This window comes from Haliotis cracherodii, unplaced genomic scaffold (assembly GCF_022045235.1).
Source record: "Haliotis cracherodii isolate W230 unplaced genomic scaffold, xgHalCrac1.p SCAF_15, whole genome shotgun sequence".
In the NCBI taxonomy this organism is placed as follows: domain Eukaryota; kingdom Metazoa; phylum Mollusca; class Gastropoda; order Lepetellida; family Haliotidae; genus Haliotis; species Haliotis cracherodii.
Genome location: NW_027266270.1, coordinates 26,906,570 through 27,169,423, shown reverse-complemented (window position 1 = coordinate 27,169,423; position 262,854 = coordinate 26,906,570). Strand labels below are relative to the sequence as shown.

Sequence of the window (262,854 nt, the reverse complement as noted above, 5' to 3'; positions counted from 1 at the left end):
AATTTATTTCAGTTTTAATAGTGAATGAGTATGGTTTTACGCTGTTGTTAGCAATATTCCAGCACTATCACGGCAGGGGACACCAGAAATGGGCTTCACACATTGCACCCACGTCGGGAATCAAACCCGGGTCTTCGGCGTGACGAGCAAACGCTTTAACCACTAGGCTACCCCACCTCACTCTACTAACATAGTATTTATCAGAAATAAAGCTATTAGATAAGCTGCACATGGAGTTCTTTGAATGGTAGTGCCGATGGCCCAGATAAAGTAGTGATGGCAATCTTAAATGAGAATGTGTTTATAGTCAATAACATATGTCTCCCCCTCCTTTTTTTGATACATTAGTTAAAGTTGTAGTCTAAATGTGTTTGCAAATCCAAAAAAACAATACACGTAATAGCAAATTATACACTGTAAAGATAATGGTTTCATGCAGAAATATTAATTAGCTGTAGTGATGTGGCAGGAAACTAATGTTACTTATGGGTCTAAATTGGTTCCATGGAAACGCAAGAAAATATAAAAGACCTTTTTCAAAAAAGATGAAAAGGCAATATTTGAGCATGTGGTCATTGCACATGTATAGCTTCATGCAAAATTAATCATTAGTTTGAGAGTTATGGATCAGAAACAAAGCCTTGAGTCATTTGAGACCAAATGGTTTCCATGGAAATATTACAAAATAAAATTTAGTTTAGTTCAGCAGATGAGCAATACATATGCTAAGTTTCATTGAAAACATGTTGAACGGATTTCAAGTTATGGCCCAGTAACTAACCCTACCCTTTTTTGAGACAAAGTCGAAATTGTTTCCATGGAAATGTAAAAAAACAACAACAACAATTTGCCACTAACATGGCTATATCCCCTGCCCCTGTTGCAGAATTTATGACATAATTAAATCTAAACAAACCCTAACTTTTTTTAACCGAGGTGGAACTTGTCATGGAAATTCTAAAAAAAAAGAAGAGTTTGGAACCTAAGTCCATCTTGTTGCTATCGAAATGTAAAAAATAAAAATGTCTAAAATTTCTAAATAGCAAAAGGCACCAGTTCACCATGTACCTGACAAACCTGCAAAGTTTCATGAAAAAATATTGAAGGGTTTATGAGTTATGCTGCGGAAACGAAACGTGACAGATGGAAGGACGGAGCCTGTTTCTATATTCCCCGCCAACTTTGTTGGACGGGGGATTGATACAAAATAATTAAATAGCAAAAGCACCAATTCAGCTGAGGAGTAATGCATATGCCAAGTTTCGTTGAAATACATTGAACGGTTTTCAAGTTATGGCCCTATGTGGGATGCCAACACCCAACAGTGAAGAGACATAACTAAATCCTCAGTAGCTGTACTGAGAAAAAATTAATTTTAACATCAATACATTGTGACAATGTTTATCATATGAAGCCAGTGATCAATGTCCTTTTGTACAAATATACAAGACAAACACATTGATGAAAGTTTGAACACTCTCAATGAAAAGTATGATTCAAAATTTTTTTTTGAGAATTCAGAAATTAAAAATGGGGTTATTAATCTCAATCAAGGGAGAAAACTTTTGAAATTACAACAGCTTATATAGAGCTCATGGTGAAATGTGAGGAGAAGTGAAACAGAGTTTGACTGCATGTGTGTAGCTGCTTGTACCACTAGTTATAGTGCCAGCCCACGGCGATACCAGCCTGCAGTTGGGCAACCCACTCAGAAACATTAACTGACCAAAAGTCAGGCATCTTTTAATGTCTTTGGTATAATGTAACCCGGGTATCAGACCTTCCTCTCTCCTGGGCAGGCGCTCTGTCCACTATACCAAGGTCGATGACATTAAATGAGTTCAAGGATGCACCAAAAGTCTTCTTCCAGTTGTCACACTTATATTCCAAATGACACAATAAACCATCTTTATGAGAGCCCTGTGGCACACTTTAAAAAAACATAACATTTCCATCCCTGCTGTGTATAATATTGTAGCAGCCTGGTTCTGTTGAGCACGGGAGTCATGCCACAGTGTATCACTTATGACAGATTAACTATAGTCACATGAAAAGAGTGAGTGAGTGAGTTGGGTTTAACCCCGCTTTTAACAGTATTCCAGTTATATTGCGGCGTGTCAGCTTCATGTGGGAGGAAAGCCCAAAGTGATGCAGGTCTCAGACGTTTACCACTACGGTGAAACCCACGAGCACAGGTATGGTGCTGACAAACCTAGAAACATAATCGGGGCGAACCGGTATTCGAACCCACAATCATAGGTTTCTGGCATGCCCAAAGGACGCAACTCTGCACAGCAAATCACGGCGCCATAGACGACATGGCCACCCGTGCCCCCCACATGAAAAGAATTGGTTGTTCTTTAACTTCTATAAGCAGTATACATCAGCTGTCTGCATGCAGGTAAGATGAATATTACTGATAATTGATGAGGCTAGCCAATATCTAAACTCAGTCCAGTCTACTTTATGAAGGCTTTTCATTTTACAAGATACATACCATCTACTACAAATTTCTTTTCTACCTTTCTTTATCATACTAGTCAACTTTTGGTTGGATGGTTGGTTGGTTGGTTGTTTTACGCCGCACTCAGCAATAATCCAGCAATATGACGGCGGTCTGTAAATAATCGAGTCAGGACCAGACAATCCAGTGATTGATATAATGAGCATCGATCCACGCAATTGGGATACAATGACATGATCAACTTTTGACAGGGATAATCTGATATGTTATTCTATTTAAATATACACTTGACATATGAGAATCAGTTTTGTGTATCATAGAAACATAAAAAAAAAAAAAAATTCTATGGAAAGTGGGGTAGTATATCTGGATTGGGTATCCACCTGCTCCACTGTTTGAAAAAGTGGGAAATATATCAAGAAATTAAGAGATGTGTTTTACTCATCTATTATTCCACAGTCTACAAGAAAATGGATGGCTTAAAAAACTCATTATGCTTAAAACCTATCAAGGAAAATCTAAAAGTATTCCGAAATATTTTGCTGACCAAGAGTTCCTTTTTTTATCTTTCTTGATATTTATTGAATTTCAAAATATTAAAAATAGGAATAGGGGAAAGGAAGGGTAAGGAATACAGTTTGGTCTGTGTGCAAACTTTGCCAAGTAAATAGACCATAGCAGTTAATTTGTTAAGTGCCGATTTAGTTCCAAGTTTGGTTTCAACAATTTCTTTCAAAACCCTATATGTCATGTGCAGACATTGTTGATAAGTTTCAGGCTTATTCAGAAATATGTGTATGTTTCTCAATCAAAAATTGAAACATCCACCAACTTTAAACTTCATCCGTGTGTGAGTATGGTTTTATGACACTTCATCAATGTTCCATCAATAGCATGGCAAGGGATGCCAAACATAGGCTGCACACATTGTACTCAAGTGGGGAATCAAACCCGGGGCTTTGGCTTGACAAGCAAATGTTTTAACCACAAGGCGACCCCACTGTGACCTAATATGCATTCATTTTGAATTGTGTATTTACTATTTTTAATCCTGGGAAATCAAAACTAAGAAATAAAGTTTTGAGACATTCCCTGTTTCTTATTTGTCACATCAACACAAAGGGAAGAGGTTAGGCTAATGTTAATGCACTATGGTAAACTTCCTTGTTAAAGAAAATAAAATAATTTGGGTCATTAAAGGTTGCATCCCAGCTTCCTGGAATTTTTCATTAGATTATCACATCATGCTTTCCTCAAAACTGTTCATTAATAATGTTATTGGCACTTTGCAAAATAGTGAGTGAGTGAGTTTGGTTTTATGCCGCTTTTAGTAATATTCCAGCAATATCACGGCGGGGGACACCAGAAATGGGCTTCACACATTGTACCCAAAATAGGAAATCGAACCCGGGTCTTCGGCTTGACGAGCGAAATCGAACCCGGGTCTACAGCGTGACGAGCAAACGCTTTAACAACCAGGCTACCCGACCGCCCCCTTTGCAAAATATTAATCTGAAGCTAAGCCATTATAAAGAATATACATTAACCAGCCTGTTCATCATCAAAATAGCAGAAATAAATTATAAAAAACCAACAAATATGTTTTGGTTATTACTTGTTTACTTTTTTGCAGACATCTCTGCCCTGAATTTAATAACAACAACAATAACAATGTTTGAATATGTTATTGTGTCTCCTATTTGTGCGCCAGGAACAACTTGTGGACAGGAGAACAGATTTACATTCACCTTCATGCTGGCATATTGACAAACATAATCTGTGATACAAGTCAACAGAATTGGCCTGGCCTGATTATCATCATTGTCAGTCCCACAAAAAAAGGTTTATTCTGATAAACAACGAGATTGCATAATATCTGGCCTTAGAATCATTTCCTTTGTGTCCTTGTTGAAATTTTCAACATTTTAACAGATCTTGACGAAACACAGACACACCATTGAAACATGCTGTTCATGTAATTGAAATTAATTAGATGAAATTCAATAAAAAAGCAAACTACTTCAAGAACAGCTACGGTATCATGCAGACTGGTTTAGAAAAGCAATTGCAGAAATATCTTAATGAGCATGGAAAGAGCCCATTGCAATGATAACAGTGGTTGCTAGTCAGAAAGCTCTCCATCAGGCGCCAATTATGGTGTAAACTAACACTGCGACACAGCTAGAACAACAGATGAAGGTGATAAACTCCTGTACTTGTTTGTATTACACTGTTGATGAACTCGCAGTGCTTATATACTTACACTAATGTGGTAGCTTACAACTTCCATGGCGTGCAGCCATCATGTTGTGTAGAATGTAGCCACTTCCTCATCTAGTCGAAGGTCACGCCGCACTTACTTATATTGACATATATAGAAATAACTTTGTGCCTATTGAACAATAAATGTGTCTACTTGGCTTTAATTGAAACTGTCGAGTAGTATTTCCAGATATGATTACTGATAAATTTTTTAATTTGGAGTGTGAATATATTTAGACATATTTGAAAAATGTGTCATGTGGCTGTAATGTACCTATGATGTGGTCATGGTTGTTGATTATACACTTTTACATACGGGAGGAAGAGCCAGGCACATTTGTTACAATATCTTTTCTATAACTGCTTCAAGACATGCGTTTTTGTGGAATGGAGCCAACCAAACACTTTTTTATATCCAGTGAACAATTATTTTATATGTGTGAACCTGAATGAGGAAAAAAAAAAGCGCCCCCCCCACCCCCTTCCCCAAATCCCAATCCTAAACCTGTTAATATTTCAAATTCATATCTGTTAAAAAACAATAACAAAAATTACACATTAAAAAATCCCAATTTGAAACCTGTTAATTGATAATATTTAACATCTGTTAAAATCTATGACAAAAACACACAAATTCGAAACCTGTTAATTGATAATATTTGACATCTGTTAAAAACTATGACAAAAACACACACATCAAACTCCCAAATTGAAACCTGTTAATTTTTCATATCCATATCCGTTAAAAATGACAAAAGAAACAAAGAAATACTCCACAAATCACGATTGAAAACCTGCTAATTTTTTATACTCACATCTAGTAAAATCGACAAAAAACAAAACAAAGAACATCCCCACAAATCTCAAATTTGAAACCTGTTGGTATTGTAAGCAAACATATTCCGTTTCAAATTAAATTTACATGTTTCCAATCTACCTTCAAAACCCTAAAAATAAAACACAGTAAGTTCATCTTCAAATTCTTTTCCTTCCTTGGATAGTTTTCAAAAATATCCGTTAAAAACAAAATTAAACGGATCTGGCCTTTACATAGATTTCAGCTGGTTGAACATCTAAGATGAAACTTTCATTATGATAAAAAGAAATTAAAAATTAATAATGGATAAGTGATAATGGACATATAATCCAAAGATTGAGTATAGGAACATTTCTTTATGCCTTGCAAAATCATATAAGAATAGTCTGTGGATTAACACTTAAATATAAAAAAAACAAAAAACAAACAACAACAACAACATGGAGAATCTAGGAATGGCTCATCAAACATTTTTTGCACAGGCAGACAGACATATGTACTACATGGCATGACAGATTGACTATAGTGATATGAAAGAATCAGCTGTTTTTTAAAACTTCTTTTGAGTAGTTTATATGATTGAATGCGATACAGACATCTTCCTGAGACAAGGGGATTAACTGACTATAAAAGTCCAGTTTCCACCCTTGCCGAACTTGGCTGGAATTCTGGAGTTCCATTTGGGCTGGACTAACAAGTCTATGCAAAGTCCAATCAAAATCACGTAACGATCAAGGCATACGGTTCATAAATATGGATTCAAAACTCAGATTTCAGTTGACTGCAGGATTTGCAAAGCATGTGTACCACCAACATCCTTTCATGTTTTTAATCAAGGTGCTCCAGTGATTTGATGCACTTCGCTGGGTAAGACCAATTTTATTACAATATAAATAATATAATATTTAAGTCAATCAGGGAATGTAATGGATAATTGAAGCATCTATTTTTCTGCCATTGATGTCATGTTGCACATTACGACACTGACCAGACTTGACACAAACAGGTAATAGCTTCATTCCATGTATGATGTCATTCTTTATTAACAGCTTCATAAAATTCTTCTCTGGTTTGCTGGAGCCATGTTCTGGCTACTAAGAAGACATTTGCTTACACTGTACAGATGCATGTTTGTTTGTAGTGAAAGTTGTTTTTCTCCATTTTGAACAGAGGTCGAATTACATGTCAGCCTGATCTGGGTGGAAGCTGGAGTTGGTGCAGGTTCAGACACTTATCACTTTGGTGAACCCACAAGCACGGGTCTTGGGCTGACAAATCTAGCAACATGATCAAGGCAAACCAGGGTTCAAACCCACAATTATAGTAACAATAGTTATCATTGTAAATAATTCTAAGAAAACTACATCTATTACATCATTGCTAAATTCCTATATTTTGGTTGCAATCACATCAAAACTAATCTTCACACTTTTCAACAGAAGTCCTCTGGTAGATTAATGTCCAGAAGTTATTTTCAGATAAGGAAGTAATATTAAGATATGAAGTGACATCACAAATGGAAATGATGTCATAGACCAGAATTAACATTATAGACCCGAGATAACTGGAAGTGATGTTATAACCATTTGGAAGTAGTGAGTGAGTGAGTGAGTGAGTATGGTTTTACGCCGCTTTTAGCAATATTCCAGCAATATCGCGGCAGGGGACACCAGAAATGGGCTTCACACATTGTACCCATGTCGGGAATTGAACCTGGGTCTTCGGCGTGGTGAGCGAACGCTTTAACCACTAGGCTACCCAACCGCCCCCATTTGGAAGTAACTATGTGACCAGAAGTAACATCAGAAACCGAATATGATGTCAGGCAATGATGTCCTGTTGAAACGAAAACCAGAACTGACGTCAAAACCAGAAGTATGATAGACTGGAGGTGACATCACAGAAATGGAAATGACGATCTGTGGGAAGGTTTTTGAACATCTGTGACATCATTTACATTTAATTACATTTAATGACAATCATAACGGTAGTTCCAGTGAAGGTACCACATATTTGTATGTGGTCATGGAGTTTTCAAGTCCTCTTGAGGTGATTCAATAGTTTGTTACACTCTTAGGATTGGAAACAACCTTTAAGGGATTGAATCACACAAATTAAAAACAAATTCTACAGTCAACTACACTGGTCGTCCACTTGAGGCAGAGCCGGCCTAGCCCTCTGATACATTCTGGCAGTGATATAATAAATGTAGAGTATTCACAAGAATTATAGGAACAATGGTTATCATTGTTAATAATTCTAAGAATACTGCCTCTATTACATCAGAAGTACTCCCACCCTCCTCCCTCACCTCATCTGTTTCTGGGTGAAAAATCTGAAGATTAGATTTGGTGTGATTGCAGCCAAAATACAGGAATTTGGCAATGATGTAATAGAGGTAGAGTATTTGCAAGAATCATACGTTTCTGGAATGCCCAAGGGATGCAACTCTGCAGCAAACTTCCACAACTTCCCACATGCATGACCACCATCAACACATAATTTCAAACTTTTCAAGTCATATTTACCCTGAAGGATATATTGCTTCAATATATGTATGATAATTGTATTGTTAGTACCACGAATCATCTCTTGCCACAACTGTAGCAGCTTTTAAATGACTTCATTTTGGGACACCTTATTCCCCTCTGGAATGTAAGCTCAGCGCAAGCATGAAAGAAATATAAAGTGTGATAACTTCATTTGGCAAGAATCACACACAAAAAACATTGGCTTTATGTCCACATACGATAAGAAGTGTTTCCTTGATTGCACATATAATAAAAGTTATTCTTAAAAACAACATTGACAGTAACAAAAATAAGGAGCCTTAAAACTTAGAAAAGTAAATCGATATAAAAATTAAAATAAATAAATGACCCTGCCAAATAGAACTCTATATTTTCCTTAAATTTTCTTTACGATTAAACTGATCAGGCATGTGTCTTTGACATCATAGGATATGTGTAGCAGAAGGGGTAACTTATACTTTTTTAATACCGTTTATTTTAATTTTATGAGATTGTCTCTTCCCCAAGTTTTTTTAGCATAGTGAATACTGTAGAAATATAGATAGTGAATGTTTGTCTTCATTTGTTGACATCACTGACACTGAAGAAAAGACTGCCCGACAGCCTCTCTGAAAACAGTACATGTGACATCATCACTTTATGTCTATACATACAATAACTAGGGATAGGGCTGTGGATATGTGCGAAAACAGACAACATCAGAATGTTTTTATTTTAGAAAGCAAAGTTCATAAGAATAAATGTGTATCTTAAATGTCGAACCAGTCATATGCATAAATACTTCCGTCATTGATGCGCACCAAACAAGCCAGTTTCCCCTGAAGGAATGATTTGAAAAAACCCATCAAATCATAACAGCAGGTACATGCAAACTCTGTACACAAAATGCTTGCTGTATATTATTATTGATGAGTGATTGGTCTGAACAAAACAATTACAAGCAATGAGAACTGATGACATGATCGGTCTGTCCACAAGCCATGTAATGCCATATACTGGCCAGAACTGAAGACAAATACCATTTCATGTTGATAAACTGATAGACTAACATTTAGTCCCTGAAATACAGTAATGTATAAGGTTAAATAAAAATATTAATAAGGGAGGCTAAAGGAACACTCAAGTTTCTTACCAGTAACTTCAGAGTAACAGCTAAGAATGGGTTGAGTGTAGGTTGCTAGAGCTGAGAATAGGATGAGAATGGAATATGGTGATTGTTTGGTTACAAACATGAATAAAAAAATATGATTAAATATAAGTCCTCGAAGATCTGGGTTTGAATTGGTCGTCAGTAACCTATACTAAAATGTTGTAATGTGACTTACGGTTCATGACGTCAACCACTGGATCATCTAGTCCAGACTTGATCATTTACAGACATGTCATATTGCTGGAGTGAGTGAGTATGGTTTTACGCCGCTTATCACGGTGGGGGACACCAGAAATGGGCTTCACACATTGTACCCATGTCAGGAATTGAACCCGGGTCTTCGGCTTGACGAGCGAACGCTTTAACCACTAGGCTACCCGACCACCCCTCATATTGCTGGAATATTGCTGGAATATTGCTGAGTGTGACATTCATCAACAAGCAACCAAACAAATTAGATATATGCCCTGGGGTCTGTAAGAGAGACTAGTAAACTGATTAAAGATCTGTGAATGTCTATCATTACCATTCTAAAATAAACACTGACTAATTGACTCAATCCCCTCAGTTGACTTTAGCTCATGACTAAAATATCAGAGATGTTACTTTTTTGGGCACATTTTGCAAATAATTTACTTTCACCTCTTAATAGTTTCAGACAAAATTGAAAACAGCCACATAGTTATGTTAAAAGGTCTACATTTCTGAAAGATCTCTTCAATTTCTTTTCAGCTTAACAGATCCTTCTACTTATGTATGACTGAGAAAGCCTTCTACCTAATGGCCTCAACGTTCTGCTCGGAAGAGCAGCGGAATTACACAACCCAAAATAACCTTCAAAGTAATAAAACTGCATATCCTACTTAATGCTTTTTGACATCACAATCTTGGCAATAATGTGTGCTAATTTACAAACTTTTTCCATTGTTTTGTAAGCATCCCCTGGGGTCCATTACATGTTGTTTCTCTGCTCAGGCTGCTCAGGCTGTGCCAGGGTTGGTGATTACCCAAAAAACATTAACATAACTAAATGGACAGAGAACTGCAACCAGTACCTTGTCCACGGCTCTGTTCCTCACCATCAACGATGATGGATAGGCGTGTTTAATTTACGTCTCTACTTTGGGCGGTCGGTAGAGAAAAAGCAGTGAGGAGACAAACCAGGGAAATCAGACCTCAGATTCCATATATCACCAGGGCCCAATTGCACAAAACAATCTTAGCGCTAAGATGATCGTAACTCCCATACTTTAACATAGGCTTACAATAATCTTAACGCTAAGATCACTTTGTGCAAGTGGGCCCAGGACAGAGAGTCGAGTAGGGGGTGGCCAACCAACATAATTACCAACTATAACAGGAATAACGAAAATGACAATGATTTTGAATAAAAAATAAAAATAACCATGACGACACAGCAACCTAGGGATTGGGTGATCAAGGTTGTGACTGGGTGGACTGCATTTCACCGTATCCTGATCATGGATTTTTGCTCAGAATATCAACCACTGGTTTCTCTGGTTCAGACTTGATTACTGACAGCTAGGCCCCTGGCATACACCTGGAATATTGCTGACTGCTGTGTAAACAGAAACAGTCTTATTGCTGACATATTATTGCTACAGTAGCTGTCATCATTATTGTCATCATTTGTTGTCTCTTTACAATTGTTATTGTTGTGGTCACTGCTGTCCTTGTTTACCGTTATTATTAGTCTTGTTCTTTTATAATTGTGTTGTCACTGTCATTAATGTTGTCCTAATGATCACTTTTCTGTGTTGGATTTTATCATTGTTAATATTTTCTGTCTTTGTTGTCGTCTTGTTTTTATCATTATTGTGATATCATTGTTATTATCATTGATTTCATAATTGTAATTATAATTGTAATACTTTTTTCATGAATTCAGAGTATAATGACACTTGATTAATTTAGGCACCATGTACAACAAACATTAGTGTCTAGGGATCCATTCTGTCCCAGAATCCACAATGTGGGTCAACGTTACAAAATTAGGTCTGTCTCGTTTATAAATTACACCTGGACCCAAAACTCTTGCATTTATAATGTACAATATTGTCCAAAGATCTACTTATTGACTTCAGTGTAAGAACTCTTCTAGGGCTTGTCCTTCAAACGATATCAGAACTATGATGATTATCATGTTATAACATGAGGGTGATAATCTCTCTATCATTTAATAATCAATGAATCTGCATATGAATACAATGTTCAAGTGAAATGCCCAAATTATCAATCAGTGCCAAATGACTTGCAAACATATATGTCTACAGAAATGGCAACACATTGGGAAACCCCTATATTTTAGAAATAAACAAGTTGGAATTGTTTATAGTACAATGACACACTGCAGTCTTTTATTGTACAATAAACAATGACCGCAAGTCATTTATTTATTATATGAGACATCAACATTATGTCCAGCCTCTTTAAGGATGATGATAAATTGTACAAACTTGAAAAATATTTACCCATATTTAAATATTGATGACTCCCTCAATAGTCCATTTTATGCACAGGAAATATATCAACACTTGTTGATCAAAGTTTTACGTCAGAGTTTTAAAGTTTTAATCAACTCATGTTGATACATGTAATATCCAAAGAAATTCTCGTGATACTCTCTATGTAATTGCTAAGTCAGCTTTGTGGAACAAGGCCTACTACTTAATGAGCATGTAAGTCAGATTTCAGTAAGCAGTGAAACGGTTGGAGCAGCACAATTTTTTTCAGCCTATTTCATCCTTACTAATTAAATAAACAAGTGGAAATGTCATAAACTGATTTCAGATTTTTTAAAAACAGTAAAACATGTATATTTATAGGTTTTAAAATTGAACTTTCCAGAATAATTCAGAAAGTGTTGACTGTCTGGTGTGGCAAATGTCTCAAGAAGAACTAATGGCGATCAGACTTTATCCTGCTGCAAGTTGCATACAGCTGTAAGTCTGTCAAAGTGTCAAAGTGTTTCATCACCTCCCTGGGTAAGTACGGTTTAACAAGGAGCAGATTGGTGGGGGTGGAGGTGGGCAAGTGTTTCATCACCTCCCTGGGTAAGTACGGCTTAACAAGGAGCAGATTGGTGGGGGTGGAGGTGGGCATGTGTTTCATCACCTCCCTGGGTAAGTACAGTTTAACATGGAGCAGATTGGTGGGGGTGGAGGTGGGCATGTGTTTCATAGTCTCCCAGGGTAAGTACAGTTTAACATGGAGCAGATTGGTAGGGGAAAGGACATGTCCAGGTTGGTTCTAATTTAACATATTTTTAATGTCTTATCTAAGCAAATGAAGGTAGAATTTTGCTCCAGTACAACTTTGCAAATCAACTATAATAACCCTGACAAGTGTTTCATCGTCTCCCCAAGTATGTATGGTTAAAGATGGGGCAGATTGGTGGGGGAATGGACATGTTCAGGTTGGTTCTGAGTTAACATGGGGGAAGATGGGGGCGGGGGGGTATATCAGTTTATCACTAATAAATGTAAGTGTATTTCAAGCCACAAGTCTGACATAAACCCAAGCATAGAGGGAGCTATAGTCTTTGATAAGAAAGTTGTCAGGGACTTGATTCGGCGGTTAACACGAGAAAATGAATTTATTTCAACATGAAAACTAAAACAAATTCTCCTTACAGAGCATGACTTAGATATTTCCAAATGGACCATTTGGAAACTTCTTTCCAAATTTGGATATCAGTACAAAAAGACAAAAGGGTCGATTCATCTACGAAAATATTAAAATATTTTCTTCGAAACCATAAAGCAATGATTTGTCTAAATGAATAATTACGTATGATATATTACACCTAATAACATGATGCATGAAATATAATAATGTGGCAAGGAATAATACATTCAAGTCAATAACACTGACCTGAAAAAGAATGCAAAAATAATTGGATAAATATTATTAAATAACTGCTTGAGAAGCCGAACGCTAACACGGTATTCGTGCGTGCGTGCGTGATTCCCATGCAACCTTTCGGGTTGAGTTGACTGGTTCAACCGTCTCATATGGCCTTGTGACGCAGGGGTAGCATTATGCAGATGGCTGTTACAATGAATGCTCGTTCCACCTGTGACGAACAGGTCTGGTTGTTGATGAAATATAGTGATAGCTAAATAGACAGATTTTTTATTCAAGCACCAATTCTCTTTAAAAGTAATATCCAGTTATGTATGACTGTTTAATAATCTCATACCAACTTTGACTGGAGTAGGTCCAATAGTTTTTCAGATATTGTAGGAAACATCGGTACCTTAAATTAACTTCCAGACTATGGCTTATGTTTAATGTCTTATCATTATCTAAATGAAGGAAGAGGTTTGCTCTGGTTTCGCAAATCGACTATCATAACCCATCTTCCTGAAGCAAGGGAGTTAAATGACTGTAAAAGTCCAGTTTCCACCCTTGCTGAACATGGCAGGAATTTACGGGCTCGATTGAAGCGCCACCAGTGGCTATTACGAATTATGTCCCTTCTATGTCCCCCCTACAGACCTATCAGATTCCATCTCTCATATCTCTTGCATTTGCTTCAAACAAAATGGCAGTGCCCAGTCTAGACGATTTCATCGATAATAAAGATCTTTATTGTAATAAGACAGGCTTTACCTTGTGAAGTGCATCAAATCACTTGAGCACCTTGATTAAAAACATGGAAAGATTTGGAAGGTATCTGAAAACGCCCACTTGAAGGTACACATGCACTGCAAATCCTGCTGTTGCCATGTTGTTTATGAACTGGACATCAATGTCGTTACAGGATTTTGATTGGACTATGCATAGACTTGTTAGTCCAGTGAAGATTTAACACCATAACTGCAGCCTAGTTCGGCAAAGGTTGAAACTGGACTTTTAAAGTCAGTTAACTCCCTTGCCTCGGGAAGATGATCATAACCTTAAATCGTTACAAGTTTGCAAACTATTTCTATCTCTATATCTACATGAATGTTTATACCTTGCACTATCTTTAAGTATTAAAACTTTAAGGCCTATTTCACAAAATCTAATGTTTTTGTCATTAAATAAGAACAAAATAATCTTCTAAAAAAACATCTTATTTGCAATTGTTCTATGTACAAACACATTTAGTTTATCCAGATACTAAAACTATACCTGAATGCTCAAATATGAGTCATGGTCTAGTAGATAGAGCATCTGCCCAGGGAAAGGAAAGTGGGAGGTTTGAACTCCGGCCCCATCATATCAAAAGACGTTTCAAAATGGAATTCGTGGTTTCCCTGCCTGGCTCAACATTAAGGGGAGAAAACAAGAACTGGTTGGCTCGTAGTCAATATACTGTGTCTGAGTTGGTTATTCATGTTAAACTGTGGCATGATATCTCAGTTGGCTAGCACTATAAAAAGTACATGCACAAGCAAAAGGAGGACAAGCACAAGGACAAGCACAAGGACTAAAAAAAGCACATGGACAAAAACAAGCACAAGTCCAAGGACAAGCACAAGGACACGGACAAGCTAAAGGGAAAAAAGAGCACAAACCCAAGGACACAGACAAGCAAAAGGACAAAATCAAGCCCAAGCCCAAGCAAAAGCACAAACACAAGCACAAGGACAAGCACAATCAAAAGGACAAACACAAGCACAACCCCAAGGAAAAGCACATAGACAAGAAAAGGACAAAAACAAGCACAAGCCCAAGCAAAAGCACAAACACAAGCACAATCAAAAGGACATGCACAAGCCCAAGAAAAAGGACAAAAACATGCCCAAGCCCAAGCAAAAGGACAAACACAAGGACAAGCACAAGCGAAAGGACAAACACAAGCACAGCCCCAAGGACAAGCAAAAGGACAAGCCCAATGATAAGGACAAACACAAGCTAAAGGACAAGGACATTGAAAGGACAAGCACAAGGACATGGACAAGCCCAGGACAAAAACAAGCCCAAGCCCAAGGACAAACAAGCACAAGGACAAGCACAAGGATCCGGACAAGCACAAGGACAAACACAAGCAAAAGGACATGGACAAGCAAAAGAACAAGAAGAAGAAGCAAAAGGACAAGGACAAACAAGCAAACGGACACGTACAAGGACAAGCACACAGACAAGCACACGGACAAGCACAAGGATAAACACAAGCAAAAGGACATGGACAAGCAAAAGAACAAGAAGAAGAAGCAAAAGGACAAGGACAAAAAGTAAACGGACACGTACAAGCACAAGGACAAGCACACGGACAAGCACACGGACAAGCACACGGATAAACACAAGAAGAAGGACAGGGGCAAATGCAAGGACAAGATACGGAGATGGACAAGCACCAGCACAAGGACACAGACAAGGACAAGGACACGGACAAACACATGGACTAGGACACAGAGAGACAGACACAAGGATGCACATCGCTATGTAACGCAAAAGCCTTAAATGCACCGTTACACCCCATCTCATGATGGTATGAGTCAAAATATCAACCCATGAGCAGTATATGAAATTAAGGGTGCGTGTGTGTTTGCGTGTGGGTTCTTGAGGTTTTTGCCTGGGAACCCCCTCGATCATTAAATTTCAACATTTGCGTTCTGACAAGGAATCCTTGACTTTCATGCATAATTTCAAACACGAATTAGTATTATCTATGCCACCCACCTGAACAATCCTCCATGGTTTTCCACCAATTCTTGTCCCTCCCTCAAATGTATTGTATGTATACACTTGTGGAATATCCCAACACATCTAACCACGACTACACTGTGCTACCTTATCAAAGTCACTTATTAAATATTCATACCCATGCCCAACTCATTCCTAAACTGCTTGCAAAAATCTAATTTATTCCACTCATGATAGATATGACCAAAACCAACAGTTTATCGAAAACATCAAATTTAAAACAATTCATGTATGCAAAGGAATTAAATATGAATTGATCAAATTATTTGACAGATTAAGGCACTGTTCACTTCTTTGTTAAGCTGACTGAGAACAACTTCATGTGACTGTTTAGTGAACTTCTCTAAATGCTGGTGACAGACCCTAGTCAGGTTTCCAAATCATTAATATACACCGAGATGAAACCGCAGCAACATGCCCGCCATACAAATAGCCACACAGTATTCATATCATGGAGCAGGCACAGCCACTCAGCATAAGGCATTCATACCTGATAGGAGGCAGTTTAACTGTATCTTTGTTGTTATAAATTTGCAATGTGAAAGCATTTACCCGAAAACACACGTTAGATACACATTGAATAATTAACACTGATATATACATCGCATGAGAAGATGATCTTTGCTTTGTGAAGAAAAGATTTTCACATCATCAAGACAATATTCTGATTCTTATCCTTTGGTGATCTGGTGTGCAGAATGGCTTGACTTGCATGTTCACAATGCCATACGCCTCTTCATGAGTGGGCAAATATTGTGTTTTATTCCCCACAAGTTACAAATAACCGAGTTCATAAAAATCGTATATGCACTAGTGCAAATATCACTTCTCGCACATTGTTTCCATCATGTGGACAACATTATTGACGTCATTTGAATGTCATTGTGATGTAAGGACGGATGACGTCACACTAGAAAGAGCTTAAGATTGTTCAAGTCATTCAACAAATTGTGGTTTTTGAGGACAGTGGTGGTGAACAGTGCATTTTTTATAATGGGGAGCTCAAAAGTATTAAGAAATATTGTGTGATAAAGAAATGATTACACTCACATGTGTGTCATAATGGTTTTACGAAACTCATGGAAGAATTCATTTACTGCCCTAGCTCTCGCTCAGGAAATACAAGAATTCTGACACTCGTTTCATAAAAACCAGTATGACACACATGCTCGTATGATAGTCTCTATTTATGCCAGACTCGGCTATATTCCAGTATCATAATGTCAGCTTGTAAATAATCTAGTCTGGACCTGGAAAAAGCGTTGTTAATAGCATGGGCAATAATGTGCGTCTTCTGGGCAAGATGACACAGTCAGCCACGTCACACAATCAGCCACATCACACAATCAGCCACGTCACACAATCAGCCGCGTCACGCAACCAGCCGCGTCACGCAATCAGCCACGTCACGCAATCAGCCACGTCACGCAATCAGCCACGACACACAATCAGCCACGTCACACAATCAGCCATGTCACACAATCAGCCATATCACACAATCATCCACGTCACACAATCAGCCACGTCACACAATCAGCCATGTCACACAATCAGCCACGTCACACAATCAGCTATGTCACACAATCAGCCATGTCACACAATCAGCCACGTCACACAATCAGCCACGTCACACAATCAGCCACGACATACAATCAGCCACGACACACATGGTGAGCACCCAGTCCTCATCAGTCGGCTTTTAGAACAAACAAGGGCAACTGGGAACCGACCCAGGAAACTGTGGGTATGTGGTTGTTCTGTGTGATATGAAGTGATGAAATGCCTGGCCACAAGGGGTGGAACAATTCATGGAACAATTCACCGAACATTCAGTCCATCATGATAGTATTGATACTGTGCCATGATCAGGGGTGTCTATTGATACAGATCATAGAGATTGATAATATTGATTCAATTATCTATAAATATCAGAGAAGTAAATATCAACATACTTCATGCCACTGGTGAGTGGTGACACATTTATCCTTGGATTACTTAGTGGACATTTAAGTTAAAACAAAAACAGTTGTTTTCCGTCTTTAGCAATTGACATGATTGACAGTAACAAGTGTGTTTTCAAAAATTTAAACTTTATTTCATCACTATTGTTTTTATAAGATATTATCGATGACACAATTTTCATATCGATAAACTTAAATATTTCTTCCCATCGATGATGATTCTGATTCTCAATTCTTTTAGCCAGCCCTAGCCATATTACATTAGTGTCGCTAGAAAACAATACACATATATATGAGTGACATGTACAGTTTACATTTTTCTGCAGGGATTGTATCAAAGCCGGCTGCACCCAAAAAATTGGTGACAAATCTTTCCACTGTAGGAGGGGAAACCGGTGTGTGAGGTTTCACATAACTCAGAAGTAGATTTGATCCAGTGTCCTCGAAGTGGCTGTTCTCTTCAGATAAACCTAAACACACTCAATGACACACGGTGCAGGAACGTCATTGTATGTCCTCAAGTCTAAGATTTGGGTTCAGCTCCAGTTTCACTAACCTTAGTAGGTATTGTAAGATTAAACTCCCCCTCCTGCCCTCTGTAAATCATGTGCTGAGTGTTCAGAGAGGTGAGTTCTGAGGACCTGGGCCCTGTTCCACAAAGCAATCCTAACGGTAAGATGATCGTAACTCCCATACTTTAACATAGGCTTACGACAGTCGTAGCGCTAAGATCGCTTTGTGGAACGGGTCCCTGCTCACTGAGGTGAGCATCAGCAGTATCGCCAATTTCTCTGACAGTAGCTTATCATTCAATGAAGTGTTAGTCTTAAGAAACTATAGGTATCTCAATATCACATTCACATCCCATAATGTTGAAAACCTTGGGGTTAGAGGTTTCTGGTTAAAAATCGCAGACATCCATCTCTTAACTTAGGGATGTTGTCCAACTGGATAACCTTCAAAGACGGGATGAAAGGCTGACAAAATCAGAACGAGTGGTGTTAATAGTTCTGCATTGACTATTTTCACTATACAATTGTGCAAGGTAGTCTAATAGAGACTCCACAGAGGTCTGAAAGGGATCAATCTTCCTTTGATCACACCAGCAAGTCCACCTGTTCCAGGCAATATTGTCAGCACCTTGTGTCCCTGGCTAGCTGCCACTGGTGGGAGAGGAGTTCAGAAGCTTTCTCTGTTACGCCTCTTGTCTTGACACCGCACCTGAAACCTCCCAGGCTGCCAATGTGGGGGTGTTGTTTGCCACCTGTGGGTGTGGCTGATTCAGTGGAAAAGATATCAAATTTGCTACTTGAAGCAGGATACGTATAGCAATTGACATCTCCAGCAAGACAGCGTACCATGCTTGGTTTTGCCATACAGGGGTGATTATCGCAATATCTGCGATCCCCCTCCTGGTCTTCCACAGACATCGTCCTAGCAAGGAGATTGGGGGGAAGGTATACCCCATCCCTTGGTTCCATTATCAGGAAGGCATTCGTCAGTTGAGCTCAAGGGTCTGGTCTCCAAATGCAAAAGGGCTTCATCTGGTACATTAGTCTCCATCAAGAATGGGCCCCAAATCATCTTGCACTGAATGAACAAGTCTGGAATGAGCTTCCAGTTGCTCAAGTCTTGGAGGTGACGGGGCTCCCAGTCAGCTCAGAGGTTCTCTATCCCTGGAATGTAAACCTCTGTTAGTGACAGCTGATTTTTTTAATAAAAGTCCCATAGTTTCTTGGTGATAGAGTCAACTTCTGAGATTTTTTCCCTCCCAAGCTTTTCACATTGGCCATAGCTGTCTGGTTGTCAGCCTGAACCAAACGAGATTTGTTGTTGCCGGCTCTGCAAAATGATAGAAGAGAGAGGAGAATAGCTTTGAGACTACAGGGCATTTATGTGCAATTTCTTCTCCTCCAGAGACCACATTTGCCCACCTATGACACCCCATCCTAGTCATGATGCATCTATTTGTAGGATCAGGTCTGGTGGGCTGCAATGATTGGCTTGCCATTGAAGTTGGACAGGTTGTTCATACACCACGACATTTCTTTCAAACAGTCCTGTGACAGAGAAGTCTTCGTCTCGTAACTGTGGCAGTAGCTCCTTGCTTGCATGCATTTGGAGGTATCTGCAGTGGAGCTGAGATGGAAATAATGGCTCTCATCTTTCTGATGAGACTTGCCAGATTTCTGAAATTTACATTCCCTCCCTTCATACAGTGATGACAGGATGTAAGGATATTGTCTACCTTCTCTGGAGGTAAAATATAATTCAGATCTCGAGATGATCTGAAACCCAAGGTAAGTTATGGACTGAGTTGGAGTCAAAATGGACTTTTTTCAGTTTATCACAAATCCTTGAGCTTGGAGAATGAACAACAGAGTGACTCTGTGTTGGATCAGAAGTTTGATTGATTCTGATAGACAAATGATGTCGTCCCAATAATGAATCAGCTGGATACCCAATTCTGTGCAAGACTAATGGACTTAGTAGTTTCCTGAGGGGTGGGGGATTGTCAGTTGGGCATGCACCAAAATTGGTAAAGGGCACTCTCCCAGTGAAAGCGGAGGACCTTCTTCAGGTGTGAGGCTATTGGCATACTGAAGAACGCATCCTCTGGGTTGAGTTTGCACATGTAATCTCCCTGGCGAATCAAATCTCTCGGAAGGTGAAAGCCTTCCACTTTCAAGTGCTTGAACAGGATACAAGCATTTAGAGCTTTTAGGTTTACGATGGGTCTGTTACCACCATTTTTCTTTGGCACTACCAGCATTGGGCTTAGAAACTGGCCTTGTTCTGGAAAAAGAACAGGAACCCTTTGACTTTCTTTGTGAGCATCTTTTGAATTTCACATGTTCCTCTGAATGAGGTAGATGTGAATGGGGTTTTGGACTGGAAGAGACCCCAGGTGAAATTCAAATCCCTTCACTGTCTGTAGAATCCAAGAGTCCAGAGTAAACTTTTCCCAATTTTTGCAAAAGTGAAAAATGTCTAGATCAGCATGTGACTCACCTATATAATTCTTATCAAGATTGTGTCAAACGTGACACAAGGGGGTCATGGTGTTCAAAATTCATATATGTGGATATTTTCTTACCTGCTTGTAGCGGCCAACGTACTGTTTGGTACTTGACCGTTTCGATCCTGAGTCCGGACCTTCAAGTCCAGACCATCCACGAGATTGTTCGACCGGATGACATCATCAGATCAATGTGCCTATTGGAGCACATTTTTCTGATTAGCAGGGCCCACTGCATCTTTAATGTACTGTTTGGGTTTAAAATGTTTAATGAACTTACCGAAAGTGGTTACTTACGCAAAACATAAATGTGTGAGAGGTCATTGAGGCCATGATGAAGGGCTTATGGGTAAAAAACATTATGGGATCTTGTGTGGCGAGATTTCATCTACTTTTATAATCACCTACTTGGTTATCATGATTATGATTAGTACACTTTATGAAGTGAAATTGTGTTATGTTGTCTGTTTGTATGTTGTTTAAACCCGCACTCAGCAATACTAGAGCTAAATGATGGTGGTCTGTAAATAATCAAGTCTGGACCAGACAATCCAGTGATTGATACCATGAGCATCGTTCCAAGCAATATGAAGACATGTATCAACCAAGCCAGTGAGCCTGACTACCCGAATCTGTTAGTCGCCTCTTACAACAAGCATGAAGACCTATTCTAATCCAGATCTTCATGGGTCTGTATTATGTGAGCCTTTGGCGTGCCCACCTTACTTTGATAAGGAAATACACTCAGCTGAAAAATGTACCCACTGTAGTATATTTGGTTAACTCCATTTTGAACAGCATTTTGGTAATATGACGGCATGGCAGGTTGATGGAGGAGAAAAACCTAAAGAGATGCAGGTCTCGGACATTTACCAGTTGGGTAAAACCCATGAGCACGGCTATGGTGCTGACAAACCCACAAACAATCAGGATAAACCAGGACTTCGAACCCATGGTCATTGGTTTCCAGTACATCTTTGGGACCACACGGCCACCCATGTCCCCAGAAGGAGAAAATGAGGGTGTCCTTATGGTGAGGTGAAATGGGGTTCAATCAAAGGATCAAAATCAGGATCAATCTGGTTTCCAACAGACCAAGGATTAAAATCAGGACAAATCTGGTTTCCAGCAGACCAAGGGTTAAGATTGACAAATCTTGTTTCCAACAGACCAAATATTAAAATCAGGACAAATCTGGTTTCCAACAGACCAAGGATTAAAATCAGGACAAATCTGGTTTCCAACAGACCAAGCATTGAAATCAGGACAAATCTGGTTTCTAGCAGACCAAGGGTTAAGATTGACAAATCTTGTTTCCAACAGATCAAATATTAAAATCAGGACAAATCTGGTTTCCAGCAGACCAAGGATTAAAATCAGGACAAATCTGGTTTCCAGCAGACCAAGGATTAAAATCAGGACAAATCTGGTTTCCAGCAGACCAAGGATTAAAATCAGGACAAATCTGGTTTCCAACAGACCAAATATTCAAATCAGGACAAATCTGGTTTCCAACAGACCAAGGATTAACATCAGGACAAATCTGGTTTCCAGCAGACCAGGGGTCCGGAAAATTTAAAATCCCAATCGGACATTTGCATTTAGGCCACGCCCCCTGCAAATAGCGTATTTTAGTACAACTTTTTACACACACATTACAAGTTGTTACGTATTATTGACCATAAAATAATTTGATATCGATCGTCGCAGAAAGAAAAATGGCGGTCAATCAAGATTCAATATACGACTAGCTACTGAAAACAATAAAATCTGCAAATCCTCATTGTATGTCAACCAAGTGAAAGTTGTTAGCCACGACTTACAAAAAGATCATTCAGACTTTGAGGGTTTGGCAGATCCGCTCGACTGATTTGCATCGGTCGATTGGCTGTCGTCACGCTTTCGCTTCTTGACTGAGGTTACGTATCGTAGCATTGTGAGGATAATGAGGTACATCGATGATGCAAGGTATTTATGTACAGTTGTAAAAACCTTTCACTTAAATTAACAAGATGTTCTCAGTAATTAATCCTCGATTAATCAGTGTCAACTCAGTTTATTGCCTATTACAGTGATTGACCGATTGGACTATCATGTAGGTACGGTGTATTTACAGCAATCATTGTCAGTGTAGATAATCTTCATTGTGTTACAACTGCAGACAGAAACTGCTCAGTCCTAACTGTTGATCACGTCCGGTGAAAATTTAAGAATGTCTGGACAATACTTTTTAAAATGTCCGGACAGAAAAATTTAAATGTCCGGTAAGCAATACATTTGAGATTCCCAATCGGACATGTCCGGTGCATATGACAGTTTCCGGACCCCTGCAGCAGACAAAGGATTAAAATCAGGACAAATCTGGTTTCCAACTGACCAAGGATTAAAATCAGGATAAATATGGGGGCAAAACACCTGGCAAAACAAGTTTGCGCATTTTAGACCACTGGGCCACTGACGCCATCCTCCCTGACCCCCACTCCCCTACCCCCACTCCCCTACCCCCACTCCCCTTCCCCCACTCTCCTACTAACAGATTGAGACCTAGACTCCAAGTTGAGTAATATCAATATTCATACATGACAACCCACTGTGAAAGCTATCTATTTTACAAACCAGCTGACTTTATTGATTTTCTCAGGACATCAGTACCACCTGCAAATTTGTCAATAATTAAAAAACCCAATAAATCTTGTTAAATTGCCTTGCATATGTCAGAAGATCAAGGAAATTCAAATAGACATGACAGTCTTTTTCTAATGTATATATCCAACAGGCCTGTCACCATCCCTGTGGAATGACATCTGTTGGAACAGATTGTCAGGGGATTAAACAGCACAGTTGGAAAGGTAATCCTAAACATCTGTTCTAAAACCTACAAAAGTTGGAAATATATAACTAAATGAATAAGACTTAATTAATTACTATCAAACAAACAACCAATAATGAAATATGGCCATTTTTTTTCGAACACAAATTCTTCATTTATAAATAATATATACAACTCCAACACGATGAATTTTGAAACATAGACTCTGCTGACGACTGGTGAGCAAACAAAATATATTGAACTACACATGATAGTTATTATTTGAAACCTAGTATTTTAACATTGCATTCAAAGGAATGGCGTAAATTGAGGCACAAAAGATTTTTCCTCTACGTCTTGTTATCACTATATCAGCGAAATACAAGTTTATTTGACCAAACCAATAGCCATAACATTATAACTATATAAACACGAGGGACATTTTTTATTCCTAGTTGGTATTATTTACTTGTATTTACTTGTATTTCAGAAGACCAAGTTAGCCTAGGTGAAACCCTGATATGGGTGACTACCTAACAGGTTACTCCAGCTGTGCTCCATACAAGATGACTTGAATGATCCTCAACAGATTCAGTGATCTTCAAATCAATGAGGTGTTTTAATGTTACCAAAGGTTATAGCTGGAAGGAATTTGTACATAAATAATTATTGTGCAGTAGTAGCTCTGAAAGTGACAAACATGAAAATGAAACAATAAAGTTAAAAACGAGATGGTTCTTCAACTGTCCCCAATAACCCTCATGTCCCCAGTAACCCTCATGTCCCCAGTAACCCTCGTGTCCCCAGTAACCCTCGTGTCCCCAGTAACCCTCGTGTCCCCAGTAACCCTTGTGTCCCTAGTAACCCATGTGTCCCCAGTAACCCTTGTGTCCCCAGTAACCCTCGTGTCCCCAGTAACCCTCGTGTCCCAAGTAACCCTCGTGTCCCAAGTACCCTCGTGTCCCAAGTACCCTCGTGTCCCCAGTAACCCTCGTGTCCCCAGTAACCCTCGTGTCCCCAGTAACCCAAGTGTCCCCCAGTAACCCAAGTGTCCCCAGTAACCCTAGTGTCCCCTGTAACCATTAGCATGCATGCGGGGGGTGCGTGCAGAGTGTGCGTGCGGGGGATGCGTGCGGGGGGTGTGTGGGGGGGGTGCGTGCAGGGGTGCGTGCGTACATGCCCTCTATCCACTAGACAACGGAGGTACAGGTAAAGGCTTCAACTGTGCCACAATTTCACTTATTGAGCTGACAATATGACCTCAGGGTTTCACCTAGCCTATGAAAGCTGGGAGGCTTCATAACTCACTGAATAGTTTTTGAGTCATGAGCACAATTTACAGTCATGCATGGGCTTAAAATCATAAACATTGCATGTAGAAACCAGAACTAACTGATGAAAAGATGCTACAAATAAGATGTATCGGAGATATGATTAGGAATATTTAGGGTGAAAGGTTCATGCTTACATATTAGATAATGTTTCCTCAAAACCTCTAAAAATCAACCTATTGGACCAATTTTTTCCTTACTGATACATGTAGTGTTCTTATATGTACAAAACATTTAATTGTTGAAATGGAGTCCAGTTTTCATTCATATGAACAGATCTGATAACAATATCTAAAATGTTTCTTTAATTACTAAATAATGCCGAGCCTTATTCTACCTCATCCTTTGTATCAAATCCACAGGACACCTGCATCATGACAAACTCCGCATTAGGAAACAACCATTTGATTTTCAATCGGGGCCGGTATTTAAAAAAATAAATAATCAAGTCCCTGTTTTACTGAATTCTTTTTACAAATGCCTCACATTTAAGAAGGGAAATAATGTGCCCTTTTCTTGTAGACTATATTTAAGTGTCCAAATAATACAGTTAATTTAAAAAGCAAGTAATTCAGCATCTGTTTGTGTCTAAAAAAATAACTGATCTCCTAAACATTAAAAAGATAAGAGGTGGTCTCAAACCAAAATACAGGCCCCCACCTCCTGAAAATCATATGGTAACTCCCTTATGATATTAAGTATTATGGCAAAAAATGGTAACAGTTTGTAATTTGCATCCTTAAAAATTCTATATAACATCCAAGATGGATGTTGATGACCTTTTCCCAATACATTTTCTCCAAGTGAATTAAATCAAAATGGAATATTTATTATTACAAAAGCAACTCTAAAAATGTGTACGCCAATATACTAGATTATAAAAATGAAACATTTTGCTTTATTTAATCACAGAATACTGTCTGGGGAAATTAACAAGGAGATTACCAATTCAACCAAAGAATTGTCACAGGAAAAACAGCAGTAGCCTTAAAATTACATAACTTAATACACCAACACTCTTTAATATTTCTTTTACATCCATGAATGTATTCATGTAATAATTTCATACCTGATGATCCTAAGATGTAATCATAATTTATTGAAATATTGTTCAAATAACTTATCCCTTCTTTTCCACTAAGATACAGAGACAGTGTGAAAATCTCAATGTGTCATGACTTGTTTTAAACACATGTCATATGACCTTAACATATAACAGCATTTCCATAATCAACAATTACCAGCGTGATAAATAACATTTTTTTAAAGCTACCTGTTCCCATGGCAACCAAAGTCATATAAGCATTATAAATAAAATAAGCATGTACGAACCTTCTCCACCGGAAACTTGAAGAAGACTAACAGCAAATTGAAGGCTGCGCTCACAAAAGCAAACAAAATCTGCTGTCTATAATAATCACAAACATCTTTGTTGAATTCCGTTGAGAGTTGTGTGTAATGCTAACAAAACCAGTTCCTTAACACTTCCGCCAATTATATCTTCCTCCACGCCATATTCTAGCCCGTTACCGATGTCTCGTCACACACCTAGCTAGCTTCAGTTTCACAAATATTGAAATAACAATAAAAACTTGGCAATCACCTAATAATGTGAGCCTCACTGATTTATGAATGATGACCGGATCCTAATGAAGCAATTTCGTCTACAAATAAAATAATTTCCTCACAGTCTGCCAAGGCTTCCTTCTTAAGCAAACATTTAGTTTACCCACTGTCTCTTGTTCAGATATGACCATGATCTATTTTCCTGATCCCTGCACAGAAATGACATGCAAAACCAACACAAATTTGACTGCTGTATCCTTATTGAATGTGTCAGCCTCATCCACTCTTAAATAAGCATCAAATAAGACGATACTATCTCCGTCTGCTTCCCAGATCAAAACCCACCCTTGACGCCTCTATCCTGCAAAGTCCATGGCGGCAAACACATTTTAATTTGATTCTATCTGCCCTCGGAAGTCAAAAATAAACTTGATGATGCACGATGTCTCCCTCAGATACATTATATTTTCAATATTTCATTGATTGGTATCAAGGAAGTTTGGAGTTACGAGTTTGTATTTCACTTTGGTAGGACCTGCTGTGACAGTTATGTGGCTCGGAGATAATGCCTGTATCCCTGACATCATCCTGGGTGTTGAATACGACCCATATCAACCACACATGCACTCACATGCAGGTTTCTACTTTTAGAAAAACATCAGTCTTTGTGATATACATGTCAGTTTTTCGTTCTTGGAAAACATGCACTGATATTTACGAGTTTATCGTGTGATCTAAAGAACATGACACTCTGGGGGTCCCCACAGTGTCAAGAAGTCTCTTTACTTGAATATAAATTACATTGTTATTTCATTTTAAACATCTGGCAGAAAACCTGTTGCCAGCCGTAAAAATCTGGCTTTTCATATTTATCATGTTGATTATTCATGAGAGAAAAATAGTTTTGATTAGGCCTTTTATTATTTTGTTCTTTGGTCGCTTCAAAAGTAAATAGAACCTCCTCAAAATACTCATGTTTTTCTTTAAATTTCCATTTTTTTAAACTTTAAATTGACAGTGACAACAACATTTCCAAAGTTCATCCTCCTGCATATTGTTTAAGAAAATTAATGAAACATGAATCATACCAATTCATTATTCATGAAACAACCCTTCATTGGCAATGAGACATTCATTTGAAACATATTGTCATGGCAACAAAACCTAAACAAATATACTGTGTAGGCTTTTCTACACCAAACAACTTCATATAATTATCAAAGTGAATCAGTCCAAATATCCAATTACAGAAATGGCATCTGTCAGTTGTATGTTAGAATGAACTGACAAACCTTCCATATGTCCATTCACTATTAGCCTGACAAATTTCCATGACGTTTCCATGTTTTACCAGGGTATTATGCCAGTTACCCATACTCTGATATCAATAAAACTCACAACAAAATAAACTCTGGGAAGTGTCAACTCAGAATAACATGGAAAATGGCAGATGGTTGAGTTTTGTATATTTCCTGGCACTGATATATCACCCCCAAAAATTAATGGTATTAAAATACCCCCCACCCCCACCCCCAACCAGACCCACGATTAATTTTCCATTGTCCAAAACTACTCCAGTCCTGGGAAACTCAAACTAAAATTGGATGACTTTTCCATGACTTCATGTCCCATACCAACCCTGGTGAAAGGCCTTTGATTATTTATTGGTTGGTTTAATTTTTTTGGGTCCTAACATTCACTTAAGAGGTTGAAAAAATAAATGAAACATTTTCAACTTCCAGATACGGAGAGATAACTGATATATGGTTGGATTAGATTTCATACATAATATTCACCGTTTCTTATCAGTAGCAGCAATAAAATCTGGTGGGTGGTTTCATTTCAACTGATTGTAAAACAGAGTCGTCCACACAAAACATTGTCAAAAGACGTTTTATTTTTATTTTCATTACAGTTTACTTTCGGTTTCATAAACCAACTGAAAAAAATACAAGGTCCAAGAAGCTTTGAAATTACATTCACTATGATCATGCGCTGGTGAAATAACATCTGAAATATTGATTATCATAATACTTAGACTAAATGATAAAGACATTATTTCCCTCGTGTGGAAATATCATATATCAGTAATAAATAATATGTATCATGATTGGCGAAGGCAAGCATAATACAATTTTTATTCCTAACATATGAGTGAGTGAGTGAGTGAGTGAGTTAGGTTTAATGCCGCTTTTAACAGTATTCCAGTTATATCACGGCGTGTCAGCTTAATGTGGGAGGAAAGCCTGAAGTGATGCAGATCTAAGACGTTTACCACTACGGTGAAACCCATGCACGAGCACGGGTATGGTGCTGACAAACCTAGAAACATAAGCGAGGCGAATCGGGATTCGAACCCACAATCATAGGTTTCTGGCGTGCCTAAGGGACGCAACTCTGCACAGCGAAATGCGGCGCCTTGGACGACTGGGCCACCCGTGCCCCCTCCTAACATATGATATTTATAATATGGAACTCAGCTAATAATCTCTACATCCTATCTTAGAAGCAAAGTAAAGATGGTGGTACATGTTCACCACTGAGATAACGTGAACATGGGTATAGTGATGACAAACCTGAGAAAAAAGTGCCCATTTGTCCAAGTTGAGAATCTCCTTAAAGTATTTTATTTACTATCTATTTTCTCATTGATCTTGCAAGATGTCTCAATCAGGCAGACTGAAAGTAGTTCAGGCAAAAAGGGTTATTTCACCCGATTGAAACACCAATTTTATATTTGCCGATAAATTTTGCATTTCATGTCTAAATAACATAATAAAAGTCACATTTTGCAAAAGAATAATATTTCTGTTTACTCTTAATCCTGATAAGCTATATATATAAGCTATATTGGAAAATATTTACATCCAATTTGGGAATTCATACAAACTTCTGTATCCTCCTCCAAGAATGTCTTGACTTTATAACAGTAATCCAATTCTTACATTATTGACAGGGATATAGCCACATCTATAAGTGAAATAATTCCCCCACTACTGGTCAGTGATGCTAAATTGATATCACCACACACAAACACATATATCCACTCTGCATAAACAATGATGTCACTGTAAGTGACATCATCAAACAAGGGATGATGTCATGTGTTGCTATGAGCAGCCAGCAGTTAGGTTTTAGAATTTAGAGTGAGTATGGTTTTACGCTGCTTTTTTAAATATTCTAGCAATATCACGATGGCGGGCACCAGAAAAGTACCCTTGTGAGTAATCAAACAAAGGTCTTAAGCATGACAAGCAAACGCTTCAACCACGAGACTACCCCACCACCCTTTAGAATTTAGAGATAAATCCTTGAAATAAACAGATTTCCTACTGCATTTTACTGAATTTAAGTGTTTGATAGATGGAATGTACAAATATTATTGCCAATTATCATGCATATATCGTCGTGTGAATCAATACTTTGAAACATTTCATTTTTATGTTTCTCCATTTATAAAAACATTCTTAATTACTCATAGATATAAACATGCCGATCGACAAGGAAGTATCAGAACCACTTGTCAGACTAGACGGCTCAAAGCCACATGACCTATGTTACAGTCAAGTTACAGTAGTTAAACAATCCATATCTAAAAGTATAGTTCTGTATTGTTGTTGTTTGTTGTTTAATGCCGTGGTCAGCAATATTCCAGCTATATGACTGCGGTCTGTAAATAATCAAGTCTGTACCAGACAATCAATCCAGTGATTGACATCATGAGCATCAATCTACACATTTGGGATATGATGACACGCATCAGCCAAGTCAGCGAGCCTTACCACCCAATCCTGTAGTCACCTCTTATGACAAACATAGGACTTTGCCTTTTACAGCAAGAATGGGTTGCTGAAGGCCTATTCTAACCCGCATCTTAATGGGTGTAGAGTTCTGTAACAGGCTTATAAAGTAACATAGAAAATCAAAATCTGATGTGGGATCATGCATGTAATGTATCAACCATTTTGATTCTTTGGTTTTGCAGATTGTCTATAGTCTGTCACATAGACCCTGAAACAAATAAATTCTACATAGCCCATGCAAGTCTGGCAAAGTTGGCAAGTCTAGAATACTGAAAATGAAGAGAGTCTCTGGGCTTCTTTTGATTATATTTTGTTCAGATAATCTAAGTTTTTTTCTGTAAAATATTTTCATTTCAGAGACTAGATGTTAGTGTAGAGATTCTCTCCAAACATTATTTTTCCATTTGAAAAAAACCAATTTAAACATAAATTTGAACAAAAATACACCACATGATGGTCAGGGACAAAAAATAAAAAATGAGATTTCAATGCATTCCATGAAGCAGTCCTGGAAAAGTCGAGAATGCAAATCTGTTTGTGGACAATCACAGGAAACTTGCCTCAACATGAGCGAAATAAAACCAAACACAACACGAAACATTACTTTACTAAACTGTTATGACAGCCATTTTACAGCACAGGACCTTCAAACCCTATTTCAGGAAAATTGAGCGTTAAAAAAATGGGTTGCCATTTCACTAGCCTCAGATCAGGTCTGTTGGCTAAGTACTTTATAACTGTGTATTTGCATGTGAAAAGAAAAATGTAGCTGTATTACTAGGAACTGTTTTTTTGCCATTTATTTCATAAAACACCAACAAAACTGTTAAGTTTGGCATCTCAAAATAGGGTATGTCCGGTAATCGGAGGCCCATTTTGTGTTTGCCGATTAGACAAGTCTTGTATGGTCTTATCAAAACACAAAATCAGAGCTAACATTTTAAGTGTCATAATACAAGAGGCATGAAACAATAAATCATATGCCAATTTGCGAAAATCCATAGTATACTAAAGTTACAAAGTTAGTTAACTTTAACAAACATTGCCGAGTGGGACAAACATTTTTCGACCAAAAGGAAATGGGCAGGCTGGTGTAAATCTGCTTGTGAAAGAATTCCTGGCAATATTAAGCAGTAAATTGCATCAAAGTGACACAAGTATGGCATGCTGGATTAACATCGCAAGCTCCATTTACCACCTGATGACACAGATAAACTGGAAGCGGTCATGTGGAAGATATTCTCTGCTGAAACAACATTTAACTTTCGCTTGATTGGTGAGTTAAACTGAGGCTATTTACATGCGTAAGGGACCATTACCTTGGTGAAAAATGGCAGCACGGATTGGAATGCTTTTGTGGAGCAACAACATTAATATTGGCCCACGATGTTCAACACTGCTTGCTTTGGAGGAGATTTATGTCATTAATTATCATCAATGAAAGTAGTTGTGTGATTTATCAAACTTGCCGTTTCTTGGGATGTAAAACTGATATAGAAGGTTGATATGGAAGGTTAATATTAGTGGTTATTATTTGTGCATTTTCAGTAATGTCTTAATTGTGTTATGAGAATACATCCCGAGTCGTGACAGGGTCAAGACAAGAAACGTTAAGTGTTGCTAGTGTCTGCATGTAACTGGTCATGCTGTGTTTCAGATTTGTTCTGGATTTGGGAAATACAAGGAAAGAAACGTACCATTGAAATAAATTTTAAAAAAAGATCACATTTTGTAAGCAGTATTTAACTTTTAGAATTCTAAAGAAAAAATATTATTGTAATATTGTTTTATTTAGTTATTCAAAGATGAGCTAGTGAGTGAGTGAGTGAGTGAGTGAGTGAGTGAGTGAGTGAGTGAGTGAGTGAGTTTGGGTGAGTGAGTTTGGGTGAGTGAGTGAGTGAGTGTTATGTTAAAGTCATCGGTGAGTGAGTGAGTGAGTGAGTGAGTGAGTGAGTGAATGAGTGAATGAGTGAGTGAGTGAGTGTTAAAAGTCATCAGTAGAACAGCTATTTACCAGTCACATAAACCCTATATCTCCACTGAGTGACGATTAACTAATATACTCTTCCTAAAGTAAGGGTACAGAGTTCATTTTACTTATTGTAATAGCACACCGATTATTTGACAAGGAAAACTGCCCCTAACTATAGACTTTTTTTATATATAAAATAGCCATTTTTATAATATGTATCATTTTTTAATTTTATGACAAAACAAATATTGAAATACAGAAACCAAAATCAGATATCTAATGACATGTTTTGTAGCTTCTACATGGCAATAGGTATTTGGCTACCATTTCAGTTGCATCCTCTACTTCTTTGTATTATATAGAGGATATTACATGAGTGTTCATTTCATATTATGTTTACAACACAAGTGTCTCTATAATACCAGAATTTAGGCACGAGTGTCGTAAACATAGTATGACATGAACACGAATATAATGTTCTATTTATTACTGAAGAAGATGTCTACATACAGAGACCAACTTTAGTGTTTACCTATAAGGACAGCAAGTTGCAACAGCAATGGAACCACAATTTTTCGAATGACGTCAACAATCTTCAGCTATGATGTTGTTTCTCGTGTGACGTCATTCCAACCTCACGTCACAATAAGATTCGAATGACGTCAACAAAGCACCCTGGATTACGGAAACAGTACACTGTTGTCTCGTGCCGTGATAAGACCCTAGGGCACATATGACATATGTTTGCTCTCGTAGGTATTAAAATATCATATGACCTAGTACCTATGACCATCTAGAGGAGTAAGTATGGTTTTAAGCATCTTCCCTAGGCAAGGGAGTTAACTTACTCTAAAAGTCCAGTTTCCACCCTTGCCTAATTAGGCTGGAATTATATTTTAGCTGGACTACTGAGTCTATGCGTAGTCAAATCAAAATCACGTAACGAATTCCACATCGGATTCGTAAACAACATGGATTTCAAAGTGCAGATTTTGGTCAAATGCAGGATTTGCAAAGGATGTGTATAGATGTGAATAGAAGGGTCATAGAAGGGACATAACTTGTAATAGCCACTTGTGGTGCTACGACTGAGCCTGGAAATTCCAGCCTAGTTCAGCAAGGGTGGAAACTGGACTTTTACAGTCACTTAACTCCCTTGCCTTGGGAAGATTGGGTTTTATGCCACTTTTAGCAATATTCCAGCAATGTGGGGACATGAGAAATAGGCTTCAGACTTTGTACCCTTGCAGGGAATCGAACCCGGTTCCTCGGCGTGACGAACAAACTCCAATCTGAAGGAACATACAATAAATATTCTTGTACCAAGTGTCGACACGGTATCTCGAATAGCTATCTCATTATCTGTTGTATAAATTATTTTACAATAAATTCATATTTTATTAAAACCAAAGTCTCACCTACAAACTGACATATTTACAGTGTAGAATACTACATCATAAGTGGAAACATAACTCAAACAAGAAACGTTCAATCATTTACCTGCAACAAAGTTGGTGGGTTGCGGACAATATGTTGACATGTCAACAATTGCAAGTCGTGGTGATGTCCTTGGTGAAAGCAGACCACTGGACATAATTAGATTGTCCGACTCCACAGTTGATTAAACATACCATTAATGGCCTTAATCAGCTAATGAAGTCTCAAGGCAGTCTATGACCATTGTAGGTCAGTGTTGGAGGGCTCCCCTTGCCAATTACTGTCCCCCTAACCACATTGAGCCACCACAGAGAGGAGACAACCCCCTCAACAATCTACTTCAACTTCAACTTACAACCCTCCAGTAGCTCCAGTCATTCCAAAAGTCCACTCTTCCCATTGTTTCTTTCATTTACCTACAATGAGTGAGTGGGTTGGGTTTAACGCCGCTTTTAATAGTATTCCAGTTATATCGCAGCGTGTCAGCTTAATGTGGGAGGAAAGCCCGAAGTGATGCAGGTCTCAGACGTTTACCACTTTTGTGAAACGCACGAGCACGGGTATTGTGCTGACAAACCTAGAAACATAATCGGGGCGAACCAGGATTCGAACCCATGATCATAGGTTTCTGGCATGCCCAAGGGACGCAACTCTGCACAGCGAATTGCTGCGCCTTAGACGACTGATCCACCTGTGGCCCCTCCTGTAGTGTGAGTGAGTATGGTTTTATGCCGCCTTCAGCAATATTCCAGCAATATCACAGCGGGGGACACCAGAAGGGGCTTCACATACTGTACCCTTGTGGGGAATCGAACCCGGGTCTTCGGGGTGAAGAGGTTTAACCACTAGGCTACCCCACACCCCTATTGAGTATGGTTTAATACTACTCATAATAACAATCCAGTCATATAACAATGTGTCAGCTTGATGTGGGAGTAAAAGGGTGAAGGGTGGAGAGAGAGAGCAGGGGAGAAGGATGGTGGGAGGGTGAGTGGAAGGAAGGAGAAGGGAGAGAGGAAGAGAAGAGAAAAAGAGGAAGGAGAAGGGAAGAGGAGTAGGGTGAGTGGAAGGACAGAGGGAGGGAGAGAGGAAGGACAGAGGGAGGGAGAGAGGAAGAGAAGAGATAAAGAGGAAGGAGAAGGGAAGAGGAGTAGGGTGAGTGGAAGGAAGGAGAAGGGAGAGAGGAGGAGAAGAGATAAAGAGGAAGGAGAAGGGAAGAGGAGTAGGGTGAGTGGAAGGACAGAGGGAGGGAGAGAGGAAGGACAGAGGGAGGGAGAGAGGAAGAGAAGAGATAAAGAGGAAGGAGAAGGGAAGAGGAGTAGGGTGAGTGGAAGGAAGGAGGGAGGGAGAGAGGAAGGACAGAGGGAGGGAGGGAGAGAGGAAGAGAAGAGATAAAGAGGAAGGAGAAGAGAAAAGGAGTAGGGTGAGTGGAAGGATGGCGGGAGGAAGGGAGAGAGGAAGAGAAGAGATAAAGAGGAAGGAGAAGGGAAGAGGAGTAGGGTGAGTGGAAGGACAGAGGGAGGGAGAGAGGAAGGACAGAGGGAGGGAGAGAGGAAGAGAAGAGATAAAGAGGAAGGAGAAGGGAAGAGGAGTAGGGTGAGTGGAAGGAAGGAGGGAGGGAGAGAGGAAGGACAGAGGGAGGGAGGGAGAGAGGAAGAGAAGAGATAAAGAGGAAGGAGAAGAGAAAAGGAGTAGGGTGAGTGGAAGGACAGAGGGAGGGAGAGAGGAAGGACAGAGGGAGGGAGAGAGGAAGAGAAGAGATAAAGAGGAAGGAGAAGGGAAGAGGAGTAGGGTGAGTGGAAGGAAGGAGGAAGGGAGAGAGGAAGGACAGAGGGAGGGAGAGAGGAAGGACAGAGGGAGAGAGGAAGAGAAGAGATAAAGAGGAAGGAGAAGGGAAGAGGAGTAGGGTGAGTGGAAGGATGGAGGGAGGGAGAGAGGAAGAGAAGAGATAAAGAGGAAGGAGAAGGGAAGAGGAGTAGGGTGAGTGGAAGGAAGGAGGGAGGGAGAGATGAAGAGAAGAGATAAAGAGGAAGGAGAAGGGAAGAGGAGTAGGGTGAGTGGAAGGACAGAGGGAGGGAGAGAGGAAGGACAGAGGGAGGGAGAGAGGAAGAGAAGAGATAAAGAGGAAGGAGAAGGGAAGAGGAGTAGGGTGAGTGGAAGGAAGGAGGGAGGGAGAGAGGAAGGACAGAGGGAGGGAGAGAGGAAGGACAGAGGGAGGGAGAGGAAGAGAAGAGATAAAGAGGAAGGAGAAGAGGAGTAGGGTGAGTGGAAGGAAGGAGGGAGGGAGAGAGGAAGAAAAGAGATAAAGAGGAAGGAGAAGAGAAGAGGAGTAGGGTGAGTGGAAGGAAGGAGGGAGAGAGGAAGAGAAGAGATAAAGAGGAAGGAGAAGGGAAGAGGAGTAGGGTGAGTGGAAGGACAGAGGGAGGGATGGAGGAAGAGAAGAGATAAAGAGGAAGAAGGGAAGAGGAGTAGGGTGAGTGGAAGGAAGGAGGGAGGGAGAGAGGAAGAGAAGAGATAAAGAGGAAGGAGAAGGGAAGAGGAGTAGGGTGAGTGGAAGGATGGAGGAAAGCGAGGGGAGAAGGGGAGGGGTAAGGTGGAGGGAGAGAGAGGGATAGAGCGAGAGTGGAAACACCAAACTTTTTATTATCTGTTATACATATAACAATCTGCCTGTTCATTGATTGAAGCTTTCAAATTACAAGTCATCTAGATCTTAACACATAACACTCACTTGAAAGTAACTTCCTCATGTTTCCTAAGTTCAGTTACAAAACATACCTTGCAGAGGTGATGGAGATATTGTGATACCTTGAAACCTCCAAATATATTCTTTCTGCTGGAGTCATTGGTTTCAACAAGTTCTAACATTTATTATGTTAACAATGACAGAAGTGACATATTTCTAACCACAAGACTTCCCCCATTATGTCCATCGTCACCAGAATCAATGGCAAGTGCCTCACAAGTCTTCTCAACATGACAAGCCACTTGTTAAAGACGCATAGAGCCAACTAGCTCCTAAACTGCCTTTTCTTAATGATGTCTTCACTGAATATAATAGTATAAGCACCAATTATTTCCTAGCTTGGCCAAAAAGTCACGTCATAATTGCCGTTCAGCCTATCCTTGCCAAGGGGAATAAGAATCTTTTGAAGTCAACATTTCATCCGAAATATCTCTCGCCTCTCCCAGTTTACCTCTCAAACCTCTGATTCTAATCTTAAAAATTTTACAGATCGGCTGACAACCATGGCTAATTTGGCACTTTGGCCAGAAGCTTTGCAGAAATTCCTCGAAACTTTTCACACTAATTAGACCCCTGTCTAAATAAAAGGCTTTCTATCAATTTCCCAATAGTGCGGCTAACAAGGCGTCCATGTATAGCTTCCTCTTTAATTACAGCCAATTTTCTCATGCTTCTAGTTAGCTCAACATATGGTGCGCTGCTCTCGTCAAGTAAATCACCCGAGTGGCGGAATTGCAGGCAAAAATGGCTATTTAGTAGCCAGTTAATGCACGAGAAGTTTCCTTGTTATCCCCTTAGTTTTTATACAAATCTTTGCGTATGTCGAGAAACGATGCGCCTCTGTGAATGGGATTGAAATGAGAACAAGCTTGTTAGTGATTCTGACATGGGTACTTACATGCCAATCTCCACTACGAGGATATGAAAATTCACACCAATTATCGTAATTAGGAACATGTTAATTTGTACTCCAAAGGCCTCATTGTCTTTGACTGTGTCATTATAGGCTTGAGAGACATGGATCAAAGCGACATCAGTAGAATTGATGAAACTGATTACTGATTGTTATCACCATTAAACTTGGAATGTTTTCTTAATAATCCATGTACAAAAGAAATAGTTTAACTTGTTTCGCACATGGGACTGGAGCAATGGATGAGCACGACTCTAAAGCCATCTCACTGAGTGACCCTGATAACACTTCCAAGAATAAATACTTCTATTGCGTGTCCTTCTGTTCCAAATCATGATTTCATTCACTTATGAATAGGCAGCAAATGAAATCATCAAGCAAATAAATTGAATCTTGCTTCTTTAATTGCTTTTGTTCAAATGTATAAAATGTCTGATTTTCCTAGAAGTGTTGTCATTTGAGATTCAGTTTAATGAGCAAAAACAGTTCCAATTAGATTGACACACAACACAGTAAGCAGCTGACAATAAATAGCCAAACTCAACTGGAAACTGGAATGGTGTCTGCAGGCCACCATCTTGCAAACATAATCAGGAGTTCAGGAACTGTGGAATGTTTCTGGCCCTCTGCTGTTGTTTCCTTGTTTCAAAGACAAGAGACAGTACAGCAAGATAAATGTATAGCACCAGAAGTGAGTGTGTGGATGGATGGTTGAGTGAGTGGTTGAGTGGGTGGTTGACTGAGTGAGTGGTTGAGTGGATGGTTGAGTGGTTGAGTGGATGGTTAAGTGGGTGGTTGATTGAGTGAGTGGTTAAGTGGTTGGTTGATTGAGTGAGTGGTTGAGAGGGTGGTTGATTGAATGAGTGTGTGGTTGAGTGTGTGGTTGACTGAGTAAGTGGTTGGTTGAGTGGTTAAGTGGGTGGTTGATTGAGTGAGTGGTTGCATGGGTGGTTGATTGAATGAGTGAGTGGTTGAGTGGGTGGTTGACTGAGTGAGTGGTTGTGTGGATGGTTGACTGGTTGAGTGGGTGGTTGACTGAGTGAGTGGATGAGTGGGTGGTTGATTGATTGAGTGGATTAGTGGGTGGTTGATTGATTGAGTGAGAGGTTGAGTGGGTGGTTGAATGAGTGAGTGAGTGAGTGGTTGAGTGGATGGTTAAGAGGGTGGTTGATTGAGTGAGTGGATGAGTGGGTTGTTTATTGATTGAGTGAGTGGTTGAGTGGGTAGTTGATTGAGTGAGAGGTTGAGTGGGTTGTTGAATGAGTGAGTGGTTGAGTGGATGGTTGAGTGGTTCAGTGGGTGGTTGAATGAGTGAGTGAGTGGTTGAGTGGTTGGTTGATTGAGTGAGTGGATGAGTGGGTGGTTGATTGATTGATTGAGAGGTTGAGTGGGTGGTTGACTGAGTGAGTGGTTGTGTGGGTGGTTGAATGAGTGAGTGAGTGGTTGAATGGATGGTTAAGTGGGTGGTTCATTGAGTGAGTGGATGAATGGATGGTTGATTGATTGAGTGGGTGGTTGATTGAGTGAGAGGTTGAGTGGGTGGTTGAATGAGTGAGTGGTTGTGTGGATGGTTGAGTGGGTGGTTGATTGAGTAAGTGGTTGTGTGGATGGTTGAGTGGTTAAGTGGGCGGTTGATTGAGTGAGTGGATGGTTGATTGATTGATTGAGTGAGTGATTTAGTGGGTGGGTGGTTGATTGATTGAGTGAGTGGTTGAGTGGGTGGTTGACTGAGTGAGTGGTTGTGTGGATGATTGAGTGGTTAAGTGGGTGGTTGATTGAGTGAGTGGATGAGTGGGTGGATGAGTTGGTGGTTGAGTGAGTGGTTGATGTTTGTTTGTTTGTTGTTTAACGCCACACTAAGTAATATTCCAGCTATATGATGGCGGTCTGTAAATTATTGAGTCTGGACAAGACAATCCAGTGATTAATATCATGAGCATCGATCTACGCAATTGGGATTCAATGACATGTATCAACCAAGTCAGCGAGTCTGACCACCCGATCCTGTTAGTAGCCTTTTACAACAAGCATAGTCGCCTTTAACGGCAAACATGGGTTGCTAAAGACCATATCTACCCCAGATCTTCATGGGTCCGTGTGAGTGGCTGAGTGAGTGAATGAAGATACAGCAAGATAAATGGGTGAAAATCTCAACACCGTAACAATTTCCCACTTGACCTGTACATCAGTAGTTTGTTTGCAGAAATGTATTTTAAAATATTTGATTTCCTTTTCAAGGCTATTCACAAGTAGATTACCTTTCTTCAAATGTAAAATGCTAAAAAAATGTACTTTCAAGTTTCTGACTAACTGAGTATGGTTTTACCCAGCTTTTAGCAATATTCCAGCAATATCACGGCCGGGGACATCAGAAGTGGGCTTCACACATTGTACCCATGTCGGGAATCGAACCCGGGTCTTCGGTGTGACGAGCGAACGCTTTAACCACTAGGCTACCCGACCGCCCCACTTTCAAGTTAATATTTGTTTGTTTATAAGCAAATGTTTTCTGGATTTACTTAAAACATGGCTGTCCCTTAGCTGGACCAGAATAAAAAATAATACCTAATCTATATCAAATATTATAAAAATGTATCAAATATTGTTTTTCAGACTCTCAAATGAACATTAACTACATGTATCCTATCATTATTATCTAAAACCTAATTGAAAAAAAAATAAATTAGGAAAAAAAAGATGTCACGCAAAAGGCACTCAGCTCCGTTACAACGTACCAATACTAAAAAAATAACTGCGCTATGGGAGATAACTTTCATACGCTTCCTCTTTTGGCAACATGTGTATGAAGTAGGGCTGGGACGGGTAACTCGGGTACCCGGGTCAGGTGGGTACTGAGTAGGACCCGGGTACCCACAGGACTACCCGGACCCGTGGTTAGTCACATGATATATTGTTTAATGAAAGAATTATCTAGAACTCTATGGTTACACTACAAGTCACTAATGTTTGCATTTCTTTCTGACTACACATCCATTCCTTCTGATTTTTCATATGGTGGAATAAAGTTAAAACTTAATTCAACTTCAGTGGACAAATGACCAGATTGTTCAATGCATGTATCTTAAAATGTTTTGCAAGGGCTATGCTAAAAATGTTCCCATTCAGACATTTTAAGACATCTCAGACTTACAGTGGGTACCCGGGTAGGGTCGGGTAATAGGGGGGTGGGTACCCGGGTAGTAAATTTGGACTCGTCCCAGCCCTAGTATGAAGATTATCTACTGGTGATAGATAGATGCCACATTCATGTACAATGTTCAAGCCAATGACATCAAGATATGTCTGTTAAGTACAGTATGTTTCCTAAGCCTCAACTCTGTTACAGTGTCTATAGATCTATATCTCATTCTAATTTCCTTCACTTTTCCAAGAGAAATTGGTTAGTAAGACCATGTTAGGAATGAGTTTTTTAATTTCCATAAAAAGCAAAGCATGGAGGTATATGAGCCATTTATAGTAAGGTTTCTCAACTCCGTTACACTCAACTCTGTAATGCTGTACAGAGTAACGGAGAGGAAATATTTGTGCATCTGCACAATTTCGCTAGTTATTGTCAGTACATAGCTTTGTTTTTCTTCAAGAATATTTTATTTTATTTTAACCCTATACCTGACAAATAATTTTCCCACAGTCAGTTATAAGAACTTTTTTTGAAAATAGTCACTCAGACTGCTCTGATGTTTCTGATGAACAAGATGTTAGGACCTGTGCAAAATGTGGATTTGATACTATTGATAACACTCTTTCAGACACTGGACTAATTATTGAAGAAAAAACTGTTGTTTTTCACATTGATGGGAGTGCCTGGCTATTGTGTTTCGGCTGCAGAAAGCAATTTCATTATGCATGTATAAACAACATATTTTCAGACAGTGTTGATGTTATGATTGATCTGAAATTTGATCATTACAATTGTGAGTTTTGTAACTATATTATAGTGATCTAAAATGGCATTTTACGCAGCTTTGTGTTTATTTATTTCAACGTCTATACAAAGGGTTGAACATTAGTAATTTAGTAGACCCACTTTTGTATGCCATTACTGCAGTAACTGGCTTATAAACCATGAGTACCAAAGTCCTAACAAGTAACACAATACAGTGCATGTATTTTCACATTTCATCTCAAAAGGGATGAAAAGGTTGTTATTTTATGCTACAGAGCAATAACAAAATTTATGAGTTACAACTCTGTTACAACAAACTCAACTCTGTTACGTCAGGAATTTTTTAATAGATGATTTCTTTTGACAACTGACGAAAAACTTTGTTGTTTTTATGAGTTTTAACTTTAGATTAGGATTAATGATAAAATATGTTGTGACATAAGATGAAAAATACTATATTTTGGATAGCGTCTTTTATGTAAATGACCTTGTTGTCTTGGCAAACTTTTGAAATATGGAGCGAGCAATTACAAATGTCCAATCATACATTTTATTTAGCCAGTTTCCATTTGTATTAACATTGAATTGTATTCACACTTAAAGTTAATTGCTGAATATGATTTTATATTTCAGAGCAACCTAGCGCTATTGGAATTACTTTCCATTTTGTGATCCGTAACGGAGTTGAATGTCCTAGCCGATTAGGCCAATTCATTAATTATTTTCTAATTAATTAAACACATCAATGCACTGCATTGAACTAGAAAGTACTTCTCAAGTATCATATTCTCTAATATCAAGAGACAAATTATATTAGGGACACTTTTATTTTTGTAAGTTGATAATCAGAAAATTGGTCGGCTTTGAGATTTGTACCCACTTGTTGTTCCCCTTCCTGGCAGTCGGCACTAAGGGGCTCAAACAAGGATTGGCGGCACTAAGGGGCTCAAACAAGGATTGGTCGGACTCGGAGTCAGTATTCTGTGTATGAATGAGTTATTCATGTTAAACTGCTGCATCATATCTCATTTAGTTAGCAAATGTGGAGCACTATAAACTCGGCATTAGGCCAGACTAGTACAACTATAGTCTGGAAGGTAATTTAAGGTAACAACGTTTACTACAATATTTGAAAAACTATTGGACCTACTCCAGTCAAAGTTGGTATGAGATTATTAAACAGTCATACATAACTGGATATTACATTTAAAAACAATCGGTGCATGAATAAAAAATCTGTCTATTTAACTATCACTAGATTTCATCAACAACCAGACCTATTCGTCACGGTTGGAACAAGCATCTGCATAATGCTACCCCTGCGTCACAGGGCCATATGACACATTTGAACCAATCAACTCAACTCAAAAGGGTGCACGGGAATCACGCACGCATGAATATGGTGTTAGCGTTCGGCGTCTCAATGTGTGTGATTCCCGTACACACTTTCGAGTTATCAATCAAATATTTTCTACATATATAACTTTCAATCAGTCACCTTTTTATAATGTTCCTTTGTATATGACAATGCATCAGTATATATAACATATTAATTAAATATTAATAACCTTTAGTTGATTTTTCTATATATTCTGTAAACTGTTGGGTTGTCATAGAAACATGTTCATCGGTTGATGTGAAGGCCATTCCTAGAGTGACATCCTGTCTGTCTCACAGCTGTGAGAAAGAATGCTATGGAAAATTACCAGTCAAACTTTTGTATTTGATGTCTTGAAAAGCATTAATTTAATATTTCAGCTTTGCAGGTAAATATGTGTAACTGATGCACAGGAATTTATCTGTTGAAGTCACTTGCTAACACCAGCAGATCCAAATGAAATCTTTAGACTAGGTGTGCGCTTTCATGCATTGATTGTTCCCCAGTGAAAATACTTTGAAGACAGAGTTATCAGTCTTTGAAAAAAATAAATTTGAATTGTTATCAAACAGAAAGCTCATACCATAATACACCTTTTAAGGTCCGGGTATATCTAAAATTTGTAGTTTGACCCCGTTGAAACTTAGTGCATGGAGGGATCTTCCTTGTGTGGAGGTTCACTCACATGAGGCGCCACAATTTGCTGTGCAGAGTTACATCCTTTTGATGTACCAGGATCCTGTCAAAGTAGATTTGAATTCAAGATTTACCGATTATGATTCTTGGTTTGAAAGCACCTGTCAATATATGTGACCTGCATCACTTTGGGCCTTCTCTTTCATTAGACCGACTGCCTGTGTAATATTGTGGACAGAGTGTCTGTTCAGAAAGAGGAAGGCTGGTGATTCTTGACAACAACGTACCAAAAGACATTAACAGATGGTACTTATTGTTACCCTATCTGGCCCTCGGCATTAAGGGACTAAAACAGGGACTGGTCAGATCGGAATCAGTATGCCGTGATATTGCTGGAATATTGCTAAAAGCAACATAAAACTCAACTTACTCTCTCCCTCAATCCATCATTTTGTATTCTCTCACTAATGAGTGTATCATTAACAATGTTGTATGCAAAAAATCATAATGAATACACTGTATATTTTTTAAAGAACTCTAAATAATAAGACTGCATAGTATTATCAGTATACTTCAATACACTTTTCAAACATTGCAATAATTTTTCTGTGTTCCAGCATAATGGGTAAAGACAATATTACAAGTTGTCTTATTATTTGTATCATTTAACCTATAATGTACACATATATTCATTCACATATGATGTTTCCCTTTGAAATTGATTGACAAAGGGCGGATACGCAAAGTCATTTTTCTCAACTCCCCTGTATCCATGACTACGAAGTGCCAGTGACTGACCATACTGAGTAATAGGGGTTTCACGATAAATCAAAATATCGATATATTGCTATTTGTAAGCACTTAAAGTCAGTAAATCGATTGTTAAATCAGTTTCCGATCAATAGTATCGATTTCAGTAAGGAATATCGATGGTTTCGATTGTACATGCAATGCTGTTCACATTTGTTTTTCTTTTGATCATGAGTGGTAGTAATTTACACATTGTAATGTGGAAGTTTCTTTTTCTTAAATTATTAGGGTAAAGAAAAAACAAATCAGTCATATCTCAAACTTTACTTTTTATTTGTTGTTATGGTTATCACATTCAAAGGAAACTTCAGTTCCAAGGTTTAATTCAACTCTAAAATCCATCTAAAATGATACACACAATAGTTGCTTGCAATATCAACAGTTATCGCAATAGTTTCTTTCAATATTAATAGTTATCGCAATAGTGATTTCCAGACCAATAATCACCCGTACTGAGTAATATTTACTTTATATACCATTCCAGTTCAATATGTGCTAGGGATTGTGGACATATTTTGGACTCAAGTTCAATTCAACTTCCAGCTTGGTATTCATATATCAGCAGCAGAATAGCTTTGACAATCTTAGAGACACCTGTCACACTGATAGAACTTCAATTGAAAGAGTAAAAACATAGGGTTTAAAAGAACCTGAGAATAGATTATAAAGCGAGATCATTTGACATTGATTGAAATTCATGACAGGTGGTAATTCGAAAATAATTTTGGCGGTCACACTGACCCAATGATTGGTTTTAGCAACATACAATAGCTGTGATGATATGCTACTGGTTGATGTGAGTGTTGATTCTCCGCTGATTGTATTTTGTTTTTGTTTTGTTTGTTGTTTAATGCTGCACTCAGCAATATTCCAGCTATATGAGAGCAGTCTGTAAATAATCGAGGCTGGACCAGACAATCCATGATTGACATCATGAGCATCGATCTACTCGATTGGGGACGATGACATGCATCAACCAAGTCAGAGAGCCTGACCGCCCGATCCCTTTAGTCGCCTCTTACGACAAGCACAGTGCCCGCTAATTGTAATTGACACTTACTGAGGTTCACTAATCTGTACAGGTAAGGGCACTGTAGTGACAGTGCTATTATTACAGATACAGTGTTTTATTCACTGCTTAAGGTGAATGAAGTGAGACTAGTTGGTTCCTCATGTAAGAATATATGAGTTTTTATGTCTCTTTTGGATGAAACATCTGTTCACTAAAGCTGTTAATTCTTCATACAGAACCTGTTATGTGCATGGCTTTTGTATGATAAATTATGATACCTCCAGAGTGGCAAATAATTGCCGATCCCACTGTCCGTGAGGGGGTTAATTTTACGAAGGACGGGTGAAGAACTCACTCACACACTCACTCAATCAATCAACCACCTTCTTAACCAGTCAACCATCCACCCACACACTCACTCCTGATCCTATAAAAGCCACTATACATTTGGGTAAAAATCTCAAAACCGACAAATTTTCTGATTATCAACATGCAAAAATAAAGTGTCCCTGATATAATTTTTCTCTTGATATTAGAGAATATGATACTTGAGAAGTACTTTCTAGTTCAATGCAGTGCCGAGTTTATAGTGCTCCACATTTGCTAACTAAACGAGATATGATGCAGCAGTTTAACATGAATAACTCATTCATACACAGAATACTGACTCCGAGTCCGACCAATCCTTGTTTGAGCGCCTTAGTGCCACCAATCCTTGTTTGAGCCCCTTAGTGCCGCCAATCCTTGTTTGAGCCCCTTGGTGCCGACTGCCAGGAAGGGGAACAACAAACTTGTACCATTTTGTAATGTTATTTGGTATGACCCGGACAAGGATCGAACCCCTGACCTTCCACTCTCCAGGCAAACGCTTTACCACGTGGTATATCTGACTAAGAAGAAAATCTGTGAAATATTCCTGGTTATGTAACCTCCTGTCATTAACAGAATCTCCCTAGCATTTAATATATCACATGCTCCAGTCACAATATGGCTGACACAACGTCGACATGACACTTTACTTACTTACATACCGGGATCGTCTTCAAGAAGTTAAAGGCCTCAGAGACATTGAAGTTAAAAAGAAGACATGAAAAACATCAAATAGTTTCCCCCAGCCTTACAAGTGATTGAATGAGTTTGGATTAATGCTGCTTTGAGCAGTATTTAAGTTATATATCACAGTTTGTCGGAAAGCGAGTGATGCAGGTTTCTGACATTTACCCAGGAGTGAAACCACCATGGGTCATGGGTATGGTGCTGACAAGCCTAGAAATATAGTTCAGGAGAATCTGGGATTCAACTCACAATCACAGGTTCCTGGCATGCCTAAGGGATGTAACTCTGCACAGTGAAAAGTGGCACCTCAGACAACTGTACCACCCATGACACTATGCTATGATATTGAGTTGAGATGGATTGGTGAAGGAGGTTACTTGAAAACAATTAATAACTCACTTTGGATGCCATTGTTGGAAGATATCCTACATTCAGCAGTGAAAGCAGACTATGTGGTCTTTTGTACCTGAAATAGAATATATACAGTATACCCATAACAGAAGAAACAATCGATACATAGAGAACCTCACTAGGGATGGGACGAGTCCAAATTTACTACCGGGTACCCACCCCACTATTACCCGGGCACCCACTGTTGGTCTCAGGAGATGTCTCAAAATGTCCGATTGGGAACATTTTTAGCATAGCCCTGTCAAAAAATATTTAGATACATGTATAAAACACTCCAGTCATTCATACACTGAAGCTGAATTAAGTTGTATCTATATTCAACCATTTGAAAAGTCAGAAGAATTTGGTGCACAGTCATAAAGAAATGCGAAACACTAGTGACTTGTACTGTAACCATACAGTTTTAGATAATTTTTGTCATTAAACAATATATCACGTGACTGACCACGGGTCCGGGTAGTTCCGTGGGTACCCGGGTCCTACTCAGTACCCACCTGACCCGGGTACCCAAATAACCCGTCCCAGCCCTAAACCTCACCCTGATGTCTTTTGCTATCAGATTTATAAACATCAGTCGATAAAAGTTTTAAACTCTTAAACTGTTATCATTTTGTTGTTTAACGCCACACTCAGCAATATTCCAGCTATATGATGGCGGTCTGTAAATAATCAAGTCTGGACCAGACAATAGAGTAACTGACATCATGAGCATCGATCCACGCAATTGGGATACAATGACATGCATCAACCAAGTCAGCAAGCCTGACCACCCGATCCTGTTAGTCGCCTCTTTCAACAAGCATAGTCGTCTTTTAGGGCAAGCATGGATTGCTGAAGACCCATTCTAACCCAGATCTTCATGGGTCGAATGTATCAGGGACAATCAGGGATGTTTACAGTATTGTATAATTCTGAGGACTGTGTGAGTAAATGTCAGAGATGACATTGTTAGGATTTGGATATTTTTTAATATATTGTATATTTAGGTTTAAAAAAATAAAAGAATTGGTAATCAGGCAATGACTTTTGAAAATATGGTGCAGGTGGGCAGCGTTTTGTTGTTTATTTTGCTTGTTCAAACTAGTACGTAACCAAATAAACAGTTGTGTACCATCAACCTGGGAAAGGGCCTCCCTACATAAACAAGCATACAAGCCACCATGACCATAACACAAGGTGCACAGTTAAGCTGTGCGCATGTAAAGGGAAGTAACTGCGTGCTACATTGGATCCCATAATTTTTAAGTATTAGGATTTTTTTAGGGGATAATAGAAATAAGAACGAAACGTGTGGCGGACTTTATGATGATACAGCAGTGCCTGAGAAACAAAACTCTTATTTCTTTCAGTGTTATATACTTATGCTATTTCACAATATGCATTTCTTCTTTCACTATGTTGAAACTTGCTTGAACAGAGCTTCCAGCTTCTAAAAAACTATCCAACTATCAACTTGTGATACGATCCCAATATGCTACTCGAGGAGATCAGCTTTAGATCAGGTCCAACATGCAAAACATGTTTTAACATATGACATTGTTAAATGAACGACTGCGTACATGTAAAGTACCAAGCGATACAACTTACAATCAATATGGAAGGGGGCTCCAGTCAATCAATTCTACAAGACAGAGCACAACACTATCTCCCATGGACAATAGTATGCCTCTGCACAGCATCTCTCTAAACGCTTCGTCAAGGCTATTACACACACCTGAGTGATTAAAGAATGCCAAAACAAGAATAGGAACAATCAACAATATCAGACAACACAAATACTCAAGGCAGATACAGATTTGAGACAAAATTTGCAACAGCCGCACCTTATGGCAACTTTGATCTTGAAGACCAAAGTGTCTTCAGATGAGCGAATCCACCCTCCTATTGGGAACTCGCGATCGGTCTTGGAAACCTGAATAATCAAAAGACAAGAGGTAAGTTTAGAGATTTATTCTATAAATACGCAAAAGTAGGATGAGGGCAGGAACAAGTATACACATCTGTTTATTTGCATTGGTGAGCCATTCACAGATGTTGAACCAGGGCGAGAGGACCAAACTTGGGCAAACCCTGGACATCAGTGACGCAGATGTCAAGGAGATAGTGTGAGGCGAAAACTGTGTTCGACTTCCAAAAGCACCACATGATGACGTGCAGGAATCAGTTGTTGTGCAAGGTAGGGCTGGGACGGCTAACTCAGGTACCGGAGTCAGGTGGGTACTGAGTAGGACCTGGCTACCCATAAGACTACCCGGGCCCTTGGTTAGTCACATGATATATTGTTTAATGACAAAAATTATCTAGAACTCTATGGTTATACTACAAGTCACTAATGTTCGCATTTCTTTCTGACTATGCACCATTCCTACTGACTTTTCATATGACGGAATATAGTGAGTGAGTGAGTATGGTTTTACGCCGCTTTAAGCAATATTCCAGCAATATCATGGCGGGGGACACCAGAAATGGGCTTCACACATTGTACCCATGTCGGGAATCGAACCCGGGTCTTCGGCGTGACGATCGAACGCTTTAACCACTAGGCTACCCGACCGCCCTGATGAAATATAGATATAATAACTTAAGTCAACTTCAGTGTATGCATGACCAGATTGTTTGATACATGTATCTAAATACGTTTTGCCAGGGTAATGGTAAAAAAAATTCCTAATCAGACATTTTGTACCTATCTCTTGAGATCTACAGTGGATACCCGGGTAGGGTTGGGTAATAGGGGGTGGATACCCGGGTAGGGTCGGGTAATAGGGGGTGGGTACCAGGTTGTAAATTTGGACTTGTCCCATCCTCAGTGCAAGGCCATTATGGATGCAAGGCCTGAGTATCATGTAGAGGTAACCCAGCAAAGGTGTAAGCCTGAAGAAGAAAGACATATGGAAAACTTTGTTTACTGCTGCAGTCAACACTGAAATGAAGAACCTCTTCCAGGAGAACCATCATGGACTTGCAGCCTCCAAATAAGTACAAAGCGCTCTCACCTGACACAAAGAGATATCTTCAATGTCTCCATGATGGATATCAGTGAGAGGATTGTAAAAAGGCTGTCCTGGAAGCTCGTTCTCCGCCACAAAATCCCAGCGAAGATCCAAGAATAACTTTCCATTCTTGGACTGTTCAATCTGAACCCTGTTGACATCCAGAGCGTGTATCTTGCTAATACGAGCAGCAATTGCAAGGGCCAGTATAAAGATGGTCTTGAAAGTGATAACCTTGAAATCTTTGTCAGCAAGCAGTTCATAATAGGCCGAAGATGAAGATGTTGAAGATTCACGTTAAGATCATGAGAGGGAGGCCGGAACTGGGATGACTGGTCCACCAACTTGTAGGACTGAATGAGCGAATAAAGTTCAGCAACAGTTGAGATCTTCGATCCCATGTTAGTGGCAATGAGTTGATTGCAGTAAGATATGTGGCCAGAGTAGATTCCTTGAGTTTCTGCGTAGATCGCAGGTGATGAATATATTGAGAAATCTGTTGTGGTGTCACAGAAGTGAAAGTGGATTATCACAGGCGCGACAGTTAGCCTCAAAAGCCATCCACTTGTGGTTTCAATGGCATTTGGTAGAAGAGTGGTGAGCCTCTACTGGTCTGCGCTACCCTTTGGGAATAGCCTTTAGTGGCAAGGGATCTCTGCAAATGCATCAAATGCAAAGATGGAGCATTGCAAGTGATGGGTGGAGCAACTGGGAAAGAGGCTGCTGCTGAAGACGGTCACCTCGAAATGTAAGACAGTGGAATCTTCTTTCGGCAAACAGTACCAACGTGGGGAACAAATTGCTCGTTGACCAAAAGGGCGCCACCAAAGTCAGAGTGTGCTTTTATCTTCTGAAGAACCAGAGGAAGAATGCCTGTCAGGGGAAATGCGTAGACACTGAGGCCTTCCCAGGAGATGATCAGAGCATTGTGATTACAAGCCTGAGGATTGGAGATTGGAGATGTAAGAGGGCCGAGTGTTGAATCTGGTTGCAAACAAATTGACATCTCAGAGCGGATAAAGTTGGAAGATCGACAAATGAAGAGACCATTCTGGCAGTGACAGCCAGTCGGGTCAGGAGGACAGGGAGTCGGCTATCACATTGGATATACCCGGAATGTTTAGGGAGTCGATCAACTGGAAGAAGTCGATATGTCGACAAAAAGGTGGAGGGTCGGACCAAATTGCTTCAAAGAGACCCCAACACCAACATTCAATTCTACAAGCCACCACTGAAGATGCAGATGTATTTGGATCGGTAGGGGGATCAGTAGGGAGATCAGTGTCAGGCAATCTTCATTCTGGATGCGGATGCAGATGGATCGGTAGGGAGATCCGGAGGGAGATCAGTGTCAGGCAATCTTCATTCTGGATGCGGATGCAGATGGATCGGTAGGGAGATCAGTGTCAGGCAATCTTCATTCTGGATGCGGACGCAGATGGATCAGGAGGGAGATCCGGAGGGAGATCAGTGTCAGGCAATCTTCATTCTGGATGCGGATGCAGATGGATCGGTAGGGAGATCAGTGTCAGGCAATCTTCATTCTGGATGCGGACGCAGATGGATCCGGATGGAGATCCGGAGTGAGATCAGTGTCAGGCAATCTTCATTCTGGATGCGGATGCAGATGGATCGGTAGGGAGATCAGTGTCAGGCAATCTTCATTCTGGATGCGGACGCAGATGGATCAGGAGGGAGATCCGGAGGGAGATCAGTGTCAGGCAATCTTCATTCTGGATGCGGACGCAGATGGATCGGGAGGGAGATCAGTGTCAGGCAATCTTCATTCTGGATGCAGTCGCAGATGGATCGGGAGGGAGATCGGGAGGGAGATCAGTCTCAGGCAATCTTCATTCTGGATGCGGACACAGATGGATCGGGAGGGAGATCAGTGTCGGGCAATCTTCATTCTGGATGCAGACACAGATGGATCGGGAGGGAGATCAGTGTCAGGCAATCTTCATTCTGGATGCAGACACAGATGGATCGGGAGGGAGATCAGGAGGGAGATCAGTGTCAGGCAATCTTCATTCTGGATGCAGACGCAAATGGATCAGGTTGGTTGGTTTGTTGTTTAACGCCACACTCAGCAATATTCCAGCTATTTGACGGCGGTCTGTAAATAATCGAGTCTGGATCAGGCAATCCATTGATTAACATCATGAGCAAGTCAGCGAGTCTGACCACCCGATCCCATTAGTCGCCTTTTACGACAAGCATAGTCATCTTTTACGGCAAGCATAGGATGCTGAAGACCTATTCTACCCCAGAATCTTCATGGGTCAGATGTATCGGGAGGGGAATCGGTGTCGGGGAATCTTCATGCTGTGCTGTGTACTGACTCTGAGCCAACAAGTCCTTGTTTCAGCCCCTTAATGCCAAGCACCAGACAGGGTAACAACAAATACCATCTTTTAACGTCTTTTGATATGATGCGGCTGGGGATCGAACCCTGGACCATCTGCTCTCGAGGCGGATGCTCTACGACTAGAACATGGAGGCGGTCAGAGAAGAAAAGGAAATTTAGTAAGACTAGATTTATGGGGTAGGTCAAAGCTAGGTAAAAAATCAAAATACAATATATAACTGCACATACAAACAAACATACTGCATATCAAAGTTACAATGACACATGATGCCATGCTTAGTAAGGGTCAATATGACTACAGAAATGGGATTGAACACTTAGACACCTTAGTGCCTTAAGACACTTGATACTCTGGTGAAACCCACGAGAATGAGCCAAGGATCACTATCAGGCCGAATCTAGGTTTTAACCCTAAAATCAATGGATTCTGTCATAACTAAGGAATGTAACTCTGCACATCAGTATCTTTCACAAATGCAAATAAGTTTTTCATGGAGAGTCTTTGTGAAAGCAAAAATATTTGGTTGTTTGAATCATCAACATTACCCGAAACTGTAGATTGCGTGCTACTTATCCTTGAAATGGTCTAAACTGGTTGAAATGTAATGAGTGATTTGGGTTTAAGCTGCTTTAACAGTATTCCAGTTATATCATGGCCTGTGAGCTTAATTTGGGAGGAAAGTAAAAAATGATACAGGTCTCAGATGTTTATCACTTTGGTGAAACCCACGAACACAGGTATGGTGCTTACAAACATATAAACATAATTAGGGTGAATGGGTATTCGAAGCTAAGATCATAGGATTCTGGCATACCCAAAGGGGATGCAACTCTGCACAGCTAACTGCAGCACCTTGGACAAGTGGGCAACCTGTGCCCTCTGAAACAATGATTTTTTCAGGTTTCAAATCGCTGGTATGGTTTGGGAGCTCTCAAAACACCAGATCCTTTTTCTCCTAAAAGTGCCGGACAGTCATGTTTATAGATTAATGTCTTCAAAAGTTACATAAGTAAATAAAGCAGAATTGTGTCATTAGACCAGGAAAAGCTGCATATTTTTTTAATTGCAGCCTTCCAGTGTGTTGGCTGATGTCTATAATGATAGGTAACTAAAGGTAAGTCATAACAAAAAATACGAACCAGCAATGTGATGGTGGTCTGTAAATAATCGAGGCTGAACCAGACAATCCAGTGATTGATGTCATGAACATCGATCCACGTAATTGGGACCTGATGACATGCATCAACCAAGTCAGCGAGTCTGACCAACTGATCCTGTTAGTCTCCCCTTACGACAAGCATAATCGCCATTTACAGTTGGTTGGTTGGTTGGTTTTTTAATGGTGCACTGAACAATATTCCAGCTATATGACGGAAGTCTGTAAATAATCAAGTCTGGACCAGACAATCCAGTGATTGACATCATGAGCATCGATCCACACAATTGGGATTGATGACATGCATCAACCAAGTCAGCAAGCCTGGCCACTCGATCCTGTTAGTCGCCTCATACCACAAGCATTGTCGCCTTTTATAGCAGGCATGGGTTGCTGAAGATCTATTCTACCCCGAATCTTCACGGGTCGATTATGCCTTGAACATCCAAAATGTATTACTGTAAGTCACCCGGCCTCGAAAAGACAGACCCAGGTAAATCTCTGCTTCAGTAAATAAATACAAGTGAGCTGACTATCGTTTATTCAGTAGCCTCTACATCAAATTCACATAAATCCACATAACAATAATATCAATGGAAATTCCAAAATCGTAATATCATTTAATTCTGAAAGTTTGTAGATATGTTAACAACTAGCAGTGGTAAGTAGAAATCAGGTAAATACTTGGTCTTAAACTAGACTTCCTTAGCGAATTATTGTGTCAGTTATGACCCATATCAAAAACTTCAGCAAGTAGGAAATTATTGTGTCAAGTATGCAGGAATCTTTACACGTTATGTAAAACCATGCATAAGTTCTCATTCCCCTACTCAATGCAAGGAATCCCATGTCTGTCACTAAATGAACACGATGAAAGTGGTGTGAATAATGAAAATCTGACCAAGAGAAGATATGCATCATGTTAGGTGCTTACATTTGTATACTTTCAAGCTTTGGAATCTGGATAATTGAGTGCAGTTAAACACACAGGTGCAGTTGTCTGATGTCTCATTGATTGACGGTCACCATCCTCAAACTAACTTGCTCTTACCATTACGTCCTTTGTCTATATGTTATGCTTGGGTTAACAACTTTTTAGAAATGAGCAAACTTACATCTTTACAATGTTAGCCCTTTAGTATGTTTAGCCCAGTTTATAAAGCCTGTTTCTTCTTAATTATTTGGTTCACAAATTTCTTCCCCCCCAAACAAAAAAACATGTGACAGGCTGTTTTATCAAAGCGATGTCTTTAATATATTGGCAGTTTGGGGAAGTAAGAAATAAATGAAATAAAAAATGTTATTGGAAGTAAAATGTTTTGGGTTATTTTATAACTGAAATTACTGTTTCATTCAACATTTGTCAAATTTGGGGTTATGCCATGACCGAAAAAGAAATCGTCTCAAACAGTAAAATTAATGTACAAGAACCATCAAACTATTTCAGAAAAATAGTTTCAATGTAACCATACACTCTGGATCACTATCAAACCTTTTCTGTTCAGAGCATGGCTGCTGCCAAGGAGACCCAGTGGCCCCATACCTGTTTGTGATTTGTGTAGAATTATTAGCTATTGCGGTTAACCATATACTGGTGTGCAGTCTCTGAATGAACAGATAAAGGAAATTGATGTTAGAGGAATAGATTAACTAATAGTTCTATATGCAGATGATACAAATTTCACTTCAGATGTATCTGAAAAAGGACCTTCAGAATCAGTAACATTTTTATTAAAGTTTGCAAACGTATATGGCTTAATCATCAATTTGACAAAACAACTGCGGTGTGGTTTGGGTCAAAAACAAATTCTGATGAGCAACCTTGTCCACATATACCATTAATTAATACCCTGTTCACAACATCTATTCATGTAAGTAATTTCGCACGTGTTACTATACATTGGTGTGTATATGTAAATTGACTGTGCGTTCACATGAAAATTAACTAAGTTGTGTAAACAAAGTATGTAAATTATGTAAGGCACACAGGTGTTTAATTAATCTTTTTGACTCCCTGAAACCCAAAGAAAACACTGCTCTGGATGACCGCATAAAAGTGGGAACTGCTGTATACTGAACAGCGTCAACTTCAGAATACAGAACTGCAGCCAGTTTGTTTGGTGTTGGCAAATCAATAGGTACATTAATTAGATCATCCTCGTTCTCATATACACACATGAGTAAACAAGTTCACATGACAAGTATACTCATGTGTGTATATTTACACTTGTGGTGCATGTGAACAGATATCAGATGGTCAGTAGAACCCTTCAACCATTTAGGACTAATGTTTTCAACATGATTAAAGGAAATGACAGTTTTAAACTTTGAGAGAATCTTTACCAAAATAGGAAAAATATTGTTTACCTAGTCAAAAAGATCTCATACATTAGGAGGTAAAATAACAATCATAAAACCTCATATCATCCACCTTTTAACACACATCCTTGTTGCATCTACAAGCCCAAACATTTCTTTAAAAGACTGAATTCAATTTTAGTTAAATTGTTTGGGCAGGCGAGACAGAATTAATAGGAAAATGTTGACAAATGACTGCATTAAAGGGGGGCTAAAAATTAAAGACTTGGGAATCATTTTGCAAGTACAAGTATATGACAACAAAAGGGATTAAAAAGTTTTTTGTAAAGGCCCACGGCAACATTTAGCTCACAATTCTATGAATGCATTTGGAAACGTTGACCTTTAAAATTTTGAGAAAGACAATTTGAAAACATTAAACAAAATAAAACATATTTTAGGGAAAGATGAAGTCTAAGAGCTACATTAGTATCAAGCCAAACGAAACTCATACTGTCCAAGAATGTTTTAGATTATGTACATTAAACAAAATAAAACAAATTTCATGGAAAGATGTCAAAAGCTACATTATTCTCAAATCAAATGAAACACATACTGTTCAAGAATTTTTTAAATTACCTACATTAAACTTTGTTCAATAAAAAGACCTAGGATTGTTTGATAAATGGTATAGATTAGGCTTAAAAGTATATTTAATGGGGATATTATGTTTAATACCGGAGATTAAAGAATTTTGATTGACTTGGAAAAGAATTCTATTTGAGCGAAACATGTGAACTCGTAATTCAGTGCTATCTTCTAACAGATAATCTTCAATCAGCAGATTGTAAATTCAGATATGCACCCTGGATGAGCCACTTGATAACCTCCATAAAAAAACAACATGAAAATAAACTAGATATACTTATCTCCTGGAACACCTATACTTTTTATTGATCTAGGTTAAAAACTGGTTTAAAACTAAACAGGAACTTATTTACAGAGCTCCAGACAAGCTTTTGGTGTGTTGGGTATTTTACCCATGCATTTAAAAATCATTGGGTATCAGTAACTCTATCTGGGTATTCAAATTTCTGTTACCCACTAGTTTTTACACATGTGGGTATTTAAGTTAAATATTTAAAAACACTATTCATCTAGGCCCTGCAAACTGGTGTCGTGTGGGTTCGAGAGCTTTATAGGACTCAAAAATACCACGATACTTCCACAAGAAAGTGTGATGGCAAATGATCATGATGTAACTGTCATCGTGGAGTTTGGCAAGGTTGACGGAATGCCCGTTTATAATTTCAAAATAAGTTGCTGATTTGCTAATCGAATACGCAGGGTTACTTCACAATATTTTGATGATACACACAAGTTTTATTTTAGTAGCGTATCTGTAATGTTCGTTGCGTATTTGATACGCTTGGATTTTATTTTACTGCATAATTCTGCATTTCTGATGTGTATTTTACGCAGATACGCAGCTTATCTGGAGCTCTGAATTTAGGTCACACATTAGATCTCTTATGCATGAAGCCCCCAAAGATAGTATTTTGCTAAACCATCTCTTTCTTATTATAAAACAATACATATATAATTCCAGCTATAATTGTACGCACTCATCTAACACGTACAATATGGTACTATTTTAATCTTAAAAAATTATATTTTGGGAGAAAACGGCACTTTAATTCAACAGAAAATGGGAATGTCTCAAATCACACAAATCACGAATTCATTACTCTCTCCCTATTGACTGTTCACTGTCTTAACTCTTTTCTCCCTCCTCATATTTCATGTATTTTCAATTTAATCAACCACTGAAGACAGGGTCACCCATTTCGTTTCTATAATGACAGACAGACAGTTTTATTTTTTCAGTGTTTCAGGCCTTGTGGCCCAGAGTACAATCTTGCACACATTGCCAGTGGTGTGTGGAATAGAATTAAAAATGTACATCAATCATGAATTCTTAGAAGTCATTACATCAATCGTTAAAATTTCAATTGAAATTGTATTACAATGTTGCATGAATAAACCACAATAATTATTTTTTTAAATTGCATGGTTGATGGCATGTCTTGGTACACGATCATATGTGATAGTATGGATTGTTGCTCACAATATAGGACACTGGAAGCAGTGAGTGTCTGGTCCAGACTTGATTATTTACAGGCTGTCGTCAAGAGCTAGAATACAGCTGAATGAGCGTTACAAAATATACACACATTCAGGCAAACATACACTCTCACACACGACTTGATTCGAACCATGAAAATTATATTGAATTCTGAAAATGAACTACTCGTAGCACAGGATCCATGAGTTGCCTCCCCTTTTCATACATTGCGTTTAAACTGCTTTGACGCTTTATAAGTCCTAAATATCAGTGTATTATGACAAATCATATCTACAGACTTGTACATACTCGGCATTGGAAATGTTCACTTTGGTTTTTTCTCATAAATCACTAGAATTGTCCAAAACAGTGTACATGAAAAAGCACCTGCTGTTCAAACAATACCGGCATGCTTTACTCTCAAAACAGTTGCTAAAGATAAAGTCCCTTACAAAGATAAAACAACAAATAAATGATCTGCAAAGAATGTATATTATTTATGAAGCTGCTACAACATACATTTTAAATGCATACAATCAAATACGGGCTACATATTTATTCCTTAGAACGCGAGATAAATCAATGTCTGTGATGGTTTAGAGGGTACTACAAATAGGTCATCCGATAGAGGGCGTTGCAAAGTTCACAAAATTTGAAAAGGTAGGTGACAAGTTTTTCTGTCAAACGATGTTCTAAATTTATTAACTGTACATTCACGGATTGATATAGCTTGATTGGAAATATCAGATAAAAACGAGTGATCAGAAGTAAGGTTTTGTAAACATTTTCAAGTCCAGGCAAGTTGACAGCTTTGAAAACCGATGGTGGTTTCCCGATATTAACCAGCTGATCAAGTTGATGACACGTCCTGTGCTTTGCATGTTGACCTGATAATTATGACAGCGCAAAGTAGGTTTCTTAAAGGAAAAAATGACTGTATGTCGAGAAATATCGCACTCTGCAAGTTTTTCACATGTTGAACAAAAAATGGACATTAATTTTGATAGATCTAAGGCATGTACAGTAGATAATCTAGCAATGGTAGTCCAGCACCATATGACTGGAATTTATATAATCGGATCATATATAGGTTTTCGGACGTCATACGTTTCGACGGACATGGTTATCACAATTACTCGCTCTTTAACAAGGGATGTGGCGTAAATACTCAGATGATGTCCTGTTTTGAAGATAAAGTCATCTTTTATAAGTGTGATGTTTTATAGTAGTTCTAGTGAGTAACAAGAAAATTAGAAATGCTTCTTAGGCGTCCATAAACCCACAACACAGGGATATAGATACTAGAAGCTAGGACTGGTAATTCGGGTACCCGGGCCAGGTTGGTACTGAGTAGGACCCGGGTACCCACAGAACTACCCGGACCCGTGGTTAGTCATGTGATATATTGTTTAATGACAAAAATTATCTAGAACTCTATGGTCATGATGGTTACACTAAAGTCACTAATGTTCGCATTTCTTTCTGACTATGCACCCATTCATTCTGACCTTTCATATGGTTGAATAAAGATATAACTTAATTCAACTTCAGTGCATGCATGACCAGATTGTTTAATACATGTATCTAAATATGTTTTTGCAAGTGCTGCGGTAAAAAATTCCTAGTCGGACATTTTGTATCTCTTGAGACCAACAGTGGGTACCCGGATAGGGTCGGGTAGTAAATTTGGACTCGTCCCAGCCCTAGTAGAAACAGACTACTAACACTTTCCTGGGGGAACCCCTGGAAATTCCCAAGCACAAATAAGTTACAGAATGCTTGTTTCTGACGCTTTAAACTTAAACTCAGCATTTTAGCATACATTGAGAAAGTTCAGAGAGTTTGACTGCATGATTGTTCATGAATATCCTCGCTACAACCAATCCTAGTGAAAAAAATATAGAAATGCACATCCAAACTATCATAGTATCGACTCAATCCGTGAATCTATGAATTTACGTTAGTATCTCCCTGACACATCTCTATAGTCACTATTTAATGATCGGCCAGTTGATCAGTGATGACCAACACATGCAAACGCCACAGGTTCATTAACAACTTAAATCTCTCCCGTCACATTTATCGTGTGAGCCATTTTGATGTCTTGTTGATGTAAATGTATTACGACATACTAATTGCCGTTGGCAACAGTAGCTTTTTCATATACCCAACCCGCAGCTAAGTAACATACTAGTATCTGCATACCTACAGCCATTTAATCCACTCTCATCTTATTATAGGCACTGGCATCCACAGTTTGGTGGCCCATGCCTCTCCTTTGGCATATCACGTGATAATCAGAAATTATGGTTTACTGTTCCAAGTTAATATTCAGTTTTGTGAAACTAAGATCAGTTATGCGCCCATTTTTGTCAGTGAAAAAAGGTGCAGTTGATTTCTACCATAACCCAAAGAGGTCAAAGGAATCAAAACAGTTAAAATAGAACTTTCCCGTTAACTAATGTTCAAGTCATTCTCTAAACAGCATATGCCATGTGATCACACACACCTATTCAATTATACTAATCACAGTTGTTGATGAAGAAGCAATTCTTTTAATCAATTTGTCATCCGCCAACAGATGCAAACTACATGTTTAAACTTGTCCTTTTTGACACTATACATTTCTCATTCTTCTTTCCATCCTTGGTGGAAACACACCTTATAACAAAGGTTTCCAGCTTCTAAAAACAATTTACCTGAACACACCTAGCATCACCATGGTCACCTCCCATCAATTTGGGTCATGCACACTTTTCATGTCTTTCGACCTGGATGCGCTGAACACATAATTTCCCCAGCCAAGTCATTCTTTATCTAATCACCAAACACCAAGGGAATCCATATTATTGTTGTTTTTTCTCTTTTTGCCATTTGCCTCTTCAATTTGCCATTCTTTCGTCCTCATCCTGCTTGGTTTTCATCATGGATGAACAGTCCACGTCTTCCCAGCAACCTACCTACAGGTTCAGATGTACAGAAAGTTCTTTTGGCGAATGTGGATCTGACTGAACTGTAATTTTCTTCACTGTCGGACGCGATTCCTCCTACTGCTTTCAGGGAATATATTGCTTCTTTGTTATCCCTCGCTGATGATATCAAGCTTTTTCCACTTGAGTGTATTGGTAAGACTGTGGCTTAGATCAAATCCTCTACAGTCACTTCTTGTCATTCCTTGTTGACTCCAGATTCCATATTCATCATGTTCATCATTCTCATGGAGAATGGTCATCACAGGATAGCTGATTAGACTTGTCAGACTCTTTTCTCAATCAAGATTTACACGGATCTTGTTCTCGGGAGCAGTGTCATGAGGATCGTCAATCCGCTGGTTGGGATCAACTTGTAAAGTCTTGGCATTGGACAGATAAACTGTCTTCTGCAGTTATGTCGCTCAACTCAACTAAGGATTGACGATTTCAAGATCGTGATCGGCCATCTAAGACTCACTGATCACGGAATGGCAATCTTCTCAGACTCCGAGGATCAATGCATCTCAGAAGAGCGACCTAACTCGAAGAATCCTCAGGTTTGATGAACCTCTACGGATTGATGTTCTTCCACTGAATGTTACTCTCCCAAGGCTCTGCGATCAGAGAATCGGTCATCCAACTATCATTCCCAATGGAGAGACACTACAGACTCCTCACATATCGGTTCGGAGGATGATTGGGAAAGCTACCCACAGTATATGGATTCTTTTCCCCCATGACAAAGGTACTCCTATGACACTGCTTACCTGGATTACCATCCCCGGCCAAGCTACTGTTCCTCTCTTGCCATGATTTTCCTCTCATCATCGGCACCAAGACAACCCTCATCGCTCGGCCACTGCCAGTGGATGACCTTCCCCAAATGTTATGCATCACACTCTTTCTTCTATACGTTGCTCAGGTTCCCCATCTCCGGTCGCCTCCTGTCACTGTACCGGATCTTCCGGTAACACCATAGGCGTCCACTCAGATAATTCCTGCTTTGTGGAATCCTACTGACTGAACTTTCATCCCAGCACAGCAACTTCACTCTCTTTTACAAGCTGATGTCAGTGTGCCTCCTATTATAATGTTTTCTGGTTCTCCCAGACTGAGTATCCCAGTGTCACGATCCTCTATTCCACTCACCTCTGCTTTGGGCATGTGTTGATTGGTAGTGGATTGACGATCCTTTTGCTGTTGTCATCGATTGTTCTACTTCTTCGATATAAGTCATACATTGTATTGTTTGGCTTTACAATTACGCTCATTTAAGTATGAACATGTTACACATATTGTGCCCAACTTCTTGTGTTGTTTTTCTTAGTTCACGTATCAGGGTCACAACCCTCTTTTGGAAGTGTTTCGTCCTGATTCTAGTTAGTGTTACCATGTTTATGTTACGTAATTACTTCGGTATCACTGTTAAGCTCCAACTTCCTTGTGTAGCCTTTATAGGCTAGGGATTAGCACCCCACCATCTAACCACGGGATAAATGCATAGTGTGAGATAGTATAAGTTTAAAAAATTGTAAATTTTACAATAAATTGTATAATTATATACTAATCTCTTAATGCCCACCCGTCCATCCCTGCCTCACAATTCCTCTAGCCTGTTAAGCTCAAGAAAGAGAATGAGTTGACAGGCAAGAAAAGCATGCATGAAAAGCATGCATGACCCAGATTGATGGGAGGTGACCATAGTGATGCAGGGTGTGTTCGGGGGAATTGTTATTTGAGAAGCTGGAAACTTTTGTTCAGGCACGTTTCCACTTTGGATCAAAAGAAGAATGAGAAATGCATAGTGTGCAGGGATTGACTTAGGCTGTGATTCTGTGATATTCTCGCATAGTTGTCATGGATATATCGCATCAACATTCATTCAGTGCGATTTATAATCACATACATCATTCAACTATGTTCAATAGTTTTATCTACATTGACACTCTCATTTTCATCTAGAAACCACGAAAATGTTGTATTGTTTGAATAAAATTATGTACCAGGGATAATTCTAGGCCCACATTTTCAAATACAATGAGGCATTTTAACATTGTGCTGTATGGGCGTGCCTTGGGAATAGTTTAAATTTTCACATATAGGGCCCATGTTAGAAAATTCCTTGAGTGAACCCTGATATACCAGACCTAAAAATGTCAATAAGAAACTTACACAATAGATAATTCAGTCATCAAAAGTTGTCAATCGAAACATCGATTTGCATACACGCAACACTGCATATCATATCTTACTGTGCATAACTGATTCCTATATTATGGAACTTTGCACAACATTTTTTATACCTGATTGTCAAATCTTATTCGGTGATCTTATTTAGTCATGACCCGTATTTTGATGTCACTTAAATCCTAGTAGAAATCAAATACATACATATATGTCCATCCGTGCAGAAATCAAGAGAAAAATGCAATCACATGTAAAGTTTCAAAACACAAGCAAATTTTGATTTTGGATTGACAAAACCAAACCTAAATGAATATACCTACAACTCTTTCTCCATAAGAATAAACAAATTGCAGATCCCAAACGATCATATTTTAGATGAGATTCGTCTAGACTTTAGATAAAAAGACTGCACTGGTTTTCTTGCATGAATGGACAACATTCCTGAATTACAAATTTTGAACTATTTCTAGTGGCCAAACAGTAAGTTGGAGATTTTTTAGAATATGCTACGATATGTTCGCTTCCAGATTTGTCCATATTTATTGAAAACTGTGACTTAATCATTCAAATACTCATAAACGTTTTGAATGTCAACAGTCTTTACAACCTCCGGTTACTCGAAAACATCTTCTGGCTGCTGCACATGGCACACTGTCTTCTGCAGAAAATAAGGTGACTTAACTGTTGCTAATTAAACAAAAAGGGTGAACCTGGAGCAATAGTCATTGCATACTGAACTTTCACTTCTAATTAATTGAAAAGTCAATTTTGATAAGATTTCATTTGGTACAATCAGACACTGGGCCTTTGATACAGTACACACTACAGAGACAGAAATAAGACTGCAAAATTGATGAAAGCACTGGAATGTAAATGATATATTTTGCCAACAAACTGTAACACCATTTACAACAGTCGCAATTTCATGTCATCACTTTGAATATATTAAATTATATATCTTAACAGACACTGTTGAAAACCTATAATTGTTTGTCCCCTGCATGCCAACGAAATGAACAGCTGATAGTGGTAAACATGCCTTCTAAATGATCTATAATTGTTCTCACAAATAATTCCTCCTAAAGTAGACAAGGAACAGAAATATAAATAATAATGCACTTTTTTGTTGATACTAATGCTTATATTTTTAAATATTCATTGTGGAATAGTAAATATTCGAAAATATCAGAGGATATGTCTATATAATCTAGTAACATTAATTGCAACATAATTCGAGTCACAAATACTGAATATCAAATACAGTTTCCACTGTGTGAAGACAAAATGCAAATTCACAAGCCAACAAATCTCATTGCTTTTGGACCAGGGGGGTAGTTTCTCTTATAGGTAAAATATACAATTTATTGTAAAATTTACAATATTTAAACATAACAATTGACACATGCTTATATCAATAACATTAATTGCCTGTGGAGTTTGTGAAATATTCAGCCGATGCCTGTTTGAAAAAGTTTGAATAGCTAAATAAGGTTGTGATATCATATTTTTCATATTTCTGATGGTTGAGCATGTTGAGGGAATTACCATCTTCCCAAGGCAAGGGGGTTAAGTGACTGTAAAAGTCCAGTTTCCACCATTGCCGAACTAGGCTGGAATTTCTTGGCTCGATCGTAGTACCACCAGAGGGTGGTTATAACAAGTTATGTCCCTTCTTGGTCCCTCCAATCAGATTTCACCTCTCATATCACTTGCATTTCTTCAAACAAAATGATGGTGCCCATTGAAGATGATCTGATCTATAATCAAGATCTATATTGTAATAAAATGGGTTTTACTTTGCGAAGTGCATCTAATCATATGAGCACCTTGATTAAAAATATGAAGAAAAAAGGTTGATGGTACACGTTTTGGTACAAGTCCTGCAATCGACTTAAATATACACAGCAGTTTATGAACCAGATGTTGATTTTGTTATGCGTTTTTGATTGGACTCATTAGTCTATCCAAAATACAACTCATTAATTCCAGCCAAGTTTGGCAAGGGTTGAAACTAAACTTTATAGTCAGTTGACCCCCTTGCCTTGTGTAGATGGGAAAGTACTAGTATAGCATGGTATAGTGCAAGGAATAGTAGAGCAACATTAGCAAGGGATTTGTTATATCATCTTACATTTTTTTTGTCTTCAGGGTGCATGGTGTTTGAAATGTTTCATGTTCTTATCCACCAAATATGTTCAACAGTGAGTTAATTATAAATATGACAACTTTTGTTTCTATAGAGAAGCAGCAGTAGCTCACAGCCAGGTGGAGCTGGGGGAGAACTACCGACATGCAGAGAAACAAATGGATGAAACATGGTGAAGGTGACATATTACTAAACTCAATACGAATACAGTGCTTATCCATTGATTCAGCTGCCCATGGCAGAGTTGTCTCCCTTTGTTGTGCCAGGATCAACTAATCATATGTCCAAATCGTCTGCTGTGATGACTGGTTTGTTTGCACTGTTCCCATGCATGCTCTCAGGTTTTGATAAGTGAAAAGCATCTTATGACCAGAGTCTGTTTGAGCTTATTAATTGAGTGTCATCATGTCGAGTGCAAGGAGCTCAAATTGTTCAAATTATCAATCACTTGTTTTGGGCGAGATTGTTTACAGGCAGGTGGCCCAGTCGCCTAAGAGTTGCGTCCCTTTGGCATGCCAGAAACCTATGATTGTGGGTTCGAATCCAGGTTCGTCCCAGTAAGTTTTTAGGTTTGTCAGCACCATACCCCTGGTTTCACCAAAGTGGTAAATGTCTTAGACCTGCATCACTTTGGGCTTTCCTCCCACGTCAGGCTGACATGCCATGATATAACTGGAATACTGTTATAAATGATGTTAAACCCAACTCCCTCAATCACTATTTACAGGCCACTACAATGTGAGCTGGTGTATTACGACCTGTACTTTGTATTGTAGCTTCTCCATCATGAGTTTATTGCTGAACATTTCTTCTGTCACTTACACTTAGTTCCTGACCATGTTGGGTATGCAAGTGAGAAGTAAAATTTCCCTGTTGTAGAAAATGCATCTGAAAGTGATGCAGAATGTGGGATTTTGTTTTCAACAAGTCCTGAAGAGAAGATAACTCAGGAGAAGGCTCGGAGGGAAAAGCGCCGGAGGAAGATAGAGAGAGAGCTGTTTGAAACCGAGAAGACGTATCTCGGACATCTCGAACTGATACAGAAGGTGAACATTAAGGCTCAATGTTGATAACACGTCTGTATTGTCTTCTCTGTATTGTCATTATTGTATATAGTATAATACATGCAATATCATTGTTAATGCTTCAGGGTCTTTAATCGCGGTGATCAGCTGATAATGTTTTCTGAGATGGGGCAAAACATTGTGTCATTGGAAAACTTGAGTTTATTTAAAATGTTAGTTAATTTTGGGAGCTATGCCTTACCGCTCATTATAACCGAAGCGCACAATAACGAGGGAACACTGTACGTAACAACTTGTAATGTGTGTGAAAAGTCGTACAAAAACACGCTATTTGAAGGGGACATAGCCTAAATGCAAATGTCCGATTGGGTTTTTAAATTTTCCGGACCCCTGGTCTTTATACATTATGTTCATCCAATACCAGGTGTACATGTTAAACCATACAGCGCTGCAGTGCTACTTTGACAAATGAACACTCAGTTCACATTGTTTAGAAACGAAAGTGGTTACTCCCTTGTTGAATGGAGTAACAAGGAAATATTCTTAAGAGAGATTATAGATTTTCAAACTGAGGTTTTGATATGGTTATCTGGACACAAAAATGTCTTTCATTCATTAAAACCAGTGGAGGAGAAGTGGACCCATTAATCTGTTACAGAGTCAGATCAAATCTCCTGACTTGCAACCATCAGCTCTTCTTGTTACTTCAGTTCAATGTCTGCAACCCATGCTTGTCGTGAAAGGCGACTGTGCTTGTCGTAAGACGGGATCGCCCAGGGTGGTCATGCTCGCTGACTTGGTTTATGCATGTCATCATATCCCAATTGCTTATGATGTCAATCGGGGGCACGGGTGGCCCAGTTGTCTAAGGGACCACGATTCACTGTGCAGAGTTGCGTCCCTCGGGCACGCCAGAAACCTATGATTGTGGGTTCGAATCCCGGTTTGCCCCGATTATGTTTCTAGGTTTGTCAGCACCATACCCGTGCTCCTGGGTTTAAAGGAAGTGGTAAACGTCTGGGACCTGCATCACTTCGGGCTTTCCTCCCACATTAAGCTGACACGCCGTGATATAACTGGAATACTGTTAAAAGCGGCGTTAAACCCAACTCACTCACTCACTCACTCACTCACTATGATGTCAATCACTAGATTGTCTGATCCAGACTTTATTATTTACATACGCCATCATAAACCTGGAATATTGCTGAGTGCGGCATTTAAGGGAAAGAAAAGCAAACAAATGTTACAACATTATTGGTTTTGTGATAGGTTCCGATTTGACTTTCTTGGGTTTTCCACAGCCTCATTTCAATGTCTGACTAAGTAGACATGTCACCACTGCATCACAACCCTGTTCACATTGGTTGGAGGAACATTGGGTACAGAAGCTTGTGAATATATTGGCACTGATGTGATATGATGAGGTATCTTAAGAGGTGAATGACAATTCAGATAACGCAAACAATGGTTATTGTCCATTTTCAGTATCATAACTAGAAACTTAAATATTTGTTTTTCTTTCAGTACTTCGACTTCCCTCTAAAGTTTGCCTGTATTATTCCGGATGATGCTCATTCTCGCATCTTCAGCAACAGTGAGCAAATCTATGGTGTTAACCAGCGACTGTTCGAGCTGATGGAACAGACCACAGTGGGCCAGGCCTTCCACCATCTGGGCCCATTCCTCAAACTGTACTCCACATACGCCAACAACCACGAACAGGCAATAAGCACACTGCAGGTATGTGACCGTGTGTTGTCTACTCAGGTTTTCTACTTAACCTTTCAGCAAACTTTTCATCATTGCAGTAGACTTACTGTTATCATATTGATTAATTTATAAGCTGAACTGACTAGATATGTTGTTTATATCCTGCCGAAGTGCTTGCACACGAAGCCAAGGATGTAGCATAAGAAGCTGTCCATCTGTTTCATGGTGGGTGTTAGCGGTTTATCTTCACAACCTTGCATAGATTTTGGTAAAATTTGCTGCCAAGGTATCCTAGGGGTGTGTGCAGCCCCAACTTGATAATGGTGACCATGACCTTATTTTGAAGGTGATTAAAGTGTTTGACCAAGATGCTGTTTGTTACTGAGTTATCTGCATAACCATTGCATTTTGATGTATTTGGTTGAAATTTTCAACAAGTTGTCTTGGGGTGTTTGCAGACCCTAGTTATTGACTAAATGGTGACCTGACCTTATTTGACCTTTGATGCAATGATGTTAAAGCAAGCATTAAGCCTTTGTAAAAACAAGACTCTTGTAAAAGCTATAAAAGCTGTTAAAGAACTGGAATTCTGTTCAGATTGGCTTTCAGCCCCACTCGCTCACTCTAACCAGAAACAGTATTAAACCCAGCTTGAAACCCATGTCAAAAACAAGTCAGTATTAAAGAACTGATTATGGAAATCCTTTTGTTATTGTTATGTATTTAACATGTTAAACGTAATTTGGAAACCTTGTAAACATGGTAATTAGAATGATGCCCTTACAAACATTCCATGTTTAACTTCTAAGGAGTGGCGACAGAAGAAGCCCGAGTTTGCAGATTACATTCAGCGACAAGAGTACAGGCCAGAGCTTAAAGGACTCAAGTTGAATGCCCTGTTGATAACCCCAGTCCAGAGAATACCCAGGTGAGTTGGAATAGGGCTGGACACAATGATAAGTCAATTGAGAAAGTGAAATTTTGCAGGCACTGATTTAATCAAACTTGACTATTGTTGTACTATTGCAGTATTGTAGAACTGTTGTATTACCCCCATGATATGTACATTTTAGGATTTTCCTTTCTCACACTATGCATTTCTTCCTCCTTCTTTCGATCCTTCTATGTAAACATGCTGGAACAAAGTTCTAAAAACAATTCACCCAAACACATACTAGCATCATCATGGGCACTCATTGTAATTCTGTGCATACCGACCTACACGACATGATCACATGACTACCCCTGCCACATCATTCTGGCTCATTGCCACACTGTGGAGATTTATAGACATGTTAGAGAAAACATTTATTTTATATTTTTTTTATTTGCCTCCAGTATCGTATTAACATTATGTCAGTAACCCTGAGGGCGGAACATGAATAACGCCCGGCATGTCTCAAGTGCAGACAAACTTCGGATCTTCATGATCCCAGTTATGATTGTCGCGGCCATTGTAGGATAAATATGAGATGTTCATAGTCTTCCCTTCACACGGATAAATCCTTTAACATTTACCTATGCAAATGCCACAAGCGGAACGCTGACCATCTCAACCGTCTCAAACCATCTCCCGCATCTACCTTAAATTCACTGTCGTGGCTGAGATTGCATCTCCGATAGTTTCCTTGTGGACGACGTCTCCGCCATACCGGTTCAACAGTCTGCCCCCAGTACATCCCAAGCCTACAGTTGAGCAACCAACGGCCCAACCAAGCTAGCTTCGACAGCGCCACCGGTCGACCTCCTAATTATTCCGTTGCTCCTATTCAGAATGATTGTATGCGTACATCCTCTACCCCTCAAAAGGTTTGCCATAGCCAGGATCACTCTTGTTCTTCTGCCATGGGATCGCCATTTTTCTTCCTGGAATCTCTGTTCCAAGGATCTCCGTTCTTAGGATCGCTCCTCTTAGAATCCAGACTCTAAGGATTGCTCCTCTGATGATCGACATTCTAAGGATTGCTGTTCCTGTTCGACAGTCACTGCACTCGGGATTGACACCTGGGTGGCCAACCTTCTCAGGATCAATGGTCTCCAAGTTTCCTCCAACACTGTTAGGTGGGGCAACTGAATCAAGGCGTGCCTATTAAACCTTCCTTGATCTACACAGTGTCTGTTCACGATAGGATTCAGGAGGTTGCTCGGGTCGTTACGTGTGACTCCCATCTCCAGGTATCAGTGGACCTTCTGCGTCTTCAAAAGCAGCATCTGGAGGAGCAACCGAAGAGGGATTAACGTCAACCTCAATTTGTTCCTCCATGAAGCTCTGGGAGTGAAGACGAGTTCCTTTCGTGGCCCAGGGTGTGTCATTCACAGCTTCCAGGGATATTGGTGAGTCTGCTAAGCACAGCAACTTGTCCTCCAAATGATTTTCATCAGCTATGGGATGACTGGGAACTTCTGCCTCAGGTTGTACCAATTGTATAGACTCCCATTGGAGGAGTCTCTATCTGCAGTGAACTGGTCCATCCTGGCCAATCCTTTCGTTACACTCCTGCAGAAGGGTCACAGGCTGCCGCTGATTGGAAGTCTGCTGCCGATGTCATCCCTCAGCGAGTGTATCCAGCCATGCAGCTCCTGGTGCTGAAAGAAACAATTGTTACACTGCTTTGAAAACATGTTATAAAATGACTAGGTCCAGACCCCCTGAGGAATTTTACTGCCTGATCTCCATGGTCCCAAAGAAAGAGAGCATAAAGCTCCGGATCATCTTCAATATGAAGACATTCAACTTGTTTCGCATGACATATATCGTGCTCCTTCAACAGTCATCTGACTTGGTCTTGACCATCAGGAGCTCGGCCATCTCCTCCGCGACTACCAATGGAAAAGTGCTCCTCTTTGGAAGCCCATTACGAAGTTCCTGCACATTCGAGGCATCGTCTTTGAGTCATTGATGTTCGTTACCTTCGGACAGGTGGTCGAAGATACAACATTATGTGCCATTGGCACTCAGATAGCCTCTACCTCGATGCCAATGGCAACAGCTTCTCCATCGTACACCCTCACTCAGAGAGGTCAATTGAGGGCCCTAAGTTTGGTCCCTTGGTCCTGGCGTAACTGCTAACGCCTGCAAACCAGTGCAGATAGATGAATCACTACACGCTCCTGCTACTCCATATTCAGTACCCTGTCTATTCAGAGGAAGTCTTGGAACTATCAAGCCTGTGTTTATTGTCTTTATTATTCGGGTTCCAAGACTGAGTACCCATTTGAGTGTGAGACATCTCGTCTGTAGAAACTCTGGTCTTCAATATCGTGGTCACTGCAAGGCATGGCCAATTTGGCCATGACCCCAGCCCTTGCCTGCTCACCTCTGCTTTGTGCAGTATCGAAAGAAAAAGGATGATATGCGTGGTGTGAGACAGGATAAGTATATACATATACAATCTCATGTAAAATGGGCAATAGCAGTGTTCAAACTTGAGCATGAAAGTCAAGAGATCCATATATTACCCTAAATGTTACAAATTTTAGGGGATTTCTAGATTCAAATACTGCAGCAACTTTTAGGACTTTACTTCTTCAATTTCAAACGCTGTAATAGTATGGTATGATTTCTTGCAAGTGTGGTAATATTGGTATGCATGTTCCTGTTGTTCTGACTGTTGGTATGGTTGCAGATACAAGATGCTCCTGGAGGACCTGCTACAACACACCTGTGAGGACCACCATGATCACCATCACCTGGCAGGTAAACATAGAAGGCTATATCTATTGATGGTGTTTTCCCCCTGACACCTCATGGGGGTGTTGGGTTAGAATAGGTCTGCAGTAACATCTGCTGGTTGTAAGAGGTAACTTCATGGATTGAGTGGTCAGATTAAGTGACTTGTTTGACTATGTGTCATCATACCCTGATGGCAGATTGTTGCTCACAATATCAATCACTTGATTGTCTGGTTCAGACTTAACTATGTACACGCTGCAATCATACAGCTATAATATTGCTGATTGCGACATTCTAACAAAATCCTATTGTTAATACATGTCACACTAAAGACCTGGGTACACACAAGAGTACCTAAACATTCAATGGATACTACATGCAAAGACCATATATATAAAAGCCAACGAAAGATGATTAGATGGTCAGGCTCTGCAATTTGGCAAGAATCCAAATGCTTTCACTGGCTTGCCTGTTCTAGATTTTTTACAGACTGTCGTCATATATCTGGAATACATTTTGTGAAGTTTGTGTCTTGTAATAATAATGCATCATCATGTGACCTTGTGCTCAAACTTTAATAGTTCAGGGCATAAAGGTAAATGTTCTATCAACTAAAGTCAACAATGTATAATCATGTGCATTGTTTTTCAGAGGCGACAAGACAGATAGCTGAGATTGCATCCCATATCAATGAGCACATCCGGCAGCATGAGAACTTCCAGAAGATGCTGACTATACAGAACTGTTTTGACAGTTCCGCTCCCAAGATACTTGCCCCTGGCAGGGTCTTCATCAAAGAAGGAACTCTCAACAAGGTACTGTGTCTCCTAATTACTCGATCTGTACTCCCAATGAAAGAAATATGACTCCACATCTATAATTAGGCATCACACTTACTTCATATTTTATGTGTTGTTGGAAAAATAGTCAACCTGGCACATTCCTATATTAATGGGAATGATACAAAAAACATTATTTCTGAGAATCCCTTGGACTCACAAATAGAGCCAGGTCTGTCCCTGCTGATGCATATGGCTACTCACACTAACCAGTCTGCTGTTTGGGCCGAATCAACCTTTGTATACTGTTATGATAAATATCATTGTGAGACTGTTTTGTTTATGTTTGCCCTTCCTCACCTCTTTTGTTTCATTGCCCTTGAACACCATTTATTGAGCCACATGTGACACAAGGGAAATGTCTGGCGATGAGTCCTTTGTTTAGAATGTCAACAAATCCTCAAAACAAAGATATGGAATCCATATCGCAAGCACACATCTATCCCAGTGCACAGTGAGAAGAAAGTGAAGGGATCAGGGACAGATAACTCCTGTTGGTATCCAAGGACAGGGTTCATCCAGTGGAGGAACAGACGTGTTTTTGGTTCTGTGTTATAGGACCCAAGTCCAGAAGGAAAATGCAATGTTATCATGAATATCCAACTTGATGTAGTTTTGATTCAATGCCATTTTTTACCTGTTTTTTTTTCAATGTCTTTCAACACCTATATTGTTTCATTGCCCTCGAACACCTGTTTTGTTAGGTGGCCAGAAAGGGAGGCAGGTCCCACGAGCGGATGTTCTTCCTGTTCTCGGACATCCTGCTGTATGGCAAGCCGAAACTTCTTGATGGCGGTAGTCGCACCTACAACTGCTGCTGTGTTCTGCCTCTCAAACATTGTCAGATCCACCCAGTCTTCATCCCCAATGCGGCTCGCAGTGATGGAGGGGGCATGTTTCAGGTGAGACAGTCGGTACAATAAGTGTATTCCAGGGCAGGTGAGACAGGCGGCACAATTAGTCTTACCCAAGACGGTTATACGCCCCAAAAGTACATGGGACACCTTGCATCCCTAAAGTGGACACAATAGTCACTGAGTATCAGTTGATTGTTGACTACCTGAGAAGGCCATCTTCCTGTCAGTTTAGTGTGACATTACGCCCCAATATCATGCAGCCCATGCTTGTCATGAAAAGCGACTGATGGGATCAGGTGGTCAGGCTCGCTGACTTGGTTGATGCATGTCATTGAATCCCAATTGCGTGGATTTATGGTCATGATGTCAATCACTGCCAGCACTAACACTGATGATTTGAGTGAACAAGACAGAAGAGGCAACTAGGGGGCCAGGCAGTTACAATGTGTCTCCTTGCTGTATGTATGTCAACAACACCCATACAGCATGGACTTGGATTGTTGCTCTTGCTTTTAACCACTGAATTGCCCAGCTACACTTGAATATCTAGAGGGTTTTTCTCCCACATTAAGCTGACATGCAGTGATGTAACTGGAATACTGTCCAAAGCAGTTTGAACCCAAGTCACTCACTCAATCTCACTCTATCGTAGATATTTTTTTGGTTTGTTGTTTAACGCCGCACTCAGCAATAGTCCAGCTATATGACTGCGGTCTGTAAATAACCAAGTCTGGACCAGACAATCCAGTGATTGATATCATGAGCATTGATCCACGCAGTTGGGATATGATGACATGCATCAACCAAGTCAGCAAGCCTGACCACCCGATCCTGTTAGTCGCCTCTTACGACAAGCATGAACATCTGAAGACCAATTCTAACCCCCGATCTTCACGTGTCTCTATCACATTTATGTTGTGTTTATCAGTGTTTATGTGTTGACCAGGTGACCTGTAAAGACGAGAGCCTTCTGCTCTACTCGGATGACCAGCACAACGCCAAGGCATGGAGTGATGCACTAGAGAAAGCAGTCATGTGAGTTCTGTTTGAATGATAGAAATTTAAATAGAGCAGAATCACAGATACCCTATGTATTTCATAACAGCGGTTCAGACATGGCTGATTGTGTGATCATACCACAGAGGTTTTATATTGCTGTTCATGCTGTCAGACATTTGTTTTGGTTCTGATTTTATTGTTTGAGTCCACTTTAAAACAGGTATGATATTGCCAAAATAATAAACATTATAGCAGAACATAAATTTTGACTATACTATTAGAACTATTAGTACTATTAGAACCAGGGAGCAAGATAGCCAGGCATCCGAGGTGGTGCTCCCAAATATAGATAGGGGCTAACTGCCTCCTAGCCAAATGTTATAATTTGGAGTCATAGATTATGAGCTGCATGTGTTATTAACAGTGTATACAGAAATTTACAAGGTAAGTGTCTTGTATGCCTGAAGGGGCGGTGGGGTAGCCTAGTGGTTAAGGTGTTCGCTTGTCGCGATGAAAACCTGGGTTCAATTCCCCACTTGGGTATAATGTGTGAAGCCCATTTGTGGTGTCCCCGCCATGATATTGCTGGAATATTGTGAAAAGCAGCATAAAACCATACTCCCTAACTCACTTGCATGCCTGGAGACTGAAGGTCAAGGAGTTGTTCAGCTGGAGAACTCCCACCATACACCCTCCTAATGAAGTAGATTTATCAATCCAAGTTATATTTGTGTATGACAAAAAGCATGTTCCGATCTATCCAGTGGACTCTCAGTATGGCAACTATAAATGTGAACACCGGCAATTGTGATGTTGCAAGCTAGTGACATGACATCAAACATGATTACATTATCATGACTGTACAGGCTGACCGGCTGACTTTTGTGGGTTTTGTTATGTCAGAGGCCACTCAGATCTTGTGCCGATGTGGACATCCCATGTGTTATGTAGTTTACAGTCTAGTCCCGTTAATCCGACATTGTTGGTTGCATATGATTATGCTGGATTAACGAGTATGTCGGAGAAACGAAATCAGGTAGTATCAACGTTCGTGATCCAAAATTGGACAACTACACGATAGATAATGATACGAACACGTAAAAAAAAAGGAAAATAATCATATTGTTGTGTTACATTGTTAGCAGAATATGTTTTCTAATCATGCAACCTCTAAAGTTTAACACAAAACTACTGTTACGGACTGTATGACTGATTCAAAATACTTTTTAAAGCATAGTCTGGAATGGAAGTCGCTAATTTGAAACTAGTGTCACAATGCTTAAGAAAGCTGCTTTTTTAGTGGCTAATGTCAACTTCCTGTTAGTAATTTTCAATGGTCGGTCAAAGTTCGCGAAAGGTCGTTACGACCTGTAATGCGATGTCCTCAGCGGTAGCGAGAACTTGTATCTGATTTAAATGAGATTGAGGTAATCTAGGCATGTGATTAATCCTGTTTTGTTTATTTAAAGCAGTAATTGTTTATTGTTAAGCATGTTTATCTCTGCACCGTTGAAATATGCAGCTACTCGCCGACTCGTCTCGCATCAAAACACGGGGCTGTGTACTCGCGGGCAGATGACCACAGAGTACGCTGATCACTGTGTCGGATTAACGAGACTGATTAATGAGTGATTTCGGTAATTTGTTGCAAATTAGGTGTGTCGGAGTCTGAGTGCGAGACTGTCGGATTAACGGGTCTAAATAGCACTGATTAAACCAGTTCCCATCATTTGTGTCGGATAAAGCCGAGTGTCGGATTAACGAGACGTGACTGTACTGTGTGTGTTTGAACCAGGAAGCTGTGCACTGACCGGCAGACCCTACGGAAACCCAGCAGCCACAAGATGCCACTAAGGGGACGGTCTATCAGGAAACAGCTACAGAAAGAAAAGAAATCTGATCCTCTGGTGAAAAAGCTTTTCATTCATCAAGATTCTGGGATAAAAGTATGGGATATTTATTAACTTTTAAAGCTTTGACTGGCACTAACAAAGCTTTGTTCTGTATTGTCATGGGCTGAGAGCTGATTTGCTGCCGTTATGCTATGGGCTGAGAATTGGTTGCCTGCAGTATATGTATGTTGTCACTGGCTGAGATTGGCTGATTGGCTGCAGTATACTGTCATGGGCTAAAGCTGATTGGCTGCTGTTATAGGCTGGGAGTGTTTGACTACAGATGAGTATATTGTTATTGGGTGAGTGCTGATTGGATGCAGGTATGTTATGGGCTGGGAGCTGTTTGGCTACTGATAAGTATATTGTCATTGGGTGAGCTGATTGAATGCAGGTATGTTATTGGCTGGGAGCTGTTTGGCTACAGATGAGTATATTGTCATTGGGTGAGCTGATTAAATGCAGGTATGTTATGAACTTAGAGATGATTTGCTCATATTTCTTGGTGGTCATGAGCTGATTGCCTTCAAGTGTAATTAATGTGTGTGTGTGTGTGTGTAAGAGTCTGGTGGGCAAGTATGTGTGTAACAGGTATATCTTCATTATGACAACATGGCATGTTATGAGGTCCACATGTTGACAAGTATCTCATTGTAGGGACACTTATCCTTGGTTACAATTCTCCATGCATAGGAGCCAATGAACAAAAACAAATCAAATTGAGGATAGATGTATTTTTCTTAAAGTCTGGTCAAAATTCCAAACTGCCTTTGGAAAGGGGTTCCAAACAAGTGTTGATTTTCTTCTCACCCTATAATTTGATGTCTTTTTACTAGGGTAAATTTCATTCAGCATTTACCATGTTAATGCAAGGTGGGATTTGAATGTTCATGGTGCCTGTCAACTCTTGGGTATATTCAAGATAAGAATTCACCCAAAGCATATGCAGTGTATATTTTAGGTGGCTGTTAGTTGCCCCCAAATCCCATTCACTATTTTTTTTTATTATTTCATATTCATTCTCATTTTACTTTTTATTTATCTCTTTGAATAGCTTCATGCTTTTCCATACTCAAACCTCTGCACTGCATACTCTAGTAGTTTATGCACATAATTGAAAACTGCAAAAGAAAAAAATATATCCTTCTGTTTGTTATTTATAGCAAACTATTTGCTCATAATGGATTTAACGAATAAAGTTTAAATAAAGTTATTATTCTGATTATTTTTCATTCTCGATCAATATATATGTGATAATTTTAAATGTTTATCACTTGAAATTTTCATTAACATTTTAATATGGCTTTTCTGTAATGTAATATAATGTAATGTAATGTCATGTATGATAACATCGTATGTTTAGGATGATGTTGACTCAGTCATATTTTTGTGCAAGTCAGTCTGTATTTTGTTAATCACATTGAACTGTATGAAACATAGAAAGCTGCAAGGAAGTTTGAAGCTCTGGTTGAGGAACCTGACTGTTCACCACTGAGAGAGAAACTGGCGCCAGTCAAGGACCGTATCCAGTCATGGTACGAAGAGGATGTTGGTACATGTCTGTCGCCATGGTCACCAAGAAAAAGCCAGGAAAACTTGGAGAATGAGGATATTCACAACATTTCGGATGATGTCTTCTCCAACAGAGTAAGTGGAAATAACTTTGAAAGGTTTGCTTTGGTGATTATGTGATGAGTGATCTCCCTTGGGTAGTCAGGGACTTTATGGTATGCCCAATAAGTTTGGTAGATAATTTAACGATTTCAAACTGTTATTTCAAAATGAGAAAGTTGTATTCAATCCTGAAAGTACAATACACAGTCCCTGAATACATCCGATCTCAGTGGACTACATGGAGATGGATGCAGTTTGTGATTTTTGCAGTTGACATTACTTTTAGATGACTTTTATTTCTCATTCCAACCACATCAGTCTAAACCATGGATGCTCATTCTCAGAGGTGCAGCTACTTACACATTAATGAATATTTTTTTTTTTTTTTTTGCATTAAAAATATTATCAATGGCCATCATGATCATAGCCTTGAAATGTGAGAAAAGCCTTCAAATGAAGTGTTTTCACCATGTCCACATTCATAATGCGGGGCACCACTGGTCCAGTTGTTTTCAGCACCAAAGCTTACTGTTCAGAGTTGTGTCCCTTTGTGGTGCTGATCTTTAGTTCTTGATGATTTGTCGTTATGATTCATAGTTTGTCAGCACACATGATACACATGTACAATCTGCATCACACGTTAAGCTGACAGTATCGTTGAATTAACGTGATGGCATCACATCCGGGGCACGTGGTGTCATGTGCTGGGTCCTGCCTCACACTTCAGTGAAACAATTTCTTTCTCAGGTGGAACTCCGCAGCTTCATTTGCTGTCAAAAGTAAGCAGTAAATCCATTAACAATGATTAAGGAGTAATATATTTGATTTTGATTTTTACTAAAATTGAAATACTGTTAACTGTGTAAACCAAACTCACTCAACACTCTTCTCTGTTGTCTAGGCTTACAGTATGCCGTGTTTCCCAGAAGACTCCCTGTCTAACTTTGAGGACCCAGTTCCTAGTGTCAGGTCTGATTCACAGCTCACCGACACAGAGAGATGTCGACCAATGTCAGATCCTGGCGTAACACTGCCTGCAGCCTTCGAGCGATATGCCACATCTCGACCCACCCCACACCAATCCTCCCCACGTAGGGGATTAAACAGCCGCCTCAGGTCTTACATTCAGAAGCCAATACAGAGGTAAGGGGACAGAGATTGAACTTTCTCATCATTATTACAGTTAGGTCTGATCTGATCACATAAAAGAAGAGATTAAACAATGTGAATTAGATTAAAGTTCTGATAAGGGGTTGCTGGAGGAGAGGCCAATGTGTAACACTTCTGGCGACAGTAATTAGGGACGTGGTTGTGTAGCCATTTGGCTAAGGTGTCAGCTCATCATATCAAAGACTGGTTTCATTTCCCAACTTGAGTACAATGTGGGAAGCCACTTCTGTATGTCCCCGATATATATGGCTAAAGTATGACTAAGAGTGGCATGAAACCCAACTCACTCAGAAATTAGCCTGATATTAATAATGACTGATATTAAGGTGTATAAAAGATGAAGATAAAAGTGATCTGTAATGTTTATGTCCATTATTTGCACAGTTGACATGATTGGGGATTTTGTTGACTGTTTGTTTACAGACTTCTGAGAGTTCGACACAATTTACGAGGTGCCTGCAGTCCCTTCAGGACATCATCAGCGCCATCTTCAGGCTGCAGCAGTCGACTCTATTCTAAATGACCTGACCTGATGGATAGATCGTTGGTACAAGATATTTGATTTACACAAGAAATTTGCTCATACTATTTTGGTTGCTGACCTCATCATGGTGATGACATTTTCTCCACTTCGTGAATGATATCAGTGTATTTTATAAACTAAACATTCATGAAGTAGGAATAAAAAACAGTCGGAATATTTTTTGTTGTAACATTTCTACCTGGTTAACATGACACTAAATCTTGTAATGAACAGACTGAAACATAAAGTCTGTGAAAAATACACTTCGTTCACATAATGTTCTCGCTTGCAATAATGACTTTTAATGGCTCTTTTATAACTTTGTTCATCGATCCATGGCCCTTAAATACCAGGGTAGTGCAAACTATTAGAATCAACAGTTGCTTGCTAATAGCATCTTGCCAGTTTCAAATGCAGTGAAGGATACTTAACTATATATATATGCAGTGAACATGTTAATCCGGTTAGTACAGTTAATCGGGGCTAGTGAAGTTGTCCTGATTTACAGATTTCTTGATTAACACATCATGTGTCCCCTGCTGCGATATTTCTGGAATGTTGCTATAAGCGGCATAATACCATATTCATTCACTCACTCTATTACGTGTAACTGTAATTGTTATGAAAGGCTGAGTTTCAGATTAACTGGGCCCAGACTATTATTATCTCATTAAAATCAGATCTTTTACACCAATATGATACCATCAAGATCTGACAACTGCTTGGTAGAAGGCCTAATCAGCTGAATCCTGAACATTCTTTGACAAATCTAAATCTATACTTAACGGATATTTGGGTTCATGCGCCAATCCGGTACCAGGTTTCTAAAACCCACACAAATATTCCAAGTAATCCCTGTTAAGTGTTAATGTCATGGTGCTCAGAAACAACATGGTGTATAAAATATTCACAATATGAAGGTTTTGCCTTTTATTCTTTTGAGGTACAGGAATCAGATATGCTGGTCCAAATGCTTTGATCACTTATACCGAGAATTTAGGATCCTTGATGCTGATTGGTTTATTAAAAAATTCAGGTATCGTATCAGAGTAAAACAACCGATTTTAATGAGCTTTGAACTTGGGTTTCAGTGTATTAGAAATTCACCCGAAAATCACTTGTTTTAATGCAACAGTGTATTTACAAAGACATCATCATAGTTGAAAAAAATTGTGTATTTACTGAATTCTATTAAACAGTATGGAGTATATGTATACATTGTATATACGGTATGTATTACACACTTGCAATGCCTACAGTGATTATCTCCCTTCAGTATATTGTTGTCTGTTGTCCAAACAGAGACTGTTGACCAGATGTTTTGCTCAATATGTTAGTATTTGGTTCCTATTGTACAGAGAATGTATTGTTTATTGTATGTTAATGTTGTTCAGGCTGTTCTGTGGTGCCTCTCCCACAAGGCAGTCTCACCACACCAGCTATCATTAGTCAAGTATAGCTGTCGTGGTCTGAGATAGTGCTGTGAGACTGGTACCAGGGATTCAGTGAGCTGCAAACAGTAGTTTCTACAACCTACTTCTTGTTCTTTTACACCTTGTGATATGTTTGTGTTTTACCATGAACTGGTACTTATTTAGTATTCTGTACCCTGAGCCTAACGGCCTGGTGTGTGGTTTTGTCAGTCATCAATCACAGTTTGTATCTTCTGTGACATTTACTTAACTAGATCAACTGAAACCATGGAAACACCAAATGATATTTACCAATCTTATATGTTCATATTTTTTATTAGGACTGGAAGTCAAAACTTGTGTTAATAATAATAATAATAATAATAATAATAATATTAATAATAATAATAATTTTAATTTTGGGTAAGATGAAAAAGGTTTAAAAGTCTATTAAATATTTGTCACTATCAAGCCTTTTCATCATTAGATACTTATCCGTAGGGATATTTAACATAGTTTATGCCAGCTTATCCTGAAAATGAATCATTTTTATGCTTTCTTTATATATGATAAACTGCAGGAGTTAGTTTGTAAAGGCTATACATATGCTGTGCACTTGACATCCCCCAGTGATGAGGATAGAACCACACCTTGCCACGCCCTATTGCTTTGCTAACAGGGACTATTGTATATACAGACTCTATACCTGTGATCTTTGATTGTAACAGACAGTATAGACAAACATTCTTAGTGTAATCATTCCTTCCCCATTCCTTGATTCCATGCTGTGCATAGACATTATATTTATACCTGTATTTATACTTTGTTATGCCCACAACTTACAGACTTGTATATTATTGTATAGCCAATCTTCACACCTGAAGGTGCACACTCCAGATTCAGTATAGTCATTCCAATTATAGTGTAAATATTCAGAGACGTTTATACCAGTTATGTAATACTCTTAAGGTGATATCTGCTCGCTCTACCTCTCGGTCTTCTGGCTGTCTTCTCTCCATGACTGGACTTGACACATTCTCTGATGGTGAAACACATGCGAGTGCATGTTGCTGTTGGCTGATAAACATGGTTGAAAAGGATTGAAGCCTGGAAATCTTCGGTGCTAATCATGAAGTACAGACTTGATAAACATGATAAATGCATTCCTTGCTAATAAATGTTACAAAAAGGTATTTAGCAGGTAAATATGAATATTTTATTCATATCATTCCAGTACTGTTTCTTTTGTTTTCTTTGCCGACTTCTTGGTGCTTTTGAGCATTTTGTTATTAAATTACACTGCAAAGCAGACAACCTGTAATCTTATATCCTAATTCTTCCTGATTTTGGAGATTTTATTCGGGTGGGTTTGAAGAGAAAATTGGGAGGTTATTGGCTCTGGGAGAGGATAATGAAGCAAAATGTTCACTGAAGGTGAAGGTCATGAATGCAACTATGACAAGTGGGCCTACTCTGGCCCTTACACACCTTGGGAATCCATAGTGAAGACGGTTTATCATATAATGGATAGTGTTAACAATGCGATTGAGTACTTTTAGCAAACTCGGCATGTCAATGTGGTATTTACTTCCTCAAAAATTATGGCATAATGTTCCCTGTATGATCAGATAGTGGTTCCCTGTATGATCAGATAGTGGTTCCCTGTATGATCAGATAGTGGTTTCCTGATGTGTGAGTGCTTATGTAAACAACCATGGTTGCAAATCATTTGACACTACATCATAAATAGGGCAGTTCACTCAGGCATTATATTCCTACATGGTTTCTGAAGTTACTATAGTGAATAGCAATGTTCACATGTCTCAAACTTTGATTATTTTAAGAACCACATATAATAAAGAGATTATTACTTCAGTGTGTTTCCGTATAGTAAATATCATATATTAGGAATAAAAAAATATGTATTACGCTCACCAAAAGCTCGCATAATAATATTTTTTTTCCTAATATATAGTTACTATACAAAAATGCAGACGACTAGTAATCTCTATTTCCCATATTATCAAGATTGGGTCTCATTAACTAGGGTTTAAGATGAACCAATGCTGGATGGGGCATTGATGACCCAGCGGTCCAAGGTGCTTCAGTTTTCTATGCAGTAGTTGTATTCTTTAGCCAAAGATTGCATGCAAGAATCCACTGATCATAGTTTCAAATTCAAGGTTCTCCCTGAGTATGAACCTTGGTCTCGACCCGTTCTGTCAGGCCTCAAAAAAGAAGTTCACATCTACAAATTCTGTCACTCTTCACTTTCTTCCCATATTAAGCTGACACACTGTCATGTATCTGAAATGCTGTTCAAAACAGAGACATGAAGCCCTCAAGGAAATCCAAAGATACAACAATAACCAAAAACAAAGTTCCCTGAATCTCCATTAGAGGATCAGCTTGATTCTATTTTAATGTACCGGTCATTAGAACTGTCTTTATACAAGTATATTATAATAAATGTAGATTTTCGATGTAGACATTCTCACATGTGTTTAACACTGAAGAAGGAAGCTTACTGCACTGAATAGTGCCATCTTGTTTTGGAAATGTCCATGTTTACTGTTGTACATACAGTATGAAAGAGCTGCTTGTAAGATTAAACCATCTCTTAAAATGTTTTGTGTGTTTGTTATTTCTGTGATGTCTGTAAATGATGTCTGCCTTGTCTCAGCCCAGAAGTGGGCATGGATGGCCGAGTGACCTAAAACACTGCCATTTGCTGTTCTGAGTCAATCGCATCCCTTACTTGGACCTTGATCTGCTCATAATGGTTTGAAATAACAGACTCTCCTTGATTATTATCTTGACCTGTGAGCACCACACTGCTACGCATGGGTTTCACAACAGTGGCACACATGTACATCCTGTCGCGTGAGAGTTTTCCTCCCACATTAAGCTGACTGCAGAGATAAAACTGCAAAATGTTTAAAGCCATGTTAAATTCTACTAACACACCCATACAATGAAGAAGCCAATCACTAATATGGGTTTAGCCGTGTGCATGTTTCCATCTCTTATTTCGGTGCAGCAAACAGTTTGAATGACCTTTTAGAACCCAATCAAGTGAACTCCAACACAGGGTCGATCATAAAAATTGCAACTGCATGGATGTCTTGTTTGGACTTTATTTTAGCCCATAGTGACCATTTCACGTGATATTTTATATTTTCATTGACATAAGAAAATATTGTGGGTGGAAATTATAATTGAATTGTTAATTTTTAATCTTGTAACCAAAGTGGCTTAAAATTGTGTTAAAAAGAAAGTTTAAGTAGTTAAGTAGCTACACTGAAGTGACATGGGTGGGTGGGTGGGGTGGGATGGGGGTGGGGGGTGAAGAGGCATGCATATTACTGTATTGATTTACTGTTGATTAGTGAGTGAATTGGGTTTTACGCCGCTTTTAACAGTATTCCAGTTATTTCACGGCGTGTCAGCTTAATGTGGGAGCCCGAAGTGATGCAGGTCTCAGACGTTTACCACTTCCGTGAAACCCACGAGCACGGGTATGGTGCTGACAAACCTAGAAACATAATCGTGGCGAACCGGGATTCGAACCCACAATCATAGGTTTCTGGCGTGCCCAAGGGACGCAACTCTGCACAGCGAATCGCGGCATCTTAGACGACTGGGCCACCTGTGCCCCCCACTGATGATGACCTTACGACATGAACATATGTATCATTGCAAGGCAACGGCCTGACAATATCACCACCATATACATCCTCTCCACTCCACTCCACAAATCTATTATGTCTTACCTTTAATCAAAATAATATTTTCAATGCTTTATCTGTGCTTGGCGGAAAAATTAGCATAAGCTAAATAACAAAGAATTAGAGTAGGAGAAACACACACAAAAAAAACAATCACAAACGACAAAAGACACAAACAATTAATGGACAAACGTATGCATAAGCATTCCTGGAATTAAACATACAACATACCTCATGACATATATAGAGGTGTTTTTGAATTTTTGAATTTTTTTCGGTGAAAAAACTTCCCTCCTTTGATTGTCTGAGACCTGGGCCTAGATTTTCGAAACGATCTTAGCCCTAAGATTATCGTAAAGTTATCGTAAGGAAATCGTAGGCTATCGTAGCCTATTTTCGAAACTATCGTAGCCCTAAGATATCTTAAGTTTGTCGTAAATCTAAGATAGCCCTATACCTGTCGTAAGTTTATTTTATCTTCATCCAAGATGGCGGCATACTTTTCCATAGATATTGTGCCAAACAACTAGTCCGCTTTACGTTCAAACATTGACATTTCATTTTGTAAAACTGAGTGATTCAAATTGACACTTCGAAAACACGAAGAACGCATCAAGGATTTCACGTCAAAAATGTTCTTAATCGCGACAGCGATACACATAACTGTGGGGTCGATAGCTTACATTATTTTTCTATCCGAGTCCATGCTGAAGAAGTGTGAAACAACATACCTTTTCGATAATTGGGGAAGGATAAAAACGGAAGGTGTCGGCAGGCTACAGTAATGACCGTGACCTTATTGATAGTTTAGGGGGAGCTAATCTTAGTTCAAACTCTAGTTGAGAGTGGTTTCCCTTTGTATTCGCCCGGGACACCTTGCTCAATGGTACAGTTTTCATAAAGCGCAGAGTTCCGCTGTTATATTATTGAGTCGCATTTGTGTCAATGCTTTAGTCTTTATTTTCGCATTTTATAAAATTATATCAATCTACATATGTAAAAACAAACCATAAAGGTTTCGCATATATTTTTACATCTAAAATCGTGTGGGACGGGTGGTTTTAATAATTGAATTTTAACTATACAGTGTAGTATTTGTTGACTTAACAAGGAAATACATGTGATCAAATATTTGTATACAATATCTAATATTTTTCTTGCAAAAGTAATTGTAATTTGTTTCGTTTTAAATTCAATACCTACGTTATCTATATCCTCTTGAAAGACAAATATTTGATAAAAAGTGATTAAAAACTGTCTGTCTGACAATTGCATTCTTTAAAAACATTGATTATCGGCATATAGATGTATTCAATTAAATATAACAATTTACTGAAATTTTGACAATAAAAGTTCAGCACAGATTTTCGTATCGACAAATTAAATATAAAATGTGTTCCCATGCTCGTTCTGGTTCTCGTCAAAATGTAGCATGGTTTGCAAATTCCAATATATGTTCGCAGAAAAAAAGGTTTATTGAATGAAATTCACTGATCAATATAAAATACACATTTTCAACACAATAATCTTTGCATTCAATAAACCGATTTTAAAATATTTTGGTGTTTTTAATATTTAAGTCTACATCTTCCCGTTTTATGTATAAAATATATAGATATACTGGAGACCATTCAAGCAATAAAATCGTTGTCACGTTTAGGGTCAACGGACAAATACTAGTAAATGATCCTCAGCAATGCTGTCAGACAAACCAAACATCATTGAACTACGTTCTGGAATAGATTTGACACATTACAAAGTATTTCGCTCCTTAGTCAGATTTAAATGAAATCAGACAAATCAGTTTATTAGCTCTACTTAATTTAAAAGGATAGACAATGACTACATTATATGTATGTTTACGTTAACTTGTGGCGTGTTCCATGAGACAACATAACTTGACAATTCCGAAATTATCTCTCTTTGCGAACGAAAATTAGTGTCACTTTTAAATTTTGAAAAGAATCATGGATCTAGATAGATAAAAAATAATTTCATCATCTAAATACTTATAGCTTGATATAGTATTTACGTCCTTGGTTAATCCGTGAAATATATTGGATACATACATAACAAAACAAACTTAACAAGCTTAGATTTTCATAAAATCTTGCTTGTGGGTGCGCTGCTTCCTGAACAATTTTTGTTTTGAGTGTTTCCAGGTATAATGTTGGTGTTTACACTAATATAAACTTGACTTTTGACATAAACACAAACATATAAGTATACATCACTTAACATAAGACTTGAACACGCATGTTAAATGCTGAACGCATATGCTGTTCGATCAAAGGTCTCGTCATTGTCATTTAGAATAACGTCCCTTACTTTCGTCCTTGACTTTGTACGCGATGTGTTTATATCACCAAGTTCTGCGCGGTCACGAGAGGACCATTTGAAGGGAAAATAGTGAAGTATCTTTTGGCACATTATTTCCATTCTAATAGCTAAAGTGTGGTAACACTATACTTATTGATTTTAACATTTTTTGGCTTTGAAAAATGCTATTGCATGGCACACGAATGCTTTTTGTGTTCGGTTAGACATGGCATCTTTTATCATAAGAACAACACGTCTACATGTAGGACATAAGTAGGATTGTACAGAATTTCACTCAAATATGTGCGTGTTAAACAATGTGACCTGACAATGTGATCATGAATTCCGTGTCACTTATCTATGTTGTTGTTATTGTCAGCAGCAGGGAAATCCCTGTGACGTCATTGGGAAAACACCCCGCTTTTCTATCTCCAACACAAATGAGTTCTCTGTCAGAGTTACGACAGGTATCGTAACTCTGAACGATTTGCGACAGGTTTACGATAGTTTCGAAAATCTATCTTATCTTAGCCTTAAGATATCTTATCTTTGAACGTAAGTTGTTAAGATTTATCTTAGCTAAGATCGTTTCGAAAATCTAGGCCCTGGTTATTTTCGAATTTCCCGCTCTTGAACTTCTCATTACAAAAACCTTAACGAGAATATACGAGATCCAACATGTCCGCGCCCATGCAACATGTGTTGTGACATTTAGTTGCCAGGCTTTTCTGTCGTTGATGTATTAGGAACCATGTTCTCGCAAAATATATGCACGTCATGCTTCAAGAGACTGGTTTCTAGGTCTTCTCTCGATGTATCCAAGTTTGCAGCAACACAATCGAATCTTTCGATAGGGTTCCAGTTTAACCGCTTCTTACGAACCTCACATTCACTTGTGCAGAAAAACAATCGCTATTCTGACAAACCCGACACACAGTTACCGGTGAGGTATTTGTACGTACATACGTCGATAGGCCGATGGGTTGATATTCCAGACGGACTGGTGTTTGATGTCGGGTACGGTGACTCCATGCCGGACAAGCCGTGGACCCGTGCCACGCCCACTGTCCTCGGGCTCCACTCTACGCCAGGGTCTCATGAAGATCTGGGTCCATTACTGCAGCCGTTTGTAAAACTTGGATGTAGAGTAATTGCCCCGAACTTTCCAGGTACAGGATTGACCAACCCATGAAAAAATAACATTGACATTTTGTTTCCAAGGCCGTGGTCTAGATCTGTGTAGAATCTATGCTTTTATTGTATATTTTTTTTATTAAGCATAAAAAACAGCAATTAGTCATAATAAGTTTCCATGATGTTCTGTGTTAATCAGGCTCAGGGTTACAAAAGTAATTTCTTTTCTTTACTTTTTTGCAGTATTTCATTCAATTTGCAGGCATGAATCAAATTAACGTGGATTTATATATATAATAATATATTCTATGCACAGAGTGTCAATAATGACATCAATATTGCATGAAAGATCTACACAGTAGTGAATGAAGTATTGCAGACAAGTTAATAATTTTGCTGCAAATATATTGAAATTTATGTAGCAACTCAAATAAACACATATAGTACATGTTAGATGTAGTAACTGTATCTTTGTGTTGCTGCCATTGATATCGACTTGTCGCTGCAAAGAACTAAGGGCTGTCGCATCTATCCCTGAAGATTCCTGATTTGTAACACACTGACAACCCTTTTATTAATGTACTTAAATCATAATCCCACAAAAACTGCAACGTGATTAGCTTCCTGGAATGCTTGCATTCAAATATATGTACTTATATTTTCAATCAAGCAACTTTCTATGTACTTTTTGGGTCAGAATCAAGAGGGTACAGACTTTTGGCACTCTGACAGCAATAGGGGATAAAAAATACTTACCGGTCCAGTTTCCAACTTGATAAGTAAATATATTGTTGCACAATCTAATGCATATATGTATGTAGCCTACTCCTATTTGAAGACATGTGTCTTTGAAGGTGAATCATTTTGCGTTTGTTGTTAGATCATGATGCATGCACTTTGTTGAAGCATCAATCTCATTAAAATCAGATCTTTGTTCTTGCTGCCCCTGAACAAAGTCCTGAGGACATCCCATTACGGGTCACGTCAGACTGACCTTGCGCAAACTCTGACCGACCAATGGAATTACTGACAAGAAGTCGACATTAGCCAATCAACAGGCAGCTTTCTCATGCTTTACGGCACTAATTTCAAATTGGTGACTACGATTCGAAACATATTTTGACAAATTCTCGCTTAAAAATTTGAAACCTGAACAAAAGAACGTTCTAGAATGGCTAATATATGGTCTAGATTATATAGATTCAGTCGTTGAGCCTGTTACTATCGTTCGGAATACCCTGTTTTAACGTTTTCGAGGCTGCATGATTAGAAATCACATACCGACTGTCACTTTCATGATCTGGTAAGTGACGCTCTGATTGGTTGGATGAAAGGTCATTCTGATGTGACCCCTAATGGGATGTCCTCAGATCTTTGTTTAGCGGTAGCGAGAACTAAGATCTGAGTTTAATGAGATTGTGGAAGCATATGAAGTGCATTGCAAATTTGGATCAGTAATCTATTGATCTAACCCCATGGGACAGCCCGTAGCTGTGTAGTGTGACAAGTGAAAATCAAAATCATTTCCAGGGAGCAGCACAGAGACATGGTTACTGCAGCTAAGTACATATCCCCATTCTTATGGAAATAAGATCATTTGAATATTTCGCTTACAGTGACTAACAGAGAAACGCGTCAAACTTCAGCATATCCTGACATGTAACTACATCTCGACAGTTAAATTTTAAACTCAAAATTGTTTTTCCTATTTCTGTTATTTCTCACTTATTTCTGTTGGAATTTCATTCAGCACATCTTGGGATTTACAGATTTATAATTAAATAATTTTCATTCATCACTTACATCACTGTTGACATAAATACTTTGACAAAAGGCTTTGAAATCCCCAAATCCTTTAGCTATTTTTCCTGTTAAATACAGTGAAGAAATAACAGGTAACCTTAAGGTGTTACAGGGTCTATTTCACACAAGGTTCTTTCACTGGATTTGAGCACCAGGCTTGAATATATGCATAAACTTATTTTTTTATTTATGATTTCTCAGGCTTTGATTACACAGAGGGTATAATATCTCCTTATAACGATGTCTTCACTCACTCCACTGATGAAAAAGCCGAGTTCGTCAGAGATTTTCTTCATAACATGGGTGTTGAAAGGTGAGTTCATCTGAAGTACTTGATACTCATACTGCATGTTCATCACATGCTGTTCATAAGAGGGACCGCCGGGGTTCGATCCCCGGTCACGTCATACCAAAAGACGTTAAAAGATGGTACTTGTTGTTACCCTGTCTGGCGCTCGACATTAAGGGGCTAAAGCAAGGACTTGTCAGCTCGGAGACAGTATACTGTGTCTGAGTGGTGTATTCATGTTAAACTGCGGCATGGTATCTCAGTGGGCTAGCACTTTTAATCGGCTTCAGTCATGACTTAGTACAAGCAGCCACACACACACACACACACACACACACACACATGCATGCACGTCGCTATATAAGTGCAATAATCTTGGACGCAACGTTAAACCCAATGTCACCTTACCTGTTCATAAGAGGCAACTAAATGGATTGCGTGGTCATGTCCGGTGACTTGGTTGATTGTGTGTCATTGAATCATGACGGCATATTACTTTGATGCTGATATGACTGGATTGTCTGGACCTGATTCAACTATTTACAGGCTGTCATATTGCTTAGCGCAGCATTAAAAAGCAAACAAAACATTTGGTCAGATGTGCTGTTGCAATCATTGTGTCATCAGTGTCACATGCTTGTCATAAAAGCAGACTAACGAGTGAGTGAGTATGGTTGTACTTCGCTTTTTGCAATATTCCAGCAATATCACGAAATGGAGGGGCGGTCGGGTAGCCTAGTGGTTAAAGCGTTCGCTCATGATGCCGAAGACCCGGGTTCGATTCCCGACATGGGTACAATGTGTGAAGCCCATTTCTGGTGTCCCCCGCCATGATATTGCTGGAATATTGCTAAAAGCGGCGTAAAACCATACTCACTCACTCACTCACTCACGAAATGGGATTCACACATTGTGCTAATGAGGATTGGGTGGTCAGGCTGTGTAACCAATTACATCAAAATCACTTGACTCTCTCCTTGACAGAAATTGGAATAAAAGATCTAATTGGCTCTGCGGCTTGGCTGATTGCATGTCATCATCCCGATGGCCAGGAACTTTGTTCGAGCTTTCAGTCACTATAAGCTATGGGATGGTCACGAGGGGCACATGGGGTTTTATGAGTCCTGCATTCGGTTTTATACCACGAGAGGGACACATTACCCCATGTAACCCGAGCGATCCTGCTTCAACGAATTTATCTTACAACATTTTTTAATATATTGTTGTATAAGAATTCAAACACATTGAAACTTGATAGAAAACAGCTGTTTGAGATTGAGCTGAGGTTAGCTTGCACTATGTCATGTGACTTCCACTGACTCTGAAAAAGTTTTTGCTTAGAAGCGAGGTATAAGGGATTTATTCTGTCTCTCCGAAATCCAAATGCGGCCTGATTTGCTCGTGGCGGGGTATAAGAGATTTATTCCCCCGATGAGAAATTTATTTCCCTCCAAGGTGGGTTACACAGTATTTTATCAAGATCACGTGGACCAATCAGATCTGGACTAGGATCTCAGACATGGAGGTATGATAAAGACATTTGCTTGTTGCTTTGATGAAATGCATTTGTTCACTTTCTGATAATGATGAGTGGTGCTTTTTCAGCGTGGACTTGGTAATTGGTCACGGTGCAGCTTGCAACCCACTGTTACGACTCGCTACCACCAAGGAGACAGCCCACTTGTTTAAGTCAGCAGTGCTAATCTCCCCTTGGCCTCATCGACCATTTCGGTAGGTTTTCCTGCTGCAAGTTAAATAGATATTTGTGGTTAAAATATGTTCCAAGTTCTGAAGAGCATGCTTAGAAATGATATTATTTAACAGTAACTTCATACCTTATATAAAACCCCAAATAAACGTGACAAACACATAATCTTTTTCTTAAATGTAAAAGGGTATTATCAATCTTACCAATTTGTTGGTAGTAGTTTTCCTGTAACTGTTAATTATAAAGTTTACTTTGGTAAATTAACCTCAAGTCAATACTGTATAACCTTTACAATCTCGTTAAAATCAGATCTAAGTGCCTGCTTGTGAAAACTTAGTCTAATTTTAATGAGATTGTTACCTTTCTAAATGGCTTTTGTTTATTGTGGACAAGATCCCACATCGCTTTATGAAATCATGCCACTTGGTACAGGATTAAATCTACATAATCACATTTACTACAGGGGAATAAATCCCTACAGCTTACACCAACGAATAACAGCACTGTGGGATCGGCCCGCTCTACGCTTCATGTGTCGACTGCTGGCCAGGCGAGCTGCCAAGTCACTAGGCCTGCAGGGACACAGCATAAACAGTGTCATAAGAACATCTCAGACTGTCACAAACATGGGCTTTGATGAGGTTTGTTGGGTACACAGTGCTTGCAATTTCAGGTGATGTCAGGTGTGTGTGTGCAATAAATGTCAGTCAGGAATTGATGTGGAGCGAATGATAGTTTGGACAGTGGACACTGTAGACTATTTGAATATTTTTATTTTATGGTGAGGTGAGGTGAAATTGGGTTTAACGTCGCGTCCAAGATTATTGCACTTATATAGCGACGTGCATGCAAGTGTGTGTGTGTTGCTGCTTGTACTAGTCATGACTGATGCCGATTTATAGTGCTAGCTCACTGAGATACCATGCCGCAGTTTAACATGAATACCCCACTCAGACGCAGTATACTGACTCCGAGCCGACCAGTCCTTGTTTTAGCCCCTTAATGCTGAGCGCCAGACAGGGTAACGACAAGTACCATCTTTTAACATCTTTTGGTATGACGTGGCCGGGGATCGAACCCCGTACCTTCCACTCTCCGGGCGGACGCTCTACCACTAGACCACAGAGGCAGTCTTTTTTTTATGTTATGAAAATTGTTAATTGGATATGAAAGGGGTTCACTAAGACAAGTAACTAGGGCTATGTATTGGCAAAATAATTGTATTGTTTGTTTGTTGTTTAACGCCGCACTCGGCAATATTCCAGCTATATGACGGCGGTCTGTAAAATATTCAAGTCTGGACCAGACAATCCAGTGATTGAGATCATGAGCATCGATCCACGTAATTGGGATTGATGACATCTATCGACCAAGTCAGCGAGTATGACCACCCGATCCCGTTAGTCGCCTTTTACGACAAGCATAGTTGCCGTTCATGGCAAGTATGGGTTGCTGAAGACCTATTCTAACCCGGAATCTTCACAGGTCATATTGCAATATATTGCAATACAGGTATTTGTATTTGTATTGTGATACATATTGCACTATATTGGGAGCCCAAGTGTTTCACACTGATTGACATTGATTGTACATGCAGATCTTATTATCGACTAATGTAAATATCACACAGCATAATCAGTTGCCACCATTTTGTAGTCATGGATACAGGGGAGATAACATGGGAGAAATATCCCTTTCCCTGTCTCCAATGTTTTGTCAATCAAAGGGAAACATTTGTGAATGAAACTCTGGTAGGTTAAACAATTTAAATGATAATGAAGCTTGTTATATGTATTTTTTATCCAATTTACTGGAACACAGAAAACATATTACAAAACTTGTTTCAAATGCGTATTGCAGTATACCAGAATACCAGTAATAATGCGCTGTCCTTCAAGTAACCGGTTCAGGGTTTTTCCAAATGTGTGATGTCGTCCCAACTAACAAGGACTTGCATTCATCCTATCAGATTGCAGGCATACTGATTGCTGCAGACATGTTGATGCTCCCGTGTGCTGTGTTCTACTCTGGTGATGACAAGTTTATAGAGGAAGACATTTACAAGGAGTTCCTCCATCTGATGGGCATCAGTGCTGATCGAGAGATGGTGGTTGGGGAGGATGGCAAGATCTGTGTCCCTGGTGAGATATTTCAGACAAAATGTTACACAATCATATGTTTGTCAAATATGAGGATTGAAACTTGAAATGAAAAATGCAAGGGTGTGGTGCAGCCCAACCTCTAATCTTGATTGGGGCAAATCTGTGATCTGAACGAACATTGAGTGAAATCCTGGTACAAGCAAGGGACAGAACTCTGCATAGTGAATTGTTTTTCCTTAGACCAATTGGCCACCCATGATCCCATCATGTAAGTGGAAGAACATCCTTCTCTTGAATACATTGAACCCAAAGTACATCCCAGTACAATTTAGCTACAATATAGCCCCACCTGGACACAGTGTAATTTAGCCTTGCCTGTATATAGCACAATTTAGTTAGTCGTGCATGGACAATCGTCTGGACAAAGTACAATTTATAAGTTGGTTGTTAAACAACATGTAAAAAACCTGAATGACAGCTGTTAGGTGTTTTTTGTCAAAGTAATGATAGAGTATTTTCTGTTTCAGCTTCTGTGGAGGGCTTCCCAAAGACACTGAGGTTTGAGAGTGGAGGTCAGGACCTCCACACAAGGTACCCCGGACTCATCAATGCTGTGTCCTGGAGCCTGCTGCAACATGTACGTCCCGACGCAAGATGATGAGACGTGTTCACAGCGCTGGATACATATCTGTGGTTGGACAACAACTGTGATCAATTCTCCATCTTGAAATGAAGGTCACACTGTTCATACTGAATATACATGTCTGGGTTTCAAGGATTCATCAAACTGTAGGACTTCATCCAACTAATGAAATGTATCCAGATCATTAGTTCAAGATTCAATATGCGTGATTCAGTTGTAAAGAAACTATGACAATTTCCCAATTATAAACAATGGTCTTGATAAAGATCGAGTGAATTATTTCACTTAGATGTGTGTCTAGAGTGAACATTGTCTTGAAGAGTGTGCAGTATAATTGGTAGTTGCCCAGTTTGTGAGGTCAGGTTGTGGATGAGTATATTTATATGCTAGACCTTACAATCGAGGGAGACCCCATCAGCATGTTGGCATTGTCGAGTGAGCGAGTTTCCATTGCTTGAACATTATCTCGGGTTACATGACAGTGTGTCAGTTTCATATGGGAGGTCAGCCTGAAGTGATGCCAGCAGTAGACATTTACTTCTTTGGGGAAGTGTTGAGGTGAAATGCTTAACATTGCCTTGAAGATTGTTGCAATTATAGAGTTATGTGGATACATGTGTGCTTGCATGTGTGTGTTTTCTTTCTCATCCCCTTAAACCAGGGTTCCAAGCAGGGTATTAACAACTGCCACCCTTTAATGTCTTGGTATGATGTGGCCAGCGGATTGAACCACTGACCTTACACTGTAACCACTTGACCACAGAGGTGAAACCCATGAGCATGGGCATAATGAACTACAGACAGTACACTTCACTGGACGGTGGTTTTGCAACAGCAATTTTCCAGCTACATCATGGCATCCTGTAAATAATCAAGTCTGGGCCAGACAATGCAGTAATTGATCTATTAGCAGTGTCCATGTTACCATGGTACGAGGACATGCTGCCAAGTCAAACAGCCTGAACATCGTCTGGTACATGAATAGGTAGCTCGGTGCTGGAGACCAATTCTTATCCGGAATCTCCACACAGGTCACATGCATGACGAGTACCCTGGCCTGCACATATAAAAGTGAGACCCGTGAAGATCCGGGGTAGAATAGGCTTTAGCAACCCATGTTTGCCATAAAAGGCGACTATGATTGTCGTAAGAGGCGACTAATGGGATCGGGTGGTCAGACTTGCTGACTTGGTTGATGCATGTCATCGTATGCCAATTGCGTGGATTGATGCTCATGTTGTCAATCACTGGATTGTCAGGTCCAGACTCGATTGCTCACAGACTGCCGTCATATAGCTGGAGTATTGCCGAGTGCAACAACAAACAAAACATATAAATGTTGAGTACTTGTCACATTATTTGTTAGTCTGTTCTTTGTCACCGCAATCAGCTACATAATGGAAATCTGTAAGTGAGTCGGTAGGGGTATGATTACATGCATCAACCAAGTCTCCAAGTCAGACAATCCGATCCATTATGTCACCTCTTACAACTAGCATTGGTTGCTGAAGAACAATCCGAACCAGATCTTCACGGGATGTTGTGACAGGACATTATCAGGACGTGAATGTCCAGCAAAATGAGGAAAACTGCTTGGCTGTACCTCCTATGTTTACATGAAGATCCGGGTTAGAATAGGACTTCAGCAACCCATGCTTGCCGTAACAGGCGAATATGCTTGTTGTAAGAGGCGACTACTAATGTATCAGGTGGTCAGGGTCGCTGACTTGGTTGATGCATGTCATCGTATTCCAATTGTGTAGATCGATGCTCATGATGTCTATCACTGGATTGTCTGGTCCAGACTCGATTATTTACAGACCGCCGTCATATAGCTGGAATATTTGTGAGTGCAGCGTTAAACAACAAACAAACCTCCATGTCCTGAACTGTCATGTGTTGAGAAATCAAATAATTGACAATAAAAACAATGAAAATATTAAATAGTTTATTCTTTCTTTCACTCTCAACCCACAGTTCACACTATCAATAGTGAAACAGCATTTGGTACACACACAATGCATATATAAATACCCACAGGCACCACCTCAAGATGTATTTATACAATGTGTCATTTATACATGTTCACTGGTCTGTTTTTGTCTCTGATATTTATTTACAAATTTGATCTCTATGTAAAATATGTTATTTTTTTTCACCAGACAAAGTGACATAAATGTTAATTAGGAGATAAACATACTGTGTTTCAAATGTTGAGCTAGGTTACAAGTAGATTTAACCGCGCTAAATTGAATTTGGCACTGAACGTGCGATGATGCGGCCGTCAAACCAGCTGTTTCATTCAGAGGGGGTTTATTGTGATTTAATAGCCTCTGATTAACCAATCAGAATCGAGTAATTTCCAAATTCATGGTAGAAATGGCATTACCACTGTTACTAGATGAAGTTTCATATGTGATTATTGCAATATGTGAAGTGTTTATACTCAGGATTAGTTAGTGATATAAGCCACAGTAAACAGGGTAAAGACGTGACAGCTTGCATGTTCACTTTTTATGCAAAAGAAATACAAGAAAATGAACATTTATGTACTATTATAGATGACACACCACATCTTTGATGATCTGACAATGTAATTCTTGCCAATAATATATGAATATTGTGCCTTCCTAAAACTTATTAAAGCCCACTGACATATGGTCTCTTCTAAACAAAAACAAATCAGTACACACAATTTAGACCCAGGACAATGATATGTAATGCTAAACAAACTCAGGAACACTTGGACTGAACACAGCATTTTGGGAGAGGCATTCCACGTGCAACGGAAGATTCCATTTCCATACAACAGGGGACAGAGTTGGACACAGATGCTGTGGTTGTTCACATTAGTGAATTGTTCAGAAAGGATTATCTGTCTTTAGATATGTTGGACTCCTAGAAATCATCTTCCGAAGTAATCACCTTCCTGAAGTAAGGGGTTTAACGGACAATGAAAGGCCAGTTTCTACTGTTGCCGAACTAGGCTGGTATTATGGAGTTATATTTTGGCATATATGCATAGTCCAATAAAAATCGTGTAACAAAATCGACATCCGGCTCGTAAACTGTCGTGCAGATTTCGGTCGATTGCAGGATTTGCATAGCATGTGTACTTACAACTCGGCGTCAACAGACATTTTCCAAATCTTTTCATGTTTTTAATCAAGATGCTCACATGATTTAATCCACTTCGCAAAGTAAGACCCATTTTATGACAATGTAGATGTTGATTATCGATCAGATCGTCTTGACTGGGCAGCGCCATGTTGTTTGAAGCAAATGCAAGTGATATGAGAGGTGGAATCTGATTGGTTAATAAGAGAGACATAACTCGTACCAGCCACTGGTGGTGCTATGATTGAGTCCAGAAATTCCAGCCTAGTTCTGCAAGGGTGGAAACTGGACTTTCACAGTCAGTTCCCTTGCCTCGAGAAGATGACAGTAATAGACATACCGATCTCTAAATCTACATTAGGCAGCAATGGAACACTGGCTGGCCAGGACCAAACCTTCCTGTACCAAGTGCAGGGATTATGCAGATCAGTGGGTTCACTTGTCAAGTCGTGTTTCTAAGGTTGTTTAGCAGGAACATCCTAGACAGCCACACTATAGGAACATCACCCACTCACTTGCAATAGGACATGAACAAACAAGATACTAGCGACTAGGTAGACAATACTAGGACAAAATACAAACTGATAAACCTGACATCACAATTATATGACATATTGGGACTTCAGTTTTCACCTCTTTTGTATGCTGAAGTGTGTGGAATGTTTCATAAGGTTTTGAACTGGTATACAATTCTGACAAGACTTGGAGAAAACGTTTATATGTTGACCTGTTGGGGTCAAATCAAAAAGTTTGAAAGTGGGAAAAGAAATAATCACTGAATCTAACAAATGAAAAATCTCTTTGGATGCACTGAATAATTTATATAAATATCAATTAATCACTGAAACTTTTTTCTTAAATCTATCCAGTTTTCAATCTTTCACACAGACAGTAGCACAGAGATTATTTTCACTTGGGATCTACAAACACTGTTTTACACAAAATATATGCATAAACCAGACACAAAATGGTGCCTGAAGTCAGGATGAAATGTTCATTGAGATCCAATACACATGGCCTATGTCAAACTTATTACAACCTCATTTCTGTAAGTCTTTAGGGGCGGTGGGGTAGCCTGGTGTTTCAAGTGTTGGCTCGTCCCCACATGGGTACAATGTGTGAAGCCCATTTTCCGTTGTCCCCCGCCATAATATTGCTAGAATATTGCTAAACGCTGCATAAAACCATACTCACTCACTAAGTCTTTGAACAAGTGTATGATTTATGCTACTCCACTTTAGATGGGATCCAGTTATCTTTCCATGATACCCAAACAAACTGCATATTTAAGTATATATCAGACATACCGTATTCGAATTAATAAGCCCTAATAAGCGCCTACGGCGATATTTGCTAATATATTGGCTAGTGAACAATCCCAATTAGCACCCCTTCCGATTGATCAATGAACACAAGACCTATTTATTCGCGTATAATACGCACTCGTGTGTTATATGCACCCTAAATTATGGGCAATTAAATTCTGGAAAAATATATCTGTCGTATATAAACATTTCAGGCTGTCAGCATTAACAACGAAACTTATCCTTTAACGCTGTATTTTTCACCCAAATAATATTACATCATATTGTAATAAGAGCCCCCTATTTCTAACTTTGAGAGCGCCCTGGACGTTTATTATTTTGAATATGGTATCTGATGATCCCTATGAAACACTGAGTAGTACATATCACTGAAACCCAGAAATAAAGAAGTCAAATATCAAAACTGAACAAAAACTGCCCTGAAATTTCAGTATCTAAAATAAATTCAATTACTCAACAAACACAATCATAACAATTACAAGTTCACAAATTAGAAAACAAAATATCTGTGTGACAAGCAAATGTATCTTGTGACCCCATCAGACTTTTAGTATGGTAACTCAAAGTACAAACAGGGTCAACTGTCATGAGATAAGCAAGTGACATCACTGTATACAATAATGACGTCATGATGTCTGTAAGGGCTGGCCACCTATATTGGTTTATCACACTTTGAGGACACAGATTGGGTCAAAATCAATGCAATGAAATAACACCAATTAATACAAGAGGTTACCACTGACTGATACACTATGTAAATAATGATACTGATTGATTTATCTCAACATTTATACTTGGAAACAGATTCATTACTGTTAAAAGGTGGAAAAATATAACCAAAACTTGCTTCCAAGGCAATGAATATTTGGTTAGGACAAGCTTTGGGTTTAGAAAGTTATTTTTGTCAAAATAAAACAAATGCAATAATGCCAGACTTTGGGATGGTTTTTAACAGATATTTGGCCCCAAAATTTGAAAGAATAGAAATTAGAACATTCCAATTTCGAAAACACTTTTTTTATTTCCTCAAAAAAGTAGTTTGTTAGATACATTTTCAGCAGATAGTATTTAAAATAATTTATATACTTATAAAATGATAGCGACAAGAAATTATTTTAAAAGAAATATATTGTATAAAAAACACTTCTTAAAGTTCTTTCCTTCTTTTTTTTTCACATTTTATTTTTTTAGAAACGGCAGAATCATAAACCAAGGCTAAAAATAGTCTCACCTAATATGGAATACTGATGCAACAACAATATATTTTATAACTAAATGAGAAGGCCATGATGTGTTTTGACATTTTAGATAATAAATATTCTTTCATGGCCACTTTAACAAGTTGACTGGTAGAGATCAAATCAAGGCCACAAACAGTAAGTATTAGATTTTCATGAATCTATTAAAAGAAAATGGGGGAGGGGAGGGGAGGGGAGGGGAGGGGAGGAGGAACCACAGTGATTTTTGTCTGTCTACAAAATTATGTCAGTTTGGGGGAATGAAAATCTAACATTGAATTATGGCCCTACAATAACCCTACTGGGACTTGTCAGCATTCCTATATCACATAAGCCGTATGGAATCGCCAAGTCGGCATAATCCAAGCATACTGATGAGTATTTGAGATGTCTTCGCAACACTTGTACAATATTATGACATGATGAAAAATCTTAAATAGCTGTGCATGTACATTGACAGCAATAGGACCCTGTATATACACATCCTCAGGGACTGACCATTTGATATTCTGTTGGGGGCTGGGATATTGTTTGGTGATTAGATTTTAAATTAAAACTAAAAGCCTAAATATTTTTTTTAAAAACACACCTTGCAACATTGTACTTTTTGATGGCAGACAATTATTTTTTCGTACTGTCTGGTGTTTAATTTATTTTTTTCAAGCATTTTCTCGGACAATTTAAATTTTTCAATAAAATCTCAGACCCCCATCAGAATATCAAACAGTCAGTCCCTTATATATAAGCAGCACTAATTACACAAGGAAATATTTACAAGAAGAAATTGAAATAGAATTACCAATTTCAGGAATGAATAATTGTAAAAGACCAAGTTCAGCATCCCCTAATGTTGTTAAAACAGACTCATTAAATGAGATGTCTGGAACAAAAGTGAAAATGGAACTTAAATTATCAAAACTACAGATAAACCATTATTTGTAGGGCTCTGATGGGTACTGGAGTAATCGAGCACAGGTCGTGTTTAGATGGACTTGAGTCCAATGTCAAGGTCTTGAGTACTCAATCATGGGAGATAACTAACAAGAAAAAGACCAAAAAACGTTGATTGTGAGGCATATTATTGTTAACATGGTTAAATTGGGTACTTAAGTCCAGAGTAGGTTTTGAGAAATGGGTACTCCAGTTCAGGTTGGGTTATGAGAAACGGGAATTCCATTCGTCACCACTCGCCCCTTTCCGTAACCTGCAAGAAGACTCGTCCCCCTATCAATGAATGTTAAGTGTGCAAATACGACAAACCAATCAAATTGTGTGTACTTCCATCAAAATGTCCCTAAGGAATAATTTTTGATTTTACATATGTATTGCATCAAAAAATATACCCAAGATACAGTTATATGTGCTCAATCATACTGTATAATACCTTAAGTTCTGATGTGTCTTAAATAGCATCTGGAATACATATGATAGCTGGGAAATATAGGTGAATCATTATGCAACAAATTGACAATTCTTTTAGCTATGCCCGTTTGCCCTAAGACGGAACCCAGTCACGAAAATGGCCATGAGAGGGGCACGAGTCGCTATTCAGCATGTCCCGGAATAACACATGTTGGTCACGAATGCGGAAACTCAAGTCCATTTGTTTTTTCTTGTTCGAGCCCTAATTTATTGACATACTATTTCCATGAAAGCAATGTCATCCCTCCATGGGGCTTCCAGGACAACATGACAAAATGTGTACAGGGCAGTCACAATGGCTTCTGAGCCTAGACACACCTGGGTGGGCTGCCGCTACCATGGAAGACCAATTCTAAGCTGTGAGGTTTGAGAGTGTATCAATACACAAATATAGATAACACTGCAGCTCATTTTGAAAACATAATACGGTAACATTGATGTCATTTGAAAAAATAAAATGGAAACAGCCCACCTGTTTTGAAAACAAGAAATTTTAACTTCTTGCTGCTGGGCGATACTTTGGTTTTCTCTGTGTAGATTGCTCACTCTATCAACCAAAGGTCTGCCTGCTTCAAGCCAGTAGCACTTTACAAGCTATCATGATATATCATAGATACCGCCCATCACTGGGGGTTATCACTGGGCAATACTTGTTTTCTAATCTCGGCAGGTTGGTACTCACTCTATCGACCACTGGTCCGCATGCTTCAAACCTGTAGCACTTTACAAACTATCATGATATATCATAGATACTGCCCATCACTGGGGGTTATCACTGGGCAATACTTGTTTTCTAATCTCTGCAGGTTGGTACTCACGCTATCGACCAGTGGTCCACCTGCTTCAAGCCGGTATCACTTTACCAGCTGCAATGATTTATCATTGATACCGCCCATCACAGGGCATTCCCACAGGGCAATACAGGGCACCCACACCCTGTGTAAATATAAACTCATTAGAGATGCCCTCGCCCATCTGCTACAGCAGTATTATAACAGCACAATACTACATACAGCCTGGCTTACACCATTTCGCTTTGCTTGAAGGTAAAACCATTTTGAATACCCAAAAATGATATGAACAAAAGTGATGATTGATGCATGATATAAAAATAATATTACAAAACAACTTCCTCGCTCCGTCAAATCTACCCTGATATCTTGGATATATAAAAATTTATACAGACTAATTTTCAAGACTTTCTTTTGCACCAAGGTGATATGGTACAAATGTTGAATGAATTTCTTACCTCAAGTGTGGTTGTATCTCAACTTTTGCCTGTATAAATACTGAAGAAACACAAAATCAGAAAATATGATCCAATTATTTCTTCATAGGTCTGCAAAAGTGAAATATTTGGTTGAAAATTAGTTTGTTAATTTGTATTACATATCAACCTGCTTTTATATCTGGTGGTCAATAAATACAAGATACATGTGATGTATAGAACTCAGCCAATCACACAGGCAGCATGACTGCTGCACAACTTCTACATACAGCGTTTCTGTTACAGAGGGACAATGGTAAGTCCAGATGTTGCAATGGTCTCTGTATAAAAAGGTAATAAGTAACTGCTCGACTCCTACCATCCTACCCTTTGAGTTAGCTTACAAACATAGTGGTGTTTTATGGAATTAAATCAATGGTGTTTTATTTAATGAAATATCACTTGCTAGGACTGCAAATAACCCAAGCCTAGTCCCCCTGTAACAACTTAGTAACAACTTAGTAACAGCTAAAACTGTGGAAAAACTGTTAAAATTGAATAATCATTGATGACCCCCAAAAATATATACTGTTTGCTGCATGAAAAAGCATCTACCTTTTTGTATTGGTGTGTTAAACTCTTATTTCAAGAATTTTGAAAAGAAGTTTGACATCAAATCAACCCTCTTTACAATTTGTAAATGAATATTGATCATGAATATATGATGCTACCAACTTCCAAAGCAAATATCATATCTACCAGGGCTGCATGTTAACCTCATTAAACACAACTCTGTCAACCTGAAACAATCTTTAACTTCTGCAGAGTCTTTGAAAGACTTAATCATACAATAAAACCACATCATAATATGCATACCCTGCATTCTGCTAATATGGAATGACTAAAAAAATATACATCTGTCGCAAAAACTAAAATAGTAAGTGATATGTTTGTGCTGAGATCATCTATACTAAGGCACCAGATATAAAAGTAGTTGTATGTCGTCACTTATCACAACTCTCTGCCATGCTTCACAGTAAGGAGTAAGAAGTCCACTTAGAACTTCCTCACCTCGATCACAAGCAAAGCAATGACAATAACAAGAATTATAATAAGCAGAACCAAGACAACATCAGGGGAGATAAGCCAGAGCAGGAACCGTCAAACGGGCAGGAGAGGGCTTTGTTTTGATTGGCTATTGGACGATCCACTTCCGTTGGTCGAAGAGGATTCACCTTCCTCATTGGCTGGCCCACTTCCATCTTCATCTTTGTGGGATGCTACTCTGACAAGTCTGCGATGAGCAGCTTCGATCTTTAAAGAAAAGAATCAACAGCATTATGTAATATGATTGCTGAATTTTTACTATTTTTGGTCGGTTAAAACTAATGTGATATCAAATATTTCCAATTGGATATTGCACTCTTCAAGTAGGACACTGCATGCATATTTTCTTTTCCTGACACAGTGCAATTCCTATAGCATATTTCCATTATGATATCAAAATTTTCCACGAGGGTTTTGCATACCTTCATAAGTACCTTGGACATGTCCATTAATATGCAGCTTATTTTCATTGACTAGAAGACCAGACATTTCCATGAGAATATAACCTAATGAAGAAGTCCTACCTTATCCCCGAAGAAGGACACAATGGTGAAGATGACGAGCACAATGAGAGCCAGATGGGTCCAGAACTTCAGCCAGTCTCGATACCGCCGCCTACAAAATACACTCACTTGTCACAGCAAAACAATTTCCTCAATTTTTTATTTTATCAATCAACCCTCATACAATTAATAACTCAGAGAATGAACATATTTTGTTGTACAGCCTATGATTCTCTAGTCCCTGCTTTTTTTTATTACATTTTCCAATATGTCTGTCAAGATTTGCATGCACAGCAACACATCTAAGATGGTGTCCCTATCAGCATTTCCTGTTGCCTCTTGCTTGGATGCTAACTACATTGGCTCCAGTATTAGTTTAAGTTAGTTTAATATGCAAGTACCATTTTGTGAATGTCATGAAAGCAGATTCAACATAGTAATTATACTGAAGATAATGCATTTGCATCATGTCTTCCACATTACTCACCACTCTCGCAGTTCATCTGTGTGAAGGAATCGGTTTCTGTATTCACGTGGCAACTCAAACTGTGATGGTATTGGGAAGAGCGATTCATAGAAGTCCTGAAGAACTGCTTTAACCTACAACACATGGAGTGGCCCACAGAATCAGGGAGAAGCAACACAAACAATGGCAGGTTGGAAGGAAGCATTGTGATAGGCGGTACCCAGTCTGGCACCAACACCAACACCCACCCACCCACATCCACCCCCACCCACCCACATCAACATCCCCCATCCACACCCACCTACACCCACACCATCAACCACCAATACCCACCAACACCAACACTCACCCACCCACACACACACCAACACCCACCAATCCACACCCACAACATCCACCCACCCACACCCACAACACCCACCAATCCACACCCACAACACCCACCCACCCACACCCACACCAACCAACATCCACCCACACCAACACCCACCCATAAGACAAACCTACACCAACACCAACCCACACCAACACTCGCCCACACACCCACACCCACACCTACCCCAATTCAATCACATATGCCCCTTCTACACTATTATTTTCTGTAATGTACACAATGAAATACAGAGGATCACGTAGAATTTGGTCAGAGAGCACTTAATGGAGCAGGGTGCTTAATACAGCAACTACGGTATATTACTTCTACATCACAGAAAGAGGCTCGCAACAGTACTTACAGTTCTGGCTTCCTCGGATCCATGCTCGATGTTGTCATTGAGACAGATGAACTTCCTGTAATGAACACAATCAGATAATGCTACTGTTTGTCCTGTATGTGAAGGAGAATGTAAGAAAACTCGCACGTGGAATCACGCACGCACGAATACTGTGTTAGCGTTGGGCGTCTCAACGTGTGTGATTCCAGTGCACCCTTTCGAGTTGAGTTGATTGGTTCAACTGTGTCATATGGCCCTGTGACGCAAGGGTAGCATTATGCAGATGGCTGTTACAATGAATGTTCGTTCCACCCGTGACGAACAGGTCTGGTTGTTGATGAAATATAGTGACAGCTAAATAGACAGATTTTTTATTCATTCACCAATTGTCTTTAAATGTAATATCCAGTTATGTATGACTGTTTAATAATCTCATACCAACTTTGACTGGAGTGGGTCCGATAGTTTTTCAGATATTGTAGTAAACATCGGTACCTTAAATTACCTTCCAGACTATAGAGTCAGATAACACCTACTGTTTCAGCTGGGTGATGTTTGATCATATGGAGAATACATGATATGGAGAATTTGTTAAATCTTTATTGAGAGATGTGTTCTTACTTGGAGTGTTTGCGGACATTATCGAGTTGACCGACTACACTGGAGACGTTGGTCCGGATCATGTAGAATGTGACGTCAGAGTCATCCACAGTTGTATATCTGGAAGGGTAGTGTTAATAGTGAAATAGAGCTTATTCTGTTCTCAGTCACTGCCCACATCTGCATAAAGGTCATTGCACGTTTCGTTGTTGTTTCCTTTTTCAATTTTCTTGATGCATTGTGTTTAAGTATTAGGATTTTTATATATTTGTTTAAAAAATGGAAATAAAAACAAAACATGTGGTAGACTTTATGATGATGCGGGTGGTGCCTGAGAACCATGACTATTAATTTTTTTAGCCTTACAGACAAATTTCATTTGAAACCAAAGACACACACAATTACTTTAAACCCAGTTGTATGATCAAAAATATTGTTTACTATTTTTGTAACTTATCTACATGTACGAACAATTTAATCACTATTTTATTCTTTTCAATATTTTTTACAAATATCTGTACATTGAAGTCCTTCATTACTTATTCTTTCTCTGCATATGAGTCTGTTGGTCCCTCTGGTTTCACGGTATCATGGCTCAGGATCAACATTTTCGTCACACAGGGTAAATCCCCGATTTTCTAACTTACTTGAACTTTGGTTTAGGCTTGAACTTGTCCTTCACCAGCTTCAGCACACCCCCACAGCTGAGAAACAGATGCCTTGTCACTTGGGGCTAAACAAGAAATACTGCAATGTTACCTTGACAACAGGGAATGAGAGCACAAACCCACCCTTGTAAAAATGCCACCGTCTGAGGAAACTTAGGTTTATTTCAAACATTTTAATTTTTCAAACAACAAAGCAGTTGCCCTTATAACATTTTATTTGTAGTACCCCTTGAGTGGGGAGGTGATTAGGGCTTGGACGAATCCAAATTAACTACCTGGGTACCTGACCCCCTATTACTTGACCCTACCCGGGTACCCAGTGTAGGTCTCAAGAGGTGGGAACAAAATGATCAGATCATGTGAACACTGAAGCTGACTGAAGCTTTATCTTTACTCAAACATAAACAAGTCAAAAGGAATGTGTGCATCGTCAGAAAGAAATGTGAACATTAGCGACTTGTATTGTAACCATTGAGCTATAGTGTGTTTTTGTCATAAAACAATATGTCACGTGACTAACCATGGGTTCGGTCACCCGTCCCAGCCCTAGAGGTGACCTACCATGGTTTTATCGTAGTACACTTCCTGTGTAGGTGGCGCATACGCAGACTTCTGCTCCTCTTGAAGATGGTTGGAACAGTTGACAAAGATCTGCTCCAGTCCCTGCAGAGTCTGTCAAACATACATGTTGTTATAACAACCACTGCCTGCACCCAATACATGCACACCTTACCACACCTTAGAATATAGTCAGTTGGGGCTTAATATCCCGTGAAGATCCGGGGTAGAATAGGTCTTCAGCAACCCATGCTTGTCTTAAAAGGCAATTACGCTTGTCATAAGAGGCGACTAACAGGATCGGGTGGTCAGGCTCGCTGACTTGGTTGATGCATGTCATCATATCCCAATAGTGTGGATTGATGCTCATGATTTCAATCACTGGATTATTTACAGACTGCCATCATAAAGCTGGAATATTGTTGAGTGCGGCATTAAACAAACAAACTTAGATATAGTCACATGAAATTCCTTTTGACTGATTGAGTGAATGAGTATTGTGAATGGTTTTACGCTGCTTTTAGGAACATCCCAGTTATATCCTCGCAGGGACACAAGAACAAATGCCTTGACCACCAAGCTACCCAACTGCCCCGCAAGCCCTTGTGAGCTTGTGAGCTTAAAGCAATAGTCAAGGTTGGGGAGGCGCCATATACCCATGTGAGGAGTTGAACTCGGGACAATCAACATGATGAATCAATGTTCTCACCATTAGGCTACCTACCAGGACAATGTGGTCATAGATTTTGATCACTTAAAATCACACCCATTTAGGAGATAAACCTACTGTGTTTTAAAATTTGAGGTAGTCCCATTTTAATTTGGAACCCAGCACTGTCTATACTCAAACATTGTTTTGTCACATCATTAGTAATTTTCAAATTCTTGGTGGTATTATCAATAAATACTGATACTTCGCTTAAAATAGTTTTGGAAAACGAACAATGAAACATATGAGAACTTCAGCTGAACAACAAAAATCCTTACCTCCAGATACAGTGGCAAGTCATACATTCTAGCGGCAAATGTCCTCAGTTCTCGATCAGATAAAACACTGAAACAACAAAACAATGAGTGACCTAAAATGTAACGTCACATTGGCATTATTACAACAAAACAAAGTCAAAACAACTTAACAATAATATAAACACAAATTCCCTTGCAACAACACTTTACTATACTCTTCAAAAACAGAAAACTTGACACTGACTTTCAAAATGTAATATAATGCAATTGTTTCAAAATAGGACACAGGAAACCATAATTGAAACACTGTTTGAACATCAATGTACACAATGTTCAAAACATTAATCGTGTCACCTAGACAGACATACGTACACGATACAGTTAATGTCACAGGGGTACAGAAAATGTCAGTATCGGTTGTGCCTACCGAGTGCATCAATCACTGCTTGACACCGACGATAACACGCTGTTGGATGTGCTGCCATTCATGCTGAAGAGCATCAATAAGCGCCGGCAGTGTTTGGGGGGGGGGTGGGGGGGATTCCTTCTGCGAACGCGTCGATCCAACCCATCCCACAGATGCTCAATCGGGGACAAATCTGGTGACCGGGCTGACCAAGGTTATGTCTGGATGTTGTTGTGCTGTAAGGAGTCCTGACAAACACGTGCAATATGCGGTCGAGCCTTGTCCTGCTTGAAATGTCCGCCATGAACGTTGACGTGAGGAAGAACGTAAGGCTGTAGGATCAAGTCTCTGTAACCCACACCTGTCAATGCACCTGCCACATGCACGAGAGGCGTCCTACCACCGGGATGAATTCCGGCCCATACAGTGACACTCCCGCCGCCAAATGGGACAACCTGCTGCACACAGTTGGGGGCGTAACGTTTCATCCCGATGTCTGTAGACACATGCGCGCCCATCAGCACGTGTGAGTAGGAAATGGGACTCGTCAGTAAACAGTACATTTCTCCACCTTGCATGTGCCCATCTAACCCTCTGTTGGCACCAAAGCAGACGGTCCGCCAGATGACCTGGGGTCAATACATGACGTCGAACAGGTCTTCGTGCAAAAAGTCCAGCATCCCTCAGTCTGTTGCGTACGGTTTGATCTGATATTCTGTGTACCCAAGGGATCTGTGTGGTTGTAGACGTGGCTGTGGTAGTGCGGTCACGGAGGTGTCGCAGCTGGATGTATTGATCTTGTGCTTGGGTTGTCACCCTTGGTCTTCCTGACCTTGGTCTGTCCACAACTCTGTTGGTGTTGTATCGGGTCCACAGTGCGGAGATTGTCTGTCTGGATACGCCAAAGTGCCTGGCCACTTCTTGCTGAGTTGCTCCAGCTTGTAATCTCCCAATGGCGTTGTTCCGTTAGCTGCATTCAGTCTTGGCATTCTGTCACCGCCTCTACTGCCGTTATAAGGACTGTATGAACAGTCGTTGATGTGGATTTTTTACAGACGGTTGCGTTTAGATGAAGCGGTAAAATTGATCCCCAAACGCTACGCTTATGTGCTTTGCATGTGTTTTCACGAATTATAGACACATCATCTTTCTGTTTGACTTATTTGGTTCTCATTTAATGTAATTATTTGAGATATTTAGCAAAAAGTGGTTTTACATCTATGTCAAGTTTCTTTTTTTGAAGAGTATAATTTTGAAGCAATAGCACAGACCTGGTCACTAAAGAATAGGCTTCCAACATTGTAGCCATGTTCAGTCCAGTTGTAAAGCGGGTAACACCATACGCAATGTATGCTCAAAGAGCTGCGTTATTATTACCCCAGTCAATGGATCAATGTACACTCGATTTTTTATACAAACATGGGATAGTCAGTTTCAATATGTTCAGAAATAACATGCTTACCGTGAGTGGTCTGTGTCCATCTCATCAAACACAGACTCCGGAGTCACTTGCTCGGAGACGCCCATCAGGTAGTAGAAGTAGGAGAAGGCGTACTGCATGTCCTTCGAGTGTCGCACCTTGTGGGAAGACGTCACGTCCCACTCATTGGGAAACCTGAAATCACCATGTCTGTGTTACACAGGCGAGCCATTGTAAGATTGTTATACATTGTTCTTACATAAATGTCAATCATGTGACTGTACTGGGCCTGTAGATAGTGTCATATGATTGACAGGCACACTATGGCCTATGTACTTACTGGGCCTGTAGATCAGCCATAATGTGCCTGTCAATCATGTGACTCTCTGTACTTACTGGGCCTGTAGATCAGCCATAATGTGCCTGTCAATCATGTGTGGCATGTGAGCGGGCACCTTCCTTGCCACGAATCCGAAGGCCTTGTTGTAGAGCTTGTTGACGTGACGAAGAGAGTCTCCAAAAGTGTCCAGCAAACGGCGGCCATTGTGATGAGGTGACTCAAACTCACTAGCTCTCAGAACATTCTCTCTCATCTGAAACAGCACCATATGACTGTTGATACAACTTTGTGGCATGTCAGGAATTCAATCATTGTCAACAACTAGGAAAACAACAAGATCAGTGAGTGGAAGTTGTTGTATTTCAGATGTATCACAGCAGTCTGTAAGGAATAGAGTCTGATAGTTTCTGATAATATAAGGAATAATCAATGCTGTATGATGACATACATTGTTATCACATGGTCGTTATTGGTCTGCTCTTACACCAAGTATGCAGTACTGAGGCCTAATTTGCCCTGAAATCTCTACAAGCAGACAAACAAGCAGTACTGGGGCCCAGTTTGCCCTGAAATCCTGACAGAGACATGCATGCAGTACTGTGGCCTAGTCTGCCCTGAAATCTCGACAGGGATACAAGCATGCAGTACTGGGGACCAGCCTGCCCTGAAATCTCTACATGGGGACACACATGCAGTACTGGGGACCAATCTGGTCTGAAATCTCTACAGGGAGACACACATGCAGTACTGGGGACCAATCTGGTCTGAAATCTCTACATGGGGACACACATGCAGTACTGGGGACCAGTCTGCCCTGAAATCTCTACATGGAGACAAGCATGCAGTACTGGGGACCAGTCTGCCCTGAAATCTCTACATGGAGACACACATGCAGTACTGGGGACCAGCCTGTCCTGAAATCTCCACAGGGAGACAAGCATACAGTACTGGGGACCAGCCTGCCCTGAAATCTCTACATGGAGACAGACACACATGCAGTACTGGGGACCAATCTGGTCTGAAATCTCTACAGGGAGACAAGCATGCAGTACTGGGGACCAGTCTGCCCTGAAATCCCTACAGGTAGTTTTGAGTTATCTGCCCTTGGTGTGTTCTGAAACAATGAATCTGAAACGCAAATTCAAGATGATTACAAGATCAAGCTGTAATAATGCTCTATATCTACCTTCTGCAGTTCACTTAACAGATTCTTCCTCTCCCATGGGAAAACACCAGTCTCCTCGCCAACCTTCACCTTGTCTAGAAAGTCTTCCACAACCTCATTCTCATTTCTACCATAGATCCTATCTGACATTGCTGCCTCATCCTGGGAATATGTTACCAACTCCGATCTTTTCTTCTCCTGTGGCTTGACGCTCATGTTCTCCTGGCGCCAGTCCGATGGTATTGCCAGAAGCTTCCTTAAATTCTGGTGTGCCTCTCCATCTGACCCCTGACCTTTCACATTAGAACCTTGCCCTGTTTTATTTAACTCCTGACTATTATCAGAAATATTCTTTGTGCCATTGAGTGACTGTTTTGTTTCCAGTGGATAGTTAGGATCATCTTTTATTTTCATGTACTTGGCATAGAGAACCTTCCATTTAATTCCAAAACCTTTTTGTGTGAGGTCACCTGAAAACAGTTGAGAACATTATTTTTCAACAGATTCAAGTGCTTGAAACAGAAACATCTATTTATTTAAAATCATTCAACACAAGATGGTATTAAAAACTTAATGAATCAGCATGCAATGAATTGATTATATATTGTTACTTGTTTAATGCTGCATTCAGCAATATTCCCAACCAGTGGTCAATATTATGAGCAATGATTCACTCCGTCAGGTGCTCGTGGGTTTCACTGAAGTGGTAAACGTCTGAGACCTGCATCACTTCGGGCTTTCCTCCCACATTGACACGCCGTGATATAACTGGAATACTGTTAAAAGCGGTGTTAAACCCAACTCACTCACTCCGTCAGGGTACAAAGGCACTCAATCAAGCATGCCACTTGGTCCGACCACACAGTCTATTAGCCTTATATGACTGCATGGGAACCATTCCTAACTAAGAAACTGCATTGGGTAGAAATTATATCAATAATCTTAGTATGTATATAGTTTATATTTTCCTACCTACTTTACACCTTGTGGAAATTAGAAAATATATTTGAAATTTAAAATCACAACAGTACCACAACAATAGCAAAGTAGTTAACTATTACTTTATATAAACTCGTTGTTGTCCCTACCTTCTAGCAAGGCCTTGTTCAGAGCCCCCAACTCATGTCTGATGACAGCTGGCACAATCACACTGGTCAGGTTCTGGTCAACACCTGGGGGGATGACTGGTAGACCTGCTCCCACCCCCCGTAACCCTTGGACTGGTCTGGGCTGCCTGGGAGGAAGAAACAATGGATTGACATCAAGCAGGATAACGACCACTCCCAGACAGAGAGGATGATCTCTAGATAACTGAGTCTTGAAGGGAACATGTGTTGTACGACTTGTATGAACAGCGTGGGCACCAACCCTCCAAAAACAAGATTAAATGTTTGTTTGTTTGTTTGCTTGCTTGTTTTTTTGTGTTAAACTCCCATACTTTAACACAGACTTACAATGACTTTATCAACTGCCTTACTTAAACAAAGACACAATGACCATCTCACCTCCCATACTTTGTGTAAAAGACATTGTCTCTGTGAAGTTAGGGTAATCATTGACAGTAAGGCTGATATAAGTGATATTAGTTTACTTAGCATATAAAAGTAGGTTTTGAAAGTTTTGACTCAAGGACTCCTGGACTGGACGTTATTCCCCAGCCATAAAGTCCCATTTCATGACAAGTCGCAACTCACTGCTCTTCCTCGGGCACTTCCTGTATGACCACCACATCGTTCTCCTCATCCCAATCTCCATCCACAGCGTCGGTGAGGTTCATGGCCTTCTTCTTTGCCTGCTTCTCATACACGCCCATCAGGGTCTTGTTGGTGTTCACCGTCAGCGTGAAGTTGAACTGAAGACAGACAGAGACTCTGTTAAGTTGCCAAGCTTCTATATGCTGCCATTCAACCTTAACTCTCAACAGTATCACAACAAAAGAAGGGAGCATCAGGTTAAATTATTCCATATAAAGGATGCTTTTCTAGTGATCTGAGAACTAACTCACATAAACTTACAGAGACTTAGGATTGTCTTCACACAACTGTCGTAACTCGAATACTTTAACATAGTGAGTGAGTGAGTGAGTTGGGTTTGACGCCGCTTTTAACGTTATTCCAGTTATATCCAGCTTAATGTTGGAGGAAAGCCCGAAGTGATGCAGGTCTAAGACATTTACCACTTCAGTGAAACCTACGAGCAAGGGTATGGTGCTGACAAACCTAGAAACATAATGGGGGTGGACCGGGATTCGAACCCACAATCATAGGTTTCTGGCGTGCCCAAGGGATGCAACTCTGCACAGCGAATTGTGGCGTCTTAGACGACTGGGCCACCCGTGCCCCCACTTTAACATAGACATACGACAGTCTAAGTGTTAGACAAACAGACTTAAGATAGCTGTTTTTTAATCCACTTAAGTGAGTGTGAGCGAAAGTAGTCTAGCAACAGTCAGCTATAAATTATTACCCGGTCACTGGGTCACTGGGCACTCAAGAATCATTCTCAGCTCCCTGGGGAGTATACAACCCAAAAAGCCTGTTAGGCGCTAGAAGTTTCAATAACCACATTGCCATCTCATCCTACTGGGTACCAATTCAATGCTGTGTGAACATTTCGAACAAAGTCACTTGCCCACGGACACGCCACATGTGTTACATGCGCTTCAGTGTGGGGCAGGACCTAAGCCTCGGAAACTCCCAGGAGCCAAGCTGCCGAAAAGCAGTCACCCATCCAAGGACTCCCGACCGATGTTGCTTAACTTCACGTGATTTGTGACCTGTGCACTGTGCACAGGACCACGTGCCACCATATTCCAGCCATATCACGGCAGCTGGTATTACTCTACTTTGTGTGGTCATACGACACCTGTCCCTCTGAGAAGTTTGCCACCAAAGTGGCGCCATACGACAACAAGATGTCATCAAACTAGTTAGCAGGCCAGAGTCTCTTGACTGAAAGCATGAACTAAGATCCTGGCCATCAGGGCCGATGACAGCAAAGCCACAGAGCCTGACCCCTCCCCCTTCTCCCTTCCCCCGACCAGTTTAGTCGGCTCTCACCACACACAGAGGACAAGGGAGTAGGGCTGGGACGATACACCAACCGTGCAATCCGATACTTATCACGATACCTGGCTCACAATCCGATAACGATACATGCATGTGCTCTAATCTGTGGTGCGTACACCACCTTATTTACAGGCAGGATGGCCAAATACCTGGCACACCGATGATTTAGAGTTGACGCAATGGATGAAAATATTTATGTTGTCTCCACTAATGTTCACTATTAATCAGTGTTTGGTGTAATGGTTAAAAAAGCAAAACGTTATGGTAAGAATCAATATTTTATACTTTGTGTGTGACTGTGATTGATACTTGTATGGAGAAGTAAAATATTGCGATCCACTGATGTGTAAGTGTATCATCCCACTACTACCTTGACCTTGAACCCAAGGGGGTAATCTCTGTTTCTCCCATTATCACTCTTATCATTATCATACTTACTCTGAATCCTCTATTCGATCCTTGGTGGCCCTTCAGTTGGAAGTGCAAGGTCGTTTCATTGTGGTCATGCTGCAGAACGATGGTCATGACCTTATACTTGTTGCCCACGGCAACCTGTCTGATGATGCTGCTGTCATTGTAAAATGCCTCCGTTATCATCCCATCTGACATGACTATGTCCGTCAGGTTGAAGAAGCCCACAAACTCTCCTGTCAAGGTGAAATATATTACAGTAAACGACGTTAATAACAAATAAGAATATAACGAACTGTCAGATATAACAAACTGTTTTTGTTAGTCCCATCCATTTGCTGTATATATGCTGTATACTTCCTTATAATGTACAGTTATAACAAACTCAAATTAGTTGTCCACTTGAGTTTGTTTTAACTATAGTTTACTGTATATCAAAACTCATTATCAATTTATCAATAGAAGGATGACAAACCACGAAACACTATTATCAGTGGGTAATCAATTATTATGATGAACATACAATAAATATTCCCTTCCTTCTCATAAAGGAAGAGTGAGATAGCCCAGCAGGATGTGTGTTCGCTCATGACAAAGAGCGCCACCAACTGAGTGAGTGAGTGAGTGAGTGAGTGAGTGAGCGAGTGAGTCCACCTAAAGTGAAGCCCAATGTGAGTCAGGTCTTGAATGTTTCACCACTTGGGTGAAACTTCTGACCACCAGTATGGTACTGACAAACCAACAATCATATGATCAGAATGAATCTAGGATCCAAACCTAGGACTTAGCAACTAAAGGACACATGTTTACATCTCAGACATATTTGTTTGTTTGTTTTTTACCACTGTTACAGTTACATGATGGTGGCCTGTAAATAACAGAGAATGGACCTGACAATCCAGTGAAGGATATTGTGAGCAACAATATATGCCATCGGGGTACAATGACAGGCTATCAACCTGACAGCAATAGAAATTGGCACTAGTCCTGTAGTCCTTTCCAACCTGCCCAATAGTTAATGTATCATAACGACCAGCGATTTTTAAGGACTAATATTAAAATGTTAGTTTCTAACACTGCCTGAGTCTTACCACCTGAACCATTTGGTTGCCTCACAAAACCAGCATAGGATGCTGGGGACCTATTCTAACCTGTAATCCCCACGGGGTCAACTCTGAAGTATGTTCTGAATGTCAGTAAGCTTACAGCATGTAAGACTAACATCTCTGAAACCAAAATATCTAACAGAAAAAAAAGTTGGTAAATTATCTTACTAAAAAATAATAAGGACCCCAAAGACTCTCTTCATTTTCAGCAGTAAACTAGACATGCAAACTAATTAGACTTACATGGGATGTATTGGATATATTTATTTCAGGGTCTGTGTGACAGATTATCAGCATGTTTGATTCCAAGGAAAGTTCTATTTGAGAGGCCTGCCCATTCTCAACAGCAGGAACTCTTTTGAGATGGTTTCTCATTCTCCCTAACACTCCTAACCTATTTTCAAAACGAAAGATCCTGAGAAAATTGAGTGAAATTTATCCACATGTCTAAAACATCCTTGTACCTGGTGGAAGTCGATAGTTGATCTCTGAAAATGACAGAGGGATCTCATACAGTTCATCGTAGTTCTTGGTTCCGCAATCACCAGCGTCAAACCCACACTTCTTGATGTTGCATGCCTGTAAAACAGCAACACATTGTAGGTCACAGCAAGGGTACATGCTACTAATAAAGTTGCACACATATTTTGCATCTACTTTGGTAATTAAACATTTTATTTACTTATGAAAGTATTTAGTTACAGATGTTGACCGGGGGGCAAGCCATCCCAAACCCCCTGTTATTTTAGCGAGGCGACAAAAATGGCATTTGAAAAACTGTTACTAAGGAATGAGCTCGTGCACATCCCTTACCAGTATACTGCATTCTTGCCCACAGTAACACCAACAATATTAAAAATCCATTGATAACAGTAAAAACATCCTGGCTAAAGCCTCAAATTCATTCAATATTACCGGTAATTGACTTCTGGTGATCTATTTGTTAGAATGAAATTCTCTGTATCTATACTCACAGCATCACAGTACTTGTCAGCTATCCAGTTGTTGGCACACCCAGTATTACAGTATGCTAAAAAATAAACATTTGATAAAAGGTTTACAATAGACAAGAGTAATCCATGTATTTTCATTTTCTTCTTCAATACTAATAAAAAAATTCACCTCACAATTATCATGTGCGGCATTTCCTAAGGTTGTCAAACTGATCTTTTATCCTGTTTACCATTGCTTCATGTATTTTACATGTTTTGTACAAAATGTGATTTATACCAACAATTATCCAAGATAGAGCTAGTACACTTATCTATTGCCTGGACACTCTGATCTCAGTGACTGTACACCAAGTTAATGGGGGTGTAAAATGATTTTAAGGGGGGATGTAGAGTGGTTTAATGGGGGTGTAGGAAGATTCAATGGGATGTAGAATGGTTCGATGGGGGTGTAGAATGGTTTAATGGGGGTGTAGCATGGTGGTGTGTGTGATGGGTCTGTGGTACCCACCTATAGCTTGTAGACTTGGATCCCATATCCTCCCTGGTACCCACCTATAGCCTGTAGACTTGGATCCCCATATCCTCCCTGGTACCTACCTATAGCCTGTAGGCTTGGATCCCATATTCTCCCTGGTACCCACCTATAGCCTGTAGGCTTGGATCCCATATCCTCCCTGGTACCCACCTATAGCCTGTAGGCTTGGATCCCATATCCTCCCTGGTACCCACCTATAGCCTGTAGGCTTGGATCCCATATACTTCCTGGTACCCACCTATAGCCTGTAGACTTGGATCCCCATATCCTTCCTTGTACCCACCTATAGCTTGTAGACTTGAATCCCCATATACTCCCTGGTACCCACCTATAGCCTGTAGACTTGGATCCCCATATACTCCCTTGTACCCACCTATAGCCTGTAGGCTTGGATCCCATATTCTCCCTGGTACCCACCTATAGCCTGTAGACTTGGATCCCCTTATACTCCCTGGTACCCATCTATAGCTTGTAGACTTGGATCCCATATCATCCCTGGTACCCACCCATAGCCTGTAGACTTGGAACCCCATATACTCCCTGGTACCCACCTATAGCCTGTAGACTTGGATCCCATATACTCCCTGGTACCCACCTATAGCTTGTAGACTTGGATCCCCATATCCTTCCTTGTACCCACCTATAACTTGTAGACTTGGATCCCCATATACTCCTTTGTACCCACCTATAGCTTGTAGACTTGAATCCCCATATACTCCCTGGTACCTACCTATAGCCTGTAGACTTGGATCCCCATATATTCCCTTGTACCCACCTATAGCTTGTAGACTTGGATCCCATATACTCCTTTGTACCAACCTATAGCCTGTAGACTTGGATCCCCATATACTCCCTGGTACCCACCTATAGCTTGTAGACTTGGATCCCCATATCCTCCCTGGTACCCACCTATAGCCTGTAGACTTGGATCCCCATATCCTTCCTTGTACCCACCTATAACTTGTAGACTTGGATCCCCATATACTCCTTTGTACCCACCTATAGCTTGTAGACTTGGATCCCATATACTCCTTTGTACCAACCTATAGCCTGTAGACTTGGATCCCCATATACTCCCTGGTACCCACCTATAGCTTGTAGACATGGATCCCCATATCCTTCCTTGTACCCACCTATAGCCTGTAGACTTGGATCCCATATACTCCCTTGTACCCACCTATAGCCTGTAGACTTGGATCCCATATACTCCCTTGTACCCACCTGTAGCCTGTAGACTTGGATCCCATATACTCCCTTGTACCCACCTGTAGCCTGTAGACTTGAATCCCATATCCTTCCTTGTACCCACCTGTAGCCTGTAGACTTGGATCCCCATATACTCCCTTGTACCCACCTGTAGCCTGTAGACTTGGATCCCATATCCTTCCTTGTACCCAGCTGTAGCCTGTAGACTTGGATCCCATATACTCCCTTGTACCCACCTGTAGCCTGTAGACTTGAATCCCATATCCTTCCTTGTACCCACCTGTAGCCTGTAGACTTGGATCCCATATACTCCCTTGTACCCACCTGTAGCCTGTAGACTTGAATCCCATATCCTTCCTTGTACCCACCTGTAGCCTGTAGACTTGGATCCCATATACTCCCTTGTACCCACCTGTAGCCTGTAGACTTGGATCCCCATATACTCCCTGGTACCCACCTATAGCTTGTAGACTTCGATCCCCATATACTCCCTGGTACCCACCTGTAGCCTGTAGACTTGGATCCCATATCCTTCCTTGTACCCACCTATAGCTTGTAGACTTGGAACCCCATATACTCCCTGGTACCCACCTATAGCCTATAGACTTGAATCCCATATCCTTCCTTGTACCCACCTGTAGCCTGTAGACTTGGATACCCATATATTCCCTGGTACCCACCTATAGCCTGTAGACTTGAATCCCATATCCTTCCTTGTACCCACCTATAGCTTGTAGACTTGGAACCCCATATCATCCCTGGTACCCACCTATAGCCTATAGACTTGGATCCCCATATACTTCCTGGTACCCACCTATAGCCTGTAGACTTGGGTCCCCATATCCTCCCTGGTACCCACCTATAGCCTGTAGACTTGGATCCCCTTATACTTCCTGGTACCCACCTATAGCCTGTAGACTTGGGTCCCCATATACTTCCTGGTACCCACCTATAGCCTGTAGACTTGGGTCCCCATATCCTCCCTGGTACCCAGCTCCAAGCTGTATTCTGCCTGCATCACCTGAAATAACACATTTATTGCAGCCAAGTGAGATTTTTTAAAGTCAAACAACTGAAAAAAATTCTGTCTGTTTAACATGTCAGCTAACAGGACCGGTTGTGTGCAACCTGATAACATGAGCCTAAAATGTAGCAGTTTATGTTGAAGGCCATTCCTAACCAACTCGTGTTATTCCAAGACAAGCTGAATAGCGACTCATGCCCCTCTTAAGGTTCCGTCTTAGCGCAAAGGGGCATACCTCGTTACGTAATGGCTCATATATCTTGCCTCATATATTATAAATATTTCAGATGCTTTAAAGCTCATCGGGACATGCGGAATTATACAGTATGAATGAACACATTTAACTGTGTCTTGGGTATATTTTTAGATGCAAGACATATGTAAAATCAAAAATTATTTCTGAGGGATTCTTTGACGAAGAACTTGAAATCATACACACATTCTCATTGGGCTAAGAAAAATGATAGTCTTGGTTCTCAGGCACCGCTCGCATCATCATAATGTTCGCCGCACGTTTTGTTTTTTTCAATTTGAAAAAAAAATATATATAAAAATCCTTAAATATTCCATGTCGAACTTGTATTCTAGTATTTTACTCATCAAGGAATACATTTATGTAGGGAGGCCCTTTCCCAGGTTGATTGTACACAATTGTTTTATAGATTACACAAAGGTTTATTGGTTACATACTAGTTTGTACAACCCCCCCAAAAAGACACTGCCTGCCCGAACTATACTTTCAAAAACCATTGCCTGGGAACCAATTCTTTTATTGTTTTAAGCCTTGGTTTGTCATACATAGGGGGACGAGCCTTCTTGCAGGTTACGGCAAGGGACGAGTGGTGACGAAAGTGTTGAGGGCATGTTGTTGAAATAGAGAACACACATGCAGAATACAGGGACTCCATATTCTCAGTTGGTGAACTGTCCTCAAAACGGAGTTTGCGCTCTCATGTTTCCAGGTCTAGAGTGTCTAACATACCATCACAGTCTCCTGCGTCCCAGTCACACTCGGAGTTGTTACAAGCCTTGTCACAGTAGCCATCTTTGATCCATGTGGACGGACAGCCCTCGTTACAGTTGGGCACCGGCCACGTCAGATACACCTGTACATTACAATCACATACCCTGTACTTCTGTAGTAAACACAGCCATAGTAACACTCATCACAGTTGTTCTAGAACTTGAATAGAGGTGTTGAAGACACTTAAAGGGGAAGTGTACACGCAAAAATCACTTTCTTTCTTTTTCTAAACAAAACGCAATTTTAGAATTAGTTAGTATCTGTGTTTGAAAATATACACTCATTTTTTTTCACAGTGAAAGTAGGAAGCTCACAATAGTGTGAAAGTGATATGCCGTTATGAGGCCTTCGTTTTACGAGCGAAATAGGCCTGAGTTATCCCCCTTAGATTATGACGTAATTGGTGCCAATTCAACTTGGTCCCTGTCTATTCTCAACGCAAAAGATATCAAGGACCAGTTTGCGGTAAACAACATGGTCTACGACACACTCCGGCGCAGTGGTGACTCAGCATAACACAATTCTGGATGGCATCTGAGATGCTAGAATCACAAAACTGTACCTACACCACGCGAAGCGGCTCTAACAAAGCATGATGACGTCATAATGTTTATCAATTGGCACCAATGACGTCATATTGCAAGGGACATAAGCCATGGTGTTTTTGTTATGGAAATAGAACACTTGGTAAATGTGAAAAATATAAATCGTTTAGTTCAAAAAATATGTTAATTAAATATGATATTTTTATATTTTTGTCTCTGACACTTCTATGTTAACACTTTTAATGTGGAAAAAGTACAAGAAAAAAAGGTTCATTTCCGTGTGAACTTGCCCTTTAAGACATGCTCAAGACAGTGCCATTAGTATTAAGGATTTGGGTGCCATATCAAAGCAATGTTTATTGACAAAATTCCTAATATATTTGACTTTAACTACTGGCACAATTTGGATCAAAATTTGTAATTATTTCGCCCAAATTGGAATGGTTGGTAGCTCCACAGTAAAGTGTAAAGGGAGACTACCCAATCAGCCTTGATAAAGGCCAGTACATTTTCTCTGCCACCTGCCCTGTCATATTATGAAAAACTTCATGATTTACCGGGTGTAGAAATAATAGGAAATCAAAGCTGTCACAGTGAAAGAATCTTATGAACATGAAAAACCTCTAAAAGTAGAATCTGAAATATATCTCTTGATTACAAACTTAGTGATGAAATACTGTACATTGTATTTAGCTGATAAAAAATTGACATCTCACTTGAAACGACACTTCCTGACAGAACTACCTTCAGTCTACCTCAATGAAACTAAGGTTTTCAGAGAAAAATTGTGGAAAGATCAGTTAGATATACATGATAAATAAAACCAATGTCCTTTCTTGTAAAAAAAGTTTTTTCACTTCTGTTTGTAGTCATGAAAACATCACCTATGTCCGGTGACTTGATGAGATAAACATGTTATTTGACAAGGAAACACAATATACTCTGTACCTTCTGTCCGGTAGCATAGGAGAAGAAATCATCAGGCCACACTTCTGATCCGAACATGACATCGTCATTGAGGTAGATGAACTTGTCTGACAGCCCTGGGATGCGGTGAAGGTGGCTCTCAATGGCCGGGGAACTGTAGGTTGGCAAGTGGCTCTTGTTGGGGAAAATCTCCTGCAATGAAAATAGAAATATTCAGCCACAGCAGGCAGTCAAGGGGCCAAGTATTGTAAATGCAGATGAGGCCTGTATCTCCGTTTTCTTCTTCCAACCTTTTAACCTGGTACCCATTAGAGTTAAAGGCTTGATTTAATACAGGGAGAGAAATATACCTGTTTCAAGTGTGTCACAGAGCACTGATTATGATCTTTTAAAGGTGCCCTTTGCAATTTAAGTGTGCCAATCAGAAGAATACTTTTGATCCATGTTCACACCTGCTGAATCTCATTCAACATGAGCTCGATAACAAGTGGTTGTTATCCAGAAGTTTGCCACTTTCCTTTTCACTGATAACACCTGTAAAATTTTCTAATTCCCCAGATTAATTTCATTAATCATATTGTGCATTAAGCATGTCTGTATATTCAACTCAAAATGTTTGCAAAGATTACTTATGCTAGAGATCATTTATCACTGGCTTAGTATATTATACACCTGAAGTCTGGATAACATGCGTATAGGAGTAAAATATGCAAAAACAAATCACCATAACTCACTTGACTATCAGTCAGGTGAGCCAAATAGGAGAGAGTTCTTTCTCTGAGACATCACTGTAATATTCTGAGGTTGTCGTATCAGCTGAGAACTGCATAACGAACGCTGGGTTTGGTTAATCACTGTTTACTGATTTACTAAGAGACGTCTGTACAGGCTGACGGCTTACTGGGACTCCCCTCGCGCATGTGTATAGATGTACAATGCTGATAGTCTAAGATGCTAGTATCTTGACAGATAATTATGGATCACGTATTATTATAGGTATAATATCTTGGGAGTTAGATATGCAAAAACAAATCACCATAACTCACTTGACTATCAGTCAGGTGAGCCAAAAAGGAGAGAGTTCTTCTCTGAGACATCACCATACATGAATTTGACTTTCTGGGACAGAGCGTGTTACCTCGTGAGTGACGATGGTGACTCGGGAACTCTCTAGGTCCAGCCAGTAGGGCAGCTGACCGTTGGTCACGATGTAGATGTGGCGCACCCAGGGAGCGAACTTCTCCACTGACCGGAGGGAGTACCGCAGCTCCTGAAACACAGACACAGTTGGTATTACTTCTGTCTCTGCTAACCAAATGCTACTTTTGTTTCTCATGGCAACCTGTAAATAATTCTGTCTGTACCAGATAATCATGTGAATGAAACAACCAACAACATACACCGTCATGGTACGTTGAAATACGTCAACCAAGGCACTCATCCATTAAGATGCCTTATACATTAAGCGGGGGCACGGGTGGCCCAGTCGTCTAAGACGCTGCGATTTGCTGTGAAGAGTTACGTCCCTTGGGCACAACAGAAACCTATGATTGTGGGTTCGAATCCCGGATGGCCCCGATTATGTTTCTAGGTTTGTCAGCACCATACCTGTGCTCGTGGTTTTCACCGAAGTGGTAAATGTCTGAGACCTGCATCACTTTGGGCTTTCCTCCCACATTAAGCTGACACGCCGCGATATAACTGGAATACTGTTAAAAGCGGTGTTAAACCCAACACACTCACTCAATTATACAACAAGCACAGCTTGCTAGGTACAATGCTAACTTGGAATCTACACTGTTATACTCAATAGAACATATCCTTTACTATATATGCTGCAACAAATGTATTCTAATTCACTGGTGGATTGAGAGATTGGGTGCTGGGTGTGCTGGGGGTGCACCACTCCACTTTTTTCAGACACTCTATATGTTAACTTCGCCATCAGCCAAATCACTTTGAGACTTGGGTATTATGTGCACCCCTTTTTTCAAAATCTGCCATTTCTCGAGTATGAGCCTTCCACCAGTCTCCATCCCGCACCATCCATGACCACATTACCGTGTCCTACTCTTACCTCATTGTCCTCAAAGCGACTGGCAGCAATATCTTCATCTCGAGAAAACTGCAAAATATTATGCAATAATGGGCATTAAATTGAAACAAATACCAATGATGCTTGTAACAATCTGATGTAACATGGTGATCATCCCAAGGCTTTACCTCCTTGAAATGAGGAACCTGAGTGCATGCCTTGGAAAGTTCTACAGCTATGGCATGGCAATCATTCTTGATTATCCTGTGTATAATATATGTGCCGTTAGAAATCGGACTCAAATTGAAACCATGGTTGAGAATGAGCGAGTTAATTGATTTTCTGCCGCATTAAGCAATATTCCAGAAATATCACGGCGGGGGACACCAGAAATGGGCTTCACACATTGTACCCATGTGGGGAATTGAACCCGGGTCTTTGGCATGACGAGCGAACGCTTTAACCACTGGGCTACCCCATCGCCCCTGGTTGAGAATGAGGCCAGAGCATTTATCATAATAGAATTGAGATACAATACACTGTGTAATGAAGGATGGATGGAGTGCTGTAAGGAATCGAATCTGTGCCGGAGTCATCCCCCTGGTATGCTTCCTGTACTTACATCGCGAAGATCCCACACTAGTTTGGCAGCATGCAGGATCGGTTCCTTGCCTTCCAGGGAGAAGTTCTTTATCTACAGGAGACAATGATGTAACAGAATGATTCAACATAGCGAAAGAATGATTCAACACATTGAAAGAATGATTCAACACATTGAAAGAATGATTCAACTCATTGAAAAAATTATTCAATACAGTGAAAGAACTATTCGACACATTGAAAAAATTATTCAATACAGTGAAAGAATGACTCAACACTGAAAGAATTATTCAACAAGGTAAAAGAATTATTCAACACATTGAGAGAATGATTCAATACAGTGAAAGAATGTAAGTAAGGATAAGATTTATGGATGAACAACATCTTTATTACAATTAAGAGCGACATTTCGGTGTAGGTTCTAACACCGTTATCAAGCAAGTGGTATACAGAGTAAGGTAGTATGCCAGGTAGGAGGCAATGTTTATACAGTAGAGTAGATATCAGATGTAGTTGTACTGGAGTGGAGAAGCCTGTTATAGTTGGTTGGTTGTTTTATGCCGCACTCAGCAATATTCCAGCTATATGACGGCGGTCTGTAAATAATCGAGTCTGGACCAGACAATCCAGTGAATTATGTCAAGAGCAACAATCTACGCCATTGGGATCGATGACATGCATCAACCAAGTCAGCGAGCCTGACCACCCGATCCTGTTAGTCGCCTTTTACGACAACCATAGTCACCTTTTACGGCAAGCATGGGTTGCTGAAGACCTATTCTACCCCGGAATCTTCACGGGTCTGAAGCCTGTTATGTACATAAAAGGGTAGTGAAGACAATTATCGGCAAATTCAGTAACATGCACAGAAGGGTGAAGCCAGTGATATAAACAACAGGATAATGATTGATTGGGGTCTTTGATGAGTTGATGGTACACTGGGGGTATGTAATAGCCTTGATCAACAGTGACCAAGGCTATGACATACCCCCACCTCACTGATACAATGCTTTATATTTTTTGACTGCACATACATGTCTATGTCAAATCCTATTTCTTAGGACAGGAAAATAAAACATATTTACACAATCATCAGCTACATCATCACTAGTCTGTGCTAACACTTGAGACTATTAATCCGAACTTGGCTCGAAACATCATTTCCAGTAGAATTTCTCGTATTAGCTGAGCTTACTAGACCAACCAGAATTTTACGAGACTCTGGCTTCGGACTAGTGGCTAAAATCGCAGGCTGCATCACAGATGATGAGCTACTCACATTCACAAGACTGTCAAAGTCTTCTTTCTTTGGTACATGCAGCACAGCAATTCCTTTGTCGGAATACATATCAATCTGAAATGAAAAACCAACCCCTCATCAACTAAAAATTAACTTTCATTTAGTGTGAGTATGAATTTTCACAGAGAGGGCTAAACTGTATAACGTCAAAACTTGCGATGACATTCATACAATGGAAAAGCTGTATATTTAAACATTATTAAGAAATGAACAATCTGACTTCCTAAGCATATCAAAGACAGGAGACATTAACTATAACTGGCAATTTTACAATGTTCAAATGCTTAAATAAAAACCTAGTAAAACTACAGTAGGGTGGGGAGACATCCTGCAGATGACGTCCCTACCATGTCACCTTGCTGGGTTAACCTGTTTGTTAATACTGACAAGGCACTTGATCTCAGATCAAATGGTCCATGTCTCGAAACCCATCATCATGATCAGGAATTGTGTTGTACAGTAAACTACGTTTATAACCAACACGTTTAAAATGAACTGAAGAAAATAATGAATTGTTTTTTGGTCCCATCGCTTTGCTGTACATATGCTTATACATACCGGTATAACAAACTATGGCTATAACGAACAAAAATTAGTGGCCCCTTTGAGTTTGTTATAAGCTTAGTTTACAGCAGTTTGAGCACCGGTGACTTGCCTTGTGGACCGGGTTCGGCAGCTTGGCGGTGAGTTCCTCCTGCGTGTACTGGTGTGGGAAGCCCGACATGAGGATGGTGTCTTTCAGCTGTATCCCCCTCGGGACAGAGGGGTCCGACGTCTGCAGAGATGGAGATGGAGATGGAGATGGAGATGGAGAAAGAGTGTGACAGTTCTATTCTACAAAGATTGTGCTGCTGTCATAAGTCATAGTTTGTCTGTGGGAATCATCCTTGTGATCCTATATATAATATTTCCATTCTATTATGATAAATACCCTGGCCCCGTTCGTCACGACAGCTTAGTTTAGGAAATTGTGTCACCACCTCTGCCTTGTCCCTAACTTAGCATAGATTTTCTCAGATTATCAACAGGACCCTTTTGAAAGAGAGTTTCACATAAATAAAAATTAAAAATTGTGGCCTTGTACAAGTAGGCCCTTCTATAAACTACTCCTATTCTTTCAGATTACTGAAGTTCATCTGTCATGTAATATGAAAGAATGGTGTTATTTAACTTCTTTTGAGTAGTATATATATATATATAAATAATCAAATTAATAGACTGTCATGGATGAGGTGGGAGAGGTCCTTACACTACAAGAGGCCCCCACTTGTATGTGAGATGAAACCCAATCAGACATGTTGAGCATTGGGGATCTCAAAGCTTGCTTCACACAAGAAAACACTCAATACAAGGTATGGGGGTGAAGAGTGACTGTTTATAATATGGGCCCCCCGACAGTGGCCAAGTTACTCACATAGAAACCTTTAGAAACGGTGATATTCATCCCATATATCACAAGGCTCAAGTCAACAACAGGATTCACTGCAAAAAAAATAGAATGAAGATTAACGTTTATTTTATATTCCAAAGTCTTAATGAGTTATAATAAAAACCATCAATGCGAACGGTTGGCATTCTATTCTTTATATTTATTTATCTAAAAAGCGGGTTCCATGCATGTGTACATTAATCAATGGATGTGATCATATAAAAAGTGAATGTTTAGTAGGACTACCATACTTGCTGTAATAAGTGCCCTGGGTGCTTAGAAAATTGAGTGAGTGAGTGAGTATGGTTTTACGCCGCTTTTCGCAATATTTCAGCAATATCATGGCGGGGGTCACCAGAAATGGGTTTCACACATTGTACCCATGACGGGAATCGAACCCGGGTCTTTGGCGTGACTAGCGACCGCTTTAACCACTGGGCTACCCGACTGCCCCTTAGAAAATTGATAAAGGAGGGGCATTTATTAAAGTCATACACAACAAGTTAAATTTGTTGTCAGAGATTGAATGGTAGTGGACAAACATAGTTAAACTATTGATGAAACTGAAACATTTTCCTAGGTAGTTACTAGGCATTATTATTATAGGTATTATATACCCCTTCTGCACATCTGCTTTTTGTGAACAGATCTGAAGTACACACAAGAAAAACACGGACTGTCATGTCTCAGTAGTGGCGCTTATTGCACATATGAAAAGATGTTCATGTCTCTGTTATGTCTGTATAATAAGAGTAATCAGAGCATAGGAACAATAACAAACTGTCACACACAAGTTGAAGGCTTTATATATATATGATGGGAAGAAAGCAGGTTAGAGAAAATCAGCATGAAATATGCCCAGCTGGAGATTTGGAACATCTGCTTATAGCTCCTGTTTAGTTAACATCTGCAACTGTCCCACTACAAAGTATGGATTGGCTCCTTGCAAACAAATATTGATCAATAGGTAGGCAAAATAAAGAAAATATAAATACTGGATGACAAAGTTTGGATGAGTTTTCTTGATGACCAGTTACCATGGTTATAGATATAATCCAAATGTCATGGTTGCACATGAATGAATGAATGAATGAATGAATGAATGAATGAATGAATGAATGAATGAATGAATGAATGAATCTGACATATCTGATAATCCCTATCAAACGTTGACTGGTATATTTTGCCCTAATACTGGGTCCCAGCTCAACATACCATGTGTTTCATTGCCGAATGTCACAACTGTGATATTGAGCTTGTCCTCTCCCTCAGACTGAAGGTCAAACAACGAGGTCGCATCTGAGAATGCTGGGTAGAGTTCCACCAGCTGGGTCAGGGTCAAGGCCATTGGTATCATAGGGTCAAGGATGGCCATAGCAGCTGGGATGCAGTTGCTGAATGAACATTTCTCCTCCCTGGAAACATAAATGGTAACATGAGTACACACACAATTCCCTGAAAATATTTTGTGGTTTATTATTTGACAAAACTTCAATAATTCAGTATCTATATTATTCGGTGCCAATCTATGTAAGAAAAGCCTGCTCTACTGACTTCCACTCCATGTAAATGGCTGTCATTGACTAGAAACTGAAAAATACTGTGACATGTCTATAACAATGTATACATTTACTATTTTTCCATCAGGAGCACTGCAGACTGTAATTTCTGTCTTTAAATCTTTACAAAATTTTCAACTACAAGGTTGATCTAATACCATCGTTACTAAAATTAAAAATAATGTAATAAAAGTTACAGTAGTCTACACATGGCCTAAGTTCAGAAAAAATTCAGGTGTAATATTCATATTTGTATCAATTTTCTCGTTTTGGTAAGAATTCAAAATTTGGAGACACTTTGTATCGACATCATGATATTCTGAGTGTAAATGCAAGCCCTAGAACTTACCCAGATTTTACCACTGTCTCAACCACAATCAAATAATGACTGAAGTCAATCAGCAGTTAATCTCTGGGACTAAAACTTCAGTCTCTACCCTTGTATCTCCATACCAACATTAGCTCCCAACATTGCGTTCAGAAAGGTCTGCAGCTTGTTGACATAATGTACTCCGAAAATACTTTCTTCGAGTGATACTAACAGGGCAATATATGCCCTAGGCAAGTTGACATTAGTCCTTTAAGTAGGATCAACAGTAGAATTCAGCTGCTGGAACACTCTAGACACTGAGATACAAGATGGGGTTAACTATGATGGGTTATGGAACTGGTCAAGGCTTGTTTCATGCAGTACACAGCTCAAATCTGGATTTGGCTTGGAGCCTCATCTGTTGTTGCTTCTTCAGCATGTGAGTGAGTGAGTGAGTGAGTGAGTGAGTGAGTGAGTGAGTGAGTGAGTGAGTGAGTGAGTGAGTGAGTGAGTGGGTGGGTGGGTGGGTGGGTGGGTGAGTGAGTGAGTGAGTGAGTGAGTGAGAGAAACAATCATTGAACAAACATCAGGAATCGAACCCGGCGATGGGTCAATGCTTTTAACACTAGGGTACTCTATGCTCGTATTTAATGAGAAGAATATTGCTACAAAGTACATTTGTTGTAGCAAGATTACATCATAGATCACTAACAAGAATAAGTTACAAAATAGCTTGATGTGTTAGGAATGCCGCATTTGTTAGGTCTGACGACATTTACCACTAGGGCTGGGATGAGTCCAAATGTACTACCAGGAAACCTGACCCCCAATTACCTGACTATACCCGGGTACCTGCTGTAGGTCTCAAGAGTTGTCCAATTGTCAATTGTTTTACTGGAGCCATGGCAAAAACTATTCAGATACAAGTATAACACGACCTGATCATGCACACATTGAAGTTGATTGAAGCTTTATCTTTACTCAAACAAATAAAAGTCAGAAGGAATGTGTGCAAAGTCAGAAAGAAATAGGATCATTAGTGACTTGTAGTAACCCAGGAGTTGTACTGTTATTGTCATTAAACAGTATCTCACGTGATGTAACCATGGGTCTGGGTAGTCCTGTGGGTTGCCTGGGTCTTGTTCTGGACCCACCCGACCTGAGTTATCATTCCAAGCCCTATTTACCACTTTGGTGAAACCAAGAGCCACGGAAAAAGCTGACAAGAATCCAAATCAGGGTGAATCTGGGACTGAACCCATGATCCTAGGATTCTGGCTTGTCTAAGGGACGTAACTCTGCACTGCAAATTGTGGGACATTAGATGACTGGGCCACCAAATTCACTGGACTATACATGTGAACACAAACGAGTAACTTGTACTCATATACACAGCAGTGTACACCTACATGAGACTTGACATTGATTACAATGATGCAAATGATTGAACACAAATTTGATGAAACCGATAATATTCACAGATGATATTGCATAGATTGTCATCTCCAAGCTGCTTCAACACCAACCCGAACACAGAAACATTCAACAACACACTGAAAGCATCCTTATATTGGGAGGAGCATTGGAGAACAAAATCTTCTGTTACATCTCAATCCACCACCATGGCTAAGGCTAAAAAAAAATTATATTCTTGGTTTTCAGGCACTGCCCGCATCATCATAAAGTTTTCTGCATATTTCGTTTTATTTACACAATAAAAAGAACAAACCCTTAAATATTCCAAGTCCACTGTGGTCAAAAACTGTATTCAAGTATTCAACTCATCAAGGAATACATTTATGTAGGGAGACCCTTTCCCAGGTAGATTTTACACAATTTTTTCAAAAGTCTTTGCCTGAGAACCAATTCTTGTATTTTGTTAAGCCTAAAAGGTGATTTTTTAAATCATATATTTAAACTTTGTTAGAAGCCGTTGATTATTAACATAATAACATGATAACTATAAACATGATGAATAACATAGTGCTACAAAAACATACATTTACTGTTTGTTTGAACATGTGAATATATAATACTGATTTTACACAACATTAAAGTATTTGCACAACAATCATCAGTTTATTATGTTTATCATTGTTTATTCAAGACATATCACATAAACCTGCAAGATTGTCAGAGACTGTATCGGAAAGGATATGTATCCTGTGATCACTGTCTTCACATTAAACATCAACATATACTTCCCACTTGCCACATCTATACTTCTGGTAACCATTTTAAAGGGTCAAGAAAATTCTAAAAATCTAAAGAGAGGACAAGTCTATGGATGTACAGGAGTAGCCTTTGTCATTATTGTTTGTTTGTTGTTTAACGCCGCACTCAACAATATTCCAGCCATATGACGGCGGTCTGTAAGTAATCAAGTCTGGACCAGACAATCCAGTAATTGACATCATGAGCATCGATCCACGCAATTGGGATACGATGACATGCATCAGCTAAGTCTGACCACCCGATCCCTTTAGTCACCTTTTACGACAAGCATAGTCACCTTATACGACAAACATGGGTTGCTGAAGACCTATTCTACCCTGGATCTTCACGGGACAGTAATCTTAGTCATAAAAGCTTAGGACCCTGAATGTAACTATTTGTATATCTTCCCAGGCAGTCATATTGGTAATCGACGCAGACATTGTGTCCACCTGATCCCCATTTGGTACTTGGGGTCTATACTGTCCTGGTATCTTATGAAGAAGGGAGTCCTTGTGTTTAAACTGTCTTGTTGAATGCACAGGAAGAAACAATTAACATGATACATACAGAATATAAGTGAATGTTTTACTTACCATTTTCTAAATGTTCTGCATACGAAATAAGTGACTTTCATTTCAATGCTTTTCATCATGTTCATATATGATGCTATTTGAAACAGTCTGTCAAATAGATGAAAGTAGCCTGTATAATGTGGAGTGAAACTTCAATAATTGGGATGGTACTGTTCCAAATGAAATCATCACAATTAACAAATTTCCAGATTAAAGAAACATGGTTGCGGGGTTACCTTGCTTTCAATACAGCTTAACCTTCCCAACAAGATCATCCAGAAGGTGAGCTTTCAAACAAGCAATTATGGAATATCCATCCCGAGTAAAGGATTCATTCACAAGAACAGGTATTCCATCGGTCTGGGTTTTTAATAGGCTATTCTCTATAATAAGACTGATAATGAAGCACAACTATGAAATGTCAACCTTACAGAGAAATTTGCCTGGTCAACCTATTGTTTAATTTATGACGTCTTGAACAATGGATGACATCACATCATATTGTTCTCAACAACTGTGACATGATATTGCTTGAACTGACAAATAAGTATTACCATGATTACAGGGAACACTTGATGCAATTGAGTGCAAGAGTGTTCTCATTTTTGAAAATATATATTCATATCATATTTTGATATATATGCATTAAATTTCTGAGTTGGCTGTGTATCACTGTCTGTCAATGATCACTGTTGATCCTGTTTATCCAAAACAAATAAAGCACTGCAATATATTATTACATCAATGTTAGTGATATACAGATAACAATGTTTACAACTAAATTTGAATCCATTATGGTACCCTGGAAGGAGTTCCCACCTGGTTATGTTCAGCTCTTTCTCCATGTCCCTCTTAACTCTGCGCAGCTCCACCACCAGACTTTCATCTGTGCCATTGACCCATGTATACACAACGTCAATGGGCACCGGTAGACATAGCCTAAAAAAACAAAATTTGTCTGCAGTTTCAGAAATGTAAAGGTTAAAAGCGCTGAAGTTAAACTGAATGAGTGGGTTTTTAGTTATATCACACATTCTCTGCTGGAAATTCTGAAGGGTTAGGAGGAAGGGCCAAAGACATTGATGAAACCAATGAGTATTGCTAGTATTGGAGCTGACAAACCAAGGATCATAGTCAGCAAAAGTCTGGTATTCAAACTCACTTTCATTGAATCCTGATGCAACTAAGGGACACAGAACAATTTCCAGCACCTATGATGACTGGCCTACTGTTGTGTTCTGATATGAAAGGGTCGCGTATTTGAGGAGAAATCCCAAAAATATATGTTTACTGTTTTCATAGACCTCACAAGAGGTCTTTTAACCTGAACATGTATAAGTTTAACCTAACGCCATCATCTAGCTGCAATCCAGATGCATGTCTGAGTGATAACATCCTATTATAATTCATCATTGTTTCATTGGCTAGCTATTTAAGTACCGGGTAAACGTTTCTAAATCTTTTGTCATTTTCACCCTTATAATTCTGGGTTTGTAATAATTAGATTTTGAAAGATAAATATCACCTAAAGTTTGTTTATGTGCTAAGTAAGTTACACATGACATACATGCTGAAGACATTGGTTGGCTCACCTCTGTCTGAAGGACCTTCCAGCAACATTGTCACTGAAGGAGTTGAAAACAGCTGCGTACTTCTCCCTGCTCCAGTCGACCACAGCCTGTGAAATATTGTTGATGTTATCATGGTTAGAAGATGTACAAGAGACAACTATGAAATCACTTAACCAGTCAGAAGGGATGGAAATGTAGTATATATGAAGTGTGACACAGTTTGACGAATTACCATTAAGATAAATAGAAATTAAAGCATATAGATACATGTACAAATATATATTATGGACACACATATTACTTTAAATTAATTAAATGTGCTCTGATTCTATCATATACTTAGCTGGTTGGTCACCAGCCGCTCTGAATAATTTCATGTTCCACAGTTTAAATTAAGGAAAGAAAAGTAAACCCATTGTCATAGGCATGTAATATAACCACTAGAATTGTTAAGTTGATAGGGTATATGACATTTTTCCATACACGTCTTGAAAATGTTTAATTCATTCTACAGTAAAAGCAGATCGAATACTCCTGAAAGTTAAACTTGAAAAGTGGAATTTCTTTATGCTTAGGAACAAAGTCAATGATAGTCTATGTTTATACCCGTAATGGTTTGTAGCAATTGTACAAAGGGCATAAACATGGCCTATGGTACTTCAATGTATATTGCTTAGGGTCAATTACAGACAGGCTAGTAGTAACTAGCCTGCTTGTAAACATAAGAAATAATCTGCAATACATGAACCATGATACATTTTCCGAAGACAGCACTGAAAAGAATTTTCTACATTTGATACAAAACACCAATCTCTATTGTGTCGACATGTAACACATGACCATTTAGAAGTCTACTCGTTGGGAGCGCATTTAGCAATTTATATTTTTATGAGTTTACCTCCCCGAAATGAAACGCAGATATTCCAAGAGCAAATACGCCGAAAATCACAAGAATAAGGCCGTATTTGTGAGATAGGACATCATAAATCTTCTTCTGAACGACTTTACGGAATGACGAATCCATCTTAGTGAAAAAAACATAGCTAAACAATGGACAACATCTCAAAGCGTTGTTCTCTTCATGGGCGCTGCCATCTTGGATCAGAGTGCATTATGGTATAGGGCACGTGGCAATGTTTATGTTTCGGGGGGCGTGGCATGGTCACATGTGGTGCACAAATTCCAGGTGTTGCAAATATTGATTTAATCCGGTTTAAACAATCACATACTTCTTTGTTTTGAAGAAGAATAACATCACAAATGTCCCATCTCATATATTCTTTCACTATAGAGGATCCGTGTGATAGTTCAATTTAGCAAAGGCGATCGTATAAAACTGATATTCAAATTACCATGGGCGAATTGGCGATAAAGTCAGTTAAACCATTTTCGTCTGTCTATTGACAGAAAATGATATGATTTATATCAGTTAAGTACGGAAGCGCCTAGCTGGGATTTGGTAAGGCAGTGAGTTCCGGGTCAACGGCATGCTCGATATTAATAGAGGCTCGGGCGTCTTATAGAGGCAATACGGTTATTATATTGCTAAAAAAATTGTTTTGGTTTCTTTCTTTAATAACCATATTGAAGAAAACAATTCAGAATGAGTATTGAACAGTAACCCTATCTGTGTTGTCAAGTGATTTGAGTAGTTTGGTGCAAAGTCATGCCCCGAAACGCAAGGGAGAACATGAAAATTTAACTAAACTTGAATGTGGCTTATGTCTTATTTTTAGTTCTTCTTGCGAATGTGTGTTTGTTTGTTTCTTTAGGTTCTAAAATTCAGGGAAACAGAACATAAAACATAAAATATGACCCCCTGCCTTGGACAACTGGATTCCGTCTTAAACACCACAGTGAGTGAGTAAGGTATTACGCCGCTTTTAGCAATATTCCAGCAATATCGGGGGACACCAGAAATGGGCTTCACATATTGTATCCATGTCGGAAATCGAACCCGGGTCTTCCGCGTGACGAGCGAACGCTTTAACCACTATTCTAACCGATCGCCCCTCTTAAACATTACAGTAACATCAATACCATCTTCCCGAGGCAAGAGAGTTAACTGTTAAAAGTCCAGTTTCCACTCTCTTGCCTCGGGAAGATGCATCAATGCGTGGAAGGGCTTTTTTCTTACCGTAATGTAATGAAAATATATAAAAATATGAAAATATAAAAAGTCTAAGGTCTGAACTTTGTGGTTTGTTGTCCGTGGTGGAACCTTAAAAATAATAACCGTGATCCATACACAATGCCAATAGACGAATTGTGCAATATTATCAAATATATGTGCTACGTTCATACATTTGTGACTCAGATTAAGGCAATGCGAGTTTAAAATAAGTATAATGATCTAATATATTTATATTTGGTAGGTATTATATGAGAGGCCACATGCAGGAGTCCGACACTAGAGAAACGCAATCATTCTGATCATTGTTGACAGTTTTATCCACCCCAACACTCCCCGTTCTTTCGATGTATCCCCATATTTTGTTTCTCTAAGGTTCGCGGAAAGACAACACTATCAGGAAGTCATGCATTCAGATCGTCAATTTTAGTTTTGTACGCCCAAGTGACGTTTCAATGGTGCCAGGGATTTATTCCCTACAAGGGTTCTGTGTGTGAAGCCCATTCTTGGGGAAGATTGCTGGAATATTGTTAAAAGCCGCGCAAAACCATATATACTAATTCTCTCCCTGGTAGCAACACCACGTCAACATCCATAGGGATAAACTCTCGATTATTTGTCGTATTGAGACGAGCCAAATCAATTAACAAAATATGAAGAAAAATGTTATCCCTCCCAGAATTTCACTTTAGTTATCTATATACAATTAACTTGATAACCTGTTATTTCCAAATATGTATAAATCAATAAACCCTATATACTGCTGGGCGGTCGGGTAGCCGAGTGGTTAAAGCGTTCGCTCGTCACGCTGAAGATCCGGGTTCGATCCCCAACATGGGTACAATGTGTGGAGCCCATTTCTGGTGTCCCCCGCCGTGATATTGCTGGAATATTGCTAAAAGCGGCGTAAAACCATACTCAATCACAATCACTTTATACTGCTATTAAAACTTATAAATAGTTTTTTTTATTTGTGGTTTACACCGCACTCAGCAATATTCCAACTATATGAGGGCGGTCTGTAAATAATCGAGTCCGGGCCATACAATCCAAGGCGAGACATCATGAGCATCTATCTTATAGCCGTGTTTGAAACTTCCAGAGCAAATCTTTGTATGGCCTAGTAAGTGCCACCATTACCAAATGCGCCATTATGCGTGCACTTTCGCAGATCAGTGTGGGTTAAAAAGCCTTTTCCTAAAACCTATAAAATTGACACTTTTGACAAATGTGGCTGAACACGTCTTATTTGATCTTATTAGTCCAATATAATGTGTTGCGATTCCAATAGGCCAGTCATATCCTACCTTGGGCTTATCTATAGAACTGGGGGCACGGTTGGCCAAGTCGTCTAAGGTGACGCAATTGGCTGTGCAGAAATCTGCCATTGTGGGTTCGAATCCCTGTTTGCCAAGATTATGTTTCTAGGTTTGTCAGCACCGTTACCGTGCTTCCGTGTTTCCACAAATGGTAAACATCGGAGACCTGCATAACTTGGACTATCCTCCGACATTAAGCTCTCACTAACTAATCTATTGGATGAACGAGACCAATGACGTGATTACACGAAGCAGCCCGAGATTATCACCATCTCCATAGCGACAGTTGTCTACACAAACGACGCCATTTTGTTGTTTATTGCAGAAGCAATCTCACGACTCTGCTCTTCTTTCGCTCTGTGTTTCACACTCCTGCTGATTTCTGCATCATGTATGCAAGTGCTGCCAGGGTTTATCACCAAGGTAATTTTCTGTGTTCTTTGTTTCCTCGGTTTTGGCCCGTTTTCGATGTAAATTCCTTTTCTAATCAAACCTATACGAACAGTCATATTCCGTCACATCATAACAGACAATAGTAATGTTTTTGATTATTAAGATCTTCTTTGAAAACTGATTTATGTTACGTATTTCTTTTCTTAACCCTACGGCAGCTTCCCTATTCGCAAGCACGCATTAGCGTGCCCAAATCCGTTCGGATGGATTTAGGCCTAGAAGCAAAAGAACAATGACGTTTCTCCTGGTCTTCTTTTGATGCATCATTTTTTTGTTAGGTGCCTACGATTCCCCCATACCGGAAACTTTCATTCTTATTATGATTTTACATCAGTTCTATTTCAAGTGAATACAAAATTCGGTTATTTTCGCGCCACGTATGTTCATCGAGGCCTAGCATCCCTAAAACTCTTCATTTGTGAAGGTTCGCTTGTTCTAATTTTAGCAATTTCTGTCTAATCTGTTTTGTGCATTTTTTGTGCATCGCTGGAGATGAATAGGAGTGCAAACAAAATAAAACATGAGGTACCATTTGTTACAGGTTATTATCCATCGCCTGGAAGTGGGAGGGAGATAGGCCTATATCTCCCTCCCACTTCCAGGTGCTGTCCGTCTGTCCGCCACGTTTCGTTTCCGGATCATGTTACTTGGAAACCGTTCAATATTGTATTATGAAATTGGTTAACTGATGCCTTTTGATGTCTTGGTATTTCTACAAAAAGGATTGTGTTTCCTTAGAAACAAGTTGAACAAATATGTGTAGTATTTAAAAAAATTGTTTCCGGAGCATAGGCAGAAACCGTTTCATATTTCAAACTCTGAAGTGAGTATCAAACACTGCTGAACTAGTGCTGTTTGATGTTTTTGAATTTCTCTCTCTCTCTCCATGGCGGGGGATAGAAATAATCCTGTTTTCTTGTTACTATTTAGATCACGTCATTAATTAATGTCTTCTAAAGCTCACCTAAATCTTTGTTTCTTCCCACAGCTCAGGACAAGCTCCACAAGAAAGAATTTCCCAATGCAGTCTCCCAAACGGTTATCCCTGTTCCCCATCCAGTAGGTCACTTGAGAACACAACCCGTGTGTATTGCACTTTCAAGGACACATATGACAAGCCTTTTATCCAGCTTATAACAAGAGTACAGCTTTTACTTGCTCAAACTATTCCAAAACAATAGTTATTATGACCAATCATATACAATATATTTAGCATTACTATACTTTTTAAGTCATCTGGTTTTTTGTTTGCTCTTACTTGGCAATATCACATCACAATTAAACACGCTTCTTTTTTGTCTCTCTGTAAGTGCCCCAATACCGAGTGGATGATCTACACCAACCCCCTGTCAGTCCTGCCCGACCCCCTGACCCCTGTCCCAGCCCCGACCAGCACTGCCTATATAGAGATAATTCTTGTGGACGAAGAGGCCTTGAGCCAACCACGATCATGCGTGTCCACAGTATTCTCCTTCTTGAAGAGTCTCTTCACTGTGTGTTAGGTGGCCACTGGATGTACTGTGTCCCTTTTAGGACCTTTCCCACAAACCTTTTGGACACATTCGTTTTTGGACATTTGAACAGTTAAAACTATTATCTATTAAATTGTGTGTTACTTCAAACGTGTTTTGATGTTTTATTTATTAAACTTTGAGTGTCTAGGTGATGTATTGATGCTGTATCTGAAGAACACCATTGAACATAAACGAAGACATTTCATATTCAGATGTCATTAACAGTGACCGTACGTCGAAATATATTCCCCAATATATGTAAATAATTCAGTGTCTCAAACAGTTTCTTAACTTTCAAAACAATATGGGTTTATTAAACCTTCCGCAAAAGACTACAACCCAAGAGGTTGCAGGCTCTATTTCGACCAAGGTTTAACATTCTTTGTGTTTATTAATGTATTGTCGCTGTATGCCGAATAGTTTATCTCTTATACAGGAAGCTGAGAATGAAAGTATATCTGATTGCTACTTAACCTTTATTTAGTGACGTTAGGCCACCTTGAAAAAAAATACTAACTGAAAAGTAAAGTCTATGAACATGTTTGTGTCTGAGAGGACAGTGAAACAAACGATTTCTGTCAATGTGGGGTACTTAGTTTGTTATAAAGATCCAGTGAGAACCATATCATGAACCAATGAGATCTCAACATTCTGGAATTTGTATTTTGTATTTGTCTGGTCCAGACTCCATTATTTACAGACCGCCGTCATATACCTTGAATATTGCCGAGTGTAGCGTTAAACGACAAACAAACCGCCTATATATTATGGGAACTGATTAATTTATAAACTTTAAGAGTTCTACATTTTGCCCTGTATATATAACTGCAGTTTTATAGACAGTTCATTGTTTAAGCTATATATATGTGGAAGATCCATATCCATGTGTGCAATAATCTTGAACGCGACGTTAAACCCAATTTCACATCACTACAATAATCCAATCCAAGTGTTCAATTGCAAATTAATCTGTTTGAATTATCTTGTTTTCCCAGATTTGGCCATGTCGGAAGTGAAACTGTCGTCCTCGCCCCAGAGCCCTGACTCTGGATACGTAGACGACTGGCAATCGGTAAAAACGTTGCCCGAAACCAATTTGGATTTTCTGGTCCAGATTATTTACATACCGCCGTCATATAGCTGGAACAGTGCCGAGAGCGGCGGTAAACAACAAATAAACACACTAGTATAGGAACACAGGTGTATGGTCCATATGATCATCTGTCAATCACCCAGCTGTAGTGGACATGCAATTTAGGTTTAGTATTGTATGCTTCGGTCAGAGGTCAGAGTCTCGTTTTGGAAATTGACCTTGTGCGAGCGGGTATCAATGGCGGCGCCCTGTGTTTTTTCGTTAAAAGTCAATAAAGTCTTCATCTCATTCGATCAAACATCACATCATTTGTCAACAGTCAACAGATCAAGGAACGGCATTATTCCAGACCTATCTGAGGCTATACACAAACGCCGGCATTTGACCAACAGTCACGCTCGTACCGTTTTTACTTCTCTCCGAGTTCCGGAAGTCCAATACGACACCATCAGGGCAACAGATCTGAATATTACCCCCGTACCCAGCTCTCGAATCTGGTCCGAGAATCTTAGCCACCAGGGTGTACCACACCCCAGCCTTGATAGCCACGGTAGCGTTGTACATCACATCGAACACCTCGTCGTCGTCGTCCACGGTGTAGGAGCTGTCCAACACGGAAGAAGGGATTGAGATGTTGCTATCGAGGATATTCGTTATAACGTCATAGTTCGCTGAGCCTCTAAGGGGCCCATACAACTGAAATCCATGGAGGTTGATTTTCTTATTGCACCGGAATAAAATAGCATCTGAAAGACCGTAGTAGGTGTAGCAGTTACGTGTTGTTTCATAACGTCTTTTTGACGTTTGATAACATGACGTCGACACTTCAGCTGTCTTTTCAGGCACTTCGTCACTCATCGTAATCTGATTTCCCGAAGAGATAGTTTCTAGAATGTTTATACAGTCGAACTGCGACAAAAGATCAGCTTTGATTCCTTGGGATCTAAATCTGTACTTTTCACCCTGAACGTGATAAAGCATGTTCGCGGCTCTCAGTTCTTGAACTAAAGAAGAATCTAGGTAGCACGTCATCTTCTCCAAGGTCCTACCTAGAACGGCTTTCTTTGATTCCGGAGTTATCTCCCTTTCCTGACGCCGACATTCATACTCCGACCACCGATCTAGGGCGTTCAACACCACATGGTTGAACGCGATCAGATTAGAGGAGAGGATTATCTGATCTACGAGCTCCTTGCTGAGCATCAGGAATCCCTGCGACTGGAGACACCTCTGACCTTGACCTTTTACAAACACCAGAGCCGCTTCAAACAATTCTTCATATTCGTACCGATATGCTATATCTAGAACACTACATGCGTTGTCAACACTGAGGTTTAGTTGTAGAAACTGTAGGCACTTGTCCTCCAAGAGAGTGACGGCGTACTTCCTGGCCGCATGCAGTAACACGGTGGCGTTGTCGGAGTCAACCGATGTGTCATCTGTGTAGAGGTATCTGTGAAAACAGTGATGTCAATTCAGACCGACAGTAAAACGAAACCAAACCTGTTGAAAACACACCTGAGGCATTTTACAGGACAATTCACAGGACGACACAAAGGCAAAGGTTTACAGTGTATATACTCAGCTATATCGTGAGCAGGGACTGACACATTGAGATAAATATTGCCACCGTATGTCCTTGTATCGTAACAATTCTTCTTCTACAACGAATGACGCAAAGGTAAAATAGTATTTTACCATACATAGTGCACCGACTCAGTGACGAAGGTGGGGTTCGTGAGTGAACCAACAAGCTGGTGCCAGCAAGATTGCAGCTATATATCACGACATAGACCTACTATGTAGTTGTCAGATCAACATCTACACTTTCCGGGGGTCAATGACATAATCAACCAGTGGGCCCGAGCAACAAAACGGTCTTAGCAGCCTTAGAAATCTTTTTTTAAAAGACTAGTCCAGAGGACTAGTGTGAAGCTTATCTCTATGGTAGTCGGGGTTTTCTTTTATTTAGGTCAGTTTTATTCAATTTGACCAAAATGAAGCACTGAGATCTGGTTCAGAACCAGAGCCCCCAGAAACTGCTATAGTCAGGGAGGACTAACGTCATCGGATATTTACTTGTACCCACGACAATTTAGTAGTCTCGGGTAGTGGGCCAGCGTGAATTTCGAAGGCTGCTTAACTCGACTGTCGGACAGCAATGTGTAAGTATGGCAGTAGTGTTAATATAGCTTCATGGTCATACATTGAAATCACCGACCCCTCTTTTCATTGGCTTTTTAAAACACGAATGTGCTTTTGTAGGTCATGTGTCGAATGCACACTAATAATACGCCATCTTTGCGTCTCTGATAACCTTCGTTCCATGTTCACAGGTAACGTTTCAACAATCACTGACACAATTGCAGTGTACAGATATGCGGCATTTGAAAAATGCGTGGGTGGCACGCTGCACGTACATGTCGACCTTTGTACTGTTCTAATTTCGACGGAATATCCTTCCTGACGAAATTTACAGTTGTTGCCAATGGCTATATTTCAGTATGAATTATTTCCAGGGGAACTTAACTTTTGTCTTTGTGTATATTATTACATGTCATTTATCAGGAATTCCTATAGCCGAAAAGGAGACATTTTGACTGATACTCAAATTCCAACACCACAAGACCTAGGGATGAATTATTTCCAGGGGAACTTAACTTTTGTCTTTGTGTATATTATTATATGTCATTTATCAGGAATCCCTGTAGCTGAAAAGGAGACATTCCAACACCACAAGACCTAGGTATACATGGGAAATGAAAATAAATTCACGCGTCCTATGAATCCATGAATTATCTTACACCAATTGATTGTTGAGGTCTGTAACTCCTCAAGTAATACTTGTTAAAGAGATCGTCACACAACGATAAAACCTGATTCTTGGGGTCTTCCCATGTGGTACTTGATAACAGATATCATACGTTAAGAATTGCTGGAAGTGGTTCGGTGTCATGTCTGGAACACTGACGTCGGATGACTTGGCCACATCATCAGCAAACATGGCATCGAATACGCAGCTTCTGCTGATGAGCATGTAACGATGGGCTTTGATCATGTGACGCTCGCTTCCAACCAAGAAAGTGACGTCACATCCATCTTCTGTATCGAGCATGCGCATGTTACATTCAGCAAGACTCATCCCAGCCTGCCAGTTGTCGCCGGAAGTCATGTGTTCATGGGGCACGTTGGTCGTTGATGTTTGCTCTGTAAAAGATTTGGACTTACCAATTTGACGAGGTGAAATGAAATGGGGTTTAACGTCGCGTTCAAGATTATTGCACTCATATAGCTAAGTACATGCACGTGTGTGTGTTCGGCTTGTATAGTCTGGACTAATGCCGATTAATAGTTCTGGTCCACTGAGATACCATGTCACAGTTTAACATGAATACCCCACTCACAAACAGTATACTGACTCCAGTCCTTGTTTTAGCCCCTTAATGCCGAGCGCCATCTTTTAACTTCCAGGCAGGGTAACAAAGACCATAGGCAGGATATATATATATCTGACCTAACATACTGTACTCTCGAAAGATGTCGAATATATATCATGCATATTGATTGAATCTGGACAGGGCAACCGCTTATGGAGTTAGTCTCTGCAATTAGTCACAATTCCAATACCCTAACTCGTTGTTCTCACCCAAGTGGAACATGCCCACGGCCTTGGACAGGGTTTCTTTTAGAAAACATTTCATTATTTTTTTTCTGATCATTCTTAGCTATTCCCCTGATTTTAGGTGTTAAATAGAACACATATAATATACTGAACCGCAAAAGAAACGTCTCCATGGATAGATATTTGAGAAACCTTATTTGTCCAAACACTGTAAACATACTTTGAGACAAATTAAAAAGATGAAACTTGGCAAAACTGATCATCAGGGTTGAAATTATAGTGTCAAATGTTCTTAAAGTGAAACACAACACTAGTCTCTGAGAAAATGGCATCACATGTCAGTATCTCGTGTGTCCGCCATGATGACTGCCGTGCAACGTCGATACATGGAATGGATGAGACGGTTGATGAAGGCCATAGGCACATGAGCCCATACTCTGGCGTCAGGTATGACGTGTGGTCTCAAGACTTGATCGATGGACCGAGCTGATGTGACACTATTGCCTCTCCCTGGAACGATGTTCTGGAAGACCACAGGGCCGACCCTCTGTGCAAGATCAATTCCACCCCACACCATGATGCTCGGACCACCCCACGAATCTCTCTCAACAACACAAGCATCCGAATAACGTTCCACACGGCGTCGCCAGACTCTCTGCCATCTGCTCTCGTCTGAGAAGAGGACTCTTCACTGCTGGTGGCGCCAATGCTGGGGCTATGTTGCCCACTGTGTTGTCCCGGCGATAACGTTGTGTCAGAATGGGTCCTCGGTGTGGCCTGTGACAGTAGAGGTGTCTGCTCGTCAATCGTCGACGCACGGTGTCCGCACTAATGTGTCGCTGGTGTGTCCCCATGGTCTGTCGAGCAGTTTCCGCAGCAGTAACAAAGCGATCTTGAAGATGCTGTCGCACAATCTGACGATCCTGACGTCGGATGGTCACCCTTGGTCTTCCACTACGTGGTCGGACATCTGTAGTGTTGGTGGTCTGGTACCGTTGCTGGAGCCTGTATATGGTCCTTACGTGGACTTGAAATGCAGTGGCTACTTGCCGGGCGGTTTGTCCAGCTTGCAATCGTCAAAGGGCTTGGTGTCGCTGATTTCTTGTCAATGTTGGCATGTGGTAGCCATTCAATAACGAAAGAATGATAACCGATCTGGGTGGGTTTTTATAGGGCAAGAAATGGGTGAACGCATGTGCATTTCAATTTGCATGGAACTCACGTGCATCGGGTTACCATGGCCGTTGACGTGATGCGTTTGGGCGATCGGTTTTATTGTCATCTGCTTTTTTTTTTGATCATCAAATTTCATTTTTCCGGACAAGGTAATGCTAAATTTAAGAAACGATGACAAAATTTACCCACATATTTCAATGACAACTTTTCATGCAAAGTTTCTAGGGATGACGTTTCTTTTGCGGTTCAGTATATGTGTCCGAGTCCTTCCAAGGAAGGAATCTAAGACTGGTAGTCCATGATAACTTGGCCATGGCCGAACAAAGGTAAGAAATTAAATGGTTAATTCTAGCGTAATATATTGTAGATGAAGACACATTACGTCAAAACCATATAATAGAGGGTGTTAAGCTTTTCAGGCCACGAGGTGAGATAAGCAGGATTGTTGACAAGAATAGCCAAATGTTATATATATTATGGATTTTCTCACCGATCTGAAATGTCTTAGTATGAAAATCACAGTGTCAAGCAGGAAGTAATTCCGGCAAAAAGTAAAACAAAACACGATATCTGTTCACCCGAGTGATAAGTCGATATCATATTGTCAAATACATATATCTATATACATAGTAAAAACATTTTCACATGTACCTGTATCAAGGAACTCTAAACACATGTTTTCAAGTTTGGTGACAGAATACTTCCGACTGAGGTCGAGAAGGGACTTGGCATTGTCTGTGTCCATGGAGATGCTGTCTGTGTACAAATATCTGCAGCCAGGACGTACAACATGAAAAACACAACACTAACACCATGTAATCTGGATACAACTTTCATAAAGACTTTCATTGTAAAAGACACATAAACCTCGAAAATTGGAGGTCTTAATCTATAACATATGAATTGAGATTCGTCGACTTTCCAGTATTATAGATGGAACATCCCCAAAACAAACTTGCATTAGAAAATTTCAATATATTCCCTTGACATATGTTCATATTTTAAACCCTTGAAGATAGACTGGGTCTTCAGCAACCCACGCTTGCCGTAAAAAGCGACTATGCTTGTCGTAAGAGGCGACCAACGGGATCGGGTGGTCAGGCTCGCTGACTTGGTTGATGCATGTCATCGATCCCAATGGCGTGGATTGTTGCTCATGACATTAATCACTGGATTGTCTGGTCCAGACTCGATTATTTACAGACCGCCGTCATATAGCTGGAATATTGCTGAGTGCGGCGTAAAACAACCAACCAACCATAACAGGCTTCTCCACTCAAGTACAACTACATCTGATGTCATCGTATCCAAATTGCGAGGATCGATGCTCAGGATGTCAATTACTGGATTGTCTGGCCCAGACTCGGTTATTTTGCCGCCGTCATATGGCTGGAATATTGTTGAGTGCGGCGTTTAACAACACGCAATTAAACAAACAAATCTTATCTCATGAACTGATTGGATATCATGCTCTTCAGACAAGCACTCACAAAGTCCAGATGCTGATGACATAATTCTATCCTAATTGATGCTGGCTGACATCGAAATATAGATCAGCAATATCGACTTTGTGCCTACTGCCAACGATTTGGAAATAATATTATAGAAAATGGATGTAGTATTTCACTAGAATGCGAAACCTATTCAGAGATTTGAAATAGTGAGTATGGTTTAACGCCGCCTTTTGCAATATTCCACCAATATCACGACGGGGGACAACAGAAATGGGCTTCACACATTGTACCCATGTCGGGAATCGAACACGGGTCTTCGGCGTGACGAGCGAACGTTTTAACCACTAGGCTATCCCACCGCCCTAGCTTTGAAATAGATATTTACTCTCTCTCTCTCTACTGAATTATTGTATTCATGTAAATCTATTAACGAAGGTTTGTATTTTGCTTCTAAAATTCAACTTGACGATTCAGTAACGACATACGTACATAGCATAAACACCCATTGTTATTCATCATTATTTGATATGTAATTTTGAAATAATCGTAAAACCGACAAACAAGAAATTTATTTTATTTTATGGATCTTATGCCAATATTCAGGCTTTAATGTAAAATATCTTCGAATGATTGTTTCTGGTATTTTTAATACACACTCTAGTTCTAGTTTTAATATATCAAGTGAATGTTCATTGAAATTAGGCAACAAAAAGCCACGAACTTCAATACATTAATGGGATTGGAAGCTGTGCTGAGCCGGTTCGTGAATTAGAATTCAACGTGCACTTTAAATATACTGTTCCGTATTTATACGGTTTCTGGGTTTTTTCTTCAAAAAATGGATTTGGCATAGAAAAAAAGACATCGCAAAGGACCACGTGGAAGGCGGGAGTGGTGTTGTTTCTGGTCGAAGGGAGGTAATCGTGTTTACACAATCGCGTACAACAAAACACGAATGTCAAACACGTTTTACAGCTACTTCCCTTCGACCATCAACGGCACGGGCTCCTCAAATCCAGTCGCTTTGTTGAAGTATGTAGGTAACGGAATAAGCCGGTTGAATCCGAATGACACCTTCGAATATATTAAAAGTATTCTCAACAAATGTACACTTACATAAGAAACTGTTTGAAAGTATCACTGTTATCTGCAGGCATGGTAACATCAGATTTCACCGCTAGGGGATCAGACAAAATGGCATGAAGCACACAACTCCTGCTGACGAGGACGTAGCGGTGGGCGTTGAATGAAATATCTTCATTTTCAGCACGGAATATGACGTCAGAGTTGTCTTCCGTATCAAGCATGTGTCGATTACATTGTGGTAATGTCTTTCCGGCCTGCCAGTTGTTGACAAATCCAGTTAAAGCCACTGCTCCATTGTCTCTTGTGGTGGCCATTCGTTTCTAAATACAGAATCAAGGCATTCAAAATAATACTTTATATTTGTCTACTCACGTCAGGACATTATATAACATTTAATATTCAATATTTGAAACACGATTTGAAATTGGACACCAGAGGATAAAAAGTCATCTCAACACGTTCCGTCTTGACGCTTATCTCTATTTCTGTCACCAACCATAAGACCGCCTCCGTGGTCTAATGGGTAGAGCGTCCGTTGTTACCCTGTCAGGCGTTCGGCATTAAGGGGCTCAAACAAGGACTGGTCGGCTCGGAGTCAGTATACTGTGTCTGAGTGGGGTATTCATGTTAAACTGCGGCATGGTATCTCAGTGAACACTATAAATCGGCATCACACACACACATACACGTGCATGCACGTCGCTATATAAGTGCAATAATCTTGGTCGCAACGTTAACCCCTATTTCACCTCACCTCACCTCACCAACCATAAACGTTTTTAAATGAATGAATTGACAACTGAAAATTAATAACAAAGTTGTTTGTAGTTTACTGCGACACTAAATATCACAGCTAAATGACTTCGGCCTGTAAATAATTCACACACCAGTGACTGATATTGTTTAGCGACGATCCACACCGTCGGGGTACGATGAGATGCAATCAGTCAATTAACCAATCCGATCCATTTATACATTAATGTTTTAAATATTTGCAGAACAAGCAAGAACATGAACACATTTGATTTTGTCTGTGAGTATATTTACTGTGCTCCTCTGATAAATGATGATGCATGGAAACGCCAACAACTACCAATTTGATTTTCGCCATGGAATAAATGAATGTTGTTTTACGCTACAGTTTTCGCTGCACGGCGCCTTGTAAATCATCTAGCCCAGACTACAGGCACTTGTGTTGTTTCTCTAACATAACCTTCCAACATGTAACCATACACGAAAAAAGGTTATGCGATTATGTAGGGGCTGTCATTACCATAGAGGAACGATACGACCACCTTTGGGCCAGCCAAACAAGACGTAGATAGCATGAGCAACTATCAGCTCCATGTGGGGCATGATGACACACAATCATGCAGTCAGGTTTCACACTGTAACAGGCCGATCCTTATTATAGGATCTGATGACAAACCTATATTTTGTCGCAGTATCCCCATTTGTTTTGGCTTAATAACCCATTAGGTGCACGGGTAGACTAACATTTAGTCCCAGAAATAAATTTATCTTATCAAAATATATGTACAAAATATTATCCAAATGGGCCCCAAAGCAATGCTTAATTCAACTGATGCATCCTAGACTTGCCAAATCATTATAGACTTGAGTTAGACTCCCTATTTAATAACGTGTCTAGGGTCTGGGAGACAGACTAGGGCACGCGTCGCTGTCGTCTAATGTGCCGCAATTCGCCGAGGTGGATCATATATGCGTGGAACCTAGGATTGTGGGTTCGAAAACCTGAACTTCCTGATTGTGTTTCTCTGTTAATCATCTTCACACAGGCTCGTGGGTTTCACCAAGGTGGTAAACTGCATCACTCTGCACTCTTGCTGGAATATTGCTTAAATCATACTACCTACCCAGGTCAAGCAGACACGCCGTGATACATAACTATTATGAAGTGTTGCTAAAGCAGAGCCAAACTCAACACTCATCACATCGCAGCTGTGTAACTGAAAAACGGCTTACTCACTCACTAGCTCACTCTCAGGCTTCTATAAAGCAATTCGTATTCCTAAAATATTTACGGTACAAAAACACACTCGGCTACTAATCTAAATGTATGACAAGTATAGCGACCAGCAGATGTGGGATAGTGAAAGCGGAGCAGCATAGCTACGATCTCCCAGTCATATTATACTGTCGTCTGCCAGAAGTTATATTACTTCCGGCTTTACACCGCACCACTCGTAACAGGTTAGAATAGTGAACAAAGTGATTGATAATGTACTGTTACCATGGTGATGTGTGTATGCAGAGTCCATATACCGGCGTCGGTATATGGTCTCTGGTGTATGTGGTATTGTAGTAGCATACTGTCTCCTCGAACCCCACCTGACTCCGTGTTGGAGGGTAGCCTTACCTCGACTTCGTCTTGTGTCGGCCAGTTGATAAACAGGTCAATATGACAGTCACGTGATGTACTTTCGGTATCACTGTGACCAGATATTGCGTAGATCCTTTATTAACACAGCCGTCCACGTCACGAAGATCGTTATCTTAAAGAGTATCATTAAGGCGAGTCATATTTTTTATCTGCTGATAGGAGGTCACGAATCCAACACAAGCAAAGTGTTTGATTATTGCCTACGTGCATGCATGCATTCGGGAACTCGTTGTTGGTCAGTTAGTAAATGTACCCCCCTATATATTCTCAACTTGTATATAGGGTTTATTTTTATTTACTGAAATTACCGAGTTCCTGCGGCATGAATGTATGAATGAGTGAATCCATATAACGTGCGCACATAAATAGAGGGGACAGCCATATAGGATGTCATGCAAGTATTGTCCAATGAGAAGAAGTGGCTTATTCATAGGACACTTCAATTTTAATATCATGACTTATGACTATAAGTTATGAGACAGATGTTATAAATGTCACATTTTATAGGAACAGAGCAATGCAAGTTCGAATATGTGTGATGGTGCACGTAGTATGTGTATACAGGCACATTGTTAGAATCCTAAGGGGGGAGGGGTTCATTTTAATGTTATATATCAGTTCGTTTAAAACATTTCCTTAAGAGATTCGTTGGAGGATAATACCGTGTTACAACCCCAACTCCGTTTCCGAGACAAGAAAATCAGAGTAGCTGGTCTGAACGTTTCGCGGACTCCTACAGAGAACTTGACTGGCTGAATAAAAACTTCTCGAGCTGCGACCACAGAAGGGGTTGGCATGTCATCTCACAGATTGGTATCTCATCGGAGTAAAAGATAGAATTTTAATCAGATTGGTGGTGTATGCAACATGACATAGCAGTACCCATCTAATTCTCTTTCACAGTGAAAAAATAAAAGAGACCAAGGACTGGTAGTAGGCAGTAGGCGGTAGTCCGTTATAATACGTGCCACTGGATACGAGCGTTATCGTCTTGAAAGACAAAACGTGAACCAGCATGCCACTCAAACGGCACAACTGTCTCGGTGGTACTGTCCAGTGACCTTTCCATGGTAAATATACTGTGGCGTTTTGGTAGGCATAGTAATCACACCACATATCAGACAGACAGACAGACAGACAGACAAATTTATTCCGTACTTCGGGCCACCGGCCCATAATACAATGGAAATATACTGTATATATATTGGCATGCTGAGTAGATTTAATAATGATTTACCGTTCCACACTGTGTTTCCTTTCGATGTTCATGACTTGGGAGAGAAATTTACCTAAGCTCTTTATAATTTGTTCGTTTTCGGCTGACATAAGTCTTATAAAATTCTCAATAGAGGGAGGGGTAACTAGACGCTTGGGAAAAGAGTTTCTTCTTGCTCTAGAATACTGGTCACAAATCATAAGAACATGGAATTCATCTTCTACATGGTTATGTCCCTTTGAAAAACAGAATGTGCAGACACGTTCATTATATGGGATGTTGTTGTGACGCCCCAGTTCAACAGCAAGTCTGAAATTATTACACCGGAACATGGCTATAAGTGTACGTTGGTAAGAAGACATATCACAAGTAATATATGATTCCACATTTAGTAATGACTTGAACTGTGAGTAGTAATTGCATTTCGTTGATGTTGTCAGGGAAAAGTGCCAATATTAAGTGAGGCAGTCGTAAAATCTTCGTTTAAAATCTGTCATGAAATGTTGACTATTACCAATGTCTTGGCTTAGCCAAACAAAACCAAATCGAAACTGAAATAAAATTATTCTAATATGTGATGCCCATGTAATGTTACCATTATCATCAAGAGATTTTAGTTTATAATAAGCTTGGATTGGTAGCCTGTGTTGTTCCATCTGAATTAGTCTGCACCAGTACTTGACTGCTCTTGACATGTAGTTATACTGTAAGGGGATCCTACCACAGTCTCCTAGAACCATGTTGTTGTTTGCGAACTTATTTACTTTCAAAAAGGATTTGCAGAATCTGTTATGGACACTCTCAATAATGTTACAGTAGCTGGTTCCCCAGATCTCTGATCCATAACATCTGATTGGTGAAATCATAGCATCAAAAATATTAAAAAGATCATGGTGATTAATGTATCCAAATTGTTTTTGATAATTATATATTGATAGAAGTGCTTTCCTCGCCTGGGCTGCTAGACATGCTTGGGCCTTGGTCCAAGATAACTTTGGTGAGAAAATAATTCCTAAATATCTGTACATGTTGACAACTTCTATCTGTTGACCATTCAAAAACCACTTTTCATAACTGCGAAGAGGACCTCCTTTCCGAAATACTATTATTTTAGTCTTATTCAGATTGACTTTCATGCCAGTACCATCACAGAATTTTTCCAGGGTCTTTATTTTCTTTTGAAGCTGTAAAGCAGTATCAGAGACCGTTGACACATCATCAGCAAATAACAGAGCAAATACATGAGTAGATATAAACACACCTCTACCACCTTCTTCCTCCAACATTGAAACTAACAGATTAATAAATATGATGAAGATCTGAGGGCTTAAGATACACCCCTGACGAGTACCCATGGTACACTTGAAGTATGGCGATAGTCCACAATCAGTTCTCACACATGCACATAGTGTTGAATTCATCTGAATTATAATCCTGAGAAATTTACCTTTAACTATCAGTTGAAGGATTCTGTTAAATAACATTTTGTGGTTCACACTGTCAAAAGCTTTTGAAAAGTCTATAAAAAGACAATAAAACCTTCCATTTCTCTTTGATAAATATTTGTTGACCATAGCTTGTAGGGTAAATATCTGGTCAATAGTGGAATATTTTTTTCTAAAGCCAGCTTGTTATCACACCAATGTTGAAGTCTGTTGTTAACTACTGTTGTAAGAACTTTACACAGTGAATTTATCAAGGAAATGCCTCTGTAATTATTTGGGTCTGAGAAGCTGCCTGATTTGTGTAGGGGACAAATAATACTCCTGCCTCAGCTACTAGGAAATATACCACTGTCATAAAGTTTATTGAATAGTTTTGTTAATAATGGTGAGATATAGTTCTTAGTTGGTTTAAAGAATTCGTTAACTATGCCATCTGGGCCAGGAGATTTTCTTGTTTTGAGCACTTTCAAACTCGCATTAATTTCCTCTTGTGTAAAAGGGTCATTTAATTCACATAAATAGTCACTGTCATCTGCATCTGTGTATTCCCATATTGGGTCACTGTAATCATAGCTTCAGTCAGAATTACAGTTCAACAAGTTATTAAAATGTTCAAACCACTGATCTACTGTTATGTTGGAAGGATTCTTATGATTTACTCTGCAGGATTTTATCACTTTCCAAAAAGATTTGAATCATGTCTGGATGCACTGAGAATTTCCCTCTGTTTATGGCAATAATCTTCCTTTTTCAAATAAAATGTTTCTTTAAGTTTCCTTTTACATTCTATATATATATAGCAATACCCTGTCCATATTTCCTATGGAGCCTTAGAGCTGCATATTTCTTTCTATTTCTTCCAGCTGATCATCCCAACAAGGTGGCTGTGGTGATATGTCAGTTAACTTACTACCTTTGTACACTTTTTTAAAGTCTTCTGCAGCACTATGGTAAAGGTCTGTTAAAGTATCTATACTGTCGTCTACATTTTCTTCAATCTGTTTGTATATACTGTCACAATATGTTAAAAAGAGATATTGGAAATTCACCATAAATGATTTACTGTTATATGGACACCATGTATACTTGGTCCATCTTTCTTGCTGAGCTGAATCTTGATGGGTTTCATTACCAATATGACTATTATTAAAAACATTGGGGTTGCAGTTGGATTCCACAGAATAATTAAGTTGAAAGTCAATAGTACAGGGAAGTGGTTAGATTCATCTCTCTCATGAACACCAAAGGAGCTAAAATGTGGAAATAAATCTGTACTTGCCAGAAAATAGTCCACCACACTGGCACCATTGTGAGTGATACAAGTAAAGTTCCCATCCATGTCATCAAATAGCCGCCCGTTTAGTACATGGACATCATGTGTGCAACATAATTCTGCTAGTTTGACACCATAACTGTTGTATCGAGTGTTATCCTTTGTTTTACGGGGAATATCGAACCCATCAGTTGGATAGTCATCACTGTTCTCATGAATGAAGGTGAGATCATCTGATGGGATATAATCCAGAAATGTACGCATCCTTGCATTGAAATCTCCAGCAAGTAGTAGGTAATGATTGTTATAGATATTTATGATTGCCTCAATATATCCCTCAAGACGACTTATGGGATCAATGTTAGCCTCATTAGAAACAGGGGAGTTTTCAGGCGAGATATAAACAAATATTAAAACTGAATCTTTTTTGTAATCCAGATTAACTTGTTTGAAAGTGCAACACAACATAGTCGATAAATGAATGACATATCCGACGAATAAGATTGTTCTTGATGAAATTATCTTTCAACAATACGGTTACACCACCACTGTAACGGCCACGTTGTTTATGTTTAGGTCGACAAAAGTTAAATGATTGAAAATTGGACAATAGATAGCCAAAGTCATCTTCCTGCTTAACAAACGACTCACAACGACACCACATATCCTTTAATGTTGCCTCGCGTTGACGTTCGTGTTATGACGCCTCCAGACGCGTTCACGCATATCCAGAAAGTCCAGAGAGAATCTGGACTCCTCTAAATACATCACACGAGACCATCGGTTATTCCCCTGGTTTCTATGCTCTATACACCATTGGCGTCAGGCTAGAATGTGTCGATTTGTTAACGGTGGTACATCATGTCGCTGCCGAGCATGCAGACGATTTCTAATCGTCACGGTCGGCACCTTGAACTCCGGTGTCCTGGCGTAAATGAACACCGATTTGATTGGCTGATTGAACTTTCTTAAGCCTGGAGTCTGATGAATCGTCCAGGGTCCTTTTTCACAAAGCGATCTTAGTGCTATGATTGTCGTAAGCCTGTGTTAAAGTATGGGAGTTACGATCATCTTAGCGCTAAGATCGCTTTGTGGAACGGGGCCCTTGTATTGCAGTGTGCTGGGCGATCATTAATATTTTGAGCCGAAACCTATTCCAAAGTCTGCAAATCACAGGCTGACACCCATTGAACATATTGGCTACCTCACGCACAGTTCTACAAGTTTGAAGCATTCATTACCAATTTGACCACAAATACTGCATTAAAGCAATAGTAGAGTGCCAACGTGTTACTGTGGATAATGAAAACCAACAATACTAATGGCTCAGGGAGATTTGACGACCCTTCGCAGAAGTAACAATATCAGGATTCACCCCCTACCCACTTGCACGAAGGAAGTGCATGGCCCACGAACAACGTTTTGTGTGTTTGGACGTTATATTTTGGTTCCGAAACCGTTCTATTTCTGGGAGTCATTTTTTCAAGGCGGAAATTCCTTATGACGACCGATTATAATATTTTATGATCCACTACTTTTGGGCGAATACATATGCATGCATAGATTGGGTTTGGTAGTACTTCACGTTCTGCAAACTTCCAGCCATATCATGATGGGGGTAGTGGGTGGGAGGGAGGGGAGAGAGGGCACGAAGAATTGGCTTCACATGTCGTCCGTTGCAACAGTATTGCTAATTTATTACTTATCTATTAGTGGCATTAAACCAACTAAATTGATCATCTGAAGATACGGCTTCTGATCTGACGTCAGTTGACATACATCCTGGATTAATATCCCTTTACTTGTATCTAAGATGAAGGTCGCCCTTAAATGTTCACTTAACATCCAGCTCTGAGCAGTGGGCTGCTTTTTGGAATTACACAGGCGTTGTCAATACAATAACAAAGCTTCTTCAAGATGAGAAACCAGTGTCGGGATCTGCTCCTCTGATGCACCAGTGCCAGTTGTTGTTGTTTGTAGTTCCTGAAAATAAACTGAACCTGTCACCGCCCAAGCTTCTTACCGTTCCCAAAGTAAGGCGTAAAAGTATACGCATGACCAACATCAGCACCAAAAGTTGACATACACACAATAGATCCATATTTGTTGAAAGTATTTTATTTTTTAACATGGCATGTGTATGAATTCTCCGACAGGCCTGAAACAAAACTCTGCAATTCCCAAGCAAGTCAAAATACATTGGCAAGTCTAGATTCTAAAGCATCAAAAGATCTGCGTTCCTTTCTATTATATAATAAAAAATAATTTAAACAAAACAACTAAAATATTTTCATTTCAGAGACAGAATGTAAGTCTAATTTGAACTGTTTTAACTTCTGAGGACTGAGGTGATGTATCCATACCATCGGGCATCGGACCTGAACAATCAGGCCCTGAATAAAGACCTACTGCTTGACGGTGACGAAGGTGATGATTACAGATATAAATATAAATGTGCTTGGGTGATCATGAGACTCAAACTCAAGACGCATTTAAACTTTCTGTGTTAACGTACAGGATAATAATAATGGTAAAATTTTACTTTTTTCAATAGTTTTGTCTTTGCGGAGCAACGCAATACGCTGTGTTACGTACATCCACCAGTGTACAGAGAAGATATTTGACATTGCTTTTCCAGAGTGAGTGAGTGAGTGAGTATGGTTTTACGCCACTTTTAGCAATATTCCAGCAATATCACGGCGGGGGACACCAGAAATGGGCTTCACACATTGTACCCATGTCGGGAATCGAACCCGGGTCCTCTGCGTGACGAGCTAACGCTTTAACCACTAGACTACCCGACCGCCCCCTTTTTCAGATAACACGTGAGTGACACGAGAAAGTTATATTTCATGAGGGAGATAAACATGTGAATTGACAACAAAGAAGACATGTTCTATTTAATGTGTATCTTCTTTCTCGTTCTTACTCTGAGCACCGAAGTTTATCCCAGGAATACTGAAAGTAGTTCCGGTATAAACTGTGAATCGACTCCAGTGAAAAATCGATGTTTCGTTGTCAGGTAAATATTGTATTTGTTCACTTGATATATAGATGCAAATAACCTTACGTCATGTGAGTCAGGGGCGGTCGGGTAGCCTAGTGGTTAAAGCGTTCGCTCGTCACGCCGAAGACCCGGGTTCGATTCCCGACATGGGTATAATGTGTGAAGCCCTCTGGTGTCCCCCGCCGTGATATTGGTGGAATATTGCTAAAAGCGGCGTAAAATCATACTTACTCACTCACTAAAGGGTGTTCAAAATGATTACAATATACTTCAAATATATATACTTCAAATTTATTCAAGAACCAAATAGATCGTTAGTTTCTTATCGCTAGTTTGGAGATACCAACTTAAACCATACTTACTCACTCATTCACTATATTAAAGGGTGTTCACAATGATTACAATATACTTCAAATATATATACTTCAAATTTATTCAAGAACCAAATACCTCATCAGCAATGATATGGCTGGAATATTGCTAAAAGCGAGGTAAAACCATACTCACTCTCATGTGAGTCAAGCGCTGTATATGGAAGTGTTACTGTATACACTTGGTTACATCCCGGGTCGTCTAACGTTTAGAGCTACACTATGCCTGGGTTGTCTCGCCATGCATGATTGGTTTTTTTTCATTGCTCAGTGTAATCCGTGTACTCACAGACCCGTATAATCTGTTTGGGAGAGACTATCAACGGGCACAGGGGTGTTTGGGTTGGGACAACTTAAAATAGTCCTACAGTATAGAGATTAACAGCACTATGAATGATTTGTTTGTAAATTTGGTCCAACTCCACATTGCCATGAAGAGACACTTTATCTCAGAGGACAAATTTTTGGACAAAGAAATATTTCTGATGGACTATGCTAATGAGTTGCGGATCTTCTTGGAGAGTATCAATTAATCTTATGCTTGACTTTCGTGCATCCCTTTTCACAGTAAACGGGGTTGATAACATGATGCTTGTGTCTCTCTTTAAGTGCTAAGATAGATAGACAAATGAATGAATGTATGAAGAAAAATTGTCTTTTTGTTTTAATTTCGTGCATCCCTGTTCACAGTTATGCTTGTTCAACATTATGCTTGTGTATCTTTTTAAGTGCTAAGATAGACAGACAAATGAATGAATGAATGAATGAAGAAAAATTGTGCATCCCTGTTCACAGTAAAATGGGTTGATCTACATGCCTACTTCGTCTAACAAGCAAATTCACTCATCCCTAACTCTACCTGGATTGTCTTATAGCTACTGTTTACCTGTTTAAAATAATAGACGAAGCGGGTTGATACTATTCAAAAATAACGAGCCCAGTCGTCATATAGACTCCGCAAATCGCTTTGCAGAGTTGCGTCCCTTTGAAACGCCAGAAACCTATGATTGTGGGTGCGATCCGATTTTTCATGTGTTCGTGGGTTTCACCAAGTGGTGGAGATCTGAGACTTGCAATATTTCGGACTTTCCTCCCACACTGATATATAACTCGAATACTGTTCCAAGCTCCCTTGACCCAACTCACTCACTCACTCTCCGATACATGTATTACCGTTCTTCTTGAACAGTGTTTAAACCTCTACATCTATAGGAAAAATGATATGCAAAACGGTGTTGGTTGTATTTGCTATATGTACTCAAGACTCTATGTCTTGGTGTGTGTGTGTGTGTATGTGTGTGTGTGTGTGTGTTATTCAAAATGTTATTGTGGTCTAACACATCTGATTGACCAATCAGATTCGAGTATTCACAGAATACGCGATATTGCTATGAGTCGCACTGTCGCATCGCACAAAAATCAGTTAATCCCCACCGTATAATCTAAAGCTGGAGTATTGCTCAGCTCGAGTACGTCCATAAACAACGTATAATCAACAAAGGTTAGGCGGTACACAAGTTTCTCGCAGACTACGCAGATGCTATTAAAGAATATTATGCGAAATTTCAGTCACGTGAAACCTTTTCTATTACTCACATTTCTGCTCATGTTCCCTCTTTTTCGGTGATTCTTTTATATTAAAACATTAGTCTGCTGCTCTAGATTTGTTCGGGAGTCCCACTTCATATGACATCACACAACTCAGCATAATTGGATGTTTGAACCAGTGGCGTCATTATCTGCTTGAACTCTAACTGATCCTCGCGTTGTTTGCAACCATTCCACTGTTGATACGTCCTTCGTGATACCCTTTCACGTGATGCCGAGGCAAGTCACGTGATACACGGAAGTGCTCGAGAAAGGTGTTGTTGGTAAGTGGTGGTTCAATCTGTCTCCGTGTGTGATGTTATCATATCGGTGTTTACTACAAATCATTGTGACGCTAAATGAGGACGTTGTAACTGAAATGGCATGGCCGTGTCAACTATGCGTAGCCACTGTCGTATATATACATTGACGCATACTGCGCTTATCATCCGCGGTGCAAATGTCATTATTGGTCGTGGGCAAGGGAGCTAACTCATGTTGGCCTTGAATAACAATGCAGTGAAATACAGGTGCCTCTTACAGTCGATCAATGACGGTTCGAGGATCGATTCCGGTGTTGGAACATGTCACGTATAATCTTACAGATGTTATCATTTTTCGTGGCGTATTTGTCACATGGCAGCATGGATCTCTAAAATAGTCTGAAACTTAAGCATGTTCCATTAGGTTCATTGTAGCAACCTGGCTGTGCGTCTCATTCATGTTGAGACATATATCTCCATTAAAATATACGTCATACGGTGAAATACACTGAAACTTCCGTGGATAAATGACGGTGCTTTTTCACCTTCATAATTCAGTATACTCATCTTTATCCTGTTCACTGTATTCAGCAGGTAAGATATGGTTAATAGATAACATTTCTTTATGTAAAATGTTATTTTTTAAAATCATATTCTTTAAAATATAACATGTTTTTAATTTAAAATGTCATTTTGAAAAAAATCATATACTTTGAAATATAATCGCTCTCATATGGCCGGAATATTGCAGATCGCGATGTTAAACAGCAAATAATGATGCTTGATTGTTGTCATTGTACCCCGACACACTCAGGGTGTTGCTCATAATATCGATCGCTATTTTGATTGGTCCAGACTCGATTAATTACAGGCAGCCGTTGCATAGCTGGAACATTACGTTAGACAACAAGCAAACAAATACATATTTCTTTTGGGTACAGCGGGGTAAACTCGGCGTTGGAATCCGTCGATTCTTACATTTACTTGCCGCCTAATATAAGGATCGGGTTGCCAGGTGCTGTGACACTCCTGATTGTGTGCCATCGTTGCCTACCCATTCCCAGGCTGGTTTTCCTGGCCGAGACTCTATTACTTACAGGCTACAAATTGTTGTTCACAGTCAATCACTCTTTCAGTCCTGGTACGCAAAGGTCCCACACATTCAATCTTATATATAACTGAGGTAGTGCGACAATAGCAATGTGGTTGTGGGATATGCCTGTCATTATATGAATCATAATGTCAACTTTGGTTCGGTTACGAAAAATGTTGAATAAGCTCACTACACACGTACTTTGGTCAGCACTACCCAACCGCCTATATTTGACCCGTGAAAATCCGGGGAAGAATAGGTCTTCAGCAACCCATGCTTGCAGTAAAAGGCGACTAACGGGATCCGGTGGTCAGGCTCGCTGTCTTGGTTGATCGTCAACGTATCCCAATTGCATGGATCGGTGTTCTTGGTGTCAATCACTGGATTGTCTGGTCCAGACTCGATTATTTACAGACCGCCGTCATATAGATGGAATATTGCTGAGTGCAGCGTTAAAAACAAACAAACAAACACACCGCCGATATGTTATGGGAACTGATTAATTTTATGAATTTTAAGAGTTCTTAACTCTGCCCTGTATGTACCTACAGGTTTGTAGACAGTTCATTGTTGAAGCTATTTACATGTGGCAGATCCATATTCACGTGTGCAAAAATCTTGAACGCGACGTTAAACACAAATTTACATCACTCCAATGATCCAATCCATGTGTTCAATTGCAAATTAATCTGTTTGAATTATTTTGTTTTTCTAGATTTGGCCATGTCGGAAATGAAGCTGTCGTCCTCGCCCCAGAGCCCTGACTCTGGATACGTAGACGACTGGCAATCGGGTAAAACGTTGACCGAAACCAATCTGCACATGCTCGCAACTCAAAACGCATGTGACGTCAGCTTCCGGGTCGGGCCAAACGAAAAGGTCATCCAGGGTCATCGCTATGTCCTGATCAGCCGGAGTGCTGTGTTCCACGCCATGTTGTCAGGCCCCCTGGCGGAGAAGGATATCATCACAGTACCCGATATTGAGGATGAAATATTTTATGAAATGTTAAAGTAGGTCACATGATCACATCCTTACTATTCCCGCTACCATAGTATTTACAACCAACACAACCACAATAATAGTAATAATAAAACATGGTTACAATGGACGCTACATGTAACGATGGACGTTACATTCATGGTAACAATGCATGTTACATGGATCCAATTTTGTATGGGGGCGGTCGGGTGAGCCAGTGGTTAAAGCGTTCGCTCGTCACGCCGAAGACCCTGGTTCGATTCCCGACATGGGTACAATGTGTGAAGCCCATTTCTGGTGTCCCCCGCCGTGATATTGGTGGAATATTGCTAAAAGCGGCGTAAAACCCCACTCACTCACTCAATTTTGTATGGAATCTAGATATTTTTTTAGGCTACAGCTGCAAAACCAGATATTTTGTAAAAATATAACTATGAGACTAACGCTTTTTTTTTAACAGCACCTTGTAACAATGTATATTTTGTGGCAGACAATATATAGTTCTCTCAACAGTCTGAAGCATAATTGCTTTTTCAAGCATTTTCTGAGACAATTTACTTTTTACCCCCAATAGATAAAATAGTCTGTTTAATGAATGTACATGTATATCCTTTCAGATATTTATACACAAATGAAGGGAACGTCACTCCTGAGAATGTGACTGGTCTGCTCTATTTGGCCAAAAAGTACTCCATCGGCGGTTTAGAACGCCAGTGTTTGGATTACCTGGAGAAATCACTGAGTGCCGATAACGCGTGTGTGATCATGGAACAAGCCCACAGCTTTGACGAGACTGAGCTTCAGGACAAGGCGCTGGAGATCGTCATCAGTGAAGGTGACGTCAGTCTCAGAACATCAGGGTTCTCCCAGCTCTGCCACAGCTGTTTCCACAAGGTTGTGACATCGGAGGACCTAGCCGTGAAACCGGAACACATGTTCAGCGCCGCGATGTCGTGGTCGGCTGCCGAATGTGAGCGAAAGGAGTTAGAGGTCGTTGCTGTAAATCAGAGAACCGTCCTTGGCGAGTCCCTTTACAACATCCGCTTCTCAACCATGTGTCGCGAGTACTTCGTGAAACAAGTCGTTCCCACTGGGGTCCTTGTAGCTGAAGAGAGTAATAAGATCTTATGCAAGTTTGTTTGTAGCGATGTGGACGTATCGCCGTTCACTGCCGACCCACGACTAGGGGTGACGAACAAGACATTTACCGTTTCCAGATTCCGTTCAATCAGCACGACGTCACTCTTATGTCAAGGTGACGTAGTAGATTCAGTGACCTTAACCTCCAGTCATGACCTTTACCTTCACGGTATCCAGTTATACTGCCCCTTTAACGAAGTAGTCGCCATGTACAGTGTATTCATTTCTGTGCGGATCAGCCCCGGAACCCTAATCCCCGGATCCTGCTTGTCAACAACCATTCAGGCAAAACCCTTTGAGAAGGCGGTGTTTGACGTCTACCTCAACGCACCTGTGATCATTCGGAAAAATATCCAGCACAAGGTCGCGGTGTTGATCAACGGGGGCTACACGTATCAAGGCACGACGGGCCTGTCACGTGTCATTTGCGGATCAAACTGCTTTCAGTTTGCAGTTTCAACAGGTGGGCGCTTCAGGAGTTCAATATCGGAAGGGCAGATTCCAGGATTTATTTTCAGTGAACCATGATAGACACAAGTATGCCAAATGGGTGGAGAAGCTAGATAAAATGTTCTCGGACGCTTGTACAGGCGATGTATTATGACATTGACACCAAATTGCTCCACTACTGTACTATCAGTATGCATATCAGTCACCTAACTGCAAAAACAAACTTAAGAAGTACCATGACCTCACAGGTGAACCCGCGGATCTGCATAATGCGTTCATTCAGATACATACAGGGATCCAGAGCTGGGTGCAGGTCTGTGCATCCCCTTTTTCGCTGCGGATATTCTTAACACATCTTAAAGGAAAAAAAGGAATTAAATTGAATCATTTGGTGAAGTTTTTACAAACACCAACAATTACTTGTCCAATCTTTTGCTTACAAGCGCACATTGGTCCCCGAATGAACAACGTGTATTTGCATTCATCTTGCATTTTTTAATAATCCATCTCCTTTTGAAAAACGCTGTCTCCGCCCTGTGTCGTTAACAACAACAGGTATGGAAGTTAGGATTAGGCGCATTTGTGGAGTCGAGGTGATGCACATAGAGCACGAACTCCGCGGCACTGCCAACCATTGTCACCTGTTCAATGACAACGCCCATTGTCCCACGTCGCAGTGTCCACACAGATGTTTCTTAAGTTTGTTTAGCAGTCTCGATACTAATGTCAGATCGCCCTAATTCATCACCACGGCTGCCATTCCGACCACTCTTGCGAGCAGGTCACGAAAAGGTCGAATGGCGACGTCTTAGATCGGCCTAGTTTAAAGCTTTAAGTGATACAAATGTTGTTTCTAGATGGCCAAAGAATTGATACCCTCGTTCCGTTATACCACATACCTGCCCATGACGACTTGTCCTTCAGGATTCTGTGATATTACCAATGACACCATACTGTTCTATTCTCTTCATTGGGACATTTATTATTTTTATTCCGCCAAACAGCTTTCCCCATCAATATAATAAAATATTTATAATACCCAAATTGAAACCTGTCCAACGTCGTGTTGCCTACCTACTTTTGTGAGGTAATCCCCCCAAAAGAAACTTAGAATAGGATTTTATTTTTATTTTTTTACCTACCTACCTGATTTTTTTGGACAAATGTCGTACATCTGTAATAATGGCTGTCTGTGTTGGTTGTGTTCCGTCAAATATAAGACATTATGTACTTTACATATTATTCGTTGTGTCGGTTATATATTTTGTATGCTTCATATCATTTACTTATGTGAACACCCTTTTGAACAACTTTATATAAGTTTTATGATTGTTTTCCTCAATGTACAGTTTTCGCGCACTATATGTTTAAGCAATACATGCAATACTATGTGTTTAAGAGGTACATGTATTGTAATACAAGATGAAGGCATGCCAGTTTTTGATGATTCTTTTTCAGACGTGTTTTACACCACTTTTCCTACAGTTTTAACGTTAACCCGGCACGATATGGATTTGGTAAGAACAACCTTTCACGAATGAGCGTCTGTGATGAATAATGACTATACATTTTTTATTCTCTTCATATTGTGATATTCCTTCTTTCCACAGTAAATAGATGGCAATGTTGGATTTGTTCTTCATTAACGTTAGTCCTGTATCGTTCTTTGTTGTGTTTATATTACATATACAATAAGTTAGTTAACACAAAATAACCATCTTGATCCTACCAGTTATGTAACTAAGTCGATTTTGTCTGTAGTTTTCATGTCAGCTGCCAGACTCACGGCCAGGCCTACGTTACACAAAGCGATGTTAGCGCCATGCCTATCGTAAACCGAAGCTAATATCCCTTTTTGGAACGGACCCCCGCTGGTCTCTCTCTCTCTCTCTCTCTCTCTCTCTCTTTCTCTCAAAAAGACAATTACTTACACATACGTTGTCATGGTAATTTGTTCACGCACAACTTTGTCAGTGATCGCGGCAGTCCATAGTCCGCCCGCAAGAGTATTTGCTCTTTTTTTATTAAAAGGAAGCTACTCTGTCGTTGAGTTTGCCTGGTCTTATTACGACGTTACGGTATTTCTTCCAAATCCAACAACTTTCTGTTATGTTTAAGATCCCAAGCCACTCCGGTATTGAAAGTGATAATTTATGTCTCCAATTTTAATGTTGCCTAAACTTGTAAACGGCCTCATAGACGCCCCAGTTACACGCTGATTTTTGGTATCTCGGACCATTATTAGGGCAATGATAATTATCCCAGTAATTTGTCTAGATCCCCGATGATCAATCCAGGCTCGATATGCTCCGATAGACAAAGGCGACGCCATGTTTGTTTGTTAACACTGACAGTAGTACTATACGTCTACCTGACCTTTATATTTGCATTTTATCCGTAAATGACCCCGACGGATACGGTTGTTTTACACGTCGGTGTTATTCTGCCGACAGACATGCCCCTTATGATAAATGTTATGATGTGTACCTTATATATGTATAAAGGCTAGCATGATTTGACGTATCGTATGTGTTATGGCGCATATATTATCACATATATGTCAAATGTGATCGAAGATCCGGGTTAGAATTGGTCTTCAGCAACCCATGCTTGTCGTAGGAGGCGACTGACGGGATCGGGTGTTAGGGATCGCTGACTTAGTTGATGCATGTCATTGTATCCCAATTGCGTGGATCGATGCTCATGATATCCATCACTGGATTTCCTGGTCCAGACTCTAATATTTACAGACCACTGTCTTATAGCTGGAATATTGCCGAGTGCGGTGTTAACAACAAACATTATATATATGTTGTATATTATGTGGCTTATATTTCATGACCTATATGTTTTAACATGTCTAGGCTTATATGCTTTGACGTGTTGCTATTTCTTGGAGTATTTCGTTTGTTTGTGAAGCACATATTAACATATCAGTTACCACAAGATTATCAGCTATAAGTTGTCTAGGGTCAGTAAAAACACGGGACCAGTCATTTGATATTCGGGGGATGGGGAGTGGGAGCTGGGATTTTGTATCGAGAATAGATGTTTTATCAGCTACAGCTACAAAACCAGATTATGTTTTACTTCAAACTATGAGTCTGAATTTAAAAATAAATAAATACACCTTGCAACATGTAATTTGCTTGGCAGGCAGTCACAAAGCAGACTGAAGCCCCCAGAATAGAAACTGGTCGGTCCCTCGCGTTTTTTAAAAAAACTGCATCTTTCTTCAGTTGTTTATCTAGTACTTAACGCATTTCTTGTAATCCGTCCTCGGCACGTGCATATACCCATCACAATTCCTCTTGGAACTGTTTTTTTTCCCGTTCTTGTGTTGGGTGCATCGATATATTTCTATGTTGTCCGTTCTGATGAATATGTATCGATTGATCCCCTGATGATGTTCTTATATTGGAAAATGGTATTGTCCTTAAATTTACATTCCCACTTGAATAAATAAATTCAAAGCTTCCCTTAAGGCATTGTAGGGAGTTTCCAGTGGCATATATATTAATATTTATTGAACGGCTTTGATAACTTAAATGACAACAGGTTAGCTCATAAATACTGAACAAAGAAAGTAAGGGATTGTGAGAATTTGGGGGGATATTTTTACGAAATTGTGCGCTTTAGTCTTCACTACAAAAATCCCCCCCCCCCAAAAAAAAAAAAACAACCAACAACAACAAACAAACAATATATATATATATATATATATATATATATATATATATATATATATATATATATATATATATATATATTAAAAAAGAATAAAAAAAGTAATAAAAAAAATAAATAAAAACAATATGTAAATATAACAAAAATTATAAAAATAAATAAATAAATAAATAATATTTTTAATAAAAATAAATATGCATGATTCCGGACTGTTTTTGTTCAGTATACGATAGAGGATTACCATGCTTCATTCAGGGCAATTCTTAGCCCAATGATTTAAGGGGTGCAACCACGACTGGCCTAGTAACTAGTATCTGAATCATTGCCACTCACTACTCATGATGTCAATAACTGGATTGTCTGGTCCAGACTCGATTATTTACAGACCGCAGTCATATAGCTGGAATATTGCTGAGTGCGGCGTTAAACAACAAACAAACATACATTGCCACTCGCAGTACAGAGTTATGCCGCTTATAGCTTGTCTGAATCCCGTTAGTCGTGGGTTCAAATTCTACATTTCTACATTTCGCGTGGGTTTCACCAGCGTGGAAAACGTCAATACGCTGAACGTTTGAGGATGATCAAAGCACTCACTACATAAATTTCACCCCACCATGTAAAACATTCAGCCATGTTTATATTAAATGCCATGGAGTTAAAATCCACCAGGCTCGGATGGCCAGTCGTCTAAAGCGCCACAAATCGCTGTGCAGAGTTGCGTCCCTTAACCGTGCTAGAAACGTATGATCGTGAGTTCAAATCTCAGATTTGCCCCGCTTATATTTCAAGGTTTTATCCCGTGATTTGTACGCGCCGTGAAAAGACTGAGACACTTTTCAAAAGAATGACAAAGCCAACTCATTCATTCATATCACTGAAAGAAAATAGTTCCGGAAGGTAACTCCGTGGTATGCGTAAAGACGCATATTTTATGTTATCAGACTATAGCTACTACGCTGTACGTATTAATGATGCCCTGGTTGTTTCCGTATCTGGAAAGATGCAATGTTTGTTTTCGACTTTGGACATTCAGATAAGTAAGTTTGTTACTTTTTGTTAGTTTTGTTATCAGTTAATTTTATTCCCCCATATTGATTTTCATGTATCTCTGATTATTCAGTTATAACATTAAATGTTGCGCTGTGTGGTGTATGATTTGTTGTTTGTTTGTTTGTTTAACGCCGTTGCATTAGTCCAGCTTTACGGTCTGTAAACAGTCGAGTCTGAACTACACACTTCAGTGACTGATATTAAAAGCAACGATCCACACATTGAAACTAACCTAGTCTCCGACCAGACCACCCGATCCATTTGATAGCCTCTTACGACCAGTATGTGTACCTGGGAAACCCCACGAGGTGATATATGCAAAGTAGGCATGCTGTGGTGATGTTGATCCTGATGACCAACATGATTGTTGGTGGAAATTACCTTGAGATAGCTTTCCATATATCCTCGCCATCTTACATTTCTATTTTGTACTGTGTATGGACCTATTAATAAAGCATGATGAAAACCGGGTAGCGCTAAGTTGTTTTTTAAATTTTTGTAAGACACAACTGATATCGGCTGTATCATGCACAATGTATAAGGGATGGGGGTGGGGGTGGGGGTGGGGGTGTGATTATATTGGCGAAAAATGCTTCAGACTGTTGAAAAAAAAGACATCGCTTGCCATAGTTGTTATTTATTTTAGAAATAAATTTCAGGCTCATAGGTTTAAATAAATAAAAATATACAAAAAAACAAAAAGCAAAAAACAGCTCATAATCTTGTGCTAAAAAACCCAACTCGACCTCAATAAGGCCATCCTCATCAATGCAGTTTTTCGTGAGCAAAATCATAATCTTTGACATTGAGACATGAATATGAGAGACCGTATACCTGTATTAAACACTTTCTTATTAATAATCATTTCAACTATTCCATTTCAAGAGGCTACACAGTCGCTGTGTTGTATCCTTGGACAAGGTTGTTAACTTCACTTGTCCCACTGTGATATGACTGCAAGTTGTTGACTGTGACGTTAAGTGCTTCTACCGGCGTTGTAGGTTTCATCTGTGTTCTAGACCTGCATCATTTGGGGCTGTCCTCCCACATTACACGCCGTGATATAACTGGAATACTGTTAAAAGCGGCGTTAAACCCAACTCACTCACTCACTCATCTGTGTGTTAACTCCCTCTATGAACAAACCCAGGCATCCATCTCGTTAAAATCAGATCTTAGTCTGTTTGGCGGCAGCGAGAGCTTAGATCTGATTTTAATCAGATTACCCGGGCATTGGCCTGTACTTGCTGCGATACTTTGCTTAAGACTAATTCCAAATCTCCGCAAAACCCGGCACATGCACTGTGACATACTGTGGGGTCGATTATCTGTCGCTGAAGTGTCATGCGGCCGCTAGCAATAATCAGGGTAAACCCTAACTAAATTCTGGTCTACAAACTACAAAACATTACCACCTACACCATATTGAGATCGACATAAACTGCCGTGCAAAAGAAAGTATACACTTGTAAATAGGATTTGACCAAAACATTACAAGGTTTATCAAAACGTTATACATGACTTGTTTGAAGACAGTCGCCGAAACACTGCAAACTTAAGGTTTGTTGGTTGTTTAACGCCGCACTCAGCAATATTATAAGGTTCGAAACACAACAATGATACCCGTATGAAAGCCATCACCATCTGACAACTATCTCTTGTTTGTTCCATTTGTATTCAGCATCAAACATGGGTGTATACTTTCCTATGCTCGAAGTGTATGTCAGCCGTAGGATTAGCATCGCTATATGGACTTGTGAATAGCAGAAATTCGTCCGTTTATTATTCATTATTAAAAAAATGTTACGTCAATTGCTCGTCTAACTCGATGAATAATAACTTACTATGATATTTAAGCTTGGATCAAGGCAATGGTCAAGCTAAATGTCCTTAATATCAAGCAAACAGGTAAAATATAGCGCGACCACTATAATGTGTTGTCCAGTAGGAACAACAGAGTTTCCTGTTTCCGGACCGTGTGGTGGTGTTTGTAGAGAGCTCTGTACAGATTTGGATTCCTCGAGACAGCCTTGTCCGTCATCAGCTCAAAGGTGCCGGGACGAAGTTGTACGATGCGGGGCTTGCTGATGGTGCCCTTCTCACGGAAGGCTCGGTACGTGTCCGACACCCGCTTCAGTTGGAAGTCAATCTAGAGTACACACATGGAATATGGATTAGTTTATTCTCAAACTAAACATATATTTATTCTTTGATATGTTCGGTTGTTGTTTGAAGCTGCGCTCAGCATTATTCCAGCTATACGACAGTGGTCTGTAAATAATCCGACCAGAACAGAACAGAACTTTATTACACACAGGCCGAGAAACAGGTACAAACAGAGATAACAATGTGAGGCGGACAGACAATTAGCCGGGAGCTTTAACAACTTTCATGATGATATCAGTATGTTTACAAAGTTTCTTCTTTACAGAGATTTTCGATGAGTTAATCAAGTGTGATCAGGAGACGACATATCCCTCGGTCAGGTGCAGCTCTGAAATGGAGTTACCCCTCTTTTAGTTCATTACCATTGGACAACTTCAGTTCAGTGAAGAAAGAAATAGCGCTGTTCAGTAATTTTCAATATCCCAAACCATCAAAAGGCACCAGTTCATGACTAGACTGATCTGTACAGCAAGTTTCATCCAGAAATAGTCGACGGTTTTGTAGTTCTGGCTGCCGTTGTCCAAAGCGATATAAGTAATAAGGTGATTGTAACTCCTCTTCCTTAACATAGACCTACGACAGTCGTAGTTTGTTTTGTACAACGGCATCCTGCTCTGGAAACCATCACGACCCTAATTTCCAACCTGTCATCAAGGGAACATAAAACAGCAGCAACAGCAACAACAAAAACTCCAAAATCATCAAAAGGCACCATTTCACGACTAGACTGATCTGTATAGCAAGTTTCAACAAGAAATAATCAACGGTTGAAACGGAAAACGACCGGCGCACAGACGGATGGACATTCTGATCACTATATCCTCCATTTTTCAAACAGGGGGATAACAAGTATATGAACTTTAGCATATTTGCTTTATTTCTATATTTACATGGGATATACAATTTACGAACATCGTTAAAACATGTACATTTAAAAAAATATATTAGTATTCGCCACCTATAAGCGGTGACGAATGTTCGAAAGAAGAGAAGGAAAACTAACCAGCACCGGGTTCGTTATTTAGTTCATGTCCAAGAAAATATGTAAATAAATAGAATAAAGAATCTGTTACTGTTTTTAGTTATGTACCTATTTACAATAAAGACTTTAATTGTGGGAAAACCTTTGCAGAAGTAGCCCTCATTAAATATTGACTGTATTTTAGGACAAATAAACAAATATCTAATTATATTATGATATATTGTACAATGAGTGTGGCCTCTGCTCGTAGACCCTGTCTGTATCGCTTTCTTCAACCACGCCACCTATATCCGTTCCCACAGAAAAAACGTTTCTGGTCAGTGTTCATCATCACCCACTATAGAACAGAGTCTTACAGTGTATCTATGTTTTCATGAATTACGTGACTGGTCAGTTTATGGTGGTGACATATCACACAGCTAGAGTAAGATGTCTTACTACTCTCCGGATGTCTGATAATATGACATTAGGTTTGTTTGGGTTTGTAACTTTGATCGTTGACTACGACCTGGAATGGATCCCATGATTGTATTCATCATATAGGTGACAAGTTAACCTCACGTTTGTTTGCACAGTTCTGGACAACCACTTGCTTAGTGCAGTAAACTTAGATTATAGTTCAGTAGAGTTCAAGACTTCAGTAAACAAAAGTGTACATTGTCTATATAGATACATTGCCATTTAGTATTATACCAGTCAGAAGGATCTGTTTTGCATTGTGACGTATATAACTTTCTGTCCACAGCAAATTTACCTATACAATGAACATAACTGCTATCTGGCGAAAGACCTTTTATAGAAAATACTGTCTGGGTAACTCACTACATTTAACTGTAATGAAAAGTATCATACAAGAGTGTAAGTAGTATTGTAAACCTTTCCTACAAATAAAGTGAATACAGTTTGGTCTATCCCCTTTTAGTTCGATATTATTCATCCATAAACTGCCAGAAAGAATCCGACTGAATAGTGTTATTGATAAAAGATGAATGGTGCTGTTTAGATTCCAGTTGCTGGACAGCAGCTAGTAACTAAAAACTGCTTGAACATAGAATAGAATACCTCACAGTTGTCAATCTGTTGGACATGAACTGAAAGCTAAAATGCTGCAGTTTAGTTTTTCGTTATTCAAAAGTACTGAATAATTAAACAGCTTTTAGACGATGTTAGACGAATCTGCTGTCATATATAAAATGAGTTTCAGTGTATTTGACCACATTACTGTAGTTGTTGAATATACAGCCTTTGAATAACGAACCCGGCGCTGGCTTGTTTTTCGTTATTCGAAAAACGAATAACGAATATCGAACCCACTGGAAATGCGGTATCTTATATTTGTTATACCAATTGCAAGTCTGAATAATCAACCCGGTACTGGTTTGTTTTTCGTTATTCAAAAGTACTGAATAACTAAACAGCTTTTGGATGATGATGTAAGACGAACCTGCTGTCAAATATTAAATGAGAGTATTTGACCACATTACTGTAGTTGTTTAATATACAGCCTTTGAATAACGAACCCGGTGCTGGCTTGTTCGAAAAACGAATAACGAATAACGAGAACACACACACACACACACACACACACACATGCCCGTCGCTATATAAGTGCAATAATCTTGGATGCGACGTTAAACCCCATTTCACCCCACCTACAGCATTTGCCAGATAAAACTTTCGACCAAAATGTGATCATTCTTAGTTTGATATCTATAAGAAGGGGAGTCCTACCCAGCTCAATTTAGCATAACAAAATGTGTACTCTTTTTAACTGGGATACGTTTTCTTAGAACATGTATAAGGTCTTTTCAATTAATTTCACGTTCACATAAGAAAAGAGGTTTCACCATGACATCAAATGTATAAAGTTAACACTTAAGTGAAAGCTTATTATATATGCGCGATTTATGGAGAACAAAGTACATGGCTCCAGCAGCTGGATCACAAAGGCTTTTTACTGATTTTGTGAATTAATTATTTTTATGAAAATGAATCCAAAGATACTTATACTTACTCAACAAATTCAAGATTAGTTCCATTTAAACTTACATGTTTTATTTTGTCAGATGCATTTCCACCAAAATAATTACATTTGTTTTATCACTATTTACTATGTTTCCATCTTACTTCATTTTACAATTCAAATCGAAACAATCTAAAGAATTTTGTTAAACTTTTCTTGAACGGGCTAGAAGGGCTATAACGCATATAACAGTACAAACAATATTAGCGAAAGAGTGAGTGAGTGAATATGGTTTTACGCCGCTTTTAGCAATATTCCAGCAATATCACACCGGAGGACACAAGAAATTGGCTTCACATATTGTATCCATGTCGGGAATTAGCGAAAGATCAATCATAATATCAAGAGAGGGCGAATTAAATTGAAAACCAACGCAATTGAAATTATGTTCAGTGAGATAAGATCCAATATCATTAATGTACATAGATAATAAGTGGCGACTAACGGGATCGGGTGGTCAGGCTCGCTGACTTGGTTGATGCATGTCATCGTATCCCTCTTGCGTGGGCCAATGCTCATGATGTCAATCACTGGATTGTCTGGTCCAGACTCGATTATTTACAGACCGCTGTCACATAGCTGGAATGTTGCTGAGTGCGGCGTTAAACAACAAACAAACCAGCAAACAAACAAACAATCATCTCAAATAGCATTCACATCATCAGAGACAATAGCTTGATGAAAATGATACGCTTTGCCATTGTCCCAGCGTCTATTGCTGCATGAAGAGTTCGTGCACTTGTCGTCCATTTCACCCGTTGATTGACAGTTGAATTCAGCTTGACGACTGATCAGTGTCGTGTAAAACACAATGAGCATCAGATGAAAGTGGGTCAAAGTCTTGCACCGAAAAAGTTGTAATAAGTTTGAGCATATCAAAAACATTTTATCAAGTGTTTTGTCCGGTACCTTTATCTTCCTCAATTCATTCATTTATAATAAATAAGTTATTTTTGTTTGTTGTTTAACGCCGCAACCAGCAATACCCCAGCAATATGACAACGGTCTGTAAATAATCGAGTCTGGACCAGACAATCCAGTGATTGACATTACAAGCATCGATCCGAAAAGGCCAGGATGACATGCATCAACCAAGTCAGCGAGCTTGACCACCCGATCCTGTTAGTCATCTCTTACGACAAGCATAGCTGCCTCTTTCGGCAGGCATGGGTTGCTGAAGACCTATTCTAACCCTGGTCTTCACGCTGTTATTCTTTGATTAACCACTGTTAGATCAGTCAAACTCAATTAACTCTTGATATAATGGATACGTTACTGTTGGTTGCAGCCGAAAATCAAAATCGACATTAGTAAAAACGTTATTATGACAGGGGGTATTAAAATTAGTTCTATGTAGATGATGTTGTGGTATAACCAAATTCGTGATATCCGGAGTGTGGAGAGAGTTATAATTTTACATCGTGTCGGCAATGTTGCATCCATATCGCGATGTCCCGAATAAATACGAACGTGGGAATTCCAGGTAAAAATGGTTCTCGATGCTGGCCGTAGGTCAGGCTCGTATATTGCGGGTCACTGTGCCCTTAAAGACGCTGCTCATAATGTCAATCATTGGTTTACCTGGTCCAGCCTCGATTATTTACAGGCCGCCGTCATATAGACTGAAAATTGCTGAGTGCAGTTATGAACAGCAAAGATAGTATACACTAACCTCTCCGACTGCCCCATACATTCATACATTGTATATACAGTGGGAATACCATGCCAGTTTTTGTTTTAGAAACGGACACGTGTTTATTCAGTTGACAACCAGTGTCATGGTGTAAGGTTTGGGAAGTCAACTCATCAAGCCTGTTCTCCAATTAACCTTTTCTTCTTAATTACACGCACTTGCTTGAAAAAACTACATAGAGTCTGTAAACAGGCCATTATATGATCATAATAGCTCAATGGGGATGGGTGACCTCGCTGATTGCGTGACATGCATGTCGTGGTGCTCCGGCGGCTTAACCTGCCCTTGACTCGATTATAAATAAATATTGTTGTCAACAAACATAACAAACACTGTGGTGATATGCGACTGACCACGTGATATTCATGGTTGGGGAACTGCCTATGTTTAAACGATCACTTTATAACAAAAAATACTGCATTAACAAACACTAGTTGATGCTCTTTGCAGAGAAGAAGTTATTAGTCTTGAAGCCAAGACTAACAAGAGACTGTCCGTTAAAAAATAGAACCGACCAACCCCCGCCCCCGACAGGAATCACAGTCTAATCCATCGACTCGTCCTTGAATGATCAGACTAACAACCTGTTGACGATGAAAACCAAGATTTGACTTTACCAAGGCCATCTGGTGTCTCATATAGTATCTTGTTTATCATTCACGGTGTAGGTGGCGGAATTGTGTGAACGAGACATTATTCTGCGTCACATCTGTCTCATGTCGGATAACAAGCTATACTCCGACCTAGGAACTGTCAAACCAATGCTAAGTGGTGTGAGCACCGATCTTCAAAGTTGAGTTAATACTCGAAAAGCTGAGAGTTGAATTTTAAAGCATATAATATATTCAAGGAATACAGTATTCAGCAACCACTGGTACCTCTAAGTGAGTGAGTATGATTTTACACTACTTTTATCAATATGCCATGAAACGTAGAATTAACCACAGACAGGGCCGATTTTACTTACCGACGATACCTCGTCTTGCAACAATGGCTGACCGGAATCCGTCTCCACGAAGATGACGTAATATAGTGCGTCATTGCTCGTGTCTAAAACAAAACAAATACCTTACATAGTTAAAAGGCCCAGACTTGCATAACTCACATCAAGCTGACACGAGGGACGCCATTTTTCATTTTTGTTCTTTCACGCACGTCGGTGCCATTGCTTCCGATGTATATTCCTCCCTAGGGTGTTAATCGGGCGAACTGGGACAGGCTGGTACCAACATAACCAAATTGTTCAATAAGATATAGCCCGTATGCCCAACAAAAATTAGGCATAGGTGGTGCAGTGGTCTATGGTGCCTCAATTCGCTGTACAGAGTTGCGTCCCCTAGGCCTGCCTGAATCTTGGGTCAGTGGTTCCAATAAAAGCTTCGCCCTGATTGTGATTCTTGTTTTATCAGCATCAACCCGAGCTCGTGGCTAAGGCCTGCATCACTTCGGGTACCCCCACCCCCCATCACGCTGACACGCCATGATATAACGGAAATTATATTTACCGGTGCAGAATAATTTTTCATCGATGTTTAAAAGAAAGCAACATCTGTGATTGGCGTGATATAGTTTAGCATTGGCCTTGTAGACATCATTCTCCAATTATCCAGTATATCATATCTCCATCGCATTGTAACACGATCCGTACACTTCACCCATTCGCGATATCTTGATCATTAGCATCAATCGAATACAGTAAAGTACGGTTATTACGAACTCAAAGAGACTACTAATTTTAGTTCTTTATAACCGTAGTTCGTTATAAGCAGATATATAGTATAACTACGGCAGATAGTCGGGACCAAAAAAGTAAGTTCGTTATATCCGTCAGTTCGTTATAAGCGTGTTCGTTATAACCGTAGTTTACTGTATTCATAGCTGAGGCCTGGTCCGATATATTTAATCGAATACAAGGACTGTTTTAAAGGACTTTTTCACCTGACAATATGTTTTTCTGAGTACAAAGACAGAAGGGGGAACCTCTTAAGCTACGTTACAAATATATTCGAATGGGCAGAGATTTCTTTTTCTAGTTTCTCGCTTTTGTTATTGTTCTGTCAAGTGTCCACACATCATTTAGTCAAAATTAATTTGCCGTTGCGATACAATATCCCGACTGTAAGGTCGCTATACGATACACGATACGCTACACATCTCGATAGTAAGCAGCGATGGGGTAGCCTAGTTGCTAAAACGTTCGCGTCACTCCAAAAGCCTGAGTTCGATTCCCAATATGGTTACAACATGTGAAGTCCATTTCTGGTGTCCCCCGACGTAATATTGCTGGAATATTGCAAAAAGAGGCAAAAAAACCCATACTCACTCGATAGTAAGGTCGTGATACAATACACCACATGCTATATATCTCGATAGTAAAGTCACGATACGATGTACACGATATGTGACACTTCCCGGCAGTAATATCGCGATACGATGTACACGATATGTTACACTTCTCGACAGTAACATCGCCATACGATGTACTCGATGTTACACTTCTCGGCAGTAATATCGCGATACGATGTACACGATATGTTACACTTCTCGACAGCAATATCGCGATACGATGTACTCGATGTTACACTTCTCGAGAGTAACATCGCGATACGATGTACACGATATGTTACACTTCTCGACAGTAATATCGCCATACGATGTACACAATATGTTACACTTCTCGACAGTTATATCGCGATACGATGTACACGATATGTTACACTTCTCGGCAGTAATATCGCGATACGATGTACTCGATATGTTACACTTCTCGACAGTAATATCGCAATACGATGTACACATTATGTTACACTTCTCGACAGTAATATCGCCATACGATGTACACAATATGTTACACTTCTCGACAGTTATATCGCGATACGATATACAGGATTTGTGACACTTCTCGGCAGTAATATCGCGATACGATGTACTCGATATGTTACACTTCTCGACAGTAATATCGCGATACGATGTATAGGATATGCCACAAAGCTACATTAAAAAACCCACAATTGACACCATTCCCAGCATCAATAGAAATGAGCTGCATTTTAACTAAAACATATTTAGTAGAGTTGAGTTAATTAATACAGAAGGGGTTTTATATCCATTTCTTTACATATCCATTAGGGGCGGTCTGGTAGCCAAGTAGTTAAAGCGTTCGCTCGTCGCGCGGAAGACCCGGGTTCGATTCCTGACATGGGTGCAATGTGTGAAGCCCATTTCTGGTGTCCCCCGCTGTGATATTGCTGGAATATTGCTAAAAGCGGCGTAAAACCAAACTCACTCACTCACATATCCATTACATCTACAAGGAGAAGGTAGAATATAATTAATGTTCATTTCATTTAAACTGTTACTCTTGTAAAGCCTTGAATTGATACATGACCTACCTATACAATACACGTATCGTTACCCAGAATATCGCGATGCATTGAACGTTTGATAAACCGTTACACCTCTAGTCCTGGAATAAAACAACGAACCATTGTACAAGCTCTTGGGTCTACGTGGTTAACAATCATTGAGTATAACATGTACTCTGGAAAAGTGGCCACAAGCGTTTGGACACATTGGAAAAGGCTAGTGATAAATTCAGGACAGTGACCTGTAATCACCTGTGACGATAAACGTCTTTGTATACGTGATGCTGACAGCGGGGGTCTTCTAAAGCTTCACCGGACGTTGGTCCGCATAATTCGGATTGGCTCGGATTGTTGCCATTGTATTTCTCTCACGGGACCTGATTACAACGGTGTCTATCTCGGTCTTAGAGGACAAATTAATACATTAAGCTCCCATCAAGGTTAAAGATCAGGGCCCTGTTCCACAAAGCGATCGTAGCGCTAAGATGATCGTAACTCCTATAGTTTAACAAAGACTTACGACAGTCGTAGCACTACAATTGCTCAAAGCAAACTTAGCGCTAAGGTGATCGTAAATCACATACTTTAACATAGGCTTACGGTCATTGTAGCGCTAACATCGCTTTGAGGAACGAGGCACAGGCCAGGTTCAGTTGGTCTGTGCCAAGTGGCGATTTTCTGATAGTTTGTGATTAATTTAACAGTCCATGTGCTCCAGCAAATTATATGATTGATGAATTCAAAATTTTAGTTCCTATGTTTAACAGTTAACTTGACCCTGACATGGGATTTCTGCATTACGATTCATTATCATGTTGATATAAACCTTTCTCTCTGCAAAGCATCACACAACAGTGAATATATAAAGAAACGTGTGTTTGGCATGCTCAATGAAGTGAATGTTTGAGCGAATCGGGGCATACAAATAACCTTAAAGGTGTTTTACAACTTTGCCCAAAGTTAATTCGAGGATGGGAGCAAACTGACACTTGACGTTTTGGGAAACAAGACAGGGCAAAATGGAAGTCCTCGTTTTATTCACTGAAGTCACTTAAAATACATGTGTTCATTTGATAAAATATTAATTATAACTGAAATGTTATTATATATAGTGTTCTAGCATTTAATGACTGAAACTCAGCAGAGTAAACTGAGAGCCTTAAGGCCCAGTTGAAAAACTGTAGGCCCAATCGCGACTAATGTTTAAAAATGGAACTTCGTACTAGGTTATGACCTGTGACAAAGATTTCTCATGCATATATTTTGGCATTAAACATCGTGTCCGAGCCAAACAATGGAGGCGACAATTGCCGAGATGTTAGTTGACTTGCATGCCACGATCGCACGATAAGATAGAAATAGTAACTTAGATTCTTAGAAATATGTTAAACTTTGTTGATTTTGTTTGTTACTTTTTTATTTTTTCGATTAGCTTGAAACGTCTTTATGTTGCTCTTTGACATGTTCGATATGGAGCTGTTGTTGAAGCATGTGTCCCCGAATTATTATTTTTAAATTTTTCAACAACATTGCTGGAAATAGTTCATAATTAATAACCTATTTATAACATATGATACATTGAAATGAAGTACGTATTTTCTGACTTTGTAATAAGTAATTTGTTTTAATATATGAATTTTTCAATAACATTGCTGGAAATAGTTCATAATTAATAACCTATTTATAATATATGATAAATTGAAATGAAGTACGTATTTTCTGACTTTGTAAAAAGTAATTTGTTTTAATATATGAATAACATGACAGGTAGGTTCATGAAACTATTATATATATTATTTTGACGTGGCTAAGGTGTGGCCGGTACATCAGCCTGCGGTGTTGAAAGAGTTAACGAGCGGAGTACCTTGAAGCTGGACCCTGTTTCACGAAGCAATGTCAGTGTTATACTATGATTCATATACCATGTTCACAGCTTAAAATAAACTACAGGCCGCAAGGGCTTGCTGAAATATAAAACTATCAGCCCGAGAACAAATATGTCGGCCTCAGGCCTACGGGCCGATGACTATTTTATAAACTGAGTGTATGCAAGCCCGTGATGTATTGACGTTGTTTCACAGTTGGCATTAATTACCTCCAGACAGAAAGATCTACACCTCTCAAACTGAGGCGGAAGTATATATACATGAAAAGACAGTTTCTTCATACCTGTCGCAATGTCTACATGAATATTCTCTGTAGCCGCAAAATTGACCAGTCTTCCGGAGGTCCATTGACAGCAAGCTTCCGATATCGCCTCGCGCATTACAGCTTCCGGAACTTTCTCAAAGGAGACATTCAAGACATCTCCGCGCCTGAAAGTCAGAATGATGTATTCCTTGATCGGTAACGTTTGCAACCTCTGTGTCGCCTTGTAGCCTGATGTAAGAGTTGTCAGGTTACCATGACAACCATTCTGACAATGTAATATATATACATAATTGTGTTCAGACACTGTCATAACACACAAATAATTCGCACTATTAGGGCATTGTGGGTAAGGATAGATCCCCAGTACGAGCCCTTGCAAGAGGTCAGTCGAATGGGGCTCGGGTGGTCAGACTGTGACTTGGTCAAGTACCTTCATGCTTCAGTCACTGGTTAGTCTGGTCCCAATCCCATTAAAATCAGATCTTAGTTCTCGCTATTGCTAAACAAAGATCTGAGGACATCCCATTACGGGTCACGTCAGAACGACCTTTCATTCGACCAATCAGAGCGTCGCTTACCAGATCATGAAAGTGACAGTCGGAATGTGTTTTCTAATCAAGCAACCTCGAAAACGTCAACACGGGGTATTCCGAACGACAGTTACGACACTATCTCTCGCTTCAGTGGGATAACATTTGAACGGAGGAGGCGTTGAACAGTATGTGGGGAGCACTGCTATACAATATCAAACATATATTAGACATTCCAGAATGTTCGTTTGGTCATTATTTTCGAGAACTGTGTCATCATATTTTTCAAGCGTAGTCTGAAATGGAAGTCGCCTGGTTGAAAAGAGTGCCGTAAAGCTCGAGAAAGCTGCTTTCTATCTGGCTGATGTCGACTTCGTGTTAGTCATCTCAGTGGTCGGTCAAAGTTCTCGAAAGGTCGTTCTGACGTGACCCGTAATGGGATGTCCTCATATCTTTGTTTAGCGGCAGCGACAACTAAGATCTGATTATAATGAGATTGGTCTGCTCCAGATTTCAGTATTTACTGGCCGTCATGATATATCGGGAACATTACTGACTGCGGAGTGAAACAACATTCACTCACTCCCAAGTATATTCATGTCGTTGGTTTGTTTAAGCAGATCCGGGTTCGATAACTGGATAACTTTAACTGGATTGTCTTGTCAAGACTCGATTATTTACAGACCGCCGTCATATAGCTGGAATATTGCTGAGTGCGGCGTTAAACAACAAACAATCGATCAAATCCCCATAAAAGGCTTCTGTAGCATTGCTGGTATCTTGCTAAAAACCGGCGTAAAACCGTACTCACTCACTCACTCACTATGTGAGGGTAATCATCGCTATTAGTCCCTGAACTCTTCTGGCCAATATTCTTATGACTAGAGGAACGAAAAATAAATAAAAATAAAAAATAAGGGTGTCTTCCATACTTCAACATTGACATACGACAGTCACGTGGACTACATTAGAAATATTATTTCCGATATTGATGAGTATTGTTGTTCATTGTCAGTTCTCACCTGTGCAACACCTTGTATTTCGGTGCGTTGCCATAGAAACCACACACTCGCACCATGTCGCCCGATCTGTATCTGTAGAAACCACGTGGTGTGGTTACAACCAGCTCATACTCCCTGCCCACCGTAACCTATGAAAAACAGCAAGAAGCATCTATAACATACTTTATTATAATGGCATATGATGCTTGTTCGTTCTAGTCTTAGGCCTTTAGGGCGGACCATTTGATATTTAGGGGTGGTGGGGTTGGTAGGGTCATGTTGTTGTTTTCTTCATATTTAGAGGCTGAGATTTGATCCTTCATAAAAGAGTGCTGAGATCTTTTTAGTCACAATTCAAGATCACGGAGAGAATGTTAAAATTTTCTCACTGTTCACTGAAACAGTATAGATGAGGGTGGTTTTAAAACAGAACATTGAAAATTGCAGCATAATATAACATTTTTATATTATGGCAGAAAACAGGTCAACCTTACATGTTTGTACTCACAGCTGCTCGAGGAATGTACCTCTCAGTTACTAAGATTGTGGATGATGGATCGTGTTGATGAAAACTGACGAATGGACGTTGCCAACTGAAATTTGGACACGTTGGGTCCAAACCCCGAAAAGAATCAATCGCCCAAACACAACCAAAACAATGTGTTGGGTAATGAACGTGCTACCGTACCCAGATCAAGGGACATGAGTTGGAAGTGAATCTTACTGCATGCCAGCCTACAAAGATATGGGTATCAAAGTGAGTGAGTATGGTTTTACGCCGCTTGTAGCAATATTCCAGCAATATCAGGGCTGGGGACACCAGAAATGGGCTTCACACATTGTACCCATGTCGAGATTCGAACCCGGGTCTTCAGCGTGACGCACGAACGCTTTAACCACTAGGCTACCCGACCGCCCCCTATGGGTATCAAAGGAAATGATTTGCTGTTCATTCACACCCAAACCGTTAGACAGAAGCATGCTAAGATTAACCCTACAACAGAGAGACTATAAAAGTCCAGTTTCTACCCTTGCCGAACTAGGCTGGTATTATGGAGTTACATTTTGGCTGGACTAACGAGTCTATGCATAGTCCAATCAAAATCGCGCACCGAAATCGAAATTCGGTTAGTAAACTGTCGTGCAGATTTCGGTCATTGCAGGATTTGCAAAGCATGTGCACCGCCAACTCGTTGTCAACAGATATTTTCCAAGTCTTTTCACGTTTTTAATCACGGTGTTCAAGACCCGTGTTATCACAATATAGATCTTGATTATCGATCAGATAGTCTTGACTTGGCGCCGCCATTTTATGTGAAACAAATTCAAGTGATACGAGAGGTGGAATCTCATTGGTCCATAGGAGAGCCTTATAAGGGACATAACTCGTAATAACCACTGGTGGCACTATGATCGAGCCCAGGAAACTGGACTTTTACTGTCAGTTAACTCCCTTGCCTCGGGAAGATGCTCAAAGACAGCTTTTTGAACAAAGCCACTTGGTTTAACATTTTCAAATCAGGTCTTCAATCTTACTTTTTTGATGAACCTCTATCCCCAGGATGTAATTTGAAGTTTCCTCCGACATCAAGCTGTCACGCAGAAATACAAATAAAATTCTGTTCTATTCTGACACTGCGCGTTATACCTGGTGAGCTAAGAGTGTTTCTGGCTGTTCCTCCTCAGTGTGTTCGGCTGGTATGAACTCGTAAAAGTTCATGTTGGCCAGGATGACGTAATCCTCCCTCTCGGCGCCTGTCTGCGGGTCAAGGAGACCTCCAGTGTACAAAATCAGTCCGAAGAAGCATTCAGTAGACAAATGGCCGAATGAGTAGAGTGGAACGTCGCCTAGGTATCGTTCCCTCGCTAGTCTCGCCTGCAAAAAATCCAAATCGAAAGTAAATTCTATTTGAGTCAGATTTTCTAATGTCTATTTTAAGTTTTAAAAATCGTAAAATAGTTATAATAATGACACTAGTGATGTCTTGATTAAACACACTTTAGGATTATTTGTAGTGAATTAATATAGTTTCAACAGGGGAGAGGGCAAGAAAAAACAATTTAATGATCACAAGGAAAATTTGGCATATGCATATTTTGCATATACATATGTTAAGATGTAACACACTAACTACATATATGTATTTTCCCCCACCCTCACTCACACACTCTATGTATGTGGTACGTGAGCACTAAAGTGTTTGACGCCAATAACGTATGTTGAACGACAACGTTAACATCTGTTCAATGTCAACAAAGATGTCTGTATTACCCCACAACTACTAAATGGTGTGGGCAGTCGGGTAGCCTAGTGGTTAAAGCGTTCGCTCGTCACGCCGAAGAGCCGGGTACGATTCCCCACATGGGTACAATGTGTGAAGCCCATTTCTGGTGTCCCCCGTCGTGATATTGCTGGAATATTGCTACAAGAGGCGTAAAACCATACTAACTCTCTCACTCACTAAAGGATGTTCAAAATAATTTAATTTACAATATACTTCAAATATATATACTTCAAATTGATTTATATGAACTCGGTTATCATGAACCAAATAGATCTTGTTAGTTTCTTATCGCTAGTTTGGAGATTCAAGATAAATAAAACGAAACATGTATTCATGCATACCTCATCAGAAATGCGTGCATTCTAGTTAATATACTGGACAATATTATACAGTCAATGCTATGGTCGAGGAAGTGATGAGGGATCCACCGAAATCCACGTAACGTAAACCTTCTCCATGAGTAACCAATCTCATTAAAATCAGATCTTTTACTCCGATAGATGCCTCTGTGTGCTAAGATCTGCCATCCTCAATGTCAGGTTAAGCCGAAGCCACTCGATTTTAACAAAGGAAAACCCACGCACCATATTCCTTCGATGTCATGGCGTTCAGAAAGGACAGTGCATATAAAATATATCTACATCAATATAATGGTACCATCTTTATTATTTACATTTGGTACTGGCCGTCTAAATTCGTGTTCGAGATGCTGGTCTGAATGCTTCGCTCACTGGTACGGAGAATTTAGAAGCTTCGGCGCTGAACGGCTGATATGAAAGTTTACCTGACGCGACCTCCCATGGAGAGGATGGCAGATCTTTACAGGTCTCGTATCGGATTTTAATGAGATTTTACAAGGAACAGACTTACTTGCAGAGCAAACGTCCCAGTGCTGATCGCCGACATCCCACCCAAATGCGGCCAGATTCTCGGCACCATGCCCTTACAACCAGATCTGAAGATTTCCTCCAGTTGATCAGCCCTCTCAGGCAGAGGTTTCAGGTGCATGTTGAGAGACTCCCTTAAGTCCTGAGCTATGTCCAGATCTACATCCAACTCTCCTCTACGAATGTCACGTACAAGTCTATTCCAGTTCTTTTCCACGAGAGTCAACATTTGTAAGATAACCGTTGACGTCATCGCGAAAATCGTCCCCAGCTCTCGCTCGCGGAGTGCAAACAGCATGTGGACATACTGTCCATCGTGTTCGTTGAGTATGTTGTAGCCGATCCTCGGTGTGCAATAAAACGTTTCATATCTCCAAAATGTCATAGAAACTGACCCTTTGCTGACCCCTCTATCCGTTTTCATTTTCTTCCCTGGTATTATCATGTATTCCGCCATCCTTAGCTGCCTAAGTTTAGGCGCTGCAGAAAGGACTGAAGACATCGGCATAACAAAATATGGACCATATGATGAACGGTTTGAATTTAAATTGACAGGATATAACTTGCTGCGACCCGAAGTAGTACCAGATGTTGCTGCAAAAAAATCAACTTCTTGCTTGAAAAATATGTTTCCTTCGCCAGCCAGACACCTTTCTACGTACGGTTTATAATCTTTATATTCCGTCAGGCGCATGCGCGACCGGAAGTCGGCAACGGATGCAATGGCCGCAAAATTAAAGTCTCGGCCATACACCGTGGTCTGGCCTGATTTGAGCAATTTAAATAGGGTCTTTGTTTGAGCTGAATTCACGTCCCGACAAAGTGAATTAAATCTCCATAAAATGAAACCCCCAACTATTCTGATGACCCTTTGTTGAAAGTACATTTTGAAGACTGTGGAAAGATGGAGGTTATGAGCTGGCTGTAGACTCCAGATGTGAAGAAACACGCCTGACCACACCAGCAACACCATTGAGGCTGCATATCCTGTAGTGAGAGGGGAAAATGGTGAATATATCGAACGCGATAATAAACCACATGAGTGAGTTGGGTTTAAAGCCGCTTTTTAACAGTATTCCAGTTATATCGCGGCGTGTCAGCTTAATGTGGGAGGAAAGCCCGAAGTGATGCAGGTCTTAGACGTTTACCACTTCGGTGAAACCCATGCACGAGCACGGGTATGGTGCTGACAAACCTAGAAACATAATCGGGGCGAACCGGGATTCGAACCCACAATCATAGGTTTCTGGCGTGCCCAAGGGACGCAACTCTGCACAGCGAACCGTTGCGCCTTAGACGACTGGGCCATCCGTGCCCCCAAACCACATGAGAGTGAGTGAGTGAGTGAATGTGTTTTACGCCGCCTTTTAGCAATATTCCAGCAATATCACGGCAGGGGACAGCATTTTACCCATGTGGGTAATCGAACCCGGGCCTTAGGCGTGACTAGCGAGCGCTTTAACTACTAGGCTACACCATTGCCCCATCACATGAGACGTGTATTTCCTTGAACAGATAAAATGTTTGTTTATTCTTAAGTTGTTTAAACATATCTACCACCATGGGGATACCATGGGTCCATGGGGTCCATGACATACTTGTATTAAGATTGAATTTGGTTTGTGTGTTGTTTTACGCCGCAGTCAACAATTGTCCAGCTATAGCTAATGTCGTTCAAATCCGTTTGGTGACGGTGACATATATAGCAATAGGGCTGTGAATTTATTCTAACCTGGATCACCATAGGGGTACAAGCATTTGTATAATTGTGGATTGCCAGTTTAGAATAAGACCATCTCAATCAGTTGCCAGTCATCATTCATCGTGGCCAACCAATCCCAATTGACTAAGTGAGTGAGTGAGTGAGTCGTGTTCAAACAGTATTTCAGTTATTTCACCGCGTGTATACAAAGCAAGACAGGTCATTCACGTTTACTACGAAACGTTTTGACGAAACACACGAGCACGGCCATGGTGCTGAACCCACGATTGTTGGATTTAGGCACGCCAAAGGGACGGAACTCCGCACAGAGAATTGCGGCGCCTTACGCCACTTTAACCAGCGATCCATGCCCCGTCTCTCATGCCCGACGATGATGTCATGATGTGCATATAGACCTACTCGAACCAAGACTTGTTCTAAATCAATCTTATTTAAATCTTTTAATAATTTTCACCCCGATGAGACGCGTCTCTCCGTCAATTTCTGACAAACCCTCCAATTAAGGTCGCGTCAGATGAATCCTGAGAGAGTTTCATAATAAAGGATGCAGCTCCGCATGCTTTGCTCGTCAGAATTTATAAGCATCAACGCTGCCTGGCAAAATCTGATGTGGATGAGCTTGGTTCTAAATAAACAATTTAAGTAAAATGAGCACCAACCTGTCAGTGACGATGTGTCGATGGCCACTTTGACACCTACGGCTGCACATGACCCCCCCAGAAGGAGAAAAATAGGCTCCCACTTCATGGTCTCTCAAAGAAGGACCCAGTCTGTGAGGAAATGTTACCTGTTTGATAAATCTCAATCCATTATTAATAAACAAATAAAATAAGTTTAACGTGTGTATAACTTCCTGTATTCCCGTGTCTTGACATCAATAGAGAGTGTTAGTTGTTACCAGTGTGCAATGTTGGTGTTTCCACCGGTAACTTTACTGTAACTTACTTTGGACATAAACACAAGCAATCTTGTTTAACTGACCAAGTATAATAATATACTTATATAATATACTATATATAATAATTATATCAGATTTGAACACGTATCTTGAATTGTCATTTCGAATAACGTTCCCTGCTTTCACCCTCGACTTTTGAAAACTCGATGTGTTCAGACAACCGGGCGTTCGCGAGAGAACCATTTAAAGCGAAACTAGTAAAATATCTTTTCTCACTTTACTTAAATTCTGCTAGATGAATAACACTACACTGTATTGATCATAACATTTCTTGCGTTTGAAAGATGATATTTGCATGACACATGTACAAAAAAAAGTATCAATGACATGAATATGTGTGAAATTATCGTCACCTGAAATCCAGTTACGTACTTCACATTAGGAAGATGGCGGTGACAGTGACATTGTCATAAAGGTGACTATAGCATGCAAGTATTCAGGAAGTTGTCATACGTGTAGATGATATGCATTAGCGTGCTTGGGGTTTACAGTGAAGGCCAAGCAGACCCGTGCGTGACAACATGCTACATAAAATTGGGGGTCAGGGTGGGGTTGTCGGCAAAATATGAGACTCTTAAGACCAATCTCACTGGACCCTACCCTATACTAAATGATCATTCCATTACAAACAAAGTCTAAAACCACCTAGTGTCGTGAAATAACACTTTGGTTATTTGTGACTAAACATTTTATGTAAACATGAGGAATTTGCTGATCGTATAAGGACAACGTTAAACTCTTAACACCAGCTGTATCTGATGGGACTCGTGTAGTACTCGCCGTGGCTATATTTCTTCTCATGTAGCACCTGTATCTCAGTCTGAACATCAGTTTCCCTCTATTACGCGAGTTTCTAAAACAGGCAAATGTTTTCTTATTCACGGTGGCTCGATCTCGAGACATCACCCGATCTCTGAATTGCCGATCAACAAGTAAAATACAAGATTTTAGAGTTACTTCCCGTGTCCAGCGCTCAATCTCAAGAAATATTGCGCACACCGACACGGAGAAAACATGTCTATCAAATAAATATAAACATGTGCTTATGTATGTTATCATTTATACGATTGTTGCATTTATATCAATGCTGACGGCAAATCAGATGGATAAATTATATCTTGTTAACTAAATCAAATGACCTGGAGCTATTAAAACTCCCGGTACGTACGTGTCTCAAGTAGATAACTTTATGACTTAATGCAGGTGTCGTCATAAACTAATGTTTACATACCTGTCTAGGGGTGTGTGGTAAACAATCCTCCGCACGTACCAGGGGATCACACTCCGCATATGACCAGCATATCCTGCTACTGAACGCCCACTGTATTCATCATATGTTAGCAACTGAAATCTATTGAAATGCAGTAATGGGGTCATATCTATATATAGGTCCGCAATTTTGGAGACGTTATAATGAGGTCAGGTATGAAGTGCGGTTACCGGTTGTACAGACACACACATACACACGTTACAGAGAAAGTCATACACCTCAAATGGTACGGATAGAGACTGTGTTAGATGGAGCGTTATAGAGAGGATGATCGAGATCTATTTGGGAACTTGTCGTACAAGTTTTTACATGTTTACAATTTCAATGCCTATCCTGGATTTGTCTATGTCACAACTATGACATTGTATTTTGGAACACAAGACATGAAAGAAGTACACAAACAATGCTTTACAAAAATAACGCAGTGAAGTGAATGAGATGGGTGAATTACACAGTCAGCACAAATCCAGCTACCGTAGTTTCTCGATTCAAAGCTCTGGTGTAAATGTCTTTCACACACTCTTTACCCCCGGCATTTAATCACAAAGATAATAATTGGGAAGTTCATTGCATGAAAACTACACTGCGTTTAATCAATGCCTGGTGTTTAATCGAAAACCCGGTGTTGATTCGAGATACCGGCGTTTAATCGAGAAAATACAGTATGTCACGGCGCTCTTTAAATAATCGAGTCTGGAACTAAGAAAACAATTTGTTGAGAGTGTAAACAAATCGTCGGCTTACGACAACACACAACCAGGCAGACCGGCAGACCATAGCTGTTCATTTTAGTGGAGATTGTGAGTGAGTGAGTTGGGTTTAACGCCGATTTTAACATTATTCAAGTTATGTCACGGCGTGTCAGCTTAATGTGGGAGGAAAGCCCGAAGTGATGCAGGTCTAAGACGTTTACCACTACGGTGAAACCCATGCACGAGCACGGGTGTGGTGCTGACAAACCTAGAAACATAATTGAGGCGAACCGCAATCATAGGTTTCTGGCGTGCCCAAGGGACGCAACTCTGCACAGCGAATCGCGGCGCCTTAGACGACTGGGCCACCCGTGCCCCCAGTGGAGATTATGGCCAGCCGATACCCTCAGACTGTTCTGAGGACAAACACGTACCAAGTGGAAATCACAGAATATTGAGGATAATAACTACGCTTATTCACATATATTTAAGGAGTTGTTTATCGTGCAATAAAACACTGCAGGGTGTATAAACCACGAGGGGTGCAGCCGCGACTGGTTTATTTATTCTCCGTGCAGTGTTTTATTGTCCGATAAACAACGACCACGAGTCGTTTATTTCTTATATGAGATGTCAACATTATGTACAGCCTCTTTAAAGATGATGATAAAATTACAAGCTTTGCAAATATTTACCCGTATTTGAATAATGATGACTATCTCAACAGAATTTGATTCCGGCAAAGTCGGACAAGTCCACTTTATGCACGGGTGGGTATTTCCCGCATATTCTCACAATCCTAACGTCGATTTCCTGTGCCTTTTGTCCCATTGCCCACTGTCATATCTCTCCTGCTTTGGGATGTGATAGTTCGGCCATCCCGTTTATCTGCTTTGCCATACTATACATCTATGGGGAACAACTCACTAGATAGTCCCCTCTCAACTGTAACGTCGTCCAATTAAACATACGACGTCATCAAGTTTCGAGCGCATGTTCGAATCTCCAGGAATGACGTCATGATGGGACACTCACTCAATAAATCATTGTTGTTTTACGCCGCATTCAGCGATATTCAATCTATAACACGACGGCCTGAAAGTAATCGAGTCTTGGACAGACGGAACAGTGGTTGATATTATAAGCAACGGTCCATCCTATTGGCACACATTGACAACAATCGACCAAGTCAACTCACTTCACCACCCAATCAGATCCGGGTTAGTATACAGACAGACAGACAGACAGATTTATTCGGTAATGTGGGCCACATGGCCTATATTACAATGTCAGTACAATATAAATTTAGTCACGTTTTTCTAGATTTAAATATCTTATACAGATATATCAGAGAGAAGGTTTTATTCATGGTCATATTAAGACTACGCACTCACAACGTTGTGAGCAGGTCTCTACTGATATAGTTTATTATATAACAATATTACAACAGAGTAACTATTACTTTGAAAGGATTAATTCTGAAAAATATTCTTTTTATTAGCATTAACATCATAATTATTATTTTAGAGTAATATATATCTCTCTATATCTAACCATCTACATATATCTATATATATTAACTTCTACCTGGAAGAAGTCTCTCTCTCTCTCTCTCTCTCTCTCTCTCTCTCTCTCTCTCTCTCTCTCTCTCTCTCTCTCTCTCTATTGTATAAGATTGTAACCTTGTTTTCTTACATCTACAGTAGACGATTTCTTACTTCAGGTATTCCGGTCAATGCCAGTTTTTGTGTAGGGGGCGTATCACAAACTTGCTTTTGACAGTAAAGATATTTGACCATAATCATTGTTCACATTTATGGTTCACATATATGATGTGAATATGTGGTAATAAAATCATGTTCACATATTCGACAAAGAAGTGTCTCGAGGTGAATATGTTAGAAGACGAAAACAGATTATGAAAAGGTTGAGACTGTCCCCATCAAGCACAAAAAATAGATGATATGTGATTGGTCAATAATCGTGTCATCGAGATACGTTTTCAATATCCGCCGATGTACTCTGAATGTAAATAGCGGATATACGCGATGTTAAGCACATGTAAAATACTAACTCCGTAACAACTTCTTATTGTTTAATCTCCTGTTTAAATCCCAACATTAATAATATCATATGTTTGAGATTTTTTTTATAAACAACACTATAATTACTATTTATTTCATTGTCTGTGTATTGTCAGCATTAAGTACTGTTCTTTATTTTCCAGAGAATAGGTTTTCAAAAGCATTTATATAAGTGGTTGTTCTGCTAGTACAACATCGATGGATAGGTCACATGACATCTGTCATCAACTATTTTGTCAGGCGCTGAGGTTTATCGGTAAGACAGTCAGTTTTCATAGTTCCATGTAACGTGACAGCTCACGTATCTTGCAGATAGTTATGCACAGTCAAACACTTATCTAAATTCAACAATTACACAGTTTTGTTCTCGGGCATCGATACGTTACTGGTAGTCTTTTCGCACCCGGGAAATTTCCCCCAAATGAGGTCAAACCGTTCAAACAGCTGATTTGCCCAGAATTCAGTGAACGATAACCCGATGTTACGATGTTTATTGGATGCCTGTATATACTTTTATACTGTTAATACGTCATGGTAAGCTGCACTATTGTCACACGATTAGACCGTTGCTGAATAATGACAGAATTCCTTCCGTGAGATAGACGAATTTTTTTAGGCTAGTCAAAACTCGGTGCTCGGTGGATTAGGAAGAGACAATGGGTTGGGGTCGTTTCATCGTCAGTGGCTATTATACGAATTAATGTCAATAAATCATTTGTAACTACTGATTATATAAGTAGTGATACTTTGATACATCGAAAATTGACTTAATGTCCCAGCTTGGTTGTTTACCAGTCAGATACATACAGGTATACATGATTATACATGATACATGGTGTATAGCTTGATTTATCACTTAAATTGTTCCTTTAAATATGCAATTTGGGAGCCGCAATTTGGCATGGGGAAATTTCCACAAAAACATTCTTCACATACTATAAAAAAGAAAACTTAATTGCATGCAGATGATCAGAATACTGTCTACACTTTCATCCTGCAGGGGTAGATACATGAAGAAACAAAAATTGAGCATGTTGAGATGGTCAGCAATTTATTCATGGTATAGGCTTGCTAAAATCAATCTCTTGTTCTCCTGACCTGTCTCCCACTTATATTTGGCCCTGCCCATAATTTCTATATATCTCTTTTCTTTCAAACACTCTTTGTTTACAAATGGTTTATGTATGTTATGGGCATTTAGAAGTTAGATTTACATATGACAAGGAATATTATGGACAGCATCTATTATATTGTATCTACAGAATGTTTCAGGGCAACTTCTTGCCCCTTCTCAGGTCAGGGATAAGCACGGGTTATGGAGAAAATGGCCCTATGCAAACATGGCCCAAGAAAATTTGGAGCAAATGGGCCCAAATTTGAGTGAAAATGGTCTGGGTCCAGTTTTGCATGGGGACATTTTCTCTGCACCTGATAAGCACATACATGTATAATACATCAATCAAAGTACAACAACCCAAACAGTAATGTTACCCCGATCAGCATGTGACATCATGAAATTTATTATTTCAGTAGTACTCAACTACTCATTTCCGAGATGAGGAAATTGCATCTGTAATGTTTGGTTGGGTTGTATACTCCTCCATTGGTGTATGCTGTTATCCTGACCTGCTGACTACCATGACTATTACAGTCTTTAAATTTTCACCTAGCAGATGAGTCGAACCCTGTCCTGTAGCTACTTAGTTTCCATCTACTCTTGTCATGCTTACTTCATGGAATTCTTGCTGCCTCATGCACTACAAGAAAACATATACTTCTCAAAAGAAGTTAAGAACCATCTGATTCTTTCATAGTTCAATAATTAATTTGACATGCCATGACAGATTGACTGAAGTAATATGAAAGAAATCTTTTCAGTAGTAATAGTAGTATATACCGTATCATTTTTAGACACAGATGCATTGATGTGAAAATCATTCACAGTGATTGTGTACGCAATGTTCCCTAAAATAACATGAATGACAACCCTTTAATATCCAATTCTTAAGTTTTTCATTACATTAACATGATATACAATGACAAATAATTAAATTCCTACCGATTTGTACTACAGAAACTGACCATACTTCCTTTCTTTCTTTATCAGGTTTACAGTATCAGTATGTCAGTGTACTCTTGTGGCTGCTTGAATGTTAAGATCCATACAAGGGACATCCACCCACTTGACAGTAAGTGAACTGTAGCATTACATCACTGTTCATCATGATCATGTACAGGGGGCACGGGTGGCCCAGTCGTCTAAGGCGCCACTGTGCAGAGTTTCGTCTCTTGGGCATGCCAGGAACCTATGATTCGCCCAGATTATGTTTCTAGGTTTGTGAGCACCATACCCGTGCTCGTGGGTTTCACCGAAGTGGTAAACGTCTGTGACCTGCATCACTTGAGGCATTCCTCCCACATTAAGCTGAAACGCCCTGATACAACTGTAATACTGTTAAAGGCGGCGTTAAACCCAACTCACTCACTCATTCATGATCATGTACAGTAAGATCATGTTCAATGTTCATGATAACCTTTCTGTCCTCTTTCAATGTATATGATCTCATGATGTTTCTCAGCTTTTGAAAGGTAAAGGGATGCTGGAATAACCGCTGATCACCTTTCACTGAGACTTGTTGATGTTGACAACATATTTTGTCCATTGACACATTTATGTTGCACGATTTCTTTGAATTGTTTTACCACACTATTTTTTACATGTATTAAGCATGTTATTGTTAAGGTATGTTTTTCATAATTATTTAACTATCCACATTATGAAAGCTTAAGTAAACTATTCAAGGCTCCTCTTATTTTTCTCACTAGAATGTTTTATTTAGCTGTTGAACATGTTGAGTTCAGTGTTCAACATTAACATGGTTAAACATGTTAAACTGATACCCTTATTAAGGAAAGCGGAGCTGGATCCCCCTAATTTTTAACACTGAGCATCATGTTGCCATGATTGCTGCAAGAAGTAAGAGAATATCTATTGATCTAAACACCTACTGAAGAATCATAACTCATACCACACAGCATGCTCAAACAGTTGCTGTGATAAGTAGGGCTGGTTAAAAAGATTGATAATCTCAATTATCTTTAGTGGGAAGAAAAATTAACAATTATCGATATGAAATTGTCATTGATAATAACGTACATAAATTATTGTGATGAAATATAGTTCAGATTTAACGAAACAGACTTGCTATTGCAGAGGTCAAAGTAAGCTTTTGGTGTTGTGGGTATTTTAACCATGCATTTTAAAATCATTGGGTAGCAGTTATTCTATCTGGGTATTCAAATTTCTGTTACCCACTAGTTTTTACACATGTGGGTATTTAAGTTAAATATTTAAAAACACTATTCATCTAGTCCCTGCAAACTGGTGTCGTGTGGGTTCGAGAGCTTTATACTAAAAAATTCCACGATACTTCCACAAGAAAGTGTGATGGCAAATGATCATGATGTAACTGTCATCGTGAAGTTTGGCAAGGTTGACGGAATGCCTGTTTATAATTTCAAATTAAGTTGCTGATTTGCTAATCGAATACGCAGGGTTACTTCACAATATTTTGATGATACGCATAAGTTTTATTTTTGTAGCGTATCTGTAATGTTCGTTGCGTATTTGATACGCTTGTATTTTTATTTTACTGCATATTTCTGCATTTCTGATGTGTATTTTACGCAGATACACAGCTTATCTGGAGCTCTGCTGTTGTCAATCCTGACAATTGTCGAAGATGGAAAGCAACTGTTTTTGTTATATCCCAAATGTCTACAAAGTAATATATGCATAAATGTGTCACTGCTCACCAGTAGCGTGAAATATGTTGATTTCTTTCAGGATTTTCATGCATATTTGCTTGAAGTTACTTCTCCAATATTTATTGATAATTAATCGATATGTAGTTAGTGATTATCGATCTCTCATGCTCTAAGTGATTATCGATCTCTATGATCCATATCAGTAGTCAGTCCTTATGATAAGTATAGAAAGCCTCTGAATTAAAAACATGAGCTACCTTGCTATTTTGAAACCATGGTTACCTAGTATCATATGTTTCAGATATTGGTGATGATGGTTCACAACCATTCCTTGGTCGGAGAGTTGCAGAGGCAATGCTGGATGACAAAGGCATTGTCATAGTAAGGATCCAACATCAGACATGTTTGGTTTATCAGCTCTTCTTAAGAATTGACTTCAATATTTTTGGCTTTTATGGAGATATACATGTGATGCCAAATGTTCACACTGTAAGGCAAAGGGTAGTCTGTTAGCATGGTTAGTGGGTGTGGCCTATATTTACTATTTTGTTGTTTGGGGAAGCACAAATGCACAAGGAATTGCTTCATTAGCCAATAAAATGCCACAGAATCACTTGCATTTGTTAATGTTATGTCAAACACTCCAAAGCAGTTATCATTGTTTATCTTCTGATCATGTAAATGTATCACAGTGTATGGTGGCCGAGAGAAGGCAAGTTTTCAGTCAGATAGTGAGCAGAGTATAAAGTGATTATTGATGATCAACATGATACATTTTGATTAGAATGTGTTCCAAAGAATCCGGATACATTTTTCATTGTGTGGATTTGGTGGAATCCAAATATATTTCTTTTCCAAATTGTGTAAATTGAACAATTTTGTGGGATTGAATGAAGGCCATTTCATTTTTTAGCTTTTTAGCTGGTCACTGATTCATGCATTTGCTCTCATTTGATGGTAAAATGTTCATTTCAATGCCACAATGAGGCGAGTCTAGTGTTGTTAAAAAGTTTGGAAATATTGTGTGCAGATTGGCTTTTATCAAGTTTAAAATTGACCTTTTACAATGCAGTATTAGTTGGTTTCATTACAAATTTAGTGCACTTGAAAACAACTGCATTTGTGCTGCTTCTGAACATTTTTAGATGTAAATATTTAACCTAGTTTCAGTCATTGCAGTAAGTCAGTAGCCAAACATTGTTGGATCTGATTCATATTAACTAGCATGGCCTTTTGAGGACAGTATCACCTTGAGGTAGTTGGTTATAGTACCATTCTTTATAATGCCCGTAATGTTACATTTGATTATCACTATAGAATGTATAGGTCATGTGTTCCTCAATGTTAATGTAAGAAAGAATACCAAACTGGAGCTTTAACCATGTAAACTAATTGGCTGTCCATGTGACTTAGGAGCAGTCCTACCTGCTGCACCGACAGAGCACCAGCTCAGGATGGGTGCAGTATCAGTGCGTCAACTGCAACTGGCGCACCCATGCAATTCGTACGTCGGACACCCGTTCCGTGCTCATCAACCTCCAGTTGGAGTCAGACCCATCAGTCCTCCTCCGCCTCACCCGGTCCCCAGACTTCTCCCTCGTCTACCACATCGTCATGCAGAATCACAACTTCCAGGACGTTCCCATGCCAGGTGATTATGAATAGTTGACTAGATATTCATGCCATTGTATATACAGTTGTTAAAACAACCCAGCTATAACATGTATGTTGCCTTGGTTACAGGTGGGTCTGTGAATGAGTTTTCAGCATTATGATGTAAAACAGATCAATGGTGTACAGTATGTAGGTGTTATAACACTCCCAACTATAACATTATGTTGTATGTCTCTAACATCCTGATGCTGCAGATCAAAACTATAGTAGTTATAGAAACCCTACTATAATGTGTATGTTGCCTTGGTTACAGATGGGTCTGTGTTCAGGTCATAACATCATGATGCTGCAGATCAAAACTATAGTTATAGAAACCCTACTATAATGTGTATGTTGCCTTGGTTACAGATGGGTCTGTGTTCAGGTCACAACATGATGCTGCAGATCAAAACAATAGTAGTTATAGAAACCCTACTATAATGTGTATGTTGCCTTGGTTACAGATGGGTCTGTGTTCAGGTCTCGAACATCATGAGGCTACAGATCAAAACTATAGTTGTTATAGAAACCCTACTATAATGTGTATGTTGCCTTGGTTACAGATGGGTCTGTGTTCAGGTCATAACATCATGAGGCTACAGATCAAAACTATAGTTGTTATAGAGCCCCTGCTATAACATGTAAGTTGCGTTGGTTACAGATGGGTCTGTGTACGAGTCTCTGGCATCAGGGGTCTCAACTGTGGAAGATCAGGCGGACATTTTTGTTGAGCAAGAACAGTCTGCCATGGAGGAACGCATCAGGTAACGATACTACCAGTATTTCTGCAGCCTAATGAAGCGTGTGCTTTGTTTGTTGTTTAACTCCACACCTAGCAACATTCCAGCTATATGACGTCAGTCTGTAAATAATCTAGTCTGGTCCAGTGATCATCATTAAGTCCTCCATGCATTTTGGACACGATGACATGCATGAACCAAGTAATCGAGATTGATCCCCCGATCCCATTGGTTGCCTCTTATGACAAGCATAGTCGCCTCTTATGACAAGCATAGTCGCCTTTTACCGCAAGCACGGGTTGCTGAGACCTATTCTACCCCGGAACTTCAAGGGTCGAGGAGCAAGCAAGATATAGTGGTACAGTTATCAGTGAGAATCTGTGTTGCCTCCGTTCCAGAACACTAATTGGATGCAAAACTTTATGCAGTACAAGTGGCAGCAGTTTTTTTCACACCTGTATCCTGCGCCTGCGCCTGCGCCTGCGCCTATGCGGCATGCATATGTACCAGATGCGGCAGCCATGGCACAAGTGTTAGCGCCTAGACCTTGTGCGTTCTGGTTCAGCGCTTACATCGCTGGGCAGCGGGTCATCAAAGCCTTCTTATAAAGGGGACTATTCTACCGGAGCAGAAGCTGATCGCCGTCTAGGGGAGAATGGCGATTCCTCTGTGGAATAAGTACCCGATTGGGTAGCAACATCTACTTTTAAAATCCAACATAGGAATCCAACAAGTTCTGTCCCCCTGCTTGGGACTTGAATGTGGTACTTTGAGGTTGGCGAGGACCCCCCCCTTTGAGCCCCTCTATACATCCTCATTTTATGACCTTACCCAGAAAACAATATTTCTCTTGGCATTAGCCAAGCGAGCTACATGCAGTCGACATCACCCAGGTCCGTTTTTAGCATGGTATGCACAGAGCGGTACATCTCTGGTTGTGCTGGGATTTTATAGCAAAAACTCAATTACAAGGCCAACCCGATCGTTCCTGCACGATCCCACCCTTATCAAAGAGTAGAAGATGAGGGTGCCCACTGCAAGCACTTTGAGTTTTCATCTGCCGTGGCTCGAGGAAATGGTTATTTATACCAGCCCTAATACCCACAACTCCTACGTCCATGGCCGAAGTCAGTAGCAACACCATATCTCTATGGTTATGCGCACTCATCCTTCAGGTTTGTGACATCGCCAAATTTGATACCCCAAGAGCGAATAATCCTCATGAGATAAGGGCGTTAGCCTCGACCATGGCGTTACATAGTAACTGCTCTATTAAAATAATCATGGAAGGATGTTTTTGGAGGTCTGACACAGTTTTGCTAGTCATTATTTTCGCGATGTGACTCTCGAGGATGTCGAAGGTGTGCAAAGTTTTGACCCTCTGGTAGTAGCCCAGCAGGTAACAAACCCTCATCACAAATAATGAACTTGTCCAATACGGAACCAGTCTACTTCCCACAAAAGTCACTGAGATTCGGCCAGTGGAAGAAAGTGAGCCATGCTTTTCTACCAGGCATTGGCTTGATGACTTAGTTGGTAAAGAATTAGCTGTTAAGCTGGTATTTCTTTATAACTAAATATGTATCGGGATCTACCCTTTAATTCCTACATTTCTTCTATAAGAAGATTGAACTACCCTAACGATATGGCGTTTTTTCTGAGCTTTTTCCACCTCACAGATTATTGACCAACATGTGTCATTGTTTTGGGGTGTGAATTATTGAGGTTTTGGACTTTCTGAAGGTTACCACCTCCAAACCGTCCGATACCGATGAATTAGGAGTAATGCAGGATAAGTAAAACATTTTAGTTAAATCTAAATATTTTTAACATTTGTATACTTATCCTGCATTACTACGTTTAAGGACCCACCTGTCGCAGAGTTGCCTCCCCACTTTGGCTTCAGAAACCTCAAAAGTATGTTTTTTAAGCTCTGGCGACAGGCAGTGATGTGAGGAAGGTGATGAGTCATCAAGGTCACATTGACAGCGGTGGTGGTCAGTGCAAAAAGGCAGGAGTGTCCCCTGCTGTGATATAGCTGGAATATTGCTAAAAGTGATGTGAAACACAGTCACTCTTGCATTGAAGCCCCTGTAGCTGTTCCAAATGCTTGTTTCAGGAACTTTGAGCATGAGCAGAGGACGTTGTTTGGGCAGCTCCAGGCGAGGTGCGAGAAGGAGAAAGCACAGATGTTGCAGTAAGTACAGGTAGATGATGACGGCATTAGACAGTAAGGGGTTGTTGTTATAACCCTCACGTTAAAGGGTTTTATGTGTCCCTTGATTCACATTTTACAGAGAAAACCTATGGCGTGTAAAAGATTAAACACTGCACTGTGTTACTTGCTGTAGATCTGATTTATTTCATCATAAATTATATACCAATTTGTTACCCTCATTACAAAACCTGTGTTCAACAATTGGAAATGAAAAGCCATGTCGCTATAGCACCGATGCACAGCACAGCATGCTCAATAAGTGCAAACCAAACCATAGGTACCAATTCATGAGGAGGCTAAAAATAATAATATTTTTGGTTCTCAGGAACCACCCGCATCATCAGAACATCTGCAGCACGTTTTGTTTTTATTTCCATTTAAAGAATAAAAAAAATCCTAATACTTTAAAACATTGCGATCCAATTCGGCACCCAGTTACCTCCCTTTACATGTGCACTGCTCACTCTGCATCTTGTGTTGTGGTTATGGCGGCAATAGGAGTTTGTATGCTTGTTTATGTAGGGAGACCCTTTCCAAGGTTGTTGGTACACTGTTTATTCGGTTACATGCTAGTTTGAACAAGCCAAAAAAACAAAAACACCGCCCACCCTCACTATATCTTCAGATGTCATTGCCTGAGAACCAATTCTTTAATTTATTAAGCATGAGACAACCTGACCTGGTCTGAATGTATGTCTTGCTTGTATGTATGAATGTTTATGTGTTCATGGAAAAATGGACAGTATATGTTAATTATCGTGTACAAGGGAATTTGTGGAATTGTCTGATGTATAGTTTTCCCAAGAATTTTTGGCATGAAGACTTCACAATTATGCAACCCCACATTGTAAAGCAGCATCTCTGATTTTAACGTGATCAGTGAATTTGCATTTGGAGAATAGGTCAAAGGTTACATGTCAAGTCGAAAACTAAATTTTTGGAAATAAACACTCAGCACATATTCCCATTGCAAAAATGTATGTTGAAGCCATAATACATCTCACATTGCCTATAATAGTCACAGGGGCCACAGGGGTCTAAGGCCACACAATTTGACTTGGAGAGTTGCGCCCCTAACGCATGCCTGAAACCTATGAATGTGGGTTCAAATTGATTTTCTAGCACCATACCCATCCTCATGCGTTTTACCAAAGCGGGGAAATGTCTAAGACCTGCATCACTTGAAGCTTTTCTCCCTCATTGAACTGGAATCCTGTTCAAAGCGCCGTTAAACATGTTAAACCCAAATCACTTACTACGATAATCATGATAATAGCGCTGTTTATTTTTGGAGTTAAAGTATGACGATTAGTGCTGTTATTTTTGCACTTGAAGTGTTAGAAACAATTGCCTTATGGACAGGATAAATTAGCCTCACCTTTTGAGTATGTGTTTAGTGTAAAATGTTTGTTAATTGGTTGTTTCAAATTTCAGCCTTTTGATGAAGGCTGTCAACGATGTGCCGCAGTCAGACAGGGGAGACAACTCTGGAAAGACTTCAGGTATGATTATGATTAAATACATGTAAAGTAAACTACGATTATCACAAACATGCTTATAACGAACTGACGGATATAACTAACTGTTTCTTGGTCCCGTCCATTTGCTGTATATATGGTGTACATCTGCTTGTAACTAACTATGGTTATAACGAGTGAGAAGTAGTGGTCCCTTTGAGTTTGTTATAACCGTAGTTTACTGTATATAGAAGTTCTTTTTTAAGTGTGTTTTATGAGATAATTTATTTCCTTGCTGGAAATGTCCTAATCATTGACAAATTATGGCATTAGTTTATTTCAGAGATGTGGAAATGATTATTTCATAATTAGAACATCTACTTACTTTGTCTGTCATGTAGACATTAATGTAGACGTTAATCTCTATTTGTTTCAGAAACATCTAGATCCCCCAGATCCACAACCAATCCTGCCAAAGTGAGTGAATAACATTGTCGAACAACTTAGCAACGATTACATACAGATACTTAGGAGAGAAACATCATGTGTTTGCAGGTCCATCCCCGGTTATCCAGGATATATTATCTCCATTCTGTTTTAACACACACCCAGGATCTATTTACCCCCAAAGCTTTGTTGCAGAGGTGACTTCTCATATTTCTTATCATCAACTTTGCACAGAATTCCTCTTGCTCTTAAGGCTTTAACAAAATTACAAAATGACTTTGGAAACTGAAGTGCAGCCAGGCAGTGTTTTTTGTGTGTTTAAACTAGTATGTAACCTAATGTACAGTTGTGTACCTTTAACCTAGGCAAGGGTTAAACGTAAACAAGCATACAACTTCCTATTGCTACCATGACCATAACACGAGATGTGCAGTAAAGCAGGGCACATCTAAAGGGAAGTAACTGTTTGCTATGTTCGATCGCACTGTTTTTAAGTATTAGGATTTTTATATTTTTTTAATAAAGGAAATAAAAATGAAACATGCGGCAGACTTTCTGATGATGCTGGCAGTGCCTGAGAACCAAGACTATTATTTTTTTAAGCCTAATCTACACCGTAAAAGGCGACCATGCCTGTTGTAGGAAGCGACTGACGGGATAAGGTGGTCAGGCTTGCTGACTTGGTTGATGCATGTCATGGTATCCCAATTGCATAAATCTGTGCTCATGATGTCAATCCCTGTATTGTCTGGTCCAGTCCAGATTCAATTATTTACAGACTGCCGTCATAGAGCTAGAATATTACTGAGGGGGGAATAAACAACAAACAAACATCTAGAAATCATTAATAAATCAAAACGCCTCTCCTGAATGTGATCCACATTGAAAATCATGTTAAACATGTTCAAGTCCTCAATGTGTAATCAAATCAGAAAGCAAAGGTCTCTTCTTGAGTGTTAAGACAGGGAGGAAAGCCCTCATTCCTAGTTGTGTTTGAGATGGATCACAACAAAGGACCTGAATACTGGTGATATTTTTACTTATTTCGATCATGACAGAACAGGGTAATTTGATTGAACATTCTTTTTTTTGGAGTCATTCGAAAGGAATCAAAACAAAGCTATGGTGGTGAATGGGTCATTCATCATAATAACATGAAGGTATGATACAATTGGCAGAGGCAAAATGACTAATTTGTTTTGGTCAAGGTAAATTTCATACTACCTGTATTAATCTCCTCAATTGAAATATGTTTTAACGAGAAAATCCAAACAAAACAAACTTTACAGTCTGTGCCAATACACATTTGGTGCCTCACTCTGAGAGTGGGGGTTCAAATCCCAGCTCTTGACTGGTGGCCGCAAAGAATATTTTAGCATGTGTAAGAAAATCCTATTATCCGTCACAATAGCATTTGTATTGTTTTTCATTTTGTTGTACTTTTGCAAAATATTCCATAAACATAAAACAAAGAATTAAATTGGTCTAGCCTGATCATGTTTAAGCATTGAAGTGGCATGCTACATTGCACTGCTCTGCAGGATAAAGCAACTGTACTGAAACAACTAGCAATGCTGTAGTCATGGTAGTGACATGGTTCTTCTCTTCCAGTCTTCAGTTGGAGGGCGCAGTAGTGCCAAGACACGGTGTTATAGCGAATATGATCAGAACCCTGACTCAGAAGGTAGGAGGATGTTGTCATAGTTATTTGTACATTATCAGATATTATGCATTTTTAATTCTTAGACTATATCAAGTTGTCATCACAGTAACAGTCAGATGATTTCTTCTTTCAAATTTGTGGGGTCTGGGGGGATTTGTCATCTTCTGAAGACTCTTGTTTCTCTGATTCCATCTAAAATGGAACCGGGGCGGTCGGGTAGCCTGGACTTTTATAGTCTCTCTGTTGTAGGGTTAATCTTAGCATGCTTCTGTCTAACGGTTTGGGTGTGAATGAACAGCAAATCATTTCCTTTGATACCCATAGGGGGCGGTCGGGTAGCCTAGTGGTTAAAGCGTTCGTGCGTCACGCCGAAGACCCGGGTTCGAATCCCGACATGGGTACAATGTGTGAAGCCCATTTCTGGTGTCCCCCGCCGTGATATTGCTGGAATATTGCTAAAAGCGGCGTAAAACCATATTCACTCTCACTCACTCACTCACTCACTCACTCACTCTAAAATGGAACCCCATGTTTTACAATCCGAGTCCCGGTCTCAAAAACTTGATTTATAAGCAACAATATACAATAACTTTTAGACCATAAATCTCACATATAACCTGTTCGGCTAACGTCTCCCTAATTCACATGCATCAACAGTTATTAAAGACTGCATTTAGACATGAAGAGAATCATGAAATGCCAATCAGTTCAGGGCACATATGCTCCTTGTGTGGTAGTGTGTACTGGTATCTCCTTGTCTCCCCAGCTCTGTTCTACCTGGATGAGTTGGAGCCGGAGCTCGAGGAGCCTTTCTATGAGTCGGATGATGATGTGCCTGGTAAGTGGGGTGTGTTTCTCCCATTATTTAACCTTTAAGTTCATGATGTTTCAATAATGTTGAAAAATGCATTCATATCATCTTATCGTGAAATATCCCGTGAAGATCCTGGGTAGAATAGGTCTTCAGCAACCCATTCTTGCCGTAAAAGGCGACTATGCTTGTTATGAGAGGCGACTAACCATACTCGCTCCCTCCCTCCCTCACTCACATACATACATACATACATACATACATACATACATACATACATACATACATACATACATACATACATACATACATACATACATGTAGAGGCTAAAATCAACTTCAGATAACTTTGACTCCATTCAGCTGCCCCAGTATGCCTGTCTAATCTTGTTGATAAATATCTTCCTCCTTGAACACTTAGATCAGAAAATTTTAAGCTCTAAAACTCCACAAAGCCCATCTCTGGAACTGTCTTCCATTTCATGTCAAGATCTCTGCATCACTGTTCAGAAAATACTTTTGACTATTAAATATGCTGTTGAATGTTTTACATTTTTCATGGACTTTTTCTCTTATTTTCTCAATCTTATTACTGTGCTTAGAGCTTAAGCCTTGTGAGTGGAAAAGAGGCTTTAAAAGTAGGCCTTGTTATTGTTATTATTATTTGCCACCAGGAAAACTCTCTGAGAGCAGCTCGTCACACAATCGGACTCTATCTGGCAGCGGAAAAACTGATCTCTACTCCACATCAGTACCAATCTCTGTCCCCATGTGGCGAGGTCGAAGGTCATCCAGCACGGAGGAGGAAGAGGAGGAAGAGGTGAGGATGATGGGAATAAAGTAATGTTACCATGTTTACTTGTTGGTCGAGAGAAGTCTGAAAGTACATGGTATAACTAAATGTGATGATTTGTGGTGATCAAGAATTTAATTCTAAGTATAGATAATTTTGTGTCTGATAATCATGATAATAGTGTCTGTTGCATTAATCACTGGTTTGTTTGGGCAAACTTGATCATTGACAAGCCAGTTTGAAGCATCAATTATCCCCTCACTCAACTTGTTACCATGGTAACCATCTTTGCTCAGGTGACCCCAGCTGACCCAGACCAGATAGCAGCCAACATGCAAGCACTGGCTCAGAGCATCACCGACACTGGGCGCTACATCTTTGGTGAACGTCCACGTCCTCGTCTGAACACTGGTGATGCCATGACACGCTACGCTGAGCGACCACGACAGAGGCTCAACACAACTGACTCGGTCTCTCGTAGGAAGTGAATCTGGAATGACTGTGCATTGTTTGCTACTTAAGGATTGATGTTGACAATAACAGTGTTGTGTAATCGAAAAGGTGTTACACTAACGGGTTGCGTCAGTGTAGGAACAAGTTACAGTATGCTTCTCTTTCATAGATCTCTGAGACTCTTCAAAAACTAGTAGGGATGCAGTCTCTGTGGACTCATTCCATCCGATCTCTTGGCATACAGAGATTGCGTTGTCCTCGCTAGGCACTCACAAAATATAAGACTCAGTATTTGGTTGTGAGTTATCTCCCTTTTCAGTGTCAACTAAGTATAAAATTATTTCATGAACATATATCATTTATTGCAGTGGAGGGTAGTCATTTTTTTTAAAGATATTGATACAAGCCCTTTGGATGGATAACATAAGTTATCATTTGAGAGGGTGTCCAAATATGATGATAGTACATTTTGTAGGGTTATGTTTTTGAGTTGACTCATGGATCCGTCTCATCATTTATTATGGGAGTGTGTTTTCTGTGAAGACAAATCTTGATCTGTTAGCTTTTGGAATGCAGAACATCATTTGTCATAGCTTCAGTCATGATTTGGGTCATAACTTGGATATGGAGATAAACAGTCACCATAGAAACGGTGAATTGGTGAATACGCCACAGGGATGAAGATTATAGCCACTAGACAGTTCACGTTCATTAAATTGTATCATAAACTAGGAGCATCCATCCATGATATATGTTACAGGATATGAGTATTCTGTATATATGAAAAGGTTGGTGCACACTGGTAGGTTGAAACAGGGCATGGGGGCTTGTTACCATAGTTGCTGTTTGTGTAACTGTATACCCAATGAAAGGCCATGTTGAGGACGATGCTGGCAGTGAGCAAACCTATTCTTGGATTTAGCTCTCAAATTATTCCATCTGAAGAAAAGCCTGAGATAAGGGAAGAAGACCTTTTGTATTGTCTTCGTCAAACATTCATTTATAAAATTTAGTTTCAGGTGTCTTGATATTAATAATGTTTACATTGAATTTGCTATGGCCGTTTTTACCGACTCCAAGTGTCCGTTTCCACCAAATGCAAGTGGCTTTTTTCAGCTGAAGCTGTTTGGACACAGATTTTGGGCTGACACAAATGTCCAACAACTAATCATGATCACACATCAAGATAGATGAGCAGTGTCTCTATGAAAATAGTCACTTCCTGTATGATGCAGATTGCTGTATAGTATTGAACCTAGTGATGTAATGAAGCATTATTGGAGTCAGTGTGAAATCACTATTATCGGTGATTGTCATACTGATTTTAGAACTCATCAAGTGCCAATGTTTGATTGTTCCTGCTGTTTATATACTACTCAAAATTTGCTAAGGAACAAAAGTCATCTGTAGTCAAAGGTGTGATCCTTTGCAAATGTTGAGAAGTATCCATGTACATAGATGTGAGGAATGTGCTATTTGTTATCACTCTTTTAATCGTCAGAAACCAATGAGTATGGGAGTCGCCAACACATTATGTTTGTATATAACTGTTGTGACTTTATCCAGGGTTTAAGATGAGGTCCAGTTTTGTCTTAGACCCATCTGAAAGAGCAAACAAAGTTCTAAATTGTTTGATAATGTGTGATGTGTCCTGCATTTAGTCCATATTGTCCTGCAGCTATTTGAGAATAGTCATTCCGTGACAAATGTGCATGTCTGCTAGACCAGAGGTATACAGAATCTAGTTCCCATCAGCCATTTTAGGGACTGTTGATAGTAAATATATGGGAGCTGCAGTCATCTTAGCACTTCGACTGTCAAAAGTAATTATAATTAATATTTGCGAGGGATACTGGGCTATTTTCAAATTTGTATTGACCAAGTTTATGTGTAATGATGTGTTCCCTTCCCAGAATTCCCTGAAGGGATACGTTGTAATTTTTTTTCTGTGAAAACAAACACACTTTTGTTGCAAATGTAGGGATTGTGTATGCATGGTGCTGAGTTTATTCCGATTCGCTTTATAGACAGTGTATATAAATTAGCATCAATTTTTTAGGCTTGTACAGGGGGGGTCCCCTTATACATGGGGCTGCTTTATCGACAGCGATATATGGTACTTACATTTATCATCGTTATTGACTTCAAATATAGTTGTATGGCAATATAGGATACTATTTGTATGACACCATCTCCAAGCAGCCAATCACTCACATTCAGTTCCTATGTTCAGAATATCCATATCAAATGTTTTGTAGTATAAACGGGAGTTGCAGTCATCTTAGTGCAGATTGCTTTTGTGGAATGGGGCCCAGGATAATGATAATGGATATTTTGACGTGGTGGTTTGACTTGCATGCACCTATAAAATTTCAGTCTAATTGTTTGCTTGCTTTGTCAATATGAAGGTGTGAATGCTTGTTTAATACTTATGCTTTGTAGCTGTCAAGTTTCTATGGATCTGTGATGTTGCTGTGGAGTTTATCCTATTGACAGGTTGAAAAGTTTTCTATTTCTAAAACCGTGAATATCAGTGTATTGCGAATTTGTAACTTGTATTTTGTTGTGATGACGACAACTTTTGCCAAAAGGCAAATAAGTACACAAAGACACGCACAAATGACAATGACTGTCAACTGCCTAAAATTTGTAATTAATACCTTAAACATGCACGATTTCCAAATTGCCCTGGATAAACTTGAATAAGCCATGTTGATATTTTGTATTAATGCTGCAAAACATGTATAATATCGTATAAATACTGGGTTGTTGTTTTACCTTGGTTGCCAGTGATGCACCATCATTTTGAATGGCTTTTGTCATTTGGTGTGAATTTATATGGTGACCTTCACATTGATTTTATTACTTATAATGATGTACGGTCCTTAATGACTTAACTAAAATTGACTTTTTTGCCCTCATGTACAGTGCTATGGCCTATGGCAGATATTTTCCCAAAAGTCGCCAAAGGTATCACATGTGGACAATAGTCATTGCATCAATGATTTGTTACCATGGTTATTACATCGTGTACATCACATCAGCTGCTTGTGCACCTAGGCGATGAAACTATTTGCAGAGTGTAGGGGTGAGCGAGTACGGTTTAACGTCACTTTTAGCAATATTCCAGCAATATCACGGCGGGGGACACCAGAAATGGGCTTCACACCTTGTACCCATGTGGGGAATCAAACCTAGGTCTTCAGTGTGATGGGCGAACGCTTTAACCACTAGGCTGCTCCACCGCCCCATAGAGTGTATGGAGTAGTTTGAGCCCAACCATGATAACAGTTATTGTTACTGGGGTATGAGCTACAATCTCTTTCTGACTTATCCGAATCCATTTGAACTTGGTTGTAGTGCTAAAAACCCTAGCCTCCAGCAATATCTTAATGACCTACGATGAGGTGAGGATTTGTGAACAATATTTTTCCATGAAGTACTGTGTAATCAATGGTGCTTGTTACATCTGTTCCAGTTGGCAAGGTGCTTCGATGGTGTAATGGTCTCATATTATGTTTTGATTGAATGTTTATGAATTGTTTTTGGTTTTCAGTGCTATGTGAAAATAATCTATTTGTTAGCATGTGTAATTAAGAACATACCTTAATATCAACATGACATAACAGAAGAGACAATTTGTAGACATAGGTAGCTTGAGAAATTATTTTCAGAGATTATGATAAGTGTCTTAAATCAAACCTACTGTATGGGGCATTTCATATTTGTTTCTGGTCAGTGGTTCGTGCAGGAGTGAGTGAGTGAGTACGGTTTTACGTTGCTTTCTGCAATGTTCCAGCAATATCACAGCGGGGAACACCAGAAGTGGGCTTCACTCATTGTACCCATGTCGGGAATCAAACCCGGGTCTTTGGCGTGGTGAACGAACAATTTAACCTTCAGGCTACCCGACTGCCCGGGTTTGTGAAGGAGAATTATCAGCAACTGTATGGGAAGTCGTTCATGTTCCAGAGGAACAACATGGAGATGTCTTATGATGTAGATAATACCTGAAGAAGGAGGCATGTATCAAATACACCAGTGAATACAAGTCATTTGACCTGAGATGTATATTTATTATTTTATGGGCAAAGATGTCAAATTACTTTTGTGTGGAGTTATAAAATTAGTGTTGGCTGACAGTGTTTTTCTACACTGTTCAGTTAGTGTCTCATGTAAGGCTAAAAAAAATAGTCTTGGTTCTCAGGCACGGCCTGCGTCATCATAAAGTCTGGCGCATGTTTCGTTTTTATGTCCATTTTCAAAAACAAAATCTATTAAATATTTTGCATCTCGAACACACGACCCCAGCAGTTAAATGATACAATACCCAAGAACATGATTTCCCTTAAATTATTGTGAACAAAATTTGGTTACACACTAGCTTAACAAAATAAAAAACAACAGACCGCCCCCACACTCACAATAATTTCAAAAGCCATTGCCTAAGAACCAGTTCTATTGTTTTTAAGCCTAAGCACAGTCAGTATTGGTATCCTAGTGTATGTGGGCATCAGTTTCATTACCGGTATTTGTTAAAGAATCTAGCTCTCGATTGGTCAGCTACCACTTTGTAAACACCCATGAATATTGGCTTGCTGGCCTATAAGGGTGTCAGGTGTTTGGTAGGACATTATTCACTTGTCATGTCACAATTTACCCTGTTCTCACTTTGACTCGATAGTGGTGAAGATAGATTTAATTGTCACACAGACGAGAGAGGAAACCTGTCCCTAAATTCTTTGTAAGAATTCATATGACAACCAGCCTGAAAAAGTTGTAGACTTGTGAAAACAAATCCAGTTTTAAAACAATCTTCCCCAAGTTTATAATTTGTCAATTTTAGTGAACCCCAAAAGACCCTTCCTTACCTACCTCCTCACCCTTTGAAGGATAAGGATCGCTCTCCTTGAAGAAAAAGGATTGCTCACCCTAGAAAAATAAGGATTGCTCACCCTTTGAAGAATAAGGTTCGCTCATCCTTTGCAGATTGAGGAATCGCTCACCGTTTGAAGAGAAAGGATCGCACATTCTTGAAGACTGAGGATCATGGGGGATCGAATGTTTTTATTCATAAGGGGTACCATGTTGTTTGATTTAAGATGACCATTTGCTGACTTGCTCCTCCATGTCGGAATAATGCTTCACCCTGTTGCCTAAAGCTTGTGTGTCTGAATTATTTCATCACAATTCATCTCCACATGTAGTCTTGACAACCACAATAAGTGGCTTGTGTCACTTGGCTAATGTGTGCTGTGTGCAGTTGTGAAGATATTTACTATTTGATGGTTCTATTTGGTTGAAATGCTTTCAGATTTTAATTAGATTCCTTATCCTGTTTTGTACTTTTCAACACAGACTTGTGGCAATTGCATTATTATCATTGCCAAAATATATTTGTTTGAATTTGGGTGGGTTGATGGATGAGTGGATGGACTGATGGATGTTTTCCCACTCCTGTATTGCAGCAAACATTGGTTGCTCGAAGGTGTAGGGTGGGAAGTCTGTTGCCAGTGTACATTGTTTTTATTATTACTGATTACTGCAATGATCATTATCATCATTATTATTGTCGTGTTTTGTGTCAGTGCATGAACAAATACTGTTGATGATTAATGACAATGGTCTAGGGCATTATGAGATATCATAATATTATACTTATAACACTCCAACCCTATAGGTTCTTTCTGGACAAGATTATGGCTTTTCCTACAATGTAACCGTGGCAAACATTGAGCTAGTGCTGACAAATATGAAATCAGTAATAAATAATTTGGCTTGGTTGAATCTGTTCAAATAATGATATCAATCCAGAATAAGTTATTATAGATACCGCTTATAACCATAGTAACTGAATACATGCTGACTGTGGAACAAGAATGGTACACTTTAGAATATATTTCTCTCTCTGAAAGTTACTGCAATCTCATCCTTGATGTAATTATTTTGGATCTTGATATTATAAGTGATATTATACAAGAAGTGCCTGCTTAAAGTTATGTTTCATAAAGTTTATCTTGACAAGTTTTATAATTAAACTAGAATAATTTTTTGATTTGAAGTTTACACAATATAGGACGAGAGGTCAGTCACATGGCCACGAAATTGACGTTCATAAATGTGTGAATGACATAATTTGATGTTCATACGTTTCTTAGGAGTTCTTGAAATGACGTGAACACTCACGACTACTTCCACATTCGTGGGGAAACTTTCTGTCTGATCATTTAGACCCTTTAATCTTAACTCTTTAATATACAAGTTTACCTGGTTAAAATAGTTAACAAGCGTTTGCCGAAGTTATCTGGGATGTATTGATGTAGTATTTCCAGTGCTAAGTGAAACATGGAGATTTAGGTGTAGACCAGATTGTCCAGAGAGTTCCTATTCCAAGTGTGGCATTTATTGTACTCTTCAATATACTGTTCTGTATATATTTGTGTGACTTATAGCAAACCAAAATTGTTGTGCCATAGACACATGCTTCCATCCAAAGTCTGACAATACTGCACCACATATTGTCAATAGTATGTTGTCATCTAGTGAGAATTCTAGCATTGTCCCTGTTGAGACCACCCTTTCAAGATAAGGCTATTACAAAGGTAAAGGGCTTCCATGCTAGATGCGCCTTGTACAGACTCATCTTCCTCTCTGCAGAATGGTTTAACTTCATTAGGCAGTGGTCCATTGTGATTGAGGTTCACTTAAACAACAGTGATAAACATAATACAGTGATCCCTCGATATACTGCTGTCATCAGGGTCCAAGAAACCGACCCCGCGTTCTAGGAAAGAGCGTTGTACAGATATTCCTTGTTGAGGTTCACATTACGTAATGATGGTAGTGAATGGAACAGTGGCACAATTATTTCACAGTGACATGGGACATTTAGATCTATGTGACACTGATCGTGGACGATGATTCAAAATGCATGCGTAAAAAAATAAAAATACTATGTGTAAATTAAGCCAAGGTTTATCCTGCAGTGCATCCGGAGTAGCGGTACATCGAGGAGCGTTAAGTCGAGGGATCACTGTATCAAACTGGCTTTGTATGCCTTAGACAGTATCTAGTTGATTGGGTATTGGGACGCCAGTATTGCCATTATTGATATTTTTTTCTTATTCTAATTATATTCACAACACTTTTCATTTATATTTCGAAAACCAAAATATTATTCAACTTAACTTTCTATTTTCAGTTAAGGCTGTTTCTTTCACATATTTCATCTGTACCAGTGAAAGTCTGAAAGTTAATATCACCTCTTATGATTGTATTTTCCTGAATTTGAGCAGGTGTGTTTTTGCAATGTTGTTTACAGAGTAAATGTTGATTGGCTGATGTGCACAGTTTTATGAGAAGGGCTAGCACTAATGGCCGTGTTAGTCTTTATTATATACTGCTAAAATGAAGTTAGGACCATCCAATTCTTTCCTATAACTACAGTCAACTGTAGTAACATGAAAGAATTGAGTTGTCCTTACCTTTTTTTAGTTGTATACAAGATAACCATAATGTGCTATGAATCCAATCTCATTAAAAGCAGACCTGTTAATCCGATTTGATACCTCTCCCAGATGGAAGTAGTAAATCAGAATAGAAGGCCTTATTTTAATGAGATTACTATGTATTGTGATAAAGCTGCACCACATACATACACACTATCAAATTGCTGTTTTCAACTGTTACATTTTCCCACCATTTTTCTACACAGTCCAAAACCTCTTGTTGATTTCAATGATAATCTCAGTTATTTGGTAACATTCCTCAAGAATACAATGATTAATAATTCACACTGACTTGCCTGCAGTGATTGTTTACAAAGACCAGTTGACAATGCAGTCAGTTCATTAAAGGCTGCAGTTGAATATTTTGGATGTATTATGTTTAAATACATATTTCTGAATGACCATGTTATACAACTAGTTGACCTATTAGATCAATATGAATATTATGAAATGTAATTTAGAATACATTTAAAAAATTAAGAATTGCAGGTAAGTGACATAAGGTTTTCATTTTATCACTTACCTTTACTTACGGATCTGCCAACCAAACTTTCACGATTATGGATTTACATTTAAAAGATTTATCCAGTAAACCAATTAAATATAGATAAAGAGACCTTTGACCTTACAAATGATTGAATAATGATGTCAGTATTCTTTCAAGATTAAATGTAGCTGCAGTATGTTTGCTTATCCGGCTTATTATGGAATTTGCATTAAGGGATATTTTAGTGTCATCAGCAAGAGAAGTGATTATCATCCTCTAGTCGTTGCTGCTCAGAAGAAAGGATGTAACATATCACAGCATCTAGCATGATGGTTTCCTAACAACTGTTTCTACAGAACTTGTTGTGAGAGACTCCAGTCGTGAACTAGATAAGACCATGTTTTCTATTTGATACACCAGACTGCCATTACTTGTCAAACAGGCTTCCATGTTTAGGAGATGCTGTTCTTTTTCACTTTGTATCACAATAGGATGTTGGACAACACTGAATAAACATATGACTTTTATTGATTGGTCTATTATTTACGGGGGCTTCTTGTATATTCAAATGCAAAGGTAACTGTGATCATAATAGTAAAAAAATTGATCAAATTTCTAACTGTACACAACAAACCACTAAATTTGTCAAGACAGACCAGGGATGGTGGCTTGAAGCCCTTTTAAGAAATATGTATGAGTAGAGGAAATATATTCCTCTTATCCTTATTTCACACTGCTGTGGAATGAAAATAATTTGTGAAAAAACAAAAACCGAAAATTAACTAGAAATCTTTAGCAAGCATTAATGTTCCATCTTCAAGCCAGTTAAGCACCCACACTCTATAAATATTCAAAGCGTTTATAAAATATTGGAAATAAGAACATGATCACAGTTACAAACTTTTGTTTGCCTTTATGTGCTACACATGAAAAACAGGAATGTAGAGCTGTGTGGATCCTGGTGCCATGGCAGGAAATCCCATCATGCAAAAGTCTTAAGGAATTTGTAGCTGTGCACAAATAAACGTTTCTTACCCATGTTGCAACATGGGTCAATAAAAAATACATGTATTTGTATACAGCTACGAATTCCTGTACATAATTTCACAGAGTAATATCACATCAATCTCATTAAAATCAGATCTTAGTTCTCGCTACTGCTAAACCTAACACAAAGGCAGTCGAGCACTACTTCGCAGTTGCATTGTAGAAAGGGGCATCACAACTCGTTTGCATCTCATAGGCAAGCTAGAATCTTCTCATCGGGAGGTTGGCCATCATACCAAAGACGTGAAAAGATGGTATTACTTGTTACCCTGCCTGGCGCTCGGCATTAAGGGGCTCAAAGAAGGACTTGTCGGCTCGGAGTCTTGAGTGGGATATTATTCATGACCTACAGAATGGTATCATCTCTGGTTACAATTTCCGATTATCTATTATTATTATCATTATTATGATTGATGTATCGGCATAATAACCGTGCTCGTGGGTTTTACCATCGTGGTAAACGTCTTCTAAAATCATTTTAGCTATCTTCCCACATAATGTTGACATGCCCTGCTAAAACTGAAATACTGATCAAAGTGACCAGTGAAGATTCGAGCTGGAATAGGTCTTTAGCAACCCATGCTTGCCGTAAAAGGTGACTATGCTTGTTGTAAAAGGGGACTCACGGGATCGGGTGGTCAGGCTCGCTGACTTGGTTGATGCATGTCATGATCCCAATTGCGTGGATCGATGCTCATGATATTAATCACTCGATTATTTACAGACCGCCGCCATATAGCTGGAATATTGCTGAGTGCGGCGTTAAACAACCAACTGATAAAAGTGGCGTTAACCAAACTCATAGTAAAGGGGAGTCATTGTCCTTGGGGTGAAAATTCATGTTTTTTCTGATTTGAGCTGAATATGTAGGGTGATGTCTGTGAATGTGACTTTGGTGAGGTGAGGTGAAATGGGGTTTAACGTCGCGTCCAAGATTATTGCACTTATATAGCGACGTGCATGTACGTGTGTGTGTTTGTGTGGCTGCTTGTACTAATCCGGACTGATGCCGATTTATAGTGCTAGCACACTGAAATACCATGCCGCAGTTGAACATGAATACCCCACTCAGACACAGTATACTGACTCCGAGCCGACCAGTCCTTGTTTTAGCCCCTTAATGCCGAGCGCCAGACAGGGTACCAACAAGTACCATCTTTTAACGTCTTTTGGTATGACGCGGTCGGGGATCGAACCCCGGACGTTCCGATCTCCGGGCGGACGCTCTACCACTAGAACACGGAGGCGGTCCCGAATGTGACTTAGAGCCGACGTTGCTTTAATCACTCATGTCCGACCAATCAGTTGGTGGCTCCCGAGAAGTATTGCGCAGCCTGTCCTTCCGCAGCAGTAAGTCAGCACTGCCGGCCAACACAAACCGTGCAGCACGTGTCACTCACCGGCAAACAGATCCTTGTTATAATATGAACCGTCTCGAACCAGCAAATAACATCATCGGTTGGCCAGCAATACTCTGGATCAAAACAAACTCAACATTTTTGTTATCACCGACGGAACCGGCGACAACAGCCTTCCAGCCAAGAACCTGCCTCGACCCCTTTGCATAGTCGTTTGCTTATACTGTGCCGACAGCAAAGTCCTTTCCTTCAGTGGTCATCTTTTTCCTTCACTTAATGTCACAACAAATGCTCCTTCTGAAAGAGCAGGTATCCTCTGATATTTCACCATCATGCAAACGGCATACATTCCTAAATGTAATCGTCAGTTAGCCTATATATCCGACTGTTAGTTCACAGACTGCCACTTACGTTTCCGAAATACATTTAAGAAAAAGCAGGAAAAATCAAGATGAAGACTTTGTCCTTTCTGACTGAAAAATGACGACTTAATCTTTGTTAGTGGTATTTATTTAACACGACTTTAGAGAGTATTTGTCACCGGACAACTAACAGGCGACGTGGTGGTGAATTACCACATATCCCAGTGTTTGGCCCAATGCTGTATGCCGCTAATTGCTGCCTGTTTGGCCTTCGAAGTGAGCTGAACTTGACCATACAAGACTAACTCAGATTGTCATTTGGAGATTGATTCGGAACATGTCACGCCGTGTAAACGAATGTTTGACCAATCGTGGTCGCATGACCCATTACTAATCAATTCACCTCAAACATTCCTTTATTCACTACTCACCTATGTCACCTGTCTTGGTTGTTTGCACCCTTCCAGTACAACGCCAACATGTTCTGTTGATTGTCATGTTAACCCGTGAAGATCCGGGGTAGAATAGGTTTTCAGCAACCCATGTTTGCCGTAAAAGGCGACTGCGCTTGTCGTATGATGCGACTAACGGGAACGGGTGGTCTGGCTCGCTGACTTGGTTGATGCCTTGTCTCTTACTCAGATGTATTATTCGTGAAAATGTTATGCCACCCTCGTTCAATGTATAAATCGTTCAATCGCTTAAATGTAAATGAAGTAATTCGTTCAATACGTTTTTATGGACATACCTTTTTCTATCCCCAAAGAACGAATTGAGTTTTCTTATTTCAACATATCTTTCAGGTTTGAATGAAAATTGTTTTTATCTAAAAAAATATGTTACTATGAGCAATATCTTTTTTTACACTTTCTGTCGTAAAGATGATGGTGTCGAATTTCAATGTACACATTGCTCAAGTTTACTGGTAACGTGACCTTCAAATTACACAGAATTGATACATATCGTTACAGTATACCGTAAAGTACATATTTTAAGTCAACAGTAATTGTGCTAATTTTACCTGCATGTATGTCATGCAAATTGCTGTCATTTTTAATGTAATCCGTTCTACACGGAGGGTGAGACTCAAATCTGTCGTTCAGCGATTCAATACTGTGATTATGCACATCACAATCCCCAATGTCCGATTTCATTGGATCGAGTGAATCGTTGACACATCAATACTAGGTTCTAAGTTCATGTACATCTCGAGGTTTACAGAATTCTCACCTGCTTTTCGGAATTAATTTCACATGCCCCGGTTCAGTTGTCAAATAAGCATTCGTCTGCTTCCATTCATGCGCACACAAAACTCGTGCAACGGAAGTGAGCCCCGATTGGTTTAACTCATCACCACGTGACAATGCAGGCGAACACCTGCGGGAAATATACACGCTTCAAACTTCATCTATTTGTGAATGAAGTCCCGAGCGTGCAGAGAGACTGTAGCCGTAGAATAGCCTAGTGGTTATCAGGTTGGTTCGTCTCGCTGAAGGCCCGGGTTCAATTCCCCCGTATAATGCAATTAGTACAATGCGTAAAGCCATATTTGGTGTTCCCACGTTGTGATAATAATGTTAAAAGTGGCGATATACCCAACTAACTCACATTTTCTTGTCCAGTAACTAGGACATAATAATCGCTGCATGGGAAGTGCTGAATAATTGTTTTCGCCCCCATACACTGAATCCGTTATCGAAGCATACACAAATCTTTCTTATCTAACCATATTAGGCAAAGAACTTGATAATTTGTTTTGGTTTTCCATTGATTATTAACGAAATATACTCTTTAAAAATAGTTAGGGATACTCGGAAATAACTTAAGGAGATATTAGTTTCTGGTCATAGTTATATGATACGAATGAATGATGGGAACACGTCACATCCGGTAGTAAAGTATGACAGTGTAAGACGGTCGACGATTTGAGGAAGTCTGGCCTACTCCTCTTGCGGCGCCTGGTCCAAAAAATATGGATGCCCTGATACTTGGTATATTTATCAAGCCTAAGATAGTATCATCGTCATTATTCGACGATAATGACGATCTATCACATGACCTTACATCACTCCACATATCTAAAGGGCATATACTTTATGATATCAACAGATATTTATATCCAAGATGTAAGGCAGTATAGTCACCGACCTACCGACACCTTTATTGAACCATCTGACCACGTTTTTGCACGTCATCAACTATAAGGTTTAACAAAAGTGTTTATTGAATAAGTTAGTTTCAAAGCATCATTGAACACTTATTCGGTTATATCACAGCCTGACAGTTGAAATATAATCTTAAAGTGACACAGGTCGAACAGTTTTCCCATTAACATGGGTATGGAGCAATGATCATAATCAGTGAGAATCTGGGATTCGAACCTACCACCAGATCCTTGGAATGATAAGGGACGCAACTTTTGCAACGCATTATTCGACTGCGGCACCGGTGCAACATTCGAACCAGCTCTCTCCTTTGAACATGACTCTGCCAGTTTTCTGCTCTACCAGTCTTGCCGTGTCAGCGTTACGTCTCGTAGTGGTCTGAAAGCTCTGTCACAGTCTCCTGGCTGTCCACTGTCCACGGGATGACCGTCTTAGCTGATGACGTTACTGGGATAATATCAGATGGGGGATACGAGTGTAAAGGTCCCTGGGTGGCGGTGACAGGCGGGACTGCCATTTCTAGGCCTGTCTGTTTTCCGCCAAATGCCCTCAGGACGTGGTCATGCTTTGCTCCTTGATGTATCATACCAGCAGCTTGTTCTTCCTGTTGTAGGGTTAATCTCAGCATGCTACTGGCCAACGGTTTGGTGTGAATGAACAGCGCATCTTTCCCTTAATACCCATATCTTTGTAGGTTGGCATGATACCCATATCTTTGTAGGTTGGCAAAGTGCAGACAAGGATTCACTTCCAACTCAAGTCCCTTGATGTGGGTACGGTAGCACGTTCATTACTTAGCACATTGTTTTGGTTGTGTTTGGGCGATTGATTCTTAACCATTTTGTAAAACTATTCGGGGTTTTGACCCAGCATGTCCAAATTTCAGTTTGATAGCGTTTCTTTTTCAGTTAACACAAACATTTTTGCTATTTACGTCCATCATCCACAATCCTAGGTACATTCCTCGTGTAGTTGTGAGTACAACCATGTTAAGTTGACAATTTTTCTGCCAATCTGAAGAAAATTGCACACTGGACTTTTGCTACACTTGGCCTTTTCTTACATAAAAATGCTTTATTAGACTGCTATTTTCAATGTTCTGTTTTATAATCACCTACATCTATACTGGTTTAATGGTGACCAGTGATAACATTTTAACATTCTTTCCATTATGTTGAATTTCAAAGCTACGTAAAACAATCTCAGCCTCTAAAAATGAAGAAAAACAACAAGTGTGCAGAACTGCATGGGAACAATGTTGGAAAATAATTAAAGCTCCATATTCCAGTTCTTTGTGTGCTAGGCACACCATGTTTTAATCAATACCCTAGACCCCTTCGCCATTACATCTTCGTTTCGGAAGTGACGTCACCACCTCCATCGCTTCTATCTCTAACTAAGCACAGAATGTCTCTCGCTCATGAAAGCTATTTGACTGAACGGCTTTTTTCAGCGTTGTGGTATTCGTCTCGAGGCCATGGTTTGTTTCTTTGTTGTTAAACGCCACACCCAGCAATAGTTCAGCTATACGACGGCGGTCTGTAAGTCATCGAGTGTGGATCAGACCAGCAAGTGATTGATATCATGAGCATCGATCTACGTAATTGGGATGCGATGACATGCATCAACCAAGTCAGCGAGCCTGACCATCCGATCCCGTAAGTCGCCTCTTACAACAAGCATGGGTTGCTGAAGAGCTATCCTAACGCGGGTATTCACGGTATTTATCAAAACACTGTATAGTCGAGGATGATCATTAATGTGGACTTTGATTAATCTACTGCATTGGAACCTTTGCCCACAAACCACACTGACTAGGGACCACGTGACACTGGTCTGAGCAAGCTAACCAATGCTATGCAGCGATACAGTACGTTATCTAGACGATATAATGCGTCGCGTCGAGTCGAGGCGTGTCCCTATCGTATACAAGTGAGATAAAGGGTCAATCAACTATGAAACAGTAAACACTCTTCTCTCGTTAATCAACAATGAAGTCGATCACTCTGCTCTTCATATGCGTCACCATTGCCAAAGGTGAGATTTTCAAAATGTTCTCGTCAAGTTAGGCATCTTAATTTAATCACTTAGTTAGATCGGTGGTCGAAATTAAGATAAGTACCCGGTATGTATCATTTAAGAACATGTTTTAAAGCGATTTCTTTAAAAAATATCGGTTGGGTGAATTGAAATAACAGGAAGAAGAAAACATTAAAGATGCTTCTCTTTGCTGGACTGACAAGATTTGAATTTTTAATAATCAAATTAACCAAGTGCGGACAAAAAAATCATTCCATTTTTAAATTCCTGAATTTTTGAATTTTTGAGGATTCGTTAGCCAAATTATTAAAATGTATTGACCACATCATTCTGAAATGATACACATCGTTTCACGTATTGTTTCAAATGTCTGAACGTAACATATCTCATAACTGATACTGATCAATATTTTGAAAACGGCATTGGTAACTCAGTCGTCGCAATACGCTGCACAGAGTTATGTGCCTTAGGTGTGATAGGATCCTATGATCTTATGTTCGAACCCCATATTCGCCAGATTATGTTTCGGTTTGTCAGTGATATACCCAAGCTTGTGGGTTTCATCAAAGTTGTAGGCATCTCAAACCTGCAGCAATTTCATGCCACACTCTTCGTAATAATAGTGAAATAGTCATCACAACAGATCCACTATTCTGTCTGGTCACGTGTGTCTGACTGTATACACTGTAGGCATGTATGTCGACCACGGTGATCCCTACAAACCGGGCACGTTGGCAACTGGAAAACTCGTCGTCACCAGCCTCGAAAACCACAGCCCCCTCCACGCCGTCGTCTACTACCCTAGCGTCCCTGGGGACTACGGTGTCATTTTCTTTATCCCGGGATTTGACGGCATCATTTCCAGTGGATTCTACTCTGAGTATGTCAGCGCTTTAGCTCAGCATGGGTAGGTGATGTTAAACACCTCATTCCGTAACAGAGTGTGGGTAGGTGATATCAAGTATCTTAACACTGTACCCCAGCATGAGTGGGTGATATCAAGTATCTTAACACTGTATCCCAACATTAGTGGGCGATATCAAGTATCTCAACACTGTACCCCAACATGGGTGGTTTATATCAAGTATCTCAAACCTGTACCCCAACACGAGTGTGTGATAACAAGTCTCTCAACACTGTACCCCAACATGGGTGGGTGATATCAAGTATCTCAACACTGTACCTCAATTTTGGTGGGTGATTTTAATTATCTCAAGTATATATGTATCTGAGGGTGTACAGGGCATATGAAGTATCTCAACTCTGTAGCTCAACGTGGATGGGTGATATCAAGTTTCTCAACTATGTAGCTTAGGGTGTATAGGTGATATCAAGTATCTCAACTATGTAGTTGAGGGTGTACAGGGAATATCAAATATCTCAACTATGTAGCTTAGGATATACAGGGAGTATCAAATATCTCAACTATGTAGCTGAGCGTGTAAGGGAATATCAAATATCTAAACTATGTAGCGCTGAGGGTGTAAGGGAGTATCAAATATCTCAACTAGTTAGCTGAGGGTGTGCAGGGATATCAAGTATCTCAACTATGTAGCCGAGGATATACAGGGAGTATCAAATATCTCAACTATGTAGCTGAGGGTGTAAGGGAATATCAAATATCTCAACTATGTAGCCGACGGTGTAAGGTGATATCAAGTATCTCAACTATGTAGCTGAGGATATACAGGGATTAGCATATATCTCAACAATGTAGCTGAGGGTGTACAGGGCATATCAAGTATCTCAACAATGTAGCCGTGAGTGTACAGGTGATATCAAATATCTCAACTATGTAGCTGAGCGTGTAAGGGAATATCAAATATCTCAACTATGTAGCGCTGAGGGTGTAAGGGAGTATCAAATATCTCAACTAGTTAGCTGAGGGTGTGCAGGGATATCAAGTATCTCAACTATGTAGCCGAGGATATACAGGGAGTATCAAATATCTCAACTATGTAGCTGAGGGTGTAAGGGAATATCAAATATCTCAACTATGTAGCCGACGGTGTAAGGTGATATCAAGTATCTCAACTATGTAGCTGAGGATATACAGGGATTAGCATATATCTCAACAATGTAGCTGAGGGTGTACAGGGCATATCAAGTATCTCAACAATGTAGCCGTGAGTGTACAGGTGATATCAAATATCTCAACTATGTAGCTGAGGGTGTACAGGGGATATCAAATATCTCAACTATGTAGCTGAGGGTTGAAGGTGATATGAAGTATCTGAACTATGTAGCTGAGGGTGTACAGGTGATATCAAGTATCTTAACTATGTAGCTGAGGGTGTACAGGTGATATCAAGTATCTTAACTATGTAGCTGAGGGTGTAAGGTGATATCAAGTATCTAAACTATGTACCTGAGGGTGTACATGGGATGTCAAATATCTCAACTATGTAGCTGGGAGTTTCAAGGGGATATCAAGTATCTCAACAATGTAGCTGTGAGTGTACAGGTGATATCAAATATCTCAACTATGTAGCTGAGTGTGTACAGGGGATATCAAATATCTCAACTATGTACCTGAGGGTGTACAGACCATGTTAAATACCTCAACTATGTAGCTGAGGGTATGCAGGTGATATCAAATATCTCAACTATGAAGCTGAGGGTGTAAGGTAATATCAAGTATCTCAACTATGTAGCTGAGGGTATACAGGTGATATCAAGTATCTAAACTATGTAGCTGAGGGTGTACAGGGGATACCAAATATCTCAACTATGAAGCTGAGGGTGTAAGGTGATATCAAGTATCTCAACTATGTAGCTGAGGGTATACAGGTGATATCAAGTATCTAAACTATGTAGCTTAGGGTGTACAGGGGATACCAAATATGTCAACTATGAAGCTGTGGGTGTAAGGTGATATCAAGTATCTAAACTAAGTATACTGTGGGTGTACAGGTGATATCAAGTATCTCAACTATGAAGCTGTGGGTGTACAGGTGATATCAAGTATCTCAACTATGTAGCTGAGGGTGTACAGGGGATACCAAATATCTCAACTATGTACCTGAGGGTGTACAGGTGATCTCAAGTATATCAAGTATGCAGCTGAGGGTGTACAGGGCATATCAAGTATATCAACTCTGTACCTGTGGATGTACAGGGGATATCAAATATCTCAACTAGGTACCCGAGGGCGTACAGGTGATATCAAGTATCTCTGTAGCTGAGTATGCGTTGTTAATATTAAATATCTCAACTATACCACATCGCTGACCCACGCGGAGCTAAACTTCCGAATGCAGTTATGTTAAATTGTATGTAGATTCATCGTGGTCGGTAGTGACTACATCTGGCCTGCAAGTGATCACCCGGGTTACGACAAGATCAATGAGAAGCTGGGATTCATCACGGACAAGTACGTGGAGCAGTTTAACTGGGTAGGTGTCAGTCTGGGCTTCAGCACACTTTTAGCTTTCTATCGATGTAGGAGTGGCCCCATAACAGTCATATTGACATCCATATCAACAAGAATGGGTCTCACACTGTGCAGATCTTTACTCGTGTAAGGAATCGAACCCGGGTCTTCGGTGTAATGAGTAAACGCACTTCCGCTAGACTTATATATACTAACAGTAATATCACAATGACCAAATTGACAGCGGGTACACTGACACCCGATGCCTGCTCATGCTTAATCTGCCTTGTGAAGATCCGGGTTGGAATTGGTCTTCAGCAACCCATGCTTGTCGTAAGAGGCGACTAACGGGATCGGGATCAGACTGACTTGGTTGATGCATGTCATCGTAACTGCTTACATCGATGCTCATAATGTCAAAAACTGGACTGTCTGGTACCGACTTGATTACTTACAGGCCGCTGTGCAAATTTAAACGTCATTGAACTTCAAACTGAATCTGCGGAGGCTCCACATGAACATGTCCTATATATATCTCCAGATGAAGTCCAATCTACAGGGGTTGATCCAGGGCGTGGCGCCGGGCGTGGCCAGCAGGTGGGAGCATGCCGCGCTTCTCAGTCATTCCGCCGGGGCGGACGCTATGTTGAAGATGGTGGAGAGGAACCACACCCATTTCCAGGTACCGCGTTCATAGAAACTAAACACCAATCGGATTACATAAGAAGCACCATGTCACCTTTGCCAGTGAAACAGAGGTTTGTCCGCACCATATCTATACTCTTGGGTTTCACCAAATTGGTAAACGGCTACAACCTGCATTGCTTTGGGATTTCATCGCAGTCATATAATTATAACACTGTTTACACCAACGGCATGTTTAGAATTGGTCTTCAGCATCCCATGCTTGTCGTAAAACGTGACTAATGGTATCGGGTGATCAGGCTCGCTGACTAGGTTTTGATGCATGACGTCGTATCCCTGTTGCGTAGATCGATGCCAATGATATCAATCACAGGTTTGTCTGGTCAAGACTCGATTATTTACAGACCGGTGTCATATAGCTGAGTGCGGCATTAAACAACAAAACCAAAACAAGTTATATTTTCTCATGTAACAAATTAATGATAGTCATAATACGCTGATGTTAACCATTGTTTCAGAGTGTCGTGTTTTGGGAGCCCTTCAGTTTTCAGTTCAAGACGCCGACCAACTACTCCCTCCCCGCCCTCATCACGGGGACGCAGCTGTCCACGAAGCGTGGGACCGTTGTCCCGTGCATCATCCCTGGTTACGGCTACGAGCATTTTTACAGCATGTGGGGGGAACCCCCCAAAGTCCTCATAAACGTCAAGGTGATGCAGCTCAATGTCTTTCACGTTCCTAGGTGGTGCTACTACTACTACTACTACTACTACTACTACTACTACTACTACCACATCTCCTACTACCATGCATGGCCCCGCTCCACAAAGCGATCTGTCGAAAGTATATATTATCGCCCGTAACTATCGTTTGGAATAACCCGTGTTAACAGTTTCGAGGTTGCATGATCAGAAATCACAATCCGGCTGTCACTTTCATGATCTTGTGTGCGACGCTCTGATTGGTCGGATGAAAGGTCGTTCTGACGTGACCCCTAATGGGATGTCCTCAGATCTTTGTTTCGTGGTAGCGAGAATTAAGATCTGATTTTAATGAGATCGCTTTGCGGATCGGGCAGCGCATAAGGGTAGCTAGGTGGTGGAGGCGTTGGCTTGTCATGCCGAAGGCCCGGGTCCGATGTGTGAAACAACACTTGGATAGTCCAGGAAGATTGCAGGGGAGTCAATGCTTGTCGTAATAGTGAGTGAGTGATTGAGTTTGGTTTTACGCCGCTTCTTGCAATGTTCCATAAATACAATGGCGGGCGATACCGGAAGTGGGCTTCACACATTGTACCCATGTGGGGAATCGAACCCGGGCCTTCGGCGTGGCGAGCGAACGCGACTTCCAGGCTACCCCACCGCCCCGCTTGTCGTAATAGTCGTCTATAATGATGAACGGGTGGATACAGGCTGGCGTGATAGTGAGATAGTGTTTCCCGACGGCGTGGATCATTCACTTTATGCGTTTAGTGAATGGTTTTCGAGGCCCAGGTTCTATAGTTTAAGACTACGGTATATAAAACTGGAATACTACAAACCGCATCCATTCACTCATTCCCATGGAAATAGAAACTGCCGCGCAAAAGAAGGTACACACCCATGTTTGATGGTGGCTAAAACATATAAACAAACAAGAAATGTTTATTCGATGTTGGTGTATTTCATACGGGTATGAAAAAATATTCATATTTTGTAATTCCAAATTCTGTGGTATTTGAAGCGTTGTGTCAATAGCAAGGTGTCTATATTATCTGATCACAAGTGATATTGGCCAGACAAGAAGAAAAGGTTTGCAGTGTTTATGCGACTGTTTTCAGCCTAGTAACGTTTTGATAACATTTGTAATGTTTTGGTAAAATCCAATTTTCAAGTGTATACTTTCTTTGGGCAGTTTAGTTACACTTCTCTATTCTAGGCCTGAAAAAAATATTCGTCTCTCATAATAAAATACATGCATCACGAGAATATTAAACTGTTGGTTTCTTGCTTCTTTACAGAACTTTGGTCACTGTGACATCTTGGACATTGGTTTTCGCACGTGTAAGTGTGATAACGTGACCACAACAGATAACAGTGCGTGCCTGCGTGCGTGTGTGTGTGCGTGTGTGTGTCCGTGTGTGTGTATGTGTGTGCATGTTTGTGCGTGCGTGTGTGTTCGTGTGTGTTCGTGTGTGTGTGTATGTGTGTGCGTGCGTGCTTGCGTGCGTGCGTGTGTGTGTGTGTGTGTGTGTGTGGGGGGGGGGGGGGTGACTGGGTGTGTGTGTGGCTGCGACCTGTCCTTGTTTTATCCCCTTATGCCGAGCGCCAGTCAGGATAACAACAAGTACCATCTTTAAATGTCTTTATGTATGAGGCGGCCTGGGATCGAACCACCGACCTTCCACTCACCGGGGAAGTGCTTTATCAACACGGCCACGGAGGCGGTCTTGAAATAGTGAAACATGAAGGAAATGTCGGCTTCATGTATGTAACGCTTTGAGGAGGAGAAATTCGTTTTAAGTGATTCCATTATTGAAGGGTTAGGTATGAATTACGAGAATGGGGAATTACGAATAATTACTAGGAATGAGTCGATATATAATATGGCTTAAATATTGCCGTAAAACTTCAGAAATGCATTCATGTGGACTATTTCGTTTGGAAAGGGCACCGTCCAGATGAACGGTGTTTCACTGTTGTGAGTTTGGTTGCATCCTCTGAAACAACACTGCGGGGATTCCGTGATAGAAAAAACAGGTCCCAAGAAACGTATGCTGGTCGTAAGAGGCGTCCAATGTGGATCGTATGGTCAGGTATGGGGACTTGGCTTATTGCGTGTCTCTGTGCCTTGACAGCGTGGGTCGTTATTCACATTATCAATCTCTGGGTTGTCTGGTCCAGACTTGATCTACAAGCCGCTATAGCTGGAATATTTCGGATTAAACAGCAAACAAAGACAAAACATCCTCTAATGTTGCTGTTTCTCCACAGTTTGCATTGATACCAGGACGTGTGTGGGGGGTAACGCCTCTGCCATCCCCGCCTACCACCAGTTCGCACAGGGAGTAACCTCCGCCTTCCTCATCTCCACTCTACAGGGCTACACCCAGGACATCACCTACGTCATCGACCAAAATAAGATACCCCTTCCTCTTGTAGAGTTAAAATATAACATGTCAGCGCCATCCAGTAAACACTGGCATTTATCACTGGACTAACACTATCAACAAATTGTTTTGTAAGTTATCAGCCTTTTTGTCTTGCAATCTGAGTGAAAAGGTTGACAAGGCAAATTTAACCATGGAGCCCTATGAACCAAATGAGATGAGGTGAAATGGGGGTTAAAAATAATTGCACTTACATAGCAAGCACTTCTGCTGTGACTATACTGAACAAAAAAGTTTGAGATCGTAATTATAATATTGATGTTTTAAAACTTTTGTGCTCAGTGTTCACTACAAAAAGTACCCCCAAAATAATCATTATGCGTAACTTATTTTGTTCAGGTTAGTCTGGACTAATGTCGGTTTAAAAATGCTAGCCCAATGAGATATCATGTCGCAGTTTAACGTTGATAACCTCAGCCTCAGTATATTGACTCCGAGCCGACCAGTCCTTGTTTTAGCCCCCCTTAATGCCAAACAGGGTAACAACAAGAATCATCTTTAGCATCTTTCGGTATGATGCAGTGGGGACTAAACCACAGACATTCCGCTCTCCTGGCAGACGCTGGACCAAATGAATATGTCACCATGTGTTTGAACTATCTTTGAAAACCAGCTGGGGAAATAGATCTGTTCCTGTTCAAATGTTTGGAAAATCCTTCCTGAAAAGTCCCAAACAGCAATGTTTCAGAGATCAAAGTCAAATAAGTCTGTTTATGAAGCCTTCTCATACGTTTAAGAGGACACGGTGGTCAAGTTGTCAAAGGCACCGCTATTAGCTGTGTAGAGTTGCGTCACTAAGGTTTACCAGAAACCTATGCGCATGGGTTCGAATCCTAAATTCACCCGGGTAAGGTGTCTAGGTTTGTCAATACTGTGCTCGTGCACAAGGATTTCGTCAAAATGGTAAACGTCTATGTATCGAACGTTCCTCACATATTACACATACAACTTTCATAAGAATAATGTTATTCATTTCTTAAATTAAGCGTTCTAGTTTGCCAAAATGCGTGCTTCCTATTTGTCTCAGCCGATGCAGGACCCCTTAAAAAGCGACGCTAGAACTACGGTTATAAAAAGTCTAAACGTTCAGGTATGCCCCACAGTCCTAAAGCAAGGAAGGAAGGAGCCCCAGACAAGCACATATTGGCGACCGTGTGTACTGTTAGCAGCCAGGAGTTCAAATAATCTACCTCTTTCTCTCCACCCGAACACAGCCTCTGCCGCCATCAGCTTGAATCTTGTCCAATTGATGCTAAAGTAACTGTTATATGTCTGCTTTAGTCATAGCAGGCTGATAATTGAACATGCAGTACATTCGTGACCATTCAAGGTGTCTGGAGTATATATACTGGCTAGCCCCGGGGGTACCTCACTGTCGAAAAATCCCCCAAAAGGAGTTGGCCATTGACACTTTGTTTTGTTCTGTTTGGTAAGGCATGTTCACCTTACTATTTCTCTAAATTTATAATTTAAATTGTTTTATAATTTGTATCGTTTATGGAGCAGTATTATCAGCTGTAAAGGTATTTAATGACCATGTATAAGGGCAAATATTGGGTTGTATAGTGGGTTGTATTTGTTTAATACGGACTTATCTGTAAATAAATGTATGTGCGTTAGGTTTAGACAAAATAATCGTTTAAGTATTAACTCCACGGTATAGCATATATAGAATATCAAACATGTTCTGAGATCAACAACATTGTATAGACGGAAAAAGGTTGTTAACACTTGGGTGTCGTGGTAGCACGCTGTGTATTTTATCCACATATTGATATTTTAGTGTGACTCAGTTATTTTGTATATGTGAAAAAGTTGTGTAAATGCAGACGAACTACCTCACTTTGATCAGACTATTTATGTACATTATCTTTTAATGTAAAGATTCTATGATGAACCATACATTGCATGTATTTATTGTTCATAAACAGAATCCCGACAGCTTTAAATAATTGTTTGTAAGAGTTGTTTGATGGGACTAGCCTGGCAGAAAACGTTAATTTCTTTAGCTAATATGTGATGTATTTACATCAGACATGTTTATGCTTATAGCACAACTAAGCCAGAGCTTAGAGCAGTAATAATATTCAGGTTACCATTTAGTCAATCTGTTAGCGATGTACACATAAGATAGGTAACTCTCTTGTATTTACATAGGTCTGAGCACAATGCATTTGTAACACAGCTTCAGCAAACCTACATTACGAGCAATGCCTAAAATGTGCATATATCAACATATTATACTATTGCGTTATGTGAATGGACATTTGTTAATGGGCCCGTTAACTCAGTGTATGTGGATGCTATCAGATATAGTTTGTTTGCTCCGGTAGTTTAGGTAAATTATAGATATGACCCTCAAGTATAACATATACCAGCATAAAAAATGAATGATATATGCTCAGAAGTTACAGCCAACGCATGTTGTAATTTTAATGTAAATCTGCGTACATTTGATACTGATATTGGATTTAACTAGGTTTATACGTAAATAGGGTATACGTAAAGGAAGTACCATTTTGAAAGGCGTTATCATAATTAGGAGTGGCTGAAAATAAGTTTCAGATAAGATTACATATTGTATGTAAGTTTTGTTCATAGGTATCTTTGTATATACTGACTTTAATATTGTTCTTAGTAATTGGTTGGTTTATCACTTGATACATGATGCATTTGTATATCATGAAACTTACACTCTTATATATAATCATTGAATAATATCACACACTACTGTGATCACTGCTTCTTTTATGAAAACTGTAAATGTTCCATATGACTTTGTACTTTAAATCTAAAAATATTTCTTTATTTAAATGTGAATTGTTGACTGTCGAGAAATCCCCAATAAAAGAGCTGGCCATAGACACTTTGTTTGGTTTCTTTGAAGGTGCTGCCCGATCCCGAACTAATTCCCCAAGGCTTATTCTATATATTGAGACGGTTTGAATATGAAAGTGTCAAACCATTATAAATGGTGGACTTGAATTCTAGATTACCGGATACACCCTTTCAAACTACTGAGAGATGCTGCACAGGCCTGAGCCAAGGTCCCTCCTGACCAGTTTGCTACATCAAGCTCCTGTCTCACGGTCACCATCTACGCCGATCCTTGTGTCACCTGCTACAACCACATCAATCGCTTCCACAACAGCAACCTACTCCTCTACATCTCCATCATCCTCATCAGTACCCTCGACCAGCTAGATGTCAACACCCATGCCGCACATCAAACTACCACAGTTCTCAGGAACTGAGAATGCCCAAACGTGGTGGGATGACTTTGTTAACTTTTCCAATTTCTTCTCTTAAAATGATGAAAAGAAGTGTCGTCTGATTTTACCTTGAAGGTGCAGCCTTCACAAAAGATTTATCAAATCATCAGCCTTTGATGTCAGTTTGTTACAGTTGGACCAGGAACAGGAGGAATCCATCAACACCTTCATCACCCGGGTCGAGACAGCAACCATCCACCTGAAGCTGCCAGCATCTGTCATTGTGGCCGTAGCTGTAAATAGCCTTCGACCCAACGTCCGTCAGTGGGTATGTAACAAAGAGCCCACAAATCCACAGGCAGAGCTGGCCCAGAAAGCACTGGTGATCATGCAGTCATCAGAGGTCAACATGATGGCAAACGTTTACCACCTCTCCAGTCTGGTTGCCACCCTAATCTCGAAGACTGAGGCCCCACCTGTCTAGGCTGCCTCTCCAGCTCCCCAGCCCTTATATCAACAGCAACAGCAATAGCAACAACCACGGCTGTCTAATCAACTGCCAACTCCATTTCACCAGGCCCAACAACAACGTGGCTACAGCCAGTAGGAACAACATCAACAACGTCCCCGCTTCACACCCCTCCATTCCTCAAGCAAAGATTGGTTGAGGTATGTATTGCTCAAATCGTTCTGCATGCCCACACTGTCAAACAATTTGCTCATACTGTAACAGGGTAGGACATCATTACAATGTTTGCATGAGAGCTCATAATTCACAGAATAGAGCTCCCGGGCAATAGGGACTCACGCCTGATTCTCAGTTCACAGACAGAACACTTCTAACACTTTAGGTCACATAAAGCCTACATCACATCATATCAATGTATTATGTTCAGGCCATAACCACAAGCCAATGCAAACATATCAGGAACATTCATCCCAACATTCACGAAATACATCTGCATCTAATCTCTCCTTTGATTTCGGTGAATCTGATCTTACACCTGAACAGAAACAACAGCTACTCTATTTCCTACAAACACAAAATCTGTCTTTGCACACAACTGGTCTGAACTAGGTCAAAAACACTTACATCAACACAAGATAGAGACAGGTGAGGCCAGGCCAGGCCAGTCCGACTTCCCTTCTGCCATCAAAGTGCTTAATTCGTAAAGAATGCTCTATGCAGATCAAAGAACTGTTGGGAGCTAACATTATTAGGCCAAGTTCCCCTGAATGGCATTCACCAGTGGTTATGGTTAAACAACGGGACAATACTTTTCGTTTTGCAGTCGATTATCGCTGACAGAATTCTGTCACTAAGTCCATATTTTCCCTTTGAATCGTTTTGAGGATGTTATTGATGCTGTTTGAGAAAGTCACGCCAAAATATTCAGTGTTCTTGATTGTGCTAGTGGCTTCTGGCAAATTACACTCAATCCGGAGTCAAAATACAAATCAGCCTTCAATACTCCAGATGGTGTTTTCGGGTGGAATCGCCTCCCATTTGGCCTTAAAAATGCTCCAATGGCATTTCAAAGTACAATCTCAGAAGCTTTGAAAGAAATGAATTGGAAGTATATTGTAAACTACGTTGACAATTGTATATCTGAAAAAATTCAAACAAGCAGGCCTTACTTTGAAACCAAGTAAATGTAAATTTGCAGCCAAACAAGTTCAGTATCTCGGTCACATTTTCAACAAAGACAGCGTGAAAGTTGACCAATCCAAAATTGAAGCTGTCAATCAAACCCCTCAGCCAAAGGGTGTTTATGATGTTAGGCACTTTTTAGGCAAGCTATTACCGGAAATTTGTCTCAAATTTTTCAGGAATAGCATCTCCACTCTATGAGCTTCTCAAGAAAGACATACAATTCCTATGGTATGACAAAGCCCAACAAGCATTCACCACACATAGGCAAAAACTAACGTCTGATCCATTTCTTGCTTACCCAAATCCTACTCATCCTTTCATTCTCACCACAGATGCATCTAAGACATCTACTGGGTACATTTTAGGTGAAAAACACTCTGAGGGTCGAAAATGTGTCATTTGCTAGGGTGGTAGGTCACTGCATCCAGCAGAACGAAATTGGTGTGTTTCTCAGCTTGAGGTGAGGTGAAATTGTGTTTAAAGTCGCGTCCAAGATTATTGCACTTATATAGCAATGTGCATGTACGTGTGTGTGTTTGTGTTGCTGCTTGTATTAGTCTGGACTGATGCCGATTTATAGTGCTAGCTCACTGAGATACCGAATACCCCACTGAGACCTAGTATACTGACTAATCTATTAGTTCTAAGTCTCCTTATTCTCTTGGGTCATTTCCCAGTTGTAACCATGGTATTTGATCGCCCCCCTCCCCTTTAGAGTCAAAATAATGTCTGTGTTGTATAAATGCTAGGATTTTCAAATGTACTGTAGGTATTTTGTTTTTCCAGACCATCTTTTCTTATGGTTTTCTATTTCGTTTCTCTGAGGGTCTACCTGGAGTTTGATGATACTATGGCTTCTGACAGTCTTCGCCCATCCAGTTTTTTTGTGCCAGTCCTGTACAACGTCTTAATTATGGAATTGTGTACCAGCCAACCTCAAAAGTTCACCTTGCTACAGAAAACTGGATCCACACCTATGAGGTTAAAATCCCAGCAGTTCCAGGCATCCCCACAATGAGCGGCTGCCATCAGGGCAATAGTACATGTGCTCTCCTCAATCAAATACGAATGCATTTGAATGTTATTAAAACAGAATGTGTTACACAACTTAATGAAACGCAACAACAACTAACGAAATTAATTCCCGAATCTAAAACTCCTTCATCAACCCGTACAAAGTATGCTGTTCTAACTGTTGTTGGTCCCTTATCAAAAACATTGTTTGGAACAGCCATAACAAATGATGTCAATATTCTAGCCCAACATACAAATGACCTCACCAAACAGGATGTGAACGCACATACTCTACAACAGCACTCGGAACATCTGTCCTCCTTTATGCAGCTAGTTGATACCAGATTTAAAAATGCTTGCAAAGGCGTAAAAGCAAATCATGATGCCATCCGTTTTACAGCCCCTGCTGTGGAGCAAGATGTTAAATCCATTCAATCCACATATGTCACATAAACTTCTCTCTTGATAGATCAGATACAGAAAGCATATATTGTTGAACACCAACTGGAACATAAATTAAATAAAGCTGATAAATGCTACAAGACAAAGAATAAATATCCACTTAAAACTGTTTTTTCAATCTTATGGTCAATAACGTGGCGGTGTTTTGCCTTGTGTATCAATGCCTTCTGTTGCTAGGGTTGCCTTCATTTACCAACGTCGCGTATTACAGGGTGTGGAGTGATGTCCCTTGTATCTACCTCGATTACATATTTGCCCATCTTTCTTTCATAGAGCACAAACGCAATAATTGGTCTGGATAATCGAAGCAATTACAAAAACAGTCTTGATAAAATCCGGAATACTACGGATTATTATTCACACGATAACCATATGTTTTTATTTTAACATTTATTATTATATGTTAGTTGTTCTAAATGTACAAGTAATCATGTCCTGTTTTGGTAAACATGATGAATATTTGTGGTAATTGGGAATATTGTTTTATAAACATTACCAGTAGGAATTTCCTAAATAATCTAAAGTGCAAATTATTGTTTTCAAATGATCAAAATTATTTCTTGAACAAGTGACAGTGATCAATAAAAGGACAAATATATATATTTTTAAACCTTGTTGAAGATTAATGTTACAGGTTACACTCTGATATGTTTTTTTTTTTTTCAGGTCACACAAAAGAACCAGGAGCACCGTTGAGAGGACCAGCTCAAACGCACATTTCCTGTTCTCCATGGGGTAATCAGGTTAAAACCTGAGAAGGCTTGTCAGGTAGAAATATTATGATCAACAAAGTTATTTTGTGTGCACTATATATTTGGCACACAAATAAGTTCAACAAAACAAAAATGTAACATAGCGAAATGACATCAGATATATAAAATAACAATTCCTAGAGAGGAAAGCAATGATTGAAAAAGCACACAAGATTTTATTAAGTTACATAATTATTTCAGACATGGTTGTTTGAATTTATGTTAACAAATGTCATTGAAAATATGAAAAAGACAATGCAGTGGCTCATCATCTATTAAAGTTTGTATATGGACACATGAACTTATAAATATATTCACTTGAATTAGATACAAAAGTATATATACAGTTATGTCTTTCAGGCAATAACAGGGCAGTTGTAGATTGATAATGACTTGGGGCAGTTCAGGGAAAATTCATAAATATTTGAAGTGTAAAATTGTTAAGGTGCATGTTGAGATGATCAGGAAATGATGAGTTTGTAGGAACCAGTGATTGCTCCAACAGTAGCTGCACTCAGATACCGGGAGCACTTTGCCAATACCAACTTTCCAAGTAAGATTATTTTATTTTAATTTTCAGCATTTCCTCAAAATAAATCCAATTTGTATCGGCAGTACATTCTTTGCAACGTATCTTTTGTTTTTAATCATCTTAATTATCCCTCACCCTCTTAAATATGCAATATTCTAAATGCAATGTATTATTTCTCAAAAATGTTCCACATTAGTCTTTCTACCAGAATCTGTTGTATCATATCATGGGGCTTAGTATGTATTGTGACATTTAATATTCAAATATATAAATAATTCTTTAATCCCCAAACAACATGTATGATACTTTTAGCTAGTTTCATGATTTTCAATTTAAGGTATTCCTTTTTCAAAGTGAGGCATTGAATTTCAAGCTTTATTTTTTGCATCAACAGAGTTTCCACGGTTGGTGAAGTGAGGGATCCTGTGATATCTGGCTCCTCGGTATACATGTTGGCTCCTTCTGGTTGAGGATGTGGATCTGTCATGGCGGTGTCATAAATCTCCCTGCATCAGAAAATATTAAAGTTTTGATTGTAATTTTCATATAAATGTTCTTTTCAATTTCAGCAAGCCTGTTGTTTTTGTGTTATCATAATCAGAACATTGTAACATGGTAACAAGATCCCATCTCCCAGACATAATATCCAATAAGACAAAAGTTATGTCTACATAGTTTAATAGATCTAAAGCTTTCAGATAAAAACTAGTCTAAGGTAACAAGCTCCCACCTCCCAGACATAATATCCAATAAGACAAAAGTTATGTCTACATAGTTTAATAGATCTAAAGCTTTCAGATAAAAACTAGTCTAAGGTAACAAGATCCCGTCTCCCAGACATAATATCCAATAAGACAAAAGTTATGTTTACATAGATTAATAGATCTAAAGCTTTTAGATAAAAACTAGTCTAAGGTAACAAGCTCCCACCTCCCAGACATAATATCCAATAAGACAAAAGATATATGTACATAGTTTTATAGATTACCTTTGAACTATTTTATTTATGTAAATCTGTCATCACCTATATTAGAATAACATTCAGAAAATACTTCAATTTAGACTCATTAAGGATTAGCCACATAGCTCGTCTATAGTGATACCATAATCTCTTTCCAAGCACCCAGTAAATATGTCAACAAGATTAGTGCCAGTTCGACCTTTTTGCTAGGTATTCAGGATTAAAAGTTAACCCTGCCAAAACCAAATTGATATGGATTGGTTCAAAAGAGGGATCACGTTATAAGCTCTGTAAAGACTGGAATCTTGACTGGACTCCTATAACGTTTAAATTATTGGGAATTAATTTTTCTATTGATTTGGAAGAAATTGTTGACTTAAACTATACAGTTAAATTTGAAAAAATTGAAAGGGAAATGAACATATGGAAAGCAAGATTATTGACCCCAATAGGTAGAAAAACAGTTTTAAAATCACTGTTGTTATCAAAATTAAATCATTTGTTTACATCTATACCTAGCACTAATGATGAAGTAATAGACAACTTTCAAAAAAAATGTTTTTCTTTTGTGTGAAAAGGAAAGCCAGACAAGGTTAAAAGAAATGTAACGTCACAGCCATATCAGTTTGGGGGGGAGGGGGCGGGGGGGATCAAAGTACCTATTATTAAAGATATGATAGATTCACAAAAACTGTCCTGGATGAAAAGAATACTTTATAGTAACTCAAAATGGGTATTTCTCTCATTGAATTCTATCCCAAACATTAACAGATTATGGATGGCAGACGCTATATATGTCATTGATAAAATTATTCCTGCTGTAGACAACTTCTTTTGGAAAGATGTATTATAAGCCTGGAGCAATTATTTATCAAAGAGTAGTATTAGTGGTAGTATTGACATCGTAAACCAGGCCTTATGGTTTAATAACAACTTTCAGATAGGAGGAAAGTCCATCTTTTATCCGACTTGGTATTGTAAGGGAGTTACATTTGTTGGTGATCTTTTTGATGGAACGGGTGAAATATATTCTTTTATTGATAGATATGGAGTAATAACAGATTTCCTAACATATCAGGGCATAGTTCAATCAATAATGCAACTTGCCAGAAAAAAACAATTGCAACTTTAAGAATATGCCTAGAGTCTCTTTTCAAACTATTTTGCCATACAGTGTTTCACTACTCACAATTGTAATAAAGGCAGTAAACTCTTCTATAACACACTCTTACATCCAGCTTTCATCAAGTGTCAGGGAATGCTTAAGTGGGAAGAAACTTTACAGAAAGTATTTACTGATGAACAGTGGGTGGGGTTTAATTTGATGGCAACAAGGTGTACCCAGAGTGTAGAACTGAGATGGTTTCAGTTTAGGATTATCCACTACATATAACTTTTAAATAATTACTTACATTGTATTGGTTATAAAGATTCACCAAGTTGCAGCTTCTGTGTTTAATATAGTGAAACTATTGTACATGCATGTTATGATTGTGAATATGTTGCTCACATGTGGGAGCTTGTTCTCTGCTGGTTAAGGACATCTGTGGAAGGAAGACTTGACTTCTGTAAAGAGAATATTTTATCTGGATTTAAGGGGAAGAATAACAACTCTCTCAATGTAATTATATTACTTATCAAATTTATTGTCTTTAAACAATCACGAAAGGGTTTTCTGCTAAACTTGAAATATATTCAACGTGAAGTTATTAGATACTACAATATGATTCTCAAATTGCAATTATACAGATTTTTTTCAGTTCTGGTCTTCCTTCCACAGACTTTTTCAATCCTAGCAAAGAATACTAGTACGATATGATATTTTATGATTGTCTATATTTGCAAAAGGTTTTGAAAGTTTGACGTAAAGGAATTGGTTTTTGAATAATGTATAATTGATGAAATGCTACACATTGTATTTTATTTGAAATGTGAATAAAGATTATTTTTTTTAAAAAGAAAAAAAGAAAAGAAAGATTAGTGCCAGTCAAACAGGATTAAGTATTCCCCTCTGTCCATCCATTCATAACCATAGGGCACACCCCAATCAACCAATCCTATTCCTTTTTATTGTTCTAAATAGATAGACATGCAAGATGTTAGGCAGAAGGGGTTTGACGCTCATACCAAGCAGACCTTTCTCCCACAGCCCACTCTCTGTGGCGCCTTCAGCTATATTTTAAGATATTGTAAATTATCCTTGTTTCTTGTGAATAAAATTGTAATTAGTCTCCTGTGACTCCGACTCTTTACTGACTAATTCCCCCAAGAAAACCAGCACGCCATTTGGAAGGTTTTGTACATCAGAACAGAACCATAATAATGTATCTCATATCACAAATGTACCTGTCAGTAGATGGCATCAGCAGCATTGTTGTGTCAATTGAGCCAGACACACCAGTTCACCATATCAATGACTGCATTGGTCACTGGGCTGATTAGTGCTGGTGCTCGTCCAACTCCTGTATAAACATTTAATCACAAACTGTAATGTTTTAATATTTTAAACAATTATTATATATGTTCGTTTATATATGGAAGGGATAAGACAATGAAATTTCTAATCATCATCATCATCATCATCATCATCATCATCATCATCATCATCATCATCATCATCTTAATGCATTTTGGAAATAATATTCTTCATACAAAAGTACACAGAACATTATGATAGATAATTGATCTATTGGAAATAACCTATTTATAATGACCATTGATAGAAGGCTGATAGTTGTCATATACTCACCAACAAAAGTTCCTGTGACACCAATATTTTAGAGTATTTTTCAAACAAGTAAAGTTTGGTTTTCAATATTGTAGTACATGTACGAGTCGTATGAAATCAAGTGAAAAACCGCAACTGCTACAGAAAAGCATGCATTCCATGCAAAAGTTGACTTTTATGCAAGCCCCATGCATTTCACTACCGACGAATGGGTATAAACATATGTGCGTTAACGGGGTTCCATATACATTGTTTAGCATCGTGCTGACAACAACCACTCAGAAAAACAACACAATTACGCAATTACTCAACATTACGAAATGCCACGCCTGTCCGAAAACGAGCGTCTGCGAGCCATTGGTATGCTTGAAGCAGGATCGAGTCAACGTGATGTTGCAAGACAATTTGACGTTCACAGAAACACCATTTGGTGTTTATGGCAACGTTGGCAACAGACGAATGCAGTCAGAGACCATCCTCGGAGTGGCAGGCCACGCGTAACCAATAATCGACAAGGCAACTGGATTCGAACAACACACCTACGAAATCGATTGACTGCAAGAAGCATCCCTGGCCTTCGACTAATATCTTCACAAACTGTACATCGTCGCCTCAGATGTGCAGAGGATTGTCGCCAGAAGACCCACCAGACGTCCCATTTTGACAGTCAAGCACGTCTACAGTGGTGCAGGCAACGTCTACGCTGGACGGCCATGCAGTGGGGACAAGTTCTATCCTTGACGAGTCTCGTTTTCCCCTCGGCCACAGCGATGGACGGATTCGAGTGTAAAGACGTCGAGGTGAACGTTACGTCAATCATTGTGTCATGGAAGATAGGTTCGGGGGCGACAGCGTTATGGTATGGGGTGGGATTACAGCAAGACAGAGGACCCGTTTGATAGTGGTAGAGGGAAATCTCAATGGACAGCGGTACCGCGACGGGATCATCGACCCTGTTGTTCTACCGTTTTTGCGTCGTCATGGCCCAGGCATTACCTTTCCACATCACAACGCCCGGCCTCATATTCCTCGACTTGTTTAGGGTTCTCTTCAACAATACAACGTGAATGCTCGCTCCCCTGATCTCTCACCAATCGAGCACATGTGGGATGAGATGGATCGGCGCCTTCGACGTCAACCACGTGTTCCACAGAGTCTCCAGGAACATCGAAACATGCTCCAGCAGATATGGACAGATATCCCACAGGACTTTGTGCGACGCCTGGTCCATTCCATGAGACGAAGATGTGTTGCTTGCATCGCAACCAGAGGTGGACACACACGCTATTGATTTGTAAATTGACATTTTGGCATGTCCATGGTTTTACTGTAACATTATTGAGAGTGTCCATAACAGATTCTGCAAATCCTTTTTCAAAGTAAATAAATTCACCAATAACAACATGGTTCTAGGAGACTGTGGTAGGATCCCCCTACAGTATAACTACATGTCAAGAGCAGTCAAGTACTGGTGCAGACTAATTCAGATGGAACAACACAGGCTACCCATCCAAGCTTATTATATACAAACATTTCTTGATGATAATGGTAAATTTACATGGGCATCACATATAAGAATGATTTTATTCCAGTTTGGATTTGGTTTTGTTTGGCTAAGCCAAAACATTGGTAATAGTCAACATTTCATGACAGATTTTAAACGAAGATTTTACGACTGCCTCACTTAATATTGGCACTTTTCCCTGACATCACCAACGAAATGCAGTTACTACTCACAGTTCAAGTCATTACTAAATGTGGAATCATATATTACTTGTGATATGTCTTCTTACCAACGTACACTTATAGCCATGTCCCGGTGTAATAATTTCAGACTTGCTGTTGAACTGGGGCGTCACAACAACATCCCATATAATGAACGTGTCTGCACTTCCTGTTTTTCGAAGGGACATAACCATGTAGAAGATGAATTCCATGTTCTTATGATTTGTGACCAGTATTCTAGATCAAGTAGAAACGCTTTTCCCAAGCGTCTCGTTACCCCTACCTCTATTGAGAATATAAGACTTATGTCAGCTGAAAACGAACAAATTATAAAAAGCTTATCTTAGGATTGATAAAAATAACTTTCTTGTTTTAAAAAAATATTTTTAAGTACAGTAACTATTGAGTTCCTCGCAGCCAGGGACAAGCAGAGTGTCATTATTTCGCCCAAAAAATTGTAGGGATCCTGAGAAATAAATACACCAAGTATCAGGACATCCATATGTTTATGTTTCTTATCTCCAACCTCACCCAACAAGAGAGTGCACGGGCGAAATATAATGAATTAAAATGTTTTTCACTAATTTTGTAACTCATATTATGACATTTAAAAGTTTGAAGCACTTTGTACCAGCCTTTATAATTTATTGATTTATGACATAGATCGAGTCTCTTTGCTTTGGAAACGAATGTTTAGTAAACAAAGCATTAGAAAAATCAAGCTGACCTGTTTTTCATAAGTGTGCAATGGTAACAGTATCTGTTTTATCACACCGGGGCAATGTTTTCTGTAGCGGAAAACCTTTGATTGTTTTATTTCAGAAAGTTCAGGAATCGAGACGAGCCAACGTTATAACCACTAGGCTATTCTACGGCCAGTCTCTCTGCACACTCGGACCGAGAGTGTGACGAAGGTGTCTCGCGCTGGAAAGGACATTGATGTTTCACAAATACTACAGTATTTGTTTTTAACAATCCAGCAACAGTCCTCGCAATTTGAAGCAAAAAATGTAAGAATGTTGTTTTGGACAGTACAGTTTGCGTTGACAAACTATGATATGTTTTTAAAGTTTTAAAAATACTAAAATAACTTTGTCAGGCTTTCACATTTCACATTGTCAATGTCATGTGTTTGTGACTGAAACATTATTATTATCATTAAAGAACGTAGTTTCAACGTGGGTAGGGGAACAAAGTTGATGTTATATATGTGTTACAATAAATAACTAAATGTATGTTTTAATTAATGTAAAGTACAGTGTAGTTGTGTGAAATATTGTACAGCAATCTGAAAGATTAATGGGGGGTGGGGCAGGGCAGATTGGGTGATTTGAATAATCTTCTCTACCCCCACCCCACCCTGCGTTATATTTAATGTATATAATGGCGATCTATCACATGACCTTAAATCACGCGACATGACGCCCCACTCCACATATCTAAAGGGCATATACTTTATGATATCAACATATTTATATCCAAGATGTAAGGCAGTATAGTCACCGACCCACCGACACCTTTATTGAACCATCTGACCACGTTTTGCCATGAGTGTTTACTGTCATCAACTATAAGGTTTAAACAAAAGTGTTTATTGAATAAGTTAGTTTCAAAGCCTCATTGAACACTTATTCGGTTATATCACAGCCTGACAGTTGAAATAAAATAAAGTGACACAGGTCGAACAGTTTTCCCATTAACATGGGTATGAAGCAATGATCATAATCAGTGAGAATCTGGGATTCGAACCTACCACCAGATCCTTGGAATGATAAGTGACGCAACGTTTGCAACGCATTATTCGACTGCGCCACCGGTGCAACATTCGATATTGTTTAACGCCACACTCAGCAATATTCCAGAGGTCCGTTCCACAAAGCTTTAGTAGCTCTAATGGTTTCGTAACACCTATACCATAAGATAGACTTACGACTGTCGTTGCGCTACGATCGCCTTGAGGAACAGGGCCCAGCTAAACCCCACAAGGCCATTCAATATTTAAATAAAAAGAGTGAGTAATTGATTACGTTTAACGCCTAATTTCGTGAAACTCACGATCCAAGGATCAAAATCAGGAAGAAGTTAAGAAAATAGGCAAAGTACATTACGATAGTTTAATTTGTCTATATATTTTCACAGCAATTTCGGAAAACGACAGTAAACGTGACCCTTCTTAGTTGCTGAGGGGCGGTGAGGTAGCGTTCGCTGGTCACGATATCTATTCTCTACATGGGTACAATATGTGAAGCTTAAGTCTGGTGTGTCCCGTAGTGATACTGCTGGAATGCTGCGTAAGAGCGGCGTAAAACCATACTGATTCTCTCACTTTTCTTTAAAAAAAAGTTGTTAAAAATTTCAGATTTGTCGCACTTGTTACTTCGTTATGTGGGTCATTTGTACACTTTGCTATATAGGTCAATGTTGGGTTTTGTAAAAATAATGTGAAGGATATGTTGTGTACAAACATCAATAATGTTTTGATCATTTATTAACCCCCAAATAATGAGAGCATATTGTACAGGATACGATTAGAATACTAGCATAGTTCACAAGACAAGAGTCAGCATAGTATATAAGATAAGGTCAATGTAAAGAATAATGTGAAGGATATGTTGTGTACAAACATCAATAATGTTTTGATCATTTATTAACCCCCAAATAATAATATTGTACAGAGTCAGCATAGTATTTAAGATAAGGTCAATATACCAGCACACGGCTCAAGAAGAGGTCATAATACCTGCATAGTGTTTAGGATAAGGTGAGTATTGCAACATATTAACAAGTCAGTTGACAAGCATACTTTATTACTTGCCCGTGAAGAGATCACCCGTTTAATAAACATTCAGCTTTATTACACATTGTGTAATACCAAAACGCGTGCTTATGTACTCTCGGAACACGTTTCACGAACAAATATTGAAAGCTCTCAACATCCCTTGGCGTATTCAACGACATTGTGTGTGGATATGATAGATCACTGGGAGGAGCTTATGTACACTCGATGACCCCAGCAACCTTGTTGCTAGGCTGACGTCACATGGCATTGTTTCGCCGATGGATCTTGCAACAAAATTCAAGAAATTACGTCATCGGGTATTGTGACGTTATTGTAAACTTTGAGCTGCAAGGCCCCGTTCCACAAGGCGATCGTACTCTAGCGCAACGACAGTCGTTAGTCTAAGTTAAATTATGTGAGTTGTGATAGCCTTAGCACTACGATAATTTTGTGGGACGAACGCCTGAAATCTAAAGGTGGACCATTGTATGATATTAAATTCATACGTTTCAACTTTTGACGTGTTTGAAGTATTATTCTGTTAAACTCAATTGGATTATGCCATGCATGGATCGTGTAGGTGTCAGCCTATTTACACTCAACAGTATAATTCTAAAAACATTATAAATGACAAGTAATAAATAAAATACTAAACTCGCTCTCGTGTAAAACCAATTTTATGAAACTCGTGAATAGTTGTGGTATCTGACTCGCTTTCGCTCGTCAGATACCACAACTATTCACTCGTTTCATAAAATTGGTATTACACGGGAGCTCGTTTAGTATTCTATATGTCAGTACATAGAGATTATTATACGAGCATGTGTGTAATACTGATTTTACGAAAAGAGTGTCAGAATTCTTCTATTTCCCAAGCGAGAGCGACTTTGATACATGAATTCATGAGTTTCGTAAAATCAGTATGACACACATGCGAGTGTAATAATTTCTTTATTACCAATTACTTCTTAATGCTTTTGAGCCCCATTTAAAAAGAAGCACTGATCATCACCACAATGTATCGAATGACGTCAACAATCTTCAGCTATGACGTCGTTTCTAGTGTGACGTCATTCCGTCCTTACGACACAGTGAGATTCGAATGAATTAAACAATGCCGCCCGCATGACGGAAACAATGGATTGGTGCGAGAGAAATGATGTTTGTACTATTGCACAAACGATTTTTGGAACTCGGTTATTTCTACTCCTATGAGTAATAAACAAGCATATTGTACAAGATACGGTCAGTATACAAGCCTACAGTATTGTACTCCTAGCCGACCAGACCTTGTTTCACCCCTTTTATGCCGAACGCCAGGCATGGTAAAAACAAGTACCATCTTTTACCGTCTTTTGTTGATCGAATCACTCACCTTCCGACCCGTGAAGATTCCTGGGTAGAATAGGTCTTCAGCAACACATGCCGTAAAAGGTGACTCTGCTTGTCGTAAAAGGCGACTAACGGGATCGGGTGGTCAGGCTCGCTGACTTGGTTGATGCATGGCATCGATCCCAATTGCGTGGATCGATGCTCATGATATTAATCACTGGATTGTCTTGTCCAGACTTGATTATTTACAGACCGCCGTCATAAAGCTCGAATATTGATAAGTGCGGCGTTAAACAACCAACCAACCAACCAGCTCTATCCGCTAGACCACGGAGGCGCTTGCTGGGAATTTTACAATTGTTCGTGTAGGTTCAGAATTCAGCTCGGTCGACTGATGCTCAAAGGTTAGTTATCAGTAAATATGTGTCATCTCGCATACATGTCAAGTGCCTTCAGCTGCAGGTTAAAAAAAACCGGTACGACATCGATACAAGAGCATGATAGACACTATGACTGTAACACTTATATATTTATCAATTCAAATCTTCCATCAGAGGCCATTTCATGCAAGTCACTGTGTTGTATCCTTGGACAACGTTATTGACTGTCATGTGAAATGCCCACTGAGCATAATTTACACTTACTTGGAAGAAACTACAATATAAACATACTTGTACTGTCAAAAGAAATGAATTATGAAATGAAAAAGTTATGCCATGAATGAGAAAAAAAGAAGGTATTGCGTCCACAGTTCGGAGGATCCGATCAATTGTTGTTCACCATCAGGATTGAAATCATGAACTCCCTTTAATCCTTTAGAATGTCAAAATAGTCAGTCAGTATTGTCTGTTTTGTCCACCATAGGAATCAATGCACGCCCCAATTCCACGATGAGAAGAAGATGTATACGTCTAATCACAAACAATGGGATTCAATACCATTCTTCTCAGAAGTCCGGTGCTTACTGATCCTTATAAGGACGACCTAGTCGTGATCTATACACACAGAAAAAAGCACACCCTAATATGTTTCATTATTGTTTGGTTCCAATATTTTTAACAGTCGTGATGAAAGTTCACGTGCATGTTATGCCCGTGGAGCATGCTACCCTCGAGTATCTCTAAAAGAAGTATATCCAAGCGTTAAATTGCTTTCTTAAGCTCGGTTTTAAACAGTTATTCCAGGACATTGTGTGACCATGGCACGAAGGCGATTATCAAACGCCACAAGATGGCAAATAATCGGCATGCATAACGCAGGAATGTCTTGTAATGCCATTGGTCGGAATTTGGGGTATCATCACACTGTCGTAAGCCGTTTAGTTGAGAAACATGCTCAGACCGGTGATGTACATGACCGTCCCAGATCCGGAAGACCTCCTGTGACGACACATCGCGAAGACAGGGACCTTCTTCGTCTCATACACCGAGAACCTTTTTTAACAAGCACTCGTCTGAAACAGCTGTGGTTACCCAATCGTCGTTTCAGCACCAGAACCGTCAGGAACCGACTGAAAGCAGAAGGACTGAGGGCTAGACGAGTCATAAAGCGCCCCTTGTTGAGAGATCACCACAAAGCTTCTCGTTTAGCATTGTGTATTGCGCGACAGAACTGGAATCTGAAAACTTTGAGACGGATCCATTGGTGAGACGAAAGTCGTTTTCTGCTCCACGTCACTGATGGAAGAACGACAGTTTGGAGGCACTGGAACACGGCCTACACCCTTAGGAACATTAAACCGACTGTTGCATACGGCGGGGCCTCGGTATTGGTATTGTGGTGTATCTCTCATGATTGCAGGTTGGATTTGGTCACCATAAGGGGCAACTTAACAGAGGCTCAGTTCATCCGGGACGTTTTGAGGCCAGTCGCCGTTTATCATTTTGACAACCACCCTCCTGCTACTCGACCTCAGTACATGGATGACAATGCCAGGCCTCATCGTTCGCATGCAGTCGTGGATTACATGAGGGCCAATGGAATAACGACTCCATCCTGGCCAACAATGAGCCCAGATTTGAACCCCCTTGAAAATGTTTGGGATATTCTGGGGCAGTGCATACAGGTACGAGATCCGCCAGTTGGAAGGAGCATTGTATCAAGAGTGGTTGTTGTTGGCCCATCAACAGGTCCAACGTCTGACTGGAGGCATGAGACGTAGGGTGGAATGCGTCATCCGGGCACGTGGCGGTTGTACCCGCTACTGATCTGTTTCACGTGTCATGTCAAGTAGAGACTTTTTCACGTGAAACATCAAGAGTATCTCGTTTACTTAATCCTGCAGCTCCATACCTATTTTAAGTAATGTCTAAGGTCAAAAACAGTACCTGTGTTACCATGATGTTTTTGTCAGTAAATTTCAATCACAACTCACCAACATATTCTTTATTTGTTGTCAAATGTTTGTTCTATCGGATGACATTGGTATCTTCCAGCTCCTGTGGTCAGTCATCCCATGTCATGATTTTTGCCATTTGTCATGGTTCAATAATAGGAATGTGCTTAACATTTTTCTTTGTGTATAGTTTGACGGTCAAGGTGATCCCACAGGGGTTCTTTAGGTGATAAATCTGGTTCTTGTGCTGGCCAAGGCGAGGTGTTTCATGGGCCTGGGGTTGTCTTGTTGAAACAGGGTCTGTCATGTTCTGTTGCATGAAGGTAGTACAAGAGGGTAGAGAGACTGGTCAGTGTAATACTGTCCAGTGATGTTTCCCTCCAAAATCACAGGCCTATTTTGACTTGGCAACTGATGCTAAATTGACATTACTCATGATGCGACATTGACAGGGCTAATGAATGCCGCATTGACATGGCTACAGATGCCGCATTGACAGGGCTAATGATGCCGCATTGACTTAGCTACAGATGTCGCATTGACAGGGCATTTGTTGTTTAACGCCGCACCCAGCAATAGTTCAGCTATACGACGGCGGTCTGTAAGTCATCGAGTCTGGATCAGACAAGCAAGTGATTGATATCATAAGCATCGATTCACGCATTTGGGATCGATGACATGCATCAACCAAGTCAGCGAGCCTGAACACCCGACCCCGTTAGTCGCCTTTTACAACAAGCATGGGTTGCTTCACGGTATTTATCAAAACACTGTATAGTCGAGGATGATCATTAATGTGAACTTTGATTAATCTACTGCATTGGAACATTGGCCCAGAAACCACACTGAGTAGGGACCTTGTGACACGGGTCTGAGCAAGCTAACCAATGCTGTGCAGCGATACAGTACGTTATCTATACCATATAATGCGTTGCGTCGAGGCGTGTCCCTGTCGTTTTAACGTCAGATGAAGGCTCAATGAACTATGAAACACTAAACACTCTTCTCTCGTCAATCAACAATGAAGTCGATCGCTCTGCTCTTCATATATGTGACCATTGCCAAAGGTGAGATTTTCAAAATGTTCCAGTCAAGTTAGGCATCTTGAATCAATGACTAAGTTAGATCGGTGGTCGAAAGTAAGTAAGTATGTTGTAAAGCGATTTCTTTCGTTTGGGTGAAATGAAAACACAGGAAGATGAAAACATTAAAGATGCTCCTCTTTGTTTAACTGACTAGATTTGAATTTTGAATAATCAAATTAGCCAAGTGGGGACAAATAAATCATTCCATTTTCAATATCCTGAAATTTTGAAATTTTGAGGATTCGTTAACCAAAGGATTATACAATATATTGACCACATCGTTTCACGTATTGTTTAAAATGTCTGAACGTAACACATTTTAATAACTGATACTGATCAGTATTTTGAAAAGGGCATTGGTAACCCAGTCGTCGCAATGCGCTACACAGAGTTATGTGCCTTAGGTGTGATAGGATCCTATGATCTTATGTTCGAACCCCATATTCGCCAGATTATGATTCGGTTTGTCAGTGATATACCCAAGCTTGTGGGTTTCATCAAAGTTGTAGGCATATCAAACCTGCAGCAATGTCATGCCACACTCTTCGTAATAATAGTGAAATACGTCGTCAGACATAACTCAGTCATCACAACAGATCCACTATTCTGTCTGGTCACGTGTGTCTGACTGTATACACTGTAGGCATGTATGTCGACCACGGTGATCCCTACAAACCGGGCACGTTGGCAACTGGAAAACTCGTCATCACCAGCCTCGAAAGCCACAGTCCCCTCCACGCCGTCGTCTACTACCCTAGCGTCCCTGGGGACTATGGTGTCGTCTTCTTTATCCCGGGATTTGACGGCGTCATTCTCAGCGAATACTACTCTGACTGTCTCAGCTCTGTAGCTCTGCATGGGTAGGTGATGTTAAACACCACATTCCGTAACAGAGTATGGGTAGGTGATATCAAGTCTCTCAACACTGTACCCAAGCATGAGTGGGTGATATCAAGTATCTCAACACTGTACCTCAACATGGGTGGGTGATATCAAGTATCTCAACACTGTAGCCCAACATGGGTGGGTGATATCAAGTATCTCAACGCTGTACCTCAACGTGGGTGGGTGATATCAAGTATCTCAAGTATGTATGTAGCTGAGGATGTACAGGGGATATCAAGTATCTCAACTATGTACCTGAGGGTGTACAGGGGATATCAAGTATCTCAACTATGTACCTGAGGGTGTACAGGGGATATCAAGTATCTCAACTATGTAGTTGAGGGTGTACAGGGGATATCAAGTATCTCAACTATGTAGCTGAGGGTGTACAGGGGGTATCAAGTATCTCAACTATGTAGTTGAGGCTGTACAGGGGATATCAAGTATCTCAACTATGTACCTGAGGGTGTACAGGGGATATCAAGTATCACAACTATGTAGCTGAGGGTGTACAGGTGATATCAAGTATCTCAAGTATGTAGTTGAGGCTGTACAGGGGATATCAAGTATCTCAACTATGTACCTGAGGGTGTACAGGTGATATCAAGTATCTCAACTATGTAGCTGAGGGTGTACAGGGGATATCAAGTATCTCAAGTATGTATGTAGCTGAGGGTGTACAGGGGATATCAAGTATCTCAACTATGTAGCTTAGGGTGTACAGGTGATATCAAGTATCTCAACTATGTAGCTTAGGGTGTACAGGTGATATCAAGTATCTCAACTAAGTACCTGAGGGTGTACAGGTGATACCAAATATCTCAACTGTGAAGCTGTGGGTGTACAGGGGATGTCAAGTATCTCAACTATGTAGCTTAGGGTTTACAAGGGATGTCAAGTATCTCAACACAGAAACCCTAAATTGGTAGATGGTATTAAGTATTTCAGCTATGTGGCTCAATATGGGTAGGCGGTGTTAAGTCTCTCGACTCTGTAGCTGAGTATGCGTTGTTAATATTAAATATCTCAGCTATACCACATCGCTGACCCACGCGGAGCTAAACTTCCGAATGTAGTAATGTTAAATTGTCTGTAGATTCATCGTGGTCGGTAGTGACTACATCTGGCCTGCAAGTGATCACCCGGGTTACGACAAGATCAACGAGAAGCTGGGATTCATCACGGACAAGTACGTGGAGCAGTTCAACTGGGTAGGTGTCAGTCTGGGCTTTTTCTATCAATGTATAAGTGGTCCCATAACAGTCATACTGACATCCATATCAACAAGAATGGGTCTCACACTGTGCAGATCTTTACTCGTGTAAGGAATCGAACCCGGGTCTTCGGTGGAATGAGTAAACGCACTTCCGCTTGACTTATACATTCTAACAGTAATATCACAATGAACAAATTGACAGCGCGTACACTGACACCCGATGCCTGCTCATGCTTAATCTGCCTTGTGAAGATCCGGGTTGGAATTGGTCTTCAGCAACCCATGCTTGTTGTAAGAGGCGACTAACGGGATTGGGTGGTCAGGCTCGCTGACTTGGTTGATGCATGTCATCGTATCCCAACTGCTTAGATCGATGCTCATAATGTCAGTCACTGGATTGCTTGGTACCGACTTGATTACTTACAGACCGCCGTGCAATGTTGAAAAGTCATTGAACTTCAATCTGAATCTGCGGAAGCTCCACATGAACATGTCCTATATATATATCTCCAGATGAAGTCCAAACTACAGGGGTTGATCAAGGGCGTGGCACCGGGCGTGGCCAGCAAGTGGGAGCATGTTGCGCTTCTCAGTCATTCCGCCGGGGCGGACGCTTTGTTTAAGATGGCGGAGAGAAACCACACCCTTTTCCAGGTACCGCGTTCATAGAAACTAAACACCAATCGGATTACATAAAAAGCACCATGTCACCTTTGTCAGTTAAACAGAGGTTTGTCCGTACCATATCTGTGGTGTTGAGTTTCACCAAATTGGTAAATGGCTGCAACCTGCGTTACTCTGGGATTTCATCCCACATGAAATTGAATAACTGATAATAAGTGAAACACTGTTTACACCAACGGCATGTTTAGAAATGGTCTTCAGCATCCCATGCTTGTCGCATAGGTGACTAATGGTATCGGGTGATCAGGCTCGCTGACTTGGTTTTGATGCATGTCATCGTATCCCTGTTGCGTAGATCGATGCCAATGATATCAATCACAGGACTGTCTGGTTAAGACACGAATATTTACAGACTGCTGTTATATAGTTGGAATATTGCTGATTTCGGCGTTAAACAACAAAAACAAAAAACGTAACATATTAATAATATACACAAAGAAAAAAGTTAAGCACACCCTAATATATTTCATTATTATTTGATCCCAACATTTGTAATAGTCATGAAAGATATAATTACGGGAAAACTTATGTTTTTGCGAGATGATGTAATCAGTCATATGTGACGAAAGCTCACGTGCCATGAATGGTATGCCCGTGCAGCATGCGACCCTCGAGTATCTCTAAAAGCAGTATATCCAAGCGTTAAATCGGTTTTAAACAGTTATTCCATGACATTGTGTGACCATGAGCACGAAGGCGATTATCAAACGCCACAAGATGGCAAATAATCGGCATGCATAACGCAGGAATATCTTGTAATGCCATTGGTCGGAATTTGGGGTATCATCACACTGTCGTAAGCCGTTTAGTCGAGAAACATGCTCAGACCGGTGATGCACATGACCTTCCCAGATCCGGAAGACCTCCTGTGACGACACATCGCGAAGACAGGGACCTTCTTCGTCTCATACGCCGAGAACCTTTTACTCGTCTGAAACAGTTATGGTTGCCCAATCGTCGTTTCAGCACCAGAACCGTCAGGAACCGACAGAAAGCAGAAGGACTGAGGGCTTAACGAGTCAGAAACGTCCCTTGTTGAGAGATCACCACAAAGCTTCTCGTTTAGCTTTGTGAATTGCGCGACAGAAATGGAATCTGAGAACTTGGAGACGGATCCATTGGTCAGATGAAAGTCGCTTTCTGCTCCACGTCATCGATGGAAGAACGAGAGTTTGGAGGCACTGGAACACGGCCTACACCCCTAGGAACATTAAACCGACTGTTGCATACGGCGGGGCCTCGGTATTGGTATTGTGGTGTATCTCTCATGATTGCAGGTTGGATTTGGTCACCATAAGGAGCAACTGGGCCTAGTACATCCGGGACGCCGTTTCTCATTTTGACAACCACCCTCTTGCTGCTCGACCTTAATACATGGATGACAATGCCGGGCCTCATCGTTCGCATGCAGTCGTGGATTACATGAGGGCCAATGCAATAACGACTCCATCCTGGCCAGCAATGAGCCCAGATTTGAACCCCCTTGAAAATGTTTGGGATATTCTGGGGCAGTGCATACAGGCACGAGATCCTCCTGTACAAGATGCCAGTTGGAAGGAGCATTGTATCAAGAGTGGTTGTTGTTGGCCCATCAACAGATCCAACGTCTGACTGGAGGCATGAGACGTAGGGTGGAATGAATGCGTCACCCGGGCACGTGGCGGTTGTACCCGCTACTGATCTGTTTCACGTGTCATGTCAAGTAGAGACTTTAAGAAACATTTCCACGTGGAACATCAAACGTAACTCGTTTACTTAATCCTGCAGCTCCATACGTATTTTAGGTACTGTCTAAGGTCAAAAACAGTACCTGTGTTACCATGATGTTTTTGTCAGTAAATTTCAATCACAGCTCACCAATTTCTTTTTTATTTGTTGTCAAATGTTTGTTCTATCCGATGACATTGGTATCGCCCAGCTCCTGTGGTCAGTCATCCCATGCCATGATTTTTTGCCGTTCATCATGGTTCAGAAATAGGGGTGTGCTTAACATTTTTGTGTGTGTATAGTTATAATACGCTGATGTTAACCATTGTTTCAGAGTGTCGTCTTTTGGGAGCCCTTCAGTTTTCAGTTCAACACGCCGACCAACTTCTCCCTCCCCGCCCTCATCGTGGGGACGCAGCTGTCCACGAGGAGTTCGTCCGTCATCCCGTGCATCATCCCTGGTTTCGGCTTCGACCACTTCTACAGCATGTGGGGGGAACCGCCCAAAGTCCTCATGAACGTCGAGGTGATGTAGCTCAATGTCTTTCACTTTCCTAGGTGCTGCTGCTACTACTACTACAACATCTCCTACTACCATGCAGGGCCCCGCTCCACAAAGCGACCGTAGCGCTACGACTGTAGAATGTCTATATTATGAAAGTTACATCAGCTTCGCACTCAATCTCATTAAAAACCGATCTTAGTTCTCGCTACCGCTAATCAAAGCAATCTCATTAAATCAGATCTTAGTTCTCGCTACCGCTAATCAAAGATCTGAGAAGACCCCATTACGGGTCACGTCAGACCGACCTTGCGCGAACTTTGACCGACCAATGGAATGACTGACAAGAAGTCGGCATTAGCCAATCAGAAGGTAGCTTTCTCGTGCTTTACGGCGCTAATTTCAAATTAGCGACAATTCAAAAAATGTTTTGACAAATTCTCGAATAAAAATTTGAAACCTGAACCAATATATGGTCTAGATTGTATGGATTCAGTCGTTTCGTCCGTAACTATCGATTGGAATAACCCTTGTTAAAATTTTCGAGGTTGCATGATCAGAAATCACATTCCGACTGTCACTTTCATAATCTGGTAAGCGACGCTCTGATTTGTCGGGTGAAAGGTCGTTCTGACGTGACCCCTAATGGGATGTCCTCAGATCTTAGTTTCGCGGTAGCGAGAACTAAGATCTGATTTTAATGAGACTTATGGCAGCACATAAGGGTAGACAGGTGGTGGAGGCGTTGGCTTGTCATGCCGAAGGCCCGGGTCCGATGTGTGAAACAACACTTGGATAGTCCACGAAGAATGCAGGGGAGTCAGTGCTTGACGTAATAGTGAGTGAGTGATTGAATTGGCTTTTACGCCGCTTCATGCAATATTCCATAAACAAAATGGCGGGCGATACCGGAAGTGGACTTCACACATTGTACCCATGTGGGGAATCGAACCTGGGCCTTCGGCGTGACAAGCGAACGCTTTAACTTCCAGGCTACCCCACCGCCCCGCTTGTCGTAATAGTTGTCTATAATGATGAACGGGTGGATACAGGCCGGCATAGTGTGATAGTGTTTCTCGACGGCGTGGATCAATCACTTTATGCGTTTAGTGAATGGTTTTCGAGGCCCAGGTTCTATAGTTTAAGGCTACGGTATATAAAGCTGGAATACTACAAACCGCATCCATTCACTCATTCCCATGGAAATATAAACTGCCGCGCAAATGAAGGTACACACCCATGTTTGATGGTGGCAAAACATATAAACAAACAAGAAATGTTTATTCGATGTTGGTGTAACGGGTATGAAAAAAAATATTCAAATTTTGTAATTCCAAATTCTGTGGCATTTGAAGCATTGTGTCAATAGCACGGTGTCTATGTCATCTGATCACCAGTGATATTGGTCAGACAAGGAGAAACAGATTCTGTTCTGTTGTTTGTTGTGTTTTGGATCTCACGTTTGCAGTGTTTCTGCGACTGTTTTCAGCCTAGTAACGTGTTGATAACGTTTGTAATGTTTTTCAAGTGTATACTTTCTTTTGGCAGTTTAGTTACACTACTCTATTCTAGGCCTGAAAAAATATTCGTCTCTCATAATAAAATAAAAGCACCACGAAAATATTAAAGTGTTTGTTTCTTGCTTTTTTACAGAACTTTGGTCACTGTGACATCATGGATAATAGTTTTCGTTTGCGTAAGTGTGATAACGTGACCCAAACAGCGTGCCTGAAACCTGTAGATACGAGTTATCATATATGCAATGTATCAACATTGCTGTCGAGTGTATCAACCCACATGCACGTGCACAAGATTGGTATCGAGATTGAGATAATAAGATAGTGAGGTAAAATTGGGTTGTGCACGCGTGCCTGCCTGCGTGTGTGTGTGCCTGAGTGTGTGTGTGTGTGTGTGTATGTGTGCGCGAGCGTGCCTGTGTGTGTGTGCGCGTTCGTGCCTGAGTGTGTGAGCGCGCGCGCGCGTGCGTGCGTGCGTGCGTGCGTGCGTGTGTGTGTGTGTGTGTGTGTGTGTGTGCGTGTGTGTGTGTGTCTGCTTGTACTAGTCCAGATTAATGCCGCTTTCATGGTGCTAGCCCTCTGAGATACCAAGCCGCAGTTTAACATAAATACCCCACTCAGACACAGTATGCTGACACCGAGCCGACCTGTCCTTGTTTTATACCCTTATGCCTAGCGCCAGTCGGGTAACAACAAGTACCATCTTTTAACGTTTTTGGTATGAGGCGGTCGGGGATCGAACCGCCGACCTTCCACTCACCGGGGAAGTGCTTTATCAACTCGACCACGGAGGCGGTCTTGAGATAGTGAAACATGAAGGAAATGTCGGCTTCATGTATGTAACGCTGTGAGGAGGAGAAATTCGTTTTAAGAGATTCCATTATTGAAGGGTTAGGTATGAATTACGAGAATGGGGAATTAGTCGATATATAATATGGCTTAAATATTGCCGATGCGCCGTAAAACTTCAGAAATTCTTTAATGGGACTATTTCGTTTGGAGTGAGTGAGTATGGTTTTACGCCGCTTTTAGCAATATTCCAGCAATATCACGGCGGTGGACACCAGAAATGGGCTTCACACATTGTACCTATGTCGGGAATCGAACCCGGGTCGTCGGCGTGACGAGCAAACGCTTTAACCACAAGGCTACCCGACCGCCCCTATTTCGTTTGGAACGGTACTGTCCAGATGAACGGTGTTTCACTGCACCAAACAAAGACAAAACATCCTCTAATGTTGCTGTTTCTCCACAGTTTGCATCGATACCAAGACATGTGTGGGGGGTAACGCCTCTGCCATCCCCGCCTACCACCAGTTCGCACAGGGAGTAACCTCCGCCTTCCTCATCTCCACTCTACAGGGCTACACCCAGGACATCACCTACGTCATCGACCAAAATAAGATACCCCTTCCTCTTGTAGAGTTAAAATATAACATGTCAGCACCATCCAGTAAACACTGGCATTTATCACTGGACTAACACTATCAACAAATTGTTTTGTAAGTTATCAGCCTTTTTGTCTTGCAATCTGAGTGAAAAGGTTGACAAGGCAAATTTAACCATGAAGCCCTATGAACCAAATGAGATGAGGTGAAATGGGGGTTAAAAATAATTGCACATACATAGCAAGCACTTCTGATGTGACTATACTGAACAAAAAAGTTTGAGATCGTAATTATAATATTGATGTTTTAAAACTTTTGTGCTCAGTGTTCACTACAAAAAATACCCCCAAAATAATCATTATGCCTAACTTATTTTGTTCAGCTTAGTCCGGACTAATGTCGGTTTAAAAATGCTAGCCCAATGAGATATCATGTCGCAGTTTAACGTTGATAACCTCAGCCTCAGTATATTGACTCCGAGCCGACCAGTCCTTGTTTTAGCCCCCCTTAATGCCAAACAGGGTAACAACAAGTATCATCTTTAGCATCTTTCGGTATGATGCAGCGGGGACTGAACCGCCGACATTCCGCTCTCCTGGCAGACGCTGAACCAAATGAATATGTCACCATGTGTTTGAACTATCTTTGAAAACCAGCTGGGGAAATAGATCTGTTCCTGTTCAAATGTTTAGAAAATCCTTCCTGAAAAGTCCCAAACAGCAATGTTTCAGAGATCAAAGTCAAATATGTCTGTATATGAAACCTTCTCATACGTTTAAGTGGACACGGTGATCAAGTTGTCAAAGGCACCGCTATTAGCTGTGCAGAGTTGCCTCACTCAGGGTTACCAGAAACCTATCCGCATGTGTTCGAATCCTAAATTCACCCTGATAAGGTGTCCAGGCTAAAATAATCAAGCTGTTTCTCTCCACATTAACACAGTCTCTGCCGCCATCAGATTGAATCGTGTCCAGATTGGTGCTAAAATAATTCCTGTGTGTCTGCTTTAGTCAACGCAGTCAATACATTTCACTCTCTGTCCATTTATGTATATGTGAATGTGATTCCATAAGTTCATGTATATTATGACTTATATGTACGTGAATGAGTGTATATAATGTAACACTGTCGTGTAGTGTAGTGTGTATAGTGTATATTAACCACTTTATTGCTTGCATCCTGATAAAGGGTAACAATCAAAATATAACAATTAAAAAATAACTTAAGAGTTAGTATTCAAACACTTCACTGATTCATTGTCATTAAGTATACAATGTAACCTTGGATCCTCTTGGTCAATATATCAACCAACCCTTTATCATCTATGGCAGTATACACTGAACCGCAAAAAAACGTCAACATGGATAGATATATGAAAAAGCTTACTTGTCCAAACACTGTAAACATACTTTGAGACATGTTAAATAGATAAAACTTGGCAAAACTGATCATCAAGGTTGAAAAGTGTGAAATGTTCTTAAAGTGAAACACAACACTAGTCTCTGAGAAAATGGCATCACAAGTATCTCGTGTGTCCGCTATGTGCATTGATGACTGCCGTGCAACGTCGATACGTGGAATGGATGAGGGGGTTGATGAAGGCCATAGGCACTTGAGCCCACACTCTGGGGAACGCCTGACGCAGTTCAGCTGCAGTTGTCGGACTTGGTCAGACGTCATTCAGACGTCTTTGAATCTCGTCCTACGGGTGCTCAATTGGCTTTAAATCGGGGCTGTGGGCAGGCCACTGCATGGTTCTGATGCCATTCTGCTGGAGGAAGTCTCTTGTTGCTTTCGCAGTGTGGGCATGCTGCAACTTGTTGTTGCGGCGACGTGCCAAATGAGGTATGAAGTGTGGTCTCAAGACTTCATCAATGTACCGAGCTGCTGTGACACCATTGCCTCTCGCTAGACCGATGTTCTGGAAGACCACAGGGCCGACCCTCTGTGCAACCCCACTCCACGAGTCCCTCTCAATAACACAAGCATCCGAATAATGTTCCCCGCGGTGTCGCCAGACTTTCTCTTTGCCATCTGCTGTTGTGATACAATAACGGCTCTCATCTAAGAAGAGGACTCTTCTCCACTACTGGTGGCGCCAATGTTGGTGCTGTGTTGCCCACTGAAGACGGTCCCGGCGTCAGAGTGGGTCCTCGGTGTGGCCTGTGACAGTGGAGGTGTCTGCTCGACAATCGACGACGCATGGTGTCCACACTAATGTGTCGCTGGTGTGTCCCCATGGTCTGTCGAGCAGTTTCCGCAGCAGTAACAAAGCGACCTTGAAGATGCTGTCGCACAATCTGACGATCCTGACATCGGGTGGTGACCCTTGGTCTTCCACTACGTGGTCGGTCATCTGTAGTGTTGGTTGTCTGGTACCGTTGCTGGAGCCTGTATATGGTCCTTACGTGGACTTGAAATGCATTGGCTACTTGCCGGGCGCTTTGTCCAACTTGCAATCGTTCAAGGGCTTGGTGTCGCTGATTTCTTGTCAATCTTGGCATCTGATAGCAATTCAATAACGAATGAATGTTATCCGATCTGAGTGGATATTTTTGGGCAAGAAATGTGGGAACGCATGTGCATTTCAATTTGCACGGAACTCACGTGCATGTTACTATGACCGTTGCCGTGATGCGTTTGGGCGATCGGTTTTATTGTCATCTGCTTTGTTTTTTTATCCTCAAATTCAGTGAGTGAGTATGGTTTTACGCCCCTTTTAGCAATATTCCAGCAATATCACAGCGTATCATTGTACCCATGTCGGGAATCGAACCGGGGTCGTCGGCGTGACGAGCAAACGCTTTAACCACTAGGCTACCCAACCGCCCCTCATCCAATTCAGTTTTTCAGGAAAGGTAATGTTAAATTTTAGAAACTTAGACAAAAATCCCAGATATTTAAATGCAATGTTACTTCAGGTGACGTTTCTTTTGCGGTTCAGTATATATAAAATCTAACCTTGGATCATCTTCAAACAGTATATCATCTATTCTTGGATAATCTAAGCAGTTAATGATCTCATCTTGGATCATCTTAGCCAGTTTATCATCTAATCATGGATCATCTTAGCAAGTTAATCATCTAATCTTGGATCACATTAGCCAGTATAACTAGTATATCATATATCTTCTGCCATTATATCATCTATTCGAACCTTGTTTCTGCTATATGGTTCTCCAAGATTGCTCAATCTGATTCACTCACTGAGATTTTAGCCCTTCATTCAACTTTGTTCATAAGAAAAAGCCCTTCATGATATTTCCAAAATAGCACCATTCCAATACATATAACCAAAGTCTGATGAAGATCACGTTGTTACGGTGGTATTCTTGCTGATTATGTGCTGTTGTACATGGATAGTTACTCAAGCTGGACTGCCTGGCCCAGAAGGCTGTGATACAGCTTTGCAAAACAACACTCACTCACAAGAAGCAACACGCTGACACAGCTGGAATACTGCTGACAGCTTTGCAAAACAACACTCACTCACAAGAAGCAACACCTGACACAGCTGGAATACTGCTGACAGCTGTGCAAACAACACTCACAAGAATAAACACACTGCAATGGTTTAATCTTTTTATTGACTACCATCCCTTACTACCAGAGTAAGCATCATTGCAATTATGCAGTCAATTATCAAGAGATCATACATTATGTCAGCATCACAATTACATGCCTAAGGATATGGTCACTTGAAACAAGTATGCCAAGACTGAACATAGATTTATTCTTTGTAGAAATAGCCATCCATCAAATTAGCCTGTCCTTTAAGATAAGTGGTAATATCACCAGACTCCTTTCATCGCATAAGATCTCAAACACAACTGAAAACATCTGACAGAATACAAAATTCCCTCCCCTGATCTTAATCCTCATTTTGATTGGTCGTTCATTTGAAGCTATTGAGGGAGAGACATTCTGAGCAAAGTTGGGGTATTCACTTCTGAAATGAAGCTTTAGTGGCAGATGGGTTCAGGGTATTTATCTTAATAGAATGTAGATATAATACCCTGGATAAATGAGGATGGTTTGGAAACAAAACACCTGAGGCCTACATGTCTCGAGTGACCATGTACCTACACATCTGCATTTTTCATGATTTATAACATCAACAGTTGTACAGTAATAACACTAGCTAGTCACATTTAATCAGTACCCTACTTCTCATAAGGTCCAGCAATATTCACAAGTGTTGCCACTGACTAGACATGACATTTTTGCAATTGGTTTACTGAAAAAAAAAAAAATCAAAAAAAATCTGAAAAGCACTATGTTCTGGTTCTGACAAAGGCCGGTTTTTGTTTTCAACACGATAAAGTTTGCATACTAAAGATTAAACTGCTTTTTTTATGTTATATTTGTTCCACTGTCCACAGACCATATGGCTTTGTAAACAATGCATAAACCAAGAACAAAAAATGTCTCATGTTACCTTGGTAACATAACAAACATACATACATATATACATGAACATGACATGCTATCAACAGTTTTTTTTATCTTCATGATTACAACCCATGAAGTTATTTCCATAGTGTCCCAGCATTATGCCCAGTTGTAAGGAAAACATGATGCATACTACTCACATGAAGTTAAGGACCACTTGATTGTTTCATATTACTATAGTTAATCTGCCTTGGCATGACAGACTTCCTATAGTCACATGAAAGGATCAGGTGGTTCTTTACTTCTTTGAGCAGTATACATGTATAACATGTAGAAACTGAACCAATGGTTCAACACAGTAACATGACCTGGCAAATTTGCATCATCGCATTTTATACTCATGATCAAGGATTTGGTGAATGTGTTTCCTGTAGACACTCCTGTAAAACCATCACCTTCAGTAGTTTGGGGCAAAGGGATAGCTATCGTTATAAAATGTTTATTAGTTCTATCAGATCTTCCACTTTGATATGATTCTCTGAATGAAGATCTTGGGACACCTCCTCAAGAGGTCATGTCAGGTGAACTTCATAATCAACCAATCAGCATTGAGGCTTCCAAATATTTTTGGAAAGAGTGAGCCAAGCATTCAGACAAGCATATCTGATATTTGTATATCAAACAGAATATTAACAGGAGTTCCGAATGCAAAAAATAAAGTAGTGCTATTATATTGTTGATGTTTTACATCCAGATGTTTCTGAGCATCATGACATGTACAACACAAAACATGTTTTGTTTCTTTGTTTGTTGATGGCGGTCTGTAAATAATTGAGTCTGGACCAGTGACTGACATCATGAGCTATGACCTATATAATTGGGATACAATGACATCAACCAAGTCGGCGAGTCTGACTACCCGATCCCGTTAGTCGCCTCTTACAACGAGCATATTCACTATTTACGACAAGCATGGGTTGCTGAATACCTATTCTAACCCGCCCCAAAACATGTACTATTGAGGATAAATGTGTTCTGTAGTGGTTTTCTTTTGCTAAAAACAAAATATCTAAATTAAGGTGGAAAGAAATGAAGCTGAATTGTTTTAGAAAGCTGACATCTGATTGGCACTAGAACCTACACAGCCTTCATTTAAACTGGGCTTTCGGGGTTTACCAGGTGCTATTGTCTGTTGAGCCAATTGCTCCAATTCAACAATCACTGCTTGAAGTTAACAACTCATGCAACACCAGCTCATGAACATTACAGAGACAGTAGGAACAGTGTTAAACAATGTTGTACTTAGTCAAGGACAATCACTGGAAAGTGTGGAGCATTCACTCAGGATCACGTCAGTCCAAACACCTCATGAAAGACAATACATGTGAAACACTTTCACGTCTCAGTTGACATGGTGAAAATTGCTATGACAAGTATCATAAACATGTAACAAACACAGCTGAGAATAATCTATCAGAACAACTTTGATTTTTCCCCATTCGTCTTAACCATGTTAAGAGGTGGTTTAGTTATTGCGGAAGTCATCCATTGTATCATGACATCATAGCATTTGAGGGAGACATCATGTCTGTCTCACAACTATGAATACATTATATAATGCCAATAAACATGATGTGTTTTCAAATGTTTCAGGTGTTGGGAATTCAGTGTCTGTAAGTTTCATTTGTAAATAATTTCATACTTTGAAGTTTACACTGTTTCTTTCATGCTGAATGGGTAGTCAAGTGATCGCAAGCTCGGAGGTTCACACAGTTTAACCAGCGATTTCAAATCGTTCACACTTCAGTGAACCCATCCAAACTGGAGTTCAATTCTTAATTGTTAGTGTTAGCAAGAGGTTTGAAATGTTAAAAATTTTGGTCATGAAATATGCAACATGCTCAATAACACCCAGAGTGAGTGAGTGAGTATGGTTTTACACAGCTTTTAGCAATATTCAAGCAAATATCATAGCAGGGGAGACCACAAATGTGCTTCACATATTCTATCCATGTGGGGAATTGAACCTGGGTCTTCGGTGTGTGAAGCAAAAGCTTTAACCACTAGGATACCCCACCACCCACAATAACACCCAGAAGTCAACAAACAATCTCTGTCTCCTAGATATGAGGGCTATGAGACAAAAAAGTTGTCAAATGTTCTTGAGGGGTATATGGTGTGATGCACCCTGTGTGTGAGCCCAGCCCATGTACCCTGAGCCATCAAGCCCACCTGTGAGTGGGCTACATGAAAGATAACTGCCTGCTTCTTAACAAAT

The 262,854-nt window shown here is 39.9% G+C and overlaps 12 protein-coding genes and 1 pseudogene across 14 annotated transcripts; 10 read left to right on the top strand and 3 right to left on the bottom strand.

Moving 5' to 3' along the window:
- The first annotated feature begins 14,942 nt into the window (after positions 1–14,942).
- On the top strand, positions 14,943–15,413 carry LOC139461624 (splicing regulatory glutamine/lysine-rich protein 1-like). Its single transcript, XM_071243090.1, has one exon. It carries the CDS (start codon positions 14,943–14,945, stop codon positions 15,411–15,413), a length of 471 nt encoding a protein of 156 aa, XP_071099191.1.
- Positions 15,414–21,762: 6,349 nt separating this feature from the next.
- Positions 21,763–35,174, top strand: LOC139461623 (octapeptide-repeat protein T2-like). Its single transcript, XM_071243089.1, has 2 exons — positions 21,763–21,894; positions 34,722–35,174. Exons 1-2 carry the CDS (start codon positions 21,763–21,765, stop codon positions 35,172–35,174), a joined length of 585 nt encoding a protein of 194 aa, XP_071099190.1.
- A 40-nt stretch (positions 35,175–35,214) lies between these two features.
- On the top strand, positions 35,215–35,658 carry LOC139461622 (octapeptide-repeat protein T2-like). Its single transcript, XM_071243088.1, has 2 exons — positions 35,215–35,279; positions 35,391–35,658. Exons 1-2 carry the CDS (start codon positions 35,215–35,217, stop codon positions 35,656–35,658), a joined length of 333 nt encoding a protein of 110 aa, XP_071099189.1.
- Positions 35,659–63,406: 27,748 nt separating this feature from the next.
- LOC139462009 (rho guanine nucleotide exchange factor 39-like) lies at positions 63,407–79,726 on the top strand. The gene is made up of 13 exons (XM_071243506.1): positions 63,407–63,420; positions 64,989–65,072; positions 65,774–65,940; positions 67,447–67,662; positions 68,442–68,560; positions 71,259–71,329; positions 71,957–72,120; positions 72,849–73,046; positions 73,948–74,036; positions 75,796–75,946; positions 77,333–77,539; positions 78,408–78,649; positions 79,100–79,726. Exons 2-13 carry the CDS (start codon positions 65,039–65,041, stop codon positions 79,197–79,199), a joined length of 1,758 nt encoding a protein of 585 aa, XP_071099607.1. The 5' UTR covers positions 63,407–63,420; positions 64,989–65,038; the 3' UTR covers positions 79,200–79,726.
- A 7,615-nt stretch (positions 79,727–87,341) lies between these two features.
- Positions 87,342–96,248, top strand: LOC139462438 (uncharacterized). The gene is made up of 6 exons (XM_071244146.1): positions 87,342–87,827; positions 89,797–89,908; positions 91,490–91,615; positions 92,056–92,233; positions 93,562–93,733; positions 94,222–96,248. The coding sequence occupies exons 1-6, from the start codon at positions 87,410–87,412 to the stop codon at positions 94,350–94,352; spliced, it is 1,137 nt and encodes a 378-aa protein (XP_071100247.1). The 5' UTR covers positions 87,342–87,409; the 3' UTR covers positions 94,353–96,248.
- A 4,864-nt stretch (positions 96,249–101,112) lies between these two features.
- LOC139462437 (N-acetylglucosamine-1-phosphotransferase subunits alpha/beta-like) lies at positions 101,113–135,020 on the bottom strand. The gene is made up of 29 exons (XM_071244145.1): positions 134,849–135,020; positions 133,972–134,057; positions 133,199–133,318; positions 128,937–129,136; positions 127,707–127,774; positions 126,948–127,067; positions 126,272–126,346; positions 125,015–125,086; positions 124,435–124,482; positions 123,496–123,627; positions 122,379–122,549; positions 120,844–120,967; positions 119,787–119,858; positions 117,118–117,173; positions 116,608–116,722; positions 115,065–115,273; positions 113,253–113,410; positions 112,647–112,792; positions 111,580–112,028; positions 110,450–110,646; positions 110,096–110,248; positions 108,249–108,315; positions 107,265–107,375; positions 106,683–106,768; positions 106,057–106,155; positions 105,457–105,511; positions 104,744–104,856; positions 104,278–104,368; positions 101,113–103,960 (listed from the first exon to the last, which is right to left on the bottom strand). Exons 1-29 carry the CDS (start codon positions 134,972–134,974, stop codon positions 103,808–103,810), a joined length of 3,672 nt encoding a protein of 1,223 aa, XP_071100246.1. The 5' UTR covers positions 134,975–135,020; the 3' UTR covers positions 101,113–103,807.
- Positions 135,021–139,784: 4,764 nt separating this feature from the next.
- On the bottom strand, positions 139,785–159,177 carry LOC139462008 (BTB/POZ domain-containing protein 6-B-like). 2 transcript variants are annotated; one of them, XM_071243504.1, is made up of 5 exons: positions 159,111–159,177; positions 147,829–148,118; positions 145,910–146,028; positions 143,385–143,667; positions 139,785–141,913 (listed from the first exon to the last, which is right to left on the bottom strand). In XM_071243504.1, the coding sequence occupies exons 1-5, from the start codon at positions 159,120–159,122 to the stop codon at positions 140,812–140,814; spliced, it is 1,806 nt and encodes a 601-aa protein (XP_071099605.1). In that variant the 5' UTR covers positions 159,123–159,177; the 3' UTR covers positions 139,785–140,811. The 2 variants fall into 2 exon arrangements, with proteins under 2 accessions (XP_071099605.1, XP_071099606.1); XM_071243505.1 differs by lacking the exon at positions 159,111–159,177 and adding an exon at positions 150,179–150,214.
- A 184-nt stretch (positions 159,178–159,361) lies between these two features.
- Positions 159,362–165,148, top strand: LOC139462435 (BTB/POZ domain-containing protein 6-A-like). The gene is made up of 3 exons (XM_071244144.1): positions 159,362–159,385; positions 161,173–161,470; positions 162,056–165,148. Exons 2-3 carry the CDS (start codon positions 161,181–161,183, stop codon positions 163,104–163,106), a joined length of 1,341 nt encoding a protein of 446 aa, XP_071100245.1. The 5' UTR covers positions 159,362–159,385; positions 161,173–161,180; the 3' UTR covers positions 163,107–165,148.
- Positions 165,149–168,409: 3,261 nt separating this feature from the next.
- LOC139462007 (uncharacterized) lies at positions 168,410–191,202 on the bottom strand. 2 transcript variants are annotated; one of them, XM_071243502.1, is made up of 9 exons: positions 191,190–191,202; positions 188,764–188,883; positions 187,234–187,361; positions 184,835–185,838; positions 183,328–183,555; positions 181,701–181,828; positions 180,167–180,312; positions 175,600–175,682; positions 168,410–169,917 (listed from the first exon to the last, which is right to left on the bottom strand). In XM_071243502.1, the coding sequence occupies exons 3-9, from the start codon at positions 187,319–187,321 to the stop codon at positions 169,696–169,698; spliced, it is 1,899 nt and encodes a 632-aa protein (XP_071099603.1). In that variant the 5' UTR covers positions 187,322–187,361; positions 188,764–188,883; positions 191,190–191,202; the 3' UTR covers positions 168,410–169,695. The 2 variants fall into 2 exon arrangements, with proteins under 2 accessions (XP_071099603.1, XP_071099604.1); XM_071243503.1 differs by having other exon boundaries at positions 187,234–187,344.
- Positions 191,203–191,786: 584 nt separating this feature from the next.
- On the top strand, positions 191,787–214,099 carry LOC139462434 (uncharacterized). Its single transcript, XM_071244143.1, has 12 exons — positions 191,787–191,834; positions 193,686–193,767; positions 195,648–195,727; positions 196,760–196,997; positions 197,661–197,763; positions 199,859–199,936; positions 201,392–201,459; positions 201,851–201,891; positions 203,473–203,545; positions 204,291–204,362; positions 205,010–205,155; positions 205,425–214,099. The coding sequence occupies exons 2-12, from the start codon at positions 193,701–193,703 to the stop codon at positions 205,614–205,616; spliced, it is 1,158 nt and encodes a 385-aa protein (XP_071100244.1). The 5' UTR covers positions 191,787–191,834; positions 193,686–193,700; the 3' UTR covers positions 205,617–214,099.
- Positions 214,100–220,483: 6,384 nt separating this feature from the next.
- LOC139462006 (uncharacterized) lies at positions 220,484–227,765 on the top strand. Its single transcript, XM_071243501.1, has 7 exons — positions 220,484–220,545; positions 221,239–221,455; positions 223,829–223,943; positions 224,463–224,603; positions 225,085–225,276; positions 226,566–226,608; positions 227,539–227,765. Exons 1-7 carry the CDS (start codon positions 220,500–220,502, stop codon positions 227,763–227,765), a joined length of 981 nt encoding a protein of 326 aa, XP_071099602.1. The 5' UTR covers positions 220,484–220,499.
- Positions 227,766–228,717: 952 nt separating this feature from the next.
- LOC139461620 (uncharacterized) lies at positions 228,718–233,772 on the top strand (annotated as a pseudogene).
- A 14,449-nt stretch (positions 233,773–248,221) lies between these two features.
- Positions 248,222–256,371, top strand: LOC139462005 (uncharacterized). Its single transcript, XM_071243500.1, has 7 exons — positions 248,222–248,267; positions 248,929–249,145; positions 250,267–250,381; positions 250,900–251,040; positions 253,112–253,303; positions 254,933–254,975; positions 256,052–256,371. The coding sequence occupies exons 1-7, from the start codon at positions 248,222–248,224 to the stop codon at positions 256,276–256,278; spliced, it is 981 nt and encodes a 326-aa protein (XP_071099601.1). The 3' UTR covers positions 256,279–256,371.
- Positions 256,372–262,854: the final 6,483 nt, after the last annotated feature.

Coding starts and splice junctions, on each gene's coding strand:
- LOC139462008 (XM_071243504.1), bottom strand. Junction 146,029..147,828: donor ACTTTCAAACAGTTTCTTAT/GTAAGTGTACAT, acceptor TCCTGGCTGCAG/ATATTTGTACACAGACAGCA. Junction 141,914..143,384: donor CACTTCCAGCAATTCTTAAC/GTATGATATCTG, acceptor CTGTTTTCACAG/ATACCTCTACACAGATGACA.
- LOC139462007 (XM_071243502.1), bottom strand. CDS start 187,321: ATGAAGTGGGAGCCTATTTTTCTCCTTCTGGGGGGGTCATGTGCAGCC. Junction 181,829..183,327: donor AAACACTCTTAGCTCACCAG/GTATAACGCGCA, acceptor TGTTTTTCATAG/GTTACGGTGGGCAGGGAGTA. Junction 175,683..180,166: donor TCATGTAGACATTGCGACAG/GTATGAAGAAAC, acceptor GTTTTGTTTTAG/ACACGAGCAATGACGCACTA.
- LOC139462009 (XM_071243506.1), top strand. CDS start 65,039: ATGCAGAGAAACAAATGGATGAAACATGGTGAAG. Junction 65,073..65,773: donor ATGGATGAAACATGGTGAAG/GTGACATATTAC, acceptor TCCCTGTTGTAG/AAAATGCATCTGAAAGTGAT. Junction 73,047..73,947: donor ATGGAGGGGGCATGTTTCAG/GTGAGACAGTCG, acceptor TGTGTTGACCAG/GTGACCTGTAAAGACGAGAG.
- LOC139462435 (XM_071244144.1), top strand. CDS start 161,181: ATGTCGGAAATGAAGCTGTCGTCCTCGCCCCAGAGCCCTGACTCTGGA. Junction 161,471..162,055: donor ATATTTTATGAAATGTTAAA/GTAGGTCACATG, acceptor ATATCCTTTCAG/ATATTTATACACAAATGAAG.
- LOC139462006 (XM_071243501.1), top strand. CDS start 220,500: ATGAAGTCGATCACTCTGCTCTTCATATGCGTCACCATTGCCAAAG. Junction 223,944..224,462: donor ACGTGGAGCAGTTTAACTGG/GTAGGTGTCAGT, acceptor ATATATCTCCAG/ATGAAGTCCAATCTACAGGG. Junction 224,604..225,084: donor GGAACCACACCCATTTCCAG/GTACCGCGTTCA, acceptor CCATTGTTTCAG/AGTGTCGTGTTTTGGGAGCC.
- LOC139461623 (XM_071243089.1), top strand. CDS start 21,763: ATGGTGCTGACAAACCCACAAACAATCAGGATAAACCAGGACTTCGAA. Junction 21,895..34,721: donor AAAATGAGGGTGTCCTTATG/GTGAGGTGAAAT, acceptor TGGGAGTAAAAG/GGTGAAGGGTGGAGAGAGAG.
- LOC139462005 (XM_071243500.1), top strand. CDS start 248,222: ATGAAGTCGATCGCTCTGCTCTTCATATATGTGACCATTGCCAAAG. Junction 253,304..254,932: donor AAGTCCTCATGAACGTCGAG/GTGATGTAGCTC, acceptor GCTTTTTTACAG/AACTTTGGTCACTGTGACAT. Junction 254,976..256,051: donor GGATAATAGTTTTCGTTTGC/GTAAGTGTGATA, acceptor GTTTCTCCACAG/TTTGCATCGATACCAAGACA.
- LOC139462434 (XM_071244143.1), top strand. CDS start 193,701: ATGTCAGTGTACTCTTGTGGCTGCTTGAATGTTAAGATCCATACAAGG. Junction 193,768..195,647: donor GGACATCCACCCACTTGACA/GTAAGTGAACTG, acceptor CATATGTTTCAG/ATATTGGTGATGATGGTTCA. Junction 196,998..197,660: donor CCAGGACGTTCCCATGCCAG/GTGATTATGAAT, acceptor CGTTGGTTACAG/ATGGGTCTGTGTACGAGTCT.
- LOC139461624 (XM_071243090.1), top strand. CDS start 14,943: ATGCACAAGCCCAAGAAAAAGGACAAAAACATGCCCAAGCCCAAGCAA.
- LOC139462437 (XM_071244145.1), bottom strand. CDS start 134,974: ATGGATTCGTCATTCCGTAAAGTCGTTCAGAAGAAGATTTATGATGTC. Junction 110,647..111,579: donor TGTTAAGTGAACTGCAGAAG/GTAGATATAGAG, acceptor GTGCTGTTTCAG/ATGAGAGAGAATGTTCTGAG. Junction 105,512..106,056: donor AATGTCCGCAAACACTCCAA/GTAAGAACACAT, acceptor TGTTCATTACAG/GAAGTTCATCTGTCTCAATG.
- LOC139462438 (XM_071244146.1), top strand. CDS start 87,410: ATGTTCTCGCAAAATATATGCACGTCATGCTTCAAGAGACTGGTTTCT. Junction 89,909..91,489: donor CATAACATGGGTGTTGAAAG/GTGAGTTCATCT, acceptor GTGCTTTTTCAG/CGTGGACTTGGTAATTGGTC. Junction 93,734..94,221: donor TGGCAAGATCTGTGTCCCTG/GTGAGATATTTC, acceptor TTTCTGTTTCAG/CTTCTGTGGAGGGCTTCCCA.
- LOC139461622 (XM_071243088.1), top strand. CDS start 35,215: ATGGCGGGAGGAAGGGAGAGAGGAAGAGAAGAGATAAAGAGGAAGGAG. Junction 35,280..35,390: donor GAGAAGGGAAGAGGAGTAGG/GTGAGTGGAAGG, acceptor AGTGGAAGGAAG/GAGGGAGGGAGAGAGGAAGG.